Here is a 288,358-nt window from a genome sequence, read left to right as displayed (position 1 = left end):
CACATAACAGATATAATTCGCGACCTACGCTGATTTATACACTCCTGGAAATGGAAAAAAGAACACATTGACACCGGTGTGTCAGACCCACCATACTTGCTCCGGACACTGCGAGAGGGCTGTACAAGCAATGATCACACGCACGGCACAGCGGACACACCAGGAACCGCGGTGTTGGCCGTCGAATGGCGCTAGCTGCGCAGCATTTGTGCACCGCCGCCGTCAGTGTCAGCCAGTTTGCCGTGGCATACGGAGCTCCATCGCAGTCTTTAACACTGGTAGCATGCCGCGACAGCGTGGACGTGAACCGTATGTGCAGTTGACGGACTTTGAGCGAGGGCGTATAGTGGGCATGCGGGAGGCCGGGTGGACGTACCGCCGAATTGCTCAACACGTGGGGCGTGAGGTCTCCACAGTACATCGATGTTGTCGCCAGTGGTCGGCGGAAGGTGCACGTGCCCGTCGACCTGGGACCGGACCGCAGCGACGCACGGATGCACGCCAAGACCGTAGGATCCTACGCAGTGCCGTAGGGGACCGCACCGCCACTTCCCAGCAAAATAGGGACACTGTTGCTCCTGGGGTGGCGGCGAGGACCATTCGCAACCGTCTCCATGAAGCTGGGCTACGGTCCCGCACACCGTTAGGCCGTCTTCCGCTCACGCCCCAACATCGTGCAGCCCGCCTCCAGTGGTGTCGCGACAGGCGTGAATGGAGGGACGAATGGAGACGTGTCGTCTTCAGCGATGAGAGTCGCTTCTGCCTTGGTGCCAATGATGGTCGTATGCGTGTTTGGCGCCGTGCAGGTGAGCGCCACAATCAGGACTGCATACGACCGAGGCACACAAGGCCAACACCCGGCATCATGGTGTGGGGAGCGATCTCCTACACTGGCCGTACACCACTGGTGATCGTCGAGGGGACACTGAATAGTGCACGGTACATCCAAACCGTCATCGAACCCATCGTTCTACCATTCCTAGACCGGCAAGGGAACATGCTGTTCCAACAGGACAATGCACGTCCGCATGTATCCTGTGCCACCCAACGTGCTCTAGAAGGTGTAAGTCAACTACCCTGGCCAGCAAGATCTCCGGATCTGTCCCCCATTGAGCATGTTTGTGACTGGATGAAGCGTCGTCTCACGCGGTCTGCACGTCCAGCACGAATGCTGGTCCAACTGAGGCGCCAGGTGGAAATGGCACGGCAAGCCGTTCCACAGGACTACATCCAGCATCTCTACGATCGTCTCCATGGGAGAATAGCAGCCTGCATTGCTGCGAAAGGTGGATATACACTGTACTAGTGCCGACATTGTGCATGCTCTGTTGCCTGTGTCTATGTGCCTGTGGTTCTGTCAGTGTGATCATGTGATGTATCTGACCCCAGGAATGTGTCAATAAAGTTTCCCCTTCCTGGGACAATGAATTCACGGTGTTCTTATTTCAATTTCCAGGAGTGTAGATGTTCCTGTCGTAGCCTTCGGTCCGAACACTGATTTTATGCAGACCTACATGCTACTCTATCCTGTTGAAGCCTCTACATATCAGAATAACTACTGCAAACTACATTCAATTGAACCGGCTCACTGTGTTCACCTCTTGGTCTCCCTCTGAAATCCCCCCCTCCCTCCCTCCCTCCCTCATTCTCTCTCTCTCTCTCTCTCTCTCTCTCTCTCTCTCTCTCTCACACACACACACACACACACACACATACACACACACGCACACACAGACACTTCTCTCCAGCTTCAGAATGTGTCCTATCAACCTATTCCCCCTTCTAGTCAAGGTACCTACACATTAATTACATGATCTACTCATCTGAGGGCCACCGCCTTGCCGCAGTGGATAAACCGGTTCCCGTGAGATCACCGAAGTTAAGCTCCGTCGGGCGTGGTCGGCACTTGGATGGGTGACCATCCAGGCCGCCACGCGCTGTTGCCATTTTTCGGGGTGCACTCAGCCTCGTGATGCCAGTTCAGGAGCTACTTGCCCGAATAGTAGCGGCTTCGGTCAAGAATACCATCACAACGACCGGGAGAGCGGTGTGCTGACCCCACGCCCCTTCTATCCGCATCCTCCACTGAGGATGACACGGCGGTCGGGTGGACCCGGTAGGCCACTCGTGGCCTGAAGACGGAGTGCTTAATCATCTAATCTTCAGCACTTTTCTGTAGCCCTACTATTCAAAAGCTTCTATTCTGTTCTTGTCTGAAGTGTTTATTACCCACGTTTCACTTGTGTACAAGGCCACACTCCGGGCAAGTAACTTCAGAAATGACTTCCTAACATTTAAGTTTCTATTCGATGTTAACAAATGTCTCCTTTTCAGAAACGCTTTTCTTGCCATTGACAGTTTATGTTTTACATCCTCTCTACTTTGGCCATCATCAGTTATTTAACTGCCCAACTAGCAACACTCATCTCTCATTTCCTAATCTTTCCTAATGTAACTGCCTCAACGGCATTGTCTGATTTAATCCCCCCACATTCCATTACCTTTGTTTTGCTTTTGTTAATGTTAATCTTATATCCGTTCAACTGCTCTTCTAAGTCCTTAGCTGTCTTTGACAGAACTACAACGTCATCGGCAAACTTCAAGGTTTTTATTTCTTCTCTATTAACTTTAATTCCTTCTCTAAGTTTTTTTCTACTCTCTCACTGTGAAGATTGAGCAATATCAGGGATAGGCTGTAGTCCTGTCTCATTCCTTTCTCAACCAGCAGTGCTTCCCTTTCATGTCCCTCGACCTGTATACCTGCCATATGATTTCTGCACAAGTTGTAAATAATCTAATAACATATCGCTCCCTGTATTTTGCACCTGCTGCCTTCAGAATTTCAAAGAGAGTATTACAGTCAACTTTGTCAAAGCTTTCTCTGAGTCTACAAATGCCTTACTTTAATCTATCTTCTAAGAGAAGTCATAGTCAGTATTGCCCCGCGTGTTGCGACATTTCTCCAGAATGAAAGATAACCTTCCCCAATTTCGGATTCTACCAGTTGCTCCATTCTTCCGTAAATAATAAGCACTCCGTCTGCAGGTCACAAGTGGCCCATTGGGACCATCCGACCTCCGTGTCATCCTCAGTTGAGGATGCGGATAGGAGGGGCGTGGGGTCAGCACACCGCTTTCCCGGTCGTTATGATGGTTTTGTTTGACCGGAGCCGCTACTATTGGGTCGAGTAGCTCCTCAATTGGCATCACAAGGCTGAGTGCACCCTGAAAAATGGCAACAGCGCACGGCAGCTGGATGGTCACCCATCCAAGTGCCAGCCACGCCCGACAGCGCTTAACTTTGGTGATCTCACGGGAACCGGTATATCCACTGTGGCAAGGCCGTTGCCCTTCCGCAAATAATGCGTGTCAGTATTTAGCAACCATCAATTACTAAACCGTTAGATCGGTAATATTCACACCTGTTAGCACCTGCTTTCTTTGGAGTTAAAATGATTACATTGCTCTTTAAGTCTTTGGGTAGTTCGCCTGTCTCAAACCTCCTGCACACCAGGTGGAAAAGTTTTGTCATGCCTGACTCTCCCAAAGATGTCAGTATTTCTGGCAGGATGTGGTCTGCTCCAGGAGCCCTGTTTCGACTTAGATCTTTCAGTGCTCTACCAATAACACTATCATACCTCAGATCTCAACTTCATCTACGTCCTCTTCCCTTCAAATGCATTTTTCTTGCAGAATCCTTCCACCTTCGAGCTTTCCCTTCTTTGATTAGTACTGGTTTTCCATCTGAGCTCTTGATATTCGTACAGCTGCTTCTCCTTTCTCCAAAGGCGTCTCTAATTTTCCTGTAGTTGATATCAATCTTTCCCCCCGTTGTATATGTTACTATAGCCTTGAATTTATCCTCTAGCCATTCCTGCTTGGTCGTTTTGCACTTTCTATCAATGTCATTTTTTAGGCGTTTGTATTCCCTGTCGCCTGCTTCATATGCTGCACTTTTATATTTTTTCCTTTCATCAACTAACTGTAATACCTCCTGTGACATTCAGCTAGTACCAATAGGCCTTGTCCTTTTACATATTTGATCCTCTGCTGCTTTTATTGTTTCATCTTTCAACGCTACTTTCTACTGTATTCCTTTCCCCTGTTTCCCTAATTGCTGCCTAATTCTCTCTCTGAAACTGTCAACAACCTCTGGCTCTTTAACTTATCCAGGGCCCAACTTCTTAATTTCCTATGTTTTTGCAATTTATTCAGTTTTAATCTACAATTCATAACCAATAAATTGTGGCCAGAATCCACATCAGCCCCTGCAGGTATCTTACAATTTAAAATCTGGTTCCTAAATCCCTGTTTTTTCATTACATAACCAATCTGAAACCTGCTGATGTCTCCAGGTCTCTTCCACGCATACAGCCTTCTTTCGTGACTGTTAAACAAAGTGTAGCACCAGATGTACGAGAGGGACTATATCACATATACGTAATTCGACAGAGGACGCACTCTAGAGACATAATGTCACGACGAAACAAGCATTTCTCTTCCACGGAGTAATATTGTGGCAACAGGAGGCATATTGGAAAGGATGCACTGGAATTCATTGCGAGGAACTTTAACGGAAAATCTCATGGCTATGCCATAATACAGTGAAAATGGCCTACGTTAAAATGTATTAGCTATCTGCACTATTGCAACTGCTTCGAGTAGACGACTATTGAATTATGGACTCGGATATAATGAGAGTTTTGTTGGGATTTTGTTAACTAACTAGAGATATGCGACTATCTAACATGAAACCAAGACTTATCTGTGCAAGGAGAGGAGCTGTACAAAAGAAAAGGTAATGTCATTGTAATAAAGGATAAGGTTGTTTAATGTGGACGAGCTCCAACTGTACGATAATGATATATATATATATATATATATATATATATATATATATATATATATATATATATATAACAAATTTAATATCTCAGATCACAAGCCAAGGAGTGAACGACGTTAACGGTAACTATCTTATCGATCTTATAATGTGCCCTGATACTTGTCTAGTAGGAACTTTTGCACTTTCCTCAGTTAAAGAATACTGGTTTAAGCTATTATTTATGACTACGCAATGAATTGTTCGTGTTAGACCCTGTGGTACATTGTCTAAATGTATTAGATACACGGAAGTGTAGCAGAAGAAATTTTTTTTTTCTCAACCCAGAACACTGTTCCACATAATACCGCCCAAAGATAGAGATATTCAAATGGTTCAAATGGCTCTAAGCACTATGGGACTTAACATCTGAGGTCGTCATTGCCCTAGACGTAGAACTACTGAAACCTAACTAACCTAAGGACATCACACACATCCATGTCCGAGGCAGGATTCGAACCTGCGACCGTAGCAGCAGCGCGGTTCCGGACTGAAACGCCTAGAACCGCTCGGCCACAGCGGCCGGCATAGAGATATTAGATAGAGGTAGTTTACATGATACTTCGGGCATGAGGGACATGCACGGAGTTACGATTAGGTAACCACATTATACAATACACTGATTCACTTCTTCCTGACTAAGGAGCATGGTATTAAGCTGTGATTTATAACTTTATGATAGTGGTGCTATGCATTTTCCATACTAACAAGTAGTATTTTGTGCTACGTTCTGCAGTGCATCCAGAATACCATAGTATGCCTCTAGATGTTGGGAAGCAATTTGTTAAAGGGCCCTGGATAAAGAAGAAGGAGAAGACAATATTAAGTTTCGATTTATAGCCACAGTGTTCGGATCCAAACACAAAGAAACATAAGAGATTTGAAGGAAGTGACAGATACATATCCTGCGACTGACTGTCATGGAATCGAAAAGCAGGGCCTTCAGATCCATAGTCTAGCACAGTTGTTTGCGCTGCTGTATGTGCCGTCTATTAGTAACTACATATCAGTGTCATCTGCATGCTGGAGTAGCAGAGTTAATGAAGCCCAGTCCTACAGTTTTAACACAACGAAGGTAACTGTATTGTAATATGGGCACAGTGTGCGTTTCATCTGGCATGTAGCGCAGAAGTTGCAACTGTCTCTCCAGGCTCAAAGCATGCGTCTGTAATCACACTCAATGGATGCTGCGAAAGTATTTCTATCCTCTTAAGGGCAAGGTGCTTGTCTTAATAGACAAGTACGACGGAGGTTAAATGATGGAACCACTTTCCACCACATACCTTAAGGCGTCATCTGACTTTGGGTACAGTTCACGTTAGCGCCGTCTATTGAAAGCTTTCCGGAGCCACAGTTCCATATCATCTGTTATCAAGTGCTTTGTGATGTTGGAACAGTAATCCATTACCTCTCACTACGGATAAGTGTGCCAAAATAGAGTATCCGAGATAGGACTTTGACTGGTTTGCAAGTAAAATCAAATTTAGAAGGCGTGACTGTAGGCGGGGACGTGATCACGTGACCGAAAGCGCCTCCATCTTGGAACTTTAGACGGAATAATGGAGTCTGATAGCTGCAACTGATCAGCCGTCTGTGGTAGCTGGTAGTGCGAACATAGCTTCCACTACAGTACTCATACTAAGCAACCCTCAGCTATGAGGCAGGAAGACTGGACCAGCTGACGAATGCTGTGGCCTTTGGTTACTATTGGAGAATGTGGATTCTGTTGTTACTGATATTGGTAGCATAGATTACACCGAAAAAGGCAGTGGCGGATCACAGGCCTAAGTTCTGTGGAGCCCAGGAAACATATGCGAAAATCCCTTTTCCTTTCCTTTTAACGTACGCACATCTAGGGTTCCTAACTGTACAGGCGGGCGCTGGCGCCAGCACACCATGCGGCATAGAAGCTACGTGAGATCGATCGAGGCCAACGATAAGACTCACTGGAAACGGGCCGCCAACGTCCTCTTAGCCGCCAATACTTAGAATGGCCGCCGCGGTCCGGAGGGCCAGTTTAGCCAGTTTGTTCGAGTTAGATTAGTCAGTTAGTTCGAGCCTGTACGTCGTGGAGTTCCGCGTGTCACCGAGATGGCGCTGCAGACTTATCCTCTAGCGCATAGCAACCTTATAGTGAACATAGCGGACTTCAGCATTGAGGCTACATCGACTATTACAGAAGAGAGCTTGTACCTCAGCACATGGAAACTACAGTTAAGTAGCTCTTTGTTTATGAATAAAGATTCCGGTTATTAATTGCGTGCAATCTACATCTACATTTATACTCCGCAAGCCACCCAACGGTGTGTGGCGGAGGGCACTTTACGTGCCACTGTCACTACCTCCCTTTCCTGTTCCAGTCGCATATGGTTCGCGGGAAGAACGACTGCCGGAAAGCCTCCGTGCGTGCTCGAATCTCTCTAATCTTACATTCGTGATCTCCTCGGGAGGTATAAGTAGGGAGAAGCAATATATTCGATACCTCATCCAGAAACGCCCCCTCCCGAAACCTGGACAGCAAGCTACACCGCGATGCAGAGCGCCTCTCGTGCAGATTCTGCCACTTGAGTTTGCTAAACATCTCCGTAACGCTATCACGCTTACCAAATAACCCTGTGACAAAACGCGCGCTCTTCTTTGGATCTTCTCCATCTCCTCTGTCAACCCGACCTGGTACGTATCTCACACTGATGAGCAGTACTCAAGTATAGGTCGAACGAGTGTTTTGTAAGCAACCTCCTTTGTTGATGGACTACATTTTCTAAGACCTCTTCCAATGAATCTCAACCTGGTACCCGCCTTACCAACAATTAATTTTATATGATCGTTCCACTTCAAATCTTTCCGTACGCATACTCCCAGATATTTTACAGAAGTAACTGCTACCAGTGTTTGTTCCGCTATCATTTAATCATACAATAAAGGATCCTTCTTTCTATGTATTCGCAATACATTACATTTTTCTATGCTAAGGGTGAGTTGCCACACCCTGCACCAAGTGCCTATCCGCTGCAGATCTTCCTGCATTTCGCTGCATTTTTATAATGCTGCAACTTCTCTGTATACTACAGCATCATCCGCCAAAAGCCGCATGGAACTTCCGAAACTATCTTCTAGGTCATTTATATATATTGTGTTACAGAACGAGGATACCGGCCACCAACCAACATCCTCTGCTTGCTTCTATGGTACAGCTCTACAGAGATAACGAGACGACATAAAAGCGGCTAAAGAGAATACAACGCTAACGACTACTATCATTACTACTACTAATATTACTGCTACTACCACTGTACTAATACTACCACTACTAATAATAATAATAATGAAATTCACTTCTATTTACAAACGAACTGGCAGACTGGGCGTTTGAGTGTTGTTACTTGTAAAACAAAGTTAACTCAATGATCCTTCTTCTTCCCGAATCGTTCGATGACATCGTCATACCATGTGTCTTGGCTTTCAAGTATTCACATTACTGGTTTCTCAGTTGAGGTACAGGCAAGAGCTGATAAGCGATCCTAGATCATCCCGTTTCTCAAATACGTTTTTAGACAAAATAGTCTGAAAGCTGAGAAGTGGCATGAGCCCCCTCTCATATTTCTATCTTACGATTCTCCTCTCTAGTTGCATGCGGTGGAGGGTTGATATTCCTTCACACGCAGACTTCCCATGCAGCGTCTCTCGCCACCCGGGTGGTCCAGTGACAGGCGGGCTCTTCTGACTTTGAAAGGGTAGGCCGACAGGTGTGGGGGGTCGAGTGAATGCTTTCCGGACGCCGACATTGTCAGGAGACGCGCCCGCGGGAGCCGGAAGTGGCGGCTGGGCTGGAGGTTCCGTTGCTTCGCAGAAGCTTAGCGAAAACACTTTCGGGCGGGCTACCAGCGAGGCGTGGGAATGACTTATGTACCCAGGCAGCTGTGGCGGGAAAATTCCCGCGCTTTCTGCAAAATAGTAACTGTGATTGGCTTGCTCAGGGCATAGCTCCGTGACGTAGCAAAATCAGCACAGAAATTGGCGCCAAGAATCTCCATTGGTGGAATGGTAGTGCTCCGGCAATGGAGTGGAATTTCCGCCGGTTTTCGAGTTGCTGATTGGAACGTAACCACGGCCACTGTCGTGGGGGCGGGAATGTTGTGAGTTCGGCCTGTACGGGTGCTCTATGTAGTCGGCATTCGCCTTTCGGTCGAGGACGTCGAAGCAACCAGCCAACGGCTCCGGTACGCCAGATCGTGTCCTGGCAGTCAAGAAGACAGTTGGTAATGTATGTCCGCAGCACCGGCAGACAGGGATTTTCCTAGGTGATAATCAGAGCTCAGCAGAGCGCTCCTGTTCGTCTTTTTCTAACTTTGTTCTGTCTTGAGTAGCAGCAATTACTGTTGGGTTAGCTGTGTGTCTCTCTTGAGATTTGAGTGGCAAGGAATTGGCTCCACATACCACTTCGTCTTAAACCTCACGATCTAGTTTAGGGACAACTTCACCTTTACAGTGTTTGTATGAATCTCCAATGTGAGCCAATTTGATGCATTATAAATATTTACTGTGTTTCTTTTACTATTCTGTGTTTAGTCTTAATAAATCATATTGTTATTTTGGACAGAACTTTCATTCTGTTAATCGATAGAGCAACCCTATCATTCCTCACTATGCTAATGAAACCTTTGTTTATTTAACTTATTTATCAAATTAAATTATTGCAGGTGCCAAACTCTCTTCTACTCCACTGGCAGGGTTGATTAGAGTCAGTTCGCGTATTTCTTATCCTTGTGCAACAGCAAAAGTCGGAGTTAGAATAGGGGGGGCTTAGAGCATGATTTACATATGTGGATTCTAGTAGAATTTAGTGATAAATACACTGCTAGCCCCGGCACCTCGCATAATATGGCGACCCTTAGCCTCGGATCTTTCCTGAGAATCACTGATTAACAAACAGTATTCTTAGTATGAACATTCAAATTTTTTTCTCTAATTTTTTTTATTGATTAATACCCAAGTTTTTTTCTGGTAGTTCCGCGTTTAGTTTTAAGTAGCGGCGCATGATTACAGTTTTTGTTTTCAGTGTATATATTTTTTTTTGTTCATTGTTTTTTGTGTTTTGTTGATGTGGTGTCCATACCACATCGCACTTTGTCGGATTTGTGTGCGGTTTCTGTACCACATCAAATTGTGTTTGTGATTACAGCGTTGGAACAGCGTTGTTGAAATTTTATGTCTATGTGTAATACTACAGTGAGTAGATAATTTTTACTGTATATTTTAGATAAATTTGTTTTTTCGTGAATGATCACGAGAAGTAAGGCACGACTATTAGCGAGCGAAACTAAAACAAAAGAGAATAGCATAATGGATAAGAGGCAGGTTACTGACGAGGATAGGTTCAGAGATGAGATGGGCACATTTTTAGCAGCACAGGACGACAGGGTCATTGATGAGGAAGGTGATTTGGACGCGATCTCAGAGCAGCGTTGCGGCCGTGATTATGATAGTGAGGTAGAGGTTGAAACAGAGACAGGCACACAGGTCGAGACGGTAGCACAAGTTTATAATCAAACGAACGAGAGCAGACAGGGGCCAGCTCGGTCACGTCAGAGCTCTAGCGCCCAGGTGTCCAGAGTTACATCGCCCATGTGTGACGAGGATCAAAATGATGACATTAACCCAATACTAAGCTTCCTACGATCAATGAAAGAAGAAGCTGACGAACAACGTAAGAAGGAGAAGGAAGAAGCTGACGAACAGCGTAAGAAGGACACTCAGGCAATAATTTCGCATATAGGGAAAATTCGTGGGGAATTACTAACAATAAAGAAAGAATGTGGAGAAGCAAAACAGATGTCACTGGTAGCACAAAAAGTAGCAGGCCTAGCCAAAACGGCAGCAATGGGGGCAATGAAAGTTGCAAAAGTAACTTCTCAACTCGCAGGTCGCTTGCGACGTGCGACACAAGCCCACTCAAAATCCCTAGCGTTCTTAAAAACCCAAGGTAATATTGCGGTTACGAGTATCACGAAACAAATGAAAGAAGTAGAGAGTCGGATAGCAAAACTAGAGCGAAACGGGCACACGAGCACTGCGCGTTCGGATACCAATGATGGAGTACACAGAATTGTGTCTCCGAGGAAAAGCCCGCCGTGCTCCAGCCCAGTGGCAGAGTGCGGAACTAAGAATGCACACGCAGAAACACCTAGTAATAGTTCAAATAATGGTAGTCCACTTAGGAGAGGGAATTCGGAGTGCTACTTCCACTGTGATACAGAGGTAGCACATCACAGTTATCAGCAAGATAGATCAGGACACTCAACAGACGTGCAAGTATCGGAAACGAGTGACAACACCAGTGCGAGGATCGGACAGGATTTTGATCACAATCACTTCCTGTCGATACTAAAATTCCAAAAGTTCAGAGATAATGGAGGGTCGATGCATCCGAAGAGCTGGGTGCCGCAGTTTACTAATTCATTACCGTCATCATGGCCAACCCACGCAAAATTAGAATTCATGTGTGGACACATCGAAGGCCAAGCCGCGGAAAAGATGCGAGGTGTGGCAGCGACGTGTCGGACCTATCAGGAATTTGTTGGTGCATTCCTGCGTACCTACTGGTCAAAGGAAACGCAAGACAGGATTAAAGAGGAAATAATATTTTGTCCTGAACTGGAAGTGTCCGGGCATAGGAACGCAACCAAATTTTTTGATGATTTACTCAAGAAGAATCAGTTTTTAGATAGTCCATATAGCAACGGAGAAATCATTAAATTTTGCTTTTCCAAATTGCCTATTAGGTATCAACAGACACTTGTCGGGAAGTGTGGATCTGACATAGAAGCATTCAAGAGTCTATTGCGCGAACTCGAAGTAGTCTTCGATAAACAAGACGCAAAGGACAGGAAGAAGGCGCAAAATAAAAAATACCACGGGCCAGCAGGGGCAGACGACAACAGATCGCATAATCGCGCTCGTCGGTTAGGAAACCAGGGTTACGGAAATCAAGGTTACGCAAGTCAAGATTATGGAAACCAGAGACACGGAAACGAGAACGTTAGGGAACAAGGTCAATCTAGACAAGGAATCTGGGACAGGAGGAATGACGAACGGCAAAGCGACCGTAATTGGAGAGAGCGAAATCAAGGACAACAGGAGAACCAGGAGATTGAAATTAGACCTCCGAATCCTAATGCACGTCAGAGGAGGGGGAGTCTAAGAAGGGATTGACGCTAGTCCATAGGACTCCACCACTTCTCTCACACAAAGAAGTTCATGGAATAATAGTAGTTTAAGTGGTGTACATAGTTGAATAGGCAAATATATGAATCTTTTTTCGGGGAACAATAATCGTTGCATTAATAGATTAAGATTGTTAAAGTATTAACACGCTGCGTTGTCTCGCATAAGAATTTACTGCTGCTATCTTTTTTTTTTGTCTATGTTCGGGATCTCCTCTGTCGTTGCGATAAGAGGCACTACCTTTCCATGAGCAATGTTTTTGTCCTTTCGTATCTGGTGTCCATGTTAAGGGATAAAGATGAGTGACGAGATGTCGCACAAACGAGCGCATACAGGAACGTGCTCTTAGAAGCGTTCTGAGAAGTCGTGATACGCTCAATAGCGGCCACAACCAGTTCGTGAAACGTTCATACCAATGCTTGCAGGCACGCGTCAGTGCACGGCAAGATTGTGGTATATTGCGTGATTTCGAGGATGAATATGGGCAGTATAGTTTTTTTGCAGAGCTGCGCCAGCATCGTTGTCTTGCAAGTCGGGGTGATCCTGTGAGCGTTTGACTCCAATGGTGCCCTAGACGAGAGAAATGCGAGCATAAAGCCTACCATGCCAAGGTGCTGGTTGGGGATTTAGCGTGCTGCTCGTGACTGTCACAGATGAATAACCAGGGACTTATACTTGGATATTCGTGACATACTGTGTAGCTGGCGTGTGTTGGGCGACTGAATCCTCAACAGGAACCACACCTGGCTTGGTCATATTACATTGCTTCTGGAAAGGTGTGCTTTGATCCCGAAAACCGCATCAGATAGAGAAGGAAGTTGCAACTATAAATTTATTGTCGTGTATAGCCATGGCTAACCCAGTCTCTGGAGTTTCAGTGAGGCGTAATGAAAACTCGGAGGTCATGTCGTACGGCGCGCACATCACTGTCGGCAATAGCGGCGAGCAGCGAGACATCTCAACGTAACAGGAATTATGTAAGAGTATTGTATAAGGTAAACAAAAAAAAAAAAAAGGGTACGATATACTAGGATAAGTTAAACTGTAGGATTTAACAATAACTAGATTAATATTGTGGGGGTTTTCTACCACAAGTGTTGTGTTTGGCGCGCGCCTGTTGGGATGTTATTTTTCAGGTCATGAAACCACAGACCCGAGATGGAGGGACGACCGGAGAGCGAACGTACAATAGTTGCATGTTCGAACGTACAATAGTTGCATGTTCTTTATAGCTCAGTAAAACTTCAGCCTGCATAATAATATAATTTATTTAGAAGACACGGAATGTAGATCGCTGGCATATGGTAGTTAATTCTTGAGCATGTCTACTGTCAATCTATATAATTAATAGTAATATTAGTGCGGGCCTGCACATTTAGTTGTTCATCCATTACAAAGCATCAGTTATCACACACCATGTACATACTGAGATCGGTCTCTACACATATATCAAAATAAATTATTTCCATGTCTAGATTAGATGTTATAATGATTGCCATAGATTAATAACTATAAAAGTAAAATAAGAGTGTCTGAAATGACAGACCATCAATGTTTCATTATGTAAATTTATTATAACATAGAAGGTCATGGGAAAAAGTTAGGCATAAGATTTTTGTAAGAATTGTGCAGATGACGGGGATCGTGGCAATGCGGAGGCCGGCCGGAGCGGGAACAAGAGGTCTGCGGCTACCTGCAAGAAAAGAGCGTCAGCACCCCACCTGACGTGAAGGGCGAGAGCATCCGGTCCTACGAGCTGACAGCACGGGGCCGTGTACCTGAGGGATTAGGTGGCAGACAGCCCTCGCCGGGCCACAAGCGAAAGTGGGGCTGGCCGTTGACACTGACACGCGACCCACACGCGACAGCCTGCTAGCTCTCCGGACGCGGCAGCCGTTTGGAGGGATTCCCTGCGGCAGACCACGTTGTCGTGAGTACACGACGTTGTCGTGAGTACACGAAGAAGATCACATATCGTGTCAGAATCTGCGCCTCATGTGCCTCAGGACAGAAAGGGACCTGTTTGGGTTTTTACAACTCACTAGCATTGGCCGATCTGCATACACAAAGCAGTATCATGCCACACTAACAAATGTATGGTCTCATTTCTTACTTCTCCTCTCTATTAGAGAGCAGTTTTAACAATAGTCGCTCCTAGTTCGATCCTGTATGGATGACCTCACACACTTGTGGAGTCACTCCACGTGCCATCATCCCTCGTCGAACTGCAATATTGGGAAACGTAAAGTTCTGTCCAGCGAGAGAAGAGACCTAGACTAGTGATGTATCCCAACGAGTAGACCTCAGAGACAATTAATCGACGTGAGGAGAGCTTATCACTGTGTCTTCCTACCGTACTGCCGTGATCATATGCGTGGGTCTTGGTGCAATCTCAACAGAGTACTGCAGAAGCTCCAGCACACCCTATTGCCGTTGCAACAACGTAGCAACAACACCCGACGTTTAGCCTTAGGTGATGTCAGGACTGTGGAATTTGTGAAGTGCTACGGATATTTCTAACAATGTGATTTAGTGCCTCATTCTCAGCACAGTCGTGAACTTTGTGCAATGTGCACGCACAATTTGATGCCCCATGAACCTTGTTTTTTTTCTTAAATTTCTTTCTCTTATGTTGTTTTTGTAATGTATGTTATACCTTGTATGCGTTTGTGTTTTACACTGAAATTCTTATTACAGATTACTGTATCGTTCTCCGCATCATGTTTCTTTTGTATTTTGTGTTTATTGTTGTGTGTATGCAAACAGTGTGCCTGAAGTCCCCATAAACTGAAGCAGATACCACCACTGTCATTGTGAATGGACCATCAGTTCAGGGAACATTTTGTAAAGGTTATTCTTGCTGCAGGGAGACAGAATGAATCGGAGGTTGTAACTAGATTCTGAAAGCTCACAAAGAGATTGTTAACTTATATAGTATCATGTGTGAGTGAGTTCAGGTTAGTTTAATGATTAAAATTGTTGTAACATCTTGGGCATTTAATTGCGGAGCACTCCAACTCTGATTGTAAAGAATAAACTGCTCCATATTTGGCTCAGATGCCCGGGCCAGATTTAGAGCGTGAATGTCTGCGTGAATCGGTGTTTGGGAAGGGGCTCCCTGGGTATGGATGTGTGATGTGAGTGTTAGTGTTCCATATTAAGAAGGTGAAGTTGGCTACATCATAAATAATCCTCCCTCTATGAGCTGCATTTTTTCAGTTGCAATGATTTTTTTATAGAGTGCGGCATGTGGAGTCACTTTGTAAGATTGTTCTTGGGCGATTGACTCACTACCTTGCTCCTAAGTGAGCCAACCGATCACCAATTACAATCTAAAATGGCGTAGGGGCAATGAGAGGTGGCATGAGCCCCCTCTCATATTTCTATCTTACGATTCTCCTCTCTAGTTGCATGCGGTGGAGGGTTGATATTCCTTCACACGCAGACTTCCCATGCAGCGTCTCTCGCCACCCGGGTGGTCCAGTGACAGGCGGGCTCTTCTGACTTTGAAAGGGTAGGCCGACAGGTGTGGGGGGTCGAGTGAATGCTTTCCGGACGCCGACATTGTCAGGAGACGCGCCCGCGGGAGCCGGAAGTGGCGGCTGGGCTGGAGGTTCCGTTGCTTCGCAGAAGCTTAGCGAAAACACTTTCGGGCGGGCTACCAGCGAGGCGTGGGAATGACTTATGTACCCAGGCAGCTGTGGCGGGAAAATTCCCGCGCTTTCTGCAAAATAGTAACTGTGATTGGCTTGCTCAGGGCATAGCTCCGTGACGTAGCAAAATCAGCACAGAAATTGGCGCCAAGAATCTCCATTGGTGGAATGGTAGTGCTCCGGCAATGGAGTGGAATTTCCGCCGGTTTTCGAGTTGCTGATTGGAACGTAACCACGGCCACTGTCGTGGGGGCGGGAATGTTGTGAGTTCGGCCTGTACGGGTGCTCTATGTAGTCGGCATTCGCCTTTCGGTCGAGGACGTCGAAGCAACCAGCCAACGGCTCCGGTACGCCAGATCGTGTCCTGGCAGTCAAGAAGACAGTTGGTAATGTATGTCCGCAGCACCGGCAGACAGGGATTTTCCTAGGTGATAATCAGAGCTCAGCAGAGCGCTCCTGTTCGTCTTTTTCTAACTTTGTTCTGTCTTGAGTAGCAGCAATTACTGTTGGGTTAGCTGTGTGTCTCTCTTGAGATTTGAGTGGCAAGGAATTGGCTCCACATACCACTTCGTCTTAAACCTCACGATCTAGTTTAAGGACAACTTCACCTTTACAGTGTTTGTATGAATCTCCAATGTGAGCCAATTTGATGCATTATAAATATTTACTGTGTTTCTTTTACTATTCTGTGTTTAGTCTTAATAAATCATATTGTTATTTTGGACAGAACTTTCATTCTGTTAATCGATAGAGCAACCCTATCATTCCTCACTATGCTAATGAAACCTTTGTTTATTTAACTTATTTATCAAATTAAATTATTGCAGGTGCCAAACTCTCTTCTACTCCACTGGCAGGGTTGATTAGAGTCAGTTCGCGTATTTCTTATCCTTGTGCAACAGCAAAAGTCGGAGTTAGAATAGGGGGGGCTTAGAGCATGATTTACATATGTGGATTCTAGTAGAATTTAGTGATAAATACACTGCTAGCCCCGGCACCTCGCATAATATGGCGACCCTTAGCCTCGGATCTTTCCTGAGAATCACTGATTAACAAACAGTATTCTTAGTACGAACATTCAAATTTTTTTTCTCTAATTTTTTTTATTGATTAATACCCAAGTTTTTTTCTGGTAGTTCCGCGTTTAGTTTTAAGTAGCGGCGCATGATTACAGTTTTTGTTTTCAGTGTATATATTTTTTTTGTTCATTGTTTTTTGTGTTTTGTTGATGTGGTGTCCATACCACATCGCACTTTGTCGGATTTGTGTGCGGTTTCTGTACCACATCAAATTGTGTTTGTGATTACAGCGTTGGAACAGCGTTGTTGAAATTTTATGTCTATGTGTAATACTACAGTGAGTAGATAATTTTTACTGTATATTTTAGATAAATTTGTTTTTTCGTGAATGATCACGAGAAGTAAGGCACGACTATTAGCGAGCGAAACTAAAACAAAAGAGAATAGCATAATGGATAAGAGGCAGGTTACTGACGAGGATAGGTTCAGAGATGAGATGGGCACATTTTTAGCAGCACAGGACGACAGGGTCATTGATGAGGAAGGTGATTTGGACGCGATCTCAGAGCAGCGTTGCGGCCGTGATTATGATAGTGAGGTAGAGGTTGAAACAGAGACAGGCACACAGGTCGAGACGGTAGCACAAGTTTATAATCAAACGAACGAGAGCAGACAGGGGCCAGCTCGGTCACGTCAGAGCTCTAGCGCCCAGGTGTCCAGAGTTACATCGCCCATGTGTGACGAGGATCAAAATGATGACATTAACCCAATACTAAGCTTCCTACGATCAATGAAAGAAGAAGCTGACGAACAACGTAAGAAGGAGAAGGAAGAAGCTGACGAACAGCGTAAGAAGGACACTCAGGCAATAATTTCGCATATAGGGAAAATTCGTGGGGAATTACTAACAATAAAGAAAGAATGTGGAGAAGCAAAACAGATGTCACTGGTAGCACAAAAAGTAGCAGGCCTAGCCAAAACGGCAGCAATGGGGGCAATGAAAGTTGCAAAAGTAACTTCTCAACTCGCAGGTCGCTTGCGACGTGCGACACAAGCCCACTCAAAATCCCTAGCGTTCTTAAAAACCCAAGGTAATATTGCGGTTACGAGTATCACGAAACAAATGAAAGAAGTAGAGAGTCGGATAGCAAAACTAGAGCGAAACGGGCACACGAGCACTGCGCGTTCGGATACCAATGATGGAGTACACAGAATTGTGTCTCCGAGGAAAAGCCCGCCGTGCTCCAGCCCAGTGGCAGAGTGCGGAACTAAGAATGCACACGCAGAAACACCTAGTAATAGTTCAAATAATGGTAGTCCACTTAGGAGAGGGAATTCGGAGTGCTACTTCCACTGTGATACAGAGGTAGCACATCACAGTTATCAGCAAGATAGATCAGGACACTCAACAGACGTGCAAGTATCGGAAACGAGTGACAACACCAGTGCGAGGATCGGACAGGATTTTGATCACAATCACTTCCTGTCGATACTAAAATTCCAAAAGTTCAGAGATAATGGAGGGTCGATGCATCCGAAGAGCTGGGTGCCGCAGTTTACTAATTCATTACCGTCATCATGGCCAACCCACGCAAAATTAGAATTCATGTGTGGACACATCGAAGGCCAAGCCGCGGAAAAGATGCGGGGTGTGGCAGCGACGTGTCGGACCTATCAGGAATTTGTTGGTGCATTCCTGCGTACCTACTGGTCAAAGGAAACGTAAGACAGGATTAAAGAGGAAATAATATTTTGTCCTGAACTGGAAGTGTCCGGGCATAGGAACGCAACCAAATTTTTTGATGATTTACTCAAGAAGAATCAGTTTTTAGATAGTCCATATAGCAACGGAGAAATCATTAAATTTTGCTTTTCCAAATTGCCTATTAGGTATCAACAGACACTTGTCGGGAAGTGTGGATCTGACATAGAAGCATTCAAGAGTCTATTGCGCGAACTCGAAGTAGTCTTCGATAAACAAGACGCAAAGGACAGGAAGAAGGCGCAAAATAACAAATACCACGGGCCAGCAGGGGCAGACGACAACAGATCGCATAATCGCGCTCGTCGGTTAGGAAACCAGGGTTACGGAAATCAAGGTTACGCAAGTCAAGATTATGGAAACCAGAGACACGGAAACGAGAACGTTAGGGAACAAGGTCAATCTAGACAAGGAATCTGGGACAGGAGGAATGACGAACGGCAAAGCGACCGTAATTGGAGAGAGCGAAATCAAGGACAACAGGAGAACCAGGAGATTGAAATTAGACCTCCGAATCCTAATGCACGTCAGAGGAGGGGGAGTCTAAGAAGGGATTGACGCTAGTCCATAGGACTCCACCACTTCTCTCACACAAAGAAGTTCATGGAATAATAGTAGTTTAAGTGGTGTACATAGTTGAATAGGCAAATATATGAATCTTTTTTCGGGGAACAATAATCGTTGCATTAATAGATTAAGATTGTTAAAGTATTAACACGCTGCGTTGTCTCGCATAAGAATTTACAGCTGCTATCTTTTTTTTTGTCTATGTTCGGGATCTCCTCTGTCGTTGCGATAAGAGGCACTACCTTTCCATGAGCAATGTTTTTGTCCTTTCGTATCTGGTGTCCATGTTAAGGGATAAAGATGAGTGACGAGATGTTGCACAAACGAGCGCATACAGGAACGTGCTCTTAGACGCGTTCTGAGAAGTCGTGATACGCTCAATAGCGGCCACAACCAGTTCGTGAAACGTTCATACCAATGCTTGCAGGCACGCGTCAGTGCACGGCAAGATTGTGGTATATTGCGTGATTTCGAGGATGAATATGGGCAGTATAGTTTTTTTGCAGAGCTGCGCCAGCATCGTTGTCTTGCAAGTCGGGGTGATCCTGTGAGCGTTTGACTCCAATGGTGCCCTAGACGAGAGAAATGCGAGCATAAAGCCTACCATGCCAAGGTGCTGGTTGGGGATTTAGCGTGCTGCTCGTGACTGTCACAGATGAATAACCAGGGACTTATACTTGGATATTCGTGACATACTGTGTAGCTGGCGTGTGTTGGGCGACTGAATCCTCAACAGGAACCACACCTGGCTTGGTCATATTACATTGCTTCTGGAAAGGTGTGCTTTGATCCCGAAAACCGCATCAGATAGAGAAGGAAGTTGCAACTATAAATTTATTGTCGTGTATAGCCATGGCTAACCCAGTCTCTGGAGTTTCAGTGAGGCGTAATGAAAACTCGGAGGTCATGTCGTACGGCGCGCACATCACTGTCGGCAATAGCGGCGAGCAGCGAGACATCTCAACGTAACAGGAATTATGTAAGAGTATTGTATAAGGTAAACAAAAAAAAAAAAAAAAAAAAAAGGGTACGATATACTAGGATAAGTTAAACTGTAGGATTTAACAATAACTAGATTAATATTGTGGGGGTTTTCTACCACAAGTGTTGTGTTTGGCGCGCGCCTGTTGGGATGTTATTTTTCAGGTCATGAAACCACAGACCCGAGATGGAGGGACGACCGGAGAGCGAACGTACAATAGTTGCATGTTCGAACGTACAATAGTTGCATGTTCTTTATAGCTCAGTAAAACTTCAGCCTGCATAATAATATAATTTATTTAGAAGACACGGAATGTAGATCGCTGGCATATGGTAGTTAATTCTTGAGCATGTCTACTGTCAATCTATATAATTAATAGTAATATTAGTGCGGGCCTGCACATTTAGTTGTTCATCCATTACAAAGCATCAGTTATCACACACCATGTACATACTGAGATCGGTCTCTACACATATATCAAAATAAATTATTTCCATGTCTAGATTAGATGTTATAATGATTGCCATAGATTAATAACTATAAAAGTAAAATAAGAGTGTCTGAAATGACAGACCATCAATGTTTCATTATGTAAATTTATTATAACATAAAAGGTCATGGGAAAAAGTTAGGCATAAGATTTTTGTAAGAATTGTGCAGATGACGGGGATCGTGGCAATGCGGAGGCCGGCCGGAGCGGGAACAAGAGGTCTGCGGCTACCTGCAAGAAAAGAGCGTCAGCACCCCACCTGACGTGAAGGGCGAGAGCATCCGGTCCTACGAGCTGACAGCACGGGGCCGTGTACCTGAGGGATTAGGTGGCAGACAGCCCTCGCCGGGCCACAAGCGAAAGTGGGGCTGGCCGTTGACACTGACACGCGACCCACACGCGACAGCCTGCTAGCTCTCCGGACGCGGCAGCCGTTTGGAGGGATTCCCTGCGGCAGACCACGTTGTCGTGAGTACACGACGTTGTCGTGAGTACACGAAGAAGATCACATATCGTGTCAGAATCTGCGCCTCATGTGCCTCAGGACAGAAAGGGACGCTATATACTCACCTGTTTGGGTTTTTACAACTCACTAGCATTGGCCGATCTGCATACACAAAGCAGTATCATGCCACACTAACAAATGTATGGTCTCATTTCTTACTTCTCCTCTCTATTAGAGAGCAGTTTTAACAATAGTCGCTCCTAGTTCGATCCTGTATGGATGACCTCACACACTTGTGGAGTCACTCCACGTGCCATCATCCCTCGTCGAACTGCAATATTGGGAAACGTAAAGTTCTGTCCAGCGAGAGAAGAGACCTAGACTAGTGATGTATCCCAACGAGTAGACCTCAGAGACAATTAATCGACGTGAGGAGAGCTTATCACTGTGTCTTCCTACCGTACTGCCGTGATCATATGCGTGGGTCTTGGTGCAATCTCAACAGAGTACTGCAGAAGCTCCAGCACACCCTATTGCCGTTGCAACAACGTAGCAACAACACCCGACGTTTAGCCTTAGGTGATGTCAGGACTGTGGAATTTGTGAAGTGCTACGGATATTTCTAACAATGTGATTTAGTGCCTCATTCTCAGCACAGTCGTGAACTTTGTGCAATGTGCACGCACAATTTGATGCCCCATGAACCTTGTTTTTTTTCTTAAATTTCTTTCTCTTATGTTGTTTTTGTAATGTATGTTATACCTTGTATGCGTTTGTGTTTTACACTGAAATTCTTATTACAGATTACTGTATCGTTCTCCGCATCATGTTTCTTTTGTATTTTGTGTTTATTGTTGTGTGTATGCAAACAGTGTGCCTGAAGTCCCCATAAACTGAAGCAGATACCACCACTGTCATTGTGAATGGACCATCAGTTCAGGGAACATTTTGTAAAGGTTATTCTTGCTGCAGGGAGACAGAATGAATCGGAGGTTGTAACTAGATTCTGAAAGCTCACAAAGAGATTGTTAACTTATATAGTATCATGTGTGAGTGAGTTCAGGTTAGTTTAATGATTAAAATTGTTGTAACATCTTGGGCATTTAATTGCGGAGCACTCCAACTCTGATTGTAAAGAATAAACTGCTCCATATTTGGCTCAGATGCCCGGGCCAGATTTAGAGCGTGAATGTCTGCGTGAATCGGTGTTTGGGAAGGGGCTCCCTGGGTATGGATGTGTGATGTGAGTGTTAGTGTTCCATATTAAGAAGGTGAAGTTGGCTACATCATAAATAATCCTCCCTCTATGAGCTGCATTTTTTCAGTTGCAATGATTTTTTTATAGAGTGCGGCATGTGGAGTCACTTTGTAAGATTGTTCTTGGGCGATTGACTCACTACCTTGCTCCTAAGTGAGCCAACCGCTCACCAATTACAATCTAAAATGGCGTAGGGGCAATGAGAGGTGGCATGAGCCCCCTCTCAAATTTCTATCTTACGATTCTCCTCTCTAGTTGCATGCGGTGGAGGGTTGATATTCCTTCACACGCAGACTTCCCATGCAGCGTCTCTCGCCACCCGGGTGGTCCAGTGACAGGCGGGCTCTTCTGACTTTGAAAGGGTAGGCCGACAGGTGTGGGGGGTCGAGTGAATGCTTTCCGGACGCCGACATTGTCAGGAGACGCGCCCGCGGGAGCCGGAAGTGGCGGCTGGGCTGGAGGTTCCGTTGCTTCGCAGAAGCTTAGCGAAAACACTTTCGGGCGGGCTACCAGCGAGGCGTGGGAATGACTTATGTACCCAGGCAGCTGTGGCGGGAAAATTCCCGCGCTTTCTGCAAAATAGTAACTGTGATTGGCTTGCTCAGGGCATAGCTCCGTGACGTAGCAAAATCAGCACAGAAATTGGCGCCAAGAATCTCCATTGGTGGAATGGTAGTGCTCCGGCAATGGAGTGGAATTTCCGCCGGTTTTCGAGTTGCTGATTGGAACGTAACCACGGCCACTGTCGTGGGGGCGGGAATGTTGTGAGTTCGGCCTGTACGGGTGCTCTATGTAGTCGGCATTCGCCTTTCGGTCGAGGACGTCGAAGCAACCAGCCAACGGCTCCGGTACGCCAGATCGTGTCCTGGCAGTCAAGAAGACAGTTGGTAATGTATGTCCGCAGCACCGGCAGACAGGGATTTTCCTAGGTGATAATCAGAGCTCAGCAGAGCGCTCCTGTTCGTCTTTTTCTAACTTTGTTCTGTCTTGAGTAGCAGCAATTACTGTTGGGTTAGCTGTGTGTCTCTCTTGAGATTTGAGTGGCAAGGAATTGGCTCCACATACCACTTCGTCTTAAACCTCACGATCTAGTTTAAGGACAACTTCACCTTTACAGTGTTTGTATGAATCTCCAATGTGAGCCAATTTGATGCATTATAAATATTTACTGTGTTTCTTTTACTATTCTGTGTTTAGTCTTAATAAATCATATTGTTATTTTGGACAGAACTTTCATTCTGTTAATCGATAGAGCAACCCTATCATTTCTCACTATGCTAATGAAACCTTTGTTTATTTAACTTATTTATCAAATTAAATTATTGCAGGTGCCAAACTCTCTTCTACTCCACTGGCAGGGTTGATTAGAGTCAGTTCGCGTATTTCTTATCCTTGTGCAACAGCAAAAGTCGGAGTTAGAATAGGGGGGGCTTAGAGCATGATTTACATATGTGGATTCTAGTAGAATTTAGTGATAAATACACTGCTAGCCCCGGCACCTCGCATAATATGGCGACCCTTAGCCTCGGATCTTTCCTGAGAATCACTGATTAACAAACAGTATTCTTAGTACGAACATTCAAATTTTTTTTCTCTAATTTTTTTTATTGATTAATACCCAAGTTTTTTTCTGGTAGTTCCGCGTTTAGTTTTAAGTAGCGGCGCATGATTACAGTTTTTGTTTTCAGTGTATATATTTTTTTTGTTCATTGTTTTTTGTGTTTTGTTGATGTGGTGTCCATACCACATCGCACTTTGTCGGATTTGTGTGCGGTTTCTGTACCACATCAAATTGTGTTTGTGATTACAGCGTTGGAACAGCGTTGTTGAAATTTTATGTCTATGTGTAATACTACAGTGAGTAGATAATTTTTACTGTATATTTTAGATAAATTTGTTTTTTCGTGAATGATCACGAGAAGTAAGGCACGACTATTAGCGAGCGAAACTAAAACAAAAGAGAATAGCATAATGGATAAGAGGCAGGTTACTGACGAGGATAGGTTCAGAGATGAGATGGGCACATTTTTAGCAGCACAGGACGACAGGGTCATTGATGAGGAAGGTGATTTGGACGCGATCTCAGAGCAGCGTTGCGGCCGTGATTATGATAGTGAGGTAGAGGTTGAAACAGAGACAGGCACACAGGTCGAGACGGTAGCACAAGTTTATAATCAAACGAACGAGAGCAGACAGGGGCCAGCTCGGTCACGTCAGAGCTCTAGCGCCCAGGTGTCCAGAGTTACATCGCCCATGTGTGACGAGGATCAAAATGATGACATTAACCCAATACTAAGCTTCCTACGATCAATGAAAGAAGAAGCTGACGAACAACGTAAGAAGGAGAAGGAAGAAGCTGACGAACAGCGTAAGAAGGACACTCAGGCAATAATTTCGCATATAGGGAAAATTCGTGGGGAATTACTAACAATAAAGAAAGAATGTGGAGAAGCAAAACAGATGTCACTGGTAGCACAAAAAGTAGCAGGCCTAGCCAAAACGGCAGCAATGGGGGCAATGAAAGTTGCAAAAGTAACTTCTCAACTCGCAGGTCGCTTGCGACGTGCGACACAAGCCCACTCAAAATCCCTAGCGTTCTTAAAAACCCAAGGTAATATTGCGGTTACGAGTATCACGAAACAAATGAAAGAAGTAGAGAGTCGGATAGCAAAACTAGAGCGAAACGGGCACACGAGCACTGCGCGTTCGGATACCAATGATGGAGTACACAGAATTGTGTCTCCGAGGAAAAGCCCGCCGTGCTCCAGCCCAGTGGCAGAGTGCGGAACTAAGAATGCACACGCAGAAACACCTAGTAATAGTTCAAATAATGGTAGTCCACTTAGGAGAGGGAATTCGGAGTGCTACTTCCACTGTGATACAGAGGTAGCACATCACAGTTATCAGCAAGATAGATCAGGACACTCAACAGACGTGCAAGTATCGGAAACGAGTGACAACACCAGTGCGAGGATCGGACAGGATTTTGATCACAATCACTTCCTGTCGATACTAAAATTCCAAAAGTTCAGAGATAATGGAGGGTCGATGCATCCGAAGAGCTGGGTGCCGCAGTTTACTAATTCATTACCGTCATCATGGCCAACCCACGCAAAATTAGAATTCATGTGTGGACACATCGAAGGCCAAGCCGCGGAAAAGATGCGGGGTGTGGCAGCGACGTGTCGGACCTATCAGGAATTTGTTGGTGCATTCCTGCGTACCTACTGGTCAAAGGAAACGCAAGACAGGATTAAAGAGGAAATAATATTTTGTCCTGAACTGGAAGTGTCCGGGCATAGGAACGCAACCAAATTTTTTGATGATTTACTCAAGAAGAATCAGTTTTTAGATAGTCCATATAGCAACGGAGAAATCATTAAATTTTGCTTTTCCAAATTGCCTATTAGGTATCAACAGACACTTGTCGGGAAGTGTGGATCTGACATAGAAGCATTCAAGAGTCTATTGCGCGAACTCGAAGTAGTCTTCGATAAACAAGACGCAAAGGACAGGAAGAAGGCGCAAAATAACAAATACCACGGGCCAGCAGGGGCAGACGACAACAGATCGCATAATCGCGCTCGTCGGTTAGGAAACCAGGGTTACGGAAATCAAGGTTACGCAAGTCAAGATTATGGAAACCAGAGACACGGAAACGAGAACGTTAGGGAACAAGGTCAATCTAGACAAGGAATCTGGGACAGGAGGAATGACGAACGGCAAAGCGACCGTAATTGGAGAGAGCGAAATCAAGGACAACAGGAGAACCAGGAGATTGAAATTAGACCTCCGAATCCTAATGCACGTCAGAGGAGGGGGAGTCTAAGAAGGGATTGACGCTAGTCCATAGGACTCCACCACTTCTCTCACACAAAGAAGTTCATGGAATAATAGTAGTTTAAGTGGTGTACATAGTTGAATAGGCAAATATATGAATCTTTTTTCGGGGAACAATAATCGTTGCATTAATAGATTAAGATTGTTAAAGTATTAACACGCTGCGTTGTCTCGCATAAGAATTTACTGCTGCTATCTTTTTTTTTGTCTATGTTCGGGATCTCCTCTGTCGTTGCGATAAGAGGCACTACCTTTCCATGAGCAATGTTTTTGTCCTTTCGTATCTGGTGTCCATGTTAAGGGATAAAGATGAGTGACGAGATGTTGCACAAACGAGCGCATACAGGAACGTGCTCTTAGACGCGTTCTGAGAAGTCGTGATACGCTCAATAGCGGCCACAACCAGTTCGTGAAACGTTCATACCAATGCTTGCAGGCACGCGTCAGTGCACGGCAAGATTGTGGTATATTGCGTGATTTCGAGGATGAATATGGGCAGTATAGTTTTTTTGCAGAGCTGCGCCAGCATCGTTGTCTTGCAAGTCGGGGTGATCCTGTGAGCGTTTGACTCCAATGGTGCCCTAGACGAGAGAAATGCGAGCATAAAGCCTACCATGCCAAGGTGCTGGTTGGGGATTTAGCGTGCTGCTCGTGACTGTCACAGATGAATAACCAGGGACTTATACTTGGATATTCGTGACATACTGTGTAGCTGGCGTGTGTTGGGCGACTGAATCCTCAACAGGAACCACACCTGGCTTGGTCATATTACATTGCTTCTGGAAAGGTGTGCTTTGATCCCGAAAACCGCATCAGATAGAGAAGGAAGTTGCAACTATAAATTTATTGTCGTGTATAGCCATGGCTAACCCAGTCTCTGGAGTTTCAGTGAGGCGTAATGAAAACTCGGAGGTCATGTCGTACGGCGCGCACATCACTGTCGGCAATAGCGGCGAGCAGCGAGACATCTCAACGTAACAGGAATTATGTAAGAGTATTGTATAAGGTAAACAAAAAAAAAAAAAAAAAAAAAAGGTACGATATACTAGGATAAGTTAAACTGTAGGATTTAACAATAACTAGATTAATATTGTGGGGGTTTTCTACCACAAGTGTTGTGTTTGGCGCGCGCCTGTTGGGATGTTATTTTTCAGGTCATGAAACCACAGACCCGAGATGGAGGGACGACCGGAGAGCGAACGTACAATAGTTGCATGTTCGAACGTACAATAGTTGCATGTTCTTTATAGCTCAGTAAAACTTCAGCCTGCATAATAATATAATTTATTTAGAAGACACGGAATGTAGATCGCTGGCATATGGTAGTTAATTCTTGAGCATGTCTACTGTCAATCTATATAATTAATAGTAATATTAGTGCGGGCCTGCACATTTAGTTGTTCATCCATTACAAAGCATCAGTTATCACACACCATGTACATACTGAGATCGGTCTCTACACATATATCAAAATAAATTATTTCCATGTCTAGATTAGATGTTATAATGATTGCCATAGATTAATAACTATAAAAGTAAAATAAGAGTGTCTGAAATGACAGACCATCAATGTTTCATTATGTAAATTTATTATAACATAAAAGGTCATGGGAAAAAGTTAGGCATAAGATTTTTGTAAGAATTGTGCAGATGACGGGGATCGTGGCAATGCGGAGGCCGGCCGGAGCGGGAACAAGAGGTCTGCGGCTACCTGCAAGAAAAGAGCGTCAGCACCCCACCTGACGTGAAGGGCGAGAGCATCCGGTCCTACGAGCTGACAGCACGGGGCCGTGTACCTGAGGGATTAGGTGGCAGACAGCCCTCGCCGGGCCACAAGCGAAAGTGGGGCTGGCCGTTGACACTGACACGCGACCCACACGCGACAGCCTGCTAGCTCTCCGGACGCGGCAGCCGTTTGGAGGGATTCCCTGCGGCAGACCACGTTGTCGTGAGTACACGACGTTGTCGTGAGTACACGAAGAAGATCACATATCGTGTCAGAATCTGCGCCTCATGTGCCTCAGGACAGAAAGGGACGCTATATACTCACCTGTTTGGGTTTTTACAACTCACTAGCATTGGCCGATCTGCATACACAAAGCAGTATCATGCCACACTAACAAATGTATGGTCTCATTTCTTACTTCTCCTCTCTATTAGAGAGCAGTTTTAACAATAGTCGCTCCTAGTTCGATCCTGTATGGATGACCTCACACACTTGTGGAGTCACTCCACGTGCCATCATCCCTCGTCGAACTGCAATATTGGGAAACGTAAAGTTCTGTCCAGCGAGAGAAGAGACCTAGACTAGTGATGTATCCCAACGAGTAGACCTCAGAGACAATTAATCGACGTGAGGAGAGCTTATCACTGTGTCTTCCTACCGTACTGCCGTGATCATATGCGTGGGTCTTGGTGCAATCTCAACAGAGTACTGCAGAAGCTCCAGCACACCCTATTGCCGTTGCAACAACGTAGCAACAACACCCGACGTTTAGCCTTAGGTGATGTCAGGACTGTGGAATTTGTGAAGTGCTACGGATATTTCTAACAATGTGATTTAGTGCCTCATTCTCAGCACAGTCGTGAACTTTGTGCAATGTGCACGCACAATTTGATGCCCCATGAACCTTGTTTTTTTTCTTAAATTTCTTTCTCTTATGTTGTTTTTGTAATGTATGTTATACCTTGTATGCGTTTGTGTTTTACACTGAAATTCTTATTACAGATTACTGTATCGTTCTCCGCATCATGTTTCTTTTGTATTTTGTGTTTATTGTTGTGTGTATGCAAACAGTGTGCCTGAAGTCCCCATAAACTGAAGCAGATACCACCACTGTCATTGTGAATGGACCATCAGTTCAGGGAACATTTTGTAAAGGTTATTCTTGCTGCAGGGAGACAGAATGAATCGGAGGTTGTAACTAGATTCTGAAAGCTCACAAAGAGATTGTTAACTTATATAGTATCATGTGTGAGTGAGTTCAGGTTAGTTTAATGATTAAAATTGTTGTAACATCTTGGGCATTTAATTGCGGAGCACTCCAACTCTGATTGTAAAGAATAAACTGCTCCATATTTGGCTCAGATGCCCGGGCCAGATTTAGAGCGTGAATGTCTGCGTGAATCGGTGTTTGGGAAGGGGCTCCCTGGGTATGGATGTGTGATGTGAGTGTTAGTGTTCCATATTAAGAAGGTGAAGTTGGCTACATCATAAATAATCCTCCCTCTATGAGCTGCATTTTTTCAGTTGCAATGATTTTTTTATAGAGTGCGGCATGTGGAGTCACTTTGTAAGATTGTTCTTGGGCGATTGACTCACTACCTTGCTCCTAAGTGAGCCAACCGCTCACCAATTACAATCTAAAATGGCGTAGGGGCAATGAGAGGTGGCATGAGCCCCCTCTCATATTTCTATCTTACGATTCTCCTCTCTAGTTGCATGCGGTGGAGGGTTGATATTCCTTCACACGCAGACTTCCCATGCAGCGTCTCTCGCCACCCGGGTGGTCCAGTGACAGGCGGGCTCTTCTGACTTTGAAAGGGTAGGCCGACAGGTGTGGGGGGTCGAGTGAATGCTTTCCGGACGCCGACATTGTCAGGAGACGCGCCCGCGGGAGCCGGAAGTGGCGGCTGGGCTGGAGGTTCCGTTGCTTCGCAGAAGCTTAGCGAAAACACTTTCGGGCGGGCTACCAGCGAGGCGTGGGAATGACTTATGTACCCAGGCAGCTGTGGCGGGAAAATTCCCGCGCTTTCTGCAAAATAGTAACTGTGATTGGCTTGCTCAGGGCATAGCTCCGTGACGTAGCAAAATCAGCACAGAAATTGGCGCCAAGAATCTCCATTGGTGGAATGGTAGTGCTCCGGCAATGGAGTGGAATTTCCGCCGGTTTTCGAGTTGCTGATTGGAACGTAACCACGGCCACTGTCGTGGGGGCGGGAATGTTGTGAGTTCGGCCTGTACGGGTGCTCTATGTAGTCGGCATTCGCCTTTCGGTCGAGGACGTCGAAGCAACCAGCCAACGGCTCCGGTACGCCAGATCGTGTCCTGGCAGTCAAGAAGACAGTTGGTAATGTATGTCCGCAGCACCGGCAGACAGGGATTTTCCTAGGTGATAATCAGAGCTCAGCAGAGCGCTCCTGTTCGTCTTTTTCTAACTTTGTTCTGTCTTGAGTAGCAGCAATTACTGTTGGGTTAGCTGTGTGTCTCTCTTGAGATTTGAGTGGCAAGGAATTGGCTCCACATACCACTTCGTCTTAAACCTCACGATCTAGTTTAAGGACAACTTCACCTTTACAGTGTTTGTATGAATCTCCAATGTGAGCCAATTTGATGCATTATAAATATTTACTGTGTTTCTTTTACTATTCTGTGTTTAGTCTTAATAAATCATATTGTTATTTTGGACAGAACTTTCATTCTGTTAATCGATAGAGCAACCCTATCATTCCTCACTATGCTAATGAAACCTTTGTTTATTTAACTTATTTATCAAATTAAATTATTGCAGGTGCCAAACTCTCTTCTACTCCACTGGCAGGGTTGATTAGAGTCAGTTCACGTATTTCTTATCCTTGTGCAACAGGAAAAGTCGGAGTTAGAATAGGGGGGGCTTAGAGCATGATTTACATATGTGGATTCTAGTAGAATTTAGTGATAAATACACTGCTAGCCCCGGCACCTCGCAAAGCTTCTCCAAAAATTTGGCCCCTTGCAGTCTCAATCATCTGTTTTGTAACGCCTCCCAAGCGGAGAGAGAGAAACGTTTCTTTATGCTGGGAAGAAAATACAGTCTCCAGTTCTGCACGTAAGTGCAAACTACAGAGGGACACAACATATATTTGCAACAATTAATCCACACAGTCAACAAGGAATTGCTGAGCAAAATTGGCGAACAGAGTAGTATTACCTAATTTAAGGAAGAGAACTTTATCACAGTGTGAAAATCTTGTTTTCAGTTATGTTACAATATTATCCAATACCTCGAAGTACACGTGTTTGTTTTTTGACATCAGTGGATTGCCAATGTATTCATCCATCATTTCGGGTATCTTCATGGAAGCTTCAGCTTGCGCATTAGTCGAGCATTTCGTGGAAATTAAAAATTCAGTCAATTTATCTTGTTTTCTTAAGTTTTTCAATGAATACGTTCAGCAACATTACTTTCGAGAATTCAAAAATGGTTCAAATGGCTCTGAGCACTATGGGACTCAACATCTGAGGTCATCAATCCCCTAGAACTTAGAACTACTTAAACCTAACTAACCTAAGGACATCACACGCATACATGCCCGAGGCAGGATTCGAACCTGCGCCGGCCGCGGTGGTCTCGCGGTTCTAGGCGCGCAGTCCGGAACCGTGCGACTGCTACGGTCGCAGGTTCGAATCCTGCCTCGGGCATGGATGTGTGTGATGTCCTTAGGTTAGTTAGGTTTAATTAGTTCTAAGTTCTAGGGGACTTATGACCACAGCAGTGGAGTCCCATAGTGCTCAGAGCCATTTGAACCATTTGAACCATTCGAACCTGCGACCGTAGCGGTCGCGCGGTTCCAGACTGAAGCGCCTAGAACCGCTCGGCTACTCCGGCCGGCTTTCAAGAATTGCTATGTGTTTGGAAGATTAGTGGAAGAAAAGCAAGAATACCTTGAAACTCGGAGAAAAAATTGCTTAGTTGCTTTATACAACAACAGCTCTGCTGTAAAAAATGGTTCAAATGGCTCTGAGCACTATGGGACTTAACATCTATGGTCATCAGTCCCCTAGAACTTAGAACTACTTAAACCTAACTAACCTAAGGACAGCACACAACACCCAGCCATCACGAGGCAGAGAAAATGCCTGACCCCGCCGGGAATCGAACCCGGGAACCCGGGCGTGGGAAGCGAGAACGCTACCGCACGACCACGAGATGCGGGCAGCTCTGCTGTAAAGCTAAATCCAAACGATATGCAAAACAGTGAGTAAAAAGAGCTGGGGGGGGGGGGGGGCAGTTTCACGGAACTTAGATTGCAGGCCATTTAATTCTCCTGCCAGAACGAAAGCACCGTCGTCGGTTTGGGCCACTAATTTTGTTCTTCAGATCATAATTTCGAAACTCGCCACTCGTCGCAGTGAATGAATCAGCAGCAGTTCTAACTTGGCTAACATCATGAAAACCAAGAAAATGTTCTTGAATGTCGCCGCAAGACTCCACTAGTCTCACAATAATAGAGTATTGTGTCTTCTCTGAAACGCCTGTTTCTTCGTCCATTATGCAGACATAAAATGATGTTCTATCCAAACTTGAATATATATCTTCGTTTATACGTTCATTTTGTTTGCTCGTATAGTTTTTGAAAATCCCTGAAAACAGTCCTTTTTTTCCCAGCGTGCTTTCAATTCTTCGTTTCTGCTTGGCACAAGTTAAGAAATGGCTCTGAAATTCCAGAGATTCAGAGAATCTTCCGTCTCATCATGAACTCTGAAAGCTTGCTTCTGTTTACACGAAAGATCTGTGATGTCAATTAGAATTTTCATGATTTCACTGCTAGCTTTCACCTCATTGGTGTGTCTGATTTTCATCAATGCGTGATTTTCAAGCCGGCCGCAGTGGCCAAGAGGTTCTAGGCGCTTCAGTCTGGAACCGCGCGGCCGCCTCGGTCGCAGGTTCGAATCCTGCCTCAGGCATGGATGTGTGTGATGTCCTTAGGTTAGTTAGGTTTAAGTAGTTCTAAGTCTAGCGGTCTGATGACCTCAGATGTTAAGTCCCATAGTGCTTAGAGCCATTTTTTTGTGACTTTCATAAAGTAGCTCTGAAGTACTAAACACTTGCTTAGGTAGTTATTGATACAAAATAAAACTATTTAGATCTTTAGAAGAAGCACGCCGTGCAATATATCGAAACAGATTCTTCAGATTACTGAAACCCTGAGTAAACCATACAGTTTTTCTTCTGCTTAAAAGCAAATATGGCCAGCAGAATATGTCTCCTGTTTCAGGGCAAACACATAACCAGTTGTGCTGATCATACCACGAACTTTAGAATGCATATATTTTAACATATTTCTGAAGAAAGTGTAGCGTCAGTGTTGGACGTCATTTCTTCAAAATTTAATGTCCTTCATTTTCACATCTCGTTGAAAACGAAAGCTTTGCTAGAAATTAATGATGCTATTACTCAAAAGAGTTATATCAGTAATGGTAAAAGACTGAGCTTCATCCATACGAGTATTCACTGTGCGCGAGACAACTAACGTAAGAGAAATCTAGAAGGGCGGAACCACAGCTATTGACCTCCGTTGCCACGGAAACGCATGGCAGGACGGCTGCGACACCCTGTGTCCCCTCTTCTGTCCCTAGTAGTGACGTCAAGGCTACCACGGCAACCAAACGTTTATAGTCGGCCCAAGAAGATATTCTAACCTCCTTGAGTCGGCCTGGCTTGTGTCTGTCCTCCATACACTTCACTCTTCCGTCTGCTTAGGTTAGGAGTAAGCTTTCGCAGTTTGACTAGCTCTCTAGTGCTGTCGGTTTGGAAGATATAACACAGACGTCTTTAGCGCTCGCTGACGAAGGGGCATAAAAGTTTATTATAAGAATGATTATTGCTACTACTACCACCACTACCTCTACTACAGAAAAAAGAGGGTGCCCGGCCCCACTTGCCTCGTCTGATCAGCAGCACTGCAAAATGGTGTGCTCTGTAGGAGGAAGAACTTAAATGTATTTACACATATTACAGAGCCATTTTGTGACAACATTGTTGTTGTTGTTGTTGTGGTCTTCAGTCCTGAAACTGGTTTGATGCAGCTGTCCATGCTACTCTATCCTGTGCAAGCTTCTTCATCTCCCAGTACCTACTGCAACCTACATCGGTCTGAATCTATTTAGTGTATTCATCTCTTGGTCTCCCTCTACGATTTTTACCCTCCACACTTCCCTCCAACACTAAATTTGTGATCCCTTGATGTCTCAGAATACGCCCTACCAACCGATCCCTTCTTCTAGTCAAGTTGTGCTACAAACTCCCCTTCTCTCCAATTCTATTCAACACCTCCTCATTAGTTATCTGATCTACCCATCTAATCTTCAGCATTCTCCTGTAACACCACATTTCGAAAGCTTCTATTCTCTTCTTGTCTAAACTATTTATCGTCAACGTTTCACTTCCTTACAAGGCTACACTCCATACAAATACTTTCAGAAACGACTTACTGACACTTAAATCTATACTCGATGTTAACAAATTTCTCTTCTTCAGAAACGCTTTCCTTGCCATTGCCTGTCTACATTTTATATCCTCTCTACTTCGACCATCATCAGTTATTTTGCTCCCCAAATAGCAAAACTCATTTACTACTTTAAGCGTCTCATTTCCTAATCTAATAACCGCAGCATCACCCGACTTAATTCGACTACATTCCATTATCATTGTTTTGCTTTTGTTGATATTCATCTTATATCCTCCTTTCAAGACACTGTCCATTCCGCCGGCCGCGGTGGTCTCGCGGTTCTAGGCGCGCAGTCCGGAACCGTGCGACTGCTACGGCCGCAGGTTCGAATCCTGCCTCGGGCATGGATGTTTGTGATGTCCTTAGGTTAGTTAGGTTTAAGTAGTTCTAAGTTCTAGGGGACTAATGACCACAGCAGTTGAGTCCCATAGTGCTCAGAGCCATTTTGAACTGTCCATTCCGTTCAGCTGCTCTTCCAGATCCATTGATATCTCTGACAGAATTACAATGTCATCGGCGAACCTCAAAGTTTTTATTTCTTCTCCATGCATTTTAATTCCTCCCCCGAATTTTTCTTTTATTTCCTTCACTGCTTGCTCAATATACAGATTGAATAACATCGGGGATAGGCTACAACCCTGTCTCACTCCCTTCCCAACCACTACTTCCCTTTCATGCCCCTCGACCCTAAAAAACTTCCATCTGGTTTCTGTACAAATTGTAAATTGCCTTTCGTTCCCTGTATTTTACCCCTGCCACCTTCAGAATTTGAAAGAGAGTATTCCAGTCAACATCGTCAAAAGCTTTCTCTAAGTCTACAAACGCTAGAAATGTAGATTTGCCTTTCCTTAATCTATTTCATAAGATAAGTCGTAGGGTCAGTATTGCCTCACGTGTTCCAACATTTCTACGGAATCCAAACTGATCTTCCCCGAGGTCGGCTTCTACCAGTTTTTCCATTCGTCTGTAAAGAATTCGCGTTAGCATTTTGCAGGCGTGGCTTATTAAACTGATAGTTCGGTAATTTTCACATCTGTCAACACCTGCTTTCTTTGGGATTGGAATTATTATATTCTTCTTGAAGTCTGGGGGTATATCGCCTGTCTCATACATCTTGCTCACTAGATGGTAGAGTTTTGTGAGGCCTGGCTCTCCCAAAGCTGTCAGTATTTCTAATGGAATGTTGTCTACTCCCGGGGCCTTGTTTCGACTCAGGTCTTTCAGTGCTGTGTCAAACTCTTCACGCAGTATCGTATCTTCCATTTCATCTTCAACTACATCGTCTTCTATTTCCATAATATTGTCCTCAAGAACATCGCCCTTGTATAGGCCCTCTATATACTCCTTCCACCTTTCTGCTTTCCCTTCTTTGGTTAGAACTGGGTTTGCATCTGAGCTCTTGATATTCATACAAGTGGTTCTCTTTTCTCCAAAGGTTTCTTTAATTTTCCTGTAGGTAATATCTATCTTACCCCTAGTGATATGCGCCTCTACATATTAAAATTTGTCCACTAGCCATCCCTGCTTAGCCATTTCGCACTTCCTGTCAATCTCATTTTTGAGACGTTTGTATTCCTTTTTGCCTGCTTCATTTACTGCATTTTTATATTTTCTCCTTTCACCAATTAAATTCAATATCTCTTCTGTTACCCTAGGATTTCTATTATTCCTTGTCTTTTTACCTACTTGATCCTCTGCTACCATCACTATTTCATCTCTCAAAGCTACCCATTCTTCTTGTACTGTATTTCTTTCCCCCATTCTTGTCAATCGTTCCCTAATACTTTCCCTGAAGCTCTCTACAACCTCTGGTTCTTTCAGTTTATCCATGTCCCATCTCCTCAAATTCCCACCTTTTTGCAGTTTCTTCAGTTTTAATTTACAGTTTATAACCAATAGATTGTGATCAGAGTCCACATTTGCCCCTCGAAATGTCTTACAATTTAAAACATGATTCTTGAATGTCTGTCTTACCATTATATAATCTATCTGACACCTTCCAGTATCTCCAGGCTTCTTCCACGTATACAACCTTCTTTTATTATTCTTGAACCAAGTGTTAGCTATGATTAAGTTATGCTCTGTGCAAATTCTACCAGCGGCTTCCTCTTTCATTCCTTAATCCCATTCCATATTCACCTACTACGTTTCCTTCTCTTCCTTTTCCTACTTGCGACTTCCAGTCACCCATAACAATTAAATTTTCGTGTCCATTCACTATCTGAATAATTTCTTTTATCTCATAATACAGTTCATCAATCTCTTCGTCATCTGCGGAGCTAGTTGGCATATAAACTTGTACTACTGTCGTAGGCGTGGGCTGCGTGTCTATCTTGGCCGCAGTAATGCGTTCACTATGCTGTTTGTAGTAGCTTTCCCGCATTCCTATTTTCCTATTCATTATTAAACCTATTCCACCATTACCCCTACTTGATTTTGTATTTATAACCCTGTATTCACCTGACCAAAAGTCTTGTTCCTCCTGCCACCGAACTTCACTAATTCCCACTACATCTAACTTTAACCTATCCATTTCCCTTTTTAAATTTTCTAACCTACCTGCCCGATTAAGGGATCTGACATTCCACGCTCCGATCCGTAGAACGCCAGTTTTCTTTCTCCTGATAATGACGTCCTCCTGAGTAGTCCCCGCCCGGAGATCCGAATGGGGGACTATTTTACCTATGGAATATTATACGCAAGAGGACGCCATCATTATTTGACCATACAGTAAAGCTGCATTCCATTGGGAAAAATTACGGCTGTAGTTTCCCCTTGCTTTACGCCGTTCGCAGTACCAGCACAGCAAGGCCGTTTTGGTTAATGTTACAAGGCCAGATCTGTCAATCATCCAGACTGTTGCCTCTGATCTACTGAAAGGGCTGCTGCCCCTCTTCAGGAACCACACGTTTGTCTGGCCTCTCAACAGATACCCCTCCGTTGTTGTTGCACCTATGGTACGGCTATCTGTATCGCTGAGGCACACAAGCCTCCCCACCGACGGCCAGGTCCATGGTTCATGGGGGGAGGGGGGGTGACAGCATTATGGCGGATAAAATATGTAATTAATTTGAGTGTAATGGACAACAGTAGCTACCATAAAACGCCTAGGAGTAATTGGCTTAAAATGGATCTAACATGGCCACCGCTACGCGCATGCTCACTACGCATGCTGGAGAATATATACGATACCCTAGCCGCAATCAAGTTTCAAAGTTATTCCGCTCTCAAAGAAGGCATGGGAGAAAATGGCTAATGCATCACATTCTGGGAAGATGCTGGTTTTGAACTGTACAAAGCAATGTATAGCCGAAGGTGCAGCAGCAAGTGTTATTTGACAATTGCTCTGGAGAATTATTAATTGAAATTCCCCTATATTGTGATAGGGATATACAGCAAATGTCGTCTGCCTGATCCTGAAAAGCAGTTACCTAATTGTCATCTGCACCTCTAATTCTTTAATTTATAAATGACAGAGGGTACTTGGTATAGATTTTCTGTCGAGAGTATTAAGAAACACCTATTTGAATCCGCTTAAACATGGTTATCACATTTCATCTAAGTGTGACTATGTTGCTGCACATGCTTTAAGCAAAAAAGCACCAGAAACTGCTACTGTTCGCACATATACTGTTATTCCACTGGTCTTAAGAAAGAACGAATAGACTTAGACAGATCCTTATTAAAGAAATTACTTCGAGGTTACTGCAATAGACTTAAGAGATATATGCTGCCCTACCTTACAGACAATATCGAAGTCATTCCTCTCTTGAATAGCATGTGACATAAATGGGCAATGTGCTTAATCTTTATACACTGAAGAGCGAAAGAAACTTTTACACCTGCCTAATATCGTGTAGGGCCCCCACGAGCACGCAGAAGTGCTGCAGCACAACGTGGCATACACTCGACTAATGTGTGAAGTAGTGCTGGAGGAAATTGACATCATGAACCCTGCAGAGCTGTCCATAAATCCCTAAGAGTACGAGGGGGTGGAGGTCTCTTCTGAACAGCACGCTCTAAGGCATCCCAGATATGCTCGATAATGTTCACCCCTGGGGAATTTGGTGGCCAGCGGAAGTGTTTAAATTCAGAAGAGTGTTCCTGGAGCCACTGTGTAGCAATTCTGGATGTGTGGAGTGTCGCATTGTCCTGCTGGAATTGCCCAAGTCCGTCGGAATGCACAATGGACATGAATGGATGCAGGTGATCAGACAGGATGCTTACGTACTTGTCAGCTGTGAGATTCGTATCTAGATGTATCAGGGTTCTCATATCACTCCAGCTGCGCACACCCCAAACCACTACAGAGCCTCCACCAGCTTGAACAGTCCCCTCCTAACATGCAGGGTCCATGGATTCATGAGGTTGTCTCCATACCTTCTCGATACGTTATTTGAAACGAGACTCGTCCGATCAGGCAACATGTTTCCACACATCAACAGTCCAATGTCGGTGTTGATGGGCCCAGGCGAGGTGTAAGGCTTTGTGTCGTGCCATCAAGGGTACAATAGTGGGCCTTCGGCTCCGAAAGCCTCTATCGATGATGTTTCGTTGAATGGTTCGCAGGCTGACGCTTGTTGATGGCCCAGCATTGAAATCTGCAACAATTTGCCGAAGGGTTGCAATTCTGTCACGTTGAACGATTCTCTTCAGTCGTCGTTGGTTCCGTTCTTGCAGGATCTTTTTCTGGCCGCAGCGATGTCGGAGATTTGATGTTTTACCGGATTCCTGATATTCACGGTACACTCGTGAAATGGTCGTACGGTAAAATCCCCACTTCATCGCTACCTCGGAGATATTGTGTCTCATCGCTCGTGCGCCGACTATTAACAGCCGGCCTGGATGGTCGAGCGTTTCTAGGCGCTACAGTCTGGAACCGCGCGACCGCTACGGTCGTACGTTCGAATCCTGCCTCGGGCATGGGTGTGTGTGATGTCCTTAGGTTAGTTAGGTTTAAGTAGTTCTAAGTTCTAGGGGACTGATGACCATTTGAACTTAACTTCTGAGGTCATCAGTCCCCTAGAACTTAGAATTACTTAAACCTAACTAACCTAAGGACATCACACACATCCACGCCCGAGGCAGGATTCGAATCTGCGATCGTAGCGGTCGCGCGGATCCAGACTGCGTGCCTAGAACCGCTCGGCCACCCCGGCCGGCGAGGTTAGTACATTTCTAATCAATGTTAAGTATTATTTTCAGAGACCGCAGTAGGCTGTCAATTGATTAATTTGGGATATCAGTGTATTTTGTATAAATAATGCAATGTGGTAATTATAAAACATTTAAAGTCTCATATTTACATGTCTTTGGATGACGCTCTTGGAAAGTGGGTGTTTTGGACTACTGGAAGAAAGTGAGAAAAATTGTAACAAATAGCCACAAAACTATAGATAGCAAAGGAAGAAGGCACTCATAATCTGGTCTGCCTACAGAAATTGGGCACAACACTCAGCTGCAAATTGCAAAAACCGAACTGCATAAGATGTCGGGACATATGTTAGGTGTGTGTGTGTATAGAACAGGATTGCTGATAGCATGAGGCCCAGAACATAAGTGGCTACCTGTTCTAATGATTAGTGAGACCAAGGAAGTAGTGGGTTTTTTTGGAGTGATGGTGGCGAAAATTCCTTTCTTAGGGTAATAAATCATTATAATTAGGTAAAAAATCATGGATGCAGATACAAATTATAGCAGTAAAATGACATGTCATTGATAAAAGTGGTAGATTATCATTGTTGGGTCAAAGAATTGTCTAAGCAGTGTCTCGGCCAATAGATAGACATTGTTTGAATTTTCTTCCATTCTTTGAATATTTTGCCCTTTTTCAAGCCTCACAATGAAGGGGGAGGAGGGAGGACATTCACACTTGACACTAGAGATAAGGAGGAACTTGACCATTGTCCTTGGAGATAAGGAGGACAGCGATCCCTTTGTTCTTGTATTGGCTCTCTCCGACTACTAGCGCAGTCATAGATAGTGTATTAATGAGGTGTTCTTTAGTTAATGAGCATATCGTATATAAATAATAATTAACTATCAAATAATGGCTGTATCTTGACAAGCAAAGAAACTGGGGTAGAGTCATATAGCAAGGTGGAAAGCAAAAGAGCTATGGGTATGGGTCCACTTGCAAGGTAGAATTGTGAACCCTGTATCGACCTAAAAGTCCTATAATGTAGGTATTTAGAATGACAAATATATTGTTTCAAACACCCTTATCATTGTCTTTCACAGTTGTTTGCGTTAAAATATAGCAAGTAGAATGCCAGCGCTATTGAGCAACCAGTTTAGGAAACTGATAGTATAAGCATATTATATAGAATGTAATGAGAGTTTCGTCATAATATTAATGACAGTCACAGCACTATTACAGATTTTCGCTACCTATCCCACTGAAAAGTACTTAAGAATGGAATCAGATCTGTTAAAATAATAGATTCCACCAAGAGAGCACACAACAAAATTAAAAATGTATCATCACATTATGACGATTCCACCATCACCATAAGAGTCAAACTCAGTGACGAAGGTACTACCATCACCAGTTGAGTGCTGTGGACAATGCAGGGTCTAAAAGTTTATTTACATGGCTCGCTTGAAGTCAGTAATCACTGACGTAGCCGTCGCTCTTTGGAAGTGTATTTTCTAAAAATCGCTAATATGTAGAAGTGCCGTCAGTATTCGGATGAATAGTTCACTTATGTTTTTCTCCACGGTTTAAAGTCAAACTTAGAGACACGCAATTCCGTAGACAAGTTACTCGAAGAAGCTGCTCTTAACGCTGGAGAAGGCGTATTTGCTACCCGCAGTTAAAAAATATTGTATTACTATGCTGGACATAATAAGTGTTTTACCATGAAACGAGTTTCTGTATGTTTACAGACGAATTAACGAAATGGCATTTGATATGCAAAAATTACTTCCGATCGGCCGGAAAAGATAGAAATTCTATCGCAAACTGACGTAATAACAACCGCACACCAAACAGTGCTGCTAACTTCTGTTCGTTTCGTTAATTAGTATGATGAAGAAGTTTGCTAAAAATCATTGCTACAAAAGGCTCTTCTGCATAAAAAAGAATGGGACTTTTTTTTAAAAAAAGAAAAACGTATCTTTAGCAAAACAACATCCGTCGGAGCTGCACTCATGCTACCGAAAGGTGCACATTATTTGGTGGTTCAATTTTCAATACATTTCGACGAAGCTTTTAATGTAAGTGATAAAAGCCAGATTTTGAAATCTAAGTTAAAAGACTTCCTTGTCATAAACTCATTTAATTCTACAGAAGACTGCATCGTAGTAGTATAGGGACTTTCGCTGTACCGTCTTACTTATTGCTAGGGCCCATCGCTGTTATATTGTTTTTTGTTTATTTTTAATGTTCTTTTCCTCACAATTCCGTGGATTATGTAGTAACACTTTCAATGACGGAGTCAGTTTGTGTGACACTATGCTGAGAAAAATTCAAAACAAAAAGGTGTTCACACAATAAAATAGTGAAACACTTGTCTCATTAGAATTTATTTGTATGTAGACACCCTGAAAGATCGTTCGTGTGTAAATTCTTAGAGCTGTTCTTACCACTGTACGTTGTGGACAGGGAACTCTAGTTCTTTTGGGACCATAAGCTTCTTTTTCGAGGTACACATTGATGGGTTTACTGGGGACCACTATGAGAACTTCATCTCTGAATGGAGAGTGCCTTGAAAAAGACTTCCGGGATGAATATCAATAAAAGTAAGATAAGAGTAATGGAATGTAGTCGAATTAAATCAATTAATGTGGAGAGAGTTAGATTAGTGAATGAGGCAATAAAAGTAGTAGATGAGTTTTGTCATTTGGACAACAAAATAAGTGATGATGGCCGAAGCAGGGAGGATATAAAATGCAGACTGGCAATAGCAACAAGTGTGTTTCTAAAAAGAGAAATTTATTAACATTGACTATAAATTCAAGTGTTAGGAAGTCTTTCTTGAAGATATTCGTCTGAAGTATAGTCTTATACGGAAATGAAACGTGGACGATAAAAAGTTCAGACAAGAAGAGAATAGAAGCTTTTGAAATGTGGTGCTACAGAAGAACGCTGAAGATTAGATGAGTAGATCGGATAGCTAATGAGGAGGCAGTGAACCTTCTTAGTACTCCTCCAACGTGAGTTTTCTTTCAATGCCTAAAATAAAAGAGGCTTAGACTGAAACATCCTACCGAGGTCATTACAAGTGGATGCCCGGCTCACGCTGGACACGACTGAGGGGCTAAGGCGGTGCTATCGATGATGACGGCGCTCACCTCAATTAGATTAGGGGCCCCACGGGAAACCTAAATCCAGATCGTGGAGTCAGTGTTAAAAATCTTTTCATGTTGAATTGTTGCCAAAAGATCTACGTGGGATTTATATTACGATTGTGATTATAGTTTAAAGTTCCATTGACATAGAGAGGTCTTTGGAGTATTATGGATCTGCATTGCTGCCATACTTATCTAACTTTGCTGTCTTATAAAACCAAGTATGCAGCATGAGTGTTTATATTCATCTCATTAAATTAGGGAAACGCACAAAATTTAAAAGTATACTGTTTATTTTGGTTGCTCAGAGTCATCAGACTAGTTGTGTAGAAGATCAAGGGAACTGTGCAAACGACACAACCTTCACATTTCTGTCATCAATATAATACAGTAGTGTTAATCACCTTTTAACGTTTTTACTAATTACATCGTCAAATGAAACGGATATGCTGATGTTTACAGGATCAGTAATTAACAAATTATTGAAGAATTTTGCCACATAATTGTTAAAAATTACATTAAATGTGTGTAAAATCTTATGGGACTTAACTGCTAAGGTCATCAGTCCCTAAGCTTACACACTACTTAACCTAAATTATCCTAAGGACAAACACACACACCCGTGCCCGAGGGAGGACTCGAACCTTCGCCGGGATCAGCCGCACAGTCCATGACTGCAGCGCCTCAGACCGCTCGGCTAATCATACGCGGCACATAATTGTTACATGAATATTTATTGAGGCGTATTATGTTTACAATTACATATAAACAGCTTTGATTCTCAATAACCAACTTCAGTGTATAACTTTATCATGTTTATAATCTGAAATTGTGACATAATGCGTCATTTTGCATTAAACTTGTGAGTACATGTGAAATTTAACATTGTACCAGAACATAACTATACACTGTTCTACTACAGTTGATCATCATTTGAAACAGAAGTATCTGAACCGTATAGCATGGTTATCCATAAAACACATTCAGGAATTTCTATACGACACTCTTATCTAAACCGTATATAGCTTTCCCTTCTCAAATCTCCTGCAGTGATGACACCAGGCGCAACGTTACCATGCGCATTCTCGTGTCTGAAGCCCGCTACGCGAAACTGCCGAGCGTGACACGGCAGCAATCTGTTCCGCTTTCTGGTGTACTGCCGCAAGCTTGATGGGAAAGTGCGCCTTCTCGCCGCCCGCCGCTACTAACGTTCAAGCTGGAAATGCTCAAGAGCCACATCACCGCCACTATGAATTCCATGAAAATCGTCGGGACCGGCGAAGGAAGAATTTTGCTTCGTAAAATGGCGGAATTCCACCAGGCTGTGTTCTAAATTACTTTTTTGCACTACTAATTTCAGACACTGTCCATTTTAAAGTGAATTTATAGTAACAGAAAATAAGTTTGCTTTGGTTTTTTTGTTAACAGCGTATAGAGCACTGTGCTATTCTTTTACATTTGGTAATACATGTATATGAGTTCTGCACTAGAACACATGGGCAAGCTCGTACGTTACAGTGGCGCAGTCTACTGTAGAAAACCAAATAATACCCATCGGTTATGATTATCCACATTTTCAATTTCGATACATAGGGAATGGGAAAGAAAATTGTGGATTTGCTACATGACGATCAGTTTGGCTTTAGGAAAGGTAAAGGCACCAGAGAGGCAATTCTGACGTTGCGGTTGATAATGGAAGCAAGACTAAAGAAAAATCAAGACACGTTCATAACATTTGTCGACCTGAAAAAAGCATTCGACAATGTAAAATGGTACAAGATGTTCGAAATTCGGAGAAAAAAAGCAGTAACCTATAGGAGGAGACGGGTAACATGCAATATGTACAACAGCCAAGAAGGAATAATAAGAGTTGACGACCAAAAACGAAATGCACCGATAAAAAAGGGTGTACGACGGGAATACGAGGTGCGGCTAGAAAAAAACCGACTGATGCTGGAAAAAACATTTATTTACAATTACTTACAATTTCATGTTATCTCCTTCAATGTACTCTCCTCCTCGGTCTCTACACCGCTCCATACGAATTTTCCACTGTTCATAGCAATGCTGCAGATCATTTTCGGTAAGTCCATACATTACTTCCGTCGCTTTTTCTTTTACTGCTTCAATAGTCTCAAATCTACACTCCTGGAAATGGAAAAAAGAACACATTGACACCAGTCTGTCAGACCCACCATACTTGCTCCGGACACTGCGAGAGGGCTGTACAAGCAATGATCACACGCACGGCACAGCGGACACACCAGGAACCGCGGTGTTGGCCGTCGAATGGCGCTAGCTGCGCAGCATTTGTGCACCACCGCCGTCAGTGTCAGCCAGTTTGCCGTGGCATACGGAGCTCCATCGCAGTCTTTAACACTGGTAGCATGCCGCGACAGCGTGGACGTGAACCGTAATTGCAGTTGACGGAATTTGAGCGAGGGCGTATAGTGGGCATGCGGGAGGCCGGGTGGACGTACCGCCGAATTGCTCAACACGTGGGGCGTGAGGTCTCCACAGTACATCGATGTTGTCGCCAGTGGTCGGCGGAAGGTGCACGTGCCCATCGACCTGGGACCGGACCGCAGCGACGCACGGATGCACGCCAAGACCGTAAGATCCTACGCAGTGCCGTAGGGGACCGCACCGCCACTTCCCAGCAAATTAGGGACACTGTTGCTCCTGGGGTATCGGCGAGGACCATTCGCAACCGTCTCCATGAAGCTGGGCTACGGTCCCGCACACCGTTAGACCGTCTTCCGCTCACGCCCCAACATCGTGCAGCCCGCCTCCAGTGGTGTCGCGACAGGCGTGAATGGAGGGACGAATGGAGACGTGTCGTCTTCAGCGATGAGAGTCGCTTCTGCCTTGGTGCCAATGATGGTCGTATGCGTGTTTGGCGCCGTGCAGGTGAGCGCCACAATCAGGACTGCATACGACCGAGGCACACAGGGCCAACACCCGGCATCATGGTGTGGGGAGCGATCTCCTACACTGGCCGTACACCACTGGTGATCGTCGAGGGGACACTGAATAGTGCACGGTACATCCAAACCGTCATCGAACCCATCGTTCTACCATTCCTAGACCGGCAAAGGAACTTGCTGTTCCAATAGGACAATGCACGTCCGCATGTATCCCGTGCCACCCAACGTGCTCTAGAAGGTGTAAGTCAACTACCCTGGCCAGCAAGATCTCCGGATCTGTCCCCCATTGAGCATGTTTGGGACTGGATGAAGCGTCGTCTCACGCGGTCTGCACGTCCAGCACGAACGCTGGTCCAACTGAGGCGCCAGGTGGAAATGGCATGGCAAGACGTTCCACAGGACTACATCCAGCATCTCTACGATCGTCTCCATGGGAGAATAGCAGCCTGCATTGCTGCGAAAGGTGGATATACACTGTACTAGTGCCGACATTGTGCATGCTCTGTTGCCTGTGTCTATGTGCCTGTGGTTCTGTCAGTGTGATCATGTGATGTATCTGACCCCAGGAATGTGTCAATAAAGTTTCCCCTTCCTGGGACAATGAATTCACGGTGTTCTTATTTCAATTTCCAGGAGTGTAGTTCCTTTCAAAGCTGACTTGACTTAAGGGGAAAGGAAAAAGTCACAGGGGGCCAAATCAGGTGAGTAGGGTGGATGATCTAAGATGGGAATGTTGTGTTTTGCCAAAAACGTCTTCACTGACAACGCACTGTGAGCTGGGGCATTGTCTTGGTGAAGGATCCATGACTTTTTTCTCCACAAATCGTTCCGTTTTCTCCGTACTCGCTCACGTAGGGTAGCCAGGACGCTAATGTAGTAATGCTGATTCACTGTTTGTCCCTCTGGTACCCAATCAATGTGCACAATCCCTTTGATGTCAAAAAAAAACAATCATCATTGCCTTGAATTTCGATTTTGACATTCGTGCTTTTTTTTGTCGTGGGGAACCAGGAGTTTTCCAATGCATCGATTGGCGTTTAGTTTCGGGATCGTAAGTAAAAAACCACGATTCATCGCAAGTAACAACATTTTGTAAGAAGGTGGGATCACTTTCAATGTTTTCCAGGATGTCAGAACAAATCATTCTTCGGCGTTCCTTCTGTTCAATTGTGAGACACTTTGGAACCATTTTTGAACACACTTTGTTCATGTTGAAACTTTCATGAAGAATCTGCCTAACACTTTCCTTGTCAACTCCTGTTAACTCAAACACTGCACTGATTGTTAAACGGCGATCTTGTCGAACAAGTTTACCGATTTTTTCAATGTTTGCATCAGTTTTTGCTGACAATGGTCTGCCAGTGCGAGTGTCATCACTGGTGTCTTCGCGGCCATCTTTAAATCGTTTAAACCACTCAAACACTTGTGTTCGCGATAAACAATCATCGCCGTACACTTGTTGTAACATTACAAACGTTTCACTTGCAGATTTTCCTAGTTTGAAACAAAATTTGATGTTAACACGCTGTTCTTTCTGTACACTCAACATTTTCCGACGCACAGACAAAACGTCAACTACTTAAAACAGACGCCACGGGCAGACTGAGTGCAGGAGGCAGATGAAACTCGAGCAGTAGGCGGAGCGAGAGTCACGTGACAGGTCACGCGACTTTCAGCCTTATTGCATTCGTTTTATTGTTTCACCAGTACTAGTCCGGTTTTTTTCTAGCCACACCTCGTATAGTCTTTCGCCTTTACTGTTCAATCTGTACGTCGAAGAAGCAATGATGGAAATAAAAGAAACGTTCAAGAGCGGAATTAAAAGTCAAGGTGAAAGGATATCAGTGATACAATTCGCTGATGGCATTGTTATCCTGGGTGAAAGTGAAGAACTACGTGATCTGCAGAATGGAATGAACAGCCTAACAAGCACAGAATATGGATTGAGAGTAAATCGAAGAAAGATGAAAGTTATGAGAAGTATCAAAAATGAGAATAGCGAGAAACTTAACATCAAAATTGGTGGTCACAAAGTAGATGAAGTTAAAAGGAATTCTGTTACCTAGGCAGCAAAATAACGAATGACAGACGGAGTAAGGAGGACATCAAAAGCAGACTACCACTGGCAAAAAGGGCATTCCTGGCCAAGAGAAGTCTGCTAGTATCAAATATAGGCCTTAATTTGAAGAAGATATTTCTGAGAGTGAACGTTTGGAGCACATCATTGTATGGTAGTGAGACATGGACTGTTGGAAAACCGGAACAGAAGAGAATCGAAGCAATTGAGATGTGGTGCTACAGACCAATGTTGAAAATTAGGTGGATTGATCAGGTAAGGAATGAGGAGATTCTCTGCAGGATCAAAAAGGAAAGGAATATGTGGAAAAGACTGACAAGGAGAAGGGACAGGATGATATGACATCTGTTAGGACATCAGGGAATGATTTCCATGGTACTAGAGGGATCTGTAGAGGCCAAAAATTGTAGAGGGAGACAGGGACTGGAATATATCCAGCAAATAATTGAAGACGTAGGTTGAGAATGCTACTCTGAAATGAAGAGGTCGTCACAGGAGAGGAATTCGTGGCGGGCCGCATCAAAGCAGTCAGCAGACTGTTGACTTAAAAAAATAATTTGCCTCATACAGTCAAACGCTAAAATACGAAGTTACTCGTTCTCTTACAGGCGTGATTCTTTTAACTTAAGGCGTCAAAAGTGAGTGAGTAACATTCCATACTGCTACAAAATAGCCGGCCGTTGTGGCCGAGCGGTGCTAGGCGCTACAGTCTGGAACCGCGCGACCGCTACGGTCGCAGGTTCGAATCCTGCTTCGGGCATGGATGTGTGTGATGTCCTTAGGTTAGTTAGGTTTAAGCAGTTCTAAGTTCTAGGGGACTGATGGGCTCAGAAGTTAAGTCCCATAGTGCTCAGAGCCATTTGAACCATTTTTTTGCTACAAAATACTCGCAAAATGTAATTTCCACTGGCATGTTTATACTGTGATCATTGTGAGAACCAAGAACTGATTTAGTTCGCACAAGACAGAGAGCGTGCGTGCGGCACGTAACCTGTTTCACATTTGTACCTCCATTTTGGAGTGCTTCAGTAATTTTCCAGTTGTCCTTATCTTTTGTGAACTGTTATGGTAGCTCCAACCAACGCAAATAATATCTTCGATAGGGTCCATAAACTTGTGGGATGTCTGGACGAAACATGTTATCGAAACCTGAATTAATAGACACGATCCATCTTGAAGTACAGTAACAGTGCCTAACTAAGAAATCGAAATAAAATATTTACCTCCCTGATCTGAAACCTGTTAGGTTTCGTCCAGCCTCGTCGTGAATATTGTTCTATCTAGGAATCCTGCCTATTCGGTTCTCTAGACAAACAATCAAACAAGTCATATTAATGAGTTTTATTACAATAAGAAAATTACAGATAATTAACTGTGGTAATTACACAGTCGTGTCGCAACCAAAGGGCGACATACGTAATAATCAGTCTTTGCAGCGACTGCTGATCTCTAACTGACAAAAGTTTTTCCTCAACTGCCATCGAAGTGCCTATCGTTGACGCTGCTATCCAAGTCGCTAATCTTGTAGCTGCTATCGAACTGGACTGTCACCAGTCAGTCGCGGCGCTTATGTCCTCTACACATAGGGGCCGCTGCTGTAGCGTTGTCGTCCTGGATTGGCTGACCTTCTCACAGCCTTCTCTTCCCTGCCGTTCCCGACTGGCGTGTCGGCGCTTGACTTTACGCCGTAAGTCAATGTTTCCTGCAGATCAAGGGGCTGATGTCGCTGATACAAGTACTGTATTTACAGAGATCTAATGCACCCAAGTCCGCCTGTTCTCCATTCACTATCCTAATAGATCTCTGCCTATTGGGAACATTTATTTATTCCGTAGGCTGTCTTGATAGCTGAACGGTAGGCCTCAGTGTTATAAAAGTGCACAATGAGATTAGCATGACGTGTCCAGCCATGTTCGTCTTATTCGAAACCAACTGCATGGCTAGGCAGATTAATAATCCCTTCACAATACCACTTTTATTCACTTCCGAAATGTCATATGTAAAACAATTCTCTGTGAAAGGAATAACAACAAATGTAAGACAAAGCGAAAACATGTGATTCAGTTCTCTTCATTAAATTTCTCTTTGATTCAGAATGTGTTTATTTTGCTTTCTCTCCGTTTACTGCTCAAGCATTCGTCCATGTTCTGTGAGCTTATTTTTATTCTTATTTCGACGGGCTATTACCCCTAACTCTCGTTAGTATTCTACTAGTTTCCTCCGTGTAATATTGTTAATATAGCCAACATTTATTTACTACAAGCCACGCGCAAAATCGAATGCTGTCTGTCGACTTGTTCTCTTTTTTCTGGTCTTTTTATCGCTGTTATACGCACTTATCTGTAACTGACTCGCGTTTAGTTAGATGAATTATTAAAAGCAACTCTAGCAAACTGACATTTACTACATCATTTAGAGCAATACTGCATGATTTATGGAGCCTTGTGTGTTGCAGGTTGTATGATTGACGCAGCGTACTGTAAGCAGCAGAATGGTCCCGTATTCACGTCGGTAACAAGCTGAGATGCTGTTTGTGTACAGCCAATAAGATGGGAACGGTCGTGGCAACAACCCTATCACACAACATTTCAAGGGCTTTTTTGGTATTTGTGTGATCGCGTGTCCTTTCAGACATACGAATGTGCAGGGAGGCGGTGGACTGTGCGTACATCAAATATGGAGGAAAGTATTCTACAATATCCTGTTGAACCCGTTCCTGATGTGATGCAAGATAATTGCAAAGTCTTCCAATTACACGTTGGACAATGCATTAATGGATTTTCATTATGACTTTTGACAAGAACTTGGTCTGCCACTCTGAATGTCTTCGTCTGCTTGTCCCTTACTCTTTCAACACTCCTACTGTCTTGTTAATAATGTTTTTGTTGCGTATCAGTGAGTATGTTTATCTTCTCTCATCTCCTTTTTTGCCACTATTATCGTCGAATTTGTGCATTCTGCTGTGGAACGTGACAATAAATTTTGTCTGTTCCATTACTGGTTTCCCCTCTCTCATAGCTTTCCTGCACTTTGCAGGCGTGGTATATTAGTTCAGATTCCCATCACTTATTGGTTTGTGTGATGCTCCTCTCAATCTTCTGTGGGCTCTTACTGCGATGCTAACTCTTCCACAGCATATTTCCCAGTGTTTAATTTTTATCGGGACATATTCCATTGTCTCCTGATATCAAGTAATAGCCGGCCGGAGTGGCCGTGCGGTTCTAGGTGATACAGTCTGGAGCCGAGTGACCGCTACGGTCGCAGGTTCGAATCCTGTCTCTGGCATGGATGTGTGTGATGTCCTTAGGTTATTTAGGTTTAATTAGTTCTAAGTTCTAGGCGACTAATGACCTCAGAAGTTAAGTCGCATAGTGCTCAGAGCCATTTGAACCATTTGAACCATCAAGTAATAAACACCATCGACAGACTGCCGCCCCTCTTGCAAAACTTTGATGGCCGTTAATACTTCCTCCAATACATCAGCCTCCACTAACCAATCGCTTGTGTCTATTTAGAAGCTAAATTCACCAAAATTCCCTTGCTCAGTCACCTCCATGGTTTCTCTTTATATATTTTTGTTGCTCACCCATGCTCAACATCCCACGTAATTAAGTCAATGTTATCATGTTGTTGTTAATGTGTTCCAATCGATATGTACTAACAGTTAAAATTACTCTTCTTTTAAAAATAATTGAAATTACTAAATCTGTGGCATACTTAAAATTCATATTATTAATTGCACAATCTAAAGCTAATTATTAAATTTATTTCCAGATTGATTTACAAAATAATGATATATTTTAGCGAAGATTCTTCTTTGGTAAAGAAAGTTCGTAAACGCTTTTGCTTTGTAAACTCTTTAGAACAATGTGAGTACCGTAGAATGTAAGTAGTGGTGGGGACGCATGTGATGGAAGTAGACGTTTTCAAAGTTTGTCACCAACAGTGTAATTATTGTTTTTTTTTAATGTGGAAAATGTAAAACCTGTGTGATATTGAAAGATGTAACACAGAATAAAATTCAAGAATAATACAGATAAATCTTCATTAGTTATTTAGTCATCAAGAACCCACAAAATCGAAATTTCAGGTGCAAAGAATGTACCCCTAAATAAGACTTTGAGCCATCGACAACAACAACGTGATAATGAACATAAGTAAGAAGTTATTGTTTTGCATACTTAAGCCTCTCGAAGCTTTCAAAATTTGTGCAAAGAATGAAAATTTTAATGGTGATGTGTGGGACGGTAAGAATACATAAGGTAATTTTGGAAATAAAACTTAAGCGGTTAGCAAAATATTATCTCACAGCAACAAAATATGAGCAATCGTTAATAATCAGACATCACATTTGCAAAAAATGGGCACTTACTAATAACGCTGCTTCACCTTTCACGTAATGGCTGGTTAATGACTGATTAATTAAACACATGTAATTCATTCAGTATGACGGTTTAGATCCATGGTAATTTATCTTTACTTTTGTGAATCATCGTATTCAAGTTATAGCTAAATTTTATTATTACTACCCACATCAGAACACCGAAATCCTAAATTCAGTACTTTTACAACACAGGTATTTAATAATCTGCAGCTTTATCATCATAAATTACTATTGAATCAAATTATGGCCCACTCTAGTTTTGATCTAAGTATCACTTTTCCTAGGTTTGTTGCTTTGAGGACGTCTTAGAAAGTTTGGCGGGTATATATCCGTTAGTGCACTGTATTTATCAGCAGGAAGATACACCGTGATACATGAGGTTCCCACCCACTCTGGCAAGGAAATGGAGTGTGTCGACTCAGGAAGCCCATATGGACCGAGCAGCATCTTTCTCTAAGCCTATCAGTGATGTGCGATAGCTCTCCCATCAGCAGCTGTGACCAAAGTCTCTTGCTAGGCCTCAAATAGAAGTCTTTATCGCGGAGCCTCACGCAGCAGAAGATGAAATGTCCCTCGGTCTCCCATCGTAGCCTCCACTAAAGAGCGTGCATTGCACTGAATTGACAAACTTGTGATTTTAATCCCGACAACCAGGTTGTTTCCTGTGTCTTCCAACACATCAAGTGACACAAATTTTCCCATTCCACGTCTGTTTATAAACTGAGTTCCTTGAAAACAGCGTTAATAACGAAAATACGTTTCACTTAAGTCTGTCCCAAAGATGACACCCATAGTTATGGATACATTGTCAGAAAACTATTATTTACCGAGTTTTTCCTGATTGTTTGGCTCCCTAGTTCTGAATCAGTAGAAGGCTGTAGTATCCTGCATACTATGGGCTGCTAGCACACGTTAAGCTAAAAAAAAACGACGCAGACGCACCACGGAGGAATTATCCGAATGGGCGGAAATCGTAGATGTAATGTACATGTACAGACAAACAAATGATTACAATTTCAGAAAAATTGAATGATTTATTCAAGAGAAAGAGCTTCACAAGTTAACCAAGTCAATAATGCATTGGTACACCTCTGCCCCTCATGCAAGCAGTTATTCGGCCTGACATAGACTGATAGAGTTGTTGGAAGTCCTTCTGAGGAATATCGTACCAAATTCAACCAACTGATGCGTTAGATGGTCAAAATCCTGACCTAGTTGGAGGGCCTTGCCCATAATGTTTCAAACCTACCGGAGACCTTGCTGCCCAGCGTAGGGTTTGGCAAGCACGAACACAAACAGCAAGAATTCTCGCTGTGGGGAGAGGGGGTGGGGGGCGGACATCATCCTCCTGAAATGTAAGTCCTGGATGGCTTGCCATGAAGTGCAACAAAACGAGGCGTAGAATATGGTAGACCTACCGCTGTGCTGTAAGGGTGGGGCGGATGACAACAAAAGGGATCCTGCTATGACAAGAAATATCACCCCAGACCATGAGTCATGGTTGTCGGGTCGTATGGCTGGTGACAGTCAGGTTGGTATCCCACCGCTATCCGGGACGACTCCAGACACGTCTTCGGCCTCGAATCTCACTTAGTGGAGTAGAATTGTGTTGAGTGACGAGTACCGCTTCGAACTGAGCCCCGATGACCAGCAAAGATACGTAGGAACATACAAAGGAGTAGCAGAAGCTCCTGCAACCACAAAAACAAAACAAAAGAGGATGGCATTCTTCGCGATGGAAGTACAAGAGGTGACTGTGGAATTATAAAATATACAAACGAAAAAATACTGTGTATCGGAGTAGTGCATCATGGAAAAATCCGCATACTTGTGTGCATAAGAACGCATGGAAGAAATATTGTAGGAGGCAGAAAACGTGAATAATGAAAGTAATGTTAAAAGTAATAAAATTTTATGACTTCGTTAACCGAGTTTGTAAGGAAAACACAAGTGTTACAGTGACCGCTCAATATGCTTTAAAATAAGCGAAAAGCGCGTGGTCCACATAAGGCTTAATCACCATAACAAATGACGCAATAACGCCCACATTATTTGTAAAACTGCGACTGCGGAAGAAAGACTTCAAAAGCAAAAAGACCGCATTTAAATGTTATATGTTAATAATGCATTACAGCCTGGCACCTAAACGGCAAGCAGTCCCCGCCAGATTGCAACAGGTGCTAGCGAATTTTCAGAATGTGGCATGTGCTTATCCGATTGCTCTAGCCTACACGCCCACCTGTTGCACCATATTGACGCCTATGCTCTGGCTTGGGAACCGCAATGAGAAATCTAAATCTAAATATCCTTGAAATAAAACTTAGCAAATTAATGAAGCTGTCACAAGGGCTGCCGAACGTAAAGCGCTTGAATTTTTCACGACACAAAGGCAGTCGGCCCTCGCTTTGGTTCAGACCACATCGCGTGTTATTCGCGAGAATTTGTTTTCCGCTAAACATTTGTTTGGATCGGGGTGAGCGTCTATATCTCTTAGACACCACATCACATGTGATTTGATATGCTAATTTATATTCCTGATAATAGAGGAAGATCAGTACTACAACCAGTTTAGATGTGAAAATGAATTATCTGCACAGTGTGTAAGTTTGTGTGATAGTACAGTTGGCTGCCTCTATAAAGAGTATCAAATGGTATATTCAGGATCTTTGTGAGAAAACATGAAAATAGGTTAACTTTCACTTACTAGAAAAACACTAAAATAAAGATATGTGGGGACTTCAATATTGACTTTTGAGACAGTCTACCTAGAACTAAGGACCAGAATATCCCCTGCTTTCATCTACTTTCAAGTGTAGGTGTCTCAACAAAGATACAGGAAAGCAACAGCATAGCAAAGGTGTCTCATTAGTTGTGGATGTAATTTTATTCATCTGTGGATCACTGCTGTAAGGATTTTGGGTGTGTCCTGTTCTTACAGTTTAAGAACAAAAAATATCATTCATATATACGGGCATTACATACTCACAAGTCTAGTTTGACAAGCATGTGACAAGTAGCTGTCCATTGCGTTACCATAAGAACCATCACGGCATTTGCCGGAAGTAATTTAGGGAAACTGCGAGAGACATAAATCAAGGTGGCAGGATGGGGATTAGAGCCCCCATCCTCCTGAATGCACAACCAGTCCGCTAAATCAGTGCCATGTCATTCGGTTTATGTTTAGTGTACACTACCGTTTTGTTTATATGTTCTGCAACTAGCTTATTTCATAATGTAAAGAAGCTACCAGTATATTTAACAATCTTGACTGCAGCTTTAAGATATGCATTAAAAGACATCTTCTAAACAACATAAGATGCACTTGAAAAGCTTATTTGCCAAACCGGTATTTGGGTATACAACCCACAGGTAGTGGACAAAGGCCAGCGTGACTTCATTTTGTTAATGCAGGTTGCCTACATCAAGGGCAGGTTGCCATTCAGGGGCAAATTTATTGTTCTCCTTTGATTGACAGGTACTTAATCTATTGATCTGCCTTGATTGACAGGTACTTAACCTATTGTTCTGCTAAAAGTACTTAATTAAATTGATCAATTAATTACCCTAACCACTCTCCCCTCCCACAGAAAATGGCGGAAAGTTCAAATTCCATTAGGACACTGCAACACAGCACAGGTACCTCCACTAACCTACGAAAATGACGGGAAAATAGGTCACTTGGGCCACCTCCACTAACCTAAGTCATCCGACCGCCACCTCTTCCTAGGAATTGACGGGAAAAAAATCAATAGAATTGCGGAAAACATGTATGTATTGATGGAATATACATTGAAATGTGGGGAAATTGAGGAAGTACTTGCGCGTCTCTTCTTGACGCAGGACCATTTGTACATGGGAACAAGTATACGACAGCAAGAGGAAGCTAAGAAAACACTGACATGGAAGTGAAGGGAGGCAGGGAAACAGTCACTTTTTTCTGTCGAGGCAGCATTCCTCTGCATGTCTATTGAGGTAACAGTGATACACGCGAGTTGACTATGGAATTTGACGCTTTTTAGGAAGACAGAGAACCATCCACCTCTAAACTTACTTGCATCTGTTTTAAAGGATGGCACAGAGTGGATGGATTGGTCGGTTGAGATGGAGTTGTAGGGAGGTACGATTTAATGGTAGACTGATATATATATATATATATATATATATATATATATATATATATATATATATAGAGAGAGAGAGAGAGAGAGAGAGAGAGAGAGAGAGAGAGAGAGAGAGAGTGCGTGAGAGAGGCCATTTGACCGCCGACCGCGCTGGTCTAGCGGTTCTAGGCACGCAGTCCGGAACCGCGCGACTGCTACGGTCGCAGGTTCGAGTCCTGCCTCGGGCATGGATGTGTGTGATGTCCTTAGGTTAGTTAGGTTTAAGTAGTTCTAAGTTCTAGGGGACTGATGACCTCAGAAGTTAAGTCCCATAATGCTCAGAGCCATTTTTTTCTACTTTCCATTTAGCTAACAGGAATCTTTAGTTATTCAATCTACATAATCAAAGAGTGGAATGACTGTCTGGCAAATTATGTTTTTAAATTTTTCTTAGACTGTTGCATGTCATTCTTTTTTTTCTTTCAGAAATGGCTCAGAACCATTTGAACCAAGCCATTTGACCATTTTTTCCTGATGATCCATCAAGATGCATCAGTTGTGTGACATAGCCTGCATTCGACTCACATACAACCGCTTGTTCTGTGTGGGTCTTAGAGCAGTGTCTACTAGCAATCGTTAACAGTAAACCTCTCAGTCATCAGAGGACTTACATCTCACATGTGATGAAACGTGACACATTCCTCTAAACAAACGAAGATTTATGCGATGTACTCCATACCCCTGTCGCATCTTAGGTGTAAAATCGATACTTCAGGTTCATAACTCAGAAGATTCTAAGTTAGCGATGGGTGTTTGTGAGACGCTGAAATCCCTGTGTATACATCTCCTTGACAGATGTGCTGTTTACAGAGTTAGTGGTGGCATGACTTTTAATTTCACATATCGGATGTTGTTGCTATGCATTTATCTGTTTGCTTCTAAGAGGTATTCTCCATTACTAACGGTCACTTTATATAGAACTGATGTGGGCATAGAATAATTTCTGAACCGTGATTGGATGTGAACAGTGGATGCTACACATCTCTGGAAAGCTATAGCCTTAGGAGTGTGTGTTTTTATGTTCCGTCTTACACTCCTGGTACTGATCCCAGACTAGAACATTACTTCAAAATTGATAGCGTACTTGATTACGTAAAATGCTTCGATGCTTCGATCGTCAATCACCTGCAGACAGTAGTTTGGAAACTCTCCACAATGCCGCCAAACCCTTCCAGTTTCCTTAAGTTGTAACTGCCTTTTACTTAAAATCATCCAGTGTGTGTGGTGTGCTATGGTAGCCATAGTAGCAACATGATTTACACTGTGCGACATCTAGATTTCTGCGAGAGGCAGTGGATCAGAACGTGTTAATGTCAGTTTAGAACCTGACACAGACCTCGAAGGTGTGGCGGGAAAACAAAATGTATAGCAGTGTACAATGTGTGTTACAGAAGATGAAAGCAATGTTTCAAACAACGACACAGGGTCACAGGGAGTGTCTCTTGCGAATTTCAGTATAGTCTGTGGGATACAGTCGTCCTCCTACAGTACAGGTGATGAAACTTTAAACTGGTCTGTGCAGTGAATCAATACCTGTATACTTAATAGGATCGTCACATGTGCCTGATGCCGGCACACATGCAGTATTTGTTTTCGATATACGCGAGGAGAGAGATGTGGTAAAACTCTTACCGAGTTCTTTATCAGATGAAGTTAGTGGAGCTTTTATAGTTCGTAATTTTTCTCTGGTGGGTGGTACAGAATAACGATGATAGAATGTTGGGGTTATAGACGTGAATGGGCCCAGAGGGATGTGGATCTGTAGTTCCTGTTTGTAGTTTGGAGAAGCAGCACAATGCAGTAGCAAAATTCATGTCCTTCTCCCAGTTCCTGTACTGTCTTTTATACCACCTCATCTTGTAGGAGCAGGCTTTGGTTCCATTGAATGGTCAAAACACAGTTCTGTCACAGTAACTCAGCTTTGCCTGTTTCTACACAGACTGCAGAAGGTAGCGGATATAGCTTTCTCTGACTTCTACTCAGTTCTAACTTTCATTGGAACGATTACATGCGCAAAGCTGCAGGGACAGTGGCGCAGAGTCTGAGGGCAGTTGCAAAATGCATAGGGACTACGTAAAACCACGCTGGAATTTTACTGTAGCAGATAGGTTAGAGAAAGGTGACTCGTTTCGAGATATGAGAATGCCAGAAATATAATTCACTAGTGGCTGTAATCATTAAAGGACTCCTCCATAGGATCCAACGCAGGTACGTGGTTGAATAGAAAAACTTGATTCCAAATCATAGACACCATTTCTACCAAAATGGTAGCACTAGAGATCCGAAAATCTAGTGTACATTTCTTACGACCTCAATCAGCACACCACCTACTACTGTTTGTTATCCTTCTCAGTCAATCATCGCCTATAACTCAGTGGATATATCGCAGAACCTCTGACATGGCATCAAGACAGAATGCGTTACAAATACTGGAGAAATATCTAGTGGTGGCAGCGTGAGGGAGTTGCAAATACCAGTTTCATGCCACGCTTCTTAGCCGAATCACTTTCAAAATTCGGTAATTTTTTTACGAGGGTGCACCGTCGGTGACGTGTAACCGCACTGCTGGTCTGATAGTATACACTCCAGCAATCACCGTCTATATTCAGTGTCACGGAATTTGTCTGCGAAAACCACAGCATTCGTAGGTAATCCCATACATGGATTTATAAAGCTGGTATAGCTTTTAACATGGATACTTGTGTGCACCTGTAGAACCAAGACCACTTGTGATAGTAATATGGTTGTGTTTCTTTTTAACATATATCAGTTTGTAAGACGATTACGTCTCTCTCTCTAAGACACGGTGGTAGCACTCGCAAGAAAAACTTATGATACATGTCCAACCATCGTTGATTTTCAATCAATATTATTTCGTATCGCCGGCAATCAGTTATTGGCGAAGTATTATACTTAGTAGTAGGGTGTGCGTGATGCGTTCACCTTGAGCATCATGCTTATAATATATGTGTGTGTGTTCCAGCATGTGCAAAGAAAATGACTATGTCCAGTCGTAAGGAAGGTATGGATTTGACGTGGAATACTGTGATAGCAAAGGGAAGAGTATGTCAAGTCATAAGAATGGTACAGATATTTCTATTTCCAGAGCCACAGCCGTCAGCAGGGTGTATTTCTGATACTTTGCTCATTGTTGAATGTCATTCAATTGAGACCACGATCGTAATATGTAATTTTAAGTTGTTGTTCTTGTGGTCTTCAGTTCTGAGACCGGTTTGATGCAGCTCTCCATGCTACTCTATCCTGTGCAAGCTTCTTCATCTCCCAGTACCTACTGCAACCTACATCCTTCTGCATCTGCTTAGTGTATTGATCTCTTGGTCTCCCTCTACGATTTTTACCCTCCACGCTGCCCTCCAATGCTAAATTTGTGATCCCTTGATGCCTTAAAACATGTCCTACCAACCGATCCCTTCTTCTAGTCAAGTTGTGCTACAAACTTCTCTTCTCCCCAATCCTATTCAATACCTCCTCATTAGTTACGTGATCTACCCATCTTATCTTCAGCATTCTTCTGTAGCACCACATTTCGAAAGCTTCTATTCTCTTCTTGTCCAAACTGGTTATCGTCCATGTTTCACTTCCATACATGGCTACACTCCATACAAATACTTTCAGAAACGACTTCCTGACACTTAAATCTATACTCGATGTTAACAAATTTCTCTTCTTCAGAAACGATTTCCTTGCCATTGCCAGTCTACATTTTATATCCTCTCTACTTCGACCATCATCAGTTATTTTGCTCCCCAAATAGCAAAACTCCTTTACTACTTTAAGCGTCTCATTTCCTAATCTAATTCCCGCAGCATCACCCGACTTAATTCGACTACATTCCATTATCATTGTTTTGCTTTTGTTGATGTTCATCTTATATCATCCCTTCAAGACACTGTCCATTCCGTTCAACTGCTCTTCCAAGTCCTTTGCTGTCTCTGACAGAATTACAATGTCATCGGCGAACCTCAAAGTTTTTATTTCTTCTGCATGGATTTTAATACCTACTCCGAATTTTTCTTTTGTTTCCTTTACTGCATGCTCAATATACAGATTGAATAACATCGGGGAGAGGCTACAACCCTGTCTCACTCCTTTCCCAACCACTGCTTCCCTTTCGTGCCCCTCGACTCTTATAACTGCCATCTGCTTTCTGTACAAATTGTAAATAGCCTTTCGCTCCCTGTATTTTACCCCTGCCACCTTCAGAATTTGAAAGAGAGTATTCCAGTTAACGTTGTCAAAAGCTTTCTCTAAGTCTACAAATGCTAGAAACGTAGGTTTGCCTTTTCTTAATCTTTCTTCTAAGATAAGTCGTAAGGTTAGTATTGCCTCACGTGTTCCAACATTTCTACGGAATCCAAACTGATCTTCCCCGAGGTCCGCTTCTACCAGTTTTTCCATTCGTCTGTAAAGAATTCGCGTTAGTATTTTGCAGCTGTGACTTATTAAACTGATAGTTCGGTAATTTTCACATCTGTCAACACCTGCTTTCTTTGGGATTGGAATTATTATACTCTTCATGAAGTCCGTGGGTATTTCGCCTGTCTCATACATCTTGCTCACCAGATGGTAGAGTTTTGTCAGGACTGGCTCTCCCAAGGCCATCAGTAGTTCTAATGGAATGTTGTCTACTCCCGGGGCCTTGTTTCGACTCAGGTCTTTCAGTGCTCTGTCAAACTCTTCACGCAGTATCGTATCTCCCATTTCATCTTCATCTACATCCTCTTCCATTTCCATAATATTGTCCTCAAGTACATCGCCCTTGTATAAACCCTCTATATACTCCTTCCACCTTTCTGCCTTCCCTTCTTTGCTTAGAACTGGGGTGCCATCTGAGCTCTTGATATTCATACAAGTGGTTCTTTTCTCTCCAAAGGTCTCTTTAATTTTCCTGTAGGCAGTATCTATCTTACCCCTAGTGAGACAAGCCTCTACATCCTTACATTTGTCCCTGCTTAGCCATTTTGCACTTCCTGTCGATCTCATTTTTGAGACGTTTGTATTCCTTTTTGCCTGCTTGATTTACTGCATTTTTATATTTTCTCCTTTCATCAATTAAATTCAATATTTCTTCTGTTACCCAAGGATTTCTATTAGCCCTCGTCTTTTTACCTACTTGATCCTCTGCTGCCTTCACTACTTCATCCCTCAGAGCTACCCATTCTTCTTCTACTGTATTTCTTTCCCCCATTCCTGTCAATTGTTCCCTTATGCTCTCCCTGAAACTCTCTACAACCTCTGGTTCTTTCAGTTTATCCATGCCCCATCTCCTTAAATTCCCACCTTTTTGCAGTTTCTTCAGTTTCAATCTGCAGTTCATAACCAATAGATTGTGGTCAGAGTCCACATCTGCCCCTGGAAATGTCTTTCAATTTAAAACCTGGTTCCTAAATCTCTGTCTTACCATTACATAATCTATCTGATACCTTTTAGTATCTCCAGGATTCTTCCAGGTATACAACCTTCTTTTATGATTCTTGAACCAAGTGTTAGCTATGATTAAGTTATGCTCTGTGCAAAATTCTACCAGGCGGCTTCCTCTTTCATTTCTTCCCCCCAATCCATATTCACCTACTATGTTTCCTGCTCTCCCTTTTCCTACTGACGAATTCCAGTCACCAATGACTATTAAATTTTCGTCTCCCTTCACTACCTGAATAATTTCTTTTATCTCGTCATTCATTTCATCAATCTCTTCATCATCTGCAGAGCTAGTTGGCATATAAACTTGTACTACTGTAGTAGGAATGGGCTTTGTGTCTATCTTGGCCACAATAATGCGTTCACTATGCTGTTTGTAGTAGCTAACCCGCACTCCTATTTTTTTTATTCATTATTAAACCTACTCCTGCATTACCCCTATTTGATTTTGTATTTATAACCCTGTAATCACCTGACCAAAAGTCTTGTTCCTCCTGCCACCGAACTTCACTAATTCCCACTATATCTAACTTTAACCTATCCATTTCCCTTTTTAAATTTTCTAACCTACCTGCCCGGTTAAGGGATCTGACATTCCACGCTCCGATCCGTAGAATGCCAGTTTTCTTTCTCCTGATAACGACGTCCTCTTGAGTAGTCCCCGCCCGGAGATCCGAATGGGGGACTATTTTACCTGTAAAGCTGCATGTCCTCGGGAAAAATTACGGCTGTAGTTTCCCCTTGCTTTCAACCGTTCGCAGTACCAGCACAGCAAGGCCGTTTTGGTTAATGTTACAAGGCCAGATCAGTCAATCATCCAGACTGTTGCCCCTGCAACTACTGAAAAGGCTGCTGCCCCTCTTCAGGAACCACATGTTTGTCTGGCCTCTCAACAGATACCCCTCCGTTGTGGTTGCACCTACGGTACGGCCATCTGTATCGCTGAGGCACGCAAGCCTCCCCACCAACGGCAAGGTTCATGGGGGGATAAAATATATATGAAGCCGGTTTTTTTCCTAGGACAATTCTTTCTATGCGTGGTTGGCATGCAACGCTGGTGACCTGTGGCGGGAATGATTCACGTTTCTGGCAGTACAAGCTGTCCAAAGAGGCCTATTGGGGTGTAGGAATATAGCTGACTCAATCGGGTCGTCCTCGAGACAGCCGAATAGCAAACTAATACTTAGTATGTGTCGGAGAGTTTTCGAGATCGCGCGAAAATCTGAGAAGATTCAATATGGACATGTGTTTGCACTGGACTGCTATTCCCTCCCATGTCAATTGTTCAGTTGACTACTTCTGCACATTCCGCGCCTTTATTTAGTTGAGGGAACTTCGATTGTGGTGCGTGCATCTAGCAGGTGAAAGACGGGTGGAAGACACGTTTGTTGGTTCTCTAGACATGAGAAACATCTTAGTTGGCTTTGTAAATTATAGGGATGATTTGGAATCTGCTATATCACCGACATCAGTATTCACGAGTGGAAACATCAGTTTCCTCTTTTTTTTTTTGAGTTCTCACGTAAAGATCTTAGGACACGGGATAACTTTCTAGTTACTCAGTGGTTTACAGCACGCCTCACCTCACTAAAGTTTCGGGTTTGTAGAGAAAAAATTCCCAGTCTATATCTTCGGAATTATGTTGAGTGAGCAATTGGTAGGATATTGCTATGCGCTTGATATCGAGAAGTATCGCGTAAATGGTATAATATTCTGTCAAACATTGTGAAAATACATGTGTTCTTGCAATCCCCAGTGTCTGGAGATGGGTGTAGAAAAGCAAGCAAGCAGGTCAGGATAAGAAACAGTAACATCTTTGTGTTGAGGGAACCAACCCAGCCTTTGTACAATAGTTCTGAGAGTGACTTTGGTCCACCGAGGGCTCTCTGGTCACGTGTCGTGGATGGATAACTGCCTGACCTAGAGGGAAATATCTACTGCAAACAGGAGTATATACGGTGCAGTCTGTCTTCGCAGTATATTTACGAGTGTCTGGCGGTCGATAGCTAAACAAATGATGTAAAAGGGGCGATTATGTATGGCGCAGGATACGAATTGCATGTTTACTACATCGACACGGTACACGGTGATATATTGACAGGTTGGAGATTGGTTTCATTCTCTCATATTCAAGCTTTCGTCCTCAGTTGCATAACAGTGTCATTGAGTACATACAAGTCTTTCCGTATTTGACAATCTGTTTGCCACTTTTGCAGGGTTTAACTGTTAGTGCAATATGGCGATCTGTACAAAATACTTTTACCACTGAAAGTCTCGTCTGCAGAAAACAATGGTAGATGGTGATCCCACACCACCACCAGCAGCAGTTTGAAAGGTAAATTCAGTAAGGGCCAATCAGAATGCTCCATTCATTCACAAGACGTCCATCATGCTGAGGTATAAGAGCATCTACAAACTGATTCGAATAAGATGGAGGCTAGGTATCTACGGAAAGTTCTGAGAAAGCAAGTGTTCAAAGACAAGTTAAAGCAGACCATCTATCTCTGGTGGGGATGCCGTCACTAATCCGCCACTGTGGCATTAGGACATCTCCAGACCAGTACCTGTACGATACAGAAAATTCCCGCCATTTTTCTCTTCCGTAGGACAGTGCTTCGAATTCTGTTTACATAATTGTTCTGATTTCCCCCTGCCTGCCCTTAGACAGTGCTGTCTTTCCAAATAACAAGAATGCCTTTATAATTAACGGTGTTTTCATGAGCACACACAGACATGAAGAAGGCTTTTAGCGGGGGGAACGTTTAACATTTCTGAGACGTATGTTGACAGCAGGATGTCATGATTTCCGGGAAGGGAACACATGATCTCTCGTTAGGACCAGTGGGGAGAATGCAATCGGTGCTATTCTGGGCTATTTTCATAAACAGATCCTGGTCATTGCACGAACATTTTGGGGTGATGCGTCAGCCACGCTGGGCAAGTAAGCACACATGCACAGCTAGACGCAGCTCACATGTCCCGTTAGGATCGCTAGGAACAATGTAGCCTGTGCTATTCTGGGAAGCAATGGAACAGATTTCTACAGCATCTGCAAGGGTGAGAGCCGGCCGACGTGGCCGCGCGGTTCTGGCGCTGCAGTCTGGAACCGCGAGACCGCTACGGTCGCAGGTTCGAATCCTGCCTCGGGCATGGATGTGTGTGATGTCCTTAGGTTAGTTAGGTTTAACTAGTTCTAAGTTCTAGGGGACTAATGACCTCAGCAGTTGAGTCCCATAGTGCTCAGAGCCATTTGCAAGGGTGAGTCACTCGGCAGTTAGGTCTTCGCTGGACCACAGGTAGAGAGACGCATCATGTCAGCAGCGATGAACACGTGCACGTGGTCCAGAGGTTGACTTGGCGCTTATTTACATAGAGATGTGACGCCAGTATAACACTCGAAGAACTCTTAACTGTAGACGCGACTTTCACATGCCATCCGCAGCAGCGCTAGAGAAAATGGCTAGCGCTCTGGCGCTGGCTTGCATGCGGCTAGCCCTGCAAAGCGCGTGTGCATCTTGGAGTCTCTGATAGTTGTGGTTGATGATAGTTCGAAAGTGTTTTTTACGTGCACTGAGTGTTTGTGCACTGGATTACTTTCGGCTGTTTAAGCGTTGTGAGCGTTACACATGCATTATCTTTTGACAATTTACGAGTTGTTTTGGTGTCTGTTGCATTATTTTGTGAACAGGTGTGCAGTGCATGACTTCGACAGTTGACGATTAGCAAGTGTGTCTGCAGAGCGTTTTACATTCATTATTTTGACAATTTACAAATTGTTTCTGTCTCTGTACATCTGTGTACTGCATTCTTTCGGTGATTTACGAGTAGATAGCAGGTTTGTAGACTATTTACTGCGACCTCAAGCACTCGAGGGCGAGGGTTTTGTACCAGTGTAATAAATAAACTACGTGAAATCCGCCCATAAATAAAATGTTTGCGTTATTTCGACATTTTATAATTAGTGAGCGTCTCTGCACATCAGTGTACTACATTATTTTCGTAATTTATGAGTTGTTTGCGTGTCTGTACACTGTGTATTGTGATCCCATGCATGGCAGGGCGAGTGTTTTGTATCAGTGTAATAAATATAGTATGTCAAATCCATCCCTAAATAAACTGCTCGAAAATAAATAAAGTACACTCCATCTTCTCTCCAGTAGCCCAGCACAGGCTGCGTCATTTCCCCACCATTTATCCCCCTCCAGACTGCTATGGGATGAAAGCGCCCTCTGGTGGCGGCACTGTCAACTAGATCAGCTGGATTTTGGACCTTGTGGTGAACACACTTGATGGCGGTACTGCCTCTAATTCTTTAAATAAAGACTGCATGCAAAATAAAGACATATTTCCATCCTATCCAGCACAGGCTGAGTCCTTTTCCTACCAATTCCTAGGAAGAGGTTGCAGTTGGATGACTTAGGTTCATGGAGGTAGCCCAAGTAACCTATGTTCCCGCCATTTTCTTAAGTTAGTGGCGATAGCTGTGGTGTGTTGTATTGTCCTGATGGAATTTGAACTTCCCACCATTTTCTGGGAGAGGGAGGGGGGTTAGGTTAAATTAATTGATCAATTTAATTAAGTACTCAATCAAATTGATAAGAGTAGGATGGGCTATTCCAATAACGCGGACCTGAAAGCGTACCTGTAGCAGCGAGGGGGGTAGGTTTCCTGAGGGGTGTGGTGGGGGGAAGGGGGAGGGGGCTGGGGAACATTAGGTTAAGTGCTGTCAATAAAGGGAAGGATCGTTTTAGCAGAACAATAGGTTAAGTACCTGTCAATCAAAGGAGAACAATAGGTTAACTACGTGTCAATCAAAGCAGAACAATAGTTTTGCCCCTGAGTGCATACCTGCCCCTGATGTAGGCAGTCTGCACAAACAACAAAATGGTCTCGTGCCTCTTAGGTCCACTACTCTCACAGTCAGTAGCATCTGATGCCCCCTCCCATGGAGGTTCAGTCCTCCCTCGGGCATGGGTGTGAGTGTTGTCCTTAGCGTTAAGTCAGTTTAAGTAGTGTGTAAGTGTAGGGACTGATGTCCCCAGCAGTTTGGTCCCTTAGGAATTCACACTCATTTGAACATTTGCGTTTGATTCAATTTCTACGACATGACGATTGTATATATAATAGCAGAAATGTAAGTGTACTCACATTATGTATCTGTATATTAATGTTATACATGTCAATTAATACGATAGGATGATGATGATGTTTGGTTTATGGGGCACTCAACTGTGCGGTCATCAGCGCCCATACAAAGTCCCACGTTTTACACAGCCCATTTTTCTTTTTACACAATCCAATCTAGCCACTGTCACTAATGATAATAATGATGAAATGATGAGGACTACACAAACTCCCAGTCCCCAGGCAGATAAAATCCTCAACCCAGCCGGGAATCGAACCTTGTAATCCAGATGCAGCAATGCTAGCCACTAGACCACGAGCTGCGGACAGTACGACAGGATATGAAAAGCTATATTCTTCATCCATTTGTGGAGAAAATCTTGGCAGGAGTGGTTACTGAAATGTTGCTAGATGAGTGTCAGTTAAAAAGGAGTCCAGCAGATGGCGGTCTTTTAATGGGGACAACAAACGTTAAATGACAATGGACTGGGCTGCAGCGAAGAGCTAATCATTATCATCGCTATATACGGACAGTGCTTTCAGCGGGAACTTTGGTAAACATTTAGAAACACGTCGATTTCAGACAATGATAAACGACACACACGCATACACAAATAGATTTACACATTATTTTTTTTGACAGAGTCATTGTTATCCCAACTGCGAATTACAGTTAAATACAGCCTCCCTGTTTCAACCAATTCTGGAATGAGCCTTAACACAGAACCAGAATATATAAGGACAGAATGTAACAACAAAGTATGTGCTGCTGTACAGCTATGACAGTGCTCTTAAGAAATTACATTGTGAAAATATGTCTTATCAGAATTCTGTTATACGCATAGTTTCAGACTGTAGCGCATATTCGTTACCAAACATTTTTCTTTAATCGTAGAATAGGATGTTACCAGTATCTTCGGTTCCAGACTTTTAACATTTTTATGATGAAGTATATGCAGTCAGTTTATTCGTGTTCTCCACAACAATTCCGTGTGTTCACCATTTGTAAACGTTCCCTGATATATGAAAGATTCTCGGTGTTAGAGCCACATCCATTGGAGATTGTTACATGCTGTTATGCTAATAAAGTACTCCTTTGTATTTATGTCACGTGTGTAGATAAAGGAAGTATATCCAAATACCGAAAACGCAAGTTAGACAGAAAGGAACCACGTTCGTAGATACACCTGCAAAGTTCTCCATGAAAAAATGAAAGGCGAAAGATGAAATCCTGTGGTCGTTTCGTAACACTTTCCACCGTATAAGATGAACGCGTTAGTTAAATGCATGTCGAAACAGTATTATGATATTCGTTGCCAAATAACAGGAAAGAAGTTCATCAATAATGATTCAAATGGTTCAAATGGCTCTGAGCACTATGGGACTCAACTGCTGAGGTCATTAGTCCCCTAGAACTTAGAACTAGTTAAACCTAACTAACCTAAGGACATCACAAACATCCATGCCCGAGGCAGGATTCGAACCTGCGACCGTAGCGGTCTTGCGGTTCCAGACTGCAGAGCCTTTAACCGCACGGCCACTTCGGCCGGCATCAATAATGTGAAGAGCGTCTATCCTAACACAAGTTTCACGTGGAACTGTATTCGGTCCTCTTCAGAAAGACATTACATCTTAATCTTTCGTTCTTCATTGTTTCGCCGGCCGGAGTGACCGTGCGGTTCTAGGCGCTACAGTCTGGAACCAAGCGACCGCTACGGTCGCAGGTTCGAATCCTACCTCGGGCATGGATGTGTGTGATGTCCTTAGGTAAGTTAGGTTTAATTAGTTCTAAGTTCTAGGCGACTGATGACCTCATAAGTTAAGTCGCATAGTGCTCAGAGCCATTTCTTCATTGTTTCCTTCCTTGGATTGGGTCGGTCAGCTGTGCCTCTTGCATTCCATGTGTCGGAAGCCAATATTAACAGACCTGTTCTTTAACTTCCATACTTTCCATTACACTAACATACAAGTAGTTTGAACATTTCCGTCGCAAGCTTGTATGACTTGTAGAGGGGAGTGAGTGCGTAATATTTTGAACAGGAATCCATGGCCTGAAACGTACTGTTACCGATCTACGTCAGTTTCATTTCAAATGTGTAACGCGTCGACGCCTGCTGAGGGAAATAGAAAAGTCTCAGAGTTGCTTGTCCTGATATACAATAAGGTAGACACGATAACGTGTACAATGTCTGTAACAACGTTGGTGGTCGCTAATCGAGCCGCTGTTGTAATGCATCAGTACTGTTCTGTACGTACAGTATGATGGGTTCTCTTTGTTTTGGAATGACGTACACACGAAATTTTTAGGTGTTAATATCAACAAATGTGCTTAAGTGACCAATGGACATTTCGTTATGTCTCATTTCGAACTGTTTTCTAATAACTGTACTGCGTCAAGCCTAATTCCGTTCCTCAAGCAGAAGTGGATGAATTAAACATCTGAACTGAAACCGTCGTAGAACGGAAACGGTACGTTTCCAGTCATGGGTGCCTATTCAAAATACAGGGTGATTCAAAAAGAATACCACAACTTTAGGAATTTAAAACTCTGCAACGACAAAAGGCAGAGCTAAGCACTATCTGTCGGCAAATTAAGGGAGCTATAAAGTTTCATTTAGTTGTACATTTGTTCGATTTCTGTGATTTTATCCTTGCTCAAATGGAAACAGATGAATCTTTCGTTTCAAAGATTGTGTTTAGTGATGAAGCAACTTTCCACACTAACGGGAAAGTCAACCGTCACAATGTCTGTATATGGGGCACTGAGAATCCGCGGGAAACAACTCAGTATGAACGTGACTCGCCTAAGGTGAACGTTTTCTGTGCCATTTCAGCCAATAAAGTTTTTGGTCCCTTTTTCTTCGAAGGTGCTACTGTAACTGGACTACAGTATCTGGAGATGTTAGAGAATTGGCTGTTCCCTCAGCTCGAACAAGAAGCACAACAATTCATATTTCAGCAGGATGGAGCGCCACCACATTGGCACTTATCTGTCCGTAACTACCTGAACGTCAACTACCCGAGGCGATGGATCGGCCGCCAGGCAGCCCGTGACAGAGCACTTCATCACTGGCCTCCAAGAAGCCCTGATCTTACCCCCTGTGATTTTTTTTATGGGGGTATGTTAAGGATATGGTGTTTCGGCCACCTCTCCCAGCCACCATTGATGATTTGAAACGAGAAATAACAGTAGCTATCCAAACTGTTACGCCTGATATGCTACAGAGAGTGTGGAACGAGTTGGAGTATCGGGTTGATATTGCTCGAGTGTCTGGAGGGGGCCATATTGAACATCTCTGAACTTGTTTTTGAGTGGAAAAAAACCTTTTTAAATACTCTTTGTAATGATGTATAACAGAAGGTTATATTATGTTTCTTTCATTAAATACACATTTTTAAAGTTGTATTCTTTTTGAATCACCCTGTATTATGTACCCAGTCCCATCTACAAGTCCTAGAAGTTTGTAACGGAAATTTCCGAGCACCCTATATAGGGCAAGGTCTGTTTTCGATGACAATATATGCACACAGAATTTGATAATCTTAAATTGGTTTTCAGGAGAAAAAGCTGTGCTTGAAAAGAAGAAAAGGAAGACTGTGTTTTAACGTTCCTTTGGCTACGAGGCAACTGATGGCGGACATCAAGCTCGGGCAGGAAAAGGATAGGGAAGGAAATCGACCGTATTATTTTCAAAGGAACCATCCCAGCTTTCGGCTTTTCCGGTTTAGGAAAACAATGGGTAATGTAAGTGTTCTTGGTCGTAAGTGGGTCTTAATCCCGCTACTGCCAAACGCGAGTCCAGTGCTTCAGCCACTGCGTCACCTCACTCGGTAGCAGCACCTGCAGCGAAATGAAAATAAGTCACATCAGGAAACGCAAACGTTTTCCTACGCAAAAATATTGTAAACAATCAATAATATCGACCTCTTCTCCTTGTGAGAAGGTACGTCCAGCAAGATGAGGACCGCCGTCGTGACACGCTGGAATTCAAGAGAATTAAAGCCATACACACACCACAAAGAACAACTCTAGATCCAGCATAATCGCAATTTATTGAGTACCTAATAAATGTCGTGCTAATTACACAAGGCAGACTGTCCGTAGAACAACGGAACACTCTGCGGTGCATTCGCGGCATTCCAAGCTCATAAATCTCGTGAAATATGCAGCTCCGGAATATAGCCAGACTAAAGGTTAAAATAATAAATTTGTAAAAGACAAAAATATCTTAGGGCACGCCTACTGGGGCTCAGTAATACGAGATACAGTAGAAAGCTGCATACGTTTTCAATGGATGAGGTGCTATCTTCTGAGCGTTGCTTGTGTACGCGCGCCGGACGATGAGCGTTCCAAGCGGGAAAAGTTTTATAAATTTAAATTGAAAGAGTGGTAGGGTGGGTGGCGGAGCCCTCTCCCTCCTCCCTGACCTCGCACAGGGAGGGTCCGTTCCTTCATTGACACGTCCTGTCTTCCGCGCGACGCTCGTCCCGTGTTGATGTCGACAAGTGGCAGCTGGCCCACTCCACTACGTATTTATGGGAACACCTACAGCGGCGCTTGTTGCCTGTTATACTTTTGACAATGACGTTGGGAGGAATCCTCGAAAAATACGGCTTTGTTCCACAATTTCCGCAGTTGGTAACATCACTCTGTAAAAGAATTTGTGAGCACCCCTGTAAAAGCCGGCCGGGGTGGCCGAGCGGTTCTAGGCGCTACAGTCTGGAACCGCGCGACCTCTACGGTCGAACATTCGAATCCTGCCTCGGGCATGGATGTGTGTGATGTCCTTAGGTTAATTAGGTTTAAGTAGTTTTAAGTTCTAGTGGACTGATGACCTCAGAAGTTAAGTCTCGTAGTGCTCAGAGCCATTTGAACCATCCCTGTAAATTTCGTATGCTTTCTTTTCTGGAATAAATAAATAAATCTCTTTTCTACCGAGAAACATGCTGCAGTGGATAGCACACTGGACTCATATTGCGAAGGAAGGCGCTCAAATCCCGATCTAGCAATCAAGATTCAGATTCCAGAAAGATATTTTCATTCTCTGGCAGAGTATGCGCTCATATGAAACTTCCTGTCAGATTGAAACTGTGTGCCAGACCGGAACTCGAACTCGAGACCTTTACCTTTTGCGGCAAGTGCTGTACTGACTGAGCTACCCAATCACGACTCGCTGCCTCTCCTCACAGTTTTACTTCCATCAGTACCTCGCCTCCTACCTTCCAAACTTTACAAAAGCTCTCCTGCGAAACTTGCAAGACTTGGATCCCCCAAGGCTGTGGCTAAGCCATGTCCCCGCAACATCTTTTCTTCCAGGAGTGCTGGTCTTGCAAGTTTTGCAGGAGAGCTTCTGAGAAGTTTGGAAGGTAGGTGACGAGGTACTGGCGTAAGTAAAGCTGTGAGGACATGTCGCGCGTCGTGCTTGGGCATCTCAGTCGGGAGAGCACTTTCTCGCGAAAGACACTGTCCCAAGTTCGAGTCTCGATCGAACATACAGTGTTAATCTGTCAGGAAGTTTCAAGATTTAGGTTTCACACTGGTTTTTCCTTAAAATCAGCTCAGGTGAATGACAGGATAAGGACACTGGACAATAAAGAAATGACCTCCAGAAAACATCACACTAATTCTGTGTGACATTGCCTTTCGCCTTCATAATGAGTTTGATTTGGTGAGGATGACAATACAAAAGTTTCCTCAAATAGACCATATCCGGATTAAGCCACTCATTAGATATCACACACTCACCAAACTGTGGGGATGTTGACAGCTACGTTTCACCCCCTGTTTGAGATAGTTCCAAACATTATCTATGAAATGACGATTGGGTGATTCAATAGGCCAGTCGAGATGCAATATGGGGCTTAAGTATTCGTCCAACCAGGGATGCGTGAATTCAACCATATGTGAACAAGACTGTTCCCATCTTTGGAAACGGGAGTGCCCACAGCATATTTACCATGAATATGTAGTGTGATTCGGCTGCTCCTACTGGTTTTTTATGCAACCCGCAATGACAAATCTGCCCTTCAAAACCCACGCGCGAGATTTCCACATTCTCTCGCTCAGTACTCGCACACTATTAGTCCTACAGAAAATATGAACAGGGTTTTTTGGTAGGGAATTTAATGTAGTTAAATTTTGTACTGCTATGCGTTTTTACTGGAGGCCATGGTTTTCGTGTTATTCAAAAAACACTTGCGAAAATGACCTTCAAACGCGTCTCCACCCACACACTCATCCTTCACCAGCCAGGATTTCTGTATGTTATTCGTGGCACTCCCTCCTACCACTGTACAAACATTTCTGGCTACACAAACTATTCCCGGTATGCCCGTCCGGCAAGGCGTGCGGTCTAACGCACTGCTTCCCGAGTGGGAAGGCGTGCCGGTCCCCGGCACGAATCCGCCCGGCCGAACCGCGCAATAATACTGGGTTCGGTGTGGGGCTGTGGTGGGGTGAGTGGTGGACTGCTGTAGCTTGTTGTGGGGTTGTGTACCACTGAGGGCTACGGCGGAGACGAAGCCTCTCCGTCGTTTCTAGGTCCCTAGTTCAATACACACATTCCCTGTATTCTACCTTTTTTGGTGTCTATTGATTGCGCTGTTACGCCACCAGCAAATCGGTTATTTCGTAAACATTATTAATTTAAACTTGAACGTGGGAGTAATGAAAGAGAAACGACTTTTGTAAGCTTTACACTAAAGCCAATTACGCCGACCATTCGATCCAAACTTAACCCTTACAAGCACAGTAGTTTCGTAGTCAGAAGGCCTGACGAATACAACGATGTAATTCGCTATTTTATGTTGTTAAAATTCACAAAATTGCTAGGTAAAATTTACACAAACATCAATTTTACAATTTGTAAGTGTTCTACTAAGCCGGTGGCGTAATCAGGAAAGTGAGTAAAGATCAAAATAGGTAGAATGTGGGAAATATTACGTGCAGTCGCAAAGTATTGTACAGTAGTAAGAAGAGTGCCATGAACGACAGACTAGAAATTCTGACTGTTGGGGGCTGAGTGTGGGAGTGGGCTTATAGTTTACGTGTAGCAAGCGAGAGAATGTGAAAATCTCGCGCGTGGTTATTGAAGGCCAGATATAACATTGCTGGTTGCATAAAACAACGAAATATCTTTAAGAAAACTCTAAAGGAAAAGAAGAGAACATTCTGGGCTAGAGAAGGAAAGAAACTAGTGGAGGAAGCATCAAAAGACCCATATAATGCGCTACGCTCCAGAACACGAGGTGAAACGCATTACATCGATATGAAAATATTGGAGACGCACTTCGGCAATATAATGCACAAGGAAGGACTAAGAGGGACAACTGATGGCAATGCCACAAATAACTGTCGAATGTATCCCACTGACCACAGACGAGATCAAAGATGCCATTAACAGCACCAAGAACAAAAAATCTGCAGGCCCTGACAGACTTTATACCGAATATTTAAAAGACATTGTCCAAATACTAACGCCATTGTGAACAAAACTCTACAGTAAGTGCATATAAACAGCCTCCATTCTGGAACAGTGGGGACAGTCAATAGTAAAAGGGAAAGGAGACCTCAAGGACCCTAGCAAATACAGAGGCATACCCCTAGAAAACTTACCTTTCAAAGTGTTCACAAAAATAATAACAGAATGAATAAAGCAAACAATCGACGAACACCTAGCTGAAAGCCAAATGGGATCCAGGAAGGGAAGAACAACTCTGACTGCAATAGAACTCCTACCAAAGAGCGTATGGGAAGCCCATGAAGACAGAGAAAAGCTCTACGTAGTATTTATAGATTTCACAAAAGCCTTTGACTTTATAAATAGAAAATTAATGACCAAAAAACTAGAGGAAACCCAAGGAGAAAACAACATATGGACACGAATCATAAGCTCAATACTGCGATGGAAAGAAATAAGGATCTCAGACAATCTCTCCCTATAGGAGCCAATACTCCAGTCAAACGGAGTACTACAGGGAGACCCACTGAGTCCTCTGTTATTTATCCTTGCAGTAGAAGAAATTGTAAGAATACCCCAAAGGAAGGATTAATCTCATATGCAGAAGATTTTGCAATAGGCGCAGAGGACATTGCAAAGTTACAAGAAGCGAAAAACGATATGGAAGACTGGTGTGTCGAACACGCCTTCGAAATAAATGTGGCGAAAACAGAAATGATGGTATTCAGAAGTGAAGGAAGAGCACCTGCATCAGATGAGATCTTCATACGGGAGAGAAAACTTAAGATTGTACCATACTTAAAGTTCCCAGGGCTCGCAAAACAAACCACTGCAAAATGTTTCACAAAACATGTAACAGAGAAAGCAATGCAAGCAATAATGGCAATCCATAACATACAAGACACCAGATCCCTTAGCCTAGAGACAGCAATGGCACTACTCAGAGCCAAAATCTTCCCAATACTAACGTACAGCACAGAAAGTATCGGACCACATCTTACAGTGAAAAACCTAAGGACACTAGAAAGAGTGTAGGCGACCTATATAAAGAAAGCAATAGAAGTGTCCAAAACAACACGATTCAGACTTGTATACTGCTGGCGAGGTAACCCTTCCTCATTGAAGACCTACGGACAAACCTGATGCTACCTAAAAGCAACGCTTTGGAAAATCTACTTAAAACTTTCAAGGAAAACAGAGGAGACATACCTACAGAATTTTACAGCACAGGCGCCATGATTGACCGAACATGAACAAGAGCTCTGTACCATAAGGAAATGGTAAATAAGTGACTATGCAAATCACAATATGTAAAATTTATAACTTCTTTTATTATTATCATTGTACTTTGAATTTGTATGGCTATTTGGCTGCAGTAAACTTATTATTATTATAAAACAACATCGGTAGGAACAGCTGAATCACCCCATGTAGAAGAAAGGGCAACACTTCTTCAGTGTGGGTTTGAAATTAGCGTCCGGGATCACGTTCATATGAACATAAATGCGTTGGCCCAAGCCATGGTAAGATAACAGTTCCAAAACATCACAGAACTACCTCTGGCCTGAACAACAACAATCGCTGCAGGTTAAACACTTCATAGGGCCGTCGGTGCACACGACGTCTCGCTTCATTTGAAAAGAGGTAAAACCGCCACTCATAGGATCACATTACACGCCTCCAGTCCGCTATTGTCCAGTTGCTATATTGTTTGGCCCATTGGAGGCGTGCAGCTTAATGTGATGCTACGAGCAACGGTCCTTTACGATGCACCCGACTCCGAATGTCCATTGAATGCAGTTTCCTTTGCAATGTTCGCTCGAAACTGGTTGAGATGGACCTACAAACTCTGACAGCAACAATTCCTGTCGAACTGGAAAGCGATTGTCATTGACAAGGCGCCACACTCGTCTCCGGTAGCTGTCGGTTAGGACAGTTTGGACAGTCCGAGTTGACACACCAACAAATAGAGCAAATACATTCACGGTGTGGTAAAGCGCGTGTCCAAAGATGATTGCCGCTTTCTGCCATTCCGTCACGTCTCCACATCGACTCATCTTACTGCACTGATACCATGGAACTGACTGGCATATACGAGGGTGAGTCAAATGAAAACCTTAAATTTGTAATAACAAATCGAAATTTCGCGCCGTTATCCTGTAAGTTGGTAAGCGTGCTACAATCAGCGTGCAGAATGGCCTGTAGGTGGCAGCATAGTGCAGATGTACACATACCGTCGCAGTATCAGTATAAAGATGGCCGCCCCCCTTGCGTTTTGCACTAGGGAAGAACAGCGTTCTGTTGTTCGGTTTTTGCGTAGTGAAGGTGTGAAACGTATTGAAATTCATCGACGAATGATGGTTCAGTACGGTGATGCATGTTTGTCACAGCAGCAAGCCTACGAATGGAGTATGAAGTTCGCAAATGGTGTGACTTCAGTGGAAGATGCTCCTCGTCCAGGTCAGGCACAACGAGTTGTGACTCCACAGAACATTGCAGCAGTTGGAGCCATAGAGAAGGAAAACCTCAGAGTGACACTGAATGAGATTGCAGCATGTTTACAGATTAGTCATGGGTCATCACACCACATTGTGCATGATGTACTCCAGTTTCACAAAGTGTTGCAAGATGGGTGCCACGGCAGCTGACTTCTGAAATGAGAGACCGACGTGTTGATGCCTGTGAAAAACTTCTTCGGCGCTTTAAACGAGAAGGTGATGGCTTCCTTGTAAGAATCGTTACTGGGGACGAAACCTGGGTTCACTTCCACCAACCGGAAACGAAGAGAGCGAGCAAGGAATGGCGCCATTCCTCATCACCAAAACCAAAGAAGTTTCGAACATAATCGTCAACAGGGAAGGTTATGCTGACTCTCTTTTGGGACGAGAAAGTCGTCATTCTGGAGCATTACATGCCTAGAGGGACCTCTGTCACCAGTGCATCATACACAGATCTCCTTAAATATCATCTGTGGCCTGCAATCAAATCAAAGCGACGTGGCTTGCTGTCAGCAGGTGTCATTTTGCAACATGACAATGCAAGGCCCCACACTGCCCGTAAAACAGTTGCAACAATACAGACCTCCATTTTGAGTGTCCTCCTCATCCACCATACTCACTAGACCTTGCCCCAAGTGATTTTCATATGTTTGGACCACTCAAAGACGTAATGGGAGGAAAGAAGTTCCGTTCTGACGAAGAGGTACGCCACACTGTGCATTAGTGGTTGTGCGGACTACCAAACGAATTTTTTTCTAAAGGAATTTATGCACTTTGTAAGCGCTGGAGGACTTGCATTGATCTTGGGAGAGATTATGTTGAAAAGTGATACAGCTTTGTATCACTTCTGCACAATAAATAATATTTACAAAAATATTTAAGGTTTTCATTTGACTCGCCCTCGTACAAATCGCTTCACTACCTTGACTAACCTCAATGTTCAGGGTCTCAAGACAGTCTGGTGCGAGGTTTACACAACCTACAGTACTACAAGGCGACCAATGTGCTCTTTATTACACAGTATCTAATATCTGTCCGGCGAGCGTATCTTCTTTAAATACTTCTCGCTCTATTTCCTTCCCCATAATTATCCAAATAGTCTGATCTCTGTCTCTAATAACAACCATGATATCGACGGAAAGCTCCACTTTAACCTTCCTTCCATCTAACCGTTTTTTCCTTTAGTTCATGCATCTGCGTCATAATTTCGCTTTCACGCTTAGAACTAACTTAGAAGAGAATACTGTATATAAAACAAATCAGTTGTGCTAAATCCTCCTCCTCCAGGGTGCCCTACATAATGATTTTCAGATCTAATAAGAGTTTCAATAAGGCTTTAACTTTATTTGAGGTCATTGATATTTTTCCACTTCTTTTGCTACGTTTTCAAGTACGACGAGATGCTATCATTTGATAGTCCTCCCTTTCTGCCAGTTCATTTCTATTATTTTATACGGACCAGAGCCGAGGGTCTCCAGCTGCTATGAATAAATCTTTCGTCAAAACGATACAAGTAATACATGGATTCTTTAAAAAAAGAATTCAAGGGTCGGAAGCGTCTAGCTCCGACGCTGCGTGGTCGCCGTTGAGAAGCAGGGCGGCAGAACTGTTGTATTGATCCCGGTAATCTACCCAGCTTTATATTTCATGCCAAACCAGAACTCGCTGCCTCTGCTTCACCCCAACGATGCCATTACTCGATTTCACACAACAAACAAGAATTAGGTGTCACTGAACATACAATGTGTATACTTCACCAAAAAAATTGCTGCTGCGCTTGCTGATTTTCATAAACAACGTAAATCTCAAGAATGACTGTTAACGTAAAAGTTTCGGCCACGACTACGGTGAACTTCTTCTGGCTAACCGTGTCCGAATCGTCTGTTTCATCCAGTGATAGTTATTTCACAATATGATGCACTATTATACACAGACAACTTTTTTAGTAACTGACTCTGGCCGCTCGATGCCCACACAGTTATATCAAGAATGACTGTTCAAAACAACGCTCTCGTTATCCCTATAGTGCGATAGTGATTTTACTATGAAACATATACAGTATCATTTTGTCTCGTTCTTATTCCATTAGTGAATCGAAACACCTAACAAGCCAGAATTTCTTCTTCAGTTTAGTTGTCACGATCATTAAGCGGGATGTATGTGAGAGGTAGTAACATATTGCTTGATTCACCTTGGAATATGTGTTCTCAGAATCTGAAACAGTAAATCTTTACGTGATTCACAATTTCTTTCTAGTAGGGTGTTGCTGAGTATTTGTTGTGACACTCTCGCGCTAGACAAACCATTTACTGACGAATATCATAGCTCTTCTCTGTATTCCCTCTGTCTCTTAGTCTAATTTGTTAAGGGTTCCAAACTGACAAACACCACTCAAGAACCTGTTGGATGAAAGTTTTGTAAGTAATTTTCTGGTGATGTTGGATGAAAGTTTTGTACTTAATTTTCTGGCGATGTGACCCTCTGTACAGAAATACTTCGTCAGTGGTCGTGGTGAAGAATCACAGTTGAACGACGCGTATTCTTGGGACACAATGTTCCAAGTTGATGGGAGGTTTTGGAGAAGGTCTCATCGCGAATCCGCATGTAAGCAGCTGCTCTAACTGTGCAAGTCTAGATAAGTACAGCGTTTGAATGAAGGAAGACGGTAAGACGGGACAGTGATTCAGGTCCAGTTGACTAAGATGTTACAAGGAGGAGGGAAGGTTAGGATTTAATGTCCCGTCGACGACTGGGTCATTGGAGACAAAGTGCAGGTCCTGGATTGCGGAAGGACAGGGGAGGAAATCAGCCGAGTTCTTTAAAAAGGAACAATCCCGGCTTTCGCCTTAAGAGATTTAGGAAAATCACGGAAACCTAAAATATAACTGCCTCGTGGCCTCGTTCGGGACATTTAGGTTTAAAGCTGTTTAACGGTAGTTCTATATTGAACCACCGAACCGAAGCAGGTGACGGTGGGAGGGGGGGGGGGTGAGAAGCGACGCGCCTCATCGAGGCTCTGGTCGATCAAGTCTAATCACACCAGTGTACTGGGTACCATCCACATCAAAACCTCTTCACCTTTGCTCCTATCATTCGGCACAAGTGAACTACAAGATGCAAAAAAGTCATAGCTAACAAAAGTGAAATTGCGCAGTAGGTACGAAGAACTTCATAGATAGTTTGAAACACAAAGTTTTGACATGAAACTTTTCTGAAACTTATGGAATCATGTTTTGTCACAATACTGCTTGGAAAACTGCTCCGACATGTGACATATCAGGCAGTTATTGTGCGTTATATGTATTTTGCAAAGTACGACTTTTGCAATCACAGGACTCTTAAAAAATTTAATGAATTAAAAAATAAAGTTCCAGATAAAAATGTTGTTATTATTATGTCACACTCAGGAAATGAGCAGAATTGATAATAATTTTTAGAAGAACATATGAATGGAGTAATAATTACGGGCTGCTTTTCTTCTCATTCACTGTTCTCACCTTTTGTGTGTGTTTTGGGCCTTTTTGAAAAGTGTCTCAGCCTCATAAAACTCACTGTAGCCTGCAAGAATAAGCTGTGCAAGTTTCAGGAGATCAATTACTTTTCTTACCGTTACTGGAACACCACCAGTGACTTTGCTTTCTCATGGGGTAGACTCAGAAAGATAAGTCATTGTAACATTTAAGAGGACATGTGTGCTTGTCTAGTCCATCAATATACTCATAAGCAACAGTCTTCCCTTTCATACCAGATTTATATTCAACATGCTTCACCTTCTGCAGTTGAGAAGTCATTTTATTTTCCTTAGGAGTACCACTTACTGCTGTCTCAACAGACAGACACACGTTTTCATAGTGCCTGTGCCACTATTTCTTGAAAGCTAGAATCTTATGTCCTTCGATGGAGAAACGTCCAGACACACTGTTCTTTTCAAAAGCCCACTGTATACTTCCACTGTACATATTCTGTCACTCTTACAGATGAGCCGTTTAATAGCCCCGAAGTCACTGTCACAGGGCATAAGGGAACGTCCTCGTACAGGGAATTGTGGTTCATAGTTTTCAGTATATCGATGTCAACCTTATTAAGTAGAAAACGAAGCAGTATGTGATTTCTACTTTGTCCAGGACATGCTTCACTGAACTGTGTTAGATACTGTGCATCTCGTGCTTTAATATTTTGTTGTATGTAGTCCAGCAAAAAAGCTACAAACTTCATCAGAAGTTCTCATGGCAGTTCCTTCATGGTAAACCGACAGTGTCTCATGGCCGACATTCCCTATCTTGCAAAGAGAGAACAACTGTGCTAGATTTGTTCATTCTGCATCTTCAAGACAATCAACAGCCAACGAAACCATGTTCCAGTAGGTATATGTGTGACCCTTCGCGTACAGTGCACAGAGTTACACTCCAGCTATCGGTCGCTGACAAAAAAAAAAAAAAAAAAAAAAAAAAAAAAAAACTTTTTTTAGATATGTCCATTTTGAATCTTGTAGTTAAAGTAATGGACGCACTACAACACCCTCGTGTCGGAGACTAGCTGCAGTCGGGCTAGTAAACCTCCATCCAGTGCGAAGTCCGCCACTGACTCCACGACAGAAACGACTGCGTTTGAAGAGTACCATTCACAGAAAGCATGGACTGTTAACGACTGGCATCGCATCATTTTCAATACGAACTACCGGTTCTGTACTACCTAGGATGCCTGTCGTCCGCGAGTACGGTGACGCCGACGTGAGAGAATGGATTCTAACACCTTGGTAAGGCATACCATCGCGAATGATTTCAGACCTTCTATGAAAGTGATTCAGGAAACACTGACGACACAATGGTGCTACAAGGGCATTCTGCTTCCTCACATATTGTCTCGCATGACCAACTATCCAAGGACCATCTTTAAACTGAACAATTCTCGTCTGCACATAGAACGTGTCTCTATGAAGGGGTGAGCGATGCGAGGAGATATTCTTTTAGCTCCTTTGTTCCCCTGCCTCTGTGAACTTCGAGCGATACGTAAAGATACTCTTTTAGCTCCTTTGATCCCCTACTCTGTCCCTATTAAAACATGCGTTGGACTACATCAGACGGTGACTCCATCCCAGCGCAAATCTCCAGAATATCGAAGGCCAAATGCAACATTTCCCAGCCAGCACGCTTCAGAATGTGATACAAAGGGTGCACGACACCTTTCCCAGTCATATTAGCGCATGCAAGGAGTTCGGAGGGACTCAGCATTATATTGAAAAGGACTCAGGAGTGTGTCCGTGCACTGGATTCTTAATTTTATTGTACTTTCACTTGATTTTGTAATCAATGAAATGTAAGATATCCTCTTCTCCTTCTATTTAATTGCACCGCCAGCCTCTTATACAGATAAACTTCAATAACGAATGGAGAAACTTAATAGGGCAAGTTTTAAAATAAGCTTGAAATTCAAGAAATGGAGGAGTAAAATAATTTTTAAACAGCATGTTATGTGGAGTTCTTCAACAAAAATGCTAATCTTTCAAATGTTCCTTTAAAAAAGAAATCCGGGAATATTATCCTGGTTTAATTCTCACACTACTGCGAAGATAATATATATCAGAATCAGCGACAGTGAGAAACCTCTGAAATCGCGAAAACTGATCAAGTCTATAGGGCCTGACTGAATCCCTATCAAATTCTACGCAGAATGTGTGCATGAGTTAGCCCTTCCTTTAACCACATTGCTAAAAAAGTATCAGAATCTAAAAAAAAAGAAAAAAAGGAAAACTGTACCAAATAGTTTGAGAAAGCACAGGTAATCCTTAAGAAGAGCACTATAACTGAACGACAAAACTACCTTCTAATATCTTTGACGTTCACCTGTCGTAAAGTCTTAGAAAATTTACTGAGCTCAAACGTAATGTGGTGCCTGAAACAGAATTACCTCCTCCATGCCAACCGGCATGGATCCCAAAAAACTGGTCAACTCAGGCTTTTCTCACTTTACGTACCGAAAGCCATGGATTAACGCAGATAGGTAGATGCAATATTTCTCGATTTTCGAAAAGCATTTGATTCGTTACAGCAGAAATACTTGTTATTGGGGGTTGTTTGGGGAAGGAGACCAGACAGCGAGGTCATCGGTCTCATCAGATTAGGGAAGGATGGGGAAGGAAGTCGGCCGTGCCCTTTGAGAGGAACCATCCCGGCATTTGCCTGGAGTGATTTAGGGAAATCACGGAAAACCTAAATCAGGATGGGTGGACGCGGGATTGAACCGTCGTCCTCCCGAATACTTGTTATTGAAAGTACTATGATATCGGGTTTCAAAACTTTTTTGATTGGATTGAGGATTTACTGGTAGGGATGATGTAGCACGTTATGAACAGACATGACTAAGGGAAGTGTGATGGGACCCTTGCTGTTCATGAGGTATGTTGATCACCGGACAGACAATGTAAATAGTAACTATAGACTCTTCCCATATGATTCAATATCAATTATGAAGCACTGCCTGAAAAAGGCTGCACAAATCTTCGATCAAATTCTGGTAAGATTTCAAAGTAATGCAAAAATTGTCAAACCGACTTACATGTTCAGAAACGTAAAATTGTGCACTAAACGAAACGAAAAATGTACCATGTTGTGATATTGTATGAGTGAGTTACAACTGGAATTAGTCAATTCATAGAAGACTCTGGTATGAAATGACCACACTGGCTCAGTCACAGGTACAGCAGGTTTTAGGCTCTGATTCATTTGTAGGGTACTGGGAAAACGCAATCAGTCTACGGAGGAGACTGCTTACAAAAACTTTTTTCTACCGGTCCTAGACTATTGCTCAAGTGTGTGGGTCCTATAGCAAATAGAGCTAACAGAGAATACTTAATGCGTACGAAAAGGACACAACTTACGGTCACAAGATTTTTTAGCTTTCGTTGAGTGTGACAGGGATGCCGAAACATTCGAATGGACAGGCGCTTGAAGATGGATGCTAACTATCCCGCGAAAGCCTACTTACAATATTTCAAGAACCAGCTTTAAGTAAGGACTCTTAGTAATATACTACAGCTCTTACGCACCATCCCCGTAGGGACCACGTAAACAAGAATCCGAGTTAAGTACATCGTGCACTGAGCCATTTAAGCCATCATTCTTCCCGCTCTCGAATAAGTGCCTTGCGCTTCACAACGGTTTGCAGAGTATGTACACAATACAAAATTGTTGAGGCTTTCGTGGCCACTTGTTGACAAACTGCCTATTGGCTTCTGTCTCGGGTTCTTCGGCCGACGTTCATCTAATGATTTTTCTGACGTTTCGCCAGCACGAGTGGCTGGCATTGTCAAAGCTTCACCCTCCATTGCCGGTGGTGAACTGGAGCCGAGCTCGCGGGCGCAGGCTATATGTACCTGGCGCGCCAACGTCCGAGGGCTTCTCCGCGGTCATTTCCGGTGCGGTTCTCCTCTTGCTACCTGCGACGGTCGTTCGCTGCAGTACGGGAAGCCAGGATCCGTTGACCTTAAGGCTTTCCTCTTTCTTGTTCAAACTGTTTGCGTGTTTTTGTATTTCTACAGCTTCTCTGAACAAGCGCGTGTGATAGTGCTTCTCTACAGCCAGAACTTCCGTGTCGGCGAATTTTATTACGTGGTCGGTCTCATTCAGTGCGTGCTCTGCCACGGCCGATTTCTCCACCTGCCCCAACCTGCAATGTCGCTTATGCTCTTTGATCCTGGTGTTAATGGATCGTCCAGTCATTCCGACATAAACTTTTCCGCATGTGCATGGTATGCGGTATATTCCCGACATTGCAAGTGGGTCTCTTTTCTCCTTCGCCGATCTAAGACACTCTTTGATCTTCCTTCCTGGAAGGCGTCGCCATGGGTAGTCCTCTCAGTCCAGTGGTGGCCAACTTCTTCATGGAACAATTCGAAGCACAGGCACTGGACTCGGCGACTTGCAAACCTAAGGTGTGGTACAGGTACGTCGATGATACTTTCGTGGTGTGGAGCCATGGTGAAGAACAGCTCAGTGACTTCCTAAGACACTTGAACAGCCTCCATGCCAACATAACATTTACCATGGAAGTAGAAAAGGACAAGAAACTGCCATTTCTAGATGTTCTGGTCACAAGGGACGGCGAAGATCTGGGACACAGCGTGTATCGAAAACCGACTCACACGGACCGATACCTGCACAAACTGCCAAACCACCACCCGAGCCAGAAAAGAGGCATGATTAGTACGCTCGTAACGAGAGCAGGACGAATATGTGAGCCGCAACACCTCAAACGAGAAATGCAACACCTGGAAACTGTCCTGAGGAGCAATGGTTACTCCACAAATTATATTAGAAGTGTAACAGAGCCCAACCCTCGGCGAAGTAAGGAACCGGAAAAAGAATTGTCGGGTACGGCCTTTCTGCCATACATTCCCAGAGTGACGGACAGAATCGGCCGTATATTGCGCAAACATGGCGTAAAGACGATTTTCAAACCGACAAGGAAGATCAAAGAGTGTCTTAGATCGGCGAAGGAGAAAAGAGACCCACTTGCAATGTCGGGAATATACCGCATACCATGCACATGCGGAAAAGTTTATGTCGGAATGACTGGACGATCCATTAACACCAGGATCAAAGAGCATAAGCGACATTGCAGGTTGGGGCAGGTGGAGAAATCGGCCGTGGCAGAGCACGCACTGAATGAGACCGACCACGTAATAAAATTCGCCAACACGGAAGTTCTGGCTGTAGAGAAGCACTATCACACGCGCTTGTTCAGAGAAGCTGTAGAAATACAAAAACACGCAAACAGTTTGAACAAGAAAGAGGAAAGCCTTAAGGTCAACGGATCCTGGCTTTGTCCGCCCACTATTTGAATACGCGGCAGCGCCTCTCGCCTGCATCTCCAAGACCCAAGCAGAAAGAATCTTTCGCACCGAAAGGCGAATACTTCGCAGCATACTACGACTCCCACCCTCCACCCCCAGACAAGAGGTCTTTGAGGAAGCAAAAGTCACCCCTGTCCAAACAAGATTAGCCATCCTGAGAGCCCGCTATGGGAAAACCACCCTCACCTCCCGACCTGACCTACACACAATATACACCCACAGACCCAGACACAGAAACAAACCCAAACACAAATACACTTACCCACCAAGAACAATCATAAACAACACCCTCCACACCTTCCCTGACACTATACACCAACACGAACACGCAAGACAATTACACATACAGAACAACGACACTCCTACCCCCCCACACCTCCAGGCATTGAACCCCGACCGCCCGCCACCATAAACCTTACCGAATCGATAGCAACAATACGGCACATAAACACGCCTCCACTGTCGCCCTGACTTTTGTATTCTTTTGTATTTTTGTTTTTATTTTTCTATTTTCATTTCTACTACTAGCTCCATCTCCAATTCTATTTGACTTCTACAACTTAAAAATTGTAAAAATTGTAATTAGTCTGTAAGATAACAAAACAATGTAACTAGTCTGTAAGATAACAAAACAATTGTAAACTGCCAAACACTGTTTTGGGAAAACAGTAATTAGTATGTAAGTTAGCAATAAGTACAAAATAAATAAAGAAAAGGAAAAAATGTAATACCCTCATCTCTGGCCCCAATAGAGCAACAAGCTCTCCAGCGGCCCATCCGCCTCCCTTCAGGAGCGGAAATGAATAGTTAAAAAAAAAAAAAAAAAAAAAAAAAAAGCTCGGCTCCAGTTCACCACCGGCAATGGAGGGTGAAGCTTTGACAATGCCAGCCACTCGTGCTGGCGAAACGTCAGAAAAATCATTAGATGAACGTCGGCCGAAGAACCCGAGACAGAAGCCAATAGGCAGTTTATGTACACAATCTCATCAAAATTATCCGGACACCTCTATGCAATGCAGAACTGACCGCTACATGTCACGAGATGCCAACCCGCCAGTATAAAAGAAGGCAGAGAGTACTATGGTTTTGGTAGAGCAGCAGTAACAGCATAATGATTCAAATGGCTCTGAGCACTATGGAACTTAACATCTGAGGTCATCAGTCCCCTGAACTTAGAATTACTTAAACCTAGATTAGATTAGTACTTGTTCCATAGATCATGAATACGACACTTCGTAATGATGTGGAACGTGTCATGTTAATAAAATGTGTCTATACAAGATATTACATTACACAAAATATTACATGACACATAATATTTTTATTTTTATTTTTATTTTTTTTGTTTTTTTGTGGGGGTTGGGGAAATTACCCACATACTATAGCCAAAAATTCATCTAATGAGTAGAAGGAGTTGCCATTAAGAAAGTCTTTTAATTTCCTTTTAAATGCTATATGGCTATCTGTCAGACTATTGACGCTATTAGGTAAGTGACCAAAGACTTTTGTGGCAGCATAATTTACCCCCTTCTGAGCCAGTTAGATTTAACACTGAGTAGTGAAGATCATCCTTTCTCCTAGTGTTGTAGCCATGTACACTGCTATTACTTTTGAATTCGTTCGGATTGTTAATAACAAATTTCATAAGTGAATATAAATATTGTGAGGGTACAGTGAAGATCTCTAGATCTTTAAATAAGTGTCTGCAGGATGATCTTGGATGAGCTCCAGCAATTATTCTGATTACACGCTTTTGTGCAATGAACACTCTTGTACTCAATGATGAGTTACCCCAGAATACGATGCCATACGAAAGCAGAGAATGAAAATAGGCGTGGTAACCTAATTTACTGAGATGTATATCGCCAAAATTTGCAATGACCCTAATAGCATAAGTAGCTGAATTCAAACGTTTCAGCAGATACTCAGTGTGTTTTTTCCAGTTTAACCCCTCATCAATGCATACATCTAGAAATTTTGAATATTCCATCTTAGCTACCGATTTCTGATCGAAGTCTATATTTATTAATGGTGTCATTCCATTTACTGTGTGGAACTGTATGTACTGTGTTTTGTCAAAGTTTAATGAGAGCCCATTTGCAGAGAACCACTTAATGATTTTCTGAAAAACATCGTTTACAATTTCACCAGTTAATTCTTGTCTGTTGGGTGTGATAGCTATACTTGTATCATCGGCAAAAAGTACCAGCTTTGCATCTTCGTGAATACAGAATGGCAAGTCATTAATATATATTAAGAACAGAACCTAACTAACATAAGGACATCACACACAGCCATGCCGGAGGCAGGATTCCAAGCTACGACCGCAACAGTCGCGCGGAACAGCATAATGGTTCGGTCGGGAGAACTCGGTGGCTTCGAACGTAGATCATTCATTGGATGTCACTTGAATAACAGATGTATCAGTGACATTTCAACCCTTCTAAAGCTGCCAAAAACGACTTTTCGTGATGTGACTGTGAAGTGGAAATGCGAAGGAACAACCACGGCTAACCCAAATCCAGGCAGACCTCACGCACTGATGGACAGGTGCCATTGGGTAAGAGTGGCAGTAAAAAAGTCGCATGAAATTATCGGAGGGAATCATTCGTGAGTTTCAATGTGCTACCAGCAGTCCATCTAGCACAGAGTGTGCTCAGGGAGTGAAAAAGAATGAGGTACACTGATCTAGCAGAACCTCCTCAGGTACGCATTTTTTTAGTCTTATGTAAAGAGCGACGCCACTAGGAGGTGTATGTCTAGAAAGAAGTGATGAATCACGCTATATCCCTTTGCAGTCTGATGGATGGTTTGGTTTGGTTGACTGCTTGGAGGACGTTTCCTGACGTGAGGAGTAGTGCCAAAAGTGAAGTATGGTGGAGGTTGGTTCATGTTATGGGGCGTTTTTTGTAGTTAGGGCGTGGTCCCCTTACTGCATTTACGAAAACGCTAAATTCAGGAGAGGAACACATTTTGCTGCATTGTGTACTGCGTACAGCAGAGGAACTGTTCGGAGAGGATTATTGTTGTACCAACATGACAATGCAGCCTGTCGAAAACCAGCATCTGTGAGATAATGGTTTGCGGACAGTAACGTTCCTGAAATGGGTTGGCCTGTCCAATGTCCCGACCTGAAACCAATGTAACATCTACGGGATGAGTAAAAACGTCGACTTCGCCCCAGATCTCTCAGCGTTCTACATCACTAGTTTCTCCTGCTTCGGTTCTTGAAGAAGAGTGGACTGCCATTCCTCCACATACATTCAGACACCTCATAGAAAGTGTTCCCAGCAGAGTTCAAGCCATCATAAAGACGAAGGTTGGACACATTGCTATTAATATCCACTAAGAGGTGTCCAGATGAGATAGTGTATGTAGACGACAGATTTGCTTAGTAAAGAACTGTTTACAGCTTTAATTTATATGAATGTCGTGGCTGGAATGCGTGGGTTAAGTTACTAAACAGAAAACTTCTAGACACTACTCATTTATCTCATTTTTTGCTCTCTCCATCAATTTATTTACTCTCTGTCGTCCACCATCGGTCTGTATAACACCTTCAAGTTCTTAGTGTCATTACAAATTAGCGCACGTATTCTACACTGAAGGGTGTGAACGTTGATTGGTGAATGACTGCAAGTATGCAAGGACTGTAAAATAAGTTGAGGGGTGGAGTTACTGGCGCAGACTGACTTCACATATGTCGTTTTCACTGTATTATGGTAACCCAAACGTGTGATCATTGTGGATTTGAACACACTTAGAGAAACCACCGAAGTTGGCTGTTACCTGGATAAAATGCAATGTGTATTTGTGAATAAACGTTCTGATAGGGATAAGGTTTTTTTTTTTGTTTTAACTATGATAACATTCGTTTCCGTGTAACACATTCCAATAGAGAACAAAACGGTAAATATAAAAGAATGCCTAGTGCTTCCTCCCAAGCGAAATGACTCAGTGCTTCAGACACTGAGCTACATACACGAGAAGTGTGGTTCAGATCCCTTCTGGCCATGCAGATTTACATTCTCAGTGGCTACGCTGTTTCAGTTCATGCTGGCAATGTCATAGCTGATTTCGTTTCCCTCTTTATCCATCTTAACTTGTGCTCCACCTCTAACGGCCTTCTTGTCGACATGACGGTAAACTCCAATCTCTAATCTTCCTTGTGCTCCAGATCTGGCTCCGTAGAATTATTGTGCGTATGAATTGTCAAGGATCGGATTTTGAGGGAATCAATACGGCAACAGTCATTACGCAGAACGTGAGTTTCGTCGGATCCTTCTGTACAACTGAGTCATATGGATGAGGCATATCCTAACTTGAGAGATTTGGGTAAATGACACCGAACTGATAGGACATTTTGCCGAAGGCTAATAAAACGATACAAGAACTGCTTTAGTACATTATACGTCCTGATTGAGAAGGACATGCTGACACTAACTGAAACGTGAGCTTCGTACTTCGGATTATTTATTTTTTTTAACATGCATTTATGCAACCATTTGCACACATGCTTCATATCAGTGTGTAACTTTGGTTGCAGAAAGTTGGAGCAGCGGCATATATTCTTCATTAATTCACGTAAAATTTACTGTCTGTAAATGCCGTGATGATCGACTTGATAAAGAATGACCAGTTTCTGAAGCTCTTCCTTCTCCAACCGAGCGAGAGTTCGCCTGTGGCTACTTCACTGTAGACAATATCTTTAATTCTAGCCTTCTCTGCTTATATGCTATTTCACTCACATTGTTGCAGCGAATGTTTTTCAGCAATGGTCACGCAACAACCACGTCGCTTATATATGAGTCTTGTAATATTAGCATGGCTTTTGGAAATTAACATAATAATTGATACTTATTACGAAAAAAGAAAAACGATCAGATCATTTTTAATATGTTCCTCGGAGAATCGAGTTTCTCGCATTTTCCAGAACATTTTTTCGAATATAGTTTTCGTCTTTAGTGTCTGATGTACCTGAGACAATACAATTAGTGCTTTGTCTGCAGCGAATCAGTGAGCGTTTGAAATTATCTTCCTGTAATTCTCTGGGAACCAAGTATCATACTTCGCGGCATGCAGAAGCTGATACGTCCATCATTACCAACAAATTCTCTTAGTTCCTCACTCGTTCCCTAACTATCATTCTGAAATGTAACCGTGTCACGTGGTGTAAAAGATGAAGAGCATTTCATTAGTGTTGCAGTTCCCAGATAGCACTCGTAATCACTAATTTGGTTATTCAAACGATATTGTATTAATGACAGCAGGTGACATGCAGAGTTCTACAATGTCAGGTGCTTTCACTGCTTCTCTTCCATTGAGAAGTCTTTCTTTATTACACAGATGAGTCCTGCAACGAAATAGGTATATATTTCTATGGCACTGTTGTGAGCGAAAACTTGTTGACAAAATGGTTTATATTTATGATGTTTGATGCGAGTAATGGAGTTGTCAATCAGAATTTTTTCTCTCTCATTCAGTATGTTACTCATCACTGACTTCTTCTTCTTTCTCTTCCTCTGCTTCTTCTTTTTCACTAAATGCAATGTCGTGTGAGAGTTCACAGAAAATTGTGTTGGTATTTATAGCACTGTCTAACATAATAATGATAGTACTTATCGACTGTAATGAGTTAACACATTTTTCAAATTTTTCTTATTTTTTCTTCTTCTTTTCAGACAAATGTATACTAGCATGTTGCCTGTATACATTACTCATAACATTTCCTTACCTATAATCCAACAGTCGTCTTCAAAATCCATGAGAACTCTGTCTTGATCTCTAATTGATATCCTAATTCTGAAACATATCTTGCCACAACCAATGCGTGAATGGGTGAACTTGGTCATTCCACAATCTTATATCCAGGTGGAGCTGATTGCCAGAACTAATGTAACAAATGTACAGAAGCAACATTGTGGAAAGAACATCCAGAAATGTTAAAGTCGGTGCACAAGATGTTAACATTCTGAATATTTTTTGTATGTTTTGTTGCCTTTAAGGTTTATTTTTCAATTACAACAAGAGGTCCATTTTGAAAAGGCAATCAGAGATTACTTTTAATGGTATTATTGACTCCTGTTGCCTTCAAACAACTTTCAAATCGATATGAGCATGTACAGAAGGAAGTAAATTATTATAACACACAAAAAATGGAAACAGATATTTTACACATCATACATTTTTGCTTGTACTTCTACAAGAAGTCCCCTTTTGCTTTTTGTCTCACATATACATTACTCTAGATCTCCTTCATTTGAGAGTTTTATTATAACTGATGTTCGGTGACCTCTCCATCAACAAGCGGAAAGAATCTGATGGAGTCCATGAGTTTCAAGTTTTAGAATAACTCTATCCAGAATTTCCTGGTCATCTGTCTGGATAAAGAAGTAGAATTTATTGTTCTTGACACAACATGTGGAATGGAAGTATAGGTGAATAGAATAGTTTAAATTAGGCAGCTTTGTAAATATGATGTGACAAATTTTGAGTGGGATTAAAGACAGCAGTTATATGCAAGTTTTTACCCAACTGGCTACATATTATGCCATGTTCAATGGTATCCATTGTGATTCTGTAAGGATGTACTGAATACTTATTAATTTATCTAATGTTCAGAAACTTTGAACAAAGGTGACCACACCTCTGACTTTCAGATGAGGAAATGTATTGTCATTAGACTTCATTATATAGTTTCTGAAGTACCCTACTATTTCCATAGGAGGCAGTAAATTGTCAAATCTATGAAAGTAATTCACAATATTATCCTTTGTTTATATGCCATTTGTGTTTGTATATGTATATGTTAAGATGTGTATGAATACTTAGCTGATGACATGTGGGGCAGTTTGCTACAATCTTGTGTGATGATGATGATGTATGGGCGAACAACAATTGTGTAACAATGGAGATATGTGGGACAATTTGTTACAATTTTGCTGTAGTTTGTTGATGTATGGTGCAGCCTGTTACAATTTTGCTGTGATATGAAGATATATGAGTCAGTATGTTACAATTTTGTTTCATGCTTATCTGTAACTAAATATGAAATTGACCATTTTGTTAAATTTCTGCTGTAACATGTCAATGTGTTGGTACAATTTCTTACAATTTTACTGGTATTATCAGCAAAAATTACAAATCTTTTGTACTGTACAGAGTTGCTATAATATTAGAGGTGACTTTGAAATGTAGTTGAAAGTATAACAACTCTCTCTTCGTACCAACACAAATGTGTATTTCTACTTTTCTGTATGCCATTTCATCAACATGTGATGTAGTTTCCCTGTAACAATATAACTCAGTCTTTGACAACTGCACCTCTGCCTGTAAGTTAGATCAGTAATATCAATACGCAAGTGACATGTATTTTGATGAATAACACAGACAGTATTTGGTTTCTTTACAGTGCTCATTGTCAAGTGCAGCTTAACCTGCAAGTAACACCAGTAGTGCCAACATGTGAACTATGTGAATATCTTTTAAATGTTATGGGAAAATTAAATTATGACAGTAGTGCCACATATGTTTCATACTCGAGATCTTTAGATATTTTGATAGTAAATACAGGCAGTTTCATTTTGGTGCAAATATTGAATTTTTGTTCACAATCAGAGATCTGCAACTATACTTGTATATTATATGTGACTCATGTATGTTTTGCACTCAAAATTTTTACAGATTTTGATAAATAATTTCACTTTGGTATCAAGTTGATATTTTCTAGAGACCAAACTTTCATCTTTATGAGGAACCTTGTCTATGATTGTCTTTGATCATTCTGTGTTTACATATTGTACGGTACTTAGTGCATTATGAAGTTGTACTTGTGTATTACGAAAATATGCAGTTTAAGTGATACAATGCATTAAAGATCTTGTCAAGATACATCGTTCTTAATATGGTTCAAAGTGATACAGTGTAGGAAAATATAATTCTGGTGGTCAAATATGCTACCTCAGGTAGGTCCAAGATAAAAATTAACACAATAAATCTATAATATTTTATTATTAAACCATTCACAGGCCGCAAATGTTTGTTAATGAAGTTATTAATCTAAATCAACAATGATCATCTACAGCTCTGAGTAAATGCAGTATGTTGACCATCTACAGACCCTTATGTCAGAGAGGTACCATTTTTAGATTAGAATTAGGATCCAGGCACCCTGTTGTGAAGGAAATTAAAATACAAGTGTCCTGCAAATTTTTAAAAGTTAACAGAAATGTAAGGTTAGCTTATTTCATCAGAATATTGAAGGAGTGTGTAATAAGTTAGAAGAGATTCTTGTATGTTTAAAAAAAAACAAGAGGTCTTTGAAACGATAGTCATCCTGTGTCTCTCTGACAGCCACATAACTATAGGATTCAAAAAGTTAAATTTAAAAGTTTACACTCTAATATTTTACTCATGTAAATCTAATGAAGGAAAAAAGATGAATTGTTATATGTATTAACAGAGAACAAAAGTTCAAATCCGTGAAACATGTAGATTTTGTAGTGAACAACACACAGAAGTGTGTGCTTGTGAATTAATGCTGAAAATAGTTCACTTTTACTTGTAAGTGCATACAGATCCTGACTGAGAAATTTTGATCTGTTTGTGAGGCATGTGGATTCGTTAGTGTGCGAAGTATGAAACAACAACAAACAATTAACAGTCTTTGGTGATTTCACCATATATTTTCTAAGGCATTCTGTTAAGAAAAACGATCTGGAAACCTTATATGGATCCTACAATTTGATCTCAGTAATTAACCTTCTACTGCAGGTGGATAAAAACAATAGAAACCTAACTGATAATGTTACCAAAAACAGTAGGTTCAGTAAGAAAAGTCCTCTCTGATCATTATACACAGTTAAGACAAGTAATATGTGCCTTGCAATACAGATGCAACTCTGTGTGAATCAGTTAGAATAACGAATGAGCCTGGGACAAATTTTTTAAGAATAGTTAACAAGAGATGATCTTGAATTAAATTTATGATGAACAAAATATTGAAATAAAATATGAACTACTCAATGGGAAATTCGTATCATTATTTGAAAATAACTTCCCACTTAACACAATCAGAAAAGGTATTGTACAGAAAAGTAAAAAACCATTGATCACTAGAAGGATGCAAGTATCTTATGAAAGGAAAAGGGAAATGCATTTGTTGGCCACAAGCAAAGATTCTGCAGTAGTTTAACACAGCAAAAACTACTTAAAATTATTAAGAAAAGTTATTAAAAATCAAGGAACCTGCACATTATGTTGTAAATTATTAATTCTGACGACAAACTTAAGTCTCTATGGAAATGAGAGGCAGGACAACAGGCCACAGAAGAGGACAACACCTCTACTGATTTAAATGAAAACGCTGTGAGTGATCAGATAAGTAACAGGTATATTTAATAATTATTTCTTAACTGTAATAGTGAGTACAGATGCAAGTACTTCAAGAAAAAAATGAAACCAGTATGTTGAGAAAACAACCCATAAAGTTGAACAATGTGGATGTCTCACCAATTTCTCCTTCTGAAAATGAGAAAATTATATATTCTCTCAATAATAAAAGTCCATCTGGATTTGATAGTTTTTCCAACAGAGAACTTAAGACTTGTTCCAATAAAATAAGCCCTGTCTTCTCAGAAATTTGTACTTCACTACTAACTTAGGGCATTTTTTTCAGAGTTATTGAAATATGCCATTGTTAAATCCATTTATAAGAAAGGTGGTAGGAGAGAAGATGACAACTACTGACTAATTTCACTATTGACAATATTTTTCACAATTTTTGAAAATGTAATGCGTTCTAGAATACTACCACATTAAAAAAATCACTTTGGATTTCAGATGAGTTCATTCAGAAAATTTTATGGGCATTGAATAAAAAAATAGCAACAGCTGCTATTTTCTATGAACTATGTAGGGCGTTTGACGGTGTGAATCACAGTATTCTCTGAGGGCTGGCTGTACAATCTCTGGATAAATCCAGGGACAGCTAACCGAGGAATAGGCTACCCACAGGTTAACTTCCAGTGTGAGTTGTACGTTACCATTTTATTCTTCAATGAGTTATTCCTGAAATAGCATTCATGTCCAGGTAAGATGGCAACAACTGAAGAGCACTCTGAGTATTTTCACATACATCAGTTCATATTTACGTTGTCGTCATCTGGAGAAATAGCGTGTGAATATGAGTGATAAGGGTTTTAAAACTTTTCGCTTGAGTATACTTTAAGGCTGGTAGATACTGTAAATGAGTTCAGAGTCCAGTAGAAAAGACAAAAACTGCTGCAATCCCATTCAGTGAAAGTATTAGTGCAAAACATTTAAGTAAATTGGTAGTACTTTTATGTATAACGATTTACCTTGAAATTAGTTGAATGATCAGGTATTTGTTATTTGACCAGTAAGAGATCTTTCTAGATTTCCGAATAAAGTATAGGAAAAAATATGCAACAGTTTCCATTCACAAATAACTTTACGTAGATTGACAGAGCATAGGCAAGATTGTTATTATTATTATTATGTTAAAGAAAGAAACACGTAAATATTATGTACAGAAAAGGTAGCAGAGACTACAGATTGGTGGTGCCCCATATGTGGAATGTAAGTTCCTAATCGTGTACAATGAAGTACATGATTTGATGAAGTTAACAGAAGGACGCCACAGTCAGTTCGATTCAGATGTAGTATTTCTACTCGACAGTATTCCATCAAATGTATGGTAAATCGTGAATTGTAATCAGGCACATAATACATACAAAAATATGAAATGCTGTCTGCTTTGTGAAATAGTTGGTCTTTCAGTCTCTCCAACAAACTGTGACAACACAGAAGTCATGGAGATTGATTTGACTAAATATTCCGAGAGGTGTGACTGGCTAGCTTGCTTTTGTGTTTACATCTTAGAATGATTAATTCACTACAGCAGCAGTGGATGTTATACAGAAAATACCCTCGCTGAGTTACTGAACAGTATTTGTGCATCTTCTTTTCCAGTGCTTAGACATATATAAATACTGTTACTGTCATGTGATGATTATTAATTATGTAGAGTACATATGAAGGATAAGAATGCCAACATTTACAATAAGCAACCATTTTTTATAATCTTGGGATAGGAATGTACCTATGGCACATATCAAACTGGAGGTTGTTGTATCTCACACTACATGTTTGAGGAATAGTAACTACTTCATGCAGAATTTGGCCTGTGCTATCATCTCTAGCAGGTACATTTAATCTCGAAGTGGAAAGGGAAGTAACTGGAGGCATGACACATTCACTGTGTTCTTCCTTCTTTTCCGTTCATCTCTGTTTATAGCTATCAGTTTTGTTTTCAGAATAAAAATACCTGTTCTCAAATGTGAAAGAATTAGCAGGGTTGCAGACTGTGCTGCTTCAAAAGTAGTTGAGAAGAACCAGAGAATGTAGGGAGAATTGGATTGATTAGAAAAGAATAATAAAGCTCAAAATTACGATCAGACAATAAAAATAAAAACAAATGATTTCAGAATAAATATATTTGAATCAATATACATTTGTTTATTTATTTTCTTTTAATTACATCAAAGAAATGAAACAATTAGAAAACTGTCTCTTGTGCATGTTGTCCAGCGTGATACACATTGTTTTAATATTTGTGCTGTCTGTCCCGTTGCCCGTACAAATGAAGTCTCTAGTGGAGAGAAGGAAATCATTAGAGGCAAAATATTTGAGTGTCTGTAGTAGCGGGTTCATTGGTGAAACAGAGCCATTTCTGAAAGGAAAAAAAGAATGACATGCAACAGTCTAAGAAAAATTTAAAAACATAATTTGCCAGACACTCATTCCACTGTTTGATTATGTAGATTGAATAACTAAAGATTCCTGTTAGCTAAATGGAAAGTAGAAAAAAATGGCTCTGAGCATAATGGGACTTAACTTTTGAGGTCATCAGTCCCCTTGAACTTAGAACTACTTAAAACTAACTAACCTAAGGACATCACACACATCCATGCCCAAGGCAGGATTCGAACCTGCGACCGTAGCGGTCTCGCGGTTCCAGACTGTAGCGTCTAGAATCGCTCGGCCACCCCTGCCAGCAAATGGAAAGTACCTATATTCTTGTAACACATAGATAAATACTTTGTGTTAAATATGGATATGATTGTGTGGACAATACTAATAACTGAGAAATACAACAGCTATATGCTACAGTTTTCTTTTTTAAAACACTAACTTTCTTATTAATTTTACTGTGTTAAACTTAGCTTGAGTAATCACAAATAATTTACATGTTTATGGGAATAATGCTAAGTAGTGGACAATTATGTTGCTCTGAAACAGTCACTAAAAGATGAAAAGCAATTGTCCCAATGGGAGTGAAGAGTGTACAATATTTTCTGCTATAGATTTGGCTGACTGAACGCGGGACATAAGTGTGCTATCAAATTTTTTGTTACATTAAACAACCATAATAGGTCATCAATTCCAGAAAATTATACTTCAGACAGTTACAATATAAGATAATTAAATTTATGTTGCCTTCAACCACCTGCAGCTTGACATAAATGAGAACACTGAAATAGCTTGATATTCAAGGAAAGTTAAAAACATAGCTTTCCAAACACTCCTTCCAATATTCCAAATGCTACAACTACGCAGATTCAAGAACTAGAGTCCTGTTCTGCTCTTATAACATACAAATGCTGATATTATTTTGCTCTGAAGCATTAATGGGCTTGTGATCCTAATATTTTCACTAAAACGCGTAAACTTGTTCCGACACTGGTGTGGTATTTACGAAAAAGGTATTTACGAAATAGGAAACAGAGTGGAACAATAGTTTCTGCCATTGATGATTGGGACACTACTTCTTTATCAAAACGTTTTACAAGACGAAAAATCGATGTTTTGTCAAAAATAGAAAGAACTACTAATACAAATAGTACACTTAAGTGTTGTGGTTTTTTCAATTTAGTTAATTCTGTCATGGCACTGTCTGCTAAATAAACTAATCAGTCCTTTCCGCTACTGCAGCAGTTGTGACACACGCCAGATAAGCAAGACTATTTTTGCATAATCGGTACTTTAATGTACCTGATTTACATAAATAACGCTATGGAATTCAAGAGATACTCAGATCGATTTCAAAGTATATTATTTAAGAAAACAGAAAAGTAGTCTCACCCGTCTGTCAAATGCTCCAGTTTCTTATGTACAATATTGACAAGTCGAAGTACCGATTTCTATGACAAAAGAAAATCTGGATATAAATTTGGAATTCGGGTCCTCTCTCTTTCTTTTCCTTCCTCAGTCTCCTGAACAGTTCAGGCAACAGTCATCATCACTGTCTGCATTCACTATCTCTGCCATCCTGAAAAGTTATTCGCCAGTTCAGCTCACTAACTGGTCAGAAATCGCCAGTTAAGTTATCTCGAATTTACTCTCTGGTCAGGCCTTGTTCCGGGTTCATGCTAGGCGTTTCTCACGCTATTCAAGGAATAGAGCTTAACAGACTGCTAACCAGAGGTTGTACAATTGGCGTATAGATAAAATGGAGTTTTATGAAATTGATAGTATAGCCAATCACAGCATAATTTAATATCCACCAGTAATGAGAAGAATACAGAAAGCTGTACTCAATAATGGAACTAATGTGAACAGGGAAGATTCTTCTGAATAGGGAGAAGTCACTTATGGGATTCCACAAGGTTCAATCTTAGGTCCACTATTGTCTCTCATACATGTAAAAATGAGTGTAATTTATTATAAAACAAGTAGAACTACCTCCTTTTCCAGATGACAAAATTGTTATAATCAATAAAAACATACATATGGTAAGTATTGTTTTTGGAAATATTATTGAGTGGTTTTCTGAAGCTGGCCTCACTCTCAGTTTGAAAAAAAAAACGACATATTCAGTTTTGGAAAGCTAGAGATACTACACCAAATGTAAATGTATCACATGGTGAAAAAATAATAACTAGGATGGAAGCCCCAAAATTTTTAGGTGTCCAATCAGATGAGAATTTACACTAGGAAAAAACTATAACTCTCAAAACAGCTTCAAGTCATTGCACATCTTGAGGAGAGACAAATCAGTAAGTTAACGTATTTCAAATTCAGTAATATCACTTTGACTAATAATAAAACTTATCTGTTTTTTACATGCTAATCTCCAAAGATACTAGACGAATTGTAGTGCTGTTTTAATAGGTAACATCTACATCTACGTGACTACTTTGCTATTCGCAATAAAGTGCCTGGAAGACGGTTCAATGAACCACCTTCAAGCTGTCTCTCTACCGTTCCAGTGTCGAACGGGGCGCGGGAAAAACGAGCACTTAAATTTTTTGGAGACTGAAATTTCGCGAGAAGATCCCGTCGCAACGAAACACGCCGCTGTTTTAATGATTACCACTCCAATTCACGTATCATGCCTGTGGCATCCCCTATTTCGCGATAGTACAAAACAAGCCTCCCTTCTTTGAATTTTTTCGATGTCGTCAGTCAATCCCACCTGATGCGGATCCCACATCGCACAGCAATACTCCAGAATAGGGCGAACGAGCGTGGTGTAAGCCGTCTCTTTAGTAGACCTGTAGCACCTTCTAAGTGTTCTGCCAATGAATCGCAAACTTTGGTTTGCACTACTCACAACCTTATCTATGTGATCGTTCCAGTTTAGGTTATTTGTAACTGAAATGCCTAAGTATGTAGTTGAATTTACAGCCTTACGATTTGTGTGACTTACCGCATAATCGAAATTTAGCGGATTTCTTTTAGTACTCATGTGAATAGCTTTACACTTTCTTTATTCAGAGTCAATTGCCACTTTTTGCAAGATTCAGATATCTTACCTAAATTATTTTGCAGTTCGTTTTGGTCATCTGATGACTTTACAAGGCAGTAAATGACAGCTTTATCTGCAAACAATCTAATAGGGCCACTCAGATTGTCTCCTATGTCGTTAATAGAGATAAGGGACAATAGAGGGCCTATAACACTTCCTTGGGGAACGCCGGATATTACTTCTGTTTTACTCGATGACTTTCCGTCTATTACTGCGAAGTGTTACCGACAGGAAATCACGAATTCAGTTGCAGAACAGGCGATATTCCATAGGCACGCAGTTTGGTTAGAAGACGCTTGTGAGGAACGGTGTTGAAAGCCTCCTAGAAATCTAAAAATATGGAATCAATTTAACATCTCCTGTCAATAGCACTCATTACTTCATGAGTATAAATTGCTGGTTGTGTTTCACAAGAACGATGTTTTCCGAATCCGTGCTGATTATGTGTCAGCAAATCGACGTTAGTGATATGAGCCTGTAATTCAGATGATTACTCCTATTTCCCTTTTTGGGAATTGGTGTGACTTGAGCAATTTTCCAATGTTTAGGTATGGAAATTTCTGTGAGCGAGAAGTTGTATATAATTGCTAAATATGGTGCTGTTGTATCAGCATACTCTGAAAGGAACCTGACTGGCATAAAATCTGGACCGGAGGCCTTGCCTTTATTAAGTGATTTAAGCTGCTTTGCTACACCAAGGATATCTGCTTCTATGTTTCTCATCTTGGCAGTTGTTCTTGATTGGAATTCAGGAATATGTATTTAGTCTCCTTTGGTGAAGGAGTTTCGGAAAACCGTGTTTAATAACTCTGCTTTAGTGGCACTGTCATCAGTGACTTCTCAGTTCTTATCGCGCAGTGTAGTTATTGATTGCGTCTTGCCATTGGTGTGCTTTGTGTTTGACAAGAATCGCTTTGTGTTTTCTGCCAGATTCTGAGACAGAGTTTCGTTGTAGAAATTATTAAAAGCATCTCTCTTTGAAGTATGCGCTATATTTCGAACTCCTACAAAACTTTACCAATCTAGGTGATTTTTTGTTCTTTTAAATTTGGCATGCTTTTTTCGTTGCTTCTGCAACAGCCATCTGACCTCTTTTGTGTACCATGTGAGATCATTACAATCACTTATTAATTTATGAGGTATATATCTCTCAACTGCCATCGATACTATCTGTTTGAAATCATTCTACATCTTTTCTACGTTTACGTGATCTGATCGTCAGGTGTGGAGACTGTCTCTTAAAAAGGCATTAAGAGCATTTTATCAGTTTTTTTTTAAATAGATGTACTTTGATTTCCTTTTTGATGGTTGTAGGTGTTACGGTATTCAGCCTAGCAGCAACTGCCTTGTGGACACTAATGCCTATATTCGTCATGATACTGCCTATTTGTCCATGATTATTTGTTGCTAAGAGGTCAAGTATGCTTACGGAATGATTTACTTTTCGAGTGGGCTCATGAACTAATTGTTCAAAATAATTTTCCTGAGAAAGCATTCAGTACAATTTCGGATGACGTCTTATACCTGCCGCCGGCTTTAAACGTATAATGTTTTCAGCATATCGAGGATAGATTGAAGTCACCACCGACGATAATTGTATGAGTGGGGTACCTATTTGAAATGAGACTCAAGTTCTCTTTGAATTATTCAGCAACTATATCTTATGAGTCAGAGGGGGGGGGGGGGGGGTCGGTAAAATGATCCAATGAATGGTTTAGTCCGATTGTCAAGTATAACCTCTACCCATACTATTTCCCAGGAACTATATACTTCAATTTCACTACAAGGTAAACTACTTCTGACAGCAATAAATACTCCACCACCAACTGTATTTAATCTATCCTTTCTGAACACTGTTAGGTCGTCTGAAAAAATTTCGGCTGGACTTCTGGCTTTAGCCAGCTTTCTGTACCTATAACTATTTGAGCTTCAGTGCTTTCTATTAGGGCTTGGAGGTCTGGTTCTTTCACAACACAGCTACGACGATTTACAACTACAATACCGATTGTTTCTAAAACTACCTTACTGTGTTTTACTTGCCCCCCTTTAGACGGACTCCCTTTCTGTGGTTTCAAAGGTTCAAATGTGTATGAATTCCTAAGGGACCGAACTCCTGAGGTCATCGGTCCCTAGACTTACACACTACTTAAACTAACTTATACTAAGAACAACACACACACTCATGCCCGAGGGAGGACTCGAACCTCCAGCGGGAGGTGCCACGGAATCCGCGTGACTTCTGTGGTTTCCTGAGACCCTCTAACCTAAGAAACTGTCCGTCCCTTGCACGCAGCCTCCGCTACCCGTGTAGCCCGCTTTCTGTGTGTAGTGAACTCCTAACGTATTAAGCGGAAACCGGAAACCCACCACCCGATGGCGCAGGTCAAGGAATCAACAGCCTACTCTGTCACAGAACTGCCTTAGCCTCTGATTCAGATCCTCCACTCGGCTCTGCACCAAAGGACCACAGTCGGTTCTGTCGACGAAGCTGCAGATGGTGAGCTCTGCCTTAATGTCGCAATCAAGACTGGCAGTTTTTACCATTTCTGCTAAGTGCCTGAAACCAGAGAGAGTCTCCTCCGATCCAAAGCAGCACATGTCATTGGTACCGTCATGGGCCACCACCTGCAGTTGGCTGCAACCTGTACTCTTTATGGCATCTGGAAGCACCCTTTCCACATCCCAAATGACTGCCCCCAGTATGCACACAGAGTATACACTGGCTTCCTTCCCCTCCTTGGCAGCCATGTTCCTAAGGGGCCCCGTTGCAGGCCTAACATTGGAGCTCCCTACTATCAGCAAACTCACCCTCTGTGAATGCTCAGATCTTGCGGGCTGAGAAGCTTCCCCTGGAACAGGGTGGACGACTGCATCCGGCTCAGAGACTTCGTCAGCCACAGATAACGCCCAAAACCTGTTCGTCAAATGAACCAGGGAGGCCCTACGATTGGCCCCTCGGAAAGTCTTTCGCTGCCTACCAGACTTTGGAATGATCTCCCACTCGACCACGGGTGAGGGGACAACCTCAGTTCGAAAGGCAAAGGTCCCGAGTTCGAGTCTCGGTCCGGCACACAGTTTTAATCTGCCAGGAAGTTTCATATCAGCGCACACTCCACTGCAGAGTGAAAATCTCATTCTGGGAACCTCAGTGCAGACAATACCCGGGACTGCCACAGCAGTGTACCGATCGGGGGACACGTGGGACATGCTCAACGTCCCTCGCATACCTTCGTCCGAGCCTCCAAGTGACATATCATGTCACATTTCTGTAATTATGTAATGAATATTTTACTATTTTGGCAGTAACTTTATTTAAATGTAGATTACAACTGATACGGTGAATCACTTAAGTTAGCTGACACCACCATTGAAACGAATAACAAAAGACACTTCGCTCAAGCAGGCATAAATAATTGTTTAAACATTATTGAACAAAATTTTGTTTTCTTTTAACATGAATGCACTTGCACACGAATGCTATCTCATTTATTTATGAGCAAACCTTTATTTATATTTACTGTAAGTGGTCTGAGTGTGACCAAAAGTTTATAATATTTCTTTATTTAATTATTATTATAATATATTAGTTTAGCACAGAAGTGGTCAAGCTGAGTACGTACTATCTGTAGAACATAAGAACAATGTATTTCTGGTGGGGACAGCCATGAGCCATTGAGCATTAGACATTGGCAGAACACTGCTGGGATCAAGTGGATGCAAACTCTTTTCAAGTGGTGCACTCAAGAGAGTGGTTTTACGTGAGTTGTTGAAGAAGGCCGAGCTGCCTGTGGTATAGTGTGATATTCAGATTCTGGGCTGTGAACGGCCCCTACAATACTTTTGAAGGGCTTAACTCCCAAGAGGTCTGAATGTGCTTCAGTGTTGAACTCTTTCCGACTGTGTTACATAATTGAGAATAGACAGAGTATGAGTTCCTATTCGTTATCTTGTCTGTGTGAATTTATAAATCGCCATATTGAACCCTGTACTATTTTTAGCTGATGAATATTTCATCTATTGTTATCACAAAATGGGCTTAGTTTTTCGCGTGTCTTGGATGACTATATAGGCCGGCCGAAGTGGCCGTGCGGTTAAAGGCGCTGCAGTCTGGAACCGCAAGACCGCTACGGTCGCAGGTTCGAATCCTGCCTCGGGCATGGATGTTTGTGATGTCCTTAGGTTAGTTAGGTTTAACTAGTTCTAAGTTCTAGGGGACTAATGACCACAGCAGTTGAGTCCCATAGTGCTCAGAGCCATTTGAACCATTTGACTATATAGGTTGGAGATTCTGCTGTCATTATTGCAACACTCTCGACATAACCTTAGGCTATTAATAATGTTATCACTCAGTCTATATTATAACTGGTTATCATAGGACCACTTTCTGTTCATTTGAGATATACTTTCTTGAACAAAATTTATTCAACAGACTCTGGTGTAGTCTACATCAGTTTCAGACATCAGAATATAATATTTTTCATTAATTATTCATTTATCTTTTGTTTACTATTTCTGATCATTTTATTAATTTGCAATTCTAGCTAATGCATAGACTGTTTGATTGCAGAATCACAGCATCAGATTATTATTTACACCGAGTTAGGTGCTGGACATGAAAGCATACATTTGCAGCTCGAGCCTATGGCATTATAGAATTATTCTTACAAGCAACATTAGGTAATGTTGCAGCTGATTTGCTTGTATGAAATGCTTGTTAGAGAAGCTACTACTCAGCAGAATATCCATTAAGTAACGTCGTGAATTGTTTCATTTGAAGCAACAAGAATATTTTCTTCTGAAGCTTTCAGTTTTGTAGTAAAAACAACTCTCTTTTACTTCACAGCCATCATCACACATTTTAATGACATGGGCAACATAATTGTGACTACTAGTCGCGGTCTTCTCTTGCACTTCGACTACAATAAAGTCTCCTTTCTTCACTGTTTCAACATTTTCATCAACACTTGCGTATAAGTTAGCATCAGAGGAATCAGTTTAGTGGACATGATAAGAATCTTCTGAGTTGCTGCTGCTCGCTTCCAATATTTGGCGTTTGACTGACTGTTTTACTTCGTTTAATTTATAGTCCTTTAGCAATTACTTTGATCTTCTGTCTTTTTCTGCTACTTTTAATGTTGTTTGTCTGGTGTACTGGTAAGGACAGTTGATTTTCCCTTCTTTCTACCTATTGTTGTTTTCCTTCCACCAGTTTGGGGATATGACCAAACTTGCATAGGATTTTTAATTTCTGTTTGCGGACCTTCTGCCCAAGATTCTTCACATTCTCATCTGCAGGTGTAACTGCATCTTCTCCCAGACAGTCCTCTGTTATTTGTTGCCGAATTGGTATATGTCTGTCCACCACATGAAATGAGAAAAAAATCATGATCAGTAAATATATTTGGATTTGAAAGTTCGATACCACTGACACTAAGGCCTTTCAAGATGTTGGAGACAATAAACACCAAAGGATGTGCTACACTTACAAGGCCTGCAGTGTCAAATATGATCATTCTTGTGTCACTGACAGATGTACCTGTGAAATTAATCACGAAATCAGAGCAGACACTGTTATATTTAGCAATTAGGGGTACAAACACAGTCAAATCTAACAGCTGTGACTGAAATGAGCAGAAAGGTTGACAAAACAATACCACTATCTGTAGTGCAGTTCAAGGAACCAATACTGCAGTGTGATTTATAGTTGTCCAGATTTATTAATTTGGTTCGTAGCAGCTTTCTGGGGCTAACTGAACAAGTACACTTAACCCGCTTAACCCCAAACTTTTCTGGTCCAGTTAACCTCACCTACGCTTTATCAACAACCTTCAAAATGGTGGGAAGATGGCTCTATGAACAGCTCACTCTAATACTTCATGGAACATCATAAAGCAATAAAAACTGAATTTCATTCAAACAAACAAAATTGTGTACTACTAGCAATTATAACTTTAGGAGAATTTGTTGTATGTGAAAGTAATTAATCTTACCTGCGTATTTCAGTTTTTATCTATATACACTCCTGGAACTGGAAAAAAGATCACATTGACACCGGTGTGTCAGACTCACCATACTTGCTCCGGACACTGCGAGAGGGCTGTACAAGCAATGATCACACGCACGGCACAGCGGACACACCAGGAACCGCGGTGTTGGCCGTCGAATGGCGCTAGCTGCGCAGCATTTGTGCACCGCCGCCGTCAGTGTCAGCCAGTTTGCCGTGGCATACGGAGCTCCATCGCAGTCTTTAACACTGGAAGCATGCCGCGACAGCGTGGACGTGAACCGTATGTGCAGTTGATGGACTTTGAGCGAGGGCGTATAGTGGGCATGCGGGAGGCCGGGTGGACGTACCGCCGAATTGCTCAACACGTGGGCCGTGAGGTCTCCACAGTACATCGATGTTGTCGCCAGTGGTCGGCGGAAGGTGCACGTGCCCGTCGACCTGGGACCGGACCGCAGCGACGCACGGATGCACGCCAAGACCGTAGGATCCTATGCAGTGCCGTAGGGGGCCGCACCGCCACTTCCCAGCAAATTAGGGACACTGTTGCTCCTGGGGTATCGGCGAGGACCAATCGCAACCGTCTCCATGAAGCTGGGCTACGGTCCCGCACACCGTTAGGCCGTCTTCCGCTCACGCCCCAACATCGTGCAGCCCGCCTCCAGTGGTGTCGCGACAGGCGTGAATGGAGGGACGAATGGAGACGTGTCGTCTTCAGCGATGAGAGTCGCTTCTGCCTTGGTGCCAATGATGGTCGTATGCGTGTTTGGCGCCGTGCAGGTGAGCGCCACAATCAGGACTGCATACGACCGAGGCACACAGGGCCAACACCCGGCATCATGGTGTGGGGAGCGATCTCCTACACTGGCTGTACACCACTGGTGATCGTCGAGGGGACACTGAATAGTGCACGGTACATCCAAACCGTCATCGAACCCATCGTTCTACCATTCCTAGACCGGCAAGGGAACTTGCTGTTCCAACAGGACAATGCACGTCCGCATGTATCCCGTGCCACCCAACGTGCTCTAGAAGGTGTAAGTCAACTACCCTGGCCAGCAAGATCTCCGGATCTGTCCCCCATTGAGCATGTTTGGGACTGGATGAAGCGTCGTCTCACGCGGTCTGCACGTCCAGCACGAACGCTGGTCCAACTGAGGCGCCAGGTGGAAATGGCATGGCAAGCCGTTCCACAGGACTACATCCAGCATCTCTACGATCGTCTCCATGGGAGAATAGCAGCCTGCATTGCTGCGAAAGGTGGATATACACTGTACTAGTGCCGACATTGTGCATGCTCTGTTGCCTGTGTCTATGTGCCTGTGGTTCTGTCAGTGTGATCATGTGATGTGTCTGACCCCAGGAATGTGTCAATAAAGTTTCCCCTTCCTGGGACAATGAATTCACGGTGTTCTTATTTCAATTTCCAGGAGTGTATATGAATGTAGCTATCACACTGCAGGCATATTAGCTCACACAATACAGACAAAAATAAGGAAACGACTTTGTGGTACAAAAAAATTGTTATCCCTCTTGAATAGTATATTAATGTGATGAACTGATTAACCATGAGGTTCAGTTAACCCCAACCCCTGCTAAAGAGATGAACTAGGCATGATATAAGAAAACTGTTATTATTATTTTTATGCATTTTATCATTAAATACTAGGTGATACATTAAAAGTGGGAGAGAGAGCAAATTAAATTTGCTATGGGGTGGGGAGGGGGAGGAGGGAAAAGTAAAAAACTGTGACCATCCTCCCTTCCCTGCCCCATCCTTAACCGAATATTGGATTCATGCCTGCACTTGTAAGGTGTTGAGTTGATGAATTTTACTAAATTAAGTAGTCGAATAAAATGACCTGATGAATAAGTAGAGAAAATAACAAAAGAGTAAAAAAGATGTAGTATTATTAGCAAACTGCATATAGTTTGTAAAAGTAAGTTTATGATTTATCTGAAAGGAAAAGTTTCCAATGATGTGTGGACTTCTAATGCTTAAAACGATTAAAAACTGAGTGTCACTCAGCGATTAATCGAGAAATGCATGCTGAGACTTGCCAGGAGGTACTTGAAAATACACAGATAGATCAGGGAACAGACTATAGAGAAAAACATAGCTATAACTACACTCCTGGAAATGGAAAAAAGAACACATTGACACCGGTGTGTCAGACCCACCATACTTGCTCCGGACACTGCGAGAGGGCTGTACAAACAATGATCACACGCACGGCACAGCGGACACACCAGGAACCGCGGTGTTGGCCGTCGAATGGCGCTAGCTGCGCAGCATTTGTGCACCGCCGCCGTCAGTGTCAGCCAGTTTGCCGTGGCATACGGAGCTCCATCGCAGTCTTTAACACTGGTAGCATGCCGCGACAGCGTGGACGTGAACCGTATGTGCAGTTGACGGACTTTGAGCGAGGGCGTATAGTGGGCATGCGGGAGGCCGGGTGGACGTACCGTGGGCCGTGAGGTCTCCACAGTACATCGATGTTGTCGCCAGTGGTCGGCGGAAGGTGCACGTGCCCGTCGACCTAGGACCGGACCGCAGCGACGCACGGACGCACGCCAAGACCGTAGGATCCTACGCAGTGCCGTAGGGGACCGCACCGCCACTTCCCAGCAAATTAGGGACACTGTTGCTCCTGGGGTATCGGCGAGGACCATTCGCAACCGTCTCCATGAAGCTGGGCTACGGTCCCGCACACCATTAGGCCGTCTTCCGCTCACGCCCCAACATCGTGCAGCCCGCCTCCAGTGGTGTCGCGACAGGCGTGAATGGAGGGACGAATTGAGACGTGTCGTCTTCAGCGATGAGAGTCGCTTCTGCCTTGGTGCCAATGATGGTCGTATGCGTGTTTGGCGCCGTGCAGGTGAGCGCCACAATCAGGACTGCATACGACCGAGGCACACAGGGCCAACACCCGGCATCATGGTGTGGGGAGCGATCTCCTACACTGGCCGTACACCACTGGTGATCGTCGAGGGGACACTGAATAGTGCACGGTACATCCAAACCGTCATCGAACCCATCGTTCTACCATTCCTAGACCGGCAAGGGAACTTGCTGTTCCAACAGGACAATGCACGTCCGCATGTATCCCGTGCCACCCAACGTGCTCTAGAAGGTGTAAGTCAACTACCCTGGCCAGCAAGATCTCCGGATCTGTCCCCCATTGAGCATGTTTGTGACTGGATGAAGCGTCGTCTCACGCGGTCTGCACGTCCAGCACGAACGCTGGTCCAACTGAAGCGCCAGGTGGAAATGGCATGGCAAGCCGTTCCACAGGACTACATCCAGCATCTCTACGATCGTCTCCATGGGAGAATAGCAGCCTGCATTGCTGCGAAAGGTGGATATACACTGTACTAGTGCCGACATTGTGCATGCTCTGTTGCCTGTGTCTATGTGCCTGTGGTTCTGTCAGTGTGATCATGTGGTGTATCTGACCCCAGGAATGTGTCAATAAAGTTTCCCCTTCCTGGGACAATGAATTCATGGTGTTCTTATTTCAATTTCCAGGAGTGTATAATGAAAGTGAAATGAAAGTGAGTGGGACGTTTAGCCAGACGAATGAACGGTAGAATGGCCAAGGAAGTTCTCTGTCGGATTCCAAGAAACAAGAAAACACTGAGACAATGAGCTAGTGGGAAGTGGGTGGATAAAGCTGGAAAACGTGCAGAATCAGCATGTGTGCTTATAGTTAAAATCATGGCAAAGTCCAGCCGTCAAAAGCAGCATCATTAATGTGTTATATTAAGTGATAACAACAAGAAATCGTGAATGTACTTGCAACCGCGTCTAAGCAAGTCCAGTCGACTTTGCCCTGTCTACCGATGGTGTCCAATATCAGCATGACTAATATTACAATGGGGAAAATGGATACTATCACAAATTTGCGTCGCAATATTAAGATTGTTTTGCATCCGATACAGATCGGTGAGCAGCTTAGAATTCTTCATGTTGAAGTCATACATAAATCAATGCAGCACCGACCGCCGAAGTCGGTATCGACCTCCAAGATCGACGTTCATACGACTAACGAATGTATATCCTTAACTGTTCTATTGTTTTCGTCTCTTCTGTTTGCTATTCTGCAGATATAATTAACTTTCATTCGACCGAGGTGCAGCAGAAAGTAACAGCTGCAAGTGCTATGGGATACACAGCACACTTTAGTGGTCAAGAACAGCATCGTGTTGTTACCCCTCCCGATTCGTTGTGTGCTTCCACCTGGTTTTCAAGGTGTCGAATCCGTTCCTATCCCTCGGTGGAGCACTGCCTTCTGAGTCAAGCCAGAAGATATCCAAGTTTTCTATAGCTTTGCGGCGATAAAAAGGATTTTGTCAAATGATACCCCAGAATTGACTCAAATAGTGTCACACAGATACTTCTTCAACAATGATTCCACTGTTATGCAGGTGTTACCTAAAATACCTCAATTCCTATCAGAATAAGGCCGGTATTACACTATCAAATTTCTTTGTCAAAGATTTGATCAAAGATGTGATCCAATATTCCGTCCAATATATTTGACAAAGATCTTTGACGTAGCGCTAGAAGGGGTATTACACTGTCATCAAATTTTTCGTCAAAGTTCAAGATGGCTGACAACAACTTGTTATTAACCGCAGCAGTTGTACGTACCCCAATTGCATTGTGTGCACATGCGGAAAAGAAGTGGGAGGAAAAATGGAACCATACATACGAGGTTGACAGTCTTAAAAGTCCTGGGATTACAACTTGATAATAAATTCAGTTGGGAGGAGCACACCACAGAACTGCAGAAAGGCCTTAACAAATCTGTATTTGCAATTCGAGTGTTAGCAGACATAGGTAACATAAAAATGAAAAAGCTTGCATACTTTGCCTACTTTGATTCCATAATGTCATATGGGATAATATTTTGGGATAAATCTTGAAGTCAAACAAAAGTTTTCAGAGTCCAAAAGCGTGTAATACGTATTATTTGTGGAGTAAATTCAGGGACGCCCTGCAGAAGCCTCTTCACAGAACTGGGTATACTAACTACTGCCTCTCAGTATATTTACTTCTTAATGAAATTTGTTGTAAATAATATATCTCTTTTTCCAACAAACAACTCAGTTCATACATACAATACCAGGAACAAAAATGATCTGCACAAGGACTTAAAAGCACTTCCTTTAGTTCAAAAAGGGGTCCACTACTCAGGAACACTCATCTTCAATAATTTGCCAGGAAACATAAAAAAATTAGTTAGAAATAAAGATCAGTTTAAAAGGAGCCTGAAAGGCTTACTACTGGCCAACTCCTTCTACTCCATTGGCGAAATTTTTAATAGAAACAAATGATGTATTTATTCATACTATTAGTATTGCTATTTCAGCTTTAAAAAAATCGACATGTTCCACATCCACGAGGATCTCCTCAGCACGGATCTATGGAACGAAAAACTAATCTAATCTGGGTGAAGCCGTGGGTTTTACGACGACACGATAAAAGCATTCAACAAAACTTGTTGCGTGAGCTTACAGTGGAAGACGTCAAGTCGTACATCAATTACTTAAGAATGGATGAGCATACATTTCTGTATGTGCTCAATGAAGTGTATCCTCATATCACAAAGCACAATATTCATTTAAGAACTGCAACATCTTCAGAAGATAGGCTCACTGTAACACTCCGATTCCTTGACACAGGAGAGGCTTATGTTATGTTAGGTTAGGTTAGGTTAGGTTAGGTCAGGTCAGGTCTCCAATCTTCTTAATCTATTTTGTATTCAGGGTGCCTCACGTTGTAAAGCGCCTCATCAGCTTCAGACATCTCTATTAGTTTTGTAGTTGTCGGCACACACCAATTGCATTTACCGGCAATGGTTATAAAAACACTACAGACGACAGAACGCTGCAGCGATGCTAGCGCTCCATGTGGTAACGTGTCACATTGCAGTGAACAGAAGACAAGCGGTTTCTTTGATCAAATATACAGTGAGGCCCTAGATTTGATCAAATATTGGACGACATTTGACAAAGTCCCTATTACACTATCAAATATCTTTGACAAAGATATTGGACAAAGAAATTTGATAGTGTAATACCGGCCTAACCACAAACTTGGTTCGCCATTATTGAATCGGCGTTCTCTGCTCACATCGTGTTTGATGATACAGTGCAATATTCTACATTACTGTGCCACTAGGGAGAGCAGTCTACTATGATCAGTTACGTTACTATCACCACCCAGTTTTAATAAATTTGAAGCAGCCAAGTCAACATTACTTCAGAGACTACACATGGCTCTATCTGCAGATTCGACAAGCTGTTTTCTCAGAACAGTTGAACAGATGAACACCTTCACAGATCTGGAGCCACTTTCACATTCTAGTGGATCCAATATTAATTTCTGAGAACATACTGTGGACCATATGGGCAAGTAAATTACCTCATGGGATGCAGGTGTCTTTAATATGCAACTAAGGGCTGGCACAAGAGGCTAAGGTATAGATAGCTGACCATGTTTTCGTGTTACAAGACGGCCATCTGTACTACCCGGCAGCCACCAGTGAAGCTTGTACTCAGCAGACATATTGTGCTGTGAAGTGGTAGGTAGCTACTGTGCAGAACTGACTGTGTCAGACGTTTCATGACATACAACCTACCTAGCTGCAGCAGCCATCTTAGTGTTCTCGATGACAGAGAGCCAACCAGGCATTGCCCAATACTTCCACCATGGGTCAAGGCCTTCCCAAAAATTTCCATTCCACGTGCTAACAGTGGCCAGCAGATGGCACAGTGGTGCTGGTTCCAAGCGCGCTTTGGTACGGCTGTGCATAAAGCTTTCCTCCTTGTGAGCACCCAAATGCCACTTGCGATCTTCACTAGGAATCAGAGGTCCTTATATTATGACAACCTTGTAAACCAAACTAGTTTGCTTCCAGCAGCTGACCACAATAGCTATCCCTATATATTTGACCTTAGTATTAACCTTTATTTCCTGGTCGACTCAGAGTCCAAAATAAGCATGTTCCCAAACATCACCACTCTTTAACAAGCAAGAGATCTCTTACCTCAACTCAAAGCGACAAATGGTTTCATTATTGTGATGTACAGATCTACTGTACACAACTCTGAATTAGGCGCTGGCCAATCTGTCCCATGGCCTGTCACACAAGTAGATGTAAATAAGCACTTGTTATGGAGAGATTTCCTCCACCATTTCCACTTGTGCCCTGACTGCGAGGTGTGATCTTCAACAATAGGACATCAGGCGACAGCATTCCGAGTACAATCAGGAGACCCTTGGCGCAGACCGTTCCACGTACTGGGAAGGCATTCACGTCTCTCACACACAGGCTTCAACAGTTACCTTCCTCATTTGACTATCAGCTGGCTGCAATTGGTAAACTGTGTTTGGAAACCAAAAGGGTCCATTTTGTGCTGCAAGACGTAAATTCTTCATTATACAAGACTCTGTATTATTGAAGCAACTATCTGTTAGCAGTTAAAGATAATCGTTCGTCTTTCAGATCCTCAGCTCTTAACAATCACCACAAAACCCCAAACTCGTGGGCATTTATTGGACCATAGAGGACCTAAAGATGAGAGTGTAGAACTTCCTTATCAATCATGGGAATGACAAAAAATGCAGATACATCGATGAATTGTTCACAAAGGATTTTTTGTATTTGGACTGAGTGGGCTATCAAGGTAATTAGTGTATATGACATATCTGAATGGAAGCTGTGCTAGCTATCCGATACTGCATCAATCAGCTGAAGCCATCATGGTCGACACCACCCATCCTTCACAACAAACTGCCTTCTGCGCCAACAGTGCATCTAATAGTCACTGGCAGTGCAAGCTGTAGCAGATCCTCCCCAATGTGTTTGTTTAGTGCTTACCAAACTCTTATCTACCATGGCATTGAGATAGAGACACTGCAAAGAATTGTAACTACAGAGGGATCACCCATTTTTACAAAGTGTGATGCCTCCCCTGTGGCAAGTTACAAATCACAAAAGCTGTTGTGGACGAGTTGTGAACTAAGGGCATCATACACTCATCGGGATCCAGTACGAAATATAGGAGACTTCTCTCAATCATTATCTGATGTCTCGGTCTTCAGCGTAATAGATTGCCAGAAGATTTACTTGCAAACACCAATGGCAACACAGATCATTCCAAAATTACGTATTGTTATCCCCTATTGGTTGCACGAATTTTTATACAAGCCATTCAATTTTAAAAACGTAACACAGACTTGGCAACGATTCATTGATTCTGCTCTGTACAATCTTCCATTCTGCCATTCTGTTTTCCATTCCTGAACGACTTTTTTTTTTTTTGTACTTCGCCACAAGAACAGAGAGAACATCTCCAGGGGGTTTGTCATACTACAAATCAATTAGGTACGGTAGTAAACAACGAAAAATATCAGTTATGGCAAAAGACAGTGATATTTTTGGGTCATTCCACCTCGGCGGAGGGAATCATACCGATGGAACAGAAGACAGAATTAACTCACCAGGAATTAAGAACGTTTTAGGCATGATGAACTTCTGTTGATGACATATTCCACAGGCCGCAGAAATCCAGGCGCCATTAACCAACAACCTGATTACTACCAGGAACCAAAACATACTGTGGTCGACAGAGATATTACAAGCCTTTTAATTCATTCAACTATGATTACAAAGTGCTCTGATCTTGGCTCACCCCTTGTCTACAGCCAAGTAATACTGCTATCAGCGTAGTTTTACAGCAAACAGTTGACAGTATCCAGCAATCACTACGTTTCTTTCCCCATGTACTAAACGGTTCCCAACTGCTGTGGTCGTCTTATGACCATAAATCGCTAGCGCTATATGAGGGGGTGAAATACTTTAGAGAAGGTATAAAGGGTCGACCTTTCATACTTTTCATGGACCACCACCTATTGAATCACTCTATCTGTAGTCCAAGTCAGGACATGTTCCCCTTCTGTTTCAGAAAGCTAGACTTTACAGCTCAGTTTTCAACTGACATCCAGCATGTGAATGAGGAGGATGATTTCTTGCAGATAACATGTCCTGCATTCATGCTCTTAGTGTATTGACTGATTTCGAAGACTTATCTACACCAGGAGAGCAACAATACCAGTTGTTAAGGGCACTCTTAAACTACCACAAAACGAGCTAGCAAATATTCAGATTCAATTCAGATACCCTGCTCTGCCGTGTACTTATGGTGCAATATGTCACAAGGCAGGTCAAGCCCCTTTGTACAAGTGAAATTCAGGAATACCAATTTTGACAGCTTGCACAGTCTAGCACATCTGGTAGTTTGCCCCACCATGAGGCTCGTTGCAAAATGTTTTGTCTGGCTGGAGTTGTGACAGATTACAGGAAGTGGTCATGTACCTGTCTTCCTTCCCAGTGCAGCAAAACTGGATTCTAAGCATTCCAACTAAAAGGTATCTTTACAGTATCTGAAGGTCGTTTTCAACACGTACATCTCGATTTGGTCAGACCTTTATCAGAATCCATTGGCGTCAGGTAGATCCTGTCAGCCATCGACTATACGATGCAGTGGATTGAGGCCTTTTTCTTACAAGATATAATAGAGGAGTATGTGCCATAGTCGTTCATAAATACATGGATATCTCGTTTTCGATGTCCATTGTCTATCACGATCAATCGGGGGCGGTAGTTTGAATCGCTTCTCTTTGCAGAGTTGTGCACATTGTGCGGATTTCAACACTTCCATACAGCTGCTTATTACTCTCAAGACAACAGGTTTGTTGAAAGGTGACACCAAACCCCGAAGGTAATTTTAATGTGCAACAACTCGCAGTGGACGAACATTTTGCTGTGGGCACAGCTGGGAATCCAAACAGCCTATGAGGACGGCCTGAAAGCCTCGCTCACAGGAATATTGTATGTGCGAATGCCTTACACTGCCAGCAGACTTCCTCTTGCCTTGTCCTCCAGTTACAACTTTAGAACTAATGTCGTTGGTACACATACTCAAATGTCACGTAGATCACAACCACATGCCGCCTCCTCAAGCTCACAGTGTATGGCAAGTTTTAATGCATACGACATGACACAGCCGATTCACATAATGCTTCAAGACGAAACAATTCATACAACACTCCAACACCCGTATTCCAGCTCCTACAAAGCTGTTCAACGTGAGTAACAGACGTTTCCCATTCTTTGTAAAGGCAAATCGTCAAAGGTATCAATCCTCCGACTATCAGTCCAGGTTGAGTACTGGGGGACAAAGAAGAGATTGACTACCTGTAAATGGTAACTGGAGACGCTTTGACCGCATCCGTCTCTACCGACGTGGATCCTGGGTCTGATCATCCTACTTTCTCACCAGCGTTCGGTGTCCAGGTCCCCGCTGCAAGCACCGCCAATAGAGATCCACCGCTCTCTCGCTGCTGTAGGCCCATCAGTCCTCCCACATTACGTTTCAGAGTAAGGTCCCTTTCCCATCCACTCTTTGTATTCCACGTCGGTTGGGGGGGATTCTCTATGGCGGCATTCACTGAGGAAGTTGGAACTGAGCGCCAAGATCGATTTTTAGAACAATGATATAGTGTATCTTTAACTATTCTTTTGTCTTTGTCTATCCTGTTCGCTATTGTCCTGTGGTGTACGCTCATGAATAAAGTGTTCTTGTATCAATGTGTATACAGGGTGTTACAAAAAGGTGCAGCCAAACTTTCAGGAAACATTTCTCACACACAAGTAAAGAAAAGATGTTATGTGGACATGTGTCCGGAAACGCTTAATTTCCATGTTAGAGCTCATTTTAGTTTCGTCCACCTACGCTCAATGGAGCACGTTATCATGATTTCATATGGGATACTCTACCTGTGCTGCTAGAACATGTGCCTTTACAAGTACGACACAACATGTGGTTCATGCACGATGGAGTTCCTGCACATTTCAGTCAAAGTGTTGGTACGCTTCTCAACAACAGATTCGGTGACCGATGGATTGGTTGAGGCGGACCAATTCCGTGGCCTCCACGCTCTCCTGACCTCAATCCTCTTGACTTTCATTTATGGGGAAATTTGAAAGCTCTTGTCTACGCAACCCCGGTACTAAATGTAGAGACTCTTCGTGCTCGTATTGTGGACGGCTGTGATACAGTACGCCATTCTCCAGGGCTGCATCAGCGCATCAGGGATTCCATGCGACGGAAGGTGGATGCATGTATCCTCGCTAACGGAGGACATTTTGAACATTTCCTATAACAAAGTGTTTGAAGTCACGCTGGTACGTTCTTTTGCTGTGTGTTTCCATTCCATGATTAATGTGATTTGAAGAGATGTAATAAAATGAGCTCTAACATGGAAATTTTCTTTCTTTGTGTGTGAGGAATGTTTCCTGAAAGTTTGGCCATACCTTTTTGTAACACCCTGTATATTTCTATCAACAAAGTAGCGTAATTCATATCAATAGCATCTGCATATTGTTCAGCATACTCATTGCTACGAACATGCCAACACCCCAGAGCTTGTAACCACAATACGAATAACACATGCTGTTATTTGTAACGATGATATATCGCCTGAATCCACTTGAGTTGAAATCCTAGAGGTTCTGTGCTTGTACAAAAATTTTACCGCCCCCAATAACTCACTTTTGTAATCCTTTCCATAACACCAGCCAGTTCTTAAAGAATGTGAATTGAAAGCAGAAAACACTCTCTAGTCTACCTATTATTACAATTCAAAATTTTTGGCACATTTTCATCAGTTTTCGTGAAATATATTGAAATATTAGATTAGCAGTCATCTTCTCTCTTTGTCATATTCCATTAGATGTCTATCTCAGACACATAAACTAGTCTGCTTAGAGAAGGATGGGGAATGAATTCGACCATATTGTCAATGAAGGAATCGTACCAAGATCCTCTTTGACCTGTTTTAAGAAAACTACAAGAAACTAAGTTGACAGGCTGTCATCTTTCTCTCTTCCTGGAACATAGTTGGCAACACTACTAGTTTTCGTGAAATATATTGAAATATTAGATTAGCAGTAGTCTTCTCTCTTTGTCATATTCCATTAGATGTCTATCTCAGACACATAAACTAAGTTGACAGGCTGTCATCTTTCTCTCTTCCTGGAACATAGTTGGCAACACTACTAGTTTTCGTGACCATATTTCGTGACACTATGCTCATACAGTCTTTACAAAGCTCATTGCTCGTAACATTTGAATATTTACTTTCAAATGATACTTGCATTTATAAATAAAAATTAGATCTAGATACATTAGTGGAAGTGCTAGCCTTATATATATATATATATATATATATATATATATATATATATATATATATATATATGAAGACAAATTCTCTTAAAAATTTGTATTTGGTCTCACACACTTAACGTTTTTTGAGGCCTACATTTGGCACATGTAAACAACAAAGAATCATGTACAGTAAGCATCCATAAGCGTTTTATTCTTCTTTTTAATTCTGAATTTCAATTGTAATTTGTGACAACTATGGATATTGTCGTAGAACAGTCTAATTTTGAGCGGCATGGGAAAGTTGTGGGTGGGTATTTCACTGGGACGAGTGTAGTGGGGAATTCTCCCACCGAGCTGTGGGTAACAAAGTAACAGCTCAGCAAGTAGGAGAGGTTTTTGCCTTTAAGGCTGATTTACAGTTATTATAACTTTAATTTGATAGACTTAAGGAGGAAAAATACAGTGGGAACTTGCTAAAGGTAAGAAGCAAGAGACGAAAAGGGAACAGTTCTACAGTTACACTTGAAATATAATTATTTTTAATTGTTACCTGAAGTAGTTGGGGAAGAGCTTTACCCAAATGTAGCAGGATGTATAATGCAACAGATTGGTAGAATATACTACTAATGTTAGGTAGGAAACAAAAGAAACTATGAAGAAGAGAGCTTTGCTGTTAGGTAGTAGGCATGGGGGTGTTGTCTGTCAGTTTCTACCGGACAAACGAGGATCAGATTACCATGCCATAATTATTATGAAGCCAAGTAGTCTCGGCCAAATCACAGCCACTGAACAGAAATTTTCCCAGAGATCAGGTGATAATATTTAGTGAATCAGGTAACTGCCTCACTAAAGACTCTAGAATACAGCATTAGGGACAATTGAGATGAAATCGAAACAACAACTTCTCATATAGTTGTGAGCCAGGTGGAGATCTTACAGCATCGTCACCAGACTTGGGTAAACATGACTGTAATCTGTGTAAATACCAAGTTGGGGAGGCTGGTGTTGATTGAACCAATGTCTCTCATTGCTGCTATGCCTGGTGCCACAATTCAGCGATGGGGTACACTATCCTTAACCACCATCTGATTGAGAGGGATTTGTGGTGCTTCTCGCAGATAATGTGTAGGGATGAAATTTATGTGGAAAAGCCAATATAAATTTTAATAAATTCAGTTTTATACTCGATCATTATTTGAAAATCCCTTCCTCACTCAACTGTTTAGAAAGGAGTTGACAAGCCATACACAAAGATATGGCTTACTATGGTAAGAATATCTTGTAAATCGAAAAAGGAGATTGCATGCTAACAAGAAGAAGCAAAGACACTGCTTTGTTGCATACTACCAACATTATTCTATCTAGTAAAGAAAAGATGTTAAAACGTCTTGAAGTCTTTACATTATGTTTGAAATTAACAATTTGGATAACATGATTAAATCTGTAAGGGATATAGCAAGACAAGAGATTGGATAATGGATTGCAAAACAAGATAACATCACTCCTGATTTGAATTAGAAAGGTAATCAATTCACAGGCGGCAAGTATTCTTAATAATCATGTATTAAATGTAACAGAGAAAAAAGGTCAAGAATTTCCACAGAAAATTCAAGGCAGTATATTGAGAATGCAACTTTTATAAAATTTAGTAATGTGGCATCTCACACACATTCCCATTTGAAATTAAAAGAACCAAACAATTGAGAGTAGGACTCATGTTCTGAGGGTTCTGTACAAACTTTATTAACTATATAGATAATAATAATAGTTTTTTGTTGTTCAATGGCCTGGTGCAGGTCTTTCTATTGGATGCTACTACCATGATCAGCATGTCCTTGATCTATCCCAGATTCTGAACAGGGGAAATACGATCTACACTTCAACACGGAATCTGAACCATGTATTGTTGCTCGCAATTCCTCCCATTATAGGGAAGCAAAGTCTACATTAAAATGAAGAATTAAAAATACGTGGTCCATACGAGATTCGATTCCGATACCTCTCAGTTTCCAGTAATATGCTTTAGTGCTAGACTACAAGACCAAACATGAATATATGCAGTTCAACTGTAGGTTTCGAAGAGCAAGTTTGCATGTACCAAAATATGTGACACATATGGCCATGCCTTTTGATTGTATTGACTTAAAAGTTTTGCCAGCCGCGGTGGTCTCGCGGTTCTAGGCGCGCAGTCCGGAACCGTGCGACTGCTACGGTCGCAGGTTCGAATCCTGCCTCGGGCATGGATGTGTGTGATGTCCTTAGGTTAGTTAGGTTTAAGTAGTTCTAAGTTCTAGGGGACTTATGACCACAGCAGTTGAGTCCCATAGTGCTAGAGCCATTTGAACCATTTTGACTTAAAAGTTTACTTTATTTACACTAAGAAGGAACGATAGACCTTAGTATTTGATATAAATTTCAACTTGATACCTCTAACCATTACTGAGAAAAAGGGATATCTACAGATGGCCATATCTTTTGGTTACATTAACTTAGAAGCTTACATTTTTTACACCGCCAAGGGACCATGGACCTCAGTATTTGATATAATACTTCTATTCATTCCTGAGAAACAGGAATCTCAACAGACAGACAATAATTTTCAGATTCTTTCCTTTAATTATACTGTGAAGTCTTGCTTCTTGCAAAATTTTAAGATTCAAAGTCAATGGGAAGTACTCATAGGTTTTGATGATAGAGTTTGGTAGTATCAAAATATGTGCACAGACTGACATATCTTTTGACTGCATTGACTTAGAAGCTTAAATTTTTTTCACTGACAAGGGACCATAGACTTTAGTACCTGACATTAAGTTTCAACTTGATATCTATACCCATTCCCGAGAGAAAAGATTCTTAAGTGGTGGATCAGCAGACAGGCAGAAACATGGTGATCCTATAAGGATTCCATTTTTACTGACTGAAGTGTGGGACAACAAAAATAACAAACTCTCAAAAACAAAAGCTTGTATAACGTTTATAGCATTTACAATGCAATTCTGAAGATTTATTGTCATATAATAAGTACCACTTGTTATTAAATATCTAAATCTACGCTAAATCATGGTATTTTCCATTATCATCATCATCATTTGCATAACATCCCTTTGCGACCCGTGGCTTTCCGTAGAACATTTTCCTGTTAATACCAAACTCATCCAATTCAGAATTACTATTTTCCCTGTGTCCTCTCTGACACTTTCTTCCAATTTAAGATCTGATCTTTCAACTCTGCTGCTTTCTCCAGGCACTGTGTTGAATATCTTTTTGATCATCTTTGTTAACTCTCAGAACATGTCCTGTCCATTCCCGCTCTTTAATCTTATTGTGGCTGACAATGTCTGGTTTAATGTATAAATTATATAATTCATAGTTGAATCTCCTCCTCCAGACACTATTTACTTCGAATGGCCCAAGCATTTGTCTCAATATTTTTCTTTCAGACATTCCAAGTTGCTTTTCTTCGAATTTCGTTAATGTCCATGTTTCAGCAATGTATGTTAGCACCTGACTAACTGAAACTTTGTACATCACAGCTATAGTTTTCCTGCACAGCAGCTAAGATTTCAGATGTTTTCTGAAGCCATGATGGCTCTTATGGTGGACAATAATCGTTTCTGTATTTCAGAACTGACAATGTTCGTCAAGTTTATTTCTGACCCAGGGTAAGTAAAACTCCAAATGATATCAAACTTGTATGAACCAGTTTCTATCAGTGGGATTCATTAGGATAAACTTTCTTAATTACAGACATAGACTTAGTTTTCTCCTCAGTTGTCTGTAGGGCCATCATTCTAGCAGCTCTTTCAAGTCTTTTAAAGGCTTCTTTCATTGTTCTTGACGTTGTTACAATTATATCAATATAATCTGGATATGCCAGCACCTCAACTGATTTGTACAGCTTAGGCCCCCTTGTATTGATACCCACGCCTCTTATTTCCTCTTCCAAGGCCATATTGAAAAGAAAGACAGATAATGAATGTCTATGTCTTACTCCATTTTCTCTGGCCACAGTACTTGATAATATATTTATCCAGACACTGCGTGTTTTCTATAATAGCTTTGACTAAAGCGATGCATTTATAAGGTATATCTAACTCTTCCATTGCTGAAGACACCTCCCTTCTGTCAATACTACTATTGGCTGACCTGAAGTCTATAAAGAAGTGATTGGAATCGATTCCTAATTCCTTACATTTTTTCTAGTATTTACTGTATTCTAAAGATCTGGCCTCTTTTCGTCTCCTCTTGCTATCCTATAATCTTCTACAGACATTTTGGTATGGTTTACATGGTGCATTATCTTGAAGGCCTCATTTTTAATTTCTGTTGTTTGTGTACAATCTTCATCATACCAGTCATTGTGTATGGCCCAATGTTTTCTTCCAAGACTTTCGTCAGCAGCTTTTGCAGAGGCATTTTTAGGTCATTCCATATTTTCTCGACGCTCTCACTGTTGAGAATGTGTGTGAAGTATTGCTTGACTACATCAGAAAATCTTTGAGTAACCTAGAGCTCGTTTAGATTATAAAAATGGAATTTTCTTGCATGGGTTCCCAGCACCTTCCTTGCATTAATATTCGACTTCTAATTGTTACTGTTACAAGGTACTGGTCAGAGACAACATTGGCATCTCGTATATTCTATCATCCATTAAGGTGGACACGTGGCTTTCATCTGTTATGATAAGGTCGATTTGATTAAAGTATTTCCATTTGGAGATTTACATGTCATGTTATGTATATCTTTGTGGTTAAAAGTTGTACTATCCACTGCCATATTTCTCAAAGAGGAGAGTACACCAGTCTGACCCCATTGTTACTTAAGTTATCATGTAGACTGTATTTTCCAATGCCAGACTGATATTTTGCTTTTTTTACTATTTTAGCATTCACATCTCCAAAAAGGATCTTATGGTCTCCTTTCGGACATTCATTGTATACTTCATCTTACTCATCACATAAAGCCTCTTCTTCCCTGTTTTCTACATTTCGGGCATGATTGCATATGAGACTATGGTTGAAGAGTTTCATTCTGATTCTAAGCTGCACAATCTGTGTGATTCCACCTGGGATTCTATTATAATATGATTTTTTTCTCTTCTTTATAATAAAACCAGTACCAAAGATGTGATCTTTCTTTTGGCAGTTATAAAGCGCCATATGACACTTGTTCTCTATTACTCCTTCACCTAACTATCTCACCTCTTGAATAGCTCTAACATCCAGTCAATACTCATCCAGCCGATCAAGTAATTTCCTTAAAACTCCATCTTGATAAAGAGTTAGTGCATGCTATGATTCCAATCTCAGGTCTCTTAGATATCTGCCAGTTCATTGTAAACAGGTCAGGGACGGTTCCTATAAGTCATGGGTCCCCATTTTAAAGTATCATGGTCTCTTTTTTTCGCCCTTGCATGACTTAGCTGTGTATGCCACAGGCACCCTTTGCTCAGGGGCCATTGCATGGATATGCATGCATCAGACTCAGTAGGAATACATGGCGTTTCTTGTGTGTTTTAGTGCATCCACACCAGCAGGAAATGCACCTGTAGGGCCACACACCACTCCTTTGGCACTCAGGGTATTTTTCCATTGAGTTTAAAGTACACAACTGGTAAATACATTCATAATAAAGGGGATAGGAGTGATAACAATAATGACAAACCTTTTTCACTGCTGACATCATTTCATAAATTTTTTGACAAAGTTATATAATCTAGAACAGTACTCTATCTTGGTAATAATAATAATACACCTAGCAGACCACAATTTAGGTCTCAATAAGGTTGGTCAAATGATAATGCTACCTGTAAAACCACTCACCAAACTTTCTAGCCCCATCAGATGTTACTTTCTGTTATATGTTCAAAGTATTTAACTGTGTAAATAACAACATTATGTTATGAAAACTGAAATTTTAAGTAATTATTAGTATAATTAACAAATGGCTCACATCATCGTTGCCAAAAAGAATGCAGGGAGTTATACTTCAGGTCACCAGCTATACACAGAATAAATTTTCCTAAGTGGAGGAAAACCACTAATGGAGTTCCATAAAGTTCAATATAGGATCGTCTGTTGCTTCTCATATACGAGGTGCGACAATAAAGTAATGAGACTGATTCTCCTTGCAAGATGTGGCAACCCTGCAAACTTGCGTAGGCACAATATCTTTTACCTTGGTCTATAAGCTGCTTCTAGTCCAAGCGGCACATCAATGCAACTGCTCAGTCGTGAGCTTTGCTGTAACAAGTTAACACGTGTTTGTTTTTCTCATCACGGAAATGGAACCGCGTAATATTGTGCAACGGTATCCCATTTCTTATTGCATTAAATTGGGTGAAAACATGATGTCAACTTACTGTAAGCTTCAGAAGGCTTTTGGAGAGGAGGTTATGCCAAGAGCTTAAGTTTTTCATTGGCATAAAATGTTTAGTGAAGGCAGAACGAATGTTGAAGATGAAGACTGCAGTGGATGACCATCAACCTCAGGGACAGATGTCAACTTGGCCAGGGTGTGTGAACTCGTACGATCTGATCGAAGATTATCCATGAAAATGATTTCATAAAAACTGAACATCAATCGAGAAACGGTTCGTCTAATAATAACTGAAGATCTTGATATGAGAAAGATTTGTGCAAAAATGGTCCCCAAAAATCTCACACCACAACAGCGAGAAACACAGAAAAATGTGACAGCCGATCTGTTAGAGCAAACGGAAATCAATCCAGAATTGTTGAGCCGTGTTATCACTGGTGATGAAAGTTGGTGTTTCCAGTACGATCCAGAGACAAAATGCCAAAGTTCGCAATGCTGCTGAAAGGGATCACCCAGACCAAATAAAGCTCGCATGTCAAAGTCAAAAGTGGAATGCATGCTTGTGTGCTTCTTTGATTCCAAGGGAATTGTTCATAAAGAGTGGGTGCCTCTTGGACAAACAGTTAACCAATACCACTACAAAGAAATTTTAGAAAGACTTCGTAAATGAGTTCTTCGTGTCTGTGCCAACATTGCTGATAATTGGATTCTGCATCACGATAATGGGCCATCCCATACTGCTCTGTCAGTACAGCAATTTTTAACCTCAAAACAAATTTCAGTACTACCACAGCCACCTTATTCACCAGATATCGCTCTGTGCGCCTTTTTTCTATTTCCAAGTGACAGAACGGTGGTCAAGGGACAATATTATCAAACAACACGAGATGTCCAAAAAGCTGTGACGAGGGTCTTAGAGGATATTACAGAAGATGAGTTCCAGAAATGTTACCATCAATGACAAGAGTCTCATTACTTTACTGTCGCATCTCTTATGTTAATGATCTTCCATTTAGTAAATATTGAGCATAATTTGTTCTTTACACAGGTGACACAAGTATTATAATCAGTCCAAAATGAACTACAGCAACAGAGGAGATTGTAAATAACGTGTTTAGAAGTATTATTGAGTAGTTTTCTGCAAATTGTATCTTTTTCTAATTTTAAGAAAATGCGATGTATTCACTTCTGCAAATCAAAGGGTAGATAAAGAGTGTTAAATTTAAATCATGAGCAGAACTTGTTAAATAAGGCAAAATTTCCAAAAATATTTGCTTTATATATTGATGAGACTGAAAATGAAAAAAAAATTTAAAGCTTCTGAAACAACTCAGTTCTCCAATTTTGCATTTTGTGTCATTGCAATACTTGGAAAGAGACAAATTAGTAAGTTAACATGCTTAACTATTTCATTCAATAATGCCATAAGAAGTTGTATTCTAGAGTAACTCATTTCATTACACTGAATAATCTGGGAGATTTCGGGATTGCAGTCGGATCATGTTGACTCATTACCTCAATATTTCGACTGATAATCGTTCAGTCACCTTCAGGTGAGTGTCCGCCGCTGGAAACTGCTAGTTCACAATGTCCACTTTATAGCAAAAATTGGCATGCAGATGTGTGCTCATTAGCGGTCGTCACAGGAGCGTCCTGTATCGAAGTCTGTGCCCTCTGCAAATACTGTTCCATCTGTGGCATGCAGATGCATTCATGAAGGTGGAACTACACGTCCGCACTCTGTCGGTACGCGTGATCGCAGAGCTGAAACCAAAATCAATTGTAGTCAGATGTGTCATTATGAATAAGATGTTTTCGCTCAGAAGAAATTACAGAGATCAATGGGCGCCAAGCCTTGTCCAGTTGAAAGATGCCGTCACGATTTATAAGATGTTGTGCTAGATGTATATCCACAGATTCTTTAATTACTGAATCCCAAATGGACTCGCCAGGACCAAAATTGTTGTGGCAGAATAATCCATAGAGTGCCATGTGCTAAAACAATTTTCACCTATGGCCGACTTACTGGGCTGCAAAAAGCGACTGTGGCGCTCATGCTCAACGCACCTTCATTGTACGGCGTGTGCCGTCTGATCTATGTAAGCTTTGCCACACTGGCAAGGAATTTTGTGAATTCCGGCCTTCTAAAGTCCCAGATCGTCCTTTATCGAACCGAGAAGAGCACTAATCTTCACCGACAGCAGGAGATTTACTGTAACTTGATGGTTCCTTAGGATCCTGCTAGATGGGTCTCCGTGCCAATTTTTGCTGACACTGTGAACTAGCAGTCTCCAGAGTTGGACACCTGAAGAGGGTAAGTGGTTGCCAGCCGAAATAGTGTGGCAAGAACTCAACATGATATAGCTGCAATCTCAAAACCCCATGAAATATTCAGTATGCTAGGAAAACTTCAAGAATCACGTTGAATAATGTCCATAAAAACCCTTATTGTGCCAGACATTGTGTGAAGTGGACAAGTCGAAATGTGTGAAGACAATGTAATAGCAAATAGCCTTCTTTGTGCAAAGAAATCTTGTTCAAACCCTAATAACTATACTAGGGAACTCTTTAAAATACATTGTTGTTGCAATAAATTCTGGAACAACATCAAAATAAAATGCAAAATGATATAAAAATTAGTTTACAGAGTATATCCATTCCCTTACCACGCCTCACAGAATTAATCGCAGTGGCTCTGGGACACCTTTACAAAAGATCCTGCTAGAATGTTTTTATTCATTTATTTATAGTATTATGTGTCTACTGTATTATGTGGTATAATGTCACCATCACATTCCACTGAAACTTTTCAACATTTTCACAGTACTGCCCCTTGAGAGCATTTCTGTGTTTGAAAAAGTTCATGGAGTTTGCTCTAGGCGAATCAGGTGAATATTGAGGGGAACAGTGGGGATGGTTCAAAAACTGTTACTAATCTTATGGCCAAAACCTAATGCACAAGATCCAGAATGTTACTGTCAGACATTTAATTTATTTTAACATTTTTTCCTTAATAATACAGGATAATAACTTGAGACAAAAGCATATCTTTTTTATTTAAATTATATCTAAATATACCAAACAGAAGTAAAGTTCCTTGATGCAATGTCTTACAATGTCATTTGTGGAAAGTGTGGAATTTTATCACAAACTACTCGGTTTTTTTCCAATCTTCATGATACTGATCAGCTATAGAACATCTATGCAGATATTCTATGAGTTACAGGACGTAACTTCATTTTTAATGCAACCTCTACAATCTACTACTTTTTCATGTAAATGTCATTTTCAGTGTTATCATTTAAACAACCCTTAAGATGTTGCTTACTAAAAGTGTCTGCAAAATTACCACGGGTTCCAGTTAACTCTTTACTGACATTGGCAGGATTCTTCCCTGTTCCTTTGCTACAGACCAGCCAGTTTTGAAACACAACCAGGTGCTCACATTTCTTAGCTGTGAAGTCATGCTTCAGTCTCCTACTTTCTTTTTGTGCAAATATGTCATATATTTTTGTGTGTATCTGAATTCCTCCATAGGTTCAAGTAATATATGTATTTTCCACTTTTTTGTTAAATTATTGCCCAATCTCATGTCAAGATAAACTTGAAATCTGTGACAGCTTACCTCTTGTTTTTTTTCTTAGACAGTAGTATTTTTATATGTGCAACTGAATGATTGAGTAAAGTATTCCATCTGCTGTTAAATTGTTCGACTCTAAAGACCAATATTCTTATTTGCATTTTAAACTAAGTCTTTTTGAAGTGAAATAATGGTGACTAATAGAGAATGTCATCTAGTTAGGACAGATTACTTATTACAGATGCATTCTGATCTTCAAAGGAAAGATTTATGATTACTGCTGGGTATAAAATATCATCCCAGGGGTCCCTGACATTATGAACCAGATAATCAAAGATTTTGAATCTAAGGATAAGTTACCTCTTGTTTTAAGTCACTTACACAAAGCTTTTCATTGTTTTATTTATGAAATAATGCTTGAAAAGCTTGAGTTTCAGGGGCAACATAATCATCAAAAAGCAATTGCTTTTTACTTCAGTAACACAAAATAATTTCTCTCTAGGTAAATCAAACATTATTCAATGCAAATTGTTGAAATATTTTTACCACTGCACACGGTACTTGGACCATTCCTTTTCAGTACACAGAGTCATGATTTGGCACTTCATGTTCCTAATTCCATGATCTGTCATACAAATGACAGAACTATAACTACCACCCATCGAAACACATCTGTCTTGAAACAAATACAGGTATCTCTTGAGGTAGACACGAACTGTTTCTCCTCCATTAACTTTGTTTTCTGTGCAGATGAGACCCAGCATCTTCTATCAGAACTATAAAAAGATATAAATGTCAGTTAACTAGACTTAGAAATTTCCTATTGACTCCAGGTTTACCTAGGAAGAGTCTATCAGAAATATTTTCAAACAAATAGGCAAGGTTAATATACCTGTTGCGGAAAATGTGAGATGTAGTGTCTACTTTCCAAATTTTGGTCTGTCCCATCCTCATATTATTTATGGACTGCTGATATGGAGACACTCTTTTCATATCAGTGATATACTGCATGTGCCAAGAAGTTATATTAGCAATGTGCTCAGCTGGTGCAGTATATTACTTTTGGTTTCTCTCTAGTACCTTACGATACTCATAATAATTTTCAGCTTGTAAATATATGTCTCATTATCATATGTTCAAATGAAAATAACGGAATTTAAGGGGGTAAGCGAAAGTATTCACCAACACAGAACCAAAGGCAAAAGGAAAACTTATATTCCATGCCATAGCCCACTTACTCATAGTCAGCCATTACCTGTGGACTAGCTAAAATATCTGTTTTTTTCTTAAGTTATAATTCATGTGTACAAATATGTAGTTGGAATTTCAAAATAGTTTTAGGTATATTAGGCTTTATGCTTTACATGCACATATTTTCGTGTTGCTGGTGCTAAATCTTGAACATGTAAATGAAACTCCAATTTAACAGTAATCAGCATAGAAAACAAACTAAAAAGGAATTCTAGTATTCAAATATGTAAGCGAACACGTGACCTTTCTGTTTAAATTTCATTTACAGCCAATTTATACCTAAAGAAGCGCACTGAACCCTAGATCAAAACAAAATTTTGCCTTCATAGTGGAGTACAGTTTCCAATATTACACTCACTGGGCTTCTATGCTCCTATTCACTTCCTGCTATACCTGTAGGAGAATCCGTTGTAACAACACAATCAATGAAAATAATACAGTAAACATACTCATCCTTATAAAAGTCTAGAATTACAGGTACTAGAATTTTTCTAGTATGAGTAATCTGAATCGTCATCAAATATTTCGATTTTGTCATCTGTAGACTCGTCACAGGATTTGTAAAATCATTTTCTCCCAACGTTTCTCCCTTTGAACACAAAATCAACATAAAAGCACACAAAATAGAGAGAACTCGAACGTCATCTAATTCCTACGAAAGAAGGGACAATAACAAAGGTTTCAAAACCAGTGAAACGTTCAAGTAATACCGCTACTGTCCTCTGCGAAGCCTGCAGAGCTCACAGATAATTCCAGGAGCTGCAAAAATACCTTAGAAGCTGCGGAAAATCACCATAACAGGCGTGACGTAATATTATGCTCACCACACATTACCATTCCCTGCAAGGGCCATAAAATTATGTCAGCCACATGTGAAGTGTTAATAAACTGTCATCTTCAGTTCTACCAATGTTCAAAATTGTTTCAGATTAAACTGCATAATCAGTTGTCAGATAATCCATTTTATGATACAAAAGAGTTCTTTCAAGTGAATAGTATTAATACGACATTTTAGAAGACAAATTATACTCTGCAAGTCTGTAATTATACATCTATGTAATTTAAATGACAAAGCATAATTCGATTATATGGTCAATAGTGACACTTGAAGTCCTAGAAAAACAAAAAACCTCAACTCAGCAAATATATGCTACCTAACAATTAATGCTAACCTTATTTCTCAGATGAATGCTCATGGATGCAATCATTAACGTAACTTTCGATAAATTATTATATGAAAGCAGAACATTGAGGACAGCTCATTTTAGGCTTCAGCAGGAAACACTGTGGAAAAATTATTAATTATTTCTTTATCTGGTCATGCAAAATAAATCCCAAAATCGAATATGTCTGGGAAGATTTACGAAATTCGAAACAAGTAATACTCTCAACAGGCTAGAGGAATGTTTCAACTAGAAGTACCACTTAAAGTGAACCAAATCATTCTGAGATTCAGTTCATGGGTTATAGGCCTATATTACACATTAGTAACACTATTTCCATTTAAATTTTCCTATTCCTTTCACATTAATTAATAAAGAAATGATCATCAATCTCTTAAAGGAGGAAAGCATGTCATTTGTAATGGATTGAGGTCTGGAATTTTGACTAAGTTTGGTTTAGTTATTTGAATTTTTTATGGATAATAATTGTGACTTTTCTTTATGACGAGAAACTATTAAGTTTTGAAGCAATATTTCACTTTCTTATAGTGTAAAACATAGCAACATGCCAAACATTTTAACAGATGTCGTAAAATTATTCTGTGGAGTAGTGGAGTATGAGAAGTTATCGTGTAGATATGGTTTCAGTCTGTGTTTGGGGTTTCAATTTTTACATCAAATGGTAGGTAGTCAAAGATTTTATGCTTGAATACATTACTGCTTCCTGTGCCACACCAAGGCTGACTGTACAATAGTGTAAGAACTTTGTCTTTACACTGATGTGACAAAAGTCATGGGATACCTTCTATATCGTGTCAGACCTTTTGTCTGGCACTGTAGAGCGACTCGGCTTAGCGTGGACTCAACAAATCGTTGGAAGTCCCATGCAGAAATATTGAGCCTCTACAGGTGTCCATAATTGCGAAAGCGTTGCCAGTGTAGGATTTTGTGCATGAACTGGCATCTCAATAATGTTCCATAAATGTTCAATGCGATTTACATTGGGTGATCTGAGTGGTCAGATCATTTGCTCGGGTTGTCCAGAATGGTCATCATTCAATCACGAACAATTATGATCTGATGACATAGCGCATTGCCATCCATAAAAATACCATGTTGTTGGGGAATATGAAGTCCACGAATGGCTGCAAATGCTCTGCAAGTAGGCAAACATAATCATTTACAGTCAATGAAAGGTTTCATTGGACCAGAGGGCCCAGTCCATTCCAAGTAAACACAGCCCACACCATTATAGAGCCACCAACGGTTTACACTGCCTTGTTAACCTTAGTCCGTGGCTTTGTGGGGTATGTGCTGTACTGGAACGGTATTATCAGCTCTTACGAACTGAAATCGGAATTCATCTCACCAGGCCATGGTTTAACAGTCGTCTAGGGTCCTACCAATATGGTCACAAGCCCAGGATAGATGCTGCAGCTGATATCATGCTGTTAGCAAAGGCACTCGCATCAGCCGCCTGCCTTCGTAGCCCATTAACGTCAAATTTCGTCTCACTGTCCTAACAGATATGTTTGTTGTACGTCCCATATTGATTTCTGCGGTTATTTCAAGTACTGTTGCTTATCTGTTAGCAATGACAACTCTATGCACATGCCGCTGTCCTCACTCATTAATTGAAAGCTATAGGCCACTCCATTGTCTGTGGTGAGGGTAATACCTGAAATGTGGTATTCTCGGCACACTCTTGACACTGTGGATCTTGGAAAATGGAATTCCCGAACCATTTCCGAAATAGAATATCCCATGTGTCTAGCTCCAACTGCAATTCCACATATATCACTCTGGTACAAATGATAGCTCCCCCAAAGCACTGGCCTTTTATACCTGTGTACGTGATACTACTGTCATCTGTATACGTGTATATAGCTATTCCATGACTTTTGTCACCTCAGTGTATAGCGTGATATATATCTATGAATGTTGCTTTTGCTTTTGAGCTATGTGTCATTGTTGATAATAGACATCATGAGGGAGTAACTGTAATATGAAACTGTTGTCAGTCTGCACAGCTGTTTAAAGAGCTGACTACAAGAGATTCTAGAGTGGACACCAAATATTATCCCTATTATACCCTTCTGTGCAGGAAACACATTTTTCCTGCATGATGAGATACCCAGAACATGATGAAATAGCACATTTGCAAATGAAAATTGGAAACGGAAGTCAGCTTTTCAACATTTTCTTCTCCAAAATCTGTTATTAGTCATAATTCAAAGGTTACAGAATTTAGTAATATCTGTTACATGTGACATCCAGTTCATATTATTATCAATATAAACACCAAAGAGATTGGAATATTCTATTTCATTAATAGGTTTACCCTGGCCAAATATTTCTGATGGTGTGATGAGTGTATAACTGTGTATGATGTTTTATCTACGTTAGTTAATTACTTAGTTTTGCGTTCCATGGAATATTTTGCACAGTACAGTATAATGATGTTGAATGAGTCATTTTACATATTCATCGCAAATTAATTTGTAAAAATGCCTTCATGCTGAACATTTACAAGTTTTATTTCATTTTATTTTAATATACTAATGTCAGTTAGTAATTCCTTCCCACCATCTTATATACATTACAGTAAAGGAAATTATTTCATGGAATAGGAGTTGTCAAGGAACAACTTTTCAGTCAGTTTTCAAAGTTTACTTTGCTGTCCATCAGACAGCATTCTGCACCTTTTTTGTGTTAAAGACAAATTCAGGATGGTGTAATGAATGTCACTTTCCCTTCTGGTACTGTAATTATGTACATCATTATTCCTTTTGCACTGCTGTGGATTATTTACAACAAAATTTATGAAGGAATAATTATACTGTGAAGCAGTAGCCACGATGCCCAACTCCTTCAACAGATATCTATAATAGGATCATGGGTGAACACCACATATTATTCTTATAGCACATTTTTGAGCAATGAAGACATTATTTCTTAAAGATGAGTTACCCCAGAACATTGCTCCATATGACATGTTTCAATAAAAATATGCAAAATATGTCAGCTTACTGATTTGTCCCAAGATCTGCAATGATTCTAAGTCCAAATGTGGTTGAACTAAGTTGTTTTATGAGTTCCAAAATGTCCTTTTCACAGTTTAAATTCGCATTAATATGGACACCTAAGAACTTCGAAGTTTAAAATACATTTATTATTTCCTCAACATTGGTGTAATTCCCCTGGATGTGCAGAAATGATTGTGTTCTTTTGTTTTAAAATTGAGGGTGAGACCATTTGCAGAGAACCAGTCAATGATACTTTTAATAACATTGCTTACCATTTCTTCTGTTTCTGTATCTACACTTGGATTGATTACAATACTGGTGTGATCTGCAAAAAGAACTAATTCTGCTTGTAGTATATTGGACAGAACATTGTTTACGAATATGAGGAACAAAAATGGGCCTAAGATTGAGCCTTGGGAAACCCTATATATGGTCTCTCCTCAGTCAGAATTAATTTCTCAGACTATCTTGCTTCAACCACTAAATACAAATTTCTTCATTCTTTTGGTTAGATATGACACCATCCACTGGTTGGCTATATCATCAATCCCACAAAACTTAAATTTATATAAGAAAATATTGTCATTCACACATTTAAATGGCATAGATAGATCACAGAAAATACCAGCCGGTCCTATTTTATTATTTAATGCTTGTAAAATTAGGTGAGTGCATATTTAAATGGCGTTTCTCAAGAGGGTAACTCTTCCCAAATCCAAACTATGTTTTGCTGAGGTTATTATTGTTGTGAAGGTGAGATATTATTCTAGACTGCATCACCCTCTCAAAGATTTTGAAAAATGGTGTCAGCAGTGAAGTTATTGGCATTTCTCTTATCACCTTACTTAAAGAGGGGTTTAACAACATTACATTTCAGTCTCTCTGGAAAATTGCCTTGAGCTAGTAGTGCATTACGTATTTCAAATAAGACTGAGCTTATTATATGGGAACAAATCTTATGTAATCTATTAGAAGCGCCATCAAAACATGATGAGTTTTTTTACTTTTTAGGGATTGTATAATTTTCTTAATTTCAAAAGAAACAGTGATACATTCATATGATTGAGTTTCGTGAGAGATACTTTTTCTTCTGAACTGTTTGTCTCTATGATTTCTACCATATTTCTGTCACTTATCATTATTTATAGCCATTTCATTCAGTTCAATAGCGATGCTATCTTTTTCTGTGGCTGGTTGGCGTGTCTCTCGTTTCACTACATTCCATAAAGCCTTAATCTGTTACTGTAATTACTGATTTCTGACATTATGTGCATGTTCCTTGATTTTTTAATAACCTGTTGTAGTAAGACTGAGTAGTTTTTGTAGTATCTGATTACTGCAGGATCTCTAATTCAATGGGTATCGCATGCTCTAAGCCAAAATCTCACAAACCCATAGGTTAAATTTACATATCTCTGCGTGCTCACCACTAGTGACTCATGAACAACACTGATCATTCCTGTTCTATGGCGAGAAGTAGTGTCTTTACGTTAACATAAGGAAAAGAAAGAAATGGTTGAGCCCAAACAAAGCAGTTACTCCTTGTACAAAAACCTGCACACATCCACTAAAGACAATGTTATGCACTTGGTGGAACAGTACAAATTGTTTCCCCAAGGAGTATCTATGACTGTTGACATTTATTGTCAACAACTGTGACGTCTTGAAGATGCAATCCAAGAACAACGACCAGACGATGACATGAAGTGATGCTACTCCACGATAACACCCACCTGCATTCTGCTAGACTGATAATAAATACTAAACAGGAGTTGGGTTGGGAAGTCATTCCACACCCATCTTATTCACCTGATCTCGCGCCCTCAGTTTTTCACCTTTTCCACTCTGTCTCTTTCTGTATGAAAATGCACTCTGAACATGGCACACCGAGTTCTTTGCCTCAAAACCACGTGATTTATACAGTCACGAAATCGAAAAGTTATGCCAGCATTGGTAGACTGTAGTAAATAGTGAAGGAAAATATATTATTGACGACTAAATTCTCTGCTATGTTTTATCTGTTGTGTTTGTTGAGCTTATGCTAAAACGCTACGAACTTATGCACCGATCTAATATTTTTCCTTCTTGGTTATACAATTGCAGATTATTTACATTTATCATGAACAAAATTGGACCCAATATCACCACTTACAGAGGAAATATTGATTTCACAAAAGCAAGTAGTAAGAATAATATATGGTGTTCACCCAAGGTTATCATGCAGATACCTCCTCAACGAGTTAGATATTTCAACTGCACCATCACAATTTACAATTCTGTAAAAAAGATTAGTACACCTGGAAACACAATGTCGATTCTGATCTGAAGATGGTGTATGTCACTTTGGGGATGGCATATGCACTAATAATGGCTTCAATGTCCTCTCCGAACAGATACCATACTGGTATAGCTGCCAGAGCTCCATCTGCGTCTACCCTTTCATAGGCAACAGTCACAGCCAGAAGGCTCAGTGTGGTGCAAAAGTCTGTAGCAAGCAGGCAACCATGCACGGGGTGCTCTCATGCTTCCTACACCCAACCGACTGGGTATGAAAGGAATCAAATTGTGGCCTTCCAAGTGGTGGGATGGTCCTATTGGAGAATCACCGCACAAGTTGGACATGTTGTGTCAGTTGGGCAATGATGCTGGTATCATTGGTCATGTGAACATTCTCACGTGCATAGACGAGGTTCTGGATGTCCACACATAACAGACGCCCACCAGGATCGTTGTATTGTAAAGGCAGCAGTTGGAGATCGTGCAGCTACCACAGCACAGATAAGAGGGCTTGTGAGACAATATATGTCAATGTGAACTGTTATTAACCAGTTATTAGCAGTGGGACTCTGGGTGCACACATGTCTTGCCTGTCTTGGACTCAGGCCACAACATCGACATACATAGCTCGACTGTCTTGTAGAGTGCATTCATGCAATACACACTATCTCCACCGCAGGCTTTTCTGATTCGCCTTTGGTGTTTCTGGAACGTGTTCTCGGTATGTGCAGAATATTGTTAGACCCAGTCTTTTGCTGTTCTTGCAACAGGAAGATGATGTGTTGCTCTAACAAGCTAATGTTCACTCACAGACTGCCCATGAAACTCAATGTGTTCTGCAAGATGTGCAGCAACTTCCATCACCAGTACAATCTCTGTGATTTGTCTCCAATTGAGCACATGTGGGATGTGATGGGACGAGAAGGGACTCATGTTACTCATCAACAAACAACTCTTACAGAACTACCTGAACAGGTCGAGCAGGTGTTGCATAACGTGTTCCAGAACAGCATTCACTATCTGTGAAGTGGGCTGGATGCTGCAGTCATCTCCTGTACTGCCATCCACAGAGGCTACACCACATACAAATACAGGTGTTTCAGTATGAGTCGATACCTGGTACCTCATACCTGCTCATGCTATTTATCTGTAAATGTAATCATTTCATATACTGTTGCAACAATAAATCTTGAGAGAATTGAAGACCTATAAAATGGTGTAATTATTTTTTCTGGCAATATATACATGCACTAAAGTAATTTGCCATGAATAATCCATCACAGTTTGAGAAAAAGAGTGATGCCTATACCCACAACACTAGAGGAAAGAATGACATTTATTACCGATTGTAATAGCTGTCAATGGCTCAGAAAGGGGTTCAATATGCTACAACAAAATTTTTAGGTCATTTGCACAGTAACATAAATGTCTGGCAGGTAGCAAAGCAAGTTTTAAATCTAATGTAAAACACTTTTTCTTGGACAGCTCATCCTATTCCATGGACAAAATTCTATTTAAAAACTGGTAGCTCAGAAAAAACTAGCTTTTAAATGTAGTTGCATAAGTAGGCCTAAAAATGATATGTTTATCAATGTTATCAATAATCATGCATAATTCCTGTAAAGTGATTTGTTCCACATCAGTTCAATAAATGAATCTTTCAAATGATCTATGCAACAGGTAACTAACTATTTATCAATCCATATGACAGATGCAAGGATTATTATTTATTCTGAAGATGTTGTTTCATTGTGTACACACATTCAGTTTCTTAATACAATACTCTGCATCCTTTTAGTTAGACAGTCTGAATAGTGTTTACCAGTAAGATTTCTGATGTCATAGTATTTCAGCTACCTTGGAATAATATTGTCAACTTCACAGCCAAGTGCTTTTCATCACTTGCAGGAAATAACAGTAGGCGGAGTTTTGTTACTTTAATTTTAAATAATCTGATTAGTAATTTGAAAAATAACATGGTATGTAGATAGAGCATTTTCAAATCCAAACTGAATATGAACAAGTGACTTTATTTTCAGTGAATTATATATTGATTTTTATGTACATAATTTTTCCAGAACCTTTGAGTAGGAAATAAGCACTGAGACTGACAAATAATTATTTATGTTTGTCTTACTACCTTAAAACCACATAGTAATTTTTATAATATGAAATTAGCCCTACTTCCTTGTTTGTCTTAATGATTTGACAAAATTTCCTTTTCCCTGTATGTGAAATTTTGATCCCTTTTGTAATCTCAGACTTCTTTCATCTCTTGTTAGTGCCATTCTTTACTGCTTTCTTGAGAAAACAGCTGTAAAGATTGATAGTCTTCCTATAAACGCATTAAAGTTGCAATTGTCATCTGTCACATGATACTCATCCCTCCAGTCAACTTCCTGTAAGATAGCCTTGAAACATTGTTTTCATTAATTAATGTGAAAGTGATATTTTTGTTATAATTTAATAATACTTATTTGAATAAGTTAACAGAAGTTCTAGATAAAGTCTCAAGTGCAAAGGTCAACATAATTCTGTGTGGGGACATTAACATCAACACTAATATCATAAATGAATCCAGCAGCACCTACATAAACATCCTTCAAAGTTTTGGCATGTCCCTATTGGTCAATAGTGCAACAAGGGTTACTACAACGACTTCATCAGTAATTGACCATGTAGTTACAAATATGGACAGGGAAAAATGTGATGTGGCTGTAAAATATCTCGGACTAGCAGACCATCTCTATCAAATAAAAACATGAAAATCAGGCATCGAATGATACCCTAAACTACAAGCCCACAAACGACATCTGTCAGAAATGAAAATAAAATTTTTTTCAAAAGAACTGGAAAAACAAAGCTGGGATGAAGTGTATAAGGAAAAAAATTGTGAATATGAAATTCTCTAAATTCTCCACAATGTTTCAATTGAAAGTTGAAAAGGCATTCCAAAAAGTATACATGTTTGTGTCAACATCTCACAAAAACAGATGGATAACAGCAGGTATTAGGAAGTCCTCCCAAACACTGATTACTGCAAAAAGGTCATTTAATGACAAAATAATGTATAATGCAGAGAATAAAAGCAAAGCAGTCTGGGATGTTATAAAAAAGGAAACGTGGAGAGGCAAAAAAAAAAACGCAGAATAACATACTGATAAGGGAGACGGATAAGGAAATAAATGGTCCACAACACTTAGCAAACTACACTCCTGGAAATGGAAAAAAGAACACATTGACACCGGTGTGTCAGACCCACCATACTTGCTCCGGACACTGCGAGAGGGCTGTACAAGCAATGATCACACGCACGGCACAGCGGACACACCAGGAACCGCGGTGTTGGCCGTCGAATGGCGCTAGCTGCGCAGCATTTGTACACCGCCGCCGTCAGTGTCAGCCAGTTTGCCGTGGCATACGGAGCTCCATCGCAGTCTTTAACACTGGTAGCATGCCGCGACAGCGTGGACGTAAACCGTATGTGCAGTTAACGGACTTTGAACGAGGGCGTATAGTGGGCATGCGGGAGGCCGGGTGGACGTACCGCCGAATTGCTCAACACGTGGGGCGTGAGGTCTCCACAGTACATCGATGTTGTCGCCAGTGGTCGGCGGAAGGTGCACGTGCCCGTCGACCTGGGACCGGACCGCAGCGACGCACGGATGCACGCCAAGACCGTAGGATCCTACGCAGTGCCGTAGGGGACCGCACCGCCACTTCCCAGCAAATTAGGGACACTGTTGCTCCTGGGGTATCGACGAGGACCATTCGCAACCGTCTCCATGAAGCTGGGCTACGGTCCCACACACCGTTAGGCCGTCTTCCGCTCACACCCCAACATCGTGCAGCCCGCCTCCAGTGGTGTCGCGACAGGCGTGAATGGAGGGACGAATGGAGACGTGTCGTCTTCAGCGATGAGAGTCGCTTCTGCCTTGGTGCCAATGATGGTCGTATGCGTGTTTGGCGCCGTGCAGGTGAGCGCCACAATCAGGACTGCATACGACCGAGGCACACAGGGCCAACACCCGGCATCATGGTGTGGGGAGCGATCTCCTACACTGGCTGTACACCACTGGTGATCGTCGAGGGGACACTGAATAGTGCACGGTACATCCAAACCGTCATCGAACCCATCGTTCTACCATTCCTAGACCGGCAAGGGAACTTGCTGTTCCAACAGGACAATGCACGTCCGCATGTATCCCGTGCCACCCAACGTGCTCTAGAAGGTGTAAGTCAACTACCCTGGCCAGCAAGATCTCCGGATCTGTCCCCCATTGAGCATGTTTGGGACTGGATGAAGCGTCGTCTCACGCGGTCTGCACGTCCAGCACGAACGCTGGTCCAACTGAGGCGCCAGGTGGAAATGGCATGGCAAGCCGTTCCACAGGACTACATCCAGCATCTCTACGATCGTCTCCATGGGAGAATAGCAGCCTGCATTGCTGCGAAAGGTGGATATACACTGTACTAGTGCCGACATTGTGCATGCTCTGTTGCCTGTGTCTATGTGCCTGTGGTTCTGTCAGTGTGATCATGTGATGTATCTGACCCCAGGAATGTGTCAATAAAGTTTCCCCTTCCTGGGACAATGAATTCACGGTGTTCTTATTTCAATTTCCAGGAGTGTATGTAAACGAGCATTTTTCAAGTATTGCAGAGAAGATACAGCATAAATTCCCCCAAACAAATATAACACCTGTAAATAATGTTGCACTAATTACAATGATGTTACTTCCAACCACAGAGAATGAAGTCAATTAAACTGTCCAAAAAATAAGAAGTCAGTAGGCTTAAATGAACTACCAGTGTGTGTACTGAAAAGATGCATAGGGATTATACAAGGCCCCATAACAAATATAATAAATGAATCCTTCACATCAGGGACATTTCCAGAGCAGTTAAAACAGGCAAGAGTTGTACCTTTGATTAAGAAAGGTAATGCAGAAGACATAAAAATTACCAGCACATTTCCCTGTTTCACCATTCTCAAAAATAATAGAATCAATTATTTAAGACAGATTAATGAATTAACTGAATAAATACAATCTTTTAAATGAATCACAGTTTGGTTTCTGAAGTGGCAAAAATACGGAGTCAGCCATAGTTTTTGTTGTTGTGGTCTTCAGTCCTGAGAATGGTTTGATGCAGCTCTCCATGCTACTCTATCCTGTGCAAGGCAACAAAAGTTGTACTTGATGCTCTTGATAAAGATCAGTGTGTCACAGGCATATTTTTGGATCTTTCTAAGGTGTTTGATACTGTCAACCACAAGATTCTATTAAATAAATTAGAAGCATTAGGAATAAGAGGGGTAGCTAATGACTGGTTTCGATCATACCTAACTGATAGGGTACAAAGAGTAGAGATATCACATATTTCACATAGATCTAAACATTTGGTAAGACACTTATCAGAACCAAAATACATTAATATAGGGGTTCCGTGAGGTAGCATATTAGGAGAAATACTGTTCCTGATATACACTCCTGGATATTGAAATAAGAACACCGTGAATTCATTGTCCCAGGAAGGGGAAAATTTATTGACACATTCCTGGGGTCAGATACATCACATGATCACACTGACAGAACCACAGGCACATAGACACAGGCAACAGAGCATGCACAATGTCGGCACTAGTACAGTGTATATCCACCTTTCGCAGCAATGCAGGCTGCTATTCTCCCATGGAGACGATCGTAGAGATGCTGGATGTAGTCCTGTGGAACGGCTTGCCATGCCATTTCCACCTGGCGCCTCAGTTGGACCAGCGTTCGTGCTGGACGTGCAGACCGCGTGAGACGACGCTTCATCCAGTCCCAAACATGCTCAATGGGGGACAGATCCGGAGATCTTGCTGGCCAGGGTAGTTGACTTACACCTTCTAGAGCACGTTGGGTGGCACAGGATACATGGGGACGTGCATTGTCCTGTTGTAACAGCAAGTTCCCTTGCCGGTCTAGGAATGGTAGAACGATGGGTTTGATGACGGTTTGGATGTACCGTGCACTATTCAGTGTCCCCTCGACGATCACCAGTGGTGTACGGCCAGTGTAGGAGATCGCTCCCCACACCATGATGCCGGGTGTTGGCCCTGTGTGCCTCGGTCGTATGCAGTCCTGATTGTGGCGCTCACCTGCACGGCGCCAAACACGCATACGACCATCATTGGCACCAAGGCAGAAGCGACTCTCATCGCTGAAGACGACACGTCTCCATTCGTCCCTCCATTCACGCCTGTCGCGACACCACTGGAGGCGGGCTGCACGATGTTGGGGCGTGAGCGGAAGACGGCCTAACGGTGTGCGGGACCGTAGCCCAGCTTCATGGAGACGGTTGCGAATGGTCCTCGCCGATACCCCAGGAGCAACAGTGTCCCTAATTTGCTGGGAAGTGGCGGTGCGGTCCCCTACGGCACTGCGTAGGATCCTACGGTCTTGGCGTGCATCCGTGCGTCGCTGCGGTCCGGTCCCAGGTCGACGGGCACGTGCACCTTCCGCCGACCACTGGCGACAACATCGATGTACTGTGGAGACCTCACGCCCCACGTGTTGAGCAATTTGGCGGTACGTCCACCCGGCCTCCCGCATGCCCACTATACGCCCTCGCTCAAAGTCTGTCAACTGCACATACGGTTCACGTCCACGCTGTCGCGGCATGCTACCAGTGTTAAAGACTGCGATGGAGCTCCGTATGCCACGGCAAACTGGCTGACACTGACGGCGGCGGTGCACAAATGCTGCGCAGCTAGCGCAATTCGACGGCCAGCACCGCGGTTCCTGGTGTGTCCGCTGTGCCGTGCGTGTGATCATTGCTTGTACAGCCCTCTCGCAGTGTCCGGAGCAAGTATGGTGGGTCTGACACACCGGTGTCAATGTGTTCTTTTTTCCATTTCCAGGAGTGTACATCAATGACTTTCCCAGTAGTGTTACTCATGGCGAAAAAATTCTCTTTGCTGATGACAGCAACATTATAGTCACTGAGAAAACAAAAGAACTCCTTGCCGAGAAAGCAAATGAAACTCTAAGGAAGTTTACGACTGATCAATAAGCAATGAAGTGACATTGAACATAAAGAAAACTAATGCCATGAATTTCAGTTTGAAGAAGAAAAATGACAACGTTAAATTAAATGTAGACTGCACCTCTATAGACTGTATACCAAATGCAAAATTTCTTGTGTACATTAATGATCTCTAATCAGTTACACTGCCAGAAGCAGAGTTCGTTTTGTTTGCAGATGACACAAGTATTACAATAAATAGTATGTTAAGTGTAGTTCTAGAAAGATCTGCTAATGATATTTTCATGGATATTAAGGGGCTCCGGAACGCCCTATACTTGCAATGTTAAAATAACGCTTATAAATTACATCTTTCCTCACAAAGTATTTGAGGTAGGAAGTTGAACTTTTTACAGATTATTTATTGGAATATGGGCTAGAACTTAACACAGGGATTTTACAAAATTTTAGTTCAGTTATTAAAGATGATTTTTTTTCAATTGTAATGAAAATTCACAACATTTTTTTGCAATTTTTTATTTATATATTAAAAAATATACAGTTTTTTGGAAAAAGGCTGTGTTAAATTATGCAGAAGGTACTGTGTAACATTTACTGAAAGTTTGAAACAAATATGTTTGGAAGATCCTTAGAAAACATGTAATTAGTATGAGAAAATCAAAGTTTTGGGAATCGAGCGACAAAGATTGGATTAACTTTTTAGTGCATTCCAGGTCCATAGGATGGATTATCTTCATCCTCTGCAAACTCCTCCTCCAGCTTCCTCTTGTTCCTCCTCCTGTTTACTCTTGCTTGTATTTCTAGACTCTTTACAGCCCTGTCTGCAGCCCGAAGGCGTTCCTTGTCTAAAGCAAGCATCGCTCGTACCATGTTAGAACCTATCTTCATTCCCATATTTCTAAATACCTTGCACCTTACAATGTTGCCATCATTGAAAGTCGCAACAGCATCATACACACCAAAGTGAAGTGTTTCTATTCCAACAAATACAGTCTTGGGGATTCTCGACCATATAACACTATTTACACTGACATTGGGGTTTTGAGTTTTTCCGTGAATACACTTTTTCAACAGTTCAGGTGCTGCTAAGTCTCTGAAAATAGGTTTTATCACCTCCATTATTGCATGAGGCAGACTATGCTTATGAGTGTACACTTCACCAGTTAGCAATCCTTTGTTATATTTACACCAACTGTCTTCTTCTTTGGGACACAAGCTATGTTGGGGATTTTCATCGTCTTTATTGTTTACAGTAATAACACATACCTTTGGCTATCCAACATTTCTCCTTTTCTTAGAAGCCTTCAGAGGATTTCTAATAACTTTACTTTTACTCATTATTATACTTCAACAAAACAGAGACTCAAGAAACAGAATTAATTACGAATATTTTCGAGATAACGACAGGGTAAATAAACATGAAACAATCGACAATCACACCAGCGATATATATTGAACCATCACAGGTTAGCCACAACACATACTTTATCTCACATCACTAAAATGTACCTGATCAACACGGACGTTAATAATAACACCATTTGACAGCAGTTTAACAGCGCCACAGTGGGTCACGCCCATGTAGAACACATTTCAAAAAAAATTTAAAAATAGTTGTAGTCTTCGGAATTGAATAAATTATATATCTATTAAAAGGTAATAGTCTGCAGATTCAGAAAACGCAAAAAAGTAAAAATTGAACTTTTCATGATTTTGAGCCTTTCCGGAGCCCCTTAACAAATGGTTTAAAGCCAACTCACTGACATTAAATTTCGAAAAGACTCACTATATGCAATTCAGAACCTGTAAGAGGTTTCCACCCAGCATATGCATAAAATACGAAGAAGAGCAGATAGAAGAGGTTGACAGTCTTAAATTCCTGGGATTACAACTTGATAATAAATTCAGTTGGGAACAGCACACCACAGAACTGCAGAAACGCCTTAACAAATCTGTATTTGCAATTCGAGTGTTAGCAGACATAGGCGACATAAAAATGAAAAAGCTTGCATACTTTGCCTACTTTCATTCCATAATGTCATATGGTATAATATTTTGGGGTAACTCTTCAAGTCAAACAAAAGTTTTCAGAGTCCAAAAGCGCGTAATACGTATTATTTGTGGAGTAAATTCACGGACATCCTGTAGAAACCTCTTAAAAGAACTGGGTATACTAACTACTGCCACTCAGTATATTTACTCATTAATGAAATTTGTTCTAAATAATATATCTCTTTTTCCAACAAACAGCTCAGTTCATACGTACAAACCAGGAACAAAAATGATGTGCACAAGGACTTAAAAGCACTTACTTTAGTTCAAAAAGGGGTCACTACTCAGGAACACTCATCTTCAATAATTTGCCAGTAAACATAAAAAATTTAGTTACAAATAATGATCAGTTTAAAAGGAGCCTGAAAGACTAACTAGTGGCCAACTCCTTCTACTCCATTGACGAATTTTTTAATAGAAACAAATGATGTATTGTATATATTCATACTATTAGTATTGTTATTTAGCTTAAAAAAATTGACATGTTCCACATCCACGAGGATCTCCTCAGCATGGATCTATGGAACGAAATCTAATCTAATCTAATCTTAAGTTGATCTTAATTTGGAAGAGATCCAAAGATGAATAAAGCTACTACTACTACTACTACTATTACTACTAGTAACACCATTACTTAAGATTTAACACCATCAATACTTCACTTATTTTACATTCTCCAAATTGCGTTTATTCTTATTTTGTATTCTTTGTATATTTAATGGATTTTGAAACTTTAATTTTCTTATAATGAATTTAATACTGTGTTTTCGAGGTTATCAACGATAAAAATACCAACCAAACTTTCAAAAACGTTATTTAGTTGCCGATGGCAATCTGTCGGAATATTAATACGTAGAAATGGTACTATAGAACCCAAAAGTGCAGAAAATAAAGTATTAATGACAATAGACATAAACTGTGGTTGGGCCTAATGTGATTTGAATAGTTATTACTTAAAGTTGTATATTTAATGGATTTCATAATTTTGATTTCTTACAATGCATTTCAACTGCGTTTTTGAACTTATCAATGATAAAAATACCAACCAAACTTTCAAAAACGTTATTTAGTTGCGGATGGCAACCTGTCGGAATATGAAAACATAGAAATGGTATTATAGAATCCAAAAGTGCAGAAAATAAGACATTAATGAGAATAAACATAAACTGTGGTTGGGCCTAATATGATTTTAATAGTTATTTCTTAAAACATGTTTGCATTTTATGCTCGCATAAAAGTGCTGAAACATTTTTGAGAATTTAAAAAGAATAATTGTTTGCAGTAACAGGTCTGAATTCCCATAATTTACTATGTAATCACAGCTGCTGTTAGAGCTTTAGAACCAAACGATGATTATAATTAAGGAGTGTACACATAGCACATTGAAATTCCAGCTATATTTATTACATTAAAATGGACAGAGAAGTAAAATTAATGAATTACTTATTTGCATTGATGAATTAGAGTCATTAAACCCAGTTGACATAATTTGCCTCTTTGAACATCATGTGACCATGCATTGTTGCCAATTCTAAGAAACAGCTACTGTATGTGCATACACATGCTTTACGATTGATGTAAGCTTGTATCCTGCAAATTATGTCTCTCTCTTGCTTGTGTAAAATTTATCGCTTACCACCACCAATGGCCATGACAATTCACTAAAAATGGAATAAAAATTCACTAAATAACTCAATCCGATCATGTTTAATGCTCGAAATGGGTACGACATTACCAGCAGTGTGATCAGAACACTATTTGATGCTCATAACCTTTTGGAGAATGCGTGATGTAAGTGCGCACAACGAGCCTAAACTCGACCGACATCCTTCGTGACTCCAACTATACAAGCCCAGCAAAACAGGAATTTTTGTGCGGTACTTGAAAATGGTCAAGGGTCAAAATCATGATTGTAAAACAGAATGAATAATCTATGCAGTCAAATGGCGGAGCTTTCATTTAAACAAAGAAAATGTGTTTGCTGGTGATTTTAATGTAGGTTTTATGATGAACCCTTCGAGTAAGAAGTTACTTCAGTCGCTAATACTATCATTAGCTTAACTACAGCCACTAATAATATGTTCGTGAAAAGGTCCAATGAACAAAACTATTTTACAGAAACAAGAAGCAATGGTCCCTCAAACAATAACACGTGTTCCTCTTGTTAAATGTTAATACTGATAAGGAGAAAATTTGATGTGTTCGAGTGACGCGAGCCTTCTTAAAACAAGAACAGCTGTTACTGAGTTCAAGGATTAGCCAGTTAGTCAAAAATTGATTATATTAGGAATCTCCTTAAAGTCATGAACTGGATTAATGTGTTCAGTGTCTATAGCATGAATGAAAAACACAACACTTTTGTTACGAAAGTCTCTAGATTCTTCGAAAGCTGTTTTCGCCCAGAAATATTGCAGATTTTCTGATTGCTCAACTTATTATACATCTGTGGCTAATTTGTATCAGTGAAAGACTTTAATATGGCATGGCTTGCATGCAGTTGTTTCTGGTATTGCGCATAAGTACATTCATTCTCGGAGTAAATTTCTATATATTATCTTTTACATATATTAAGTGGTTACATGCATAAAGACGTGGGAGTGTCGTTATATGAAGTAGACTGAAATGTTTCTTACAGGATTCTGCAATACGCGATCCTTGAATACGTCTGATTGCTTTTTCCTACTATCTAAAAACTCAGTTTACACCTAGTGAATTTCCCCATAACATTATCCAATACTGCAGCTGCAACTGAAAAACCGCGTAGCAACAGAGATTTAGTACGTTTTTTTTTGTAGAATATCTTAGTTTATACAGTAGAAAAATCGCACGTGCAAGTTTATCAGTTAGATAGCCTATTTTAGGTTTCAGTAATAATCAGTCTACCATATTTTAAAATAGTGAGAAATATAAGAAGTGTTTTACGTTTCAAATGCAATTCTTAGCGGCTTTGGTAATGATCTTTGTGGTGTGGAGTCTCTTCCGTGGATCTCTACTCAAAGAGTTTCAAGCGAAAAGAGTGGGGGTGTGCATGTATGTGTATGAGGGGGGCGGGAATGTGTTGTGGTTGGATGAAAACAGATGTCAAAATTGATATGTTCGAGTGACGCGAGACTTCTTAAAACAAGAACAACTGTTACTATTAATATTACGTGTACGTAAACGTTATTTATAGTAGATTGCCGTTTTACCAACAACAGAAAATCATGGCAATGGGAAAAGGCTTTAAAGTTTCTGAAAAAGTGAATCCACCGAAACCTTACAGTATCCTGCTGGAGCAGAGAAACAGAGAAGAGTCCCTCCTGTTTGAATCACAGGCAGTAGCAGTCTTGTGTAAGTATTTCTTGTGTGTTTTTAGTGGTTGTGCCCGGTGACTATACACTTTCTTGATCACTATTATTGACAGACAATGATGACAGTTGCTGTACTGAAAGCACAGCGTTTGCCCTCGCCTGCCCCTAGCCGACTTCAGTTTGTGGTTATTTGCAGTTGTTAAAAGTGTTCAAGCTCCTCATGAATGTTTATAACTGTCACTGATATTGTGTCTAAACACACCGGCAGGAAGTGAGAAGTTATACCAAATGTTATTGTTTCAGCTCCATTAGAGGTGGAATCTGTCAAACGGCAGTATACGAAGCTGCTCGATGCTTACGGCTGTCTTGGAGTCCTGCAACTTAATGCAGGTAATATCGGTATCCTTACTGACATGTTTGCGGTTCCTTGTATTTCGAAGCTATAGGTAGTATTTCACCATAAGGAATTAGTAATTTTAGTTTCTATTCCTTACAGAGTTATCGTTAAAATATTAATTCTTAGCTTTTATAATCTATTGTTTGGTTAGTTTATTTCCTTTAGTGTACACATGTCTGCCGAAAGATCTTTCAGTTAAGTTTAAATTTGTAACATGTAGACCCCTTCTTTGTAGAAATTATTAAGCAGAACAGAAACATCAGAAGTAATATGCATTTCTTCTCTTGTTTATAAGAATGTTCTAAGTGCAATCGTGCACAGGAAATGTATACAAACTATCAGCTGTTCATTTTTATTAATCTTTCTCTGATTTGTATGTATTCTATATGGACTGAGTATATTCTGATGTACTGTACTACATGTGTGTTTTTCTTTTTACTTATGTATCATCAACTGAATACAAAACTACGTGGAGCATTGCACACCTCCTTTTCTTGTCATATGACCATGACTGATTGTAGAATAGATGCATACGATACACATATTGCTTATGGCTGAATTTGGAGGAATGATGGACAACACAATACCCCACAAATATTATGATGGCAGAGAACTGAACCTCAGGAAACAACTAACAGATGATGTCACTACCAAACACAATTATGTTATCAACAAACTAATCAGACCTTCAAAGGAACTGGGCTTTTTGTGTGATAAAACACTCAAAATTAAAAGTTGGCAAATAAAAAAATTTAAAACTGCGTATCTGCCAATGAAATCTAGAAAAAAATATATATATTAACGTATGTGTCATGCACCAAACCAGTTGCTAGGGATTTATTTATCTTGCAACACAGGTTTTTTCTAGTGCAGTTCTAGTTACTGGCATTTTTACTGATAAGTATGTCAAATATGGAGCAAACATAGACTTTGGCCTATAGATCAAATTGTTGCCACAGTTTTTATCTTGTAGTTGACCACCTCACAAGCAAATTATCACCTTCGTACCAAACATAGACCTCAGGCTATGGTACAGATCAGTCTTTGACCACAGGGGACCACTGTCATACTCAAACTAAATAATTTTGTATGGAACACTGTCTCCATTAACCAATATATGTATAGGTCTAGTATTCAAAATTATCCAAGCTCTGCTTCTCAGTAGATCATTATCTACATGTACATCGGTACCCTGCAGATCGCTGTGAAGTGGTATCAGTTATTGGGGTTTCTAGAACTGTTTCATTAATGTATGGAGTGTGGGAAGAATGATTGTTCAGATGCCTCTGGTTCTGCTGTAATCTTAATCTCACTATCCCTTAAGTAGTAAACATAGGGGGTTGTAGTACTGTATATCCATGGAGTCATTTAAAGCCAGTTGTTGAAAATTTGTAAATAGGCTTTCAAGGGATAGTTTGTGCCTACCTTGAATAGTCTGCCTGTTCAGTTTTTTCATCAGATCTGTGTCATTCCCCCCATGGGTCAAACAAACCTGTGACCGTTTGTGCTGCACTTCCCCTTACACATTCAATATACCCTGTTAGTCCTATTAGGTGCATGTCCCACACACTTGAAAGTATTCTATGGTTGGTCGCATGAATGATTTGTAAACAAACTCCGTTGTAGACTCATTGCGTTTTGCTTTACCTACAACTGAGCCTGTGTGATCCTTCTGTTTCCTATACCTACAAAGTGTTACACCCAGCTATTTGTATGAATTGACTTATTACAACAGTGACTCACTGATATTGTAGTCATAAGATAATAAGTTTTTTACATTTTGTGATCTAAAAAATTTTACATTTATGAGCTTTTGAAGCAAGTTGACAATTTCTTCACTGCTTTGAAATCTGATCAAGATCTGACTGAATACTTCTGCAACTTCTTTCAGGCAGTACTAGATTATAGATAACTGCATCGTCTGCAAAAATCATGAGGTTACTATTAACACTGTTTGCGTGGTCATTAATATACAATGTAAACAGCAAGGGTCTAAACCCACATCGCTAGGGCCCATCCATCCAAAATTACTTCCACATATGACGACGACTTTCCATCCAAGATAACATGCTGCATCCTCCCTACCTAAAAATCCTCATTCCAGTTACAAATTTCGCTTGATACCCCCGTACAATCATACTTTTTGATCTCAGTTAGACCTATTTTGATGTAGTAAATGTGACACTCTAAGCCGTTGAAATGTACATGAACTAATGATACACTGTAAACAAAACATACAAACAACATCCGTTGAAAACATCTCAAACATAAACATTGCAGGCTGTATCTGTGTAACTTGGATCACCCTTTGAAGAATATACCAGTGGATTGCATTGTTCCCTAGACCTGAATTTTGTACCATTTCTCATGCTTTCCCACATTTAGTCCCATAAATGGTACTGGTGGAGGACAAACATTCATTTTATGTAGCAAAAGTGACAAAAGATGCTACATGATAATGCCAGTTTTCGATGTCTAGGTGGAACATGTAAGGTGTTGGACTGTACCTTCATGTTTGTCAACCAAAGCCCTATCACAAGTCAATTTTTTCCTGGATGCCACCACGTAATCTGAAAGATTTTATCCATATTTATATATCAGATACTGGAGTTACAATAACTTTGTTTTACTATACCATATATTTGAAGCTTCCAGGTAAAAGTTTAAAACTTCCTTCCCCCAGCCTGGCCATTTATTTATCTACACATTACTGTTGTGTCATGTTGACCTTGTTCTTGTGATTTGTTCTGCCATTTTCAATTTCAAGCAGAGTCCATCATTGCCAGCATTCACTCCTGTATAAATGCCGCTAATTAAAATTGTTAGATAAATTCAGAAACATTGTATTAGATAATAAAGAAATAGAAGTATTTGCATATGTTTGAACTACTGTGCTTAAATTATGTAAAACACCAGGGGTAGCTCTTTCCCATGCACCAGTTAGTCAAAATGTTACTGCTGATTGATAGTTGTGATTGTTTTTTGTTGTCGTAGTATCTGTGGGTGAACATCAAACCATTGAATACGAGGTGTCAACTTTGACCGATGATCTCGTTTAATGATGAACACATACAATTCGTCCAAATTCAAGATAGCAGCTATGATGTAATTCATACAACCACAATAAATAGAAAAAATTCCATTCTTAAAATATTTTAAAAATAATAAAGCAACTATGTAATTAATGGAATACCCAGAGGAAGTTGGGGATCTGGTGCAGGGACAAACTGAAGCACCCCAGTCCATGCCCCACCCAATACAAAAATCCGCTAACCTCACGTATAAATCCCCTAAAACACAATAAAACTAATGTTGTTATCACCAATTTACTTAAATAAACTTGACTCCACAATATTAACTAGATGTGAAATAGTGATGTTGAAAGGGGAGGAAAGAAACTAATGGTGTTGGTATATTCCATAAACGCCTGTAGCTACAGTGAACTCTGTAAAACAGTAATATCCAAAAAGTAGTACATCAATTATAATGCAAGGCTGCAGCTGATACCTCAATAACAAGTGTTGAAATGTTGCTCTCCCAAACATCCACCTCTATTAACTACCCACATGCCCACTGAAAACCAAGAGGCATCAGCTAGTATCTGTTTTCTTATACCAAAACAAGAAAATTAACATTAAGTTATTGGAAAATTTACGTCCTTTCAAAATAAACTATAATAAACAGAAAATTCTTGAAAACATAAAACTTCCTACTATTTTGACGTGGCATATGAAGAGATAGCATGCTTTAGTGTTGTCATATAAAACAGAAAATGTTGTAGAATTTAAACAGTACTCTTAAGTGCCTGCGTAACCACTGAGTTAAGTGGATAGATGTTTTTAAGTAAATTTTGTTAATGTACCGAACATGAAACTCTGTTATTAATAAACATTGATCCATATACCTTCTCCCATGATATAATTAAAAACATTGATCCACCTACCTCCTACCATGATTTGAATAAAAAACATTGAACCACTCATGACATTTATCGAAAACTATTTTGTCATGGATTCCATTGTCTTGATCTATCTGCCTCGTCATTCATCATGTTCACTTCCCATCATTCACTACGCTTACAATTACCAAATGCAACAGGAAAGCTGCAGACACCATAAGTGCACTTTTACTCTAGAGTTGACCTATATAGGTGAAATGTTGTAGCTTTAAGGGGGTGGGGGGAGTGTTTGTTGGTATCCTATTGTAGGGTTGAGGTATAGAGGTAAACTGGAGATTGGGATAATCGACTTTTATAGTTGTGTTGGGGGGGAATTAATTGGTACCCCGGTCTATGATTGAACTATATAGGCTAGCTGGAGATTGGGATACCATGATCTTATGGTACATTTTATATGGTTTTGTCACATTTTATTTTTTGGTAGTTTCAAGTGAGTCTGCAAGGGAGACGAGCACTTTTTTACCCCTCCCCAAAACAGATTTTATTGTTCCTCAACATGCCTTTGTATTATTAATACTAACCCTAGTTATAGAATTTTTTAAAATTCATTTATACGATTAACCATTAAATTATGAAACCTTCTCTTCCCCAAATCCCAATATGAAACAAAAGAATCCAGTAATATGCTTGATCCCTCCTCAGTATACTCTTCTATGAATCCAACAAGCACCCTCTTAGTGCATCCACTTACTAAAGTAAACAACACCTCATAACTTCCACTCCTTGAAACATCTGCCCTACAGCCAAGTACCAACAGATTTCGTACTCTTCTTGTACTAAACTATCCCAAAAGCCTCTCGTCAATTTCTGCTAGTGCCCCAGGTTCCTCATCTGCCTCTAAATTTTATGGTCAGAAATAAAGTTCCTAACAAAAAGAAAACCAATCAGTGAGCACTGACTCCCATATTGTGAACATAAAGTGACACTGATGAACTGTAAAGAAAATAATAAGTAAAATCTGCAACAGTGTTAACCTTGTGTTACCACACCATGTGCCCCATCAAATCAACCACCATTATTTGCCTCTTGAGATCATCACATAAACCTATTACCATTACAGGAAGGAGTTGTCAATCATCTTCGTTAGTTTTCTACATGTATAACATTTCACATATTCAGCCAATACACCATACTTCTGCAAGAAAGATGTGGTGCATGGTGTATAATTTCATGCGTTTTCTCCAACAACATTCAGCTATTGAAGTTCATGGTCAGAGAAATTTCTGTTTGGCAGCCAACACACATAACAGTCCTTTACAAATAACGACACATTCAACGACATTCCTGACAATAAAATTTACCTTAAGTGTGTCATCTCAAACTACACACCTGTGCTTCAAAATGTGCACTTGTTGCAAACCATCATCCAAACACAGCCCCTATATGACGCCACATCATCATCATGTCACAAGTCAGATCTTATCTTCAATACCACATTCTTCATTTGAACTGACTGTGGCTGTCGTGTTAGGAACACCAGTATTCAGTTTTCCTGTTTTGTAAATATTTTTTAAGTAGTTTGTTTTTGTTTGTTAATACTGGTGTGGTTGTTCGGTACTATAGCTTACCTTTTTGTGACTTAATATATTTTGTATTTTTGCAGAATTTTACAACAATATTTATTATTTCATTCCAGTCTGGATAGTTTAGTGTGTTAAAACATTAAGTCCTTATCCAGCATTGCCTGGATATATGACACTGGAATGTGTGGATTTATTTCTTTCATGTGCTAGTATGTACACTGTAATTGGGCATTCTTATTTTTCATTTAACTTAGATATATTGCATACTGTATGTGAATAGATTTTGTTCTACAGCCCTTATGAAGTAAAAAAGCAGTTCTTGGATGTATGCCGGTATTTGAGTGAATTATTAGGCTGTTACTGTGGAACATGCAACGCAATATGCCCACCTGATACCTGCCACAGAAAACGAGTAGTCCTTATCTCACTGCATCTCTTTTTCAAAGTTAGTAACACATTTGGTTGTTAAACCAATAGAGAATCCAAGAAAGAGTCATTAAGGGTCATAGGCAAGAAGGAAAAACATCAGCTTAACTTTTGGGTTTGGGTAGAGTTCTCTCTCTCTCTCTCTCTCTCTCTCTCTCTCTCTCTCTCTCTCTCTCTCTGTGTGTGTGTGTGTGTGTGTGTGTGTGTGTGTGTGTGTGAAACTGTAAAGAATGGATAATATTTTTACTTGAAAGAATGAACATTACTTGTACTTGTTTGAATTACTTCTTAGTTGTGCAATTCGAATTTTTTGCATTACAGGAGAAAGTACAGTGCTGTACTTGGTAATGGTGACAGGATGTGTATCAGTAGGAAAGATAGCAGACTCTGAAATTTTTCGCATCACTCAGACTACATTTGTGTCACTACGGAACCAACCACAAGATGAGGAACGCATTTCAGAAGTCAGAAAACTGTTGAATTCGGGTACTTTTTACTTCTCATGGTCATTATCAAATGAGAGCCTCGACATAACTCTGTGTGCCCAACGAAGACAAAGAACAGGGGAGACTGACAACAGGTTTTTTTGGTAAGTAAACAATGAGACAATTGTTTGGACAGGAATTGAAATGCAAATAATAATTTGAGGGAGAGAAGAGGAAGGACCGTATTTTCTTCAAAGAATGCAAGTTCAAAACAGTGCCTGAAATGTTGTTTGTATGGCTAATTTCTGAACACTGCCATTTGTGCCAGTATTTACTCATACCATTGTTTGTGAGGTACCCTGAACTACACATTAACATTAATATGCCAAATGATACAGTAACTTGTTAAACAATATTCTGTACATGTGTAATCCATTTGGTGCCACTATGTTTTGAATTTATTTTCGTTCAGTTTATGGGTAGTTTTTATAGTAATATGGTTTCTCTAATTTTTACTTGTGATACTTCTGCAATATACACTCCTGGAAATGGAAAAAAGAACACATTGACACCGGTGTGTCAGACCCACCATACTTGCTCCGGACACTGCGAGAGGGCTGCACAAGCAATGATCACACGCACGGCACAGCGGACACACCAGGAACCGCGGTGTTGGCCGTCGAATGGCGCTAGCTGCGCAGCATTTGTGCACCGCCGCCGTCAGTGTCAGCCAGTTTGCCGTGGCATACGGAGCTCCATCGCAGTCTTTAACACTGGAAGCATGCCGCGACAGCGTGGACGTGAACCGTATGTGCAGTTGACGGACTTTGAGCGAGGGCGTATAGTGGGCATGCGGGAGGCCGGGTGGACGTACCGCCGAATTGCTCAACACGTGGGACGTGAGGTCTCCACAGTACATCGATGTTGTCGCCAGTGGTCGGCGGAAGGTGCACGTGCCCGTCAACCTGGGACCGGACCGCAGCGACGCACGGATGCACGCCAAGACCGTAGGATCCTACGCAGTGCCGTAGGGGACCGCACCGCCACTTCCCAGCAAATTAGGGACACTGTTGCTCCTGGGGTATCGGCGAGGACCATTCGCAACCGTCTCCATGAAGCTGGGCTACGGTCCCGCACACCGTTAGGCCGTCTTCTGCTCACGCCCCAACATCGTGCAGCCCGCCTCCAGTGGTGTCGCGACAGGCGTGAATGGAGGGACGAATGGAGACGTGTCGTCTTCAGCGATGAGAGTCGCTTCTGCCTTGGTGCCAATGATGGTCGTATGCGTGTTTGGCGCCGTGCAGGTGAGCGCCACAATCAGGACTGCATACGACCGAGGCACACAGGGCCAACACCCGGCATCATGGTGTGGGGAGCGATCTCCTACACTGGCCGTACACCACTGGTGATCGTCGAGGGGACACTGAATAGTGCACGGTACATCCAAACCGTCATCGAACCCATCGTTCTACCATTCCTAGACCGGCAAGGGAACTTGCTGTTCCAACAGGACAATGCACGTCCGCATGTATCCCGTGCCACCCAACGTGCTCTAGAAGGTGTAAGTCAACTACCCTGGCCAGCAAGATCTCCGGATCTGTCCCCCATTGAGCATGTTTGGGACTGGATGAAGCGTCGTCTCACGCGGTCTGCACGTCCAGCACGAACGCTGGTCCAACTGAGGCGCCAGGTGGAAATGGCATGGCAAGCCGTTCCACAGGACTACATCCAGCATCTCTACGATCGTCTCCATGGGAGAATAGCAGCCTGCATTGCTGCGAAAGGTGGATATACACTGTACTAGTGCCGACATTGTGCATGCTCTGTTGCCTGTGTCTATGTGCCTGTGGTTCTGTCAGTGTGATCATGTGATGTATCTGACCCCAGGAATGTGTCAATAAAGTTTCCCCTTCCTGGGACAATGAATTCACGGTGTTCTTATTTCAATTTCCAGGAGTGTATGTAAGATGATGAAGCATGTTTTAAAACTGGTCAGTATAGGTGTGATTCCAAAATTGTTTTGTGTCAAAGTCAGTACTTATTTTGCAGTTTTTCACAGTTCATATTTGCGTGACATACTGATACTGATAATATAAACTGCTAAAAGTTACTGTCCATGAAACAAGTATTGGTAATGTGTGTCACAAGCGATCATGGGAATTACGATATTCTAGTAGTAGCTGGGTTTTTGACAATTTAATAATGTAATGATGAGATGACTGTTATTTAATTGTAGGAAAAGTGAATTTAAACATGACAGCCACGAATTACTAGCAGTAAGAGTGTAAGCGTTGCTGCTTCATATGGTATTGCTCTATGAGTACTTCAGATAAGTTGAGGTGGATGTGAAGAATAGATATGGTAATACATGTGAATAAGTGGTTCGTACCCATAAATAAAATATGCATATAAAAAGTTCATTGATCAACTAATACTAAAATGCCAGTAATTTGTGCACGCACTTGAAAAGACAAAGAAAAAAGTCATAACATTGAACCCAGTAAGCTATGGGAACTTCTTTGCTACTTCCAGTAAACACACAACATTGTGAGTTGAAGATCATGACATAATATAATGTAATAAACATACAGAGTTGTTAGAAAGCACAAAAATTTGTTGTGGAGATCCACGTGATGTTGGTACAAGAGTGTAGGACATGATGAGCAAAAAAAGTGATTGACTGTTTCAAATGCTTTAAGGGGGAGGGAACTCTTGACGACACTGTGTGTGTGTGTGTGTGTGTGTGTGTGTGTGTGTGTGTGTGTCGTGGAGGGGGGGGGGGTTGGTGTCTGCTGTAAAAGAGATGTATAGCAGACAACAAAGGGTAAATGCGACAGATGTTTGTGGAAAGTCATCAACTGTATGGCAGATTTGCAGTGAGGGTAGCATGCACAAATTTTTTTGTAAGTAGAGGACTCATTTATGCACAAATTGACAGACAAGGAGAAATTGGCAAAGAAATACCGGAGATATAGTAGATGTGTGTCCTCAATAGTGATGCGCGTCACATGCTGCCAGCCCATGCTACCTGCCCGAGAAAGGGCAGGTTCGCATAGCTTATGTTGGTTTAATGTGGCCTAGAGTTACTGGGTCCCCCTATGCCCAGGCTGGCTTTCTGGGCTCCACTCTACTGGGCTGCCTGCTGTCAGTAGACATGTATTGCAGCACAGTTTGAACTTGACAAGTGACCTAGTTCCATACACTATGTAAGCACTGGCTTCTACTGTCACTGACTTAGACAAAATTAAGAAGAATTACAAATTACTGATCATAAAGAAATGAAGCTTTTTCTTTCATTTTCTTACTATAAACTGTTATCAATCAGTTTTTTGCAGTTCCTTATGAGAAAGAAATTGTGGCGATCCAGTGGGTATTTCATGTAATTTGCATCTCTAACTGAAGAATTTCACTAAGTACAACATGTGATCGTATGGTGAATATAATTGTTAAGGATATTCAAACTTACTGTTTGGAAAATGAACTATTGTAAGAATATTTTTCATGACGTGAGAGACAGCGTGATTTTGGGTGGCAGAAATAGCAAAGTGAACTTCTTGGACCTGTGACATGAAACAGATACTTGGTCTTGGATGGTAGCACAGTCCTAAAATGATCAACCCAGGAAATAGTATGCTCTAAACCACAGGGAAACAGCATATCTGGAGAATTCTTATCCTTGTCAGAAGAAGAAGCTAGTCAATACACAAATGGACTACTACTATTGCAGTTGTGTATGTAGTATTGTTGAACGAAGAGAACCATCTTTCATCATATACTTCTAATTGGTATTGTTCAAGTTGATCTGCTTTCAGGTGGTAGTGTATGAACGCTGTGAACATGGTTCTGTCTCAAATAAAATAATGGGGAACCTCTTTGTGTTATCTTGTTGTGTCAATGTGGGAACTTATAAATGGTGGAATAGGAGAGATGCTCTGAGGAAATATCTCAGGAGAGAGAGATTTTTTGGGAAAAAAAGTTCTTGAGTAACTTGCCACATCAGATTAGAATAAAATTTTAGGCTTTCGATCTCAGCCTCTTGCATCAAAAGCTTTGTGGTTTATCTGAGTCTGACACAAGTTAACTGAGAAATTTATACCCAAGGATCCAGTTGTGAAAGACTTCATAGAGAGGTATTTTTGTTTGGGAGTGGAAAGTGGAAGTGTCAAATAGATATTTTGAATTTATTTTTTTACTGATGTGACTTTAGATTTGATGAATATGGACCATATAGTGGGGCAGGAAATGTCAATTGCCTCAGTATGTTTTCTGCAATTGACTGTGTGTTTTCCAAAAGATAAATGCAACTCACCATCCTGAGTCAATTCCTCTAACTTGTTGAACCCAAAGGAAGAGATCACATTCCATGAAGCCTTGAAGTATCATACTTGATGCTACTTACAGGTGTGGAGCAAGCAGTGAACTGTCATTTTTCAAATCAATTTCTGAATGAACTCTGTAGATATGTTAGGATGTCATCATGTGGGTAACTATACTTTCACACCAATTTGCAACCATGATGTAATTGCTGCACTAATCTATGGTTAAGAAAGTAGAATAAACTGTTTTAAACTTGATATTGACAGTCTCATAAATCAACATTTCAAGGAAAAACAGCAGTCTGGCAGGCACTAGCTTATCAGAGTACCAGTGTCATTTATTTGCACAATTGTTGTTTCTTACTCAATATTGTTAATTTAGGGGCCAAGAGCAGAATAAAGTTGACAATTGATGCAAGAAAATGAATACAAAATTATATAGGTTTCATAATAATGGATTCTTCTGCCACTGCTTAGTAGAGCAATTTCATGTTTATCAATGTAAATACTCACTGTAGATTTTTTGTCTTATAAAACTATACTGTCAAACTCCATAATTTGTAAAAAGTTTGTTATGGTGTTGAGCCACAATCATGCAATACTTCTTAAAAGAGTAAACTGTCATGTGACTGTGTATTATTACATTTATTCTTAGTACTATGTCTTTGAGAGTCCACATTCCTGCACAATTACATGTTAAAGACGTATTACCCTTGTTTACCTGCTTTGGACTGCCTTAACAAATATGACTTAATAATGGTCAAGCAACATTTAGCATTGTATGTGATAATGGTATAAAAGCCAAAATCTGGATAGTACAAAAGAAAAGATGATAATATGCAGTCAAGTGGCAGTTTACTCTTTCAAAAAATCTGTGGTTTGTGTTTTTTCATCAACAAATATGAAGATTTCTTTACTGTAGAGTACACATCGCACTTTTTGTATCTGAATGAAAAATACTAATTATAAAGAAAAAGCAACAGAGAATTTTTTATTTCTATGTAATGCATCAAAACACGTATTACATTACACAACTTCATTAAATCTCTTGCATGTAAATGTAAAAGTACATAGCACTGCTTGTGCACTAACAGAATAGATCTTGCGGTCCTAGTTTACCCTACTCATGTGTAGTTTACATGTATGACCCTTCAAGATGTAGGTGTGACGAGCACTGCAGTGCAGACACAGATGTCACATAACACGCGGAGTGAGCGTTGCAGCTTGGGTCTGGCTGCAGTTCACGAGCTACAGGCTGTCTGGACCAGCCTAGTGCTGGCATGGGCTTGCCAGACTGAGGCAGGCTGGCAGGCCAGTGGAAAGGGTCAGCGAGCAGGCTTCAGCGACTAGCAGGTCACAGTGCATGGCTCTGGTCCTAAGTCCCTCATTTCTGTCATCACATTGGACCACAACTTGTGCAACCAGTTCGCCCAGAGTGATTAAGGAATGATGGTCCCCGGCTTCTTTGCATGCTAAAAAAGCTGATCCCAAATGTCAAGGATCAGGAAAGTGTTTATCACCTTTTTACAACACCAGTGACGTGATTTATTGAGTATTTCTATCTGAAAGTCAAACTGTGTACACTAAGTGTTGTGCAGCGAGTCAAGCTCAGCTTGTTTATCAGGAATGGCCTGCCAGTTTTAGGCTCTGTGGGCTGAGATGCCAGATTGTCAGATTTTTGGCAAAAGGCAGATGCCAGTCAGCATTTAGTGGTAGTGTTGTTGGCAGACAATAGCCTACTTGTCAAAGGTCCTCTGCTTTGATAGACATTGTGTGTCCAATAATCTCAAGACGTTCTTTGGAATGAGTGTAATTGATGGAAATAGATGCCATAACTGTAGTCCAAATTGTAGTACTGCTTCACTGTAATGGCATTATTGAGAAGTCTGACAGCATTTTTGTCAGCAGTGCAGCCTGGCACACAAGTATTGATTCAGAAGCAGTTTTGGAGTTTGTATCTAACACCACTCTCCCTTGTCAGGATTTTGAGGCCCCATTAATTTTGGGTGAGCAGACTCAAAATGCCACCATCAACACCCACTCACCCACCTGCCTCAGTAGGTCTAAGGCAGTGCATTCCATGTCATTATTTTGAAGGGTGTGTCGGTGAGTGGTGGAGATTTGGGGAGGGGGGGGGGGAAGTGCAGTGGAAACACTGTTGATAGTTAAGAATGACTTTTATTAACACTAGTAGATGACATAGCAAGGCAGATCTGCCTCCCTCTGTTGTCCCTGGCTGGTGCTGACGTATGGGCGGTGGCATCCAACCTGGCTGCTGAGCTGGTGCCCTGCATTGCTGACGGCATGCCCATGGCGGTCTGACAACCTTTAGAGGCCACATCCATTGACAACAGTGGGTTGCTACCTTCTTCAATGTTGTGGAGCCCCTATGGCCCCTCACACCACTCGTGGCACCATGGCAGTGTGCAGACAGCTGTGCACGAGTTAAGACCTGCTGCCCTCTGACAGCAGTTGGACAGTGGCTAGTGCAATGGCACCAAGTCCCACTAGGAACTCAGCAGCAGCAGCAGCAGCAGACATGGCTAGCAGGTAGGTGGGGCTGTGGCACCAAGTTCAATGAGGGACTTAGTGCTGGGAGCAACTCAGCACTCATGGCTGTTGCTGGTGGTGCCTAGCAGTCTCACTGTCTGGCATAGCCCTGGCATCGTGGTGGTGCTACTGCTGGTTTCCGATGATAAGAAGTGATCCCCTACCTCAAAATTCAGACATATTTATTCGCACCTATTCACATCATCCGTAGCGAGAGACTTTCCCTGATGTGGTGATGTCATCCCACTGCCTTCACAGTTACTGCTGTGTGATATGGCTTACTGCTGCACTCGGATATCCTGGCTTCGCAGTCCTCTTGCGTGTCTGTTATTGTGATCCACATGTTGCCACACTGGCAGCTACCAACTCGTACCTGTTAATGCAATGTTCCTCGGCGACTCCCACACTACTTCTCATTACTTTTGCTAAAGACTTGTAATTTTTTCTCAAAGACCAGGTAGCAACACTACAGTTTTGATATCTACTTGTTCCCAAATTGAGCTCTTTTCAAAGAGATTCATTATTGCCAAAACTGTAGTGAATTTTATCTGGTTTAGAATAGAATGATTTTACTCAAAAATTCAAAAATTTTTCATGTTATGAGCAGATATATGGCAAAAGCAAGTTTTTTTCATATTGCATTTTTTACATTTCTCGGGAGAATTTGAGGAGTAATGTTGAAATAAGAAATGAAATGAGTAACTTTCCAGAACTTCTTCAAGACATTATACATACCAAGACCACTTTCTGACCACCATACAACTTCAGTATAATGCGGCCAGTTAAAAATTTTTGCCTGTCATGCTGCTGAATGTTGTTATTCATAAGTTTGACATACTTACAGAAGAATCTTGACTGAAGAAATAATTTTTATGTGATGGTTTGTGATGTGTTCTGTCCTGAGTGGTAAGCACACATGCAATAAATGATGATTCCCAAGTAGTGCATAAATTGTACTTTATTAGTGCGGCACAAAAAGAACTGCGTTCAACATAATGTAGATTCTGATAGACAGTACTAAAGGATCCTCCTAATATGATATAAATACAAGCAAGTCAAAGTCTGTTGTGATTTAGGTCATAATGGTAATTACTAGCTTAGGTTCACAGTCTTAAGTTCCACAGAAGAAAACTAGTCTGAGACGTGAGACTGGAGAGGACAGAATTGGAGGAGTCGAAGGCTCCGAGGATGATGGCTAGTGGCTCAGTGCAGCTGCTGTTGAGCATCTTCTGCTAGCGGCTGCCAGAGCAGTGTTGTGGCCCAGTCTAGATCCCTATACTGGGTTCGATTGGACAGAGCCAGGAGCTCAAAGAGAGGGAGCCTATAGTTGCAGCTGGCATGAGCTGCTCCTAGTGGTCAGGCAGCATCTTAAAATAATACACTGCTGGTGGAGGGATACCCAGTATGTATGAATATTTTGTCTGAAGTACTATGCAGTGTTCAGGGATTGCAGCATATGAGGCTGTAAGTGTGTGTTGGAACTTATAGCCATCAATTTTAATAAACCAGGTAAAAGTAGATGTGATGTATAGATGTGATAGACACAGCTGACATCCATTTAGTGGTTGGATAATCTTTCTGCCTGTTTATACATTATACTTATGTATTTACATATATCTTCAACTTCCTACCCTATTCTCACCTAACCCTGTCCTACTTTGTATATGTTTTATACATTTACGTATTATTTCTATAATGTATCTGACCTATAGTTTATTGTTGTGCCAAATGTCCAAAGGGTGAATAACGAAATAAATAAAAAATATTAATGACAAATATTTATGATGAGGAGGAAGTGCCAGTCCCTGCCTCAAATGTCTGTCTACTGCAAGTCTTCCTGCATTTTGCTACAATGTGGCATAGTGACTTCCCTGTAAACAAGAGTAACTTTTGTGAAAAGCCTTCTGATATTATCCACTAAATAATTTATAGTTATTCTGAATAGCAAAGGCTTTTAGGTTAGCTGGAATTTACTTTTACGTCTGTGTATTTCTCTCTGTTAAGAACAAAATGCTAGGTACTATCTTTGAGGAAATCCTCAGTTCAGTCAAAAAGCTGATGCAGTGTTTAGCAACTTCGTGTATTGCAAACTAGGTGACAGGTGAGCACATTCCAGAAGTCAAGGAACATTGCTTCAACCTAGGCACCACAATTTCCTGCCTTCTGAATCTCATTGATGGACAGAATGAGATAAGAAATGTGTGTGTGATATGAAATATCTTTTCCACCTTTTTTGTTATCATTGTGTAGGTTAACTTATGACTCATGTGTGATTGTTGCTAAAACAAGTGAAATTTGAGTTGTTGTTTGTGTGGTGATGACGGCTGACTTGGGATTGTTACTGGGTGCAGTCATTCTGTTGTGGGGTTCATTAGTGTTCCAAGAATATTCCAGGGAAATGCCCAGATGATTGCTTACAACAGGCTATCAGTAATGTAGTGCTGCCCCCCCCCCCCCCCCCCTCTCTCTCTCTCTCTCTCTCTCTCTCTCTCTCTCTCTCTCTCTCTCTCTCTCTCTCTCTCTCTCTCTCTCTCTCTCTCTGTGTGTGTGTGTGTGTGTGTGTGTGTGTGTGTGTGTGTGTGTGTGTGTGTGTGTGTGTGTGTGTGTGGAGGGGGGGGGGGTGTTATGAGCACCCTAGAGTGATTAATGCTATTTGTTGTATTAACATGTTATATTTATTAATTTTTTCCTTTTAATTAGGAATCGCATGCTCCACATTCATCTCCTGAGGTTTGGTGTAAGCTCTACTAACTGGATTCTGAAAGCTATGTGTGGCAGTGTTGAAATAAGGACTGTTTATGTTGGTCATAGGCAGGCTCGTGCAGTTATTATATCACGCCTGAGCTGTGAACGTGCTGGTACAAGGTACTACTATTTATTTAAATACATTTCAAGTGGTACGTCATGTTAATCTAGCATTTCAGATTTTAACCTGCTGACTGCAATTACTCACTGTAAAATGACTTGAAGGATGTTGTTAATACTACAATTGTTAACTGTAAAACTTTAAATTACACAGCATACTTTTTGTTCTTTTACAGATGAATAAGTGTAGTTTTATGGATGTTCATTTACCTTTCATATTTATCTTACTGATGCTGGAAATATGTATTATTAATTAATAGTTCTTCCAGCTCAATAAAATAGTTTGTATTTTGGAAGTTCAAAATTACAGCAGTTATCTTTTTGAAGGTAATACCAGTAAAGATGAGTAATTTGTTCATTTTGTGACGGCTTGTATTTTGCTTATTAAGGACCACTAATACGTACTCAAGTGTTGTACCATTTTCTTATCGTATATGTAGAACATAAACTTGGCTTTCAGTAGTAGCAAATTTGCAACAGGTATATGCTTCATTTGGTGACTCATAATAACAGAGTTAAGTTCTTATGTGATTTTCATGAGATAAGATAGTGAGGCCAGTTTTGTTTTTGTCATTTGTACCGTGAGGCTCAACAGGATGTAGGAACTAAAGTGCACTTCAGACCACTGCAGTTCTCTGTTTCTGTTCTGATAGAGATATTTTAACCATTGTAAAGCCTTTTTGGCAGTAGACTAATTTATTCTTTTAGTAGTATTTGATAACTGCATTTTTTGTGAAGGCAGATTTTTTTTTCCTTCCATGTTTATCATTGCTGTCACTGTTTCTGTACACATACCTTACTACAGAAGTAAAATATTGTTCACACAGGTTCAATGTTCGTGGTAGTAATGATGATGGACATGTAGCAAATTTTGTGGAAACCGAGCAGGTGATATTCTTAGATAATGAAGTAACATCCTACATCCAGACTCGAGGTTCTGTGCCACTTTTTTGGGAGCAGCCAGGAGTTCAGGTAAATTTTTACGCACATTATATTTAAGTAATAGAGAATGTTTACTAATTACTTTTGGTTTTTTCATAGAACATAAATGGTTTCACAGCTTGTGTGTTACCTTGTAATAATTCATGTGAATCTGTGTAATGCCAAATTTTCTAACAGGCTTTGTGTCTAAATGATACACAAAGCAAATGAGCAACACTTAAATCATTAAAATAAAAGAATCACACATAATTTCTAGCTTCCTGCGTTGTCAGGATGACTGATGACGTGAGGTGCCTCGCTATAGGTGAAAATGGTATTGAGTGTCGATTAGTAGGGCCGATGTTTACGGAACTAGGTGGATGTCTGACGGCAAGTCGTGAAAACAGCCATTACATAAATACAGTTATTCCAAGCAAAAGATACAACAGTTGTAGTGTTACCAGTCTGCTGTTAGTGCCCCCCAAGATGAAGGCTGGTCTCGGTCAGGAAAAGATGGTCAGCTGAGCAAGCAGCCTCGTGTAATGGACAGCGTGCAACATAGCCCTGTCGAGCAGGCAGCAGCTGAGGCAAGGTTACGTGGTCAGCACTCCAACGGAGTAGCGCAGCGTGACACCCTGAGGCTGTTGAACAGCACGCAGCTGTGACCGGCTTTGTGGCGATTTTGTTGCTGCACAACTCAGTGTGAAAAGTAGTCAAGTTCGCAGTGTCGATTCGAGGACATTGGCGTAATGTTCAGAGACTGTGACCTGCAGTGTGTGTCTGCACAAGGCAAGTGGCAGCTTTGCTGTCAGTCAGGCTTCAGGCTGGAACCGTCCCCCAGCAGGGGGCCCACAGCTCTTTTGTGGTCGCGTGTGTGGCATGCACAGGGCCCGAGCTATTGCAACCTCTACCCTCCTGGGATGCTTTCCCATTGCCATATCCATTCCCATGCTAGCGCCTCCGCTTCCTGCCCCTCTCCCTGCTATTCCTTTATTGTCTTGTCTCACTTTGGCACCCTCCCTTCTTTGGATTTTTTCGTGCCCTTCTTGGGACTTAACCTCCCTTTCAAAATTATTTCCACAGTGTTAGCCATTCGGGGAAGAACACCCTCACTAGCATATTTGGCATGGGTTCTTCTCCCCTCCCCTCTCATCCTTCCCGCTTTCCTTCCTTGCCATAGCATCCAGCCTCCCCCCTCCCCCCAACCAGCTCTACATCACCCATATTTGGCTGACTCACGGTCATCTCCATCGTGAGGATCTGGCCCACTATCGTTTTGGTGCCCATTTGACGGTGGTCCACAGTGTGCTGGACTGTCGTAACATAGCCCAATTGTATGGACTCTTAATCTTCCTAACTCGCTACCCCTGGCGGTTGATGCCTCAGTGGCTGACTTGGTTTTTTGAGGGGTTGGCAGGACACCCTTGCCTCCTCTGCCCCGAATGGGGACCGACTGTCTGCGCTTTGTCGTCTCCCCCAGCCCTCACGCTACCCATGCTTTTGCTCTTCTTTCCCCTTCTCGTGCACTGTGTTTTACTTGGTATTCTTCCTGTGTTTTCCTGTGCTCTGCCCTGTCCATGTCAATAGTCTTTTCTGCGCATTCTTGGGTGGGGTGCCTCTGGTAAGTGGTGGTGGTGGTGGTGGTGGGGGGGGGGGGGGGTGTATGTTCCCCAAAGCACTCTTTGACTTTGAGGACCTCAAGTAGATGTTCAGCTATTCTCTCCTTTGGTTGCATGCAATAGGCGCTTCTTTGGTATGCAGTTTTGGCGACTTGCCTTTTCCACGTAGGGAGGACCAATGCTTCATCCCTTTAATTGTTAAACCAGCCAACCAACCAACCAACCAACTAGGCGGAAACCGGGGCTCCAGATGGGGACCCTGAACTCTGTAAAAGCTGTCCAGCAGTTGGTCCTCGGGCTGGAAGGCACCAGTTCGACTTCTGGCGGCATCATACTTGAACACAGACAGTAGTTCCGCAGCTAGCGAAGGCAGTGTCTAGTAGTAGCTGCTAGGTGATCCATTTCACAATGACTACTGATGTGGTGTACCTTTTGCAGCTGGCTGCAAGTGGTGACAGGCAATGTATAGCAGTATTTATGCTGGTTTGATCCACCACAATTTTGCTAAACTATCAGTCTTTGTGCAGGTGAAAACTGTGGCAACAAGTTACGAACAACAGTTTCCCCCAGATGGAACACTGTTCCTCTGAGATCTGCCTCCTGTTGCCCAATGTTGACGTCAGCATGAAACACAGGAAATCTAACCCTAGGATCATGCAGTGCCCCTCACCTTCACGAGACAAAACTTCCATACTTTCCCAGAATCATTTTGTTCCAACCTGAAAACGTAACATCACTGATCCTAGTGATCCACTGCCCCAGTCATACAAGATTTCACCTTTGCTTTGGTTTCCACAGCATCAAAACTTCTGGTAGCATTGTTCAGCAGACATGTTTAACAGTTGATTATTTATCTTCTTCCTTTTTCCCTTACGCCATTTACTTCTGCGCTCTTGCTCCCAGTGTCCCACTTTCTCACTTTTTTTACACTGTGTTTGGCAACACTCTCTTCAAATATGCCCTGAATATCCTCAGCGAAAGCACTTCATGTCAGCAGAGAGGGCATTTTTTTTATCCCAGCTTTTGTCAGTGCTGAGGCTGCACTAATAGCGCCAGCCAGGTCCTCTAGCAATTCTGCACTTACCTTCCTTGACACATCAGGTGGCAGTCCCATAAAGAATGTGTCTAATGCTCTAAATTTCACTTCCTGCAAAACGATTCTATCCATCAACTGATAGGTATCGATCTTCCCTATCGTATCTATAGAATTCTTGGTCTCGTTTTACTTCTGTGATACCCCATTTAATTGTTTGCGATAGAATCTGCAGCTATTCTGCTTTCTATAACACTGTACCAGGCCTTTCCCAAGTTCATCAAATGACCGCATATTCCTTTGGTCTCCATGGTACATAAAATGTTTTTGCTTCCACCGTCAGGTAAAACTTGATGATCTGTAACAGCTGTCCATCTGTTCAAAATTGTAGCCCCACAGCTGTCAATAAATTATCCATAAAGCCCAGTATATCGTCTCATGTCTTGTCTATTCCAGCAGTAGCTAAACCTAAGGTGGGAGAGTGAAACTGGACAAGGTCCTATCCTCTGTTACAGCATTCATTGCTTATGTAGTGCTACATTAGACTCGTTCAAAGTATCCAGTTGCTTATTCCGGCCTGCATTATCTGGTATCGACTAAGCAGTTCTGTCAAATATTTGGTCACTTCTTGCGTGGTAAGTGCTTGTGTTTTTGACTCTAGCGTTGTGCAACCTTTATCTAATACACAAGAAAACAACAAGGAAAAAGTGGGATGATAAGGAGGACACTTAATTGTAACACTATCATAACTTCTTTTACTATAACTCGATGCCTCCACTCAAAATAAAATACTTGCAGCAATTGAGTCATGTTCCTTGAATCACAAAAGTTGCATATCCCATAACAACTAGGCACAAACTAGGATACATTTCTTCCAAAATTCACTTTGCACACCCGTAAATCATCATCTCAGTCTGTCATGCACTCCTCCTGCAAACCAGAACTGGAAATCTGGTAGAAGATGGCCTGCTCTCCAGTGTGAAAAAACCAGAAACTGTTTTTTCACGCATAGCACTGTGGTGATAATGACTCCGTACTTTAGAGCTTCGATGTTTCTCCAAATCTACTTGGCCACTTCTGTCATCAGTTGTAATGGGGTGTCAGGATGGCTGATGAGGTCAGGTACCCCACTACAGGTGGAGATGTGAGTGTCAATTACTAGGGTGGCTCGTCATGGAGCCAGGTAACTGTGAGATTACAAATCATAAAAACAGCAATTACATAAATATATTTATTCTGAGCAAAAGATGCAAGAGTTGTAGTGTTGCCAGGCAGTGTTCAGGACCTCGAAGGTGGGGGCTGTTATCGGTCAAGAAAAGATGCTCGGCTTAACAAGCTGCCCCATGTGACAGCCAGAGTGCAGCGTCATCCTGTCTAGCAAGTGGCAGCTGAGCCGAGGTTACATGGTCAGCACTCTGGTGAAGTACTGCAATGTCAGGTCACCAGTCTGGCAGGAAGCACACTGCCATAACAGGCTGTGCAATCTATCGCATTGGCTTGAGTGTCTGTGCAATTTAGTGGGGAAAGTTCTCAAGTAGTCAAAGTTGAATCAAGGACCCCAGCATAGCATTCAGCCATTTCAGGTTGATGACAGGTGTGGACTATAGCCTGATCACAAAGAGAATGAGGCCACCCTAGTTCTGTATTGGCAGAAGTTGGTCGACCTCAGCCTGCTCATCTCATTTGTCTGGCCATCGCACAAACTCAGCTATGTAATACAGAATCTTCCACATGTAGCCATTGTGAAATAATTATTGTGACGTGTTATGTTGTGCCACAAATTAATACATCTGTTGATGAACAATGAAGCAGTTCCTGGCCTATCACGGGTATTGCCAGATATGTTTTTCACTTCTCGGGAAAGTGCAAAAGGTAGTACTTTATGGAGTGGAGCAAGAAAAATAATTACCGTATAACTCCGCTTTTACGTACCCAGAATTAATGTTTTCCCATCGTTTACTACATTTTTTATCGGTCCCATCAAATTTCCTATGCCCACAATGTTAATTTGCCCAGATTTTGTGTCAACGTATTTATAATTTTCCCGCGATTTACGCGTTACGAAAAAATGTTTGTGGAGAGAAAATGATGCTGGCATATGATGTTGGCCATCCAATAGTGTTTACAAATATTATGTGGTTAAGTTTCTTGACACCAGGGCACTCTACTCAACGGATTTGAACCGGTAAACATGTAAAAGTTGGAACAATTCATGCCTTATCTCCCGCCACTGTCAAGCTCTACTTGGCATAGTGGCTGATGGGAGTAACTAGGTTCGTTCAAATAAAGATATTATGACCAATCACAACCATTTCCAAACTGTCTCTACTGCACAAACACATATTCGTGATTGTTGTGATCATCGTGACATCTTTGTCGAACCATATTTAGCATGTTTCAGCGTATGGCCACTTGGAGCACTAATTGACACTGTCATTCACTTTGCAATGCTGAAATGTCTTTAGTTTAAACACAGCGCCGGTTACGTATTTTATTCACACTGAGCAAAATGTGTTTCGAGAATTTATTCTCATTGTCAAGTGCAGTATTGATGTATGTATTTTTTGTGATATTACAGAGACAAACAATGTGAACGATAGTTTGTGAGGCACAGTACCTGATAATCTCAAAAATTGCTCTTGACAATGAGAAAAAATTCTCAAAACGCGTCGTGCTAAGCATGAAAAAATACGTAACTAGTGCAGTATTTCATTATTTACATAATGAATGACAGCTGCAGGCTTTCAAAAATATCAATTATGACATATGAAATTGACTCAAACATTCCTACTTCCCAGACAGTTATCAGCTCCAGTTACATTGGTTGTTTTTATTAGATAACAAACCTTCATTATATAATAAACATGTCCCTGACAAGTCTTTCGATGACCGTTACGTACATATATCATACATAAAATACAAGGGGGTATCCAATAACTTTTACAGTTTAAAACATTATTTCCCACATTTTACACCTTTTTTTAAGTCCCTTGAAAAGTGTAAAAGCGGAGTTTCACTGTAATAATGTTGCTGAGTGGTGCGAGCAGGAGAGGAAAAATAGTGTTTCTCACCCTCTCACTAAGCAATGTGGTTCAGTGGTTATCACATTGGATTTACATTCGGGAGGACAATCGTTCAAATTTGCGTCTGGCCATTCAGAGATATATTTTATGTGATTTAGGTAAATCACTACCCGCAAATGGTAGGGTAGTTTCTTTGCAGGGGTAGGGCCAACTTCCTTTTCGGTCCTTGAAGCAATCAATCTTGTACTCTATCTCTAATGACCTTGATGTCGATAGGTTGCTAAACCCTTATCTTGCTTCCTTCCTTCCACCTTTTTTCTCTCAGCCCATGAGATGAACTGTAATGTGCACAAGATAAGCTTCAGCACAGATAGAAGAGTTTGGACATTTTACAGATATAATCATGGAAAGTAACCAGAAATTCCTGGCAAAAAGAGGTAAATTGCAGTTCAAATTTTTCAGTTCAACAGTGCTTTGAAACTGCCTTTCCCCGTGTCTGAATTACAGTGCAATCTTAATTACATTTGTGTGTGTAAAAGCACTGTTATTGATTGTAGGAATTCCTTGCACTGTTTCCCTATACAGGGAGACTTTTTGAAACCACGTATGTGGCTGTTGTGTAGGTTAGGGTCCCAGGTATTATCACACCTTGCAGTTGTTTACCCTGGTGGGCCCCAATTTATGAATAATCAGCAAACAATAATTTCCTGTGATTCACTACATGACTAAAGTTGCAGTAGTGACAACATTTATTGAATCCCCTCTGTAGCATAGTGGATAAGTTGTTTAGCTGGTATGCCAAAGGTAGTTGTAAGAATTCCAACCATGTAACATTGTAGATCTAGATTATCCACACCTACTCTGAAGGAAATAAAGAAACAGATAATAAAGCTAAAGAGGAAATTAAGTCCAAGAGGAAATGGAATCCCGGCAGAAGTCATTCAAGCTGGAGGGGAGAGGCTTCACAAGAGAATTCATCAACTAATCAAAAGGATATCGATTGTGGAGCTGATTCCAGAAAATTGGAAGCCAGTAGTCATCTGCCCTATACACAAAAAAGGCAAAAAAAAAAAAAATGGACTGCGCCAACTACATATTAATTGCCCTTCTGAATGTCTGCTATAAGATCTCGTCCAACTGTACATATGGTAGAATCCAACTATTTGCGATGACTGACAAATGTCGTGAAGGTTTCAGAAAGTGCTGTTCAACTTCAGACAAAGTCTGTGTACTGTGACAGCTCACTGTGAAGATGTGGGAATATGGCAAGAGACCTTCACGTGCTCTTCATAGATTTTAAGAACATATATGACTGCATTCACTGGGAGAGCCAGATGAAGTGCCTAGCAGAGTTCGTATTACCCAAGAAACTTGTCAGCTTAATGAGAGTCTGTTTCACTGTTTAAGAAGGCAGAGTGAAACTTGGGAACCAAGTCACATAGAGCTTTAATGTAAACACAGTGTTGAGACAAGGAGATGGGGCATTACCAATATTGTTCAACCTGGTGCTCAAAAAGGTAATTAGGGAAGCTTTCCATAAGAATTTTGAAATGATCCAGGTAGATGGTGAGAAAATAGCACATCTTGGATTTGGCTACAACATGATCCTGTTGCCCAGATCTGAGCAAGAATTTATGTGGATGAGTAACAGCGTGGAGACGGCAGCAAGCATGCTCTCTCTCTCTCTCTCTCTCTCTCTCTGTTTAAGAATGAATCAAAGACTGAGTAATTTGTGATGAGCAGGACACATGCCTATTCAAGAGCCCCACTCCAGCTACTGGTAATAGGAACCTAATACTACAAAAGGTTCATAATTTTAAATATCTGGTGGTAACCTTTATAGAGCATGGATTGTGTCAGGCAGAAATCAAAGGAAGGATCCAAGCCATAAACCAATCATACTTTAATCTGAGTCAGCTGTTAGTCATGCAGTCTCTCAAGGAATTTCTGACTCCAGCTGTACAAAACAATTATCCAGCCTGTGGAGCTATGTGGTCATGGAAAAAACTTAAATAACCATCTTGTGCTTGAGTCAAAAGTGTCAAGAAAGATCTATGGTCTGGTACAAGATGACATCTCTAGGGCAAAGAGGATCTGACATAATTGTGAGCTGGATGGTATCTATAACAGACCAAATATTGTAGGTCTGATGAGAACCAAAAGGCTTATATGGGGAGGGTGGCATATTGTTCATTGTTCGGATGGATAAACACCAATGACCTTTGAAATCCATGAATTTTACCCCCACCCTCATGAAAGAAGACCATGCGGCAGACCAAAGAAAGGTGGAAAGACTTGCTGCAGAAGATGGAAGGACTTGCTGCAGATCAGCATAGAGGGCGACTATGGATGGAAAGCAGGAAATAGAACCCAGTGGAAAAGAGCCTTGTAGTTGTCTGCAGTCCTCTGGACCTGAATACATAAAGTTAAGTAAGAAAGTAGGTAAAAGTTCCATCACATGTCAATATTTTTGCCTATTTATAGAAATGACAATCATCATGAGAACTGATGTGGAATTGGTAGCAACAAGCAGGATTATTCAACATGAAACTGTAAATTTTGATTTCACAAATCCTATAAGCTTTAGTTATGCTCCTGTCTCAGGTTTCACTTGCACAGATGCACAATAAACCAGTTAACAGGTGGTACGGCAGCCAGCAGGTGACACTGTCATCATTGCGTAGAGCATGAATTGATATGTGAGTGCAAGTGTCGTGCCAGCGCTGTGTAACGTACGAGCAGCCTGTCCCCCCCCCCCCCACCTCCCCCCCCCTCCTCCCTGTGCCTTGCCCCTTGGCAGCCCATGTGCTGGAAGTCGGCAAGCAAAGCTTGATTCCTTTACCCCCCACACCCACCTCTGGTCTTCTCCTTGTGAACAGATTACATCTAGTAGCTGACTGCAGGGGGTAACAGACTCTGCATAGCTGGAACAGGCAGTATTTCTGCCTGCTCAGTCCACCATTGTTTCCCCACGCACAACAAGGAAGTAGCTCGTTGTTGATCGTTAACGTGTTGAAATCTAGGTCGCCGGGCTACAGGCTGCTTCTGCGGTATCAACTGGGTTACCACTCTGGCATTCTTGCTGTGCTGTTACAGTTATCTGCAGCATCGTGCAAAAGAATGCTGTGCTAGTGTGCACCTTCTTCCCTCCTATAAGGCTTCTTGCATCAGCCCATGGTGACATTTTTGTGCTGACCCAGCCATGTGTTTTCAACACCCAAGTGAGAGAAGCCATGGCGCAGTAGTGCAGATGTCTGCAAAGCTGTCAAGTTGGTCTATTTCAATGGGTACCACAAATTACAGGATTTTATGACACAAATGAAGAGGCTCATCACAGCTTTAATAGTGTTGTATTGAATCACAATCTCTAGTCACCAGAAAAAGTTATATTACATATTAGGCCATGTCTGTTGTGGGATTTCTTCGGATGCCTAAAACTGGAGATGTTACCTATTTTACAAAATTAAATGTCACACATGACCTTCAAATTAGTGCAGTGGTATATTTTGTGAATATTCATCTGTTGAACATATCAAAAACTACTAAGTTTATATCGGTGTCATAAAAATATATCATACTTTAAGCATAAATATGGAATTATTAATCCTGTTTTCAGTGTATCACATTTACTAATGCCTGGGGAAAATGATGCCCTGGAGTGTGTTCCATCTGTAGTTTCCCCATGTGTGGATAACATCGATGAATGTTAAACTGTCACTTCCTTTCTTTTTTTTCCCTTGATTGCTCTCTTACAGCCTTGTATTGTTGGTTGTGTAAGACTGCTGAAGTGTTAGCTGTTGACGTAGTAATCAGATTCACGTAATACTAAGAAGAAGAAGAAGAAGAAGAAAAAGAAGGAATGAATTTTAGATTTTAACATCGTGCCGAAATGATTAGAGATAGGACAGTAAGAAAAATCAGTTCATTAATACTTCTCATTTCTTTCAGGTTGGATCCCACAAAGTGAAGATGTCACGAGGATTTGAAGCATCTGCACCTGTTTTTGATAGGCATATGAAAATGATGAAACAGCGTTATGGGAACCAGTGCATTGTCAATTTGCTTGGATCTAGTCTCATTGGAAGTAAAGAAGGAGAAGCTATTTTGAGCCAGCTGTTCCAGGTAGTTTTTATTGACCGTCCGTGAAAGTAGCACCAATTGTAAATATTACTCAAAAGTTAATTTTTGTAAACCAATGAGAACATTTAGTATTTTCTACATTTTTAAATATTACATACAGTTTGTATTTTGCTACCCTGAAAATCTAAGCAACTGCAGCTGGTGCAGAGTTAAAATTGATTCATATATTGTGCCAGTTACTAAATAGTTCAATCATATGAATGCAGACCACTGCACTATATGTTTGTGCTGTAATAATGCACTTATGCAATTTGTCTTTCAGGTGTAGTCAGTTTTGAGACAGGTTAATATACAAGGTCTGTTCAAAAAATTCTGCAAATTTGTCCACAAAATTTTTGTAGGCTTACTGTTTACTTATTGTGCATGATCTTCTTCAAAATATTCTCCTCCACAATTGATACATCGTTCCCAACGCCATTTCCACTTTCAGAAGCAGTCTTGGTATGCCTCATGCTGGACCTATTGTTGCAAATCTTCATCCTTTCAATGGGGTTTTCAACTTTGGAAATAAAAAAAAAAGTCTGCATGACCAGGTCTGGGAGTACGGAGAATGAGGCAGCACAGTGATTTCAGTTTTTGTACAATTATCACACACCAACAGAGTTGAATGTGTGGGTGCATTATCGTGATGCAAGAGCCATGAATTGTCTTGCCACATTTCAGGCCATTTCCTTCTCATTTTCTAGCAGGTGTTGCAACACGTCCCAACAGTACCATTGATTAGCAGTTTGTCCCTGTGGCACAAATTCATGATGAACTAATCCTTCAAAGCCAAGGAAAACTATCAGCATGGCTTTGACGTTTGACCTGATTCGGTGAGCTTTTTTTGGTCTTGAAGACCCTTTTCCAACCCATTGTGAAGACTGAACCTTGGTCTCAACATCATGATCATAGACCCACTTCTTATCACCAGTTATGATTCTCATAAGAAACGTCTCGTTTCCAGTTGCACAATCCAAAAGCTCTTCACAGATTGTGAGGCAAAGGTCTTTCTGGTCTTAACTGATGAGCCATGGGACGAATTTGGCAGCAACACAATGCATTCCAAGATGCTGTGTCAGGATTTCATAACATGATCCAACTGAAATGTTACTTTCTTCTGCAATCTCATGGACAGCCTGTCTTCAATTGGTACGCACAATTTCGTTGACATTTCTAACATTAGTATCGTCGGTAGACGTCCTGCCATTTTTAAACTGCGGGAACCATTTGTAACACTGAGTGCAGTTTAAACATTCATTACTGTAGGCTTACTGCATCATTTGGTGTGTTTCTGTAAAGATTTTCTTGAGTTTCACGAAAACTTCTCGAACTCTCCATCTCGAAATTCGCAAACTGAGAGACCCAACTTTCTACTCAATACAGTACTGAACAATAGCTAACTGACATACAGCAATGAAACTTCCAGCAGTTACACATTAAACACAGGTGTGTCCAGGAATGCCAACCGCATTTAGCTCCAACACACCATTGGTGCATAATCACGAATGTTCCTGAATTTTTTTAACAAACGTTTTGCAAAACAATTTGTACAAAATGATTACAAGCGTATTTCGTTAACAGTAATTTTCATGGTTTTCTTAGTAGACTGCATGTAAACTTGTGTAGTACATCTTGGCAGATGTAGGTCTTTAAGAAAAGAGTGTCAGCATAAACTACAGTGTATTATTTTGTATGTTAAGACTAAATAAGAAGTCAAGGATAGTAAACTATGTTGTCCATAAAATACTCTTGTATAAGTTGTGATATAACATACTGAGGGGATAAGCTGTCTAAATATTGCATCTGTATCTGCAAAATAGGAAGCAATAGGTTGTTCTTCAGTTTAAAGAAATGACGAAGATTTTCAAGCAGACTTTGGTGCTGTATATCCTGGGTGCTACAAATTTTCTATTGTTCCTCTGATAATGCCAGTATGTGATATAAAAGATAAAACTGAAATACAAACATCAAAAACAGATTACTGTGTATATATTGGAGAAAAAAGTTCACAACATAATCCATTGAGGAACTGATGGTGACTCTGCAGTAGAGGATGATTATGCTACATGATTTCTTTTGACAGTTTTGCACTTTACCATATTTTCTCCTTGTAAACCTGAATGGCCTAAATGCATGTTCTCATGTATAATTTCCTGAATTAATGTATTTCTTACAAAAATATGATGTGTGTCAAAGCTCTTTATTTTATGAAGAATAAAGCTGAAAATTGACCAGCAGTAATGTAGCACTGCATTATAACTCCATCATATGCCACTCATATAACATATTACTGAAGATATGACTCATCCTTTCTGTGAATTTTTGCTGTGGTCACAAATAATAGTTCCATTTAAGAAAAGTAGTAATAAACATTCCCCAATAGTAGTGTACTACAGCAAAAACCAGCAACACACCATTCTCTTGTTGGGAAATCTCAAAATAATGGTCCTACTGTTGCAGGTGAAGTTTGGCTAAGTGTTGTATGCTCGGTTGACCCTATGATTTTTTTTTCTGCCATGTATCACTTATTTCATCTCTGGCAATGATTTATGTATGTGAAAAATGCCCAGGTTTGGAGTACATGTTACACTTTAGATATCTGAATCTGTCAGCTGTTAAGTCTAAGGATGGCAGGGGCATACCACCACCAATAGATCCATGCATAGTAAAGTCCTGTACTGTTCAAAGCAACCTTTGGATTGAAACTGACATTAGTTTGTTGCAAGTGTAGGAGCAGTAGCAGTTATCACATAGTACATACAACTAGGTTATTGGAAGATACCATACTGGCAAGATACTTACTTGTCGCCTATGCTGAGGTTGTGCTCAAAATATTCATTTCCGAACATAAGCAGAAAGCTGTTCATCCTCCTGATAAAACCTGATCCTTAGATGTACTTTCATATTTCAGATTGTCACCTAACTGTCCTGGAAGCTAATACTGCCTAGTCTGTAACAATTCACAAGCTACTTGTACACCCGAAGGAACACAATGGCACTCACATCAAGGGGTTTGGCTGGTTTTGATTTCCTTTGTTTAAAAAGGGGGGGGGGGGGGGGCGAACGAAAGTTAGTGCATTTAATCTCTTCTATGAACTGCAGATGTTTATGTACAATAAAAACAATTTTAAGAGCAAAATTGATATAATTTTTGGATGATTATCCCAAATAGAATTTTTGGAATAACCATATTTAGCATACATTGAATGTAATAGTAAGATATCGCTGATTTAGTAGTTTAACATATAGGGAAGTGCCTGAATAATCATAATTACGATAAGGACATTTCGTCACAAACCCTTATAATGCTGTAAATAATGTTGCTCATGTGATTATTCTTGAGTGTTATGGGAAATATATTAATTTGCACTGTCTCACTTATTATTCAATGTATGTTATTGACCAAGGTTATTAAATATCAGTTTTTTGAGAAATAATATGCTAGCTGACACATAATACACTTTTAACACCTATTTTCAGTCATTGAATTTTGATCTTACTAAGATTTCTTTCTTTTCTGCCCCTAGGCTCATCATAAGTCTTCAGAGCATGCCAAAGATGTTCCACATATTGTGTTTGACTACCATCAGGAGTGTCGTGGTGGAAACACAAAAAATCTTTCAAAACTCAAATCCAAAGTTGAATTATATTTGAAGTCATTTGCTCTTTTTTACATGAAGGATGATCAAGTTATGAGGTATGAATCTTTTCAAATTCATTCTTGCATTGATATGCATATGTGAGATTTTGCATTGAAGCATTTCCATACCTCACTCAATCATCCCTACCCAATCCTTCTATACAATTTGTTCAGTTATTTAATGTTGTTTGGTTACATATCCATGTTAGAAAGTTGCTGCTAAAGAAAGGGAAGCATGTATGATTTAAGTGAAGTCTAAACGTAGGTGAAAAACAAAAGCATAACAAAGCCAAAATAAACATAAGGATAATAACACAGAAACATTTACAGTGAGGCTCAAAAGATGATGGATGAGTCGCTTATGCACAGGTACACAAGTGAACTTGAAAACAATGTCCTGTACCAAATTAATGTGGTATTTATACCACAGAGTTCATAGCCATACATAGAGGACTACAAAATGTAATGACTTTCCCAAAACAGAATTTCATTATGTGCAGTGATTCCTTGAGTGAATTGCAAACAATAGACAAGTGCTATCCTAAACATTAGTTGGTCTCTGCCAGCTATGATCAAGTTTATGCTGTACGCAATACAGTGATACCCTTTCTTGGGCACTGAGTCACATCAGCATTCGAGGTAATGAGCTGGCTGACAAATTAGCCAAAGGTACAGTGGGGACAGAAATACTCAAACTAGATATTCCAAGGGTTGACTTAAGGACACACATTTGACACCATATCATGAAGAAATGACAAGGTAACACATAATCCCATAAACTACAGACCATCAAATACACCACCAAGGTCTGGCAGGCATCACTACAGAGCTCAAGAAGAGAAGGTATTGCCTTATGCTTTCTCAGAATTGAACATATCAAAATAACTCATGAATTTCTACTGTGACAATAAACACTGCAGTGCGCATGTGGAGAAACATTAACAGTTCATAACATCCTCGATGACTGTGCCGATACCAAAGACCTGTGACATTAATTAGACCTAGGACAATACCTGTCATAGATCGTCGCAGGTGATGAAATAGCATAAGCTTTGTGCTACACTTTCTCTGAAGGAGCAGATATTATGACAAAGTTTTAAGACAACACCATTATATGTCCACTTAGGGGCTCTATGTGGGAAGGGTGGGCCCCTCACCACCAATTTAGAGCCCACGGGCACAACCCAGTCTGTTCTTCACACCTGAACGTGCTACGAATGACAAAATATATTTGCTTTTATCTCGGAACATAAGATACTAACTACGTATATCTCATTGCCGTTTTAACTGTTATGCAGTGGTGCATTGGATAGCACACTGGACTCACATTCGGGAGGACGATGGTTCAATCTCGCATCCGGCCATCCTGATTTAGGTTTTCCATGATTTCCGTAAATCGCTCCAGGCAAATACGAGGAGGGGGCATGGCCGACTCCCTTCCCTAATCCGATGAGACCGATGACCTCGCAGTTTGGTCTCTTCCCCCAAACAACCCAACCCAACTGTTATGCAATGAAAATCGCAGATCTCTGGTTACCACAACAGAGGCAATGAGGATGTAGCCCTTTGTGCTCCTGGCCTAAAAGTAGTGATGGTACAGGATGGGATGAAGACCAAATTAATGTTCTGTTGATATCGAAGGCATTAGATAATGGAATATTAGCTCAATTGGACAGGTGTTGGGGGAGGAGTTGGCTGTGACTTTTTTGTTAGGCCCATCCTTGCATTTGGAGAGAAGTGTGTTGTGGAAAGCATGCAAACTGTGTTGTGGCAAGCATGCGAACTGAAATTGTTATGAATGGTGTGGGATTCTGAACCCAGTATTTCCTGAAGAAGTAAAATGAATTAACCATGGCACCATCTCACCTTGTTACCGCAAGGCTAGTTTCAGTATTAAAATGTGAGGAAAGAATAATGGATTATTTAGGAATAAAGGAGATGGCTCACCTAAACACAGAAGCGCTGTGTTGTAAACAGATACACACACAAAAGGTACAGAGCTTTATTTTGCTAGCTTTTATGTGCGCGCCACCCCCCCCCCCCCCCCCTCCACACACACACACACACACACACACACACACACACACACGCACACGCACACGCAAATGCCTGCCTGGACTGAGGTGGGGATGCAGTGTGAGGTGGGGTGAGGAATGGAGAGGCCGCAGGCTGGGTGGTAGGGGGTTGGGGGGAAGCGTCTAGCGGCTTTTTGGAGAGTGGGGAGCTGTCCATGGGCTAGTGGGGGAAAAGGAAATGGGTGTTGTACACACACACACACACACACACACACACACACACACACACACACGCACACACACTATTTGGTGGGGGATGGGCAACACAGCAAGTTACCTTAGGTTTAGTCCACGGAGGTTACGGGAGCAAAGTATGTGCTATAAGGATAGCTCCCATCTGCACAGCCCAGAAAAACTGGTGGTGGTGGGGAGGATCCAGATGGCACCGGTTGCGAAGCAGCCATTGAAATCTCACATGTCGTGCTCTGTTGCATGCTCTGCCACCGAGTCGTCCACCTTGTTTTTGGCAACAGTTTGACAGTGTCCATTCATTCTGGTTGATAGCTAGTTGGTTGTCATACCAATTTAAAACACTGTGCAGTGGTTGCAGCAGAGCTGATGTATAACATGGCTGCTTTCACAGGTGGCCTGGCCTCTGATGGAGTAGAATAAGCCTGTGACAGAACTGGAGTAGGATGTGCTGGGCGGGTGGATAGAGCAGGGTCTTGCACCTGGGTCTTTCACAAGAGTATGATCCCTGTGGCAATTATCCAAACCCTAGCCTCCCACATTAAAGATACCAACCACTTCCTGCACTGGATCTCCTCCATCCCCACACCTTTACCTCCTGGGTCCCTACTCGTCACTGTAGATGCAACCTCCTTATAGATCAGGATCCCTCATGCTCATGGCCTTGCTGCAATTGAACACTATCTCTCCCAACACCCTGCAGATTCCAAACCCATCACTTCATTCCTTAATCAGCTACATCCTAACCCATAAATACTTCACATTTGAAGGGAAGGTATACAAATAAATTCTAGGCCCAGCCAAGGGCATCCGCATGGCACCTTCATGGGCCACCTAGAGGAAACATTCCTAGCTTCCTCAAACGCCTGTTGTGGTTCAGGTTTATTGATGACATCTTTATAATGTGGACCCAAGGCCAGGACAGCTTATCCTCATTCCTCCACAATCTCAACACCACCTCTCCCATCCACTTCACCTGGTACTCCTCCACCCAATGTGCCACCTTCCTAGATGTTGATCTCTCCCTCTCAGATGGCTCCATCCACATCTCAATCTACACCAAACCCACGAATCACCAACAGTACCTGCACTTTGACACCTGCTACCCCTTCCACACCAAAAAATCTCTCCCATACAGCCTGGCCACACATGGCAAATGCATCTGCAGTGATGAGAACTCCATTGCCCAGTATGGTGAAGGCCTCACAAAGGCCTTCACAGACGGGCAGTACCCCCAGACTTAATACACAAACAGATCTCCTGTGCCATATCCAAGAACCAACCACAAAGAAGTGCTCCCCTTGTCACTTAATACCGCCTAGAACTGGAGCAACTGAACCACGTCCTTCGTCAGAGCTTAGATTATCTATCATCATGCCCTGAAATGGGGGACATCTGACCAAAGATACTTCCTTCCCCTCCCAAAGTGGTTTTCCACTGTCCATCCAACCTCCACACCATCCTAGTCCATCCCTATGCCACTCCCACCTCCAATTTCCTGCCACAGGAATCATACCCTTGTGGAAGACCCAGATGCTAGACCTGCCCTATCCACCCACCCAGCACCTCCTACTCCAGTCCCGTCACTGGCTTATCCTACCTCATCAGAGGCTGGGCCAACTGTGAAAGCAGCCGTGTTATATAGCAGTTCTGCTGCAACCACTGCACAGCATTTTACATTGATATGACAAACATCTTGCTGTCAACCAGAATGAATGGCCAAACTGTAGCCAAAAACAAGGGTGTGTGTGTGTGTGTGTGTGTGTGTGTGTGTGTGTGTGTGTGTGTGTGTCCACACCTTTCCCATTATTCCTTCCCCCCCCTCCCCCCCTCCCCCCCAATACATGTCAGCTGGTTGTGTGCTGCCATCTCACACCATAGTCTATGAAATTGACTGCAACCATAGCTATCCCAGGGACGGCTCCCCACTTTCCCATGAGCTGCTTGACACTTCCCCCCAACCCCACCCCTGCCTGCTGCCTCTCTCCATCCCACCCTCCACCCCACACAGCACCCTCACCTCAGCCCAGTACACTCATCATGGGCCAGGAAAGAGCTGGCAGTCGAATGAGCACAATGTAGGGAGACAGGTATGCGTGCGTGCGTGCACGTGCGCCCACGCATCACTACAGATGTGTGCATGTACGTATGCATGTTTCCTCTACAGTTTGAGAGAGGAATTCAATTGCGAAAGCTAGCAAAGTAAAGCTCTGTACCTTTTGTGTGTGTATCTGTAGACGATGCAGTGCTTCTGCCTTTAGGTGAGTTGTTTCCTTTATTCCTAAATAATTCATTATTCTCAACCAGAACCTTCCGTACATTATAATCTGCACTGGACATGTGCAGTACTGGCACTGTTGTCAGAGAAATTCTGTCTGGCAACGAGTTCTGTGTATTGTTAGTGCAAGATGTGAACCCAAGTTTTTAGGTTGGCACAACACTGTGATAAAGTTAACAATATTAAACTCTCAAAAATGCTGGAGTTCCACACATACATTCTCATACAAGAGAAATTAGCTTATTTGCCGGCCGGAGTGGCCGTGCTGTTCTAGGCGCTACAGTCTGGAACCGAGCGACCGCTACGGTCGCAGGTTCGAATCCTGCCTCGGGCATGGATGTGTGTGATGTCCTTAGGTTAGTTAGGTTTAATTAGTTCTAAGTTCTAGGTGACTGAGGACCTCAGATGTTGAGTCGCATAGTGCTCAGAGCCATTTGAACCAGCCAAATTAGCTTATTTGTGTTTAAGAAACTTGACTACAATAGATTTTAGCAGTGATGTAAGTAATTTCTATAAATTTTTTAAAAGTTTACCAGAAGCAAAAGGTGGCAAGTTTCTTGCAAGCAGGTTTTCATCTTCATCAAAAATCAAAGTTCTCTTTAATACTCATGAAAGCCGTGGCAACAGATTTGTACTGTCAGTAAGTTTTGTATTATTACTTCAACATTTATGTTTGACTGTTTACCTAAGTTGTTACTTATTTGTAATTTTTATTTGTGTAACAGAATGCTTTGTGGTTGAGATGAGATGTCTTGAAATAAATGATAAAAACTGTGATATTTCAAAGAGAGATGATTTTTACGCCTTACTGTGTGTGTGTGTGTGTGTGTGTGTGTGTGTGTGTGTGTGTGTGGTGATCACACATACCTTCATTCCTTCCATATTATTACAATATTTATCCAGATGGTGAAGTGTTTATTTGAAATTGTGAACAGTTTCTTAGTAGTGACTCAGCTCTGTATCAACTGTTAAACACCTATTAAAATGTTTAATGCAAATAGTGAAAATTTAGGGGCTCTACCAAATGTTCAGGGAATATAATTACATTAAAAGGAATATAGTAACTGGATGCATTTACAGATTGCAGTAGATAAATGGAAGAGTACTCATATCTGTTCTGCATCAGATTTTTATTAATTGGGTAAAATCTTTACCATTGTCAATGTTGCTATTGTCACAAAGATTGGTGTTATTGTCAGTCAGATGTTAAGGAACAATTCGCTTGATAAAATGCATAGTCAGTGAATATATGTATAGATAGTTGGTAGTGACTGTAAGGAAGAACCTCGTGCTCTTAGTGTTTATCAGTCATAAGAACTGTGGAGCACTAAAGAACAATTGCCATGTATTTGTACTACAAGTGTGATTATATCATCATTGCTCCATTTGTAACTAAACATAAACATATAAAATAATTTAAAGTTTCACAATAGTTATTCATGAAAAACTGAATCCTGGATATGGTTTTGGTTTTGGCCAGGACAAATTGACTCTGACGACTGTCGATTATCAACCTTTTTGGTAATGTTGAAGCCTGCCATTTGTTCCATATTGACAATAATTGACAGATAATATAATAATAATTTTGGAGCAGAACATTGAATGGTTGTCTGAACACTAGTGCTGAGTTAACTGATCTAAATTTGAATTAGCCTGAAAACAGTTGTATAGTGCCCAGGCATTTCTTGTAAGTTTAACAGCTTTGCCAAACTTTAGTTGTGGTGAGCAGGTGAAGATATAATTGAAATGTATTTGTACTAATGAAAGTATTACAAATTAAAACAAGGGAAAATAATTTTAACTGATGACACATAAAAAGATGCAAAAGTTAACTTTCATTATGGTTTTCATTATGTCTGAAACTACTATGTTTTCTAATTGTATAAGAGGAAAGAGTATTGTTGTTACTTTTTTCAAGAAGGGTTTTTGGTTGGTATTTAGTTTCCTTTTTTAAAAAAAATTATTTGCATTTCATTAGCTAAACTTTTGAAAATCTACAGTTTAGACTTGTTTATACCTTTGTGTGCACATAGTTTACATTTATTACTTTTCAAATTTGGGTATTCATTATTTTTAAATAACTTTCCTTGGCAGAAACAGTTTAGCTTTTAATGTATTTTGTTTATGGTTGCATGTAGTGATGAAATAGAGTGGTACTGCTGTGTAAACAATATAAAATGTGATGACCACAATAATATGTGATGAGCACTAGTGTAAAAACATTTAAACAAAGGTAACATGCCTTTCACAAAACATGACTGGCAAGATTGTGTGTCGTGCTCAAAAGAGAATTTTAAAAATATTACTCTAGGATTAATAAATTTTTGCAGAAAGCTAACTGAAGCATGAGAGAATTCAAGTGATATGCTGGAAAATACTGACATGTCATCTTTGTCTAAAGTGCAGTCTGTGTGTGAACTCTGATGTGCCCCCACAGTACTGTACTAAATACCCGTCAACGTATGGGGAACAATACTGCTGCTATATGTGAGGACATATAGTTGCATGTGTTGTATTTTTATTGATAATGAACTCTGAAACACTATATGGTAATACTTGTCCCTAGCACAGTTCTAAACACTCCTTATATGACTATGGAATGCAATTGGCTGTTCTGCATGTATAATGAATGGACAAAGTTATTGGAGTATTGTTTACTTTCAGATTAATGTTGCTTTTAGTGTTGTATAGTCCAGTAGAAACGGTTTACACCAACATAAAGTAGTAGCTTATAGTTCAGTATTACTGAAGATACACTGCCTGACAAAAAAAGAGAAGCACACACTGGACATGGAGGGATGTCAATGCAACTTCGTACACATACACACCATGGGCAGGCAGTAAATGATTAGAGTTGCAATTCTTTGTGGCAGGTCAAATGGCAACCAGAATGCGTTAGTGTTCCTTATGTTTAATGGTATTGAATAGAATTGGGGAGAAGAGGAATTTGTTGTACAACTCGACTAGAAGAAGGGATCGTTTGGTAGGACATGTTCTGAGGCATCAGTGGATCACCAATTTAGTAATGGAGGTTAAAAATTGTAGAGGGAGACCAAGAGATGAATACACTAAACTGATTCAGAAGGATGTAGGCTGCAGTGGGTACTGGGAGATGAAGAATCTTGCACAGGATAGAGTAGCATGGAGAGCTGCATCAAACCAGTCTCTCAACTGAAAACCACATCGACAACAACAACGTGTTTAATGTTGGTACCATGCCTTGTCATACGGTATGTAAGAGGGGTGAACAGTGTCAGATGTTGAATGGTCACTGTTAAAGACACAGAGGTGCCATGTACTCATATGAGAAAATCATTATCAGCGCCTGACAGTGTTTGAAAGCTACCACTTTGTGGATCTCCATTTGCTCAGCTGGGCAAATCGTGCATTATGAAGATTTGTAACATGATCGGATGTGGCCTACAGTTTATTTATTTATTTTTCATCTTTAAGCATTTACATGCAATCAATGTCGTCATGAGTAATGTACAATATTAAGAAATATAACTATTGTGAGGTATAACACAAAGCTAAAGTATACATTTTAAAAGAGCATACATAATAAAGGAATACATTTGATGCATAAAGATATCCCACATAACTAAAGTGTGCATTTTAAAGAATGTGCATAATAAAAGAATACATTTCATACGTAAGGATTTCTCCACATGTTTAACAGTTAAATGTGGACGCGCGGTTCTGGCGCTGCAGTCTGGAACCGCGAGACCGCTACGGTCGCAGGTTCGAATCCTGCCTCGGGCATGGATGTGTGTGATGTCCTTAGGTTAGTTAGGTTTAACTAGTTCTAAGTTCTAGGGGACTAATGACCTCAGCAGTTGAGTCCCATAGTGCTCAGAACCATTTTTTTTTAGTTAAATGTGGAACTACAGAGACAAAAAAAAAAAGCTTAGGAAGAGGTACAAACAGAGAAGCAAGTTGTTTCGTAAGTCAGGTCTATTTTTGAAGAGTTTTCAAATTCTTTAACACTGTAAAAAGCTTTGTCTTTCAGCCATTTTTTAGTCTTTCTTTTAAATATATTAAGAGAGACACAATGTGCCTGCACCGGTAATGTGTTGAAAAGCCTTATTCCCATGTTGGACTGCATGGAAAAGCCAGTGCTGAAGTATTCACCATCAAGGTTCCAGTCGTCTGCCAGACTCCCAGTTGGGAGGGTACTGGTTAAAATCCGTGTCTGACCTCTTGATGTAAGTTTTGTGTGATTTCCCTAAATCACTCTATGCAAATGCCAGGTTGGTCCCTATGTTAGGACACCACTGATTTCCTTCCCCAGAGCTTGTGCTCTGTATCTTATGACCTCATTGTTTACAGGACATTATTTATTACTGAAATTGTTACCCGTTTCAAACCAGTGCAACTACACTTCGTTTTAGTAACATCCCATGTGCCACAATACCACCTTCACCACTTCACAATCAAACTTTGACCATGGAAACTCAGCGTAAATAATTAGGCTGACCACATCACTTCTGAACACGCACATCTCACACAAGTGCCTCTGGTTGACGATAATGACCAGCTCCAATTTTCAACGTGCTACTACTGATAATAACATGCGAACACAGCGTGAATAGTTAGGCCAAATACGCATCTCATGCATCAACATTTAGCTAGTGCCGCCAACTAATAATGCTGACATCTGCTGCTGTGCTGCACCAAGTGCACACATGACATGTCAATTACAATTTAAAAAGCGTTGTCAACAGGCAAGGATCACTTGTGAGTGCTGAAGATGGCTTAACCAGCTACAGCTGCATCAGTATAACACACACTTTGAAGTAACGCTAAGAATAAACCCCACAGGAAGAAATCATAGGGTGTCAAATCCAGTGACCGTGGAGCCCAGCTGAGACATGCTAAGTTGCCAGCTCCTTGACAACCAACCCAACGGTTTGGTAGAGTTTCATTCAGATATTCATGCACTTGGTGACTCCAGTGAGCTGGTGCCCCATCTTGTTGAAAAATGAATTTGTCTTTGTGCAGCCTTGGAAACAACCAGTTTTGTAACATAGTGAGGTACTGCTGACCGTTAACCATGTTTCTATCAAAGAAGAATGGCCATAAACAGATGATCAGGATATCGCACAAAACATTGACTTTCGCCGAATCTCGTACATGTTCAGTGGCTGCATGTGGGTTCTGTAGGCCCCAAATTTGAACATTATGTTTGTTTATCTGACCACTAACATGGAAAGTCGCTTCATCACTGAACAAGATGCATTGTGTGAAAGTGTTGTCATGTCAATAGTATCAAGAATCTTGTTACAAAATGTCACATGTTTGCGTTTGACATCAGAACGCAGAGCTTGTAACAGCTGTGACTTCTACGGCTTCATAACAACCGACATCTCAAAATACGCCAAATTGTTGTTGTAGGCAGTTGCAACTCACGACTGGCAGGACGTGTTGCTTTTGAAGGACTATGTTGGAAAACAGTTTGAGTTTGTGCAACATTTTCTTCAGGAACACAAGGACGGTCAGGACTCTTTCCTTTACATACACATTCTGTATCTAGAAACTGCCAATACCATCTGCGAATGTTCCACCCATTCGGAGGATCAGTTTGGTACCTGAACCTGAAACGTCTTTGCACTGTAATCATGGAATTGCACTTCGCAAACTCGAGAACACAAAATGATTTCTGCTGTGGAGTAGCCATTTTAAACATACGACGATTACCAAGCAAAACGGAAGGCAACTGACATCTAGCGGCTATTAATATAAACTAGACTATGTATTCGTTTCTCAAATAGCCAAGCCGAGGCACAGCAATCGATAGTTTGGACAAAGTAATACTTCGTAATACATATAATCTTTTTGAAACACCCTGTATAAACAATATCCTAACATGGAAGGATGTAGTATACTCACATATATGTGACTGTGGGATGGGTGATTTTTTTCCCTGCTTATTGTTTATGGGTACTCTGTGTTAGTGTTATATTTCACCCCTTTTATCGGGAGTCAGCTTAAACATGCTGTGGTATTTCTTTTTGGAAGACTTTCGATTATAATGTTGGCTTCGTATAGTTTTAGTACTTCTGTGAGTTAATTCCCTCCAAATTAAATACTAGAGTGAATGACACATAGTATGTTGTGATTTTATTCACATATAATATCGTATGACGTGATAAAAACCTTGTTACAAACTTTTGTTACTGTTCTTGGAGAATGATGGACTGCTGTTCACAACTCTGAAAAAGTTTCTGGGTTCTGGTGTCTCAATGCTGCTGAGAAACTTACCAAATTAAGTGTCTGAAAGTTCCAACACAGAAGACCTTTGACATTCTGAAGTACTAGTAAAAAAAGGTTGAGGATATTGCACTTTTAGCACTCTCCCATAGTCCCCACACTCTCCCGTAGTCCCCCACCCCCTCCCATAGTCCCCACACTCTCCCGTAGGCCCCCACCCCCTCCCACAGTGGCTGCCCCAGTCCCGCAGTGGCCAGTGGCTGCCCCGGTCCCGCAGTGGCTGCCCCGGTCCCGCAGTGGCCGCCCCGGTCCCACAGTGGCTGCTCCGGTCGGGTCCCGCAGTCGCCGCCCCGATCCCACAGTGGCCACCCCGGTCCCCTAAAACTAGTCCCTCCCCTTCTCCTCCACCTACTCTCACTCCCTGTTCTCCTACACCTAGTGTCACTTCCCCTTTTCCTCCCCCTAGTCTCACTCCCCTTCTCATCTCCTGATCTTGTACCCCATCCCTCTCACCCAAACATTCTTCCTAATCCTAGTTACCCTCCCCATGCACCTTCCCCTCTATATCATCTCAAACCACGCTGTCTGTCTATCTCCAACCCCATACTGCTTCCTCCTCTCTCTCCCTTTCCTCTCGTGTCTCCCACTTTCCCATAACCATTCCTGTCCTGTCCGCTTCTACATAATCCTCCCCCTCCTTTCCCTTCCTCATAACCCTTTCCCTTTGTCATAACCCTGTCCCATACCCTTCCTCCTCCTCTTCCTCTTCCTCTTCCTCCTCACTGATAAAGTGCTGTCTTTCATCTATATCTGCGTGATGAGCTGCTGTGAACAACTCCTGTCTTAAAAAACAAGACAACAGACACGTTAATAGGGCTGCAGTCATACCTTTATGGTTTGAGGAACATTAATGGATTGTACCGAAGTGCAACTGGCTTGCTAACTCAACCAGTCTTGATCTCATAACACATGTTTGAGACTATTTGGAATATCGGATGAATTGTAGAATCCTCATATCTGAAATTAGGCCGCCCTGTGGGATCTAATCATCAGTGAATGGCTTCAGCTGCATGTGGCATGCCTGAAGGAACTTGTGGACTGTGTTCTCACTGAACAGAGGACGTGAGCAAGGCTAGAGGCAGCATTAGATGGTATTAGCATGATGGCCCCTGAGGCTGACTAATTTGTTGGACATTGTGCTTGTTTTTCTACTAATGTATTTACAAAATTCCAGTTTTCTGCATTTAAAAAAAAAAGAAAATAAATTTAAACTGCAATTATGACATTTAACAGAAGAACAATATTTAACTCGAAAAGTGTACTGGACTCAAAGCAGTTGTCACATTTGTCACTTGTGTTAGGGAACCCCATCATACTAGTCACTGTTATTACAATATCAGAATTATTCCACTGATAGACCTGGCACCTTCTCAAAAGTTGTAGCTGTGATAATTTTCTAGTAGTGATACAAATCCTCATAGGCCTTTTGTTTTAGCCCACAAACAGCGTGTGTTTGTTAGCATTCAAAATTATTTAAACTTAAGTGTGCACTGTTTAATTTTTCAAGCAGAATTATTGTAATGGTGTGCGCTAATGAAAGTATGAGACAGTTATTTAGAGAGAAAGTCCATTGCGAGCAAGGTAGAAACTTTGACACAGCTGGACTGTGGAAGAAGACTACACAAAGAGTTTTGTCAAAAACAGTTAATCGATAAAGGGAAATGAGTATCTAATAACGTTAACATAATTTGCGTGCATAGAACTTTAGTGAAACATTGAATCTTGTTAGTATCTTACGTAGACAGTGGGTGAACGCCAATTAGCTCCAGTATAATAGATGTAGAGGAAATATGGGCGGAGTTTAAACTGATTGTAGTTCATTCTCTGGAAAAGTAAGTTGATTAAGGATGGAATAGACCCATCATGGTTTAATAACAAAATTCAAAAAATGCCAAGTGAACAGAGATTGTTGAACTCACAGTTAAAAAAAGGATGCAGAAATGTTGCAGGCAAAAGTTAGTAGAAATTCATGTGTGTATAAAAATAATGGTACATGAACCACACAACTACTTCCACCATCATATGTCAGCGAAAGATCTTGTCAGACACCTGCGAAAATGTTAGTCCTATTGAAAATCACCAAGCAGGTCAAAGGCTTCTATACAGACACTTGCCAACTGGATGTGCCAATAGGTGGAAGTGGAAAAAAACCGAAGTTTTAAATTTTGCATTAAAAAAAAATGCTGTAATGTTTGAATACAGTATTAGTGTTGTGCTGCTTGTCACAGTCACATCAATCGAATATTGAGGTGTGGAGATGTAAATTCATATGAAATGGAATGAGCACATATGGACAGTAGTAGGGAAGGTGAATGGTCGTCTTCAGTTATTGGCAGAATTCTAGAAAAGTGTAGCTCATTTATAAAGGAGACAGCAAGTAGAACACTAGTGCAACCCATCTCGAGTGGTGCCAAGGTGTTTGGTATCCTTACCAGTTTAGAGTTAAGGCAGACATTGAAGCACTTCATAGGCATCTTACTAGATTTGTTACCAATAGCTTCAATCATTGCACAAGTATTATGAAAATGCTCTGTAAACTCAAATGGGAATCCATAGAGTGTAGACAGCATGCTTTTTGTGAAACATTATTAAGGAAATTTAGAGAACCAGCATTTACAGCTCACTGCAGGACAATATTACTGTTGCCAACATACATTTTTCTGTATGGACTGTGGAGATAACCTGAGAGAAATTAGGTCTCATACAGAGGCATATAGATAGTCGTTTTTCCTGTTCTCCATTTTCGAATGGAGCAGAAAAGGAAATGACTCAGTGGTACAAGGTACCCTCTGTCATGTATTATATGGTGGCTTGCAGATTATGTAAGTAGGTGTAGATACAAGGGGTGTTCAGTAAGTAATGCAACTTATTTTTAAAATTTAAGCAGATTGGTTCTATAGAGGATTCTAATATGCTTTATTATTCCCCACCCTTTTGGCTGCAAAATACTATTTTTCTACATAATCACCGTTCAGTGTAACATCCGTAAACCACCTTACTGGAAGGGCCTGCTTGCCCATGTGGTGCCGCTCTACTGGTAGACATTGGAACCAATATCTTGCTGCATCAGTCATCTCCCCATCATCCATGTACTGCTTCTCGTGGAGTGCATCCTCGATTGGGTTAAACAGATGGAAGTCTGAAGGTGCGAGATCCAGGATGTTGGGTGGATGAAGAAGAAGACTCTCAATGAAGTTTTATGAGCTCTGTGTTGCCTTACTTATTGAATGCTCATTGTGTTTCATGTGTGTATAGGATGACCAAAAGTTAAAAGTAAAGTAGCAAAGATTTCCATATCTGAAGCAGTGAAGGAACTGTCATATAATTTTTATGTGGGGTGAAAGGATATGAACTGAGGGAAAACAACCAATTTTAAAATCAGATTAGAAGTTTGTAGATTTAAATTAAATTTGAAGTGCATGGAATTATCTTTTCAAACGTGTTGTGTGTTGCCAACCTATCATGTGCAGCAATCACTGCTGAGGAATGTTGCTTTGGGAATTAGGTATTTACCATGAAATTGCAAATTACACTTATCAGTTCGATACCATGTAAGTTATTTACGCTCCATGTCTTTTCATATTCCAGTGAACAAAAAGGCGCCATAAGAACCAACTGTTTAGACTGTTTGGATCGGACCAACTGTGTGCAGACATTTTTTGGACTGGAGGTACATAAATTATGTTTTGTTGTTTTTGTTTACATTCTTATTTTTAATGTAGCATCATTATAAGTTAAGTTTTCATGTAGAGGTGATATTTATTTTAAAATTTGTTCATTATCTTTATGTCCACAGCAGTTTCCATTATGTAAATTCCAGTATGTTATTGGTCTGGAGTATCCAACTGTATTGTAGCATGACAGTGCCCAGATGTAATATGTAAACTGTTGTTTCTTTTTTTGGCATTATCTGATTCTGATCACAATTTTAAAAATGGCACAAACAGTAAAACAAATTACTTCGCTGGTGAAAATAAGGTTGTCACCTCTGTAGAAAGTTACATTGAGTAGAGAAGTATGTTAGCAACACAATATATAATTTAAATTTTAAACCGAGTTGCCTGTTAATCTTGGCAGACAGAAAACAAAAGGGTTATGATGTATGTTATCAAAATGTGTGTGCTGAATAGCTTTACTACTCTTTAGTGGTGATAATACCATGTAAGTATTACAGCTTTAAGTAACTGATATTCGTAGAGACACCTTCTGGAAAGTGCTTGCTCTTTGATGCATTTTTCTAAAAACTGCCACTGTTTCAGAATGGACAAGAATTTGTCAAATTTTGACAGAAGTCTAAGAAAATGGAGCTGTTGCCAAGTATTTAAAAGGAGACAGTGACTAAAATAAGTCACATGAATAAAACAGGTTTAGCTCTGTTGATTAATCTAAAAGTTACGTGAATGAAGAATACATTTCATTCACCATGTCCATAGGACAGAAACTTTTGTTGTTCCAAGATGACTGGTTTCAACAGTCTTACCCAGCCATCATCTGATCTATGTGAATGAAGAACACATTTCGTTCACCATGACCAGAAGACAGAAACCTTCATTTTTCCAAGATGACTGGTTGCAACAGCCTCACCCAGCCATAATCTTATCTTATGAAACTTGTTATAAAAGTGCCATGTTACATTACATAAAGTCAGAGTACAAGAGGCACTCCAAACATATACATATCTTGATAAAAAGCACACATTTGTAAAATTGTTATGAGCCATCGGCCTCAGCGGGTGACTGAAAGATACAGTGTAAGAGAGAGGGGGGAATCACGCTGGGGCATGCAGAGATGTTCTGACAAGTTTGGCATTGATCTTTATTCTGCCAAAGAATACGCAGTGTCTCTGCTGATCCAGGTGATGGCACATTGTTTGTATAATTATGTGAGTGCAAACACCAGTCCTAGAATACATTGCTACAGCAGCCGGATGCTCTGTACCCATGACATAACAGCTGCCGTCCTTGCTTGGGCTTCATGGCCGGCAGCGGGTGTTGGCCAAACCAATAGCCCCATTCCTGCCCTCCAGAGTGCAGCTACCTATTCCCTCAAGCACTACTCATTGTCCACCGAAGGGTAATAGCCAGCAGTTATCATTGTAGTAGAGCCTTGACAGCTCCAGTCGCCTGCCCAGAGCATTTTGGTTCATGATTGAGAGGATAGCCTTGTACCCGAGAGGCTGCAAGATCACGTCCCAACTCTGCCCTTACAAACATCAGCTTGCAGTCTGTCAGATGACGTCACCCAGATAGAAGAGGCTGGCTGCTCCCCTGCTCCCCCCCACCCATTCATCACCAAGTTCTAGGCCCGTCTCACCACAGCTGTGGGGCTTCCATACCTTGGAGCTGGGCGGTTGATTTAGCGGGCTGGTTGTCCACCTAAATCCATTACCAGATGGTCATCTTGGTTGGCTTGCAACTTAATCACCATTATGTCCATTTTCAGACTACAACAGAATGGTGACACAACTGCGTGCCTTGAGCCTCTGGGCTCCATTATTTATACTCCTTTTACTATACCTCTGATGTAGTCCCTCTGGAGGGAAGAAGTGGAGTGTTCCTTAATAATTACATCAGCTTTCCCTAGCCCAGAGATCCTTCAGGTCAATGCAACATATTCTGTGACAATGTCATTACAGTTGAGCCTGTGAGCGTAGCCAGAAGGAAAAAGTCTGTGCTGATTAATAATCATTCTGCTTTCCTGAAGCTCAAGTTTTCTCAACCATACTGATATTCCTCCTCCATAACAATTCGACCCTACAGTTTCCACTGTGAATACCGAGTATAACCAATGTGTTCCTGTCCTCTGGAAGTAAGTACAAGCTGGCAGGAGCTCCTCCCCACAACTCGTCCCATTTACTTCCCCCAGAAACAAACTCGCTTCACATGTCCACATACCATTCCATACATGGCCACCCAAACAGATCACAACCTTCCCTCCTTCCAAGAATGCGCAATACACAATAAAATCATCAGTAATAACAACATGAATAAAAACTAAGAAGTACACAAAAAAGAAAAAAAATATCCCTACCACAGTAAAAATATACACACTCTGACACAATAAGCAAAAAAAAAACTCCCAACAAATTACAATCATACACTTTACTTATGCGACCTTAACTTATCTGGCACGTCATGCACCATGTGTTGCTTACCATTTCCAGGTCACTTCCTTTTATCCCTGGCGACTTTTTTCCTCTTGGCTGGTTGCCAATGTACCAGAGGCATAGCAGCTACTTGTTCTGTGTGTAGGCAAATTGTTCATATGGTAGTTGTACTAAGTGTAGATGGGTGATGATTCACCAGAAGAATTAATTTTTGGTTAGATTTTTTTATGTGTTGGGTGGGTGAATGGGTGTTTGTGTTTATTTTGTTTTTTAACATTTGAATTAAGGTAGAAGTAGAGCATGCAAAACAGTGGGAACACCTGCAGCTACTACAGTGGATGCAGTTGCTGCTTTAACTCAGCAAGTGCACACATTAAGAGAGGAATTGGAGAATGAGAAGCAAAGAAATTTCAAACTTATTTGTGAGTTAGAAGCTGGGAAAGCAAGTCAGGTTCAGCCACAGTTTGAGTTAGATGAGAATAAGTCTGGACTAAAGCGCCTTTTGTTTCGTATGTCCCTGCAGCAACGGAGGACGTGACAATTTTTACTTAGTATGTTAGGGGCACCGAGGTAACACATGGGTGATCAGACGAAATAACCCTGGATGTTGCTAGTATGAGTTTGGTGGGGCATGCCGAAGCATATGTTGTATACCATGAGACTTTGATTAAAGGACAAATGTTTCAGCAGTGGGCCACTGGACTTTGTCAGTGATACATTTAGCAAAAGAGTGCATATCTCTTTCAGGAGAAACTAAGTACTTTGTCAATGCATCTTAGAGAGTCTGTGGAAGCGTTCTTGGACAGAATCTGTAAACTGAATACAAAGGCATATGTACAGATCCAGAATGCAGAATCAAATAGGGCATTATTGCAAAAAGCAGAAAATAGAGCAGTGAACATTTCTGCCTGGTATACTCACAGAGATGTCACGGGAAGTCCAAATGGAAAACCTCCAGGACTTAGCATCAGCTCTTAGGATCACAACACATAAAGAAGAGGTAGATAGTGCAGCAAAGCTGAGTGTGGACAACCAGGTGTTCGCTTCTGAAATCAGGTGTAATAGATGTGGTCAGGAGGGGCATGTAAGGATGCATTATAGACAACCAGAGTGCTGCTGTGCATGTGGCAGAGTGGGCCACTGGGCATCTGATTGTAGAAGTAGGAAACGTGGGAAGCACCAGCAAGGGGAACAGCCTTTACATGCAAATGGGAGTGCTTCAACCATTGGAAGGCAATTCTGTTAGATCATAACACTGCACAAGTTAGTGCACAGAGAGAGTGCTGCTTAGTGGTGGTGAGTGGCAGGAAACAGAGGTTTTTGGTAAAACAGTGGCTCACATGTCCGTTATCAGTCTGGACCTCGTGGGAAAGAGAGGACCGATGCCTCCACAGTGTAGGTTATGTGGGACTGGCAATAATAGGGTGGAATCGTCTGCGAGAGGGTGCAGTAATAGCCACTCTGGAAGTCTTGGAAGATGATGACTTTGACATGTTGAGTCTGGAGGAAAGCTGAAGCAAACCGTCGACACGGAAGTGTTACAAGGGAAAGTGGGTCACTTGAAGGGCAGTGATTGAAGGGCTATGCAAAACCTGTTGTTGAGATTTAGTGATTTATTTTGTACAGACGGAGAGTAACCAGCACCCACGGTGACATCACATATCGACAGGGGAAGGAGGGAAGGAAGGAAGAAAGGAAGATTGGGTTGAACGTCCCATTGACATCTAGGTCATTACAGACAGAGCACAAATTCAGGTTGTGTCAATGACGGGTAAGGAAATTGGCTGTACCCTTTCAAAGGAACCATTCCGGCAGTTGCCTGGAGCAATTTCGGGAAATCACGGAAAATATAAATCTGGATGGCAGGACGTGGGTTTGAGCCGTCATCCTCCTGAATGTGAGTCCAGTGTGCTAATCACCCCGACAACAGATAGCACACCAATTTATATGAAGCCATTCTGCATTGCGAGGCAACTGCAACCATTAGCAGAAAAGTTTATTGAGCAACAACTATGGGTTGGGATCATAGAACTTAGTTATAACCCCTGGAGCATGAATACTGTGGTCATGCTGAAGAAATTGGTGGAAGGAACAAGGAAATATAGATTTTGCTGCAACAATAGATAGCTAAATGCAGGAACCTTTTCTGATGCTTATCCAATTCCAAACATCAGAGAAACTTTGGATAATCTAGGTCAGTGTCACTTCTTTACAAGTATGGAACTCAGGAGCTAGTACCATCAGTTGGAAGTGGCACGTAAGGAAAGGCCAAAAACATCATTTACGGTGCTGGGTGGCCACTTCCATTAAAAGCACATGCCATTTGGACTAAAAAATGCAGCTGCAACTTTTTAGCTTTGTTAGATGTGGTATTGAGAGGATTAAAACCAGAAACTTATATGGTGTATCTAGATGACATAACTGTCTTTTCAAAGGATTTACTGGAGCATGCGAGACATTTGGAGGATGTCTTTAGCAGACTATGTTGACACTTTTGATGTTAAGTATGGACAAGTGCTATTTTGTACAAACTCAGGTAAACTATCTGCGGAACATGATTAGTGAACATGGCATACAGACCAATCCTCATCTTATAGGCACAGTTTAAAATTTTCCAACACTATGAACAATTGAAGTGGTACACTCATTCATCAAATGTAATTGTTACATATGGTTCATGAGGAACTTTGCAAAAACAACTGAACCATTGAAGAAGCTACTGAATAAGGGGCAAAATCCCATTGGTCACAGGAATATCAAGTGCCATTTGAAAAATTAAAAGAAATATTAGTATCAGACCCAATATTGTTTTTTATTCTTTCATGATACACTTAAAAATGAAGCAGTTGGTTGTGTTTTGGGACAGATGTTAAGATGGTTAAGAACATCCAGTATCTTACACTTCGAGGCAGCTATACAAAGTAGAGTGTAGCGACTCAATGAATGAGAAAGAGATGTTGGCAGTCATGTATGGTATTACGTATTTCCAATGTTACCTGTATGGTAGGAAGTTAAAGGTCATGACAGACCATGCCTCTCTGAAATGGTTGCTTGGTTTAAAAGCTCTGTCTAGTAGATTAACATGGCGGGCACATAAGGTTAGTGAATTCACGTACGAAGTAATCCGTAAGTAAGGGAGATCCCATACAAATGCACATGCATTAAGTTGTGGGGTAGTGATGTTGGGGATGTTATGGAGGAGCATGGAAGAGTGGCAGAGGGCACAAAAAAAGGATAGGGAGTGTCAGGAATTGCCATCACAGTGACAGTTTGTTATTCACAAGGGTATGTTGTGTCAAATGATGAGGTGTAGTCCACATATGGCGGTCCCAGCAGTTTTTCAGAAGGGAGTTTTGCACCAATCTCATGACTATATGTTGTCAGCTCATGGAGGGCGACATGAGATGGATAAATGTGTAGCAGAGCAGTTTTGGTGGAGGAACAGGAAGCGTGACGTGGAGCAGTATGTTAGGGATTGTGTGCCATATGCACAAAGGGCTGACATTGAGCATCAGAAAGTGCTGTTGAAAGGATTACCAGAGGCACCCAATCCGTTTTCTACATTGGGACTGGATTTCCTCAGGCCATTTAATAAAATACCTGAAGGGAATATGTACAGTCTCTGATCATTTTTCTCTATTTTTAGCAATGGTACCAATGCCAGACCAAAGGGCTTGTACCATAGCACAAATGTTAGTAAACAACTGGATATTGAAGTTTCGGGTACCTGATACCATAGTCATGGATGTGGCAAGGGGAAGCAAAGAAATTTTTAACTAAGTACTGGAGATCTTACCAGGTCCTGGAAATGAACTCACCGGTCAATGTGAAGACACAGTTCCCAACAAAAATGTCTGTTATACACATCAGTCACATAAACCAATTTTTGAAGGAATGGTAGAAGGGATACTGGAGTTGCCATGCGTCAAATTTTGGACCTGCCGCACAATGGCTGTGGCGCATCCATAACATGGAACTTGGCAGTTGGTTCAACAGGCTAGTTGGCCACCAAAATTCATCACCAGATGGTTGTCATGGCTGGCCTGCAACTTAAACAATTGTCAGAATGACAACATGAATGCTTGCGTTGAGCCTCTGAGTTTGCTTATTTATATTACTTTTCCTACGCCTCTGGTGTAGTCCATCTGGAGGGGATGAATGAAGTGTTATTTAATAATTGTAATTTTAGGTTTTCCAAGGCCGCTTTGGCCCCAACATGCAGGTTTCTAGGCACTGTTGTAACTGCAATGTACAGGTTTTTCATAGAATGTCAGTGCCATATGATGCGCCTGATTACTCTGTACCCATCTCCACACTTGTTTATAGTACCTGCCAGTGGTGTCGTAAGTGTGGCTCACAGAACCTTTTGCTTAATAAGAACATTGCCAGTGCCAACTACCCGATGTGACCATTGTACCTTAATTTGTACCTTCCAGCCATAGGTGTTCTGAATTTTCGGAGTTCCCCAAATTCATGTCTGTATTTATTCGTGGTGCAGCAAAATGCATGCAAATCATCATACTCTATTACCATCCATACAAATCGGCATCTGACATGGTTCTCCAAAGCTTGCCGCACAGCACTAAGGATGTGTGATGTGGAACAAGCTTATTATGTTCAACACTGATATGCATGAATAGTATGAGGGTGTTATCAACTTTGTGCATTTCATTCAACGGGTGTTTTGTGAAGACATGTATGTGTGCGGAGTGCCTTTTGTACTTTGATGTCATTTAATGAAACGTGGCAGTTTTATAGCAAGTTCCATTAGATGAGATGATGGCAACATAAGACTGTTTATAGTGATCATCTTGGAACAGTAAAAGTTTCTATACTGCAATTGTGGTGTGCAAAGTGTGTTCTTTGTTTCCAACCACACATATCACACCACCGCAGAACATGTGTACTTTGAAACATATGTCTGAAGGCACATAGTGAATGTTAGTGACAATGAAGACAAGAAATTTCCTCACTTGGTGTTACAAAAAATAAAACATACATTGCAAGACAGGTCCAGTGAAGCAGATTTCAGAACGACTGTGATGAGTTTGACACTATTGGGGAACATGAAGAACGTAGGGGTAGGGGATGTTGTTAGTTGCAAGAAGAGTCTGGGCTGGCTAATGCTTTGCACTCCACCAAGAGCATGGATGTTAAGCTTAGTAGTGCTTCAGTTAAGAAAAGTGGTAAGTAGAAACTAACTCCTATAATGACACCCTGAGTGTAAAACACAAAGACTATGTATTCTTTGTTATTAGATCAGCCAGCAAAAGACTGTCTCACTGGAGTCTATGTAAAATACATACTTTGTAAAACTGTTGAGTCAGGTGGTCGGTAATGCTGCTGCCATATGAACATTTTGCATGTGAGCAAGAGAAGAGTTTGAATGCAACTAAATAGTTTCATTGCAAGACATTTATGCAATGCTTTATTGTCACATTATTGAAAATCAGAAACTAGGGAGGATTTTTAGTCTGCAGAGTAAAAAAATAGCTACAATGCTTGATTGACATACTTTGATGGAAATTAAGCTCTAAAACCTTATGATTATCAAAGAGATCCCTTTGTTTTTCCTCCTTGTATTGATAAGAAGTCCTTTTTATTTTATGTGCATCATAGGAAAGTTCTTGTAGAATGTAAATAATTTAGGATTAAAGGAGACCACTTACTGAAAAGCAGAAACATTGAGTTGTCAATAGGCACGAACAAAAGAAGGAAAACTTTGTAGCTTTTGGAGTTATCCTTTGATGAACTAGAGTAAAACCCACTTGTGCGCCAATGCCCCTAAATGGTGCCAGCTACACTGGAAGTGCTAATGCTATTTTGCAACAGGTGGACTGGTTGTGGTGAGATAGTGTCGGGTAGGCTAGGTAGAGGGAGAGAGGAGAGGCAGAAGGCAGGGAGATGGATTTGGTGGGGGGGGGGGGGGGGCAGCTAGTAGCTCAGAGGGATGCCCATTTGCTGGCTAGGAATGTAGGAGGGAGGGGTGATAGGTTCATAAGCTTGCACAATTGTAGTGGCTGGTGGGAATCAGCATGGCCTGAGAGGGAGTGACAGGACAAAGGAAGGGAAACTGTTGAGTGGAGGGTACAGCAATATTGGGTTACCTGAGATTGAGGCTGGGCAATTACGGGAGTGGAGAATGTGTTGTAATGATAACTCCCTCCACCACCAGTGCCTATGAACTACACAGCTGTTCCAACAATATCTGAAGCAATTATTGTTTTCTCATGTGATCTTTGATATTTCTTTTTATTATTTCTATTTTCCTGTGTGCAGAGTCCCATGCATTACTTAAAAACATAAAATTTTAATTTTAAAAAATTGACCACTGTTGAGAAAGAGAGCTGTGTTTGCTCTTATGGAGAGGATACAGAGCACATTCCAGAAAGTTATCAATGTGTACAAAAGTGTTTTCTAAGTTTATGTGACAGTACCACAACATAAACTTAGATGTTTGCTAGAGTACTGTGTACACAAAATAATTGCTTATGTAAGATAGAAAAATATGATATTTTTTATAACAATAAATGTTTTAGTGTACTGTTCTTATGCTGATGCATCATAATTTTCTAAGATATATACTGAAAATGTAACCAAAAACAAGAGTACAGAACTATGGAAATAGCATGGAAAAGACGAGGAGTGATTCAAATACCCATACATAAAAATAGCCAATTAAATAAAATGAAAGAATGTGAACAGTGGTATAGATGAAAGATATAGGAAAGTAAACACATTTAAGGGCCATCAGTTAAAGACTACAAAAGGAAATGCTCTCTGCGTAAAGCATGAGTAGAAGCATGAGTAGAAACAAGAGAACTTTGCCTAAAAATAGAAGCAAAAGAAAAGCAGTAGTTCAAAAATAATTTTCCAGTGAAATGTTTCCAAAGCAAACTTCAGGATTCATTATGAGAAATCTCTTAATTCTATACATAAGTGGTGGTGTGCTCTCAAAAATTGGACAGCTTGATTTGAAAGATGGAATGTTTTAGTGTATCATGGCAGCTGTTGAGCAGAAAAAATATTCTAATGACTGTAAATAAATCTTGCGAAAATTTCAATTTTAATTATCCACTCAACATAGATTATATCAAGAAAAACAAGTTATAATAATGTGTACAGGATAAACTGCCAAAAAACATGGTTTGCACCACCCTCATGATATACACCACTAGCTGATGGCAGCTAACTACAAATTATGGCTTGTAGGTGCCTTGAGGCTAATGCAACTGAACTGTGTGTTGAGGTTTTGGAGGCAACTGGGATAGCTGCATCAGTGCAGATGGTACGTAACCATCTCCATGTGATCAGTTTCGTCACTAGGTGTCCATAATGGACAATAGTAAAAAGACATATAGAACTGTGGTACCTGAAGAAGGTGGACAAGGGAACATTTGTGTTGTGTAATCTCAGGGGTAAGTGTTGAGGATACAGTATACTTGAACACAAAGGAGTGATGAGGTGAACAACACTTACATGGAAACATTCCCAAGTGTCAATACACGATCTTGATTAATCTTGGCAGTGTGTAGAGGGGACAAAATAGTACAATATGGTTTTTTTTCTTTCTTTTGGCCAATTTTACTTTCGAAGAATAAAACACACCCTGAAAGGTAATTTAGCATTTTTAGGTTAAAAGGGAATATCTTCAATACGATGATATACAAAAATGTTTTCATATAAAAGTTGATATGTAATTAATGTACTTGAAAACTGTATACTCAGATTTTGTAATAATTTGAAATTTTGCAAAACACCCCACCACCATTAATTAATCCTGAAAAACGAAAACTTTTGTTACAACATAAACTAAAGAAGCTTTCAAGCCATATACATCCTTGTGTAATAAAGCTGGTTTCTGAAATACCAATTTTCGAAAATAAGCTTTACAAAGTGTGCTGTCAGAGTATTTTTCAGTGTATCTAATTAAAATTTCTAGATATTCATTATTATTCTAATTATTTATTTTACTTATATTTGTTTTATATTTAAATTGTTATTGGACATTTTACTTTCATGTTTTTTTTCGTTGCACATATATTTATTTTGTTAATTGAAAGTAATAAATAATGCATTACTGTGATAGAAAATAATTACAATAATGATAATCTGTAAGGGAATGCCTACATCATAACATTTTTTTTATATCATGCAAATAAAGTGAACAAAATTTTCATCACATAATATATACGATGGAGAAGACAATATAAAACAAAACTCAGCAGGATTTCAAATTGTCAAGGGTGATGATTCTTTAAATATTCTGATTGGTATCAGGCATATTTCAGTACATTGGTAAGTATTGGGGAAGAGAAATGATTATGGACTACTGACTGCAATGCAATTGTATTGTTTCTCAAGTGGAGATTGACATCATAATCATTCAGCAGAGCTAGATCAGGAAGTCTCCTCACAAAATTCTTCCAACATTGAAAGCTGTATACATTCTACAGCTGTGCTTATGCCATAGAGCCCTTTGAGATCCTTTTCATGGTTGTAAAAGAAACTAATGGTAAGTTTGGACCAAGAATCCATGACTCTCTATTTGAAGCCCCAAATGTCGTTGTGACAGCATTGAAATCTGGTAAACAGATTTCTGTCCAGATTGAAAGATATTTGAAATGTGTTTTCTTTCCCAGTGAGGGCGAAATACCTGTCTTGTTGTTAGATTCTAGCAGTGGTCAGTGTGAAAGAAACATTCAGGGCATCATACCCGAGCACAAGGAACTTGGTCATCTAGTGAACCCAAAGGGCTTGACGGCACAGTTGCAGCTGTGGGATGTATACAGCTTTCGATGTTGGAAGAACTTCATGAGAACACTTTCAGATCTACAGTCTGATTAAAATTATTTGATAGTTGATACTCCTTGTGTAAGAGCTTGTTTCCTCCAATCACAGCACTCAATGTCATGCCTGGATTGTTTGCCATTGCCAAACTGCCACAACAGTTAGTCACTTCACTTCCTGTTTGTTGTCTGGCTTTCTTTCTCGATGTGTTTGGATCCCAAATCATGGGTCTGGCACCTTTATTTTGTATTTCATCACACACACACACACACACACACACACACACACACACACACACACACACAAAATGATGCCAATGAAATGCACTTGTTTCATATGCAACACTGTCTAAACACACTACTGGATACTTCTGCGTAAGAGACGATTCAGTGTCACATATGCAGTTATCATAATCACATCGGTTTACATTACATAAGCTTCACATGACATTGCACGTGACCAAGCTTTTGAAGGCTGCAATTCATCATTGTGACTGGGTGATCACTGTCAAATATACAAATACTGCCTCAGTCTTGTATTTTGAGTGCAGTGGTTAGCATAATAACCAGCCATGTTGAAGGCCGTGGGTTCTGATCTCATCAATTGCTGCAGTTCTTTTTTTATTTTTAAATCTAATCAAAAGAGTTAGATTATCATTTTTATTCAGTTAATTGGTGTAATTTTGTATTTATATTTCTTTGCTACATAATTTTCATCAACATATTGACTTTTCTTTTATTTGCTCTTACCTTTCTACCTATTATCTTTTTTTCGTCTGGAATCTGTCTGTGTGATCTGTAATCTGCAACTGAGTGCCTACAAGGTCTGCTCATTGGTTGTGGTAATACGACAGCTTGTGTAACCAGTTTGAAGATAGTTTCAGGTAACAAATGATAGTAAGAAATAACAGTTTGCTTTTAGCACTGAAACTGAACTTTTTCTATCTTGAATGTGCTTGTGGAGGTTAGCTTTAATAGCCATGAACAAAGTGATCATGATTTTAGTTCTGCTTCTTTCTCAGATATGTTACACGTCAAAGGTTGTGGTTAGCTTAGAACAAGATTTTAAATTCAGGGCTACAAAACACGTCATCTACCGCAGTTCAGCCATTGGTCACTTAGTCAGCTGTTGACAGAGCATTTCTCATTTCCAGCATACGTTATGATAGCTATTTCCAACATTGCTCCGTGTTACACATTAACAGCAGTTGTGAAGTGACGTGCACTTTTTGTGTGTTACCTATAACCAAGCACTAGCCAGCAGCCGATGTGGCAACACCATAGCAGCAAGTGATAGACGTCAACTATCAAGTAATTTTGAATGGACTATATTTCTGTTGAATGATTATGGTGTCAATCTCCACTTGAGAAACAATATAATCAAGCTGTAGCCATTAGTACATGATCAATTCTCTTCATCAATGCTTGCAAATGTACTGAAATATGCCTCTTCCAAATCATGATGTTTAGAGGATCACCCATGACCATTTGAAATCCTGCAGAATTTTGTTTCATATTGTCTTCTCCATCATGTATATTTCAGCAAGAAATTTTATTCATTGTATGCTTATGGAGTTAAAGAACATTATGTTTTAAGCATTTCCTTACAGATTATCATTATTGTAATTACTTTCTATCGTAATAATGAGTTGTGTATTATTTTCAATTAACAAAATACATGTATGTACAACAGTAAACCAAGGAAAAAAATGTGAATGTAAAAAAAAAATAACAATTTGAAGTATAAAACAAATATAAATAAAATAAATAAACTTATCTTTTAATATGTGGTTCACAAAATGGAAAAATGTATGTCTCCATGCCACGAAAATTGAAACATAATTTAGAAAAAAAGTCATTTAGCTAATGTGTTTTGTAACCGGGCTTGATGCACAAATTAAAACAATAACAATGAAAAGAAACTAGAAATTCCATTCATGTGATAAGAGACACAGGTGACATTCATTATGCAGTACAAATTTTTCAGTGCTGTTGAATCATATTACCCAGTATTCAGTTATTCCTCAAATTTACTTCCCTGAAAATTATTTGTAGTGTGCCTGGATAAAAGTAAATATGTCCTTTCATAACACAATTAGATAACACTGTTCTCAGCAGTTATTTGGACAAGTATTAATGCTCATCAGTGATAAACTGAACCCTGAAAATGTGCTTTGTGGGCTGTCACAGCAGTTATGTCCATAAAGTTAATACTTTCATACTTAACAGATAGATGTGCTGCCCAATTTAAAAATATTTACATACATACAAACATGACATCACACTTTCCTTTCAATAAGTAGAATGCCATTTTGTTCCAACCTCATATGCAAGATGTGTTGTGCATGCTGGTGGAGCTTCATTGAAATAGAGCAGTATGTAATTGAGTTTTGTTATTGTTGTGGTCTTCAATCGGAGGACCAGTTGGATGCAGCTCTCCACACAAGGCTATCCTGTGCAGTCCTCTTCATCTCTCCACACAAGGCTATCCTGTGCAGTCCTCTTCATCTCTGCATAACTGCTGCAACCCACTTGAATCTGTCTTCTGAAATCAAGCTTAAGTTTCCCTTTACAATTATTACACTCTCCACCCCCCCCCCCCCTCCCCACCACACACACACACACACACACACACACACACACACACACACACTTTTTTCCATTACCAAATTTACTATTTCCTGATATGTTCAAATGTGTGTGAATTCCTAAGGGACCAAACTGCTGAGGTCATTGGCCCTACTGTTTCCTGCCATGTCACCAATCAAGGTGGCACACTGGACTCTCATTCGGGAGGATGACAGTTCAAACTCGCGTCTGGCCATCCTGAGTTAGGTTTTCTGTGATTTCCCTAAATCGCTTTAGGCAAATGCTGGGATGATTCCTTTGAAAGGGCACAACCAACTTCCTTCCCCATCCGATGGGACTGCTAACCCCGCTGTTTGGTCCCCTCCCCTAAATCAACCAACCAACCAACCTGATATGTCAAAGTGCCCTATCTGGTGATTCCTTTTTTTTAGTCAAGTTTTGTCATAAATTTTTTTCTTTACAGTTCAATGCAGCACATCTTGATTAGTTATCCAGTCTAACCATCTAATCTTCAACATTCTTCTGTAGTGCAACATTTCAAGAGCTTTTATTGACTTCTTTCTTGTCTGTGCATTTTATAATCCATATTTTATTTCTGTACAAGGCTACACTCAAGACAAATACCTCCAGAAAAGACCTCCAAACAACTAACCTTACATTCAGTGTACACAAATTTCTCTTTTTACAGAATTTTTTATCCTGCTCTTGCAAATCTGTTTTTTGTAGTCTCCCTTTACTTTTGCATTGTCAGTTATTTTGCTGCTGAGTTCACAAACATATGGTTGATGTTGCCCAATGTTTTTTAGAATGTTCTAGAAATATTATAAAATGCAAATGTTCTTTGCATTAAAAAAAATAAAAAAGAGGTACGGAAATCAAAGTTTTGTAGTGGCTGAAGAGTGGGTGATGGAAGTTCACCTAAGTCTAAAAATACAAAACTCTACCTTGATATTCTGTTAATATTCAGCCAAATAGCTATCAAAAGCCCACAGTATCTAAGAATTATTAAAAGACTTGTAAATGATGGGCTCTGTAATGTAAAGAGAACCGGGGGAAGTTTGCTGCTTTCATTGTAAATTTTACTGCTAATATAGTAGCTACAATGCTTTGGTCCATTGAAGCTATATTTTTAGGATTTTCATCTCCCCCCATACAAGTCAACACACATCCCAAAAATTAAGACACAGAGTTAAGCACAGTACCACAAAAAGTTTTACTTGTCATCCTAGGGACTGATTGCGTTGGAAATCAAAGCTGCAAAAATTTCCGATTATTATTATTATTATTATTATTATTATTGTGCAAAGACTACTACCCTTTATGTTTATTGTGAGAGATACAAGTATTGTATCACTTGTAACACTGATCTCTATAATCTAATTATTCCTAATGCATAGGAGGAGAATGATCAATAGCAGTTGTGCATGCACTATATCTGCAAATATCTTTAATGATTTAATTCGTTTAAGGTATTTTTTTTTAAACTGAATTTTCACCAATGTGATTTTTTTCTGTAGATATTAGCAAAACAACTACACTTGTTGAACTTGATGGAAAAACATCAAATAGTATCTCGTTTTGAAGAAGTTTTTAGGCAGATGTGGATTAATAATGGCAATGAAGTGAGTAAGATATATGCAGGAACAGGAGCGATACAAGGTGGTTCCAAGGTATGTGGAAAGGATTAAACACATTAAGTAATATTAAATCCAAGCTTAGTACCTTATTGGCTTTCTTTGCTACAATGGACTTCAATTAGTGATGCAAGGGAGAGACACTTGTGCAATTTCAAACTGAAATATTTTTTACTCATCATACCCTCACATCAGTTATAGCTAAACTAACTGAACCAGTCATAAAGTACTTCAAGAATCATAATGTAAGTCTTCTGCAAGCCTCATTTTAAGATTATCTGAAAGTTGCTTGAAACTGGCGGTGAAATTAAACAAATATTTCAAAAATGGTTCAAATGGCTCTGAGCACTATGGGACTCAACTGCTGTGGTCATAAGTCCCCTAGAACTTAGAACTACTTAAACCTAACTAACCTAAGGACAGCACACAACACCCAGCCATCACGAGGCAGAGAAAATCCCTGACCCCGCCGGGAATCGAACCCGGGAACCCGGAAAACAAATATTTCATTGAGTTACTGGTTGCTGCTATTTGTTGTTACAGGTGATTTAATATATGATCAAAGTATTAAAAAAGATCCATAGTGGCTAAGTTTAACTCTCATATTTGGTTTGTTCAAATAGAAACAATAAAAAAATCACTACACATTAAATGTGTTTATCAGAGATATACACAAGAGGGAATTTTCAGATTTTAATAACTTTTGGTAAAGAATTTATCCAGCGAGTAGAGAGGCAGGTACTGCCTTAAGTTGTACATGAATAAAGATTTATTGTTTCATGAATTTAATTCTGCTTGATAGAGAATTGAAGATTTTAGTATTAACATACTTAACACCCTTTGTTTTATCAACAAGTACTAGAGCCTGCAGAATTGACCACATTTTGTATTTTTTATGGGTGTGATATATTCTCTTTCTGTCACATTAGAGGAGTAGCTTATAACAAAATTTATCAAGGAATGTACGTTGCGATCATACCATCAAGTGATTTGAAAAGGATTTGATATGACATGCTCGTAAATATGCCACATGTGAACATCAGTACTCTGCTCTGCACCATGGAGGTTTCTCTTTGAATTGGCATATTGCTGAAGAAGATAATGCCTTTTCTTGTGTGTGAAAGATGTTACAATGTTTCCAGTTCAGAACTGTGTGAACATCTAACAATTTTGTACATTTGATTTATAGGTTGGTCAGTTATGTGTAATGTGAATTACTTCTGAATTCTTGTGGTTTTTGTGAAACTACAAGGGTCGTTTGATAAGTAATGCACTCCTTTTTTCTGAAAGCTGCTTGGTTTTATTCATTATTCCGATACACCATATTATTTCCCATTCTTTTGGCTACAAAACTGTGTTGTCAACATAGTTTCTATTCAGTACGCTGACCTTGCACCACCTTACTAGGAGGGCCTGTATGCCCGGACAGTATCACTCTACTGGTCAATATTGGAGTCAACATCTTTCTGCATCAGCATCCTCCCCATCATCCATGTACTGCTTCCCACGTAGTGTCTCCTTCATTGGGCCTCACAGCTGGAAGTTGGAAGGTGCAAAATCCGGGCTGTAGGTTGGATGAGGAAAAACGGTCTATTGAAGTTTAGTGAGCTCCTTTTGAGTGCCCAGATTTGTGTGAAGCCTTGTGTTGTCATGGATAAGGAGAAATTCTTTTGCATTTTTGTGGCAACAAACACGCTGAAGTCGTTTCTTCAGTATCCTGAGTGTAGCGCAGTACACTTCAGAGATGGGCATTGCATCATGAGAGAGGACATCAAACAGAATAACCCCTTCAGAGTCCCTGAAGACTGCCACCATGACTTTACCAGCTAAGGGTGTGGCTTTGAACTTTTACTTTGGAGCAAAGGTCGTGTAGTGCCGATCTATGGATAACCATTTTGTCTCCAGTATGCAGTGGTGAATCTGTTTCATCACCTTTAATGATATTAGACATAAAATTGCCATCCTCAGCCTCATAACATATAAGCTATTCCTCATAGATCGTCCTTCATTGCTCTTTATGTTCTTTTGTTAGGCGGTGAGGAACCCAACCGGCACACACCTCTGAGTACCCCAACAGGTGGATGGTTGTGTCAGCAGTACCAACAAAGACAGCCAACTGAGCAGCAAAATGTTTGATCATGATCCATCAATCACCTGAAATTAGTGTGTCCGTCTGTTCCAACATGGCAGGAGTCACAGCTGTGTGCTGCTGGCCAGCACACAAGAGATTGGACAAGTTTGCGTGACCTTGTTGCAATGAGAGACGCCTAGCCCAGTGACTCACCATGCTTTTGTTCACTTCCAGGTCTCCATAACATTCTGCAAGTGCCTATGAATACCTGCGATGCTCTGGTTTTCCACCAAAAGAAACTGAATGACAGCTCTCTGCTTGGAACGCATCTCTGTTAACGTGTGCCATTTTGAATGTAATGCATTGCACCGCCACATATCAGAACTTCATGAAACTATAGGAGCTGAAGTGGGAATATTCCACGATGCCCCACAACAAATTCTTAATTTTTTCAGCCAATTTGACTGAGAAATAAATATGTTGCTTTACTTATTGAACATCCCTCGTAGTTTTGTTTAGGTTTATTGAGAGTGAGTCGCCAGTGAAAAACACCACAATCCCTTTCAACATGTCATTGTACCTTATTCTAATTTTGAAATAGAAGTATATCCGCTACAACACTTATATTGTTAGCGAACATTGTGAAGCTAAGTTTTTTGCTTATTGACTATTGTTGGTGATTATACAAAACAGCAAAGGCCTCGTAACAGATCCCAGATTCCAATGATATATTGTCATGTCATAATCACAGTCAGGTCCAAATCCAAAAGCATGGTCATCAATGAAATACAACACTTATCAAAATGAAAAATGCTTCTTTCATAACCCCAAAAATGTGAATATGTCCTTGGCAGATCTAGGGTTGTAAAAGAAGGGAACTAGTATCTGGCAGCTTCAAAGACATTTGAATCAAAACATTGTGACATATTCACACTTTTAGTATTTGTTTGTATTAACCCTTTAACTGCTCTGGACGTGTTAACCCGCGTGCCTTTGTACCTGTCCCTGTCTGCTCTGAACGTGTTTACGCGCGCTGCCAGTCCTTCTACCTGGTACTCTGTGTATACGCGTAGACATGTTCAGAGTACCAGGTAGAAGGACTGGTGGCGCGCTAAACACATTCAGAGCAGACAGGGACAGGTACAAAGGCGCGCGAGTTAACACGTCCAGAGCAGTTAAAGGGTTAATACTCATGTCATTTAATACCAGGCAATGCAGTGCAACTCATCATTTCAAGTAAAGTAACATGATATGTGATATCATGTTGTATACTGTAACACATGCCATGATGTCATCCAACATAGCATGTGTCATTTCGTGCAGTATGACACAACGTGTCATTAAAATTTGGGATGCATGCATCCCACACTCTTGGATACTTCGTATTATAGATGCAGTCCCACACTCTGATTACTCCCTATTGTAGATGCAGGCTACTCTCAAGAAGCACATAAAATTGAGTGTGTTTGCTCTTACAGCCCTCATTATACTTCTAAAGTGGTGAGTTTGGTGGAAAATTGGGCCTCTCACAGAAAAAATTGGCCTCCCACCCCACCAGCCCCTGCCTACGCAACCCAGAAATCAAAAAACTGTTTCAGCTTCCCCTCAAGGAGCAAGTCCACCCTCAGTGATTTTATCTCCCCAGAAAAACTTTTTTAACTCTTACATGTATGCTCTTTAGCTATATGATTTTGTATATTGTTTACCATGGCTGGCAAATCCTCCTGATTTTGTGCACAGGATCACGGACTTTAGCCAATAAATTGGGAGATGCAGGTGTGCCAACACTTCACAGCTAAGACTGCTCACTGTAGTGAGGAAGTAGGTTTAACTCATAAAAAAAGCATGAATATGTCAACTTGTTTTGATTTAAATGTCTTTGAAGCTGCGAGATAAGTTGAAAAGCTAGTTCTCTTATTTTACATCCCTAACTCTGACCAGGACATAGTCGTCTTTCACTTTTTTGTTTGTTACAATAGGAGCATTTTTCCTTCTGCTTCCCAACTTTTACTATACCATAATTTCACATTAGACTGCCATAGCGTGGCAAACGATTTAGATTTTTATTGACTCAGGCGACAACCGATCTGGTATAGGTTTTTTTTATTGTTGCCTACATTGTGGCAACAGATAAAGCTTTCACAAAATAACATGTCTTTGTGTACCTTATTACAAAATCTGAACCTGTTCACACGAGTTTGAAACGTAAAGTTGCATGCATTAAAAAAACTCTCAAAAAACGAGTTTTTTGTATGTAAAATCTGAATAGAGTTAGAGTTCTGAAAGCAAGTTTTCAGTTTTATCTTAAGAAACCATTTTTTATTTATTCAGTTCAGTCTAAACCTTTTCCATGCATTCAATTCATCTAAGAACAAATTTCATGTTGAAACTTCCTGGCAGATTAAACCTGTGTGCCCGACCGAGACTCGAACTCGGGACCTTTGCCTTTTGCGGGCAAGTGCTCTACCATCTGAGCTACCGAAGCACGACTCACGCCCAGTACTCACAGCTTTACTTCTGCCAGTATCTTGTCTCCTACCTTCCAAACTTTACAGAAGCTATCCTGCAAACCTTGCAGAACTAGCACTCCTGAAAGAAAGGATATAGTGGAGACATGGCTTAGCCACAGCCTGGGGGATGTTTCCAGAATGAGATTTACACTCTGCAGCGGAGTGTGCGCTTATTTGAAACTTGCTGGCAGATTAAAACTGTGTGCCCGACCGAGACTCGAACTCGGGACCTTTGCCTTTCGCGGGCAAGTGCTCTACCACCTGAGCTACCGAAGCACGACTCACGCCCGGTACTCACAGCCTTACTTCTGCCAGTATCTCGTCTCCTACCTTCCAAACTTTACAGAAGCTCTCCTGCGAACCTTGCAGAACTAGCACTCCTGTCCCTGCAATATCCTTTCTTTCAGGAGTGGTAGTTCTGCAAGGTTCGCAGGAGAGCTTCTGTAAAGTTTGGAAGGTAGGAGACGAGATACTGGCAGAAGTAAAGCTGTGAGTACCGGGCGTGAGTCGTGCTTCGGTAGCTCAGGTGGTAGAGCACTTGCCCGCGAAAGGCAAAGGTCCCGAGTTCGAGTCTCGGTTGGGCACACAGTTTTAATCTGCCAGGAAGTTTCATATCAGCGTACACTCTGCTGCAGAGTGAAAATCTCATTCTGGAAACATCCCCCAGGCTGTGGCTAAGCCATGTCTCCGCTATATCCTTTCTTTCAGGAGTGCTAGTTCTGCAAGGTTCGCGGGAGAGCTTCTGTAAAGTTTGGAAGGTAGGAGACGAGATACTGGCAGAAGTAAAGCTGTGAGTACCGGGCGTGAGTCGTGCTTCGGTAGCTCAGATGGTAGAGCACTTGCCCGCGAAAGGCAAAGGTCCCGAGTTCGAGTCTCGGTCGGGCACACAGTTTTAATCTGCCAGGAAGTTTCATATCAGCGCACACTCCGCTGCAGAGTGAAAATCTCATTCTGGAAATTTCATGTTGTATATTTAGCTTGACTTTAAACAATTATATCTCAAAATGGATCAAGATATTTGGATAAAAAACTTCATTTTGAATTTATCCATTTACCTGCCTCTGTGCAATGTTTGAACCAATTCGTATAAGTTTCAATAATGTATAGAAGTGGTCCACTTCAAAAAGTCCCACAAAAATGTTTTTTATGTGTTTTCAAGTAAAATCTCAAAGGTGCACATACAAATCGTGTCATTAGTTGAGCATTAATTTCAGCTTAATTAAAATATTTTGCAAAAGAAATTAATCTATTCACACAATTTGCCTGGGTGCCAGTTCCAGTTTGTCATTCAAACTTTGCTTAATATACTGTAAAATAGCTACAGGAAGACCGATGTCCGAATGGCTTTACAAATAGCTGCTAGTTCAGGCTAAAGCAGAAACTTTTGACTGCGTGTTCCTAGCTGAAATAGGAACCAGGGACCAAGACCCTCCAAACTGTGATTCTGCACCTGGCCTTTCCAGATACATTTGTTACAGTGCTTCCACAACAAGGGAGTGGTCCAGTCTGACATGTCGAAACCTACCCTGAAATTTTTTGCGCAGGAACAATACACTGAAAGAAATGCATTTTCATAATTTTAGGTGCTAAGGCATATGCAAGTTTTTTATATTTTTTAATCATTTTTGACACACACACAACAGTGGTCTGTACAACCCTTCCTGTCTAGCTCACAAATTGGCAAATAAACAGAGCAGCTCTGACAAGAGGACATAGTGCCATGTAGCACAAAGTCCACACACACACACACACACACACACACACACACACACACACACACACACACATTTCAAGCTTTTAGACTGTAGCAAAAATTCTCAAATTATTAATTTTTTTGAATAACTTTCAATTCATACTGACATCTAAACAGTTGCAGATATAATTGTTACTCAAGTGACTTGCAGAGTAAAGAAAGTCGAGGAAGTGTTACATTACAGATGACTTATATCAGTCGGGACTTTAAGTTGTTGAGATTAAATATTTTGTAATTACAGAGGTGTTTTTATGTCCAGACCAAGAGTTCGACAAAATCAGTGAATTATTTCCTGCAAATGAAAAGCAGTGTCAGATGTATCATCAAAAATTATTCTCTCCCACTTTTCCAGATTTTGCTACATTGATTACAGGATTTTTGCAAGGATTGTGTCATTTCTCCATGGGCCCTGTACTTCAGTTGTTCTTCTACTAAGCGGACTTGCCATTGATTGACACAAAATGTGTGCTGCACCTTGTGAGGTGCTGTTTGATAAGTCAGTGTGGAATTTGCCCTACCTATTGAACTTCTCATCGTTGTTCTTGAAACATTACTGAGCTGTGCCCAAGTAAAAATATACATTTGTCGAACACTTCACATTATCCTGCCTGTTGTATTTGGTCACTGTGTCAAACCCTTTCAGCCATTTCATTGGACCCTGACCAGCATCACAAGAAAATACTCATGGATGCCTGATATGCAGCTGACTTACAGCTGACTTGATATCCACAAGTCTTTTGAATATAAGGACATTTGGAAAAATGTACTGCCTGCAATATTGGCTGATTGAAGCCATGATGATGTAGATGCTTTGAAGTACTTGGGCTCTCCGCCAAACAATGTTGCCTCGTAACCAGACTCAAGTCCAAATCTGAAAGCAGGGTCATCAATAAAATGACACTTAACACTGAAAACATGTGTATTACAAACACCAGTGTATAACCAGAATAGAATGACCCCGGGTGGACAGTGCAGCTATTTATACAAACATTGAGTATCCCAGAATGCTGATGCTTATACAAACATTGAATTTTCCAGAATAAACAAACATTGCAAATGTAAAATATTTTGGGATCCTTCCAGAAATGAGAAATATTAAATAAAAATAATTACTGGTGGTCAGGCTTGAATTGACAGCCATCAGCATGCCAGCCAGCAATGCTAAATACTATTCCACAATGCAGGCACCACAACTCATTGCAGTATTTTTCCCCTTTCGTAGTCTGTTGCACCTTGTGAGGTGCTGTTTGATAAGTCTAACTATCTACTGCTTCCTCCTTTTTGGTCTTTGAAGTGTGATATCACAAATTACCTAATTATCTCATGATTCCAGAGTGATGTGCCTTCTATATGAATGTCTGATCTACACAATCAAATGCTTTGAGCAGTTCACATAAGATGCCAATCAGCAACTTAGCAACTTCTTACTGTTCAGCTATGCCAAGACATTTTCTGAAAGAGGAAATAGCTTCTGGTTTAGATAATATTTTTCAGAAAACCAAACTCTCGTGGTAGTAATGTTCTAGTTTTCAAGATGCACCACACCTCCATTGTAGAATGCTTTTTTGATAATTTATGAAAATGTGGTTAAGAATGAGAGAGAGAGGGTGATAGTTTGTGACTTGTTACATTCCCAGACTCGTAAAGCAGTACGATCGCAGCATATTTCGTTCTCTCTGAATATACTCCTTTGTAGGGGGATATGTTGATACTTCCAGAATTTTTATTCCTCAAAGAACTTACAATTATTTATATACATGAGGAGTATGGAGGTTATATCTATCTGATTACAGAGTATGTAGAAACTATGTTTTAATATGGTTATGGCTTTACCAAATGACCCACTGTAACGTATACTGCCTGTCAAAAAATGTAAATCATCCAGAGGAGGAGGAGGAGGAAACAAAATGAAATTTCATGATTTTAGAGGGTATGTAGTGTTATTTCAGTGATTATAAAATCAAGTCAAAGTTACAAAGAAATTGGTGGTTTGAACCTGCATGTTTGTATGATGTTACATTCCATCTGAGTGCACACACTGATTCAGTCAAACCATTGTAACTGCTCCTGTGGCAAGATGGCCCACAAATGTTGTAACTGATCCTTGATATCCTTGATACAGCCTCTGGGGTGGAGTTGACATCTGAGCTGGTCCCACATATGTACTATCAGGGACATATTTGTGGATCTTGCTGGCTACAGGAGTAATTCAACATTATACAGACAATTCATAAACACACATGCCATGTGTGAATGAGGGTTGTGCCATGAGTTCCCTCAGTCACTACCAACCATAACCTGAAGTCATACCCAATGACACCTCTCACCTTCTGCCAGGAGTACCACCACTGTCTCTCTCCAAAACATTAGAAGACTGTGACTTCTCTCCAGGTGACCACCATAGCTGGTGACAATGGCCTCTGGGGTAGTGTAAAAGTGTGATTCATCGCTGAACACAATGCGGTAGTGTAAAGCTGTGATTCATCGCTGAACACAATGTGGTGTCATTCATCACCAGTTCATCTTTCCTGATCACAGCAGTACTACAAACTATGCATGGGACAGTAGTTCCCTAATCCAGCCACTGCTAGTCTCCAACCAGTGGTGCAGAAAGACTCAGAAGATGGGGTCTGTTCAAAAAATTTTGGAACATTTGTAATTTCATACCAATGGTGCGTTGGAGCGAAATGCAATTGGCATCCATGCACACTCCTGTGTTTGATTTGTATAAGGTTCAGTGTTGTATTGAGTGGAATGTTGTGTTGGACGGTTTGCAAATTTCGAGATGGCAGAGTTAGAGGAGCAACATGTCTGCATTAAATTTTGCATGAAACTCAAGAAAATCTTTACAGAGACACACCAAATGATGCAGGAAGCCTACGGTGATGAGTGCTTCTAAGTGTTACAAATGGTTCACATGGTTTAAAAAGGGCTGGATGGAAGGTAACTTAGATGACCCTCATCAACATCTACCAATGACGCGCTGTCAGGAACATCAACGAAATAGTGCATGCTATTCGAAGACTGGCTGTCCGAGAGATTGCAGAACAATGTAACATTTCAGTTGGATCATGTTATGAAATCCTGACACAGCATCTTGGAATTCATCATGTTGCCACCAAGTTCATCCCATGGCTGATGAGTCTAGACCAGAAAGACCTTTGCCTCACAATCTGTGAAGAGCTTTTGGATCGCACAGTTCAGAATGGGATGTTTCTTAAGATTGTCATAACTGGTGATGAGATGTGGGTCTATGGTCATGATGTTGAGACCAAGATTCAGTCTTCACAGTGGGCAGGAAAGGCTCTTCAAGACCAAAAAAAAATCTCATCAGGTCAGGTCAAATGTGAAAGCCATGCTAATTGTTTTCTTTGACTTTGAAGGGTTAGTTCATCATGAATTCGTGCCACAGGGAGAAAACATTAATTGATGCTACTATTGGGATGTGTTGTAACACCTGCGAGAAAATGTGAGAAGGAAAAGGCCTGAAATGTGGTGAGACAATTCATGGCCCTTGGATCACAATAAAACACCTGCACATTCATCCCTGTTTGTGCATGACTATTGCACAAAAAATGAATCATTTTGCTGCCTCATCCTCCATACTGTCCAGACCTGGCCCCTGCAGCCTATTTTATTTTTATTTTATTTATTTATTTATTTTTTGTATATTTCCAAAGTTGAAAACCACATTGAAAGGACAAAGATATGCAACATTAGACGAGATAAAAGAAAATTCGTAGATGGAGCTTCTCATGATCCACCAAAATGGGTACCAAGATTTCTTCCAGAAGTGGAAACAGAGTTGGGAGTAGTGTATCAGTTGTGGAGGAGAGTATTTCGAAGGAGACCATGCACAATAAGTAAGAAGTAAGTGTAGAAAAGTTATGTGGACAAAGTTCCAGAATTTTCTGAAAAGACCTGGTGTTGCAGGGAGTCTATTACTTGTGCTGGATGGCTTGGGGCACAATATGGTTATCCTTCCTTGTGGTGGTCAGAGATGGTTGACTGGAACCTTGACAATGAGTATGTCTGCCCCCTTGCTCCCTTGCAGTCCAGTATCAGCTATTGTCACATCCAAATGCCCCATGTATCTGGATATTGCACAATTTGACCAGGGAATGAAATGGAGACCCAAAGTGAGGCCCCTTTCAGACTCGCTGTCAGGTGTTAAAACACTGTCTCACATGAGTACACGGCTTCTCTGTGTCATTCTCAGTGATCACTCAGCACCTGATGCTGTTCACACCCCTTATATACCCTACCATGCCTGGTAAAAAACACTAAATTTGAGCAACACAAACACATTCTGATGCCTGTTCTACCCTCTGCAGAGAATTGCAACTCTAATCATGTACATACCAGCTGGTGGTGTGTACATGTGCGAAGTTACATTGACATCTCACCGTGTCTTTTGGGTACTTCCCTTCTTTTGGTCACACAGTGTATTTGAGTTAACAAGTGGTCTAAATGTTTCATCTGTTTTCTTGCTGTCAACTATTTGTGCATTGTTAACATTCAGAGCAAGGATTTTGAAACTGCTGGAGGAGGTATTTCTTGTTTCTCTCTCTATCAGGTTCTGCATTGTTTTTGGTTTGTCATTGAATCTGGTAATTTCAGTCATTATGCACAAAAATTTTGATTTCCTGATTACTTTATTGAAGCTCTGAGACTAAGCCTTATAACGCCTGTAACTGCCGGGGATATGTGACTTTTGTGAGTGCAAAGTTGCTCTCTCTTCCTGTGGTAGAATATTTTTATTCCAGTAGCTTGCCATGGTTTTGTGATTGATTACTTGACTTTAATTCTGTATGTCTTTTTGGAAGGAACATGCTGCATACTTAGTAGACTCAATTATAAATGGAGTGTCATTAGAAGCTCGTCAGTTGTGGGTGATTTTATTATATGAAACAAATTTTACTTTCAACTACATTATTTATTATGTTGTTCAGTTTACAGTGCAGTTGGTTTTGGGGTCATAAGGCCCTATCCTCTGAGAGCTATAAATACAAAAAGCAAATACTGTGTACCAACTTAAAGAATTTTTAACATCATACAGTTTAAACCATCAACCAAATATTGACATAATTTATCTAGATTGAATATCATGAGTGTGTTCAGTATTGCCAAGACAGTATATGGGCAGTTACATTGTATTAAGATAAACGAAAAGAGCAAGGCATGTAGCATTGCAACTGTGGCAGGTGCATAAAACAGCAAACCATTTATGTAAGTTAGCTGCATGTATCCCCTAGTAGTATTTGACAGCTACTGCATAATCTTGGAGAATTCAGATACTGTACGTCTTGCATGCTTATATTCTCTGCCATAACTCAGTGACATTAGTGGTTTCTATAAAACAGTTAAAAGTTGTCTTTTTAATTTTTTGTTTCTGTTAGTACTGCAGAAGCTGCAGTATTTATTTCTTTACTTTAAAATTCACATTATATTCATTTGTGATGATATCAATAAAGTAAATAAATTATTTCAGCTGATGGATGGAGCCAGATCAGCAGCTAGAACAATTCAAAACAATCTTTTAGATAATAGTAAACAAGAGGCAATTGATATCCTTCTGTTGGGTAGTACCTTGAATACAGAACTGGCTGATAGAGCTCGCATTCTTTTACCTGCAAACAGACTTCATGGTAAGTTAGTCATAACAAAATTTCAATACTTTTTCACTTCAGATGTTCTGATTATTATTTGATATCATATGGTACACTATGGATTACTGAAATTGGTTTATTTTATGTTCAACACAAGATTAGTCACATTTAATGATATGTTTTCCTACTATAAACATCTGTTACATGAGGAGGGAAAGGTGAGAATACCTGCACTTTTCACCAAGATGACATTTGTGTGAAAAGAATTTCTTTTCTTATTTTGGTGCATATTGTGCAATTTGTAAATAAATTTGCAACTTTATATGTGTAATAGATTTGTTAAATTTTCCCCTTTTAAGTAGTTGTGTCACATGTTTTGTTCAAACCAACAACACGGAATATTGTGCTGTCATAAAGTTATTTGTTTTGGACAGTTTATAGTCAACTGAAGTTCACCTGAATTTTGTGAAGACTTACAAGGAGTCTGTGCCTTAATATTCACCAATTAAGAAGTGGTTGGCTGAGTTCAAATATGGATGTGCTTCTCTTGAATATGATCAGTGTGAAGGACATCGCAGAACTGCAATCACAAATTAAAAGTCAAGAAAGTACATCATATGGTATTTGTCTATCTGTAATCACAACTTTTTGAATTAGTTGTCACCATAAGCAAATCAGGAGAAAAGGTTCAGTACATTTAACATGAAGAATTAACTTGAAAAAGCTTTGTGAAAGATAAGTGCTGTGTTTAGAAACTGCTTACGAAGAGCAAATGCAAAAACAATTCACTCAACAATGTTTGTACCATAAAAAAATGCAGCTAATTTAGGCTGGTAATTTATTAGGAAAGTCACAAGGAAACCAGAAAGGGGTACTGTTGTAAAATTTTTGGAGAAATTCTGAAGATATGCTTTTTACTTTTTTTTTCTGATCATGAATTTCAACTTTGGCACACAAAATTTTTCTTGGTAAATATCAATTTTCTTCTCTTTTTTCTCATAACACGAAGACAACATACTTTTTGAGTAACATCATTCAATACTAAATTATACAGAACTAAATTCCCTACAAATTGAGCCTAATGATTTTCTTTGTCTGGGGCATCATTTTGAAACAAGCACTCATTAAAATAATGAGCTGGGAAGCAGTCCCCCCCACCTACATCCTTTGCTCTTATTCACTTGCTCCCTCTACTTATGTCTCAGTCTGTGTATTGCAAGCTCGACACTAGGTCTGCTGATGGGACGCTTTTGTTTGACTCGAGCTTTCCTCCACTCTCTACACCTACATCTGCTCCTTTACATGCACCTGCACCTACACCTACATCTACATCCATACCCTGAAAATCACTTAAATGATGGTCTGATAAAACTATTGAGCACTGTTTATGCCTTTTGCAAGTGAGCAGAGGGTGTAGAATAACTCTAGCTTCTTGGAACTTCCAGAATAAAAACACCAAAAATACTTTGATTTAAACATGTATTTCCTGTGATGTAATCCTTCTTTTCTACATAAAATGTTTTTCCTATTTTATATGAGGTATGATCAAAAAGTAAAAGAAATTTTTTAATTTCGCGGGTGTTACACAGCCAATTTCCTAAATTGATTTTCATCTTGTTGGTACACATGTTTCTGATGTATGTTTGCATTTTCAGCTGTTTTGAATATTTAGTTTATTGTTGCTAGTCAAAAAGATTATACAGGTTTTTGAGTGCATGGTGGATTTTTACTTTAAAAAAAGATGGATCAAAGAATTTTTATTAAATTTTGCATGAAAAATGGAACAAAGTGCAGTACCATATTCAAAATATTGACTTAGGCTTTTGACCGAATCTACTATGAGTAAGACAAGAGTTTACAATTGGCACAAACATTCAAAGAGGGTCGAGAAGATGTTGAAAATGACAACCATCCTGGACACTCTGGCACTTAATGACACTAAAGTGGAAGAAGTGAAGAAAATAGTTCCAGAAAATTGATGAATTACCATCATGATGTTGGCATATTCTTTGGCTCATGCTGAGCATTTTTTGACTGGAATGTGTAGTAGCAAAATTTGTTCTGAAATTGGATTTTGACCCCCAAAAATGACATTGTGTAGACATCGCTCAAGAATTGCTGAATGAAGTCGACAACAGGTATAATGGGTACAACATCCAAAACAAGGCCCAACCGTCCAAATGGAAAATGCCTGAAGAGCACAGGCCAAAAAAAGTTTGACAAGTTCTATCACATGTGAATGGTCTTACTGTTTTCTTATATTACAATGGGAGAGTGAATCACGAGTTCCTTTTGTATGGCTGTACTATCAATAAGGAATACTACCTGTAAGTTGTGTGGTGTTTGTGTGAAGCCATCCGAAGAAAACAACCAGGATTGTGGCAAAACCACTCATGGAAATTGTATCATGATAATGTTCCCACTCACACCTCAATACATGACAAAAGGTTGCATTGCCTCAGCCACTGTATTTGCCGGACATGGTCCCCTGCAAATTCTTTGTATTCCTAAGGCTGAAGAGAACCATGAAAGGACATAGTTTTGCCACCATTTATGAGATAGAAACAGTTGCTGAAGGAACCGAACACCATAATGAATAATGAGTTCCAGAAGCGCTTCCAAGATAGGAAAAAGTGCTCACAAATGTATTATATCTGAGGGAGATTACTTTGAAGGGAACAATGTTGATGTTCATGAATAAGTAAAGATTCTTTAAGGAAAACAAAAACTCCCATTATTTGTTGATCACATCTTGTATACTGGGTGGGTATAATTAATGTGCAGTTACTCATGGGGTCCAGTATGTTCTGTAATTATTGTATGGCAGTGAAACGTGGTAGATATGCTAATGCATTAATGTGGAACTGATGAACACTGGAAAAAACTAAGTTCCAATTTAGACCACCAGGTGCAAATCTGGCATGGTACATCATCTTGTCAATGTCTCCAGTGCTCCTATTGAACAAATAGTGTAAGTGACGGTTAATAATAAAATCAACCCATGCCTTTCTCACTTGTTTGACCTTTTCTGCCCACATCCCATTCCTAACCCACTCGATATGGAAACGTTTCTATACGTCTTTCTTGCACTCACAGTGCCAGATTTGCGCCTAGTCACCAAAATTGGAACTAGCTTATTGCCAGTGTAAATCGGTTCTGCATAAGCACTTTAGAATATCTGCCATGTTTTGTTGCCATACGATAATTACAGCCCACACTGGACCTCTGGGAGTAGTTGCACTTGTAATTGTAACTACCCAGTACATACAAGGAATGTCTTTAAAGTTTGATGAATTGTATCATATGTTAGAAACCACACTATGTAGGATGGGTGTCCACACATTCGCATTGAAAGAGATGTTGACAAGTGCCCCTATTGTGCACATCACTGAAGTGAAGCAGCGGTGAACACTGCAAACAAGGTAATGGAGCCAGTGTAAGAACTCGTGTCATTGCTAAATGGAACAATTTGGTAACTATGGGAAATGGAGATAGAAAATCATGAAATGTTGATGCAAGTGTATGGTGTTGAAGCAGTGAGAAAAAAGTTTGTGTTTGAATGGTTTAATTGCTTTAGAAATTGAAAGGAAGGTGCCAAGGATGAGCAGCGCATTCAGGTCAACCATCATCACACGCAATGCCAGAAAATATCGAACGAGGGTGACGGATGCTTGCGGATGAATGGCAGCTTTCTTTCAGAATGATAGTGGAAGAGTTGAAAATGAGCAAAGACAGTGTAAGCACTATTGTTGATGAACATTTAAAAACAGTGGAAGATAGGTGCCTGGCTTATACCACACACACTGATAGATGAGCAGAAGGAAGCTCAGGTGAAAACATCTGGAAATTTTGTCTAAATTTCTGACCGGAATCTGCAGTTTTTGGAAACCATCATTACAGGAGATGAGTCCTGATACTACACGTATGATCCAGAGACCAAGGAACAGCCAGTGGCATGATATTCGTCATCTTCCTTGCCTCCCAAAAAAAGTTGGTTGACAGATGATGATGATGATGATCATCATCACCTTTTGTTAATTTCTACCCAAAGGTCAAACTGTCAATGTGAAAGTTTACGAGGGAGTTTTGAAATGGTTGCTGCAATTTATCCAGCAAGTCAGAGTGGATAGTGGAATTACCTCCACAACACGCATCTGCACAGTGGGATCTGCATGTTCAGGTTTCTCTCTCAACAAAATATGGCTGTTTTTCAGCACCGTCCTTATTCTTCAGATTTGGCACTGACAGATTTCTTTATGTATCCCTACCTTAAATTGGCTCTGAAAGACTTATGCTTCACAAAAGTTATGGGTATCCAACATTATTGAATGGTCTTACTTGAAAATGCATCCTTTTCCTGTTATGAGGAAGAGAACTGAAATTTTGTGACTTCATTTAAACTTTTTTGTGTTTACGAGGATGATTTGATGTTTCCAACTTAAAATTTGTAATAACCATATTCAAAACATAAAAAATGAATTTCCAAAACTTTCTAGGTGAGGTTACTGTTTGCCTGGACTATATAACTACAGGTGAGATGTGTGTGTGTCCCTTCGTGCCAGAAATAAGTGGAATCATGGCAGTGGATTGTCTTCTCAATTAACTAAAATTGTAATTGGTAAATATTACACCAGGCTTGTGTACCAGATGTACGTAAAAACATGTGACATGAAGCCTTCATCAGTATGTTGAATTGGCCACAAAGGTGCTTCAGCAAGAATTTGAAAAATGACGCCATATTTGACACCTTTCAACTTCCACCTATTTTTATGTATAAAAGAATTGTGGCTAGAAAACATTATGGGTACAATCAAGACACTACGGCAGTCGGACATATGCAGCAATGGAAGTCAGACCATGTTCAGAGTAAAAAATACCTCAACTGTCAAAATTTTGCCAGTAAATTGTCTAAATATTTGTAAGTTTCCAAATTTACTGCCATCCAAGAAAGTTCTTGCGATCAAATTATTCTTGGGATCAAGAGCTGGCTGAAACCCAAAGTAGAAAGCTCTGAGATGTTAAGCAAGTCATGGAATGTATATCACAAAGACGGAGTAGAGGCCACAGAAGGGGGGAGCGCTCATTGCAGTTGACAAAAGTAGTGTCTCTGTTGTGGTCAGAGTTGACTTTGACAGTGAAGTTACCTGGTCGCATATAACAGTTCTAGGTGAAACAGAGTTGATTGTTGGATGTTTTTACAGCCACCTGATCCTGGTGTGACAGTCTAGTGTCATTCAAAGAAAGTCTATGGTCAGTAGTGTGTAAATATCCAGATCATGCAATGGTAGTTGGAGGCAACTTTAGCCTACCAAGTATAGACTGGGATGTCTATGTATTCATTGCAGGGGGTACAGACAGACAGTTATGCAAAGTGCTTTTGAACACATTTTCTGAAAACTGTCTTGAGCAATTAGTTGAGCAGCCCACACGCAATGGAAATCAGTACACAAATGAGTATTAGCGATCGTGATGTCATTATAGGAACTATGGTTAAGAAAGTTAATAATTCGTTTAAGAAGGCTAGGAGAGTGTTTTTGCTAGAAAGAGCAGATAATCAGTTGTTAGCATCTCACTTAGACAGTGAACTGACATCACTTAATTCCAGTAGGATGGACTTAGAGGAATTGTGGTCCAAGTTTAAGCAGATTGTTGTGGCCTGGAGAATTATGTGCCTTGTAAGTAGATTAAGGACATAAAAGACACACTATGGTTTAATGGCAAGATTCAGAATTGCTGAGGAAGCAGAGGCTGTGGCACTCTCAGTTCAAAAGCGAACATGCACATGATGACAAGCAAAGATTAGTAGAGATTTATGCATCTGTGGAAAGATTGATGTACGATGCATACAATAACTACCTCCGTCTTACATTAGAAAAAAGTCTGGCAGAGAACCCAAGAAAATTTTGGTCCTATGTAAAACTGCTAAGTGGGTCTAAGGCTTCCATCCAGTCACTTGTGAATCAGTCTGGTGTGGAAGTTGAAGACAGCAGAATGAAAGCCAAAGTTTTAAATTACATGTTCAAGCAATCATTCACGCAGAAGAATTATACAAATGTATAATCATTTGACCATCGAGCAGGCTCCTGTATGGATACATAGTAATAAGCATCCCTGATGTAGAGCAATACCTGAAAGAGTTGAAAACAAATAAATCACCAGGTCTGTATGAAATCACAATTTGGTTACCCAAAGAGTACTCTACAGCACTGGCCCCTTATCTTGCTTGCATTTACTGTGAATGTTTCAGCCAGTGCAAAGACCAAAGCGACTGGAAAAAGTGCAGCTGACTCCTGTGTATAAGAAGGGCAAAAGAACAGACCCACAGAATTACAGACGAATATCCCTCACAAAGGTTTGCTGCAGAATCCTTGAACACATTCTCAGTTCCAATGTAATAAATTTTCTTGAGACCGAGAATCGTACATCCACGAATCAGCATGATTTTAGAAAGCATCGCTCGTGTAAAACTTGGCTTGCCCTTTTCTAACATGATCTACTGTGAACTGTGGATGAGGGGCAACAGGCAGGTTCCTTATTTCTAGATTTCCAGAATGCGTTTGACATTGTGCCCCATTGCAGGCTGTTAAAAACTATGTTCACACACATGTGAGCGGCTCAAAGAATTCTTAAGTTATAGGACCCAGGGGGTTGTCCTCAACGGCGAGTTTTCATCATAGACAAGGGTATGATGAGAAGTGCTCCAGGGAAGTGTGATAGGACCGCTGTTATTTTCTATGTATATAAAAGAATTGGCAGACAGGGTGGGCAGCAATCTTTGGTTGTTTGCTGAGGATGCTGTGGCATATGATAAGGTGTCAAATTTGAGTGACTGTAGGAGAATACAAGATGAATTGACAAACTTTCTAGTTGGTGTGATGAATGGCAGCTAGCTCTAAATGTAGAAAAATGTAAGTCAATGCAGATGAGTTGGAAAAACAAACCCATAATGTTTGATTACAGCATTAGTAGTGCCTTGCTTGGCACAGTCATGTAATTTAAATATTTGGGCATAATGTTACAAAGCAATATGAAATAGAATGAGCATGTGAGGATTATGGTAGGGAAGGCACATGGTCAACTTTGGTTTATTGGGAGAATTCTAGGAAAGTGTGGTTCATCTGCAAAGGAGACCGCATATAGGATGCGAGTGCAACCTGTCCTTCAGTACTGCTTGAGTGATTGGGATCTCTACCAAGTCAGATCGAAAGAAGACATTGAAGCAGTTCAAATGCTGGCTGCTAGGTTTGTTACAGGTAGATTCAGACAACACATGAGTGTTACGAACATGTTTCGGGAACTCAATTGGGAATCCATGGATGGAAGGTGACATTCTTTTTGAGGAACACTATTGAGAAAATTTGGAGAACCAGCATTTGAAGCTGACTGTAGAATGATTCTACTGCCACCAACATACATTGTGCATAAGGACCATGAAGGTAAGATATGAGAAATTAGGGCTCACATGCAGACTTATAGAGAGTCGTTTGTCCTTCGCTCTGTTTGCGAGAAGAACAGGAACGGTATGGTAGTGGTACAGGGTACACTCCACCACATGCTGTATGGTGGACTGCAGAGTACCTATGTAGATGTAGATATTTGTTTTGCAGACCTCCCAGAATAACACATATGGGATGGAGGCTACTCATTAGGAAAATGTTGCACAAAGTGTCCTGATTTAAAATGCGACCATGTCAAAAAATAAGTGAAACAAATTATTTGGGTGCCAAATTAAGAAATTTTCTCCTTGCCTTCAAATTCTATGGTGATTACATTTTTATGTTTTTTACCCCCTGAGACTAAAAATGTATGCAGCTTTCAGGTGAATTCATTTTCAGAGCTAATAGAATTCACACACGCACACACACACACACACACACACACACACACACACACACACACACACACACACATTGTCATGACTGACCACATGCAGTTTTAGTGGTAGAGGGGTTGTGCAAGGTGGAGAGGATTAGGGAAGGAAGGAGGCAGAGAACAGGATAGGTGATTGAGGGAAACTAGCTGACAGCTGGGAAAGCTGGCAAGACATATGGTTTAGGAATGTGGCACCGGTGAGCTTATTCTCGCCACAGGCATGAGCAGTTGTGTGTAGTACAAGATGAGACGCAGTAGGGCATGAGAAAGGGAAGATAGAACAAAGGAGGAGGGAAACTGCAGAGGGAGGTGTGAGTGTAGTGTGAAGAAGGTTGTCGAGTCATAGGGCAGGGGTGGAGAACACGGCCTCTAGTGTCCTACAGATTTTTCAGAATATTAGTTTCTGACCTGAGCACTTGTTAACTATATTAACTAACTGCTAATGCAGTGCTGTAATTTATGTGCATAGTGGCACACTTACAAACACCAAAACCTGCAGAGTTCCTCAGCTCAGCAAGGAGATGATTTGGGTACTGAAAACTTTGTGCCTGACTGAACGTGCAAAACATCATTTTGTTTAGATTACTTTAAAATTTTATTACATCTTCTCCCAATCGAAACATTGATTGAGGCAAAGTGAAATAACACTGAGATATGTGGTCTTACCCATCATCAAATTTATTGTCTTTCAACAGTTCTTGCTTTGTTGATAATTTATTTAGAGTTTTATCGTATTGGGACAATTTTATAAGAGACTTCTCATGACAAAATATTTAAATTCTTGACTAAAATTGTTAACATTAATTTCTTTTATAAATTTGACCTTTAATATAAATATGTGATCTTTTTCCTATTATTTACATATTATTTCGCTTGCACACACATATTCAGTAATTACTCGTTAAATGTAATCGTACATACTTTGGTTTTATGTCACGTGGATTATTTTTATATGAGATACTGCAGTTTTACATTGCTAAGAACAATGAATTACCCTGCACTTGGGTATTTTTGTCAGAGATGATTGGTTTTGCCAATTATCATTTTTAATTTTAAAATGTAACAAAATACTCAAATTATTAGCCAGAACTGTTAATTGTTTACTCAGAAATTTGTGTTAAAGACAAAACTTTGAAATAACAAGTTATAGGATTTAAAAAAAAGGTATCGGGTTCATCATCAAATATTCAAATTACATAGTATATTATAAGCTGTCTAAGGTGGCTACTTTTCAAGGTCTTTGTGGGGAAGGAATTAGTGGAGATTGAGGTCAAGAGAATTATGGAATCTCTGCTACACCGTGCCCTGTGTCCACCTCCACCCCTGGTCCTCGCTCATCCTCCACTCCACTTCATCTCTGCAGTCTTCATCTTCTTCTGTTCTATCTCTCTCACCCAATCCACTCCTCCACATCATCATGACCTGTGCACAACACCCCCTGTCTGTGGCCAGAAGAAGCTCACTGATACCACCTTCCAATCCTGTGAACCTGCTGCATCTCCCTCCCATCTATCAGCCACCCTTCCCCCACTCCCCCTCACTCTCCCTACTACTATTCATCTCTTTGCTCCTCTCATCCACTTCATCCATCACAGCCATTCACTACAGTAGAGTTGCATTGCTAGCACAATGTCATCAGGTGGGACAGTGTAGCTGTGGAAGAGTGTGTGTGTGTGTGTGTGTGTGTGTGTGTGTGTGTGGATGGGTGGGTGTGTTGGTGGATGGGTGGATGGGCTGGGTGGGTGGGCTCCCTTGCTCATTTGCGTGTGTTCTGTTAGCTCAGAAAAAGAATTTGTCTGAAAGCTAGCAACATTCTCATTCATTTTTATGTACCCGTCAATTTCTTCAGCTATACTGTCAGTTGTTACATTTAATCCATACATTATTTATATTCCATCGAAGACTTTCCATTACCATAAAACATCACATTAAACAAATGTAATCCTAACAGCTTGGTTTTAGCTGTCTTTCTGTATCAATGTAAATGATATTGCCACACCGTAGAATATGATACAAATTTAACATTACCTTTTATGTTTGTTTCTTCTAATTTTACAGCTCCAACAAGTGTTTTACGGGAGATGTGTAAACGCTGCAATGAGTATGTGTTCATGTCAACTGCACGCATTGCAGTTGGCACTTACAATGTGAATGGTGGCAGACATTTTCGCAGTGTTGTGTACAAAGACCTTTCATTATCAGACTGGTTGCTAGATGCCCCAAAGCTCTCAGGATCTCAATGTAAGTGTTATTTTAAATGAAACATTTAAATTCTGCCATATGGAGACTGCTTTTATAGAGTAATGTATGACATAATTATGCCATAATAATTAGCATGGACATTTGTAGAAATCATAAACACTAACATAGGGCATAAAGCCCAAGTATTATAAAATCATTCAAAAGTGAGAGCCGTACAGTCCATTTGACAGATAAAATAGTCACACGTACTAAAATTACAAAATATGGTGATGTCTGCAGTGATTTAAAATAGATAACACTGAATGTAGATGAAATATTGATATATTAGAGGACTGAAAAGAAGTGAGAGAATTAAGAAGGCTGCTTATTCTTCTTCCTGGTCTTGTCCCATGTCTCCACGGTGTTGGCTTCTTATTTTGGATTTGGCATCGTTAGTGGTGGTGGGTGGCTGGGTGCCCTTCCTGATGTTGCTACTTCCTCCGGGAAAGGAATTTGTGTATCTCATCTATCTGCATCTAGTGTTATCTCATGTGCAAGTGAGAGAACATTTTCAGAATGTTTACAAATCGTGTAACAGACGGGACGTAGGTAGCAGCCTGGTATTCAACCAGTCGCATGTGGGAAACCACCTAAAAACCACATCTGGGCTGGCTAGCACGCCAGCGCTCATCATTATTCCCCCAGGTGGATTTGATCAGAGGCCTGAGCACCTCCCTGCGTCCCAGAACCAGGCATTTTAACACTCTCAGATATCCGGGAAGGTAGAATTAAGAAGACTCTGTAAGAAAACAAAATGAAATTATTAGATATATATGGCATAATTAACCACTTTCACACTGAATGTGTACAGCATTTCTCAGTATGATGTTTTGTAAAGGTTTGGTAGAAAGAATGCAAATTCAATAAGCTTTCTCTTCCGCAGTTCACTTTGCCACACAGCAGTGTCAGGCATTGTGAAGAATATCATTCTGTTGCATGTCACACTGCAAACTGTTGTTTTCATTGGGAAATGTGTGTAAATAAAGGCCCCAAGGGAAGAGGAGGTTTCATTGATGCTCTTGACGCCACCTCCAGAGGCCTTTTCATGTTTCTTTCGAGTGGCAGTATGTCTGAAATGTTTTCCTTAGTCACACATAAGAAAACTGCATGATTTCAATGCTAGGCATCACGATTCTGACATCCATCGCAGAGGTGTCACGAGTTGCTGTGATGAGATGTTAGTAAAGCACGTGTGACAATCTTGCCATAGCATGACATGTCCATGGTAGTATTGGACAGAATTATTGGACAGAACTGTGGGGATATTTTGTGCCAATATGACCTCATTAACTCACTTTATACCTCACATGAATTTATGAGCTTGGCTTTTTTTTCCGCATATGTCGACAACTTGCTATTTGAAACATGGCCCAGACCACTGGCGATGTCACAGGGCACAATGCTTTTGGACCATTACAGAGGAAGGTTGTAGGCACCTTTGAGCCAGATTTCAAACTTGTGAGCCGCAATGGGGGCAAATGACCGTGTTTCAAAAAAGTTACCCTTTAATTCTTTTGAGCAATGTATTTTTGTACTACAACTTATCTTGTGTAAATTCTGTATGAATAAAAGGACATTGTACAAATGGGACCAACCAAACAAGGTAGTGTAGTTGTTAAGGCACTGGACTCATATTTGGGAGGATGGAGTTTTTTCTCTGTCCGATTCCATCCTGATTTAGATTTTTTGTGCTTTTCCTAAATCATTTAAGGCAAATGCTGGGATGGTTCCCTCATCAAGGCCATAGCTGATCCCCTGTCCTATCCTCATAAAGCATACATATATAAGCTGTTTGTATGTGTATTTTTCAGCCATTTATTTTCATTGTATTTTGATGACAAATCATATATCATTTTAAGATGATCCTTGGATGGATGAATGAATAAATTAAGGTAGAGGTAGAACATTAGTACACGTAGTGCCCGTTTCAGTGTGGAAGTGATAGAAGTAGCACAGAGAACATAAGGATGTATAGGAAGAGGATTAGCAAATAAAATGTGGAAGTATTAATTCAATTAAAGAATAATAAACAGAAAAAGGTGAAAAGAGAAGGAGAGGAATGTGAGGGGAAGGGTCAGATGCGCAAATGGATGGGGAAATAAATAAGCAAATAATAAAAACAAATTAAATTCTAATGAACATCAGTACAGGAAAGGGGGTGAAAGGCAGTTACCGAAAGAAACATGTTTAAAAATTACTCAGAATTTGAAAGCTTCACTGTACGTAACATGTTTAAAATAATTCTGATCTAATGTGGTTATTTAGTTTGAAAAGGTAGGTTTGTTCTGATTTTCCTTTTGAAGTTGGTTTTTGAAACTAAAAAAAGAGATAGCTATGTACTTGTTGCACTAGATGAGATGGCGAGTTACCTACTTGTGATTTCCAAAATAAAGCACCTGTAAACTATCATAAACATATGTAGATTTTTTTAAGTACGTTATCTGAAAACTACCTTGAACAGTTAAACAGAGAACCGACTTGTGGCGATAACATATTAGACCTTCTGGTGACAAACAGACCCGAACTATTTGAAACAGTTAATGCAGAACAGAGAATCAGTGATCATAAAGCGGTTACAGCATCGGTGATTTCAGTCGTAAATAGAAATATGAAAAAAGGTAAGAAGATTTTTCTGTTTTGCAAAAGTGACAAAAAGCAGATTTCAGAGTACTTGACAGCTCAACACAAAAGTTTTATCTCAAGTACAGATAGTGTTGAGGATCAATGGACAAAGTTGAAAACCATCGTACAATATGCATTAGATGAGTATGTGCCAAGCAAGATCGTAAGAGATGGAAAAGAGCCACCGTGGTACAACAACCGAGTTAGAAAACTGCTATGGAAGCAAAGGGAACTTCACAGCAAACATAAACATAGCCAAAGCCTTTTAGACAAACAAAAATTACATGAAGCAAAATGTAGTGTGAATAGGGCTATGCGAGAGGCATTCAACGAATTTGAAAGTAATGTTCTATGTTCTGACATGGCAGAAAATCCTAAGAAATTTTGGTCTTATGTCAAAGTGGTAGGTGAATCAAAACAAAATGTCCAGACACTCTGTGACCAAAATGGTACGGAAACAGAGGATACAGACTAAAGGCCGAAATACTAAATGTCTTTTTCCAAAGCTGTTTCACAGAGGAAGACTGCACTGTAGTTCCTTCTCTGAATTGTCACACAGATGACAAAATGGTAGATATCAAAATAGATGACAGAGGGATAGAAAAACAATTATAATCGCTCAAAAGAGGAAAGGCCGCTGGACGTGATTGAATACCAGTTTGATTTTACACAGAGTACGCGAAGGAACCTGCCCCCCTTATTGCAGTGGTAGGTCTCTAGAAGAGCGTAGTGTTCCAAAAGATTGGAAAAGGGCACAGGTCATCCCCATTTTCAAGAAGGGATGTCGAACAGATGTGCAGAACTATAGACCTATATCTCTAACGTCGATCAGTTGTAGAATTTTGGAACACCTATTATATTCGAGCATAATGACTTTTCTGGAGACTAGAAATCTACTCTGTAGGAATCAGCGTGGGTTTCGATAAAGACGATCGTGTGAAACCCAGATCGCGCTATTCGTCCACGAGACTCAGAGGGCCATAGACACGGGTTCCCAGGTAGATGATGTGTTTCTTGACTTCCGCAAGGCGTTTTTTACAGTTCTCCGCAGTCATTTAATGAACAAAGTAAGAGCATATGGACTATCAGACCAATTGTGTGATTGGATTGAAGAGTTCCTAGATAACAGAACACAGCTTGTCATTCTCAATGGAGAGAAGTCTTCCGAAGTAAGAGTGATTACAGGTGTGCCGCAGGGGAGTGTCATAGGACTGTTGTTATTCACAGTAAATATAAATGGCCTTGTGGATAACATCGGAAGTTCACTGAGGCTTTTTACGGATGATGCTGTAGTATATCGAGAGGCTGTAACAATGGAAAATTGTACTGAAACGCAGGAGGATCTGCAACGAGTTGATGCATGGTGCAGGGAATGGCAATTGAGTCTCAATGTAGTCAAGTGTAATGTGCTGTGAAGACATAGAAAGAAAGGTCCTTTATCATTTAGCTACAATACAGCAGGTCAGCAACTTGAAGCAGTTAATTCCATAAATTATCTGGGAGTAGGCATTAGGAGTGATTTCAAATGGAATGACCATATAAAATTAATCGTCGGTAAAGCAGATGCCAGACTGAGATTCATTGGAAGAATCCTAAGGAAATGCAATCCGAAAACAAAGGAAGTAGGTTACAGTACGCTTGTTCGCCCACTGCTTGAGTAATGCTCACCAGTGTGGGATCCGTACCAGATAGGGTTGATAGAAGAGATAGAGAAGATCCAATGGAGAGCAGCACGCTTCATTACAGGATCATTTAGTAATTGCGAGAGCGTTACAGAGATGGTAGATAAACTCCAGTGGAGGACTCTGCAAGAGAGACGCTCAGTAGCTTGGTATGGGCTTTTGTTGAAGTTTTGAGAACATACCTTCACCGAGTAGTCAAGCAGTATATTGCTCCCTGCAGTATATTGCTCCCTGCAGTAGCCACCAGAAAGATCGTGGGAGGCGTAAATCAGCACGGCGCCTCACGGACAGTAGTTGCCGCAAGTAAAGTCCCGTCCACCAGAGGACAAGCGAGAATTCGGCCGCGCCCTCTGCCGGCGGAACAACAACAACTCAGGCAGCACGGGCCGTGCCCAATCAGTTCACATCGGGCATGCCTAGCAGACAGTTCCCGGTCTACACTAGGTGAAGTGCGATGGAAACATGAATCGTGTTACTACACTCCCTCCTATGTATATCTCATGAAGAGACCATGAGAATAAAATCAGATAGATTAGAGCCCACACAGAGGCTTACCGACAATCTTTCTTTCCACCAACAATACGAGACTGGAATAGAAGGGAGAACCGATAGAGATACTCAAGGTACCCTCTGCCACACACCGTCAGGTGGCTTGCGTAGTATGGATTTAGATGTAGATGTAGATTTGCAAAGGAATATGTAATAACATTGAAATATGCAAGAATTGTTTTAATCATATCTTATAATATCAAATCTTCAGAAAATGCTCTGTTATTCATTCACTTTTACATCTTCAAACATACCACAAAATTTGGAAAAAAAAAATTAAATCGTCATCAAAACTCATTCATCTAATCTTCAGATGATGAGTTACGTCCTTGTCCTTCTGGAGCTCCTTAATGTGGTAGGTTTTTGTGCAGGAAGTTTGTAAATGTAATATCAAGTGATGGACTTAGAATTTTTTTTATTTGTCCCAGAGTGGGAATATTGATGTTAACAACTGCAAAGTGAGTCCTCAAACTGTCCATTTCTTCACTTGTGGTTTTGGATGTTTTTTTCTCCGTCGCCATATCCACATCGCCCTTATGCATTCAGAAACCCGTTCTTACAAACTCAGATTTGTTCTGTTACTTGTGGCAACAGCGAAATTTTTTTTTTTTTTTAATTCACTCAAGTGCTAGTCATTTTAATGATCTTCTCTATGTTACTGTGAGTAAAGTCTCTTTTCTCTCGTAAGCCTCTAATTTATATCATCTTTCAAAAATGTTTAGCCTTTGTGAATGTGTAAACATTTTATAACACCTTCTGCAGTTCTCTCTACATGGATCTTTCATGCATACTCATGGAGCAGGCATTTTCCTGAATGAAATATAGGATTCTCTGCACTATTGTATGATTTTGGAAACATTTTTTGCCCACTGTTCTGGATATTTTAATTTTTTCCTAGTGTTGCTTGTTCTTGAATTAGTTTCTTCCATGCATTCTAAATGCTGTCCTTTTAAGGGCTGCACATAGTAATGTCATCTTCAGTTGCTTTTTCCATGTCTCGTGATCTACTTTGTTAACATTAACTGGCTTTTAGTACTTGAAAATGAAGCACTTGCTCTTCTTTGTGACTCTTCATCTGGTTTCATCATCAGATGATGGTTGATATTCCAAAATAGCAGAGGGGATATCAGATGGAGAAACTGAATTACAAGTGTTGCCACTGGCAAGCAAAGTAGAAGGCAAAGTGGCTGATTCTGGTGGTTTTACCCTCAGGACACGCAAAGAACCAGTGCTGCCTACAGAACAACTGAAACGTGTTTTAGTATATTGTCTATTTTATATTTGAAACATTTCTTACTATTCAGCTTAACAAACATACAAAAAAAATTAAAGAAGATAATATTTAATGTTACCACCTAAATGTCTCTAAGGAAATTAACAAAACAAGGAAGAGGCACAAAGCGTTGCAGTAGGATTTCAAAACTATGGTACTTTAGGAGAATATTGTAATACATATCAGGATTAGACTCTAAATTCCATAGAACAGCTTCCATCATCCCCCCCCCCCCCTCTGGAACTCATAAATAACAAATTAACACTATAATAGAGTTCTGAAATCAAACATACACACACCTAATTTCTTCACTACAACATAAACTTGACTAACATGTAAAGAATGAAAATCAATGCTCATCAAACATTTTTGGCAATGTAGATAGTATTATAGATGCTCAGGCTACAGAAATATACCAACATTGTATGCTGGTTAAGTATTACGCCAATGTGACTCTAGATATGTACTTCTAGCATTATAGTTATCTCACCATTGACAGTTCATAAGTTCACCGGACAAAAAATTTGTCTACCCAGTGTGCACGCATAGCTGAATCTTTAAGCCTGAATAAATGGCACAGCAGTAGAGTTGTGTGTTCAACCTCACATGCACTGCCTCTGTGTGAGCATAAGGAAGTAGTGATCAGTTAGACATGTATGTTTCAAGCGGGCTTTGCAAATAAACAAGGATAAATGTAAGGACATGACAGAGTGCAAAAGGAGCAATCATGTTTGGCTATGCCGATGGCTATATGGTGTGTGAAGGTGCTGGATTTGTTGGCACTTCATGGCGGACTATTTGTGTCTACAAGCAGTGGTGTAACATACATGACCATGAAACACGATGTAAGAATTGTGGTCAGAAAAAGAACGTGACTGAGAGGGAGCGGAAATGCATTTCAAGGCTTGTGAATCAGAATCACTTCCGAACCTTAGAGGAATTGCTGCAGGCAGTGAATGAAGCAAGAGAACATTGTGATGGGAACTGCATGCAATGCAACATTTGGAGCCAGTCACCTCACAAGAGGCCATTGCTCCCACACATAAAGCTGTGCATCTTCAGTGGGCTGGAGTTTATCAAACATGGACAGTATTTGATTGGCAGAACTTAATGTGGTCTGATGAATCACATTTTTGCCTACATTAAAGTGACGCACATTGATGAGTGAACTGGAGGCCAAATGAAGCATTTCATCCTTAATGTGAGAAAGGTCAAGTTCAAGCTGTAGATGGATCTGTGATGTTTTGCGAGTGTTTTTCTTATCATGAATTGGGCCCGATCAGTGAACTGAGCACTGACATGAACCAGCATGTTTATTTAAACATTCTGAATGAGTGGGTGTTGCCTTTCAGTCTACATTTGCATTATAGTATGTGATATCCCTATTTTTTTCAAGACAACAACAGCAGAGTTCATTGGGCTGGGAGAATATGTGACAGGACAGGTTTTCTGAACACTTCCCCATCCTGTTACTTATTGATTGACCTGCAAAATCACCATACTTGAACCCCATAGAAAATTTGTGTTACACTTTGGAACAGTGGGCAAAGTGCCGACATCAGCATCCTAGCAGTTTGGTGGAATTACGTGATCAAACCCTTAGCGAGTGGGTTAACTTGGATGTGATGTAGCTGCACAACCTCCTGGGCTCACTTCTTAACTGAATCCAGGTGGTTATCAAGTCCAGGGGTGAAACTGCATGGTATGAAATGATGTTTGTAATGATTTGTCTCAAGGTGGCTTAATTTTTTGTCCACTGAACTTGTTGCAGCACAGCTGGATAACTCATAGCACAGAAACACTCCCTTGTTTAATATGTACCCATTTATTGAAATTAATATTGTGTCCCAACAGTAAATTCTGAGATATATCCAGTTGTAGCATTAAATTGAACACATCAAGTACACGAGAGCCATTTACATAACTCAAAAGTGCAAAAATTCGAGTTTCCTAGTTCGTGTACTAATGTGATGATATGTTGGAGAGCAAGTTCCCATCTCTAGAGTTGCAAGAAGCTGGTGCTGAGTGGGAGGGTCCAAATGGCTGGTGTGGTGTAGCAGCCATGTAAGTGTCATGAGTCTTTCTGTAGAGCAGGTGCAGCAACTGGGTACTGGAAATTGCCAATGCAAACAGTTCTCCTATGTTTATTCATTTGATCTGCTGCCAGCCTGGAGGTGGCCATTTTTTTAAGTGCCAGTCAGTTACAATGTCAGCTCGTAAATAATGTGGGTCATTGCACATGTTGCCCTACCTGCAGTAGGGCTGGAGTATGTATCAGTGGGTGGGTGCATAAAGTAGGTGGAACAGGGGTGGTGTCCTTTCAGTGTCATGTAGTTTGACAAGGATGTTCCAAATTTTAGGAAGGTGATGGAAGATGACAGTAGGTAAGATACAGGAGGGAGAGGTGTTCTTGTTTCAGGGGTTGACTCGAGAAAGTTGTAGACCTTGTGGAGAAAGCTGTAGAGGTATTTAAGGTCTGGGTGCTATTGCAAAACAAGGAGGGTGCTTCTGACTCTTTCAGAAGTAGGAGCTATGCCGGGAGGAGAGGAGACAAATTTTTCTCACCAGTTTCTGTTTGAAGGTAACAGTGTTTTTTAGTCTGCTTATGGCAATGTGAGAAGAAATAGGGAGCTCTCTGATTGTGAACGAAACATACATGTATGGAAAAATCAAACACTGGAAAATCCAGTATGAAATAATGACAGTATTATGAAAATGATAGATTGCTACTCACCACATGGAGGAGATGATGAGTTGCAGACAGGCACACAAAAAAGACAGTCGAAATTCGCAAGCACAACTCACACATACATGGCCACTGTCACTGGACACTGAGGCCAGACTGTGAGCAACTACACATGATGGGCAAGCAATCAGTGTGGTGTGGATAAGGAGGAGGCTGGCGCGAGGAAGGAGAAGTATAGTAGGGTAGGGGTGGGGAGCAGTAAAGTGCTGCTTGCGGGAGTATGCAGGGACGTGGGGAGAAGAGTAGGGCAGCTAGGTGCAGTCAGGAGGCTAGGTGGAGGAAGTGGGGGGGAGGGGGGGAGAGAAGTAGAGGAAGGGAAAGAAAAGTGGGGTGGGGTAGAGAGACTAGTGGGTGTGTTGCTGGAATAAAAGGCTGTGTGGCGCTAGAGTGGCAGCATGATGTACTGCTAGAGTGGGAGCAGGGAAGGGGATAGATGGGTGAAGGACAGGACTAATAAAGGCTGAGGCCAAGGGGGTTACAGGAATGTAGAATATATTGCAGAAAGATTTCCCACCTGTGCAATTCAGGAAAGCTGGTGTTGGTAGGAAGAATCCAGATGGCACAGTCTGTGAAACAGTCATTGAAGAGAACAACATTGTGCTGGATAGTGTGCTCAGCAACTGGGTGATCCAGCTGTCTCTTGACCATAGTTTCTCAGTAGCCATTCTTGCAGACAGACATCTTGTTGGTTGTTATGCCTGTGTAGAATGCAACACAGTGGTTGCAGACTGGCTTGTACAGCACATAACTGCTTTCAAAGGTTTCCCTGCCTTTGACAGGATAGATGGTGCTTGCGACCTGACCGCACTGGAGTAGATGGTAATGGGTGGATGTATGGGACAGTTGTACCTAGATCTATTGCAGGGATATGAGGCAAGAGGTTTGGAACAGGGGTAAAGTAGGGATGGACAAGGATATCGTGTAAGTTCAATGGGTGGCAGAATACCACTGTAGGAGGGGTGGGATGGATAGCGGGTAGGATATTCCTCATTTCGTGGCACAATGAGAGATAGTTGAAACCCTGGTAGAGAATGTGATTCAGTTGCTCCTGTTGTGGGTGGTATTGAGTCACGAGGAGAGAGATGAACCACCCAGTTGCTGAGCATGCTACCCAACACAAAGTTCTTTGTTTCAATGACTGCTTCACAGCTGGCATCATCTGGACCCTTCCTACCATCAGTGCTTTTCTGAGTTGCACAGGTGATAACTCTCCCTGCAATATGTCCAACATTCCTGTAACCTCCCTGGTCTCAACCTTCATTAGTCCCTGTCCTTCATCCACCTATTCCCTTCCCTGTTACCACTCTAGCACTATACAGCCTTCTATTCCATTAAATGCACACACTAGTCTCCCCTCCCCCTCCCTCTCCCTACCCCTCACCTCCCTCCCCCTCGCCTCCCGCCCCCTCCCCCTCGCCTCCACCCCTCCCCCTCGCCTCCGCCCCTCCCCCTCGCCTCCCCCTCCCCCTCGCCTCCCTCCCCCTCCCCCTCGCCTCCCTCCCCACCTCCCTCCCCCTCCCCCCGCCTCCCTCCCCCTCTCCCACCTCCCTCCCCCTCCCCCGCCTCCCTCCCCCTCCCCTGCCTCCCTCCCCCTCCCCTGCCTCCCTCCCCCACCCCCGCCTCCCTCCCCCTCGCCTCCCTCCCCTCCCCCTCCCCCCGCCTCCCTCCCCCTCGCCTCCCTCCCCCTCGCCCCCCTCCCCTCCCCCCGCCTCCCTCCCCCTCGCCTCCCTCCCCCTCCCCCTCGCCTCCCTCCCCCTCGCCTCCCTCCCCCTCCCCCTCGCCTCCCTCCCCCTCCCCCTCGCCTCCCTCCCCCTCCCCCTCGCCTCCCTCCCCCTCCCCCTCGCCTCACTCCCCCTCCCCCTCGCCTCACTCCCTCTCCCTCGCCTCACTCCCTCTCCCTCGCCTCACTCCCTCTCCCTCGCCTCACTCCCTCTCCCTCGCCTCAATCCCTCTCCCTCGCCTCAATCCCTCTCCCTCGCCTCAATCCCTCTCCCTCGCCTCACTCCCTCTCCCACGCCTCACTCCCTCTCCCACGCCTCACTCCCTCTCCCACGCCTCACTCCCTCTCCCTCGCCTCACTCCCTCTCCCTCGCCTCACTCCCTCTCCCTCGCCTCACTCCCTCTCCCTCGCCTCACTCCCTCTCCCTCGCCTCACTCCCTCTCCCTCGCCTCACTCCCTCTCCCTCGCCTCACTCCCTCTCCCTCGCCTCACTCCCTCTCCCTCGCCTCACTCCCTCTCCCTCGCCTCACTCCCTCTCCCTCGCCTCACTCCCTCTCCCTCGCCTCACTCCCTCTCCCTCGCCTCACTCCCTCTCCCTCGCCTCACTCCCTCTCCCTCGCCTCACTCCCTCTCCCTCGCCTCACTCCCTCTCCCTCGCCTCACTCCCTCTCCCTCGCCTCACTCCCTCTCCCTCGCCTCACTCCCTCTCCCTCGCCTCACTCCCTCTCCCTCGCCTCACTCCCTCTCCCTCACCTCACTCCCTCTCCCTCGCCTCACTCCCTCTCCCTCGCCTCACTCCCTCTCCCTCGCCTCACTCCCTCTCCCTCGCCTCACTCCCTCTCCCTCGCCTCACTCCCTCTCCCTCGCCTCACTCCCTCTCCCTCGCCTCACTCCCTCTCCCTCGCCTCACTCCCTCTCCCTCGCCTCACTCCCTCTCCCTCGCCTCACTCCCTCTCCCTCGCCTCACTCCCTCTCCCTCGCCTCACTCCCTCTCCCTCGCCTCACTCCCTCTCCCTCGCCTCACTCCCTCTCCCTCGCCTCACTCCCTCTCCCTCGCCTCACTCCCTCTCCCTCGCCTCACTCCCTCTCCCTCGCCTCACTCCCTCTCCCTCGCCTCACTCCCTCTCCCTCGCCTCACTCCCTCTCCCTCGCCTCACTCCCTCTCCCTCGCCTCACTCCCTCTCCCTCGCCTCACTCCCTCTCCCTCGCCTCACTCCCTCTCCCTCGCCTCACTCCCTCTCCCTCGCCTCACTCCCTCTCCCTCGCCTCACTCCCTCTCCCTCGCCTCACTCCCTCTCCCTCGCCTCACTCCCTCTCCCTCGCCTCACTCCCTCTCCCTCGCCTCACTCCCTCTCCCTCGCCTCACTCCCTCTCCCTCGCCTCACTCCCTCTCCCTCGCCTCACTGCCTCTCCCTCGCCTCACTGCCTCTCCCTCGCCTCACTGCCTCTCCCTCGCCTCACTGCCTCTCCCTCGCCTCACTGCCTCTCCCTCGCCTCACTGCCTCTCCCTCGCCTCACTGCCTCTCCCTCGCCTCACTGCCTCTCCCTCGCCTCACTGCCTCTCCCTCGCCTCACTGCCTCTCCCTCGCCTCACTGCCTCTCCCTCGCCTCACTGCCTCTCCCTCGCCTCACTGCCTCTCCCTCGCCTCACTGCCTCTCCCTCGCCTCACTGCCTCTCCCTCGCCTCACTGCCTCTCCCTCGCCTCACTCCCTCTCCCTCGCCTCACTCCCTCTCCCTCGCCTCACTCCCTCTCCCTCGCCTCACTCCCTCTCCCTCGCCTCACTCCCTCTCCCTCGCCTCACTCCCTCGCCCTCGCCTCACTCCCTCGCCCTCGCCTCACTCCCTCGCCCTCGCCTCACTCCCTCGCCCTCGCCTCACTCCCTCGCCCTCGCCTCACTCCCTCGCCCTCGCCTCACTCCCTCGCCCTCGCCTCACTCCCTCGCCCTCGCCTCACTCCCTCGCCCTCGCCTCACTCCCTCGCCCTCGCCTCACTCCCTCGCCCTCGCCTCACTCCCTCGCCTCACTCCCTCGCCCTCGCCTCACTCCCTCGCCCTCGCCTCACTCCCTCGCCCTCGCCTCACTCCCTCGCCCTCGCCTCACTCCCTCGCCCTCGCCTCACTCCCTCGCCCTCGCCTCACTCCCTCGCCCTCGCCTCACTCCCTCGCCCTCGCCTCACTCCCTCGCCCTCGCCTCACTCCCTCGCCCTCGCCTCACTCCCTCGCCCTCGCCTCACTCCCTCGCCCTCGCCTCACTCCCTCGCCCTCGCCTCACTCCCTCGCCCTCGCCTCACTCCCTCGCCCTCGCCTCACTCCCTCGCCCTCGCCCTCGCCTCACTCCCTCGCCCTCGCCCTCGCCTCACTCCCTCGCCCTCGCCCTCGCCTCACTCCCTCGCCCTCGCCCTCGCCTCACTCCCTCGCCCTCGCCTCACTCCCTCGCCCTCGCCTCACTCCCTCGCCCTCGCCTCACTCCCTCGCCCTCGCCTCACTCCCTCGCCCTCGCCTCACTCCCTCGCCCTCGCCTCACTCCCTCGCCCTCGCCTCACTCCCTCGCCCTCGCCTCACTCCCTCGCCCTCGCCTCACTCCCTCGCCCTCGCCTCACTCCCTCGCCCTCGCCTCACTCCCTCGCCCTCGCCTCACTCCCTCGCCCTCGCCTCACTCCCTCGCCCTCGCCTCACTCCCTCGCCCTCGCCTCACTCCCTCGCCCTCGCCTCACTCCCTCGCCCTCGCCTCACTCCCTCGCCCTCGCCTCACTCCCTCGCCCTCGCCTCACTCCCTCGCCCTCGCCTCACTCCCTCTCCCTCGCCTCACTCCCTCGCCCTCGCCTCACTCCCTCGCCCTCGCCTCACTCCCTCGCCCTCGCCTCACTCCCTCGCCCTCGCCTCACTCCCTCGCCCTCGCCTCACTCCCTCGCCCTCGCCTCACTCCCTCGCCCTCGCCTCACTCCCTCGCCCTCGCCTCACTCTTTCGCCCTCTCCTCACTCCCTCTCCCTTGCCCTCTCCCTCCCTCTCCCTTGCCCTCCCTCCTCCCTCTCCCTTCCCTTCCCTTCCCTTCCCTCCCAACCCCATCCCTTGCCCTCCCACTCCTCCTCCCTCCCTCCCTTTCCCCCTCCCTCCCCCACCCCATTCCTTCCCTTCCTCTCCCTCCCCCTTCCTCTCCCTCCCCCTTCCACTCCCTCCCCCTCTCTTGCCCTTCTTCCCCCTCTCTTCCATCCCTCACCCCCACCCCTCTCCCCCTCCCCTCACCCCTCCGCTCATCCCCTCCCCTCTCCCCACTCCTCTCCCATTCCCCCACCCCTCTACCCCACCCCTCTCCCATTCCCCCACCCCTCTACCCCACCCCTCTCCCCTCCCCCACCCCTCTCCTTCTCCCCCTCCCCTCACTCACTCCCCCACCCCACCCCTCTCCTCCTCCCCCTCCCTCTCTCCCCCTCCCTCTCACACTCTCCCCCTCCCCCTCTTCTCACACTCTCCCCCTCACACTCACACTCTCCCCTCACACTCTCCCCCTCACACTCTCCCCCTCCCCCTCACACTCTCCCCCTCACACTCTCCTCCTCCCCCTCACACTCTCCCCCTCACACTCTCCTCCTCCCCCTCACACTCTCCCCCTCACTCTCTCCCCCTCACACTCTCCCCCTCACACTCTCCCCCTCCCCCTCACACTCTCCCCCTCCTGACTTCATCTAGCTATCCTACCCTACCCTCCCCTCCCCCCTCCTCCTGCATACTCCCACAAGAAGCACTTTACTGTTCCGCCACCTATACTCTGTTATCCCTCCCCATCCCTGCCCCAGCCTCCTCCTTACCCCCACCACCCAGATTTCTTCTCCAATCATGCACAGTTGCTTGCAGTCTGGCCTCAGTGGCCAGAGAGACAGTGGTCTTGTGTGTGTGTGTGTGTGTGTGTGTGTGTGTGTGTGTGTGTGTGTGTTATTTACTTCAGAAGAAGACCTATTGCCTGAAAGCTCACGTGCTTAGCAATCCTTATGTTGTGCCTGTCTGTGACTCAACATCTGCTTTACGTGGTGAGTAGCAATCTGTCCTGTTCATAATAAGTGATGGAAACTATATTCACTGTCAGTTGAAAATATAGCACAATTTTGTAGTTATGATATTGAAACATAGAAGTGTTATCCATTACATTTTCATTTTATATGGCGCAGTATTTGTTAACACTTTCATTGACCTGTGTAGCAGTGAAGATTTTTATGGCATAATGTGACAAGGTACATCAAGTATGACTCAGAAGGGAAACTAGGAACCTAGTATATACCTGGAGACCATTATTTGATACAAGTGCTATGGCAGTGGTGAAATATGGTGGATGCAGATCATGGCCTGTTGGTTTTTTTTTTAATGGTTTGGCAAAAGGAATAGATTTGTTTAGAATAACATTTTAGTCAAAAGAATGTTGCTCTCATCACTTGTCAGCTTATATCTGAATTATTGCAGGGAATTATATACATTTTCTTTTCATTTCATCTGCCTGTATAACGTACCACATTCACTAGGGCTATACTTACTAAAACACTAAATTTTCCTGTTCTCCCTGAAAAGTCCTTGAGGAATATCAGAAATGGGAAAAAGTGCAATATGAGCACAATATACAGCAAAGGGCTCTGTTTTATGCATATTTATATATTTGTTCTACAGTACTATAAAGAAGATGAAATGCAACTCTCACTTTTATCAGTTGACATCTTGACAGCCATGGATCAATGCTGTCAAGTATATATATGGTATTTCTTGATTTCTGAAAAGTGTTATTATCAAAAGTGTGATCATGTGTATTGGGTATCTAGAGAAATTTGTGACTGGATTGAGAATTTTTTGATAGGCAGGATGCAGCAAATTACCTTGGATGGAGAGTCATCAACAGATGTAGAAGTAACTTCTGGTGTGCCCCATGGAAGTGTGTATAGACTCTTGCTGTTCATGTTGCATGTTAATGACCTTGCAGACAATATTAACAGTAACCCCAGAATTTTTTGAGATGGCGCAGTTATCTATAATGAAGTGTTGTCTAAAAAGGCTGCACAAATATTCAGTCAGATCTTATTTAAAAGTTTGTACTTCACAAAATGGGAAAAACCTAGTACCTTATGGCTATAGTATCAGTGAGTCACAGATGGAATTGGTCAACTCATACAGCTATCTGCATGTAACACTTTTTACTTTGTAACAGTAGGAAGTGGAAGTATCACATAGGTTCGGTCGTAGGTAAAGCAGGTGGCAGAATTCAGTTTATTGGTAGAATACGAAGGAAATGCAATTAGTCTACAAAGGAGTTTGCTCACAAATCACCTGTGCGATACATTCTAGGATATCATTAAAGTGTATTGGACCTGTACCAAATATGATTAACAAGGGATGAATGTATACAGCAAAGGATAGCAGAAATGGCCACATGTTTGTTTAACCCCTGGGAAAGTGTCACAGAAGTGCTGAAGAAACAACTGGAAAAACTTCACGATTCACACAAAGTTTCCAAGCAAGCCTATTTAGAAAGTTTTCTAGAACTGGCTTTTTACGGTGGCTCAAGGAATATACAACAACCACCTACATATCACTCCCATAGGAATCATGAGGACAAGATTAGATTAATTCCAGCACTCACAGAGACATCTAGACAGCTATTTTTGCCTTGTTCCATACTTGAGTGGAATGGGAAGAGGCCCTAATAATTGGTACAGTGGGAAGTGTTGTCTGCCATACACTTTCCATTGGTTTGCAGAGTACGATTGTAGAAGTATGTAAGATCGTTCACTCTGTACTGAATCACATTTTCAAAGATTTATATTTTGGAAGCTGAACAAATTAACTGGATTTTTCCCCCTGTATCATACTCTGTGTAATAGTTGATTTGAACTAATTCATTCATTTTCAGGAGGGTAAAAAATTGACATTAACTGTAGAGTAGACATTGAAAAATGAAATCTCTTTTACCAGTTTTTAGTTATAGAAATAGAAAGAATCTAATTTTGACCCTTCATAATTTTGCACCTTATCGGTTATGTTCAACTTCCTTTCTTTATTGTCTAGCTCTGGTTGACGTAATGAACAATTCTTCAGCTGACCGCCCTATTGATATATTTGCAATAGGATTTGAAGAAATTGTTGATCTTAATGCCAGTAACATAGTCGCTGCAAGGTAAGTGTTTCTTTTATTTATTTTTTTTTTAATAACTGAGCTATCAGAAGTAACTGCTTAGATTTGTAGATCAACTTCCAAAAGTGCTTTATTTATATTTAACTCTACTTCCATGCAACTGATTTATTGATAATTACCAATACCAGCAGGTCTATGATCTTGAATAAGGGCATTACCACATTAGCCATATTACTAATTTGTAACTGACTAAGTGAATGAAGAATTATTACAGTATAGTTCATTTTATACCATATCAGAAATAAACACAGTGAGACCAGTGTCAAAGTGTTGGTACAGAAGCTGTTGTTGTACTGATTTGTGTACAGTAATTGTATTGCAGCCCCAAAGAATCTCTGTGTCAAAACTTTCACAAATGTGTTGCATGCAGCTGATTAATCTGTGAATTAAAGTAGCTGTGTAACAGCCTGAGTCACTTCATTGATGTTTTAAAATAATTAGGTTGCCTTCAGAATAAGTGCCTTCATTGGACATAATAAGAAATTAACTAACTTATTTTGCATATTGTCATCGTTGTCTGATGACATAATCTTTTGGGATACGTGTTCTGTTCACAATACAATATACATGACACAAAATAAACTAACACAATGAGTAAATTTCATGCTCTTTCAGTTCATAAACTCATATCTGTAGGATAAGGAACCTTTAGAGTCCGTGAAACGCTATGATAATCTGTGGAGTGAAAGGTACCCTGGCTACATGATGTAGGGTGTCAGTGATATGGATACACAGATGACAAATACTGTGCATGGTATCCCTCTGCTGTAGTATACAGAATGTCAGTACTGTTGATTAGGCTCACTGGGACTGCTTGTGGTAATGTTTCCCATTAGTGGACAAGTACCTTTTATAGGTCACCAATGCTCCATGGCGATATTGAGGCAGCAGTCTGTTATCCTAGAGCACTCCATGCATGTTCAGTTTTATTTCAGTATTGGATATTGTGCTAGTCACCCAAGGTGCGTGAAGTCTTCATATTTTTGGTTCTCATCTACAAAATCAAACCCATGTGGGCAGTCATTATCATCCATTAGATGGAGCCCATCTCCACATGTGCCATGATAAGAACACACATACTATTGCAGGACATCATTCCCTATTCCATAACTGTCACAGTACTCCCAGGAAATATACTACTGACATGCTGCTGCCACAGATGAGAACACTGGCAGTAACATAGCTATGCCTAGGTGCTGTTCCTGAGTGCTCAATTATAGTCCACTTTATGAATCACAAATGACTTCCATTCTTCACACTTTCACAGAGAGTAAATAAAACAGTGAACTGCATAATTACTATCAAACTAGTTATCATTTAAGTGTCCCAAAACCAGAGATTTCTAATTGATTTCTTAACCAATACCGATTGCAGCAGAGAACATGTCTGTTCTCCTCAACTGCTGATCGACCTCTTACATTTTAGGACCAGAGATTGCTAATTAAAACTTAACTTATAATGACCACGCAGATAACATGTGTTGTCCAAGACTGCCAATCAAGCTCTGATGTGACATCCGAACCACATCGCCCGCCATTCAAGTTAGGCACGACCCGAAGTTATCCAAAGTGTTTCATCAGGCATTTCGTTTAACAGTTGTTTATTATTCTGCTGTTAATTAACACTTCTGAAGTAATGGAATGATGGCCTGGTATTTAGAGATGCTTTTATATGAAATGCAAGTAAATTTGCTGTTTAGTTTTTTTACTGCAGAACACACAATAAAGGTGATGGTGTTGCCATCTACTTGAGAAAATGTAAGTTCATAACCACCACAGAAAAAGTGTTGACAGAGATTTTGAAATTGCAATTGTTAAAATCACATTTTGCACTGTTCTTTCTATGCCATAGGTGTATATAGATCACCCTGTGGCAACATTGATGCTTTTCTGAAATCACTTGATAGAGTTTTAAGTAAATTAATGTCAGGCTGTAGAAGTGTAAATCTTGTCATACTGGGAGATCTGAACATCAGCACTTTACATGATGGTCAGGAAAGCAAATGTTTTACAGATTGTATCTTGTCTTATGGGGCTAAAGATCTTCTTGGATTAGCACCCACAGGGATAGCTAACACACGTAGTAGTTCAGTTTGTCATGTTGTTATAAATTATAACCACATCATCTCAACAGACATAATAAATGGTCACCCCTCAGATCATGTTGGCCAAACACTAGTGCTAAAATACAATATCAAATTCAAACTGAGTGTAAGAGCACAGGAGAATATTATCTGAAAACAACATTGCTACATTAAGACATAGTTTATGGCAGTAATTATGGGAATCCATAATGACTACCATTGGGGCCAACAATAAATGGAACATGTTCACTGAAATTACGACTGGGCACTTAAATAGAGCCATGCCATTAAAAACAGTGAATATCCAGAAAAATCAACCTTCAAAATCAAAACATGTGCCATTAGATTTTAAAACAAAAGATGTGAAAGAAAAAAATGAAAACATGTATAGTTTACACAGACTGACTAACACAGAGTTACATAAAGAACTTTGCAAGCAGTACAAATGCAAGTACCGCAAAGAAGTCAGGAGATTAAAATCGGAAAGAATCGGCCAACAGGTATGAGGTTCAGATAACGTTTCAAAAACTTGCTGGTCAATTGTAAATTAGAACAAAAACAATGAAACAGAAACTAAAATCAGTAATGTACAATTAACTGGGAATAATAAAGATATCTCTGATCTTCTTCTAGTCAGCAATATTTTTAATAATTACTTCATAGATACTGTCGAAAATGATCTCTCTATGAAACAGGATATTCAGCACTCATTTGAGTCCTGTAACATACAGAACTGCAGTGCACTACCCCCAGTAAGCGTATATGACATTCTGCAGATTATTGATAACTTCAGAAACAAAAAATCAGCAGGATTAGATGAAATTTCTCCAAATCTATTGAAGAAATACAAACATGGACTAATGAAACCACTACTTCATCTAATAAACTGTGTTCTTGAAGATGGTGTGTTCCCTGACAAGTTGACACTTTCTGTAGTGAAACCAATGCACAAAAAGGGGGAAATAAAGCATGTACAGAACTACAGACCAATTGCTCTGATCTCAACTTTCAGCAATCTGATAGAGAAAATAATATTTTAAAACATCTTGGAACATTACAACAATGTTGACATATTAAGCGATTTCCAGCATGGATTCAGAAGAGGTCGAAATACCATGTCAGCAGCAGTACAATTTCTCCATAATGTACTTGAAAAAGTAAATGAAAAATCCCAAGCAGTAGGAGTATTCCTGGACCTCTCAAGGGCTTTTGATAGGGTACATCATGATATGCACGTATCAAAAATTGTGAAGAGTGGCGTCACTGGAAAACCCATGCAATTGCTAGAAACATATTTAAAGGGTAGACAACAGTGCACAGAGATTACTTACTCTAATGGAGAAATACTGGAGAGCAAAAGGTCAAGTATAAGAACTATACATTTTGGTGTTCCTCAGGGATGCATTTTAGGTCCAGTCCTAGTCATATGCCATGTAAATAATTTTCCAAGTCCTCTTGACAATAAACAGTTGATCACCATGTATGCAGACAATACATCTGGTGTCTGCTATGCAGACAATGAGCCCAGCCTAGTTGAAAAGATACATAATTTTATTGAAAAGGCAGGAGCTCACTTTGAAAGAGAGAACCTAAAAGTAAACAGAGAAAAAACTAATATTATTCCTTTTAAACCAAATGGTCCAAACAGACAAAATACTGTGATTGATGAAATTTTACCAAAAACCTGTACAGATTGTAAAATCACCATATCTTAATTCTGAAACACTAAGGACTGTATATTATGGATTAGTGTATCCTACCTTGTCTTATGGAATAGTACTGTGAGGTGGGATATGCCAAACTAATATGAAAAGAGTTTTCATACTGCAGAAGCAAGCGTTGAGGATCATAGCAAAAGTAAAACCAGGAACTTCTTGCAAACCTCTATTTATTAGACACAATATTCCCACAGTTTATGCCATGTATATACTAGAAACTATAATGCTAGTGAAAGAAGACACTAAGGTCACAAAAAGAAACACGGGTATTCACAACTATGAAATAAGGCATAGAAAAGATTTTCATATGGTTAACAGAAGATTAACTTTAACAGCGAAAAGTCCCTATATCAAAGGAGCTGGTTTTAATAACTTGTTACCAAATGAAGTTAAGATATTCATAGGGGATACTTTTAAAAAGCGAGTCAAGCGATGGCTTATCTAAAAATGCCCTTCTAACATGAATTTATCATGAATTACAGTGTAATAAGAAATAATGTAAACTAAAAAGATTGTAATTGTAAAATCTTTATACTTTGTTGAAAATGCACATGCATGTAAAATTATGTGTTAAGAGCAATGAATTGAATTGAACAGAAGTTTATCATTTTGACATGCTGCTACCAAACACAGCAGCCAATTGGAGAGAATGACCACGATTTAGGTGGTCTTTCTCACAGTACATATACCAAATAAACCATCTGTCATTGGTGCCTCACACCACATTATGTCATCTTCCTACTGCTGCCTTCTCAACTGCTCTAAGAAGAGCTTCTTGTAACTGAATGTAATGTACTGAGGCTGGTGAACCACAACTGTCTGTATGGTGACAACTCCTCATAGCATATAAGTTCTTAGCTAATCCATGATCACAAGTATTGTGCCCATGGAACAGACTTTCACAGAGCCTCCATGAGTGACAAAGGCATCAGTAATCAGTGTGAAAGCAGAGCTCATAGCACTTGGTTTGAATGAAATACCAGTCCTTCCCCATGACATTGGAGAATATGAGACATACATTTGCTACAAAGTTTTTCATCTGCTCTGACTACCCAAGTGCACCGCAAGCTGTCGTGTGTGTGTGTGTGTGTGTGTGTGTGTGTGTGTGTGTGTGTGTGTGTGTGGAGAATATGAGACATACATTTGCTACAAAGTTTTTCATCTGCTCTGACTACCCAAGTGCACCGCAAGCTGTCGTGTGTGTGTGTGTGTGTGTGTGTGTGTGTGTGTGTGTGTGTGTGTGTGTGTGTGTGTGTGAACGAACCTTCCTTTGTCTAAAACACATACAGAATGAAGTGATATTTACCTGGGTACAAGGGTATGTACTAATTTAAGGAAATGAAATGGCAGATCCAGTAGCCAAGGAGTCTTGCACCCTACCTACAGTGGCACCATTAAAGTCCCTCTACATCCAGTGGTGTAACTGTTAAAGCAAAGGACCATGCATCTTCAGCAAGCAGATTGTGGTACAGCTCCTTCGAGTCACTGAGGCTGAATGAAGTTTTCTTTACATGTCTGGGAATCTCCTCCAGCGAGAGGATCCAACACTGTGCAGTGCATGTAATGTACCACTGACAGTATATAGCATTGTAGTTGAATGTATGAGGTATGATCAAAAAACGTGATGAATAATTGTATTAGAAACAAAGTAATATTCTTACATGGCATTTGATTTAATCTCCATCAAAGCATATCACAATATTGAATACATGACAGGAAGCATTTCTGGAAGGCTTCTTTTGGAAGGCATTCTGCTTCTCTGTGATGGCCATCTCAATGTCAGGAATGGCAACAAAACAGATTCCTTTAAGCACAATTTTAATTTTTGGGAAGAACCAGAAATTGTATGGTGCTAAAGTTGCTGAGTAAAGTGGATGTGGTCAGACAAATACACTTTCTCCGGCCATATCTTGCAAATCAAAATCGAGATGTGGCACAGGGCATTGTCATGATGAAGGAAGAAATGATTGGCCCATTTTTCTGGCCTTTCTTTGTACATCATTTTGCAAACATCACAGTACACCCTTCTAAAATTTGGTCTTTACGGCTGTGTCCCTTTGAATTAACTCTTCGCACTGTACCCTCAGTATTGGGAAACCAGAGCATGGCTTTCATATTTTGGCTGATGTGCCTTTCTGGGATGAGGAGGTTCACTGTGTTTGCATTGGGAACACTGAATTTTCATCTCAGGGTGTATCCATAGACCCAAGTTTCATCTCCAGTTACAATTTTTTGACAATTAATTGTGCAGTATATTCTTGTAACAGATAAAGTTATCTCTTGTGAAGAGTTTCTGTTTACTTTCTTACGTGTCTTGTGGAATAATTTTGTGGTGTAACTCACCATTTAGAAAGAAAATATTGATTGCACAAAAGTGAACAGTAAGAATAATATGTAGTGTTCACCCACAGTTATCATGTAGTTATCTCTTCAAGTAGTTAAGCATTTTAATTGCACCATCTCAATGCATATATTCACTAAATAAATTCATCATAAATAATGTACGACAATTTGAGAAGGGCAGTGATGTTCATGCCTATAACACTAGAGGAAAAATCGACCTATATTGCCTATTATTAAAGCTGTCAGTGGCCAATAAAGGAATTCAGTATGCAGCCACAAAAATTTTTTGTTGTTTCCCAGTAACAGGAAATGTCTGACAAGTAGCAAAGGAAGTTGTAAAGCTAACCTAAAATCATTTGTTCTGGACAACTCGTATTCATGGACGAATTTCTGTTTAAAAACTGGTAGCCCGAGAGGGAAAAAAAGCAACCTTCTTTTTATGTGTAGTTGTATGAGTAGGACTAAAAAGTGAAGTGTTCATTAATGTTAACACTAATCATTGGTCATAACATGTTAACTGACTCGTTCAACATCATTTTGATAAAAAATCACTGAAATTATCTATGGAACATGTAACTAACTACATAATTATATGAAGCATTCTGTTGTATGCTTCAACCTAGTTGAATAGTACATCACAGTTCATTTTATGTGTTTGCATAACAGCTATTTATATAAATAACATGCTGTCATTGGTTTCTGCTTTACATTCATGCAATGACTTCTTACTTTCTTCCAGTTATAAGCTCAGTACATTATCCATAAACTTAGTCCAATTTTTATTTTTGTTAGTAAAATTTATGATTTACATTATGGAATAAACGTGAAGAACAATTTTTTTTTCAGTTCAGAAAATGCAAAAGCATGGGCTGAAGAACTACAGAAAGTCTTGTCCAGAGACTCACAATATGTTTTAGTAACATACATGCAGTTAGTTGGGGTTTGCCTGTATTTATTTATTCGACCTGAACATGCTCCTCATATAAGAGACGTTGCTGTGGACTCTGTGAAGACAGGGTTGGGTGGTGCTACAGGTTGGTTGTCAATAAATTATCATTACTTTCCTGATACTTACAGGATACCTAAGCTGTTTGACACATTTCTAACCATGTTTGCAACCTCAGTTAAATTTCTATTTAGTAAAACCATGATTTTCTCCATCTTTGTGCGTTAATTAAAATTCACAGAGTAATTTTAAATGCATATACAAATCAAGTGTCATAATACTGACTTCAGCTATTGTTATATTGTGGGTTTACTGTACTTCTCATGTATTAATGTATTCTGAGCAATAGTGTGTGATATTTTACCTGCAGATTATGTGAAAAATAATAAATATAAATCAAAATGATGACCTGGAATGACTCTTTCATCTTGCAGCGAAGTGTTTGCTCTAATGAATTTTTCTGAGAGATTAAAAATGTGCACTGTACTAAAAGTTTAATGTTGACTCTTGCTTTTGTGGTTAATGCTTTTATCATTTAAGCTATCTGAGTATACCACATGACCCAGCTCAAAGCTTTATCCTACTTTCCAAATTCCTAGTGAGAGGATTGCACGTGAAAAGCAAAAGTTCTTTTTGATAGGTTCAAATAAGGAACTGTTTCTGTTAGTATAGTTGAAGAAGTTTAAAGTAACAAAAATCTCTCTGAAAAAAATTAAAAAAATAAAAGAAAAGCATAGAAGTGATTTATTTGATGAAAGGATTTTCCCAAACGCTATTCATATATCTCCATTAACTGAAAATTGTGTGTCTTCTCCTGTGTATTAAATACATACTATTCGTTAGGAATTGACATTTTTCCCCTTCTATATTACGTTTTTTATACTGATTGCAACTTTTTATTCTTTTCCTCACAGGGAATAAAGGAGCTTGTGCAATTCGCTGTGTGTTCTACAGCACATCACTGTGTTTTGTTTGTGCACACTTTGCTGCAGGACAGTCACAGGTCACTGACAGGAATGCTGATTATGCAGAAATCACCAGAAAAATTAATTTTCCAATGGTATATACATATAGATTTCTAATATAAGTACACAATAAATATATAAAATTTCTCTGGTAGGTTCATTTGTTATTTTTGTATGAATTGTTATTTATGTGATTTCTCTTTGTTAATTTGTTTCATCTTGCTATTGTCAGACATGAATTTGAAAATTTTCAACAACTGAATACAGTCGCCCTGCAGCAGGTGCTATAACTGAGTAATTATAAAATATGTATAACTGTGTATTGTTGTTGCTGCCAACATGCCATTGTAATCACATTTAAAAAGAAATATTTGAATGAAACAGTCACTGTAGTTCATGCAGTTGTCTAGACAAATGGTCATTCACTTTCCAGTGTAGTTACTTACGTTTAAATGTTTTGAACCAACTCTCTTTGCTCATCAGTGGAAACTTTCAAGCCCCTTTTAATTTTATGTGGTCTGTAACCTGTGGTCTGTGTCACAAGGGCCTCCCGGCGGGTAGACCACTCGCCTGGTGCAAGTCTTTCGATTTGACACCACTTCGGTGACTTGCGCGTCAATGGGGATGAAATGATGATGATTAGGACAACACAACACCCAATCCCAGAGTGGAGAAAATCTCCAACCCAGCCAGGAATCGAATCCGGGCCCTTAGGATTGACAGTCTGTCGCACTGACCACTCAGCTACCCGGGGTGCACTCTTACGTAGTAGCTGCCATACAGTAGAATAAATGAATAAGTAAATCATTAACTAATTGCTGTTTTCTCTTTGGTGAGTGAAAGCTTCGTTTGACTACTGAATTAAAAAAAAATAAAAAATAAAAATAAAAAAAAATAAACAGTCTTTCAAAAGTGTGGGTAACATGGTTTATCATGGAAATCCAGTAGCTTACCAATTTTCTAATATTTCACAGTTATTAAAGGTAAGATGAACACTACAGAGAAAAATGGTTTTTTTCACTGAGGAACAGTCATAAATGAAACTTCAATCAGCAAAGTAAACCAAAAGATATACACACTTGGATATAAAGCAGCTCTACAGGCTGTCCTGAACAAGCAGTTGGTCTCAGACTTTCCAGACCATTAATTTCTTATGTGGAGGGAGTGAGGAAAAGGTGTGTTCTTATTAAAGAACCCTGTAGGATATCATTTAGGACCTAGAGCCAAGAAAAACATAACAGAGTAGTGCAAAACAGACACTTCATGATCTGATGTAAAGTCACTAAATAAAATATTGTGAGAACTTTCTAATTTGCTGTTTCCACATGTCGGGTGGAATCTCTTGTGTCTTCCTACTTAGTATTTTAATAAGTTACAAACATTTTCCACTGTCAGATTTATTCATATCTTCCTTCCGTCCAGATGATGGAAACTGTACTTCCCAAAACCGAATTTTTCTTCTTTCATACTTGTTGAGCTACTGCAACCTTTCATGCCAGTAAGCAACTTTATTTGCTCAGCATTGTCAAAAATGCTTTTATAATCATGCATTGTGCAGATTGAGTACAACCACCTAATTGTGATAACAAATACCACTGGAATTAAAGGCACTTAATTTTTTTACTGTAATAACAGCAACAGTTTGAACACTGTAACAAGTTAAAGATTAATTTATTAATATTGCAAGACATACATGAAAATTTTATACCTCATCTTCAGGTCATTTCTTCATCTGACTAGTGATAAGGCAATTTGACTAGATTCACTAACATCACAATGTGTAAGTGGAGCAGTCACTGTGAAGGTGAAATGTCAATTGAAATATATGATAAGTTGTTATTTTCTACTGCCAGGCAAACCCAGAACCACAGGAACATCGCTGCCAACATCGAATTTCACAAAATATCAGCTCATAAATACATGGTAGCAAGAACATCCGTATGTGCGATTCTAATTTATTAAATTTTGAAGGTGTAGCACCAAATTTTGTGTAACTTCATAAGAAACTAAGTTCTCTAGATGATAAATCTCACAGCAGTACATACAAGGTATGTTCAAAAAGTTTTGGGAATTTTCATTTTTTGGAAATAATCAACATTAATGTTTTCTCCTTCAAAGTAATCCGCATTAGATATTATACACTTACATCAGCACTTCTTAGCTCTTTCAGCGATATGCTTTTAGTCTCGTGTAAAATTATAAAACAATGGCCTTTTGAGGTTCTCTTTAGTTTTGGAAACAGAAAAAAAATTCACATGGGGACATATCTGGTGAATATGGAGGCTGGTGCATCATTACAGTGTTGCTTTTCACCAAAAATTCACAAACAAGCAATGAAATGTGAGCAGGAGCATTACATGTAGCAAAAGCCACAAATTGTTACGCCACAAATCCAGACTGTCCTTCCCTCCCCCCTCCAGATTGTTTCTTACAAACAGCATTGAATATGTGGGTAGTACTATTGATTATTTGACCTTTTGGAAAGAACTTATGATGCACTATGCCATGGAAATCAAAGGAAACAATGAGCAGAACCTTTACATTTGGTTGCATTTCCAAGCATTTTTTGGTCTTGGAGATCCAGAATGCTTCCACAGGGATGATTGACCCTTAGTTTTGACGTCATACCATACACACATGTTTCGTCAAGTGTTATGACACATTTCAGTAGTTCTGCGTCATTGTTGACTTCATTTAGCATCTCCTGAATGACTTTTATTTACCACTATTTTTGGTCGAAATTCAACATCTTTGGCACAAATTTTGCTGTGGCATGTCTTATACCTAAAACATCTGAAAAGATTCAATTGCATGACCCAATTAATCATCATCACAAACTTCTCTGATTGTGATTCGGCAACCGTTCACAGTCATTTCTTTCACTTTTTCTATGTTTTGATTGGTTATTGGTGTTTTGGGACATCCAGAACATTCAACATCTTCAACTTCTTCACGGCCATCTCAGAAATGCCTTTACCACTTGTAAACCCTTGTTTTACTCATAGCAGACTCACCAAAAGCAATATCAACGTATTTAAAACTTTGTTACCTTCTACCCATTTTTATAACAAAATTTAATGCAAATTCTCCAATCCATTTGTTTCTTTCGATCAATACTGTCCATTCGTAAGCAAACATATGTAACCTTCGTGACAACTGGTGACATACTAGACATCCAATATGGCTACCATTGTTCAGATACATTTCAGACTGTTTACCAACAGGGCAATAATAAATTGTGCGAATTAGACTAATACAGTCCGTGAAATTACAAAATTCCCGAATGAGATTTTCACTCTGCAGCAGAATGTGCGCTGATATGACACTTCCTGGCAGATTAAAACTGTGTGCCGGACTGAGACTTGAACTCGGGACCTTTACCTTTCACGGGCAAGTGCTCTACCAAATGAGCTACCCAAGCACGACTCACGCCCCGTCCTCACAGCTTTACTTCTGCCAGTACCTCATCTTTTACCTTCGAAAATTTACAGAAGCTCTGCTGTGAACCTTGTAGAACTACCACTCCTGAAAGAAAGGATATTGCAGGGACAGGAGTGCTAGTTCTGCAAGGTTCGCAGGAGAGCTTCTGTAAAGTTTGGAAGGTAGGAGACGAGATACTGGCAGAAGTAAAGCTGTGAGGACAGGGCGTGAGTCGTGCTTGGGTAGCTCAGTTGGTAGAGCACTTGCCCGCGAAAGGCAAAGGTCCCAAGTTCGAGTCTCGGTCTGGCACACAGTTTTAATCTGCCAGGAAGTTACAAAATTCCCAGTAGTTTTTTTTTACTACATACCTTGTATATATCACAAAATAAATGTACATAGCTGGTAACAAATAAACTTAGCATACATAAGCATATACATATGAAATTATGTAGAATGGCAATTAAAGCAGACCATAACTGCATACCAATAAATGAGTGTGCATTTAAGGGGGGGGGGGGGGGATTGTTTTGTATCTAATTCTGCTAATGCTTTTGTATATTAAAACTGGAAATAAAATTTTTTCACTTTCTGGGTGAAAATACATTATCATAAACTGTTGAGAGAGAGAGTAACATTACTTTTTTTTTATGTATGTTTCAGAGCCGAACACTTAATTCACATGATTATGTCTTCTGGTGTGGAGACTTCAACTATCGTGTGGACATGGATAAAGATGAAATGAAGGAATTGATTAAGAAGAAAGAATATGATAAAATTCTACAGTATGATCAACTTAGGGTTAGTAAATTCTTTCAGTAACATATTGTCTACTGCCCCACTCCCACCACCCACTCCCCCCCCCTCCCCCCCCCCCCCCCTCTCTCTCTCTCTCTCTCTCTCTCTCTCTCTCTCTCTCTCTCTCTCTCTCTCTCTCTCTCTCTCTCTGATTATGCAGGTTGTGTGTGTGTGTGTGTGTGTGTGTGTGTGTGTGTTTGTATCTGTGTGTCACACAGATAATTTTTAGTTGCGAAAATTGAGATATTGAGCTGAAATTTTAACAGAAGATTTATTGGATGGATATTGCAGATGGAAAATTCTAGCAAAGCACACCTGTAGCAACCAAGACAGGTCATATGTAACTTTGTTGCTCAAGTTAGCTGATTTCAAAGTAAGTTATTTCAAAATAATTATATTGATTGATGTTCACTCATGCTTCACACATTCAAATCAACCTTAGTAACCAGTTGAATGTAAATAGTATTGTACTGGTTCAGTTGGCGAAATGACGTTGGCTGTCTTTGTGAAAAATAAAAATTATTTTAATATGCATTCACATAACTACTACTGGACATTTACTTGTACATAATTATTGTTCCATAGACAGATACCTAGCTACTAAAGTTTGAAATGTGTCTACAGGTGCAACAGCCACACAGACTAGACTATTGATAGATTGATACATGCCTATTTCAGGTCAGTAACAACATGCTGATTTCTTAACTGTCAAGCTCAAATGAATCAGCTGTGTGAAGATTTGTGCTGAAAGGTTCCTTTAAAAATTCCTGCTAATTTCTTGTCAGTCATATTCAACTGGCAATTATTCTTAAAGTCTTATGCAGTCAACCCATGGAAAAAGTATAATGCTGTCGATTGCTGTGAGCACTTTCCAGTTTTAAACATTGTATATTTCTCCACTGCAACATTCATATTGCTTGGTGCTCATTCTGTTTCACCATCAGGTAGTAGTAATTCTGCTGTGGTTTGTGCCAAATTGTGGGGGCTGCTTTACCCAAAAGAAAAGTCTGGTTGGTTGTTAAGTGCAGTGAGGTATTTGATTCTTCCACTTAGTGGAACTGTTAATCACAGTAACAATGTGGGTGAAGATACTAAAATAACTGGTTGTAAACCATTGTTAAAAAAATATACACACATCAAAAAAGTTTTGCATCACCCCAGTTCCCAGAGCTCTTGAAGGTAGTAGTTGACTGTGAATATTATATCACAGACACAGTACCTTTCACTGGTCAGAGATGTAACTAAACGTGCACAAAGATGTAAACAACCATGCATGAGCAGGGCCTCTTAGACAGAGGGAGTCCAACAGCCGATCAGTTCCAGTCATTCCATCAGGGAGGAGGTCATGGCTTGTGTTGTCTGTAGTTCAGCCACACCTAGACGGTCAATACCAAGGTACGATCATGTATGCATTGTTATTTTGTGTTCTCAACAAAGGAAGTGTCCAGGCATCTCAGAGTGAACCAAATCAATGTTGTTCGGACATGGAGGAGATACAGAGAGACAGGAACTGTCGATGAGATGCCTCGCTCAGGCCGCCAAAGGGCTACTACTGCAGTGGATTATGGCTCTGAGGAACCCTGACAGTAATGCCACTATGTTGAATAATGCTTTTTGTGCAGCCACAGGACGTTGTGTTATGACTCAAACTGTGCGCTGTAGGCTGCATGATGCCCAACTTTACTCCTGACATCCATGGCGAGGTCCATCTTTACAACCACAACACCATGTAGCATGGTACAGATGGGCCAACAACATGCCGAATGGATTGCTGAGGATTGGCATCACGTTCTCTTCACCGATGAGTGTCTCATATGCCTTTGACCAGAAAATCGTAGGAGACGTGTTGGGTGGCAACCCGGTTAGGCTGAACCCCTTAGACACACTGTCCAGTGAGTGCAGCAAGGTGGAGGTTCCCTGTTGTTTTGGGGTGGCATTATGTGGGGCTGACGTACGCCGCTGGTGGTCATGGAAAGCGCCATAACGGTTGTACGATACGTGAATGCCATCCTCCGACTGATAGTGCAACCACATCGACAGCGTATTGGCGGCGTATTGGCGCGGCATTCGTCTTCATGGACAACAATTCATGCCCCCATCATGCTCATCTTGTGAATGACTTCCTTCAGGATAACGACATTGTTGACTAGAGTGGCCAGCACGTTCTCCAGACATGCACCCTGTGGAACGTGCCTGGGATAGATTGAAAAGGGCTGTTTTATGGACAACGTGACCCACCAATCATTTGTAGGGATCTACGCTGAATCGCCTTTGAGGAGTGGAACAATCTGGACCAACAGTGCCTTGATGAACTTGTGGATAGTATGCCACAACGAATACAGGCTTGCATCAATGCAAGGGGACATGCTACTGGGTATTAGAAGTACCGGTTTATACAGCAATCAGGACCACCACCTCTGAAGGTCTCGCTGTGTGATGGTACAGCATGCAAAGTGTGGTTTTCATGAGCAATAAATAAGGTGGAAATGATGATTATGTTAACTTCTCTTCCAATTTTCTATACAGGCTCCAGAACTCTCGAAACCGAGGGGATGGAAAACTTTTTTTTATGTGTGTATATCATTATGCAGTGCTACTTCTCTGAAATCTTAGAAGTTGATGCCTTACCCTGAGGAATAAAATCCTTTTTAGCTTAGCCTTTGTGAATGACATTTTTCAACATGTTGACCTTGCATGGTTCCACATTACACTTGTTCATCACTGTAGTAAATGTAGGTGCTGCACTTTCCTGCAAATTATTCTTCATAAAAATACCATCCTTGCATCTTCAATATGGCTCTAATTCATAAGTAATTTCCTCCCATAATTCGTTTTACTGTGAAGCCCATGTTCTTTGACATTCATAACATTGTTCACCAACTTCCATTGGAATTCATGACTTCTTTCATATGCAGAACTAATTTTTCTGCAATCAGAAATTTGGCTTTACAATACTCATTACAACATCTAAAGTTGCCTACCTTTTTCTTTAGGATTATGTAACTTTCGTGGCAGTGCAGACTAGTGTTACTAGTCCTATGACCCTGCTTGAAAATGGGAATGACCTGTACTTTTTTCCAGTTGAAAGTTAGTTTCTGTTGCTCCAGAATCTATGATAAACTGCTGGTAGGAGAACAAGTTCTGCATAATCTTTGTAGAATCGTATAGGTATCTCATCTGGTTCTGGTTCCTTTTCACTACTAAGCAATTGTAGTTGCTTTTCTATTCTACTATCAGTTATCACAATATCAGCCATTTTCGCATTGGTACAATGATCGAAAAGAGGGATTGTGTTACTGTCTTCTGCGGAAAAAAATTTCAGGAGACTAATTCTGTATTTCGGCATACTCTGTGTTATCTTCTGTTTTGGTGCCAGTATGGTCACTGGGAGAATGAATAGAGAATTTTGAACTGCTTACTGACTTTATGTAAGACCAAAACCAGATTGGTTGGCAAAATTTTAATTTCAAAGTCATGTGAATGCCTCTCTCATTGCTCATTGTATGCCCATTTTCACTTTGTTCAGCTTTTGTTTGTCAGGTATGTTTTGACTTCTCTTGAATCTGGGATGCAGATATTAAACCACAGTGTGTCTCTCCCATCCCTTAAGATATTGCTTGGAACATACTTCTCTAAGGTATATTGAACAATGTTTCGTGTTTTGGATTTTTCCCATTTATGCGTCATATCTTCAACCTCAGCACTGAATATTTGATGCTGCCTAAGATACACTGCAATTTGCATCCTGTCACTCTTTCTAAGCAAAAATATTTTTGGGGTGTTCACTAACCCAACAAAACCCCATGTGCATGTCACATATACTTTGCTACACTTGTAGCTGCTTCCTGCATGTAGTGCATGCGTGACTTATTAAGGGAAACCCTACAATTCTGCATGTGATAGCAGAGGTCAAGGAATTTGCATCCTATACCATCACAGAGTAGTCTGAGCCCCTGGTTTAGACTTTGTGCTGTGCTCCAAACCAAAGGACGCTGATCGACCCTGGTTATGCTCCAAACCAAAGGACACTGATCGACCCTGGGTACGCTCCAAACCAAAGGATGCTGATCGACCCTGGGTATGATGCTGCAAATGATTATCATAGCCTGCACCCCACGGGCATCTGCCGAAAGTAACCGAGGATGGCCTCAGAACCCAAGCAACAGATGTGATTGGTGCTGATATGTGCCACTATTTGCAAGTGGTTGCACCCAGTATGCCCGATTGCCACCAACGGGCCTCTTCTGTGTCATGGACAAGATCCCCTTTGCCACACTGAGGGGTTGCATTACGTGACTAATGTTGGAGCTCCCAATGACTAGCAAGCCCGCCCTCTTCACTTGTCTGGACTGAGCAGGAAAATTGGCCACTGGCCCAAAGGGAGAGGCATCCAGTACTGGCTCAAAAGGATTGTCAACTGTGTATAACACCTCATACTTGTTGCTAAGGCGTAAGGAACTAGTCGTGTGGACCGTTCCGTTTTTCGCCTTCTGCCTAGTGACACATGAACCCACCACTGACTGCCATTCACTGACTAGTAAAGACAAGCAAGCAGATGTTGCACATCAGAAAATGCAACAACACCCTGGTCACCAAGGGATTTCAGCAGCACCAATCACGTCAAATGTCTCGTCACCAGCATCCTGATGTTGCCACTACCTCGAGCAGTAGCCAGAAGCCTTTCGACAGTGGCCAACATAGCCTCCAGCTGTTTAAGGACAGCAGCCAGTTCTCTTTGTGGCCACTCACAACAAGCACAGTCCCTACCTAAATCAAACTGAATACAATCTCAAAAGCACTGAGGTGTAACTGAAGATGGAATGAACTTAAGTGAGAGAATAAACAAACACTAAAATCTGCTGTACAGAGTTATCAGTACAGCCTAAGATCAAAAGATCTGCTAGGCCTTAAAACAGGAATAAATTTCTCTACTGAAAGTGGATGTATCAACAGTTAGTTTTTATTAGAACTTCAGCTTCCACAAAAGCTATTGCAGGAAATAAACAAGCTAACTCTCAAGCACTGACTTATTAAACAGAGTCATGTGACATCGCTCCTCAGATGACGAATTGCCTCACACAGATATGCACTAAGATTTATACAAAAAAGCTTAAGGGCAAATTAGTAACACTAGTCCGCACAGTAAAATACCCTAGTACAATTTGCTTCCTCATGGTAATGTGTGAGAAACGGAAATTAATCTAAATTACTGTGTGTCAGACAACAGGTGTACTTTCTGTTCCATGGCAGCAGGTGCACTGAGCATTGTATGAAATGGTCACGAAATTTAAACAGGGTCATGTGAGACTGCTCTTTGGCCAGCAGATCACCTCTCACAGATATGCACCAAGATTTACACAAAAGAACTTAAGAGCAAACTAGTAACACTAGTTTACACAGTAAAATACACACATACAGTTCATTTCTGCACAGAAATAAGTGAGAAACAGAGACTAAACTAAATTACTGTGTGTCAGATAACTGGTGCAGTTACAGATGTCATTTCCATTTTGTGGCGGTGGTTCACAAGATTGATTTTGTAACTCTTTTTTTGTTTCCTTCTCATTCATCCACAATTAACACTGTACAAACAATATAACTGTCAGTATATATGCACTAAAGAGAAATTCATTACTAAATGTTTAACACACACTTAGCAATCTATGGAACAGACCAGAAGAGTGGAATGATGATCTCCCCACCGCCTGCCTTCTACACTACTCTATTGACTGAGGGGTGTGTGTGTGTGTGTGTGTGTGTGTGTGTGTGAGAGAGAGAGAGAGAGAGAGAGAGAGAGAGAGAGAGAGAGAGAGGTAGGTAGGTAGGTAGGTAGGTAGGTCTAGGTGTCCTAACTCTGAGACATCCTGAACATATTGTCCAAGAAGAGTTGTGTGACGTAAATGATCTTGTTGATGCATTGGATGTAATTTTCTCAGTGCAAAAATTATTGTATAGTATTGAAAATAATGTTGGTATGCTTTTGAATGAGTAATATATGTAATACTCTCAACTCTGTTCCCCCTGCAGTTTCTTTCCTCACAGAAAGTATGTAAATTATTTGTGTGTTACTATGAATTATGTTAGGAAATTCTTGTCGTAAATGCCATTGAAGTGATCATGTTACCTAAATTACTTGGCAAATAATGACAAAAATTCTTTTTTTCAGAATCAACAAGATCAAGGTCTTGTATTCAAAAATTTTATTGAAGGAAATATTAATTTCCCTCCAACATACAAGTATGATCTATTCTCAGATGACTATGACACAAGTGAAAAATGCAGAGCACCTGCATGGACAGATAGGGTACTGTGGAAGCGGCGGAAGCAGATCCCTGACATGGGTATGACTGCTATTTCATTCATGTGTTCACATTGTGACCTAGTGAGATTAAATCATGAAATGTGGAAGTAATTTTTGTTCTTAGTTCATATTAATGAATACCGTAATTGTTGTAGATCTTATTTACAGGTAAAAACTTTTTAAGTATTAGTTTACTGACCTTTCTCCCATATTAATGGAACATTTTAATTTTTGCTTTGATCTTGAATAGCTTGTTATTTTTTAAAGTTCAGTGTTTAGTTATGGGAAATATTAGAGATGTCTAATCCAGAATAGCTAGCTAGTGAAACATATAAAAATATTTTTTTTTTCATGTGATCAAAATGTCTGTAATTGAAGCAAAAGTTGGTAAATCGACACAAGAAAAAAAAGAGGAACTATAAATAATTTTTGTTACTTGACTGTATGGTGGTTATGGGCTTTTCACATCATTTCAATTCATAGGCCATTATGAAACCTTTTAAGAGACTCATGGCACAGAAAACTTTGTGGTAACTTATGTTGAGACATAAGATCATCGGACAAAAATTAGTCAACCCTAGAGAAACCATTTGAAGCATCATTTAATAGTGTGTAATTCTACCCATGCACTCGATAACATTTGGTTAGGAAGAGAGTCCACAAGGTTATACCAGGTGTGTCACATCCAGGTTAAGCCACTCACTCACTGATGATTTGATTATGCAGTTCCACCAAATTGCAGGGGTGCTGATGTCAGCATTTTCCTGCCATTCCAACATATCCCACAGACTTAATATGGAGTTCAAGTCAAATGATTTTGCAGGCCATGTGAGATGTAATAGAGTGAAGGAGTGTTCTAAAAACCAGTCACATATTCTTCCAGCCCATGAACTTTGCTGTTGTCATCTTTATGTGTCTGTGTGAGCAATGGCCCCTTGCAAAGTCACTTACTCCAGATGTTCATTGCATGCAGTTCGCATCACAATGTTATTTCCCCAACAGATTGGGATGGACCTACATTCACTGCCTGCAACAATTCCTGTTGGGCTTGGAAACAATTTTTATTCACAAGCCTTAAAACGTGTGTCTGGCACCTCTCAATCAGGAACTTTTTCTGGCCGCAATTCTGTCATTGTGTTCTGTGGTCCCACATGTTATACCACTGCTTGTAGAAGCTTTGAACATTCAGCCATGAAACACCAACAGAATCCAGCAACGGTGAGTTGGTATGGGGCATCCTCTGCTGCGCATCTTCAGTGCAGGGAATTTTTGTGAGTACTCAATCACTGTTCATTAGGTCTTATTATTAAAAAGGAGGTAACACAATAATTCTTGTTTCATCGTAAACAGTCAGTGGTAGATCTTAGATATCACAAAGATAATGTTCCCGCATGCATAAACGGCTGCATATGTCAATTCCAGGTGTTTGACGAATGGACATCACATGACCTCCATAGAACCATATAGGGCTGTCAGTGGTCTAGTGTGGACCAGATCATCACCTATTTGACCTATTTGAATATGGTTCTTCAGGAGCCCGTTTCCACTAGGGCTGTACAGAGACAAATGCAACAGATGTCTGACTTGTGTCCCTTTGTTCAACACAGAGTTAAATGCTCAACATGAACCCACAAACACTATGGAACAGTTGCAACGTGTAACATGGTCCAATGAATTTTATTTGTTGGTGTAGCTATTAAGGCAATTGACACCATGGCTGTTGTGAATGGCGCAAGAAGCTGTGGAGACTGTATGTCAGTAAGGTAGTGGCAAGGCAGAAGGTGGCTTAGTTATTGTCTGAGCCATTTACACATGATCACATTGTCTAGCTTTAGTTATCAAAGACTGGTGCACGTTAGATGGACATTCTTGCATGTCTTCCTGACATTAGAGTACTTCGTTGGAGATGCATGTTTCAACAGGACTGTGTGAAATGTCACTACTCTTTGGTTGCCCCCAAGTGAATTTGTGACTATGACTATGGCCTCCCATATCACTTGATCTTAACCCATTTGATCATTTATGGTATAGTGTTGATATCCATCTATGTTCAGTATGCCTAGCACCAACAACCTGAGAAAAATTGTAGGTAGCACTGCAAGGTGTGTGAATCAATATCTCTCTGGAATTATTTGACCACCTTGTGGTGCCCATGCTGCAGCATGTTACTTTGAGGATTCACAATGACTTTATCACACAATTTGTACTAATCACTGACCTAATGACTTAATGTAATCACCAGTTTGCTTCTGTGATTTAACTACTGATGTAACATTGGTTCTGCAAATTTTAGACAAACATAGATTATATGGTGTATGTTTTCACACAGTATCAAACACGATTCTGTTGAATATTGTTTTAGATCTCAGAAAGTTTTACTGTTTTTATTTTTGCAGACTTACCAAGTGATTGGAATCCAGGGAGGCTTGTGCATTATGGACGTGCTGAGCTGAAACAAAGTGACCATAGACCAGTTATCGCAGTAATTGACATTGATGTGGGCCACGTAGATGAAGAACGCCGAAGCCAAATATTCATGGAAGTTATTCAGGATATTGGGCCTCCAGATGCAACAGTGGTAATTCAGGTATAGGCGATGTAGATGTTACTTCAATTAATGAGCTTTTGGTAAAGAATTAGCATAAGGATCATGCTGACAGTAATTGATAATATATGATCTCACATTTAGTTGGTACAATTGTGTTGAACAGCATATCATGTGTAACATGTGTCCTGCCCATCACTGTCATCAAATAAAGAATACGAGCATAGTTATATTGTGCCTAGGTGCTCACAGTTACTGTGTAATGTATCATACTGCTGTGTAAATGTATGTGATTCATAGCTGGATGTGGTACGAGTGCTCCAGGATCAGAAAACAATAGCTGATTAATTCATCAGGAAATGGAAGAAAGTCAATTATTACTTACTGAAAACCAAAATCAATAAAATAACCTAAAACATAATAAAAGCTTGTGAATACTATTTGGAGCCAATGCAGGTATGAGGGTGAAGGAAATAAGATTGCGTGAGGAATGGAAAAAGAAAGGCAAACTTCCATGGAATCATTCTGTGCCCACTCGTCATTTGCACTGAATGTTTTTCATTTGCTCATGTTTGTCACAGTTTTCCTACTTATCATCTTCCACTGCAAACTGTATTAATTTCGTAGTATTGATCTTTCCTAAGTAGTCACTGTCCTTTCTTATTTATTATCTGCATCATTTATTAAGACCCTTCTGCTATCAGCCACTTCATTACATTGAATCATTTATAGCACAAAATGTAGATACCTTTATTTCCTTACTTCTTACATGCAGAAGATTATTTGTTTTTTATGGAAGCTGCATGTTCTACATTTTTTACACATCAGTTATATTTGGTAATAATATATCATAATGTCCAAGTACTTAATTCACAGGCAGTTGATTCTGAAGCTACAGGAGAAGATCTCTTTGATGATAATTTCATGATGGCTCTTCTACAAGAACTGAGTCAAATTGGAGAAGTAATTCTTGTCAGATTTGTTGAAGACACAATGTGGGTCACATTTCGTGATGGGCAATGTGCTCTCGTGGCAGCCAGCAAGTCTCACACACAGGTATGTCATCGTTATCACTTATTTTCTTAGACATAGTATATTACCCACTAGAGTTGTTGAAAAGAAAGGATGCATTTATGGAGATCAGAGTTGTCAACGAGAATGCAAACTTAACACTAAAATCAATCAATTATACTGATCTCACATGCGAGTGCACATGGAACTAAATTGCCTGGTTCAAAAGATTACTTATGTACATAGGACATTCTTGCAAGTTATAGAATTTCATAAATAAGTGCCTGAACCTTCCAGAAATCACAAATGTTAATTGATAAATAAATTCAGAGTGTGGTAATAACTGATGACCTATTCGTTGCCAGCCAGTGACTATAATATCTACGTCACAATGAACAAGACACAGCATGTAGCATCGCTCCTCCTCCTTGTAAATCAGTGATCCACTGTTTCGGAGTAGATTATAACTTCCTGTATCTGGACTAGTGTATGGCAACATAGATGAATCCTTGTGTTCTGGTCATGTTCTCAGGTCCCATCATAACCCCCAGCTCAGAAATCACAACATATTTAGAGGACCTTAAACATGGCTGTGAAACAACAGTTGTGTAAACCTGAAGAGGTTTAAAAATCAGCCAACCAATTGCAAATAAAGGTTTATTAACCCTTGACCTAGGTTTCGATATTTGTAAAAATATCTTCTTCAGAAGGAGGCCCGCTGAAGAAGGTATTTTTACAAATATCGAAACCTAGGTCAATGGCTAATAAACCTTTATTTGCAACTGGTTGGCTGATTTTTCAACCTCTTCATATTTGAAGGAAATAGCTAAATATTTGTGAGAACAAAGATTATAAATGTTACCGATATCTGTTTCACTCACAGCAATATATGCACTGCTCTTAGGTCCCAACCTGACCACAACCACAACCTTGTAATTCTAGGGAGGGGGGATCAAATATTTGTGACCATAGTGAAAAAGAGCATGATTTCAATTTCAGTGCTAGAAATTCATTGTCTTTCATTGTCTTGGTTCTCACCTCTCATTGGTTACTTGAAATTATCATCCCATTGGCTATACAAAACTGATCCCTTGTCATTCTCTGAACAATAGAGAAACACCGTCATGACCGGCAATGTCCCATATCTTCACTTTAGCCAAAAATAATGGTACCACAAATGACTGATTTATATAGTAAGCAAAAAAGAAAGTGAAGATAAAAAGCAGTGTAAATCATTTCTTTTTGTTTATTTTATTTCTTCTTGTATTATAAGAATGCAGAAAATCAATACACAATATAAGTTTATAATAGTTATAATGGTAACTTTTTACACACATACTTTATGTTAATAAAATGGTTAGTAAGTTTGATTGGTCAGAATATGTTAGAAATAAAATTTTTTGTACCATCTTAAAAAAGGGGTCATCTTTTATTCAGAGTCAAATATTCTTGGATAAATATGGTAATTTGTTTGTGATTACTTTGAAAAAGAAAATCTTACATACTGAACTACTATTTTAAGTATAGTCATCACAGTTGCTATTGATAACATAGCATCCCTATCTTTTACCATTAATATCTATTACAATCTCTTTTTTTTTTTTTTATAAAGAGACAAGACAATAGTTTACTCAAGCGTACATGGAAACATAATCTGTTACATGTGTCTCAGTACAGTGAAAATAAAGGTATGAAAATATAGATAGGAAAGGTTTTCAGAGCCATTGAGGCCTAGCAGTCTTCTGAAGTTACTGTTAATCACTGGACCCAAAAACCTGGCATAGCTGTGGCCTACCCATTAACACAGCAGTGGTGGTGCAGAAACTAAAGAAGGCAGTGCAATGCTGCAGAAGTATGGATTCTGCACCTTCATCTGCTGGTTACGAAGATTAGTCAGTAGAGTGGTGAACTGTCATGATGTACACTGTTTGTGTGTAAGTGAAAAAGAAAAGACTAAAGGTAGGTGGCTTGTCCTGGCATCTGTTTGATTAACTTATTCCATTGATTAGGTCTTTACTTATTATTCTATAAATTCAGTAGCAACCTCCGCTAATGGCAGAAGTAATAGATTATTGTATAATTATGTTTCTTGGAGAAACATGTCTAAAATAAATTACTTAAACACCACATTTTCCTGCCTATGCCCAAGTGCCTCATTTTTTGGAGTCCATTTTCTCGCAGGGGTGTTCCTTATGTTAAATGTGGCACAGCTTCACCTCAGCTGAAGTATTTTACTCAACAAGATTATTCCAAAACCCAATTTGTGGAACACTTAGGGTTCCTCATTGTACCCCATGCTCTGACATTTTATGTCAAAAGTCACAATGTGTGAATGAATTGATAAATACACTTGGACAAAGCTATTTCTTCATCCGGTGTTGTAAATATCTTTTATAATCTAACTATTACTTGATGATTGTTCAAATAATTGTTGTAAATGAAGGTCTTGAAACATAGCCACAATCCAGTCTGAAACAAACATATTAAGAGCTGCCCTGTGTAGAACTATAAATATGAATCGTTTTATAGTGGTAAAGCTGTCATCAACCCAAAGGTTAGTTTGACATCACAATGAACTACCAAGCACAGTCCTGTTAGAGGTGGTATGCCATTGCGACCCTCAGAAATTTGAATAGATTTACTACACCAATTATAGGGGAACCTACAGTTCGGCGTGGTTTGTGAACCACAGTGTGTAACTCAGCATTTTTTCAAGTTAACAAACATTGTGAGATGTGTAAGAAAAGTGACAGATAAAAATTCTATCACTAACTGGGGATTGAACCCAGTACCTTTGGATCCATACTCTGGCACTTCTGCAGTGAACCACATTTTTTGTATAAACTGATGAATAAATTATTTCATGTTCCTTAATTGGTGTACTTTCCTTTCTGCTGCATGTATGATGTAAAATAACCTGAATGTGGAATGAATGTGCAGTGTGACATGTGAATACTGTATGTTTCATGTTTTTTACTTGGCATTGTGTGTGTTTACCACATTAATTGGCTTTAAATTTAATGCTTACCATAGTCACCATAAATTACTTTCAATCTTTCACCCAGTAAACATAGGGGAGTGGAATACATTGCTTTATATCTCTCTCTTCATGTTGTATGAAACTAGGATCTTTCTTAATGTGGTTCCCTAGTCCAAATTGTTTTGGTCTCCACTTCAAGCCCTCAGTGTATGTTATTGGGCATGTAAAATTTGCTGTACACAAGTTTGAACTATCAGATAAAGTACCATTTTAGAATTTCCATTTTTTTGATATTATGATGAAAAAAGACAACATTTCCCACCTGGACTATTATTAAATGTACTGGATTTAATAACAGTCCAGGTGGAAAATATCATTTCTAAAATTCCGTAGGACTGTGGATACAAATAAACGGAAATTTATGATGAAAGATTTCCATCAGATCATTTCACTGTAATCGTCATTTTCTTTGATAGAAGTACTGGCAAGAGTGCTTTACAAAACCTGGAAATAAATACATCTTTCCCTTGGATTACCATTTTTCAATTCTTTTTTTTTTTTTTTCTGAAATTGGAAGTGTTTCTCTGTGCTTTCCATTTTCACATTTGCTTTCTTCCTACCAACTACCATATACCTTCTTTGTAACTCTTGAATTTTCATCTTCTGTATGTATTTATTCTCCATTCCATTCAACTATTTTTTTCTTCCATCTGTGTATCACTTGCATTTGTATGAAGCTTTCCGCTAGAAATTATCATCACGTCAGTTGTACATGTGGTGCTTGTTTTATCAGAGTCTTAAATTTTGTAGTACCTGTTGTAAGAAAGTCACTGATGTAAATATTATATGCACAGTATTTCCAGGCAAAAACAGTTTCTTCAAAAGCAACACATTGTATGTGCATTTGATGAGTAATATTAGTGTGATAATCATGGAATGTACAGCTTCGTTTATAAGCACTGTGCATATTTGTTTGAATGTTTAAAACTAAATTACATCTATTTCTCATCATTAAGTCCATTGTTACAGGCAAAACTTTTTTCGTTTAATTTTTGTATTACACATTAACAGCAAGCCTTCTTTTAATGGAAGGTAATTCTCTCTTCTTCCAGATTTGTGGTCATGCGTTGAATCTTTCCTTAAAAACTCCAAATTGGCAAGATCAGGCCCTGAAGGAAATAGAGCTCTGCAGCAATAACACAATACCTTTATGCAATCACATCGAACCTTTACCTGAGCTATCAAGTGATGTGTCATCCACAACTGATCAAGAGTGTAAGTGATAATCTATTAAGAATAATCTGAAAGTAAGAAGATAATATCAACTTACCCTCACATATAAAACTGTAAAACCAGTATACTTACTTTAGTACAAATCTAAAAAGTGATATTAAGTTAAAATACATAATAATACACATTTGTGAAACTGAAATACAAATTTTATTATAGGTACAGACAAAGCAGATTACGTGTATAGTGTGGACAGATCATACAGTCCAAGTCCTGGTGAAGAGTGTGATGTGCCGCTAAAGGCACCTCCCCGACCAGCCCCTCCTGGTCGACCACCTCTGCCGAGTGTGTCACCTGGAGCATCACCATATCAACACAGAAAACAAGTTCCTAAGGTTTGTTTTTGTACAGTTATTACTCAAATCCATAATCAATTAAGATTAAAGTTTTAAAGTTTCCTTTGACTAATATAATATGGGGCACATTCATTTCACTAGCTGTAAGTATTGTTTTAAGCTGTGGCTAAGCCACATACTTGCAGTACCCTTTTTTTCAGGATGCTAGTCCTGCAAAGTATGCAGGAGAGCTTTTGTGATGTTTGGAAGGTAGATGAGGTACTGGGAAGTAAACCTGTCATGAGTTGTGCTTGAATCACTTAGTTGGTAGATCACTTGCTCACAAAAGGCAAAAGTCCCAGGTTTGAGCCACAGTCAGGCATACATATGTGTCATCTCCCTGTTTCGCAAGCTAGCACGCTGCGTGTTAAGCTGTATTAGCTAGTCACATTATTCTGAACACCCTGAATCAAAGAAATTAGTCATTCTGTTTGTTATGAAAGAATATATAAATAAAAGAAACATTACTATGACTGTAGCCTTCATGTCTGTAGGATGCATGTTGCACAATTAAATCTGGTACCCCCTCCCAGTACTCTTTGTGCAGTTCGGCCTCATTATTAAGGATAATTCATGTGGTAATGAGAGGATTATGGTGAAAGTGATCAACAAGTAAATGAAGTTTTTATTCTTACAATCCATCCATTGTGAACCAGGATTGTATCTGCAAAGACTGCAGAAGTTAACTTGACCTCAGTCCAGATAAGGCATTGCAAATTTTAGTGAAGAATATTGTATTGCTCACAAGACGATTTCCTATTATTTGTGACAGAATGTTCCTTCAGTTTACCACTCATTCAGAAAAGTTTTGTTTCGGTTGTTTCTAAAAGTGATACACATGAGAATTACAAGCAATCTACATCAGTGTGAGTTCGACGTTTTTGATAATGAAATGAGGGAACAAGTGCAAAACATAATCCATGATATGTTCTTACACCAGAAACTTAAAATAAACAACCTATGTCATCGAAGTGCAACCGTAAACACAAAACTGAACAAAACTTTTCTGAACAAGTGGTAAATGTATCAGAAACAGTCCTTTCCACAAAGAAAATCAAAGCGTTAGCAACAGGTGTCAAGTAGGCTCCTCATCATAAACCTTCCACTAAGCAGTTTGATGTATTAAAAGTTGATATAGAATACAGAATAAATAATGACATTGCAGCCAAACACATAGCAAGGCGTGAAATACAAAAATGGCTCACGTGTAACATTACTACAGCTCAATCTAGTGACCACAGCACACTGAATAACCTAAAGAAGAAAATCAACTAAAACAAAACAATTATTACAAGAGCAGATAAAAGTAATACCTTGGTCCTCCTGGACAAAAGTAAATATGTTGAAAAAGTGAAACTACTAATCACACCCAATACCTACTATGTTCTTAACAAAGACCCCACAAAAACTTAACAAAGTCCTGCAAAAGTATAATACACGATTATGAAGCTAAATATTTGATCAACATGAATCCAACAGCTCATAAACTACCTAAACTACACAAAAAAGACCATCCTCTAAGACCACTTGTTCCAACGTACACTGCATCAAACTACAAAATTGCCAATGAATTACATTCCTGTATCAAAACCAAAACAAAACTCAAATCTAAGTTTGGAATTGTAAACTCAGTGGACGTTGTCAACAAAATTAAAGACCTTCCAATACCTAGTATTGCAAAACTAGTATCCTTTGATGTAAGCAGCTTATTTACAAACATACCTACTCAAGAATGCCTTGATATTCTGACAGAACTATTATACAGAGCAGGTGTCAACCTAGTACTAGTAGAAGACATAAATTTTGGCACCCAAACATGTCTGAAACAAAATTATTTCCAATTTGAAGGTACCCTTTATAAACAGCTAAAAGGATTGGCCATGGGGTCCCCTCTAAGTCCCCTCTTAGCTGAAATATTCATGGACAATTTCAAAAACAGTTCTTAGAAAATGAACCCTCTCGGTAATGATATTAAATACAGATACAGATATGTAGATGATGTACTGTGTATGTAGACAGGTACCAACAGACAACTGAACACATTCCTAGAACATCTAAATTCACAACACAAAAACATACAATTCACCATGGAGCTAGGTGAAAAATCCATTAACTTTTTAGACCTTAACACAGATATCACCACAAATACACATACTTTCAAATTTTACAGAAAACCCACAACAGCATACACAGTAATACCCTCATGTTCACAACACCCAATAACACACAAACATGCAGCCTTCCATTCCATGGTGCATCGCCTCACATCCATACCAGTGTCAAAACAAAATTTCCAAACAGAAGTAGACACCATTAAATATATTGCATATAACAATGGCTGTAACCCTGAATTAGTTGACAAAATCGTGCACAAGAAACAAAGAAGGAAAATCTTGCCCTACATTTATGCCCCCTCTACAATAACAACCACACCAAAAACCAACTGCTGTACTATTCCATATCTAGGTAAGCTATCAGACCAACTAGCCTAGGCAAAAGACTGAAATCCCAAAACTACAAAACATCATTTTATGTAAGAGGCACTACAGCTAATCTCCTATTCACCAGCAAGGCCAAAACAGATAAACTGCACTGACTGCAATAAACTGTACATTGGTCAAATGGGCCTGGCCATGTCAACAAGGCTGACAACATGAAGGCAGCTTGAGAATAAATAAATCAGACTCCACCTTTGCTGAACATGTGCTCAAAGGAGGACACAAATATCTAACATATACAGAAGTGCTATGATTAGTTCATCCAGTTCTTTTACATAAATTGTTTTGTTGTGTGTGTGTGCTGTATTTTATTACATGCAGTATATTTAGTATCCAGTGTTGTTGACTTATTCTGGAACATGCTTCCTGATATTCTTCAGAAACCTGTGTTGTTATTTCTGGAAACATCCCCCAGGCTGTGGCTAAGTCATGTCTCCGCAATATCCTTTCTTCCAGGAGTGCTAGTTCTGCAAGATTCGCAGGAGAACTTCTGTGAAGTTTGGAAGGTAGGAGACGAGGTACTGGTGGAATTAAAGCTGTGAGTACGGGTTGTGAGTCGTGCTTGGGTAGCTCAGATGGTAGAGCACTTGCCCGTGCTAGGCAAAGGCTCCGAGTTCGAGTCTCGGTCCAGCACACAGTTTTAATCTGCCAGGAAGTTTCAAGTTATGTGCTATTTATCATTTCCATAGCTACTAGTTTCATGGATAAAATGATTCAGTGGGGTACATTTTTGAATATTTCTTGGAGAGGGTGAGTGTATTCTTGAATAAATTGTACCTGGTTCCATTTAAAAAATTTAACCTCTACCCCATATCTCCTACATCTGTGGTGATACATAAAACACATACCCTCAGCAAGAATTACCCAATGAGGATAAAAGCATTGGTGGAAACAATTTTTCATTTAATGCATAAGAAAAAAGTTATTTTGGGTGAGCAGTATAAATGGGACACCGTGTATAGTGGGAATGAGCAAATACAGAAGTTCTGAGGATTGGCATAGTTTTTACAGTTCAGAAGAATGTTTCTACTTGACTCCATCATATTTTTTTTTTTTTTTCTCCTCCAGGTATTACAAGTAAACTGCATTCACTACTGCTCAAGTTAGCTTCTCGTTAATGATACAACCATTCATCCATATGATTGTCTCTCTATGGAAAATTTGTCAGTGTTATATTGCATCAGAAGGAGCTAGCAACTATTCAGTCACATCGTCTTGCATCTCATGTGGAAAGGCTTTTTCATTGCAACATTCGTTATAAGGGGGAGCAGACTGAACATGTCAGGGACGTTCGCTTACTGGAACTGTTGTCAGGTGAAACCAAAGAAGGGCACAATGATTCTATAAAACTTTGCCACCATTTGGTACCTGCAGACATTTCTGATGCATTACATCATAATGAGGATTCATATCTGTAGAAATTATAGTTTATGTAAATTTTTTTAGATTAAAATATGTGTTTCTATGGTAGAATTGTAATTGACATTAAAGTAGAGGTTCCACTGTGGGAAAATCAAGCTTATGAGATTTCAATAATAATATTACCATTTGGGAGGGAGCTGCGAGTGCCTTCTAATGTCCTCTTTTACATGGACAAATCTTTGCATACTTCCCGACAGTAGATCTCCTCTCCCCGCCCCCACCCACATCCCCCTGGTCTCTCTCTCTCTCTCTCTCTCTCTCTCTCTCTCTCTCTCTCTCTCTGACTCACTGACACACACACACACACACACACACACACACACACACACACACACACCACCTCTTTCTTTCTAATTGTACACTTTTTTGTCTACATATTCTACGTAATATATTGTTTCCTAAAAATTATTATCTGTTTGTAAATCAAATACTGTACAGAAAGTGTTTCCATTCTTCATTGGTCTATGGAGGGTCAACTAGATGGTTAGATATAATTTTGTACCAATGCTCACATGAAAACAGTCATGACTACTCACTACATGATTTTGAAGTGTTTGAGGTAAGTTAAAATCAGTATTTCTTGGATATCAACTATTGTAAACTGCTTGTTGTAGGAGACTGAATCACAACATATTTACATAACACCCCACAGGATAACAAAAATGGCTGACCCAAGTAAGGAGGCACTGTGTGCACAGTCTAAATGGTACTATACTTACTCAGGAGGAAAGAGGTTGAAATTTGTCTCTCAATTCTGATTTATTTTTCATGTGACATCCTGAAATAACTTCAAGTAAATTCTGTGATGATAGTTGAGAGTTCTTTCAGCAAGGCTGTAGTTAATTACTTATCCCCTTTATTATGGTGCTGAATTAATACCTGATAATGTGTTCTCACCAATTGAGGTGGTGCTGTGGACTCTATTCAGAAGAAGCAATGCTCAAATCCCCATCTTAACATCTTGATTTATATTTTTCATTGTTTTCCTAAATTGATTAAGTGAATGCTGGCACAGTTGCTTTGAAAAGAGAATGACTGATTTCCTCCCTCATTATTGCCGTGTTGGAGATTATGTTCATCTCTAATGACTTTGCTGTCAGCACAGTGTTTTATCCAAAACTTGCTTCTCTCCTTTCTTCCAGTACTTTTAATTTTGCAGATGTAAAGCTTTATCCAAATACAAATAAACCAATAAAATTATTCAATTTCCTTCATCTGTGACTTGCAAGGGACTGGACCATAGAATATGCCAAAATGAGGAGTATGTTTGTTATTGAAAAAAAAAAAAAAACCATAACCTCTTTTGATGGCCTATAATCCATTTCCTTCCTATGAAATGTGTTTAGTTGTAACTTAATTGCCTCTATTAGTCTAGAAACTTCCTGTTTAGTGCTTGTTTTATGACTAAAAGTACCTTTAGCTTTTTACAAACTGTCTAAATGCTGGCTTAATGTGTTAGAAGTAATTTGGCATTATTTATGTTTTGAGTATCATGATGATTCAAACACTGTTCTTACAGGCAGGGGTGATCAGTGTTCCTTCAAAACCCTTACCTGTGCAACAGAAAATTCCTACCACCCCTCCAGAGACAGTCTACAACCAACAGGAAGACAGCAATGCAATATATGAGGAGATTCAGGATGACTACTGCCCAGCAAGACCAAGTGGGCCCCCTCCACCTCCTCCACGATTAGACTCGTCAGGTAGTAATGCACAAGAGATGGAGCCACCACCTCTGCCACAGCGGCAGCTACCACCGCCACCTATCCCTGACAGAGCGCAACCACCACCAGTACCAGCTAGAGCTGGTGTTCCTCCTCCAATTCCTGCAAGGGTAGGAGCTGCCAACTCCACTCCACCTGTCACCCCACGTCGAACCATTTCATGAAAAAGCTACTACTACTGCTACTACTTTCTTGTAAGAGAAATTATTCGTGTTTATGGTACCTGGAATTGTGCAGTTTGCACATGAGCTTTGGTGTATGCTGTTTAGCAGAAAAATTGTACCAATTATCAGATGTATTTCTTTTAGAGTTACAAAAGTGTCACTGAGCTGAGACATTACTTTATGCTGTAAAGAAATGGCCTGCAGCACAGTTTCCTAGAACCATTGTAAGGCTGAATGCATATGAAGAATTTATCATCATAAGTAGCCTACTATTTATGTGCGGAAAGTTTATGAACACAATGAAGCGTTAATTTTTAAAAATATGTAGAAATCGAGCAAAAATGTATATACTCTGTGCGTAATATATTTATGAATAGTTGTTTGTAGTAACTGAGTAACTATTTATTACTGAAAACCTGATAGTTATGTACTGTTGGTAATTTCATGTTCCACGAACAATATATTGTAATGTGTTGATGTAGTTTGTACAGTGAAATATTAATTTATCAGAGTCTAGTTCATAATGTATTTGTACTATCATGACAGAAAACCTTAGTATTTACAGTATTTTTCATTTTTAAAGGACATTTTCCTATTTTAATGAAATTGTTTTTTGGTGGATAAATGACAATATCTCAATGTCAATATGCAAATTTCAGTGACCTTAAAAAGTTGGCACCATTTCTTTGCAGAAATATAAGACTGAAGTTGGTCTCCTTTGCCGTTCAAACATTCCACTTATTTTTAGATTAAAATGTTCCTTTTTTCTTTATTGTTTGTTTCGTTTTTTACTTCATTTACTCCCAGTAATGTGTTTTTTTATGAAGAAAATACTCATTGTGTTTCTTTTCTAGTTATAGCTTTACTTGATAGTTAAATTACACAGATTGTGCCAGTGAACTGTGATCCTTAAAATGTTATAAATAGAGGTTTTATATGTTAGGCATATTTCAAAGCATTTAAACAGATGTGATCTGTTGCTTTGAGCTTGTTATTCTTGTTTGTATTCCCTGACTTTTCCTGTCCCTCCCACACATATTTATTGCAATAATGATGAGAGCTTGACGACATGATTATGTTTTAGTAACTGTGCTTCAGTATTAGAAATGAAACCTGAATGTGAAATAGTTGTGTGTTGGAAAACACAATACTGTTAGTAAAAATATATTGTTTTGTTAGTCAATTTGTGACTTGTTATTAGATTCCCCATGCCAAGTAAACACACTAATGTGACATGTTTTGGTTCTGTCTGAACAGCTCTTAAGTGTAAGTATCTTCTAAATGGTAATCAAATGAAGACTTCTAGACCGGTACACAATAATAATTTTTGGCAAGTACACCATGTGTATGTAACATTTGGTTCAGAACTGTGAAATACTGAGGTGAGAGCTTACTTGTGGATTGTTTGCTTGTAATTTTCTATGTTGAGCTAATTATGCCATCTAACTTCATATGTTAGTTATATGCATCCATAGTGAAAACATTGAGAAGCTTATTAGGGCTGAGAAGTGAATTGCGTACAGATATTTACAATTCTTAATGTTTACACTCACCTTAAGTGCTTGTTTAAACTACTAAAGCATGGGCACATCTATTAAGTTTGTTAAATCTTTACAGTGACATTTTGTACCATTGAGTTGACTGTACTGTTTGAGCAACAGTTCCGAAATGTGTCGACACCTTCTGCATGTTTGTTAAAACCCCTTCTGTACTGCAAAGCTTTGTAACTTTGTATCAGTGGTGAAACAGTGTTTCATAGTTTTTTAATTAGGTGTACAACCTTGTTTCCACCATTTTGTTAATGAATTTTGTGGCTTTATTGTGAAAAACCTAAATGAAATTTATGATTGAAAGTATTTGCCATCGCTGGTGACTACTCTCTCCCTTATTTCGTGCTGTATATGTATCCCATGGTGGAAGAACTGGGCATCTTTTGAGGAAATCCATGAATTGATCCAATTTTGCACTTGTACACATGACCGGAAGTGCTGGTCAGCCAGGCCATGCGCAATGGATTGAAAAAGGTGGTAGTTAGACAGATTATGTCTGCAGAATACAGCGGGTGGGGTTGGACTTCCCATTTCAACATTTCCAATTATTTCAGTGCTAGTTTCAAATGCATGAGTTGCTTGTGATAGCAATCCCTGTGATTGTTTCTGTCAGTGTCAGTAGCTTCAGAAACATACCCTGTTCCACCACCATGCCAGTCTTCGACATCCAAATCGCTATTCTTGAAGCCATTCTCTGCACATCCTTTCACTAAAAGGTGCCTCACCATAGGGCTTACCCATTACCTTCTGAACCTCAGCCACAGATTTCTTCATGTTAGAGCAAAAATATAAAAACTTCCCACAAATGACGAGAACTGGACTCGTAAGTTGACGTATGTGATTGATAATAACTTCATGATGAAAACACAAATTGACTAATATTTTGATGGCATTATGTTGACCTACCACCTGCACCACCATTTGCCACTACTGCCATCTATCACAAAACAGCAGAAGCAAAGTTGTAGAGCTAATACCTGTTTCAGTATAATTTTTCAGTAGTTTGGTAATTCTCCCATGTCTTACATTTCTCTCATCATATCCCTTTAATAATTGCATCAGCATGTAGAGTGTGTTGTTACAGCCTTTCGACCAAATAGCATTTGATACTGAAACAGTGTTGGTACAACTGTAATGGACTGGGACTGAAATTTTAGTAGGAACATGCAATGTGTAGTGCTGCATTTCATAGGGAGCAATGTATTATGCAGATGTGTACGGAGGACCTCAATTGCATACACAATTGCATATACAATATGTAGTGCCGCATTTCATAGGGAGCAATGTATTATGCAGATGTGTACAGAGAACCTCAATTGCATATACAATTGTTGTATAATAATTATTATCATGATAGTGAAATGGTCACCTGGTGATCCAGTGGCAGCATATGCATTCACAGAATTTTCGCACAGTTATTTGTTCAGCCAACTTTGATTTTTCTGTTTGCCAACAATGTAGTAACAGTACACTATTCACTTTTGGTTTTGATGTATACACTCTGGGACAACTGGGAAATCTGGGAAAACGTGGTAATTTTTTCATCCAGGAAAAATGTGGGAAAAACCAGGGCATTTTTTTACAACACTAGGAATTTTTCATGGTTTTCGTTTTCAGTTAGTTTTTTGTAATTTTGACTGCTAAGAACTGATACTGTAACAGAGGATTGACTTCAGCCTGCTACTGCAGAATAACACTGCAGCAGTAAAATATAAACGAGAGAATAACACCAAAATAAAACTTCAGTTGCAAAGAAAATCCTCCATTTACAAAAAAAAAAAAAAAAAAAAAAAAAAAAAAAAACGAGCATCTGCTGACGGCAAAATGTGTCAAAGGCTTTAGAACAAAGATTATGTTTCCGACAGGTCATGAGAAAATACTGTGAATGGTGATTTGAGAAGCATCAGTTCCAGAGTAAATTTCTTTTTACACAAGGTGAATTATGTTGCCTGTGGGAATGTGTGATGGACTTCTTAAAGCATGGAGCACTCGAATCTCATCCAAAATATAACACTTTGAGGAACAGCCATTTAGAAATATTCTGGTTCCACAAGATCAGCCTTTATGCCATTATAAAAATTTTACTGGCTCATTTGTGTTTGATAAACCTTAAAGGGTAATGCAGTAATGCACGTTAAAAAAGCTCACGCTTCGAGGTTAGTTTTTCGTACGTATTTTAGTTCCTTCCTAGATTATAAATCATACAATGATGGCAAAAAGTATAATTATCCCTCAGAAAAAGTGTGTGGCTAGTTCTTGAGCAATTTCACACACAATTGGCTTTTCTACAGAAAAGTTGAAGTGCTCCGAAGAACATTTATTCAGTCAAGTAACCCACGAAATGTTTGGTGTTCTGCAGTGAAATTTATAATTGTGCTTGTCAGAAATATTCAGCTGCTGCAGTTTAAGCTGTGCTCTTAGGATCCTGCGCAACCAAACCTTCGAGGGGAAAAAAACAAAAAAAAAACAAAAATTACGAACAGTGTTATATTTTAAAGCATAGGTTTTTGCTGTGACTTTATTGTATGTATATTAATTTCAACCAATAACTATTAATCAGCAGCTTTAATGGCATTGTCGTTGCCCAAAAATAGATCTTCCGTTGTGCAAATGAAGTCCATCTATGGGTGTTTGAGCAAATGTTCAATCATCTGCATTTCTCCACATTCACTATTGTGATCTGCTGAGTACACCACCTAACCAAGTTTACTTCGCATTTTGTGACTCCTGCTCTTAATCTGTTCAGTGCTGTCCATTTACTGTACTGTAGTTGATGCCTTTGTGTGACTCTCTCTTTGGAGTGCACGTTTGTATTTTGCAGGGAATCCAACCATAAAGATAGGCCGCAGGTCTCAGATTGGCCTTCTAGCAGTACTGTCCATCGGATAACCTCTTCCTTGATATGAGACAAGTTGGATCTGTTTGATGGTTATACATTAAGTGCCATGGGTCGACTTGCTGCTTTTCCTTCTCTATTTCACTGGCTACTTTGCATCTGATATTTGTGTGTTCGCACTACTCACCAGTAATGTTGCTGTTCTAACTACATCACGACCTATGCTCTGAATGTCTGCTGTCATTGGCTGGCGAGAGGTCACATTACAAGAGCTGTGATTGGCTAACAAAAGCTCAGCACAGTCTCGATTTCAATGCCTCAGAAGCTACTGTGGTGTATTTCGTGGAATTCATATTTATACTTCCATAATACAAAAATACGCAGTGTACATGTTGCCATGCATCAAATATCTTTCTCTCAAAATGGAAAAAATGTACTTTCACCCAGGGTGTAGTGTATTTTCACCCTGAAAAAAGTGTCACCCAGGAAAAGTGTATTTTTAACCAGGAAATCTGGAAAAATTGTTTTTCTAGTCCATATATACACCCTGATGTATTTTCACAGAGCTACATGGGTAAAGCCTTTCTTTTTTGAGCGTATGGAGACACGAAGTCATCAATAATAATCATGTCATATAATGCTATGTAGCTAATGTTTTCGTATTATAATGAACTGTGCAAGATCATGCAGTAGTTAAGAAACTTTATTCAGAGTGTTTTGTTCAAATTTCCTCTCGGGAGTTCAGATTTAGGTTTTCTAGATGTTCCATAAAGCACTTCAGATGAATGCCAGGAAGATTCTTTTGATTAGGCTGCAGGTGATTTACTTCCACAGGCTTTTCCAGTGTCAACTTGGCCCCAGTTTCTAATGACAACAAGGATAGATAATACCCACCCTTCCTTCCTTTGTGCTCCCAATTTTAATGAAGTAAAAATTTTCATGAAATACAATGACATTTACAAAACACTAGCCGAGATACATAAAAACTTTTCTTCACACATGAAAGTAAAAAAACCTAAAATTTAAAGTGGCAATTTACAAAATACTTAGATAATTTTCTGCAGTTATTCCATATTCCATCACATTGATTTAAAGCTAAAACATTTTATTGATATTCTTACAATTGTGGTATAGTGATTAATGAAGTCTGTGACTAGCGAACTCCTTGTGTCTAAGAGAGGACATTTTGTGTCCAATTCAGAAACTTTCACTACATCATCTAGTTAGCCAGTGTGTTAGTGCAACAAAGCCTTGGCAAACTTTTATCATCCCCCTGCCTCCTCCCACCCCCCAACTGAACCATGGACCTTGCCGTTGGTGGGGAGGCTTGCGTGCCTCAGTGATACAGATAGCCGTACCGTAGGTGCAACCACAACGGATGGTTATCTGTTGAGAGGCCAGACAAACATGTGGTTCCTGAAGAGAAGCAGCAGCCTTTTCAGTAGTTGCAGGGGCAACAGTCTGGATGATTGACTGATCTGGCCTTGTAACACTAACCAAAACGGCCTTGCTGTGCTGGTACTGCGAACGGCTGAAAGCAAGGGGAAACTACAGCCGTAATTTTTCCCGAGGGCATGCAGCCTTACTGTATGGCTAAATCCCCATTCGGATCTCCGGGTGAGGACTACTCAGGACAATGTCGTTATGAGAAGAAAGAAAACTGGTGTTCTATGCATCAGAGCATGGAATGTCAGATCCCTTAATAGGGCAGGTAGGTTAGAAAATTTAAAAAGGGAAATGGATAGGTTAAAGTTAGATATAGTGGGAATTAGTGAAGTTCGGTGGCAGGAGGAACAAGACTTCTGGTCAGGCGAATACAGGGTTATAAATACAAAATCAAATTGGAGTAATGCAAGAGTAGGTTTAATAATGAATAAAAAAAAAATAGGAATGCGTGTAAGCTGCTACAAACAGCATAGTCAACGCATTATTGTGGCCATGATAGATATGAAGCTCACGCCTACCACAGTAGTGCATGTTTATATGCCAAATAGCTCCGCAAGTGATGAAGAGATTGATGAAATGTATGATGAGATAAAATAAATTATTCAGATAGTGAAGGGAAACATAAATTTAATAGTCATGGGTGGCTGGAACTCGATAGTAGGAAAAGGAAGAGAAGGAAACATAGTAGGTGAATATAGAGTGGAGGTAAGGAATGAAAGAGGAAGCCACCTGGTACAATTCTGCACAAAGCATAACTTAATCATAGCTAACACTTTGTTCAAGAATCATGAAAGAAGGTTGTTTACATGGAAGAAGCCTGGAGATACTGGAAGGTTTCAGATAGATTATATAATGGTAAGACATTTCCAGGGGCAGATGTGGACTTTGACCACAATCTATTGGTCATGAACTGCAGATTAAAACTGGAGAAACTGCAAAAAGGTGGGAATTTAAGGAGCTGGGACCTGGATAAACTGACAGAACCGGAGGTTGTAGAGAGTTTCAGAGAGAGCATTAGGGAACGATTGACAAGAATGAGGGAAATAAATACAGTAGCAGAAGAATGGGTAGCTGTGAGAGATGAAATAGTGAAGGCAGCAGAGGCTCAAATAGGTAAAAAGACGAGGGCTAGTAGAAATCCTTGGGTAACAGAAGATCTACTGAATTTAATTGATGAAAGGAGAAAATATAAAATGCGGTAAATGAAGCAGGCAAAAAGGAATACAAACGTCTCAAAAATGAGAATGACAGGAAGTGCAAAATGGCTAAGCAGGTATGGCTAGAGGACAAATGTAAGGATGTAGAGGCATATATCACTAAGGGAAAATTACAGAGGAAAATTAAAGAGACCTTTGGAGAAAAGAGAACCACTTTTTTGAATATCAAGAGCTCAGATGGAAACCCAGTTCTAAACAAAGAAGGGAAAGGTGGAAGGAGTATACAGAGGGTCTATATAAGTGCGATCTACTAGAGGACAATATTATGGAAATAGAAGAAAATGTAGATGAAGATGAAATGGGAGATACGATACTACGTGAAGAGTTTTGATAGCCTTGGGAGAGCCAGCCCTGACAACTCTCTACCATCTGGTGAGCAAGCTGTATGAGACAGGCGAAATACCCTCAGACTTCAAGAAGAATATAATAATTCCAATCCCAAAGAAAGCAGGTGTTGACAGATGTGAAAATTACCGAACTATCAGTTTAATAAGTCACAGCTGCAAAATACTAACGCGAATTCTTTACAGACGAATGGAAAAACTGGTAGAAGCGGACCTCGGGGAAGATCAGTTTGGATTCCGTAGAAATGTTGG

At 40.9% G+C, this 288,358-nt stretch overlaps 1 protein-coding gene across 1 annotated transcript; it reads left to right on the top strand.

The window, feature by feature from the left end:
* The first annotated feature begins 148,343 nt into the window (after positions 1–148,343).
* LOC126248939 (synaptojanin-1) lies at positions 148,344–281,896 on the top strand. Its single transcript, XM_049950453.1, has 21 exons — positions 148,344–148,647; positions 148,911–148,997; positions 155,233–155,500; positions 164,903–165,067; positions 165,895–166,039; positions 175,612–175,785; positions 179,313–179,482; positions 193,826–193,907; positions 209,239–209,391; positions 221,181–221,337; positions 231,229–231,411; positions 248,047–248,155; positions 255,164–255,351; positions 256,178–256,323; positions 260,309–260,446; positions 266,610–266,784; positions 269,141–269,331; positions 270,166–270,345; positions 274,393–274,555; positions 274,730–274,905; positions 280,345–281,896. Exons 1-21 carry the CDS (start codon positions 148,521–148,523, stop codon positions 280,711–280,713), a joined length of 3,546 nt encoding a protein of 1,181 aa, XP_049806410.1. The 5' UTR covers positions 148,344–148,520; the 3' UTR covers positions 280,714–281,896.
* Positions 281,897–288,358: the final 6,462 nt, after the last annotated feature.

The sequence above is a fragment of the Schistocerca nitens genome, chromosome 3 (genome assembly GCF_023898315.1).
Source record: "Schistocerca nitens isolate TAMUIC-IGC-003100 chromosome 3, iqSchNite1.1, whole genome shotgun sequence".
Taxonomy (NCBI): domain Eukaryota; kingdom Metazoa; phylum Arthropoda; class Insecta; order Orthoptera; family Acrididae; genus Schistocerca; species Schistocerca nitens.
Note: the sequence above shows the minus strand (reverse complement) of the source record. Positions and strands in the feature narration are given on the sequence as shown.

Coding starts and splice junctions, on each gene's coding strand:
- LOC126248939 (XM_049950453.1), top strand. CDS start 148,521: ATGGCAATGGGAAAAGGCTTTAAAGTTTCTGAAAAAGTGAATCCACCG. Junction 193,908..209,238: donor AGACATTTTTTGGACTGGAG/GTACATAAATTA, acceptor TTTTTTCTGTAG/ATATTAGCAAAACAACTACA. Junction 231,412..248,046: donor AAAGCTCTCAGGATCTCAAT/GTAAGTGTTATT, acceptor TTTATTGTCTAG/CTCTGGTTGACGTAATGAAC.